Source organism: Daucus carota, chromosome 5, assembly GCF_001625215.2.
Source record: "Daucus carota subsp. sativus chromosome 5, DH1 v3.0, whole genome shotgun sequence".
Classification (NCBI taxonomy): domain Eukaryota; kingdom Viridiplantae; phylum Streptophyta; class Magnoliopsida; order Apiales; family Apiaceae; genus Daucus; species Daucus carota.
In genome coordinates this window covers 7051188-7319388 of record NC_030385.2, presented here as the reverse complement: position 1 = coordinate 7319388, position 268201 = coordinate 7051188, and the positions used below count along the sequence as shown (strand labels likewise).

The 268201-nt window shown below is 33.8% G+C and overlaps 28 protein-coding genes, 2 long non-coding RNA genes, 1 other non-coding gene and 4 pseudogenes across 35 annotated transcripts; 16 read left to right on the top strand and 19 right to left on the bottom strand.

Moving 5' to 3' along the window:
- Nucleotides 1-3238: 3238 nt before the first annotated feature.
- Nucleotides 3239-3931, top strand: LOC108222475 (uncharacterized). Its single transcript, XM_017396397.2, has one exon. It carries the CDS (start codon nt 3239-3241, stop codon nt 3929-3931), a length of 693 nt encoding a protein of 230 aa, XP_017251886.1.
- A 6234-nt stretch (nt 3932-10165) lies between these two features.
- Nucleotides 10166-12653, bottom strand: LOC108222128 (uncharacterized). Its single transcript, XM_017396033.2, has 2 exons — nt 12281-12653; nt 10166-10701 (listed from the first exon to the last, which is right to left on the bottom strand). Exons 1-2 carry the CDS (start codon nt 12651-12653, stop codon nt 10166-10168), a joined length of 909 nt encoding a protein of 302 aa, XP_017251522.2.
- Nucleotides 12654-18651: 5998 nt separating this feature from the next.
- Nucleotides 18652-21945, top strand: LOC108222842 (uncharacterized). Its single transcript, XM_017396771.2, has 2 exons — nt 18652-20697; nt 20815-21945. Exons 1-2 carry the CDS (start codon nt 18805-18807, stop codon nt 21703-21705), a joined length of 2784 nt encoding a protein of 927 aa, XP_017252260.1. The 5' UTR covers nt 18652-18804; the 3' UTR covers nt 21706-21945.
- Nucleotides 21946-22647: 702 nt separating this feature from the next.
- LOC108222843 (neutral ceramidase 2-like) lies at nt 22648-25802 on the top strand. The gene is made up of 9 exons (XM_064093228.1): nt 22648-22904; nt 23036-23244; nt 23345-23650; nt 23814-24069; nt 24177-24435; nt 24515-24640; nt 24758-24821; nt 24902-25071; nt 25231-25802. Exons 1-9 carry the CDS (start codon nt 22729-22731, stop codon nt 25783-25785), a joined length of 2121 nt encoding a protein of 706 aa, XP_063949298.1. The 5' UTR covers nt 22648-22728; the 3' UTR covers nt 25786-25802.
- A 1218-nt stretch (nt 25803-27020) lies between these two features.
- Nucleotides 27021-34813, top strand: LOC108222845 (cytoplasmic tRNA 2-thiolation protein 1). The gene is made up of 10 exons (XM_017396776.2): nt 27021-27257; nt 27413-27527; nt 27656-27798; nt 28316-28435; nt 32175-32287; nt 32375-32467; nt 32612-32652; nt 33054-33120; nt 33258-33369; nt 34382-34813. The coding sequence occupies exons 1-10, from the start codon at nt 27156-27158 to the stop codon at nt 34520-34522; spliced, it is 1047 nt and encodes a 348-aa protein (XP_017252265.1). The 5' UTR covers nt 27021-27155; the 3' UTR covers nt 34523-34813.
- Nucleotides 34814-35483: 670 nt separating this feature from the next.
- Nucleotides 35484-36189, top strand: LOC108222056 (uncharacterized). The gene has a single exon (XM_017395944.2). It carries the CDS (start codon nt 35533-35535, stop codon nt 35860-35862), a length of 330 nt encoding a protein of 109 aa, XP_017251433.1. The 5' UTR covers nt 35484-35532; the 3' UTR covers nt 35863-36189.
- Nucleotides 36190-42096: 5907 nt separating this feature from the next.
- Nucleotides 42097-47237, top strand: LOC108223433 (L-ascorbate oxidase homolog). The gene is made up of 8 exons (XM_017397699.2): nt 42097-42527; nt 42664-42773; nt 44185-44455; nt 45315-45417; nt 45507-45852; nt 45951-46316; nt 46402-46480; nt 46794-47237. Exons 1-8 carry the CDS (start codon nt 42393-42395, stop codon nt 47004-47006), a joined length of 1623 nt encoding a protein of 540 aa, XP_017253188.1. The 5' UTR covers nt 42097-42392; the 3' UTR covers nt 47007-47237.
- Nucleotides 47238-52694: 5457 nt separating this feature from the next.
- LOC108222453 (uncharacterized) lies at nt 52695-54568 on the top strand. Its single transcript, XR_001806966.2, has 2 exons — nt 52695-52923; nt 54161-54568. It is a non-coding gene; the product is annotated as an uncharacterized LOC108222453 (long non-coding RNA).
- A 1749-nt stretch (nt 54569-56317) lies between these two features.
- LOC108219837 (enoyl-CoA hydratase 2, peroxisomal) lies at nt 56318-61505 on the top strand. Its single transcript, XM_017393378.2, has 11 exons — nt 56318-56703; nt 57404-57426; nt 57615-57720; nt 57903-57967; nt 58064-58136; nt 58360-58399; nt 58651-58723; nt 59326-59476; nt 60499-60569; nt 60790-60963; nt 61048-61505. Exons 1-11 carry the CDS (start codon nt 56647-56649, stop codon nt 61133-61135), a joined length of 921 nt encoding a protein of 306 aa, XP_017248867.1. The 5' UTR covers nt 56318-56646; the 3' UTR covers nt 61136-61505.
- A 1059-nt stretch (nt 61506-62564) lies between these two features.
- On the top strand, nt 62565-65197 carry LOC108220932 (phosphopantothenoylcysteine decarboxylase). Its single transcript, XM_017394831.2, has 3 exons — nt 62565-62753; nt 63978-64314; nt 64625-65197. The coding sequence occupies exons 2-3, from the start codon at nt 64006-64008 to the stop codon at nt 64916-64918; spliced, it is 603 nt and encodes a 200-aa protein (XP_017250320.1). The 5' UTR covers nt 62565-62753; nt 63978-64005; the 3' UTR covers nt 64919-65197.
- Nucleotides 65198-65861: 664 nt separating this feature from the next.
- On the bottom strand, nt 65862-70846 carry LOC108219994 (uncharacterized). Of its 4 annotated transcripts, none has more exons than XR_010292428.1 (5): nt 69731-70846; nt 69221-69648; nt 67059-67881; nt 66709-66906; nt 65867-66228 (listed from the first exon to the last, which is right to left on the bottom strand). XR_010292428.1 is itself a non-coding variant. In XM_064094557.1 (2 exons), the coding sequence occupies exons 1-2, from the start codon at nt 70558-70560 to the stop codon at nt 69225-69227; spliced, it is 1254 nt and encodes a 417-aa protein (XP_063950627.1). In that variant the 5' UTR covers nt 70561-70845; the 3' UTR covers nt 68927-69224. The 4 variants fall into 4 exon arrangements, 1 of the variants encoding a protein (XP_063950627.1); XR_010292429.1 differs by having other exon boundaries at nt 65868-66207; XR_010292427.1 differs by having other exon boundaries at nt 65862-66906.
- Nucleotides 70847-71175: 329 nt separating this feature from the next.
- On the top strand, nt 71176-79887 carry LOC108219799 (probable alpha-amylase 2). 2 transcript variants are annotated; one of them, XM_017393320.2, is made up of 13 exons: nt 71176-71274; nt 75225-75303; nt 75435-75468; nt 75979-76016; nt 76149-76275; nt 76403-76629; nt 77259-77404; nt 77495-77607; nt 77755-77843; nt 77934-78056; nt 79206-79241; nt 79354-79452; nt 79538-79887. In XM_017393320.2, the coding sequence occupies exons 2-13, from the start codon at nt 75292-75294 to the stop codon at nt 79727-79729; spliced, it is 1236 nt and encodes a 411-aa protein (XP_017248809.1). In that variant the 5' UTR covers nt 71176-71274; nt 75225-75291; the 3' UTR covers nt 79730-79887. The 2 variants fall into 2 exon arrangements, with proteins under 2 accessions (XP_017248809.1, XP_017248808.1); XM_017393319.2 differs by lacking the exon at nt 71176-71274 and adding an exon at nt 74736-75014.
- Nucleotides 79888-86426: 6539 nt separating this feature from the next.
- On the top strand, nt 86427-89549 carry LOC108220667 (uncharacterized). The gene is made up of 2 exons (XR_001806768.2): nt 86427-87004; nt 88880-89549. It is a non-coding gene; the product is annotated as an uncharacterized LOC108220667 (long non-coding RNA).
- Nucleotides 89550-91537: 1988 nt separating this feature from the next.
- On the bottom strand, nt 91538-92863 carry LOC108221252 (pentatricopeptide repeat-containing protein At5g40410, mitochondrial). Its single transcript, XM_017395142.1, has one exon. The coding sequence runs from the start codon at nt 92861-92863 to the stop codon at nt 91538-91540; it is 1326 nt and encodes a 441-aa protein (XP_017250631.1).
- A 1569-nt stretch (nt 92864-94432) lies between these two features.
- LOC108220710 (mechanosensitive ion channel protein 6) lies at nt 94433-97952 on the bottom strand. Its single transcript, XM_017394557.2, has 5 exons — nt 96286-97952; nt 95921-96044; nt 95337-95630; nt 95015-95217; nt 94433-94946 (listed from the first exon to the last, which is right to left on the bottom strand). The coding sequence occupies exons 1-5, from the start codon at nt 97734-97736 to the stop codon at nt 94658-94660; spliced, it is 2361 nt and encodes a 786-aa protein (XP_017250046.1). The 5' UTR covers nt 97737-97952; the 3' UTR covers nt 94433-94657.
- Nucleotides 97953-99218: 1266 nt separating this feature from the next.
- Nucleotides 99219-100505, bottom strand: LOC108221251 (chitinase 2-like). Its single transcript, XM_017395141.2, has 2 exons — nt 100376-100505; nt 99219-100154 (listed from the first exon to the last, which is right to left on the bottom strand). The coding sequence occupies exons 1-2, from the start codon at nt 100440-100442 to the stop codon at nt 99334-99336; spliced, it is 888 nt and encodes a 295-aa protein (XP_017250630.1). The 5' UTR covers nt 100443-100505; the 3' UTR covers nt 99219-99333.
- A 3087-nt stretch (nt 100506-103592) lies between these two features.
- LOC108222255 (6,7,8-trihydroxycoumarin synthase-like) lies at nt 103593-105814 on the bottom strand. The gene is made up of 2 exons (XM_017396182.2): nt 104802-105814; nt 103593-104380 (listed from the first exon to the last, which is right to left on the bottom strand). The coding sequence occupies exons 1-2, from the start codon at nt 105711-105713 to the stop codon at nt 103775-103777; spliced, it is 1518 nt and encodes a 505-aa protein (XP_017251671.1). The 5' UTR covers nt 105714-105814; the 3' UTR covers nt 103593-103774.
- A 7189-nt stretch (nt 105815-113003) lies between these two features.
- LOC108220672 (6,7,8-trihydroxycoumarin synthase) lies at nt 113004-115408 on the bottom strand. The gene is made up of 2 exons (XM_017394512.2): nt 114393-115408; nt 113004-113886 (listed from the first exon to the last, which is right to left on the bottom strand). Exons 1-2 carry the CDS (start codon nt 115299-115301, stop codon nt 113272-113274), a joined length of 1524 nt encoding a protein of 507 aa, XP_017250001.1. The 5' UTR covers nt 115302-115408; the 3' UTR covers nt 113004-113271.
- A 36-nt stretch (nt 115409-115444) lies between these two features.
- LOC108220673 (6,7,8-trihydroxycoumarin synthase-like) lies at nt 115445-118232 on the bottom strand (annotated as a pseudogene).
- A 1235-nt stretch (nt 118233-119467) lies between these two features.
- Nucleotides 119468-120698, bottom strand: LOC108221886 (uncharacterized protein At1g76070-like). Its single transcript, XM_017395739.2, has one exon. The coding sequence runs from the start codon at nt 120430-120432 to the stop codon at nt 119623-119625; it is 810 nt and encodes a 269-aa protein (XP_017251228.1). The 5' UTR covers nt 120433-120698; the 3' UTR covers nt 119468-119622.
- Nucleotides 120699-123669: 2971 nt separating this feature from the next.
- On the bottom strand, nt 123670-132722 carry LOC108222754 (DNA-directed RNA polymerase II subunit RPB1). Its single transcript, XM_017396652.2, has 14 exons — nt 132413-132722; nt 132006-132269; nt 130780-131079; nt 130514-130672; nt 129726-129887; nt 129417-129637; nt 129188-129329; nt 128698-129033; nt 128314-128600; nt 127974-128232; nt 124819-127901; nt 124489-124560; nt 124060-124113; nt 123670-123919 (listed from the first exon to the last, which is right to left on the bottom strand). The coding sequence occupies exons 1-14, from the start codon at nt 132494-132496 to the stop codon at nt 123811-123813; spliced, it is 5532 nt and encodes a 1843-aa protein (XP_017252141.1). The 5' UTR covers nt 132497-132722; the 3' UTR covers nt 123670-123810.
- A 12579-nt stretch (nt 132723-145301) lies between these two features.
- LOC108220629 (E3 ubiquitin-protein ligase ATL23) lies at nt 145302-145700 on the bottom strand. The gene has a single exon (XM_017394443.2). It carries the CDS (start codon nt 145698-145700, stop codon nt 145302-145304), a length of 399 nt encoding a protein of 132 aa, XP_017249932.1.
- Nucleotides 145701-155051: 9351 nt separating this feature from the next.
- Nucleotides 155052-156370, top strand: LOC108220424 (expansin-A11). The gene is made up of 3 exons (XM_017394188.2): nt 155052-155275; nt 155358-155679; nt 155775-156370. The coding sequence occupies exons 1-3, from the start codon at nt 155137-155139 to the stop codon at nt 156079-156081; spliced, it is 768 nt and encodes a 255-aa protein (XP_017249677.1). The 5' UTR covers nt 155052-155136; the 3' UTR covers nt 156082-156370.
- A 393-nt stretch (nt 156371-156763) lies between these two features.
- On the bottom strand, nt 156764-158549 carry LOC108222363 (UPF0496 protein At1g20180). Its single transcript, XM_017396283.2, has 2 exons — nt 158402-158549; nt 156764-158155 (listed from the first exon to the last, which is right to left on the bottom strand). The coding sequence occupies exons 1-2, from the start codon at nt 158439-158441 to the stop codon at nt 157089-157091; spliced, it is 1107 nt and encodes a 368-aa protein (XP_017251772.1). The 5' UTR covers nt 158442-158549; the 3' UTR covers nt 156764-157088.
- A 2328-nt stretch (nt 158550-160877) lies between these two features.
- Nucleotides 160878-166513, top strand: LOC108223986 (la-related protein 1C). The gene is made up of 6 exons (XM_017398490.2): nt 160878-161471; nt 161909-162479; nt 162547-162700; nt 162800-162890; nt 164607-164678; nt 166008-166513. The coding sequence occupies exons 1-6, from the start codon at nt 161148-161150 to the stop codon at nt 166296-166298; spliced, it is 1503 nt and encodes a 500-aa protein (XP_017253979.1). The 5' UTR covers nt 160878-161147; the 3' UTR covers nt 166299-166513.
- Nucleotides 166514-166849: 336 nt separating this feature from the next.
- LOC108220741 (uncharacterized) lies at nt 166850-171017 on the top strand (annotated as a pseudogene).
- TRNAE-UUC (transfer RNA glutamic acid (anticodon UUC)) lies at nt 166926-166997 on the top strand. The gene has a single exon. It is a non-coding gene; the product is annotated as a tRNA-Glu (tRNA).
- On the bottom strand, nt 169182-170799 carry LOC108220740 (GDSL esterase/lipase EXL3). Its single transcript, XM_017394590.2, has 5 exons — nt 170484-170799; nt 170256-170386; nt 169942-170175; nt 169576-169831; nt 169182-169485 (listed from the first exon to the last, which is right to left on the bottom strand). The coding sequence occupies exons 1-5, from the start codon at nt 170797-170799 to the stop codon at nt 169295-169297; spliced, it is 1128 nt and encodes a 375-aa protein (XP_017250079.1). The 3' UTR covers nt 169182-169294.
- A 40142-nt stretch (nt 171018-211159) lies between the features above and the next one.
- On the bottom strand, nt 211160-213311 carry LOC108221250 (probable CoA ligase CCL11; annotated as a pseudogene).
- A 9558-nt stretch (nt 213312-222869) lies between these two features.
- Nucleotides 222870-225914, bottom strand: LOC108221249 (uncharacterized). Its single transcript, XM_017395140.2, has 3 exons — nt 225678-225914; nt 225192-225560; nt 222870-223373 (listed from the first exon to the last, which is right to left on the bottom strand). The coding sequence occupies exons 1-3, from the start codon at nt 225912-225914 to the stop codon at nt 222870-222872; spliced, it is 1110 nt and encodes a 369-aa protein (XP_017250629.2).
- Nucleotides 225915-235253: 9339 nt separating this feature from the next.
- On the top strand, nt 235254-236577 carry LOC108221247 (GDSL esterase/lipase At5g42170-like; annotated as a pseudogene).
- Nucleotides 236578-236756: 179 nt separating this feature from the next.
- On the bottom strand, nt 236757-237300 carry LOC108221246 (uncharacterized). The gene is made up of 2 exons (XM_017395138.1): nt 236907-237300; nt 236757-236830 (listed from the first exon to the last, which is right to left on the bottom strand). The coding sequence occupies exons 1-2, from the start codon at nt 237298-237300 to the stop codon at nt 236757-236759; spliced, it is 468 nt and encodes a 155-aa protein (XP_017250627.1).
- A 9758-nt stretch (nt 237301-247058) lies between these two features.
- Nucleotides 247059-249590, bottom strand: LOC135152716 (protein FREE1-like). The gene is made up of 6 exons (XM_064093794.1): nt 249580-249590; nt 249179-249224; nt 249028-249120; nt 248698-248730; nt 247749-247811; nt 247059-247136 (listed from the first exon to the last, which is right to left on the bottom strand). Exons 1-6 carry the CDS (start codon nt 249588-249590, stop codon nt 247059-247061), a joined length of 324 nt encoding a protein of 107 aa, XP_063949864.1.
- Nucleotides 249591-251379: 1789 nt separating this feature from the next.
- On the bottom strand, nt 251380-252874 carry LOC135152715 (protein FREE1-like). The gene is made up of 5 exons (XM_064093793.1): nt 252704-252874; nt 252294-252386; nt 251973-252006; nt 251788-251858; nt 251380-251457 (listed from the first exon to the last, which is right to left on the bottom strand). The coding sequence occupies exons 1-5, from the start codon at nt 252872-252874 to the stop codon at nt 251380-251382; spliced, it is 447 nt and encodes a 148-aa protein (XP_063949863.1).
- A 3468-nt stretch (nt 252875-256342) lies between these two features.
- LOC108221245 (E3 ubiquitin-protein ligase BOI-like) lies at nt 256343-257176 on the bottom strand. The gene is made up of 2 exons (XM_017395137.2): nt 256940-257176; nt 256343-256849 (listed from the first exon to the last, which is right to left on the bottom strand). Exons 1-2 carry the CDS (start codon nt 257174-257176, stop codon nt 256343-256345), a joined length of 744 nt encoding a protein of 247 aa, XP_017250626.1.
- Nucleotides 257177-268201: the final 11025 nt, after the last annotated feature.

The window sequence follows — 268201 nt, the reverse complement described above, 5'->3', positions numbered from 1 at the left end:
AATATTAAATTATATAATTTTTCTCGAAACTCATTTTTTTTATTGATTTTAACTATACGGAGGTCAAATGACTTAGAAGTACATGTTAAAAAAATCAAACGAACTATATTTCAAACTCGAAGGCGTAATTAATAATTAGGTGCCCATTATTCAAACATTTAGTAAAATATATTAATATAGTGTAAAAAAAATTGTCATAAGCCTTTCACGTCAATAAATTGTACGGACATAAAATACCGAAAAAATCGGAATAGTTTCTTTCATACATAAAAAATTTTCATGTAACCAAAGAGCATGTCGAAATGTCCCACAAAAATTAGATAAAAATTTTGATGTCCGGAAAAAACACTCGAAAGAAGCAAAATCCGCAGAACTAAGAAGGAAGGAGAACTTTTATTCAAAAAAGTCTATCGACTAACCAAAGGTCAGGCAGAGATGACCACAGAAATTTAGCCAATAAAACTTTAATGTCTGGGAGGAAAACCTAGATGAAAGACAAAAATCCACGGAAAGAAAGAAAATAAAGAGGAAAGAAAGAAGGAAAGAAAGAAAATAAAGAGGAAAGAAAGAAAGAATCTAAGTACGAAAGATTATGTCAGGCACCAAAATGAAGTCATCTAAAATAACACAATCGTTAATTAATGATAAACAAAATCGCAATATACGATCGGAAAGCCATCAACTATGACACTCCATCAAAAAAAACACAAAAACTAAAACTAAAAATACAACATGTCTAAAACACAATTTACAATATAAAGTCTTATAAATAAATCTAGTAATAAACGAATCACAAAATTTAATTACGAAATATATAACCAATAACAAAAGACATATAAGACACATACATTTAAAAGCAATAAGAACAAAGATTTCGAACTCATACCATTATCGTGCGATCAATTCACATGATCCTTGACTCACCGAATATAAATATATGGAGATATCGGATATGGCTAAAACTGAATCGCAGTCGCTTAACTCGTCATTGACTCATCCCAATTGATTTATCGCCAAATCAAAATCTTGAAAATCGAGTAAATCTAATATCTAGGAACAAATCCGATAGGGGTTATTATTGAGAAAACGAGAACAAATCAAGAGAAATTAATTGATTTAGAGCTTTATATCGGTGAAAACCGATTGAAATCTCCGACTGTAGTTAGAAAAGGAAGAGAGATTTATAGAATTATTGAAGGAGGCTAGGTTTTATTAAATTTGATTTGACTAATCCTATGAACATGCCATAGAATATTTTGGTGCCCATTATTCAAATATTTGCTAGAATATACTAACCATAGTAAAATTTAAGACTTAACTATCAAAAAAACTATACAACTATCATGTTTTTTTTCAATTTAACCATAATAGTATATTTATTGCAGGATAATGGAAGTAACTTTAAAAAATTATATTCAGAAAACCCACTCTCACTAATTCATAACCACGGTTAAGTTAAAATTAAAATTGGGATGTAACATATATTGTCAAGTTATTAATTATTAAATTAATTAGTATACAAATTTTCTTAATATTTTACCATCCAATTAAAAGGTCAAAATCCTAATTCATATTTTACACAAATATAGAGCGAATCATAATTTATGTACGAAGGTAGTGGACAATGTTAGCATGATTTTTTGGAAACACAATCAGTCTACAAGATATCTGTGTATCGATAATTTTTCATGTGATTTAAATAATTGCATCGAATTTATAAATTTATTCAAACTCTTGATCGCTCTATGAATCGGTGTTACTAATTTTGTCAACATATTACTGCAACATAGATATGATAAATGTGTTTTGTTCGGGTAAATCTACACAAGCACATATAATATATATGATATTTTGAGATTTCTTCATGATTTTTACATGATTTTTATTAAATATTATATATTTTTTATGCATTTTGTTAGTAATTGTTTGGACAATAAAATTTTATTGAACTAGTATTCATCTAAAAAAACAAACAATTCAAATGCTATGATTTTCGATAATAAATATAATTCTTCAACAATCTTAATATATATATATATATATATATATATATATATATATATATATATATATATATATAGTAAAGTTTTATGGAGACCACTTTTATTGGAGACCGTGGAGACCACGGAGATCACTTATGTTCTGCAATCAAAACACTATACATATATATATATATATATAATATATATATATATATAATATATATATATATATAATTCTTACCTATAAAACAAATGTAAACTAAACTAAACTAAACTAAACTAATTATTTAGCCGACAATAATTTGAAATTATATTATGATGAATCCTAATAATTCAAATAAAAACTGTTTGTTTGATCTGTATATAATGAATTATGTAAATATTTAAACTAAAATTATAAAAAAAGATGATATTTTAGTAATGTTGCATAGGACATCCATGGTTAAAATTGGGTTCTCTCAAATATATTTTCTATTAGTTAGTTGCATTTTTCTGCAACAAAATTAGTGTTATGGTTAAAATGAAAAAATCATAAAAATTTAATAGTTTTTTCGATAATTAAATCAAAATTTGAATATGTACACAGAATTTTAGTCCTCTGTTACCGGACTTTCCAATAACGAGGGTTAAACATAAATCTAGGTAATTCAGTGGCGTATAATGTAAACAGAATTTCTTGGAAGGTCCTCAAAGAGACATGGCAGCTAAGCTATAATCATAAACCAAGATTTATTGTCCAAATATAAACTTACATATTTGATTCATACACACACATAATTGATAGAGTATATTGACTAATACAGTAGTTTAAAATACAACCACCTGATCACTACTGATGTAGCAAAGTTCAAAGCTCGGACTACGCAACATAATATCTATAATACAGACAGATTGCACAGTCTGTCACCCCTCTCCCTCGTGCATGCATGAGTTTACTATATTAGACCTTGTCTGCAACCTACAGGCTACAACTGTGCAACAAACCATACGTAAGTTCCTCCTGCAAATATACTATCCTGGCTCTTGTCGTTTACACCGAGTCCGTACAAGAAAGGACTCTTCGTATCTCCTTCCTTAAAATCTCAGATCTGATCGCAGACCATTGGACAACGTAACCTTATCTTACAGCTTCCTCATCTCCACCCCTTCCCACCTATATATGTATCAACCTCGACAATCAGTCTTATCTACTAACCAGTTCATAATTGATCAAATACCTTCCTGCATATTTCATTTCATCTTTCAGTTTTCAAGTCATGTCGCATTTAGACTTTGAAGCGTTGAAAGAACTTCACAACACTGCAAACAATTTGCTTCACTCACCTGTAATCAAACAAGCTCTTGTCAGTCGTCAGCAAGAGAAACACGTCGATGAGGTCTCCGAAGCATCTCTCTGCATGTTGGATGCCTGTGGGAACACTAAAGATGTTCTTTTGTTGGTGAAAGAGCATCTCCAAGAACTTCAATCAACCTTCCGCAGGATAAGCATTGGTGAAACTGCGGCCACAGAAAACAAACTTTCGGGGTTTTATACTCACAGAAAGAAGCTGAGGAAAGAGTTGCTGAGTTGCTTGAGGACACTGAAGGGAATGAAGAACAGTTATGTTATGAACTCTGATCTCGGCCAAGGTGATCACAACCTTGGGATGGTTGTCAATGTGCTAAGAGAAGTGAGGGCGACGAATATTTCGATTGTGGAATCACTGATGTCCTTAATGTCCATGCCTAGTCCTGTTTGTAAATCAAGCAGAGGGTCAATCAGATCAAAATTCATGAGAGTGAACAGCCTAAGTCTCTGGAAGAATTGCGACATGAAAACGTTCCAAACAGGGAACAGGTTATTGGAGGCCGTGGAGGGTGCCATTGAAGATCTTGAAGTTGAATTAGACTGTATCTTTAGAAGGTTGATTCGAACCAGAGTTTCCCTTCTCAACATATTCAGCACCTGAAGATAGTCCCCAAGATGCTTACCCATTAACTTGTTAACTGTTATAGAATTTGCCTCTTACACTTGATAGCCAAGACTTTAGAAATATACACACATAGTAATAACTATTCATTGATTCTTTAAACTGTTACCTGGCTGCTATAATAAAGTCCTTTTTTCTTATCAATTTCATGAGACAATTGATCAAGAAACTTTCCACTTATATATTTTGTTATTTCCTTCGGCTTCTGAGAAACTGTTCAAGCGAGTACAAACAACTACGAGTACTTAGAGGGGTGTATTGGATTGGGATTTTAAAGCATTTTTTTGCATTCATGAAATCCGAGGGTATTCGATTGGGATTGTTTGAAATCCATTAAAATCTTGAGGTATTCAATTGGGATTTTGAATTATGCTACTAAATCTGGTGGTATTCAATTGGGATTTTAAATTATGCTTTAAAATCCGATGGTGTTCAATTGAGATTGTTTAAAATCCATTAAAATCTGATGGCATTCAAATGCTGATGGATTTTTTTGGATTTCATAAAATTGGCATTCTTCAGTGTATTTTAAGTTTTTTGAAATCCCACCAAAATCAATGGGATTTTGAAGCATTGTACTTAAATCCTATAAACTCTGCGACATTTTATCAAGAATCCGCACAAAATCAAAATCACAGAATCCATTAAAATCCATAGACTAAAAACAATCCATTAATATCCCAATCGAATACACCCCTCTTAGCCCGTACATCTAACCGGTTGGTGTGGTTGACGGATTACCAGAAACACTCGTATTCTCTTTTTAACAAGAGACTCTAAATTAGTGAGGGTTAGCCTATCAGTTTCTATCAACTTGTCCCCTAACCTGGACCTACCAGCTACCAAAACTAAGCATATCATTTGCCATTAATTTCTCCCCTGAGCTGGACCTAAGCATTGAGGTAACCGGTGTCCTGTTGCCAATCCCCCATTTGGGTCCGAACTAGTTTTCCCGAAGAGGAAAGAAAAAGCGAAACGAATTGGACAAGAACAATTGATATGGTTTTAAAGATGACAGCATGCATAAACTTTTTGACCCATAAAAAAAAAAAAAAAAAATCCCCTCGTTTTCTTTTTGCTGTCGTGATATAAGCCTTGTGCTACTTGATTATATTTATCTATATGATTTAATTGATGCTGAAATTCATGTGTGTTTTTGAAGTTCTGGTATAGCTAAGAATGAGATCATTGAACAGTAAAAATTCATCAGTACTAAACTGAATAAATTTTTTAAAATTTTAGTCTTCAAATATTCTAGAAGGATCATACTTCAGTTCCACATGCCCTACGTCTAATTATTCATCAGTTCACTGATGCACAAGAAATCCCTCTAAATGGCCCTGTACATAAGTTTTACTCAGAAATTTATCTTTTTTCACAAAATGATTCCACTTCTCATTGATTTTGTAATATCATGTCATCAATTTGTGCCAAATATACCCACTCCTGGCAGTACACATACGTAGAAAGATGAATTCTCGATGAACAAAAGTAGCCGCCAGGAACTTCTCTCTTGGAAGATGTGCATTACTTCCCATTGCCCATCAACTAGGGATATTAAACTCAAAAGATGAAAAGAAAGTAATTAAACAATATGTCAGGATCCAGAAGTAACCTCCAGGAACTTCTCTTGTGGAAGATGTGCATTATTTCAATTTGCACATCAACTAGAAATATTAAACTCAAAAGATGAAAATGAAGTGATTAAATAATATATCAGGATCCAGCAAGTGATTGCTTTACCTCCCATGCCAAGAAACTAAATATCAAAAAGATGACACACAGGAAGGTTAACAAAGGCTTTGTGTAACTTCAGTTAAGTTAAGATATGACAAGGAAAATGAACAAACGCAATCCAAGGAACAAATCAAGAAGCGCTTTAAAGGATATTACGTTGTACACTTGAAACAAAAGAAAAAACAATGACTTATACAACAGCCAATTTATTCAGGAAAATATCACAAAGTCCAAATATCAGTACCAAAATCTTAGCAGATAGCTCTGTGCTTTCTCCTCTAGCAGTTCAAAGAGGGACCTGAAATCAGCATAAAAACCATTATACAAATATATATATATATATATATATATCTAATATATCAAAATTTTAGTTCAATTAGTTGAATATATATTGGTCCATTTTTTAAACAAATCATCCAACAAAAAACACTTGTTGGTTCATTTCTGCTCCAAGCTAATAGTCGGGTAATATAAGTCAAAAAACATTTACAGCTAGCTGATTGAATCACACAAAGCTCAATAATATGTAACTTCCTCTCTTTCGATAAAATAAATTCCAATATGCCATTGAAGGCTGGATCTTTCGAATAAAGATATAACTTACAACTCAAAGTACCTTCAAAGTACAAATTTCTAATTTTATCAGCACAGGGTTTGTTAGCAAAACAGGTGAAGTATTCATATCAGTGCCGGCATATAGGCCGGTGACAATCAAAAGACCAACAATCAAATCGAGAGGTGAGAAGACCAGGGGTGACAATAGGAGATAATAATTTGACAATATCCAGTTAAACTTCACCAAAAACTTTATCTACTATTCCATCATCTTATTAATTACAGTGGTTTCATCTTTGGAGTAGAAAGTTGCTCGTATAGAAACAATAAAAAAATGTATGACTATATTTTTACTCCCTAATTCCATTACTAACAGGGTCTTTGGAAGCGCAGTACTACCCCACCTCCACCTATATGAACATCAAATCTGCATACAGATTTCAGTTTTAACATACACAAACTAGACCTCATTAAAATTTAGTCATTTACTTGTATAATGCAAGTCCCCCTACTCACATTACTTACGATAATAGTAGAAAATTATATTAATACTTTGGATGTGGAAAGGAGGATTGTTGGGGTTTAGTTTTTGGGGGGCTGGAGGATGATATGTTGGATTTCATTGTTTATTCTATCGGTGACATAAAAAGATAACGTAAGGATTGAAGGATTGGAGGATCTTCTGGATTAACTGGCTTTCTATATCAGTTCAGACTGTTACTGGACTTGACAGGTTTTAAGCTTCAGTTTTGGGACTGCGAATGCCGAATGGGCTCATGATGTGAGGGTATATGTAGGAGGGTTTTCTACAGGTTCAATGAAGACTTTAAAGTGTGTGCAGCATGGGTGATGCCTCAGATTAATAAAATGCCTTCCTTTTAAGTTTCCATTCAGACTATATTTTCTCCATTTTATTACACTGTAATCATACACATACACGCACGCACACACGCACACACACACACACACACACACACACACATTTTTAATATATACCAAAGGTGTTAACATATGACTGCATGACTATCTGGTCGACTTGATATATTAACATTTTTTGTTTACAACAAGAACTTCAATCATCACCAAGTTGACTACCACTTTAAGAAATGATTCTGCTGAAGACCAGTAAATTAAATATAAATTTAGGATATAAATCTCACAGAATAAATTCGAGGCTAATGACCATGGCCACCGGAATGATCATCATGCCCATCCCAAGGATGTCTCCAGCCCTAGAATAAACACCGACACAATCAGAGATATGATATCTAAAATTACATACTTTAACTTGAAGAATTTATACACTTGAACCTACCAAAACTACAGGACCGTCTTGCTTAGCTCTGTACAAAATCCAAAACCTGAGAGAAACACATATAGCATTTTAGTGCCTACACCAATATTATAAAATTTGCCTTAAAAAGACTGATACTAATCATACCATCCAAACAAATAAATATTTGTTAATGAGAAAAACATATTCTTCTTCTTTCTTGTAATATGTTCAAGTTAAACAACAAGAAGTCGAACTTGACTATCTCTGGGATAATTATCTGTCAGTAGAAGAATCACAATTACAATTGACCACGGCTGTGTAGAATGTTATCGATATGCCAAGGGTCCGGTTGAGGCGGCAAGAGATGTACAATAGAGATGAAAATTAAAGCACCGCTAATAGGATGATTCAGATCAAAGTAGTCCACAGAAGTCATACAATGAACACGCTAGTGAAGAAACAAGTTCCATTGAAACAAGAGAATCCCTCTTTTCTCATATGTCCTCTTAGTTTATACAAAAATTCTACTTCTTGCATAGAGAGATTATAAGTAGGTAAGAAATACAAAATGCTGAACCGCAATACTTACAATCCAGAAACTTTAAGTTATGTAAGCTATAATTATCAAAACATATATATGTATCCAGCATAAAAGCTGAAATCAGATCACAATTACAATGTCCACACCACCGTAATTCATTACCATATCCTTTTACTGATTCACAGTATAAAGAATAAAGTTAATTCATCATCACAGCTAGAATCACAACAAAGTCACAATTAAACTAGACCGCAAATGCACAAAATGTTTTTGAATTGATAAGACTTCAGTTAACGTGAGATGCCTAAACGTATCGAAAGCTTCGACTTACATCATCCAAAACTATCGAAACAAACGAATCCATCAGGCATAAATTCAAACGAGATCAAATCATAATGTCCACAACTGAATCAACAAAATCATATAGTAAAGCAAATCGCAAATCTATTGAGTACATCAAAACGAACAATAAGGAAAAAAGAAATGAGAGATCGTACCACATCATAGCGCACATGCCTTTTCCGGTGACGGAGTGCCAGCGCTTCGGTTGATGAATAGTCACGCCTTTGTATGTAACTCCATGCCCATCTCCTCCCATTTTCACTGCTACTGTTCCAGTTCAACCTAATTGGGACTCCTTGTTCAAATGGGGAGATCAAATAAGGAATCGGGCCCATAGTGCTTAAACCGGGTTTTCAACTTTTGATTATTTGTCTAGCCGGAAAATATCAACCCAGCCACTCGTTTTCTTCAGATATATCAACCATGTTGCTACTTTCTAGTTTGTCTCAGTTTAGTCATTTGTTTTATTAATTTGTTTAGATTAGAGTCAATCTAAAAAACTAGTCAATTTAGACGATAAATATTAAACTATTAAAGCTCTCGTTAGATGTTGACATGGAGCTTGATGGCTGCTAAATACACAAACAGCTATGTCGGAATTAATTGAAAGTTGAAAAATCAAAATAAAAGTATAACATTATAAAAGAAACGACAAAGATACTATTATATTGAGGATGAGAACTAAAGAGACGACTGAAAATCGATAAATTGAGCATGTTCTTTAGTTATTCATCTTCTCAAATATATTGGTTAAGCATTAGGTTTTTGTGATAATGATCAAATTTTGAACTTTTAATATTAAAATATTATTTAATATTTAGTTATTATTATATTAGCTATCTAGTAACTAATATGTTTATTATATTCATGAACTCTATAATTATTCATATTTAAAGTAATATAGTATTTTAATTTTAATAATTTATCACAATTACTTCGATTATGAAATATATATAAGGATTAATCGGATTTCAAAAATCGGATCGGTGGCCGACCTTGCAGGGGATTAATTTTGGATTTATCGGTTAAATCGGGGATTTTTAGAACAATGATGATAAGTTTTATATATTCATTTTTCATCTTTCTGTGAAAATGTCAAGTAGGATTACTGTCTACTTTCATCACAATTTTAAAAATAGAAAGTTTTATATCTAAACAACCACAATTTAAATAAATATATTAAAAAGATGATAATATAATCAAATAAAATTACCAACACCTTTAACCAAAGTCTGTTTTTGTCTTTTTTCCCGTAATCAACCGCCCCGCATGGCTGCATGTAATACCAGGCGTTTGCTTCTGGTCCATAGTTTGGTGTTGTGAATCAAATACAAGCCGGGGCCCTCAAGTTTTTGTGGGTATCTCTGTGCTACATTGTATGACAACTTACTGTAGCAAGTCTGGTAAATACAAATTCATTTAGTTTAGACGTTATTGTTTATATATAATGGGTGTTTGGCCGGGTTTAAAAGCCCAGTTTCTGGATTTAAACATTTATTTGTACGGTTTGTGAAAAAAGTCAAGACGTACTTGAAGTTGAAAATACTAACTTTTGTTTCATGACTTTTAATTATTTTCCAAACACTTTAATCACTCTCGCATTAAAAAGCAAAACGTACAAAATTAAAAAAAAAAAAACATATCGGGCTTTATTTTCAAACAAAACACTCTCGCATTATCCCTTTCTCTCGATTGCTCAAACCTAAACCTTGAACTCAACTGCATTCAATTACGTACATCTTCAATCTCTGATTAAACCTCCTCATGCATGCTTGTGGCCGTGAATCTTCTCCTTAATCTCATGTCCCTTGTCGTGAATCTTGTCCTTCAAGCTCTCCTCTGGCTCAACAACAACCAGCACGCTCTCATCACAATGTCCTGTGGGAAGAAGATAAGCATCCACCTTGTGATCTTTCAAGTACTTCTCCTCCTCCTTCTCAAGATGCTTCTCCGCAATCTTGTCCTTGACCTCTTCATGTTTCTCATGAATTTTCTCCTCCAACTCATGCTCCTTGTCCTTAACCTCTTCATGTTTCTCATGAATCTTGTCCTTCAACTCATGCTCCTTCTCCGCCACCTTGTCCTTGAACTCCTCATGCTTCTCATGAATCTTGTGTTCCAGCTCATGAACCTTGGCCTCAACTTCCTCATGCTTCTCATGAATCTTCTCCTTCAAGCTCTCTTTCGGCTCATCACAAGTCTCCACTTGGACAACAGCCACAATCACAGGCTTTTCGCATTCATCAACCGGAGCCGAGTAGTGTGCACCTTGTCCTGCCATTTCAGTATCAAGAATATCTAAAATGTATGAAAATAAATTTAAAAATATGTAGTAAAATCGTTAATGTATGTGAATAGGTGAGTAAGAGTGAGTATATAGATTTGCAGACTGCAGCGAGAGCTGGTTTATTGCTTTTGAGTGTTGATGAGAAAACAAGAGTGCATCGAATGCTTTTATAGGCGCCTTCACGCGGTTATGACACAGCTAATTACGCATGGAACGTAGAAAAAGTGTGGTAATTTATGTACTCCCTCCGTCCCCCTCATTTGTTTACATTGGGGGACGGGGGCTCGGCACGCATTCTAATGCTCTTATAAAACGTAGTTTGATAAATTATTTTGAACTTTTTTTTCTTCCGAATAAAAGTTTGATGTTTATATTTTTATACAAAAAAGAAATTTTCCAAAAAAAAGTTGTATAACTATGTTTTATATACGCCTTGAAATGCGTGTCGAACAGTGTAAAAAAACTGTAAACAAATGAGAGGGACAGAGGGAGTAGTACTAACTACTATAATTACTAAACAAATGAAAAAATTAAACCTAATTAATCGAGTACTAATCCAGCTTGGCTTGGCTTAATTAATTACTACTATCTTCTCGATCCTTGTGTGGCAAGTTGGAGGCGGCGTCTTCATTTCTCCCGCTTAAAATTAATTTAAGCTAACAAACAATATAACTAATCTCTAATTGTACAAAATATTTGAAAATTTGTTTTGGAAAAAGTAAAAATCGAATATTTAGAAAAATTATTGTTTTTTCAAAAGAGACATATGAAATAAGACGAAGAGAGTAACATTAAATTTAGACAACTTACATATAAATGTTAAGAAAGATATTGTATCATTCAAATATGACTCTTCCTTAAAGACTTTCCTATATTTATAAATTGATTTAGTTTAAATTATTTGATTTTCTAAATCACCTTCATATAGTGTTATATTTCACTTATAAGTCTTAACTAACTTCTAACTTCTACTTCACTTTTTTATTTTAAGCAATAAGCACTTATTTTAAGCCCACCCAAACGGCCCCAAAGTCTGTTTTTTTCTTTTTCCAGTAATCAACCTCCCTGCATGTATATAATAATAGAGTAAACTTTAGAGGTGTGACCAAAATTTACATCCATTTTCAAAAAGTTGGCCGGACTTCCAAATTCTTAAACAGTGGCCAAATTTTGACTCCGCTTTTCAAAATTGTGGCCGCCGTTAAAAGTCACCAACAGGACTAACGGAAACAGGGGTAAAAATGGGTTTTTCTGCAATATTTTAAGTATAACTGCATGGCATTCAATTAATTAACATAAACAGACCCTTATAACAGAAATAGACGCTGCATCCAGTGCAATTAGAATTAAAACATGAAATTAAATGCAACATAATAAGAGTATCTTCATTTCAAAATGAGTAAAATTGTCATAATAAACTGTATCTGAATTTAACCCAAATATAATTCAACCTGCTAGTTTGCAAAAGATTACAAAAAATCAAGATTTGCAAGTTTGCATAATTTAACATTCCAAAGAAGTTCAATCTTTTGTTTCAAAAAAAAAAAGTTCAATCTTGATATCTCTTGTTAATTTTCCTTTCTCTTGTACTTTTTGCCCTTAGAATCTCAGACCTTGTAGTAACAACTTTTTGCTTTTTCTGCCAAGATTTAGCCTCATCTTCATTATCCACAACCACCTTCTCATCCTCACTTCCAGCACGTGCCTCATCATTTAATTCAATACCCTCATCAAAATTTAAAAGGGGCTGTTGACTCTCTTCTTTGCTCATGTTGCTAGCATCATCATCAATAGCTCCATCAGTACTAGCATTACCATCATTTGAGCTATCAGGATGCCATTCTGCATCATCTGAATCACTACCCTGAAAATCATGTTGTTCTTCATTTTGTTCCTCCCCATTAGCCTCATTTCCCAAATCTTGCTCCCTCTCATCAGCTTCAAATCCCAGATCTTGTTCCATCCCAGGCCTTTTAGTAGACTTCTTTTTTGGTGTAGGCTTCTTACCAACAGTTTTCTCTTTTTTTTTTGCTTTTGCTTAGGTGTTTTTTCAAGTGGATTTTCGGGGGGTGGGGTTCAGGGTTTTCAAGGGGGTTTTCAGGTGGGTGTTCAAGGAGTGTTCGGGGGTTTTATCTGCAAAAACAAAGTCCCCACTACTTGAACTATAATCATTTCCATACACATCATTATCTACATCATCAATGACTACAATTGGGGGAGATGAACCACTACTATGTGCTACTCTAATTGGTAACCCTTCAACAACAACAGGTTCCACAAGCACAGCAAAGACCTCTACAAATTGATGAACTTCCTCAGTAATAAGTGAAGTCATAATAATTATGTCACTATCATTTTCAAGTTCCCCTAGCTTTTTCATTCCCTCTTTCGGTGATTTAAAATACAAAGTAGCCCCAACAGATTTACGACCAACAGACTCAGACACCATTGCCCCAACTTCAAATACTGGTATGTTATCCACATTACAAAAATAATAGTAGTCAATCTTGTACTCTATAAATTTCGAATATAAAGTGTCAAAGTAACTACCATAATACAACTTGATAGTAAAATATGAAGGGTAATCTGCAAAGTACCATTTTTAATAGTATATAGTGAAATAAGAGACATAAGGGATCAGTTTTAAGCTTTTAAAACCACAAAAACATGATATTGGGACCACTACATGAATAGAATACAAGTATTGAATCATAGATAAACAAATCGAGGGTTTGAAAACATACCTTTATAGTCGGGACAGTGAGCATCTCCGTACTTGTGCATCTCCTTCTTAGGTCGCATAAACCAGTCCATCTCAGCAAAGCACTCAGTTCCTTCCTGCGAATCACTCCTATCGCGCACCTAATTAGGTTTAGAAATGGGCAAGTATGACGGTTCTGTTTTTTTACCACCTAATATATATATTTTATTAGTTAGACTGAAATATCCCTTAAAAAACCCGATTATAAGTGTTAACGTTAAGTTTTTAACGACACTTTAACGGCAGCCACAGTTTTAAAAAGCGGAGCCAAAATCTGATCACTTTTTTGAGAATTTAAAAGTCCGGCCAATTTTTTGAAAATGAGTGTAAATTCTGCCCACAATTTTGAAGTTTACTCGTAATAATACGACCAGGAGTTTTTGCTTTCTGGACTTCTGGTCCATAGTTTGGTGTTGTGTATCAAATACAAGCCGGGGCCCTCCTATGTGAGTATCTCTGTGCTACATTGTATGATAACTTACTGTAACAAGTCCGGGAAATACAAATATAATTCATTTATTTTAGCCATCGAATTTGTTTATATTTGATTCTCTAGCAATGCATGGGGCTATTCTAACTAATATTCGCGACGCTGCTGCAGCATGCTGACATGTTCTCAAATTGATCCTGTAACATAAGAGAAGCTGCATATAGAATGCATTTGCAGCCACATGCATGATTGCTAATTGCCCCTTGTTCTCATGCGTACCTAATATATAAGATATGATTCAGTTGACGTGTAATCCACTGGCTTCATCGTCTGATAATGAGTTCAAAAGTTGTTTATTTATACAGATGATAACGGAGTGTTGCTAAATTATTGTTGGACATAGCAGCCAAAGTGGGGTTTGTTAGACTAGCTATGTTATTCTACAATACACTTTCTACCAAACGTGTCTGAAAATGGCCATTGCTTATATATATATATATATATATATATATATATATATATATATATAGTTCCACCTTCGCAGACGTCAGGGAGTTCGTTCCATGCATTATCCTCAACTCCCTGCATACTTGTTAAAAAAAAAAGATGATTTGAGAAATTAAGTGGTTTCATTTTAGTGAAGTATCCTTGAACGAGAGATCCTTATTACACTATCAAGTATTGTATTATAATTTATAGGTTATGCTTCTCTGTGTATATAAACACTGTTTGGACTTTTGGAAGTTATAAGTTTAGGGTAAAATTAGAAGTTTAAATTGTTTTAGAGTTTTGACCATTTCAATCCTATTAATGTTATTTAATTTATCTTTGATAAACTTCAAAGTTGTGCTCAAAGTTTATATCGATTTTCAAAAAATTGGTTAGAGTTCCAAATTCTCAGAAAGTGGTCAAATTTTGACTCCACTTTTTAAAAGTGTGGCACCCGTTAAGTGTGGTCATCTTTTTCAAAATTTGGAACTCTGATCAATTTTTTAAAAATCGGTATAAACTTTGGCAACAATTCTGAAGTTTACTCTTGTATCAATAGAGCGGCATAAGTGTTAACCAAAAAAAAGTCATATACTCATTATACATATAAATGATATATAAGATGCCTAATATTGTATTAATATCTGTGGAACTTTTTGTGGGAAGAAAATTATTAATACGATGATACGAAACAATTAACTAGCACAGGAATAAAAACCTCAAGTATGGAATAGTAAAAAAGGGTTCCCGCACAGTCAAGTTTCTATTTCAACTTTAAATTGTATGTAGTTTAAATAAAGTTGTGTAGATGTATTCGATAATCATGTATATGTAGTACTAGCATACACATACACAAAAGCACATTCTATTTAGGCTGCATCATTGGATCCATACTAGGAAGAAGCTTTGTTGCATGAACATGTGACATATGGAATGACCCTTTTTTTTTTTGCTAGAGCTTAGACGCTTGTGCTTTTTTGTTCCAAATCGGTGGCAGGGGCAGCCTTTAGAAACAGGTGTATAATTTCTTTACAGTTAATCAGGAAAAAAGTATTAATAACTCGGTTTAAATTTTTGATTCTCCGAAAACATTGTGATGTACTCTCTCCGTTTTAATTTACATGTTCATTTTTAAAAAAAAATTGTTTCAAATTACTTGTCCACTTCAACTTTCAATGCAAAATTATATTTGCAAAATCAATTCTACTCTATTTATCTCTTATTTATATATCCTAGATCAATCTCACTCCATATATTGTGATTTTTTTAAAGTGGACATCTATTTTGAAACAGAAGGAGTATAAAAAAGATGGAAATATTATCGCGACACACTTGTAAAAACTTTGGACACAAATTTTCCATTTGCCCAAAATTTAATAATGTAATAATCCGACGCGAAAGATAAAAACATTTTTCTTAAAAAATATATATGAAATGTTTTGTAACGTGATCATTAAAAGTTAAAATGGATACTTTTCAATATAAAAATGTAGCATAATTATATATAAACACTCATGGTAATTCGCCAAGGGTGGTGCCCTAGGGTCCGAGTTCGGCCAGTGGGACCCAGGAACACATGAAGAAGATTCATGGGATTCAGAACGTGATAGTCGTTAATGGAACAAACGTCAAACCGACCCACATGTCCACAGTGGCGGCCAAACTATATTAGTATATCCAACTTGTAATAAAAAGACATAAAAACGACATACGTCGGGGCCCACAGTCTCCTACGTACGCTGCCACCTACTCCACCACCTCTTTTGAAAAGTCTAATATATTTCATGTTACCCCACATTCTGCCACTTGTAAACTCATTATTGGCTAGCAAACGACAATAAGCCCTGCTCATTCTATTCTCTGGGCTGACCGATCAGGGACCCACCACTACATCGTCTCATGTTCTAATCTGACGTGTCCGATAGCCTTTTAGGTGACTTAACAACGCAGACCAGCGTGTAATTGAAGCTTTTACGCTTTACGATCTGTAAGCCCTCTGTATTCGCACTATGCTCATCTTGAGACTCACTTTCGTATCGTTCATTTTTTACTGAGATAAGTATTGTTAGGTTGATGCGTGTATCTTCCAGAAACTAAGAAACAACGTTTTACACTTCCTTCATATTTATTCTCTTATGTTCTACATTAACTCAAAAATTGCATAGTCTAAATAGTTGATTTTTTTGTTGTTATATGCCATTTGGATTCAACTCTCGCTCATTTCAATAACACATATACCCAGTTCTAAAACGTATAAATCTGTATTGTTAAGAGAGTCTAGAATTTAATTTATAAATTGGAAGATCGATTACTTGTAAGATATTCCCCAATTTTCAGGGGTTGAAGTTTGAAAATTGCGCCGGACGTTGAATGACATTGTTTGTAAATGCCATTTAAATCTTGTTTAACTTGGAGGATGAAGTTGAATAGATGAACGCTAAATTATCGTTGAATAAAAATACTCGATGATGAAAACCTTAAAGATATATACTCCCTCTGTCCCCCTCATTTTTTTACGCTACTTTTTGACACGTTTTTCCATGTTAATTTAAAGTATAGTTCCGCAATATATTTTTAATTTTTTTTCTCTGAATAAAAGTTTGATCTTTAAACTTTTATTTAAAAAAAAAAAAATTTTGAAAAAAATAATGAAACTATACTTTATACGAACTTCAAAATGCGTGCAAATGGTGTACGTAAACAATTATGGGGACGGAGGGAGTATTATTTCTACCGAACATGTGAAAAGGTTGCTCAAATATTATTTATTATGAGATTATAAGATTCTCTGCATCAAAGCTAATTTTTAATAGATAGAGGGGTAAATACCGCTTATACTGAAAATGTGCATGGTAGAGGAACTTATAAACCTAGACGGATCAAATTATTTAAATAGCTATTAAATTTTTACAGCAATTATTTATAACGATAAACACATGCAATCGATAAAAAGTATATTTATACGAACTTAACTTCAACCGAAGGTGGAATTAGGATAGTCTAACCCTGAAATTTTGGTTGAGTCCAATATCTAGTTTTATTATTCTTTGGAGGAAATAATTTTTATTCACATCCTTATTTTTGAATAATTTTAACAGAAATAACATATAAATGTCATTTTAACTTTTAAACCTTGGTAGCGTCCAATTTTTACTGCCTTCGTGGCGCGTAAGAGCAGGTTCTGATCTACTGTTGACAGGAGCATGCGAATAAAAAATAGGGATTAGTTATATTGTGTGTGTTTGGGAATGGGACTTCTGGGCTTAAAAGCCCAGAAGCCCATTTCTTCTTTTTTCGCCAACCGTTTGGCAAACAAAGTGAAGCACTTAAAACTGTAAAAGAAGTCGGGCAAAAAAAGCTACACATCTTAGCTTTTATATGGAGCCAACTTAAACTTCTTCCGCTTCCTGCTGCATACTTCATTCAGTGTTCGTGTTATTTTCAAGGAGATAATTGAATATAATTTTTTTTTTCTATTTAAACTTATGTCTTTAATTTTATATAATACTCAAATATATTAGTATTATATATTAATATTTATATAAATTTTTAAACACACTTATAGATCACTTAAATGTGAGACATTTTAGTCCATTACAAAATATAGTTTCGAATCATAATTTTACTTATTTAAGTTATTAATTGTGAATAAGTTATAATAATAGAAGTTTGTTCAAATCTTTTTGTTCATTCCTAAATTATATTTTTAATATAATCTTAAGAAATAAATAAATAAAATTTATAACAAAATGAGAGACAAAGCAAACCAAAAACTTATATAATATAAATATTAATCTAATCTAATATTATTATCAACTTTTCTCAATTTAATTCGTAAATATCAAATAATTATATTACAAAACTACGAAACTGTACCAACTTATAAGTTAAGTTATCCAAACATTTAAAAATTTATAAGTCACGGTATCCAAACACTTATAATAACTTATAAGTTCAACTCAGCTTCTTATTTATAATCCACTTCTTTACTTTAAGCAATAAGTCACTTCTTTTAAGTCAAGCCAAACGGCCCCATTGTTTGTTAGCAAAAAATAATTTTAAGTGGACGAAATGAAGACGCCGCCTCCAACTTGCCACACAAGGATCCAGAAGAGTAATTAATTAAGCCGAGCTGGATTAGTACTCGATTAGGTTTAATTTTTTCATTTGTTTAGTAATTAAAGTAGTTAGTACAGAAATTACCACACTTTTTCTACGTTCCATGCGTAATTAGCTGTGTCATAACCGCGTGAATGCGCCTATAAAAGCATTCGATGCGCTCTTGATTTCTCATCAACACTCAAAAGCAATAAACCAGCTCTCACTGCAAATACTATATACGATCACTCTTACTCACCTATTCACATACATTAACGATTTTACTAGATATATTTATACTTATTATTATACATTTTGTATATTCTTGATACTGAAATGGCAGGACATGGTGCACACTACTCGGCTCCGGTTGATGAATGCGAAAAGCCTGTGATTGTGGCTGTTGTCCAAGTGGAGACTTGTGAAGAGCCGAAAGAGAGCTTGAAGGAGAAGATTCATGAGAAGCACGAGGAAGTTGAGGCCAAGGTTCATGAGCTCGAACACAAGATTCATGAGAAAGAGCATGAGTTGAAGGAGAAGATTCATGAGAAACATGACGAGGTCAAGGACAAGATTGCGGAGAAGCATCTTGAGATGGAGGAGAAGAAGTACTTGAAGGATCATAAGGTGGATGCTTATCTTCTTCCCACAGGACATTGTGATGAGAGTGTGCTGGTGGTTGTTGAACCGGAGGAAAGCTTGAAGGACAAGATTCATGATAAGGAGCATGAGATTAAGGAGAAGATTCATCATGAGCACGAAGAGATTGAGGAGAAGATTCATGAGGCCGGAGAGAAGATTCACCACAAGCATGAGGAGGTTGAGGCCAAGATTCATCATAAGGAGCATGAGATTAAGGAGAAGATTCATCATGAACATGAAGAGATCGAGGAGAAGATTCACGAGGCCGGGGAGAAGATTCACCACAAGAATGACGAGATCAAACACAAGATTGAGGAGAAGCATTATGAGATCAAAGAGAAGGAGCATGAGCTTAAGGAGAAGATCCATGAAAAGCATGAAGAGGTCAAGGACAAGATTGCTGAGAAGCATTTAGAGATGGAAGAGAAGAAATACTTGAAAGACCACAAGGTTGATGCATATCTTCTTCCTACTGGCACTTGTGATGAGAGTGTGCTAGTCGTTGTTGAGCCCGAGGAAAGCTTGAAGGACAAGATTCATGATAAGGAAATTGAGATTAAGGAGAAGATTCACCACAAGCATGATGAGGTTGAGGCCAAGATTCATCATAAAGAACATGAGCTCAAGGAGAAGATCCACCACGAGCATGAAGAGATTAAGGAGAAGATTCATGAGGCCGGAGAGAAGATTCATCATAAAGAACATGAGCTCAAGGAAAAGATCCACCACGAGCATGAAGAGATTAAGGAGAAGATTCATGAGGCCGGAGAGAAGATTCACCACAAGCATGAGGAGATCCAAGAAAAAGAACATGAGATTGCAGAGAAAATCCATGGAAAGCATGAAGAGGTCAAGGACAAGATCGCTGAGAAGCATTATGAGATGGAAGAGAAGAAATACATGAAGGATCACAAGGTTGATGCGTATCTTCTCCCAACCGAAACATGTGAGGAAAGTGTGCTACTAGTTGTTGAACCAGAAAAGAAGAAGAGCTTTGTCGAGAAGATCAAAGAGAAATTTCACCACCACCATGACAAAGCCGAGACTTGTGAAGAACCTAAAGAGAGTTTAAAGGAAAAGATTCACGACAAAGAACATGAAGTTAAGGAGAAGATCCACCACAAACATGAGGAGGTTGAGGAGAAGGTTCATGAGAAAGAACATGAGCTCAAAGAGAAGATCCACCACGAGCACGATGAGGTTGAGGAGAAGATTCATGAGGCTGAAGCAAAACTTCACCATAAGCACGAGGAGATCAAAGAGAAAGAACATGAGATTGCAGAGAAGATCCACGAGAAACATGAAGAGGTCAAAGAAAAGATTGCTGAGAAGCATGATGAAATCAAAGAGAAAGAACATGAAATTGCAGAGAAGATCCATGAGAAACATGAAGAGGTCAAGGACAAGATTGCTGAGAAGCATCTAGAGATGGAAGAGAAGAAATACTTGAAGGAGCACAAGGTTGATGCATATCTTCTTCCAACTGAAACATGTGACGAAAGTGTCCTAGTTGTTGTTGAACCTGAAGAGAAGAAGGGCTTTGTGGAGAAGATCAAAGAGAAACTTCATCGATCCGACTCTTGCTCAGTAAGTGCTACTTACCAATATTGACAGGATATATAGGACTCATATGTACTGAAAAATATAGTAATCCTGTATATATTATTGTTCACTTAATTCTTACGTTCATATTTTGTGATTCAGTCAAGTGATGAGGAAGAAAGCTTGAAGGAGAAGATCCACGATAAAGAGCATGAGATTAAAGAGAAGATTGAGAACAAGCATCATGAGGTCGAGGAGAAGATTCACCACAAGGAGCATGAGATCAAAGAGAAGCTCGACCACAAGCATGACGAGGTTGAGGGAAAGATTCACGAGGTTGAAGCAAAGATCCACCAGAAACACGAGGAGATCAAGGACAAGGTTGAGGAGAAACACCACGAGATTGAAAACAAGATCCATGAGAAACATGAAGAGATCAAAGACAAGATTGCTGAGAAGCATTATGAAATGGAAGAGAAGAAGTACTTGAAGGATCACCAGGTTGAGGCCTATCTTCTTCCAACCGAAAAATGTGATGAGAGTGTGCTAGTTGTTGTCGAACCTGAAGAGAAGGAGAGCCTCAAGGAGAAGATTCAAGACAAGCATCACGAGATCCAAGAGAAGATCCACGACACTGAAGAAAAAATTCATGAAAAGAATGAAGAGATCAAAGAGAAGATCCAGAACAAGCACCATGAGCTCGAGGAGAAGATCCACAACACTGAAGAGAAGATTCATGACAAGAATCAAGAGATCAAAGAGAAGATTCAGGAAAAACATCATGAGATCGAAGAGAAGATTCACGACAAACATGACAAGGTTGATGCACCAGTAGTGACATACCAAGAAACTGAAGAAGTTGTGTACTCCCCACCTGCTGTCAGTGTGGAGTACGCTGCCACCGCTACTGTTGGATACGAGCCTGTTAAGGAGAAAAAGACCTTCATTGAGAAGATCAAAGAGCACATTCCCGGCCTACACCACAGCAAGAGCAGTAGTCATGAAGCCGAGAAAGAGAAGCTGGTGAAAGAGAAGAAAGACTCTGCATACTAGTGACTTCTTCTTCATCGGCTAAATCAAAGCAGAGTTGAAGATGATGGTGTGGTTTTTATTGGATTCGATTTGAGTTTGGTTCTTGTATTTATTTTTATCATGATGTTCATGATAGGGTGCATTACTATTTCGTTTTGTTTTTGCTATTTGTAAGTGATTTCTTTGTATAAGTTTCAACTCCATAGGTATGTTATGGAGTTGCTGCAGAATAATAAAAGTATTTATTACATTGTTTTGTAATGTTCTAATCTGCTTGCATGCATTATACATCAATTGGTATCTTACAAAAACACATATTACTGGAGAATAGCTTAATCTTGAGCACTGAAGCTGCTAAATTTATCCAGAATTGTGCTGAAAGCAGGAAGTACTAACAAACTTAGTTATAAAGAAGGGCAGAAAAGTAATTAGAAGGACGCGATAAGGGGCCAACAAGTCTTTTCCACCCAACTGAAAAACTGATTTGTATGTTTTGAACAGCACTGTGGTTTTATGATTCATCAAGTTAAACTCTTTATCAGTGTCTGATATTGACATATAACTAAAGTCGCGTCTTTCATTTTCTACGAGTACTGACTCTCTTTGAAAACAGAGACCAAAAAACTGTATTCCATAATCGACGATTTTTAATCCTCAGTGGGAATGCTAGAGGCCTAGAGAATATCTGTAAGATAATTCTGATCAAACGATTAAGGTTTGTTTAGATTACCTTAAACTGGAATAATTTAACTTAATACAAACTACATGCGGACTAACCCAAGTATTATTCTCTTGTAAATTGTAATCATTTTCAAAACTACAAGAAATTCCTAGCCGATCAAGTCCACAGCAGGTATAAAACTCTAAGCACATTCCTAACGGACGAAACATCTGATAAAAATGATTAGCAAAAATTACCAAAACACATTTTACTGTCTTTTTGTTGTCGCAGTGCTTGGTCTATTGTATGGTAGTAGTGCTAGTGGAGAGTATTTGATCGGAGTAGGAAGCTATGACTCAACTGGCCCAGCCGCGGGAGTTAACATGATGGGATATGGTAACATGGATCAAGTCACTGGTGGTGTACATTTTCGACTGAGAGCAAGGGCGTTTGTTGTGGCCGAGAGCTCAGGAGGTTCCAGATTTGCATTTGTTAATCTCGACGCTGGCATGGCCTCACAACTTGTCACAATTAAAGTTCTTGAAAGACTTCAGAAGAGGTGACTTACTCTTTTTAGATGACTACAAAAGCATAAATCATTCTAGACTAAGCGCGCTAGCTGCATTATATTATTCGGATTAAAAATTATTTTGAGAGTTCAAGAATCTGACTTAGCTGATTTCTATGAAGGTATGGGAAATTGTATACTGAAGAGAATGTGGCAATCAGTGGAACCCATACTCATGCTGGTCCAGGGGGGTATTTACAGTATGTTGTTTATATTATAACTTCTCTTGGTTTTGTGCCACAATCATTTGAAGCTATCTTAACAGCTATTGAATTGAGTATTGTTCAAGCTCATGAAAATCTCAAGCCTGGTTCCATTTTCATCAACCAAGGTACCATCTAGTGTTCCTAGAGTAAGCTCAATCAAAAAGTTTTCAATCATTTCACTGTAAAATCTTGTAGTTTCTTATAATGGACTCATAAATTGAGCAGGAGATTTGGTTAATGGAGGAGTAAATAGGAGCCCAAGTGCGTATTTATTCAATCCTCCAGAGGAGAGAGCGAGGTATGCACAAAATGTTGATACACAGATGACACTATTGAAGTTTGTGGATGGAAAGAGTGGAAAGAGCATTGGTGCATTCAACTGGTTTGCCACACATGGAACCTCCATGAGCCGAGACAATAAGCTCATCAGTGGTGATAACAAGGGGGCTGCAGCTAGGTTCTTTGAAGACTGGTTTTCTTCCTCCACTAACAGTACCTCCATTCGTCAGAACTACTTCAACAACAAATTTAGTATGTCTTCTTTTGTACAAATTTGCTAGAGCGCTTCTGACAAAAATAAATAAAATTTTCTAAAGCGCTTTCTTTTTCACAACTTCTCCCTGTTATTCTTTGAAAGTTCTAGTAGTGGTGTTCAGAAGCACTACTGATTTATTCTTGCACATTTGTATGACAGACAAAAAGGCCTTTATACAGAAAGCATCAGAGATTAAAGCCACAGGGGGTCAACCTTGCGGTAATTCAACCAGTCAAGAATCCAAGGTAAGGAAAAATGATGGAACACGATTCGTTGGTGCATTTTGCCAATCTAATGTGGGAGATGTCAGTCCCAATGTTCTTGGAGCATTTTGCACCGACAGTGGTCTACCTTGTGATTTCAATCATTCATCGTGTCATGGAAATGATCTGCTCTGTGTTGGACGAGGCCCTGGGTAATAAAATAAACTATCTTGCATAGCATGCTAGATTAGAAAGGAAAAATAATGAACAGTTATATTTGTCTAATTAATAAGGATGCAAGTATTTCTGATTATTATAGGTATCCAGATGAAACACTTAGCACACAGATCATAGGAGAGCGGCAGTTTCAGAAGGCTGTGGATCTATTTACATCTGCTAAAGAAGAATTAACAGGAAAAATCGACTACAGACATGTCTATTTGAACTTTACAGATATTGAGGTGGAACTAGAGGGAAACAAAGTTGTTAAAACTTGTCCAGCAGCTCTTGGCCCGGGTTTTGCTGCTGGCACTACTGATGGCCCTGGTGCTTTCGGTTTTCAACAAGGCGACACAAAGGTCCATTTCATCAAATTTGAGAGTTCCTTCTTTCATCTCCTATTAAAAGTAATAATTGAGTTGAGGAATTTTAATGCAGATCAACAAATTTTGGAAAAAACTGAGAGATGTACTTAAAGAACCAAGCCAGTACCAAGTGGAGTGTCAAAAGCCAAAGAGTGTTTTGCTTGACACCGGTGAAATGTCCTGGCCTTATGCATGGGCGGTAATACTTGATAGCGACTCCTAATACCTCTTTTATCTCATAAGCAAAACAAATATTACAAATTTCATAAAATCTAACTGCTACTTAAGATTATTCCAATTATTTTTATGTAAACAGCCGGCAATTCTTCCAATTCAAATTCTGAGGTTGGGTAAACTAATCATTTTATCAGTACCAGGAGGTTTGTCATAGTAACACCTTTATGCTACTTATTAGTAATCGAAGCTCCATCTAGTAACTTGATTTGTTTAATTCCGGCAGAGTTCACAACAATGGCTGGCCGAAGACTGAGGGAGGCAGTTAAGCAAACACTGATAACCAATGGAAATGGACAATTTGATGAGGACACACAAATCGTGATTGCAGGCTTATCCAACACCTATTCACAATATATTGCTACTTTTGAGGAGTACAAGCAACAACGATACGAGGTAGGTGGTATTTGCATGAAAATTCATCACAAAAATAGCAGTAACTGATTCATCTCCAAGAGAAATAGTAATATTTTGTGCATTATGCCAAAGCTATAAACAAAATCTTATATAGCACTCGTTTTTTTGTTTATGCTCTGTCATGTTCTACGCGTGCAGGCTGCATCAACACTCTATGGTCCTCACACATTATCAGCATACATCCAAGAATTCAACAAACTAGCAAAATCAATGGCGAAAGGTGAAAATCCTCCCACCACCGGTTTATTACCACCCGATCTCTCATCAGTGCAAATAAGCTTGGTAACAGACCCCTCAGGCGACTCACCTCCCCCTGGCAAAAAATTTGGGGACATGCAACAAGACATAAAGCAACCGAAGAGCGGATCATTCAGAAAAGGAGACAAGCCTAGCGCCACGTTTTGGAGTCCAAACCCGAGGTACGATCTATTGACAGAAGGCACATTTGCAGTAGTAGAAATGCTTCAAGGCCAACGATGGAGCCCTGCATATGATGACGATGATTTCTCATTGTACTTCAAATGGAATCAAGATAATAGTACTTTGTTTGGATTAGGAAACATAGAATGGGAAGTGCCAGAGGATGTCATCTCCGGGGTATATCGTTTGAGGCATTTTGGTTCTTCAAAGAAAACAAAAGACTCTCCTGTAGAATATTTTACAGGTGCATCTAGTGCATTCACAGTGTCTTGAAAGTTTATGTAACAGTCTCCACGAGTTCATGTCGTAGATCAGGACCGGCTCATGAGACTTTGGGGCCACATGCGAATTAATAAAACGAGGCTTTAATTTTTTAAAAAAAATAATATTTAATTAATAATATAAATATAAAATTTTCAATATTTAAATATTACAAACATAAAAAAAACTATAGTAGAATTGGTATAAAAATACTATAGCACTCCGTTGATTACTATATTTAAAAATAATATGTTACTGTAGTTATAACAAAAATTTATATTTTTTGTTAATGAGTGAAATCTTTTTCGGATTACATTATGCTATGAAGCGATGTTGAAGGCAAACATATCAACATTTTTATATTTAGATTGCTGCAATATTTTTTGGAATTTTCGAACATATTTCTGACGTTATAATGTGTATACACATGATAACAAGAAATAACGAATAAATGACAATTAACTAATAAAAAGTTATGGCAAATAAAAATTGAGAATTATAATTAATCGATTATCTTAATCTATCAATTTACTTTTTATTTTTATATTTCAAATCAAAATATAATTAATAAACTAATTATTATTTTTTTGAAATTAATAAGATAGATCAAAAAAATTTAGATTAAAGCTTTACTCCTTACTTGACCGTGAGCGCCAGGATGTGATTCGAGTCCAGCAAAACGTGTTTCAAGCCGAACGTAATTGGAGACAAGTTTAATTTAGTCGAGACGGCTCGTTTAGATGATCGAGCCTACTCGACTCGTTTAATTTCATGAGACGAGTCGAGTCGACTCGTTTAGTTAAACGAGCCAGTGTTGATGAGTCGAGCGAGTCAACTCATTTAATTTTACACTTAATCGAGTCTAAACCTATACCCGAACTCGGTTCGTTTAATTGAGTCGGTTCATTTAATTAAACGAGGCAAAGTTTTTACCCGAATTCGGCTTGTTCAAGGATAGAGTCGATCAGAGCCCTGCCCACTTAAACGAGTCGCCCAACCCGAATGAGCGTCATAAAAGTTTGGGTGTTGACCCTAAATACCGCATATATTCATCATTAATGGCCTGAATATCAGAACTCAAAAAAATGAACTCAAATACCATTCAGTAACGTCAACGTTTCCTGTTATTTTGGGCATTGTTTCAATAATACGAGAGATTTGAGGCCATTTTTTTTTATTTTTGAGTAAAAAAAGTTTTTGTAATTGGCTGCTAGGTTTTGCAACGTGTCCATTACCTAACCCAACTTGCGGAAATTCGAATTGTTTGTTGCAAGCCTCTAAACAATCCAATTAAGTTGATAGTTTAATTCCCTCCCTCTGTCATATCACGGTGTTTGCTCTCCATCTGACACAATCCAACACAAATTAGCAATCACCGATTAATGGAGTCCAAGGCAACAGCGCAGAGCAGCGGCCGGGTTCGTAATTGCTCTATTTGTAATCAAACTAAGGCGGCTCTCAAACGACCTAAAACCCTTGAACAAGTAACTTTTTTATTTAACTTCTTTTTTACTTATTACTATATCTTCTCACTTGTATTACTCTTTTGATGCTTATGTTATCACCTGCAAGAATTCAATTCATAAATATGTTAGGATCCCTTTTTTTTTTTTTTTTTTGAAATGTTATGGTCTTGAAGATTTGCAGGGAGTGTTTCTATCAAGTTTTCGAAGATGAGATTCATAGAGTTATTGTCGATAACCATCTTTTTAAGCCTGGAGAACGTATCGCTATTGGAGCTTCCGGTGGAAAAGGTTTTTGTCTACTAAAACCCCTCAATTTATGATAACTTTTGTATACTCAGAATTGTCTTACTGTTTAGTGATATATGATGAGTTCTGGAGTCATGGATTTTATTACTTAGTTATAATCGTATGTGCAGATTCAACTGTGCTTGCTTATGTTATGGCTGAATTAAATCGTCGCCATAACTATGGTCTGGATCTCTTTCTGTTATCCGTTGATGAAGGAATCACTGGCTACAGGGATGATTCACTTGAAACAGTCAAAAGAAATGAGATTCAGGTTTCAAAGATCTTTATGTATTAATTATGATCTTGTGATCATGTTATTAACTTATACTCGTCTTCCTGTTCTTTACTTGGTAACTTCTAATTGTTGATTGGGAGGGTAGTACACAACTACACATTTCTGAGTTCTGCATTTATTTGTATCTACTATTGTTCTACGTATTGGTTTAATAATTGAACTGAATGTATGATTTTTCCCACATTATATATGTAGGATAAAAAATTTGTCTGGCTTTCTGTGCACATGGCCCTTTTTCTCTCTCACCGTCATTTTAGTGATATATCCTTGTATATGGCATCGGCCACAGACCTCCCTTTCCATGAACATATATGGACTCTTTCCCTCCATTGACAATATCAGTTATAGGTGTTATACAATATCGTTGCTCCATGCTCACTTGCAAGATTATTAACTCAATCTCTTTTTGTTATATGTTCATCTAATCATCTTGTGTATTACTTTATAGTTTATATTTAAAAATGCAAATAATACTTTTTGTTTTTCCCTTCAGTATGGCCTCCCATTAAAAGTTGTTTCGTATAAAGATTTGTATGGATGGACCATGGATGAGATAGTAAAGATGATAGGCTTGAAGAATAACTGCACATTTTGTGGTGTCTTCCGCCGCCAGGTATCATTCTGTGATCAAAAAAGGGGCACAAATATACGTCAATAATCTTTTGTTCTTGGTCACTTTATGAAACAATGGACTTCAAAACATTAGTCAATAAGAATATTTTAACGCCCAAAACTTCCAATGAAAATATAATCGAGAATTTTGTAAATAGAAGGCAACTTCTGCTTCGTTTTCCCTGGGGAAAATTGCAAAAAGTTCAAAACTTTGCTTTACTTTTAAAACACCAAAGATACCACCAGGTCGTATATCCATATGTATGCCATCGGGGATGGTTTAACTCTAGTTCATTCCTTAATGCTTTCGTTATTCCTGCTTCAGCTCAACTGAAAATATTGCAATAGCAAGAGTGAGTGATTTTAATGCTCAGCAAGTAAAACTCAAAACTATTTGCAAAAATGAAATTGAATTAAGAACTGTCATATACAAATAATATATATCTTTGTCTTTGTGATAGAATTGTATAAAAGAATGAATTAGAATTTACCAAATATGAGTGATGCAAAGATCATAAATATATAGGCATGTATGTATAATATGTACAGTTCCATTTACAGTCAAATGATTCATGAACAAAGAGATGAATCCAACAAATGATGTGAATATCATAAAGTTTAATATACTTCAATGTGAATTATATGTAGGTTCTGGGCTATGAACTTTTGTATATACAGTGATTTACTCTTCCAAGTTCACGTGCCTTTCCTGTTCACCTGTTAAGTCCTTGTTAACTATTTCTTCCTCCACTTGTAAGAAGTGAAATCTAGGGCACTCAGACTAGTACCAGCAATATCGTTTTCCGAATTCCGATCCCTACAAACATATGTTTCTCTACTCTTCTGTGTTTAACAACTAGCTTAGTGGCCTACTAGGCAAGTTAATTATTAATGACCTTTATAAAGTGTGATATCACTCATCAGTGCCATATCCTGATATCACTCATCACTCATCAGGGTCATATCCTATCACAAGTACACTACATAGGTGATCTCTGACCAAGGGTTTTACTTTTAATCTTGTATATGTTGATTTTATCTTACTAATGGCAGTAGATAATCTGTTAAGAATATTTGACTCGATGAATATTATATAAATTATTCTTATATATGATATGGCGATTTCTACACATTTGTAATCTGTAAGAAGCCTTAAGTTGCCCCCCTTCAAACGAGATGTATCACTTGGGACGTGTATAGTTTGGTGGGAGATTATGAAGTTCTAAATTTCATATCTTTAAATTAGAAGATCACAGCGGAAGATAATATAGGTCCGGTTCCCTAACAAGTGATTGATGCTACCTAAATTTTTCCGGAAGGCATTAAGCTTAAATTATTCTTCCGGAAGGCATTAAGCCTAAATTTTAACATGAATGGAGGGGACTAAGTCTACCAGCCGAAAATGGAGCACTTTAGGGTTTTTGCCTACCAGTGAGAAAAAACGCTGGTTAATTTTTGCTAACAAGCAATATTTTGACCAGCTGCAAATAAATAATATTCAACTTTGAGTGGACCAAGGAACTGTTATTCCAATTTATATTAATGCACTTGGATATAAGAATTTTGATGTAAGAGAATGAGTAGCAGGAGTATAGAAAATAGAATTGAACTGAAGCTAGCGACGGGCTTAATAAAATAATCTTTGATAAATTTATATAAGTTAAATGACTATTTTATAGTCTGGGCATTGACATTTATAAATGCTGCTGTCCTGAGAATGTAAAATATTATCTCAGTGTGCCACTTTTTTATAGTTTACTGGTCATGACCATGAGTTATCACCATATGTGAAACGAGGCTTGCTCTGATTCTCGCAAGTATAACCTGCAGACCTCCTTATCTGCTAGGTAGATGACCTGAACCAAAGTTTCAAATCTCAAAGTAATATGCCAGAGTTGGATAATACTTGTTTGATAGGGAAGCAAGTAGCAGCATGTCATGCTGGTCAGCTGTGTATGGCAGTTGCTGCGACTTTTATTTCGCATCAAGTGAATAACTTTGTACTGGCCAAGCATATATCTAAGTCTGAGAGGAACTTCAGATACAATAATGGTTGCACAGAAATGAAGACCTTTAACCTCAGTAATACAACTAAATACTTTATTGTGAGAAAGCATAAAGGAGACACTACAAGTATTCTCTTCTGGAACGTACTAGTACCCTCCTAGCCATACTATATTATGATTCAATATATTACTGGTGGTTATTTCTCTTATTTATGAGATAAGTTTACTTCCCATCCCAAAGTAAGCTCCTAGGGATCATACTATCAGACGCTTTACAGTGTAATGTGGCAAGTGCTGTAGATGAAGTCTTGACCATTTTTCTTCATCTACCAGGGAGAAAACATGATTTAAGATGAAAGCAGAGTAATAATTAATATAAATATGAATAGAAGATGAATTTGTGTATCCTGTTCCTGTAGCAGAAATGAACAGCCTTAATGAATTCATCTTAGGAGCGAGAGAAAATGTAACTCTGATTAGAAGTTGAGATCTGGAAATTATTATATGCAAGAGCATTTATAATCTATGTCAGCACCTTACAAGGAAATACTGTACTTGGCTTCTTTTCTTTCAACTAAGCTATATAATCAATGATTGAAGAGGGAAGTAATAACAGAAGATAATACATGTCAACATTTCCTAAGATTGTCAACACCAATCGACCACTACAATGGACCAACAAATTAAATATGCAAGCCCATACTCCAGGGCAGATTATAAAGAAACCACTACTTACCAATGCCGAACTAAGTGTGAAACAAATACTTTCAGTTTCAAACATCTCCTGAACAATTTAGCCGTTACGGAAAGCAGCCAAGTAGTTTCTTTGATCCCACTTGGTGTTCCTTTTCAGGGCATCTCTCAACTGACAACTCTCTATATATTCTTTGCATAAGTACTGCAGAAGAACTCACAATTCTATGTATCGTATTGAACCCACATCCACAGAACCTCGTAGTCAAAATTATGAAAACTAAGATGTGCTCTAAAAAGGTAGGTTCACAGAATACCGTAAATTAGAGTTTTCGTAATTGGACAGAGTGAATCTAGAATATTTTTTATTAATCGTCAAGCTTTCTTTTGCTCTGCTTATTTATTTAGTTTAATCGTTATAACCATGTTGGTTTCACTTCTCGATTCCCCTTCTCTGGTACGGTATGGTAGCCACTTCATAGAAATGTCTACACACTCGGTACACATATTTTTTTCAGACCTTGGTAGCTCAACATCTCTCTCCAACTTGCTGTAACCAAAAAAAGAAGAGAGAGTGCTATTCTCCATGTATATCTTCCATGCATCCATTTTCTCCTCTCTTATCCATCTTCCTGATTATTAAATTATATATTGACCTGAATTACTCATGCTAAGACTCCTGGTTATGCCCCGTGTCCTTTCTGGATACACATGAATACTACCTTGACTTGTTTACTGTGGTAAAAAAATTTAGGCTCAGAATTAAATAAGCAATACATTCAGCTTAATAATTAATGATGATAATCTTGTAATATCAATAATTAGATTCTTTAATCGAATGTTATATTTTTTGCTTTTTCTATCATTGAAAAAATTAATATCACATAGCCTGCTTTATAATTTATATATTTATTTTCTAAATTTTTGCTCAATATCATTGCTTCCCATTGATGCTTCCACTGAAATTTCCGGGTTATTACAAATATGCATCTTGCATGTTTGCCTATCATAACATTGAGTATGATTCCTTCTGTCTGGAAGGCCCTGGACCGAGGTGCTGCCTTGTTGAAAGTCGACAAAGTAGTTACAGGACATAATGCAGATGATATCGCAGAAACAGTTATCCTCAATATATTACGAGGTGACATTGCAAGGTAATATATCATATGAAGTTTGGTTGCTCTCTCTTCCCATATATTTCTGTCAAATAGTTGACTTAGTTTATGACCTCTATAATGTAGGCTGGGCAGGTGTACATCCATAACTACTGGTGAAGATGGACCAATTCCTAGATGCAAGCCTTTTAAATACACATATGAGAAGGAGATTGTTATATATCCTTTCTCAATGAGTTTGTATTACAATCTATTTTAGCTCGAATTTTTTGTTTATTTTTATTCTATATTATAAACCTTATTGTATTTAATTATAATAGTTAATTGATTTCTATTATTTGCAAAACTTTAACCTGATGGCACGTATGCGTACTTCAAAAAGCTGGACTACTTTTCCACAGAGTGTAAGTGTAAACAAATGCTCAGCTTTAGTATGTATTTTCCAGAAAGTTATGGATCTTAATAATATAGGATTATGCAACTTGGTTATTGGTAGAGTAACAGTATCTAGAATCTGTGTCCTTTTCACAAATTTTCTTTAGCTGTATCGTCGTTTATGTAGATGTTCTCTATATATTATAGTGCCCGGGATTTTTTTTATTACACAACCGTCCTCAATTTCTCGTGACGTCAGTCTCTTAGTTTACCATCAGTTTATCATTTTATAGCTCCAACTTCTGACTTTTCTCATAATAGTTTTCAGTAATACCAATATATACTGGAACATGTCTGTGCCCGTGTTAAATTTTAATCTACATTCTCATGTTATTATTTACTAGATTTTGGGTTTTCATTGTATATACAGGTATTTATTCTCCAAATGCTTATCGTGGTTTTGCTCGAGAGTTCATCAAGGATTTAGAGAGAATCAGGTTACCTTTATAATAGCTTCATACCTTCTCCAATTTCATGTTACTTGTTTATTGTTTACATTATATTGTACTTTCTTCAGTTTTATCTGTAAACGCTGCTGGTACTTTAAATATTATGCAATGGCTTGTTATTGCAGACCCAGAGCCATACTAGACATCATTAAATCGGGCGAGGATTTTAGGATTGCTACTTCTACAAAAATGCCAGAGCAAGGAACATGTGAACGCTGTGGCTATATATCTAGTCAGGTAGTTTTGTTGTCTGTTGATACTTTTTAAGGACAAACTTTTAGCTTAATATTGATGTTATATACTCGTATAATCAATTATTAGCTGATATTTGTTCATCTATTTGAACATCTATTCGGTTCACTCTTTCATCAGTGCACATACTCAACCAAATTTTCACATTTGCCTAGTTAGTGAATAACTGAATATGCTGGTAATTTGCCTGACAGTTTCGCATAGATATATACTGCACTTAATATTTACTATATTTTATACTTTCATTTGAGTTGCTCTGTAATATTTATTTGTTCCATTCCATTGCATCTACTCATACCTGCATCTATATCAATGGTGTAATGATGGGTATATACACTCATCTACATTTATTTATAATTTGTTTATTTATATTCTTATTTTGTTTATTTGTTCCATTCCATTGAATCTACATCATATAATATCACTGGTCAGCTTCAATTTTCTTAATGCATTTAATCAAATTTGTTAGCGGTGTTATGACATGTGGCTTCATCTGTTAAATCTTTGTTAGAATTAGATTCTGTCCGTCAAGAGTACACTTATAAGTACAGGTAATACTAGAAGATGCAATGTCTTCTACTCTGATATCATAATTAAATCTTGTGATTATATTTTACCATGGTTTGGGGAGTTGGGGATAGAAGAACAAAAAATGAAGTCTAAAGTTGTATAAATTTCAGGAATTAATATCTTTTTGCAGATCAAATGTTTTTTTTCGGCTTTACTTTTCTGAAGTAGGTTGGTGAATCTTTTAGCAAAAGGATGCATTTTGATGTCATTCTATTATCGCTTTATGTGGCGTGCTAATCGAAGGACAAAAAATGAAGTCTAAAGTTGTATAAATTCCAGGAAATAATATCTTTTTGCAGATCAAATGTTCTTTTTCTGCTTTACTTTTTTTAAGTAGTTTGGTGAATCTTTTAGTAAAAGGATGCATTTCGATGTCACCTTTATGTGGCGTGCTAATCATATATCTTTTTATCTCTTCTTCTTGAAGAAATGGTGTAAAGCTTGTGTTTTACTGGAGGGACTGAACCGGGGGTTGCCAAAGCTAGGAATTGGCCGCAGAGGTATAGATAATGAACGGAATAGTAGGAAGAGCATAGATAATAAAAAGTGTGGTAGCTTGGACTTTTAAGCCTAGGTTTTGGAGTTCTGGCAATTGTTGTGCCTGAAGTGTTCAGATTTTTGATAGAAGTTTGAAGATTTTTGATTAGAGGTTTTGGAGTTCTGGCAATAAGTAGGGGTGTTTTCTATAAGCTGAATTTCATTTAAACTTGTTGTAAAATTAAGTTTTGTAACAAATATTTTTGTAAACTTAAGAACAAGTTTGTTTAATGATGTTTGACAGAGAAAAGGTATTGGAATGCATTAATATAAGAATCCGGCCTGTCACCTGTGTGCCAATCGAGCTTATAACTTTTTTTTAGCATTTTGAGTTGCTTCTTTTTCTTGCGTATTGTTTGACAAAAGAAACAGATTTATTTTATTTTTTGAATTTTATTTTTAAATAAATAATCTGATCCCAAAAATTTGCGGATGATACACTTGGTATACTGGTAGGAAATAGGTGATTATTTGCTAATTAATAGTATAAAACAATTTTAAAAATAAAATTTTAAGTGGTAGTTAAAAACATCAGAAATGTGAAGAAAAAACAACCAAAACGACTTAGAGCAACTCCAAGGGAACACCTCCCTTACCTATAATGAGCCTACGTGGACAAAAATAGGGGTTGAAGTAAAAATTCTTCACTCCAACCATCCTCTCCTTACCTAAAATTTTTAGGTGAGAGAAAACAAAACCCTTTCTTTTGGGGATAGAAAAGTGAGCCCCTATTTCTTCCAACTCATCTCTTTCTCTCTCATTTTCTTTCATTTTTTATTTTCCCTCCTTTTTTTATCTACCCCACCATAGTAAAAGTTTTAATAAAATATTTTTTTCAAATATAGGGATAATTATAGGGAATACCATTAGAGTAAAACAAGTTTTTGCTTACTTATATTTTAGGTAATCATTATTTTATTATATTCTAGGGGTCAAAGATAAGTAACACCATTGGGGTTGCTCTTATAAGTACAGGGATGAGCAGCAAGTATATACGTATATATTTCGAAATCTGGGTCCAAGTACTAGTAGAGTGAAGGCATGTCGTCGTCAAATCCCTCAACCGCCGGCGGCGTGGAGAAAGCAAACAAATCACTGGGCTTCGTCGCCAACGCCATCAAAAGAAAAGACAGCTTCTTTCAGCTCTTCGTCATGACCGGAATTTTACTTCTCAGTCTCCGCTCCGCCGGCCAAAAGTACCGCCTTTACGAGCTCGAAGAAGACCACTACGCCCTCCAAGAAGAACAGAAAAGCCTCAAGGAGCGTATCGATCACATCAAAACTAGTCTCCTTGCTGAAGCCGCTCTCGAACCCTCCGGCCATTTCGCCAACAGGCTTCGCATTCTGTTTGGTAATGATAATAACAACTGAATTATAAAAATTAGGGCTTTTTTGTTTTTCAGTTGACAACGTGATTTGGTTGAGATTTAACAAGTTAGTTGCGTATTTTTGAGTAATAATTTGATGCTATTATGTTATGGCGTTTCGAGTAAGGGAAAAACTATTAAGTGGAGTATGATTTATGCAGTTTTACTGATGCTGTATCACACTTTGTAGAATTTTGAATTGTTTGTAAGTTTTGATAAGAGTTGCACGCCTAGGCTCTAGGGGTTCTTGCGCCTTGCTCCTTCTGTAACGCTCGGGAAAACTACTGTGATTTTGTTCATGACTATTTACCATGCTATTCTTTTACTATCATATGCTGTGTTTTTGCTATGTCACTTGAGTTAAATTTATGTTATAGTGGAGTATTGGTTTATTCCTAAATTGGGCTCCCGAAGGTTGATGAGGTTCAGGGAATTTAAATGTTGTTAATTACTAGTACTTGTTATCACTCGGAATGTTTTAGACTTTAGAGTATGGTTGGTAATTGAAGTCCTATTACTTAAGTTTAGTTAGGATTAGTCTAGGTTTATTTTCATTTTATGTCAATCCAGGTTGTTAAAAGTATCAGATCTCAGCTTATAATTGTCTTTTTTTCTGGGCCTTTTGTCTTTGAAACATTAAGACCTTACCTGTATCCTCTTTTTGTATAGACTTGTAAAACCTGTCCTACACCTATGGTCACGTGTTAAAATTCTATATTTGTCCGCAAAACCATTTCAAGTCCAGCGTAATTGAATAGATATGTTGGGGCTGCCATCTTGATAATGTAAATGGGTCAGGGTTATAAACATAGTAGGCCTAGATCTTTAAGTTATAAATTGATTAGAATTCAGTATGAAGAAGCAAGCTAATACATATTGTATTGTGCATATAAAGAGGTGGGTTAGAAACGAATTAAAGCTTAACTCCTCAATAGGGGACAAACAAGGATTGTGAAGAAGATAGGAATCTTACAATTTTCACATAGGTGAGGCTGTGACATCGTAGATGAGAACTTTTCAGCATATCTGAGCAAAGAAGGATATGTTAGAGTTAAGGGTGGGCTGGAGAGAGTAAACATCTTGTGTTAGACTTGTCTAATAGAGCAGGGTGGTTTTTTCTTATTAGTCATGTTTTGCATAACTTGCATGTCATAAGGTCAAAGCATTAATTTTGAAGGCCCAAAGTGGACCCATACTTGTAGGATAATGGGGAGACTCATTTTACTCCGAGGTGCATCTTTTAATCTTCCCTGGGCTTGAGGCATGCCTTGGACTTATTCCTTTAGTTCTGTTGGACAACCTTGTGCCTTAGTTAGGTGGTGGCAGCAATAACCTTATATCAAGTTGTGGGATAGATGACTAGAAGTTGCATGTGACGTAGTATGGTTAGCTTGAGACATTCACTCATAATTTCATAGTTTTTGTTAGGACTAGTATAGGTTTATTATCTCCAAGTTTAGAGCATTTAAGATTATTATAAAGTATTGTATCATGATTGTCATTCTGGAGGCTTTTGCCTTATTTATTAATTTTAAATCTTTTATCCCCTAGTTCTGTTCTTCTTCTATCATCAAGCCTTTGTAAAACACTAAAACCTGTCCTACATATTGATCAGGTTTTAAAAGTTCGCTTTTATCAGAATAGCGTATACAAGTCAAACAGTATTAAATAGATATGGAGTCGCTATCCTGTTATTGCAGGTCAGGGCTATAATTATGGTGATCTAGATGTCAAATTTGAGATTAAATCAGAATTCATTATGAAGCAGCAGCCAGCTAGCTGTTATAAAGTGGGCTGTGCATATATACTGAGGTTGGTTAGTTGGATTCTTGATTATTATTTGGCAGTTCCCACAAAAAAATAAGAGAAGTGTGTAATTTTAGAAGCCAGAGTTGTTTTACAAAAAGAATGGAGCTGTAGGGGTAGGAGTAAGATCTGATTGATTTTTACTCTCCACATTTTCTACTTCTGTGCGGGACATGCGGTAGGTATGTCTGGTTTGGTTTAGCCTTTCTGATGCATGAAAGTCCAGAAGAGTTGCGTGGAAGATGTGTAAATAAATTAAGTAAAAGAGATGAGATTTCTGAACCTAACACTGTTTCATGGAGGAGGAGAAACAAGTATTACAGAGAAGGCAAGAATCTCACTACTTTTAGTTAGGCGAGGTTATGAAATTTTGAAGAAAAACTTTTTCATTATATGAAGTAATGAGTTCAACAGATTAAATAGATATATGCAGTCAAATTTATTAAAAATTAGGGTTAGATTTGGTATCCTGATTGGATTGAAGCCCTACTATTGAAGGCCCAATCAAGGTCCAAGCTTGTCGAGCAAAGGTGATGCTCATTTAACTTAGTGATGCGTTAATAACGAAGCCTTACCCTAAGATCAAGGTATGCCTTGGGCATATCTACCTTTGGTTCTGTTAGAGAACCTTGAACTGGCAAGGTTATTGTAGCAATAGCCACATCTGTGTTTAATAGATGATAGAGACTAAATTTACATTGTGTAATATTTCTGTAGTGACCCTTGCATATCAATGTAGTTTGATTAGATGGATTCACATTCCAGATATTGTTCTGTACTCCTGTACACCACAGGAAACTGGAAAGAGAGTTCTTTAGAGCATCTGCAGGAAAGGAGTTAACTTAGATTCACCAATTAAGAAAAGATGTATTATTTTCAATACAGGGGTATCTGTTTTTTTTCCTAATAAATGTAGTTACTATTCTTTATGTGATCATTGTAAGAGTAATTCCCTGATAATAATTTTGTGGTTAGATTAATTCCGCAGCATGCTCTTTATTCTTGTCAGTAATATCTATAAATTAAATTCCATATAAGCTTAGGCAAGTTATTGAATTTCCTTTGTATTTCCAGTGAGGTAAGGTTTTTCCCTCAGCAATCAGATTCAAAATTCGAAAAAAAATAGATAGGTAATGATTATAGACAGCTTAAAAGTCTACTATCGCAATCACTTTTAGTTGGTCAAGTCTCTCTTTTATCTCCTTGAACATAATTAACAGGCAATTATGTGTATAATTTGGCAATCACTTTTTGTTTCTCTAAGTCTTTCTCTATTATGTTGATCAAATAATATCATCTTTTAGCCATGCTTTGTACAAATTCGGCCCCTAATTGCGGTCGGTGGTGCTATCAATGCTAGCTGCATCCTTTCCTCTTCTTATCTGGATGTTTAATGTTGCTTGTAGAAGAGTACATATATAGTGAAATTTCATATCAATAGTATCATCCGTAATTAAATTCGAAATTTCAAACAAAATGCGCAAGAGACTATGACCTTGTTTGGGAATTAGCGGTTAGCGATTAGTGGATCGAATCAGATGTTTTGACTAACTCTAGCTGATTTAAATAGATGTTTTGACTAGCGGATTGGATTAGCGGTTTATGGTAAAACTGTTTGGAAAATAGTTGTTCCCAAAAAACTCCTCAAAACAGCTTTTTGAAAATTAGTTTTTTGAGCCAAAATCTCTATTTCAATCCGCTAACTATCAAACACTAGCATTAAAACCTCTAATTTTAATACAAACCTCTAACTTCCAAACATGACCTATGTTTTTATACAAAAGTTACAGCAAATATGAATTGAAATATTCATCTCGAAAAGATTAAGCTCAGCTCAGTTCGACTCGATTGTTTAACTGCGCCTAAGCAATTGAAAGGCATGATAAAGAGAACGTCGGCAAACAAAAAGCACATGCCTTGTCCTTTACTAAGTGGTGATTTCCAGTGGAATGGAGGGGACATCCGCTTCTTCACATCTTTTTATATTTAATTCAAATTCGCAAGCAAAACTTTTCTGATTAATAGAAAATAATCTAATTCTTGAAGGAGGAAATTAAAAGGTTGAAAAAAACAAAATTTAAAACATGAAGAGTTGGGTGTTTTACAGCAGTTGGCGAAGACAACGTGATTACTGTTGTTTTGGTTTTTCACCTGTATCTGTTGGTGGTAGTGTGGTTTATCTTTTATAGACAAGAAATGGTCGGTAGGGTAATTTATCAAAGACGATCTGGTTGGTAGCCTAAATGATATAATAATCCGTATAAATAAACTTTGAGCACCAATAAGCTCAGCTCCTATTGGATGTTTTGTTTCCTTACTAGTTACCTCTTCTATTTAACACTCCCTTTCATATGATACCACAATTCACTAATCTGAGTAATGCCAAAATGCCCTGCCTCGCAAATATTATTCTATAAAAGCATCTCACATCATTTGATCAATTTTATAAACATCTCAAACGATTTAAATCTCTCCCATAAAATTCTATTTTAGCATATTAAAAATAATTATTATAAAAAAATTATAAGGAAGTTTGTCACTCTAGACAAATTTTTTTATCTATAATCCGTAACGGATCTTGTAAATTCACTAAGATTATATATACATATATATATGTATTATCTATAATTCTTGTAATGATATATTAATTTAATTTAAATTTCCTAGATAAAAGTGCTAAAATTTAAAACAGAGTTTAAATATAAAATATATCAAATTATAGTGTAAATAAGGAAAAATTATGATTATCACCTGGCACTCCTAAATTGTAGCTAGTCACTTTTAGCTACCGTGTTCATTTGAATGGACCAGAACGACGGAAAATAGAATAAAATTTATATTCTAAATTAAAAGTGATTGGAGAAAAGATATATAATTTTCGTTCTTTGAATTATTCCACTCCAACTATTTGAATTGAAAGGGTGTATTCGATCGGGATTTTAATGGATTGTTTTTAGTCTGTGGATTTTAATGGATTGTATGGGATTTTGATTTTGTGCGTATTCTTGATGAAATGTTGCAGAGTTGATAGGATTTAGGTACAATGCTTCAAAATCCCATTGAATTTGGTGGGATTTCAAAAAACTTAAAATACACTGAATAATGCCACAAAATCCATCATTTTATAAAATGAAAAAAAATCCATCAGCATTTGAATACCATCAGATTTTAATGGATTTTAAACAATCCCAATTGAATACCATCGGATTTTAAAATATAATTTAAAATCCCGATTGAATACCACCGGATTTTGTAGCATAATTTAAAATCCCAATTGAATACCTCAAGATTTTAATGGATTTCAAACAATCCCAATCGAATACCCTCGGATTTCATGAATGCAAACAAATGCATTAAAATCCCAATCCAATACACCCTTCTTATCTGGCCTTCTTGATGAACATCATATTTCCTTATTATGTTCATCATATAAAATTTAAACTAACTCTTGTTTAGTAATAATTTTCCCATACTTTATTTTTCTTTATCATAATTTTTTATTTCATTCTCTACTTATTTCATTCCATCAAAGTGAACATGAGCTTAATATTAATTATATATATTGAACCTTGATAGAACTTTTGCAAGTAATTATATTACAACCAACTTGGAATAGTATTAGAATCACTATTTGTAAAATATAGTTGATTCGTATGCCCAATTAATTATATTGAAGCACTATTTACTAAATTTTAGCTAAGTTATTAATTTATATCAGTGTAGCTAATTTCATCATACTGTAGATCACTCCATGTAATACAAAAATTGAAAATAATATATATACTCCCTCTATCTCCCGTTTTTATTGTTTCTGATATTTAGTTTTTAACATATATATATATTAAGATGTAAGAGAAAAATATCCATACCTAAATGGCCAAATTCAAATCGTCTTTTATATCAAATTAAAAGATAAGTTCTACATTTTTATTTGATATAAATTTCATGTAAATATTTATATTTAGATGCGATATTTTTAATATCTTATAAAAAGTCAAATATAATAAAACGACAGTTTTTAATTCGTGTAACTTATGAAGCCGTTTAGTTGAGCTTAAAAAAGTTTATCACAAGTGAGACGTAAATTAAAACTTATAAGTGATTAAACTATTTGAGAAAAAAACAGAAATCCCAAAACAAAATCTAATATTCTCAATTTTTTGTAAATATATTTTTATACACAAACGGGTCACAACAAAATTAGAAACCGACTTTTCATCAGAAAAAATCGGAAGGGGTTTGTTCCCAAACAACTGCTATATATATAATCTGAATAAAATGAAATATAATTGAAGAACACTAACAATTCTGAAACATACGGCTGTGAGCACATGCAGCTTCCCGCGTCACCCACCAACTACAGTATCGTATGACCAAAGAAGCACAATAATACAAATTTAATTAAAAATAATCAAGAACCGAAGAGGCATGGACTGTTGTGAATGCATTCACACCGACACCGTTTCTTATTTATTTCCCTCCCATCAAATATTTAATCACTGCACTAATTCCCCATTTGTCCCTCCAGATTACACTCATAATTCCCTCCCCATTTCACTGGCTCTGCTTAAATTATAAAAGGACCCTCTTCTGCACTTTAGTCTACACACACCCCTTTTCATCCACTCCCTCCACAAATCATACTCTGCTCTTCTAGTCTCTCTGCATCATCTTCTCACAAACAAACACAAGCTTCTTCATCAGATAACTCACATTTATAATATTATAATGTGGGTGGATTCAGCATTTTTGCTGAGTTTGTGTGTGGCTCTGGTGGGCATTGTTGGAGCAGAGGATCCTTATAGGTTCTTTAACTGGAATGTCACTTATGGTGATATCTACCCTCTCGGCGTTCGCCAACAGGTTAACGACTTTGAGATTTTAGGAGAATCGGTTGCTTAAAATTATATTTTCATTTTTTTCATAACTTTTATGTGCATTTCTTCATTTATTTTTATTTTCAAGAAGATTTAGTTTTTTTTTTTTAATCTTATTGCAGGGGATCTTGATTAATGGACAGTTTCCTGGACCAGACATTCATTCAGTTACAAATGATAATCTAATTATTAATGTGTTTAACAGCTTAGACCAACCTTTTCTACTCTCCTGGTAACTCATCTCTCTCTTCTCACATACAAATTTCATGAATGTGATATGAAGACTTAAGTGAGAATCACTAGTATTTACATGACAAGTAAAGTTACAAACTCACATTGCCTTTCTGCTGCTAAATTGCATTAAACTCGGTTAGGTGAGAAACTGCTCTTATCGAATTTAATTAACTTTTTAAGAAAATGAAAAATTAAATAAAGTATAAAAGATGATAACTTCTGAGCTACCATTAGAGCATTCCCATTGGGTTCCCCATATTTTCCATATCCCTATAATTTAGGGAAATTTTTAATTTTTTGTCCAAATTACTGCTCCATCCGAAACCCTAAAATGGGGTTTAGTTTTGGGGACAAAAACTAAAACCCCATATTTGGGGACTTACTATTCATTCCCCATTTCTTCTTTTTTCATTTTTTTAGTTTTGTTTATAAGTGTAATTGATTTGATAATAAATGGAAGAGAGAGAAATAAGTAATATAAAAGGGAATATAGGGATGGGGTGAGATAGGATGGGGAATGAGATATAGAAGATTTTTAAATTCATGAAAATAATTTTAGGGAATTACTAAATTTAGTAAAAAAATAGGGATGGGGATTAAGAATCCAATGTGAATGCTCTTATAAATCTAGAAAACCCACATTGAAATTATTCATCAACAAGAAGAAATAGAGAAGAAAGCAGATTTTAAAGAAAAAAACAGTACAAGCCAGCTAAATGTTCAAACATTGAGTGGTACGTAGTACCCGTGTGTCAGTTTAGTTTGATTTTAGGACAACTGTAGAAATGAATCTAATGCTCCTTGGTCATTGTGCTATTGCTTTCCGGTCTGGCCTGGCCACAAAAATCTGATAATGTTGTAGCAGCATATTTTTAGTGTTATTGTGGAATAATGCTTTATCTGCAGTTGGCATTTTCCTTGCAAATATAAACTGAATACAGTTCACAAGCTTAGCTTAAAAGTTTCACAGCAATTATATTCTCACACTGTCCCCAAAGAATGACTATGTTTTGTACTACTAGACTAAATTATACTATTTTCTTAATTATATCTTCTTTTAAATTTTGTCCGGTAGTGTGAGTTCACATGCTTGAACTAATAAGTTAGATTTTTGCTAAACCCTTGTCCTGCAGAAAAGTTGAAAATTCAATCAATCTGTGTTTGACATGTAAATCACATGATACGACATTAGCACGGTGAATAGGAAAACAAAAGGTCGATTATTCGAGTCTTGTTGAATGACTGTCGTAAAAAAAGTTACTTAAATTCACTAGAAGGTTTTAAACATGCTCTGTGAGCGAGATATTTGTTGATTTAGTTGCAAAGTAACTTGAATGCTTTATGCTACTGAATAATGTACTTGGTTGGTTTAGTTATAGTGAAACCTAACTATGAAAGGTAAAATGTAGGTCTGGGATTCAGCAGAGAAGAAATTCATTTGTGGATGGAGTTTATGGAACAACTTGCCCGATCCCTCCTGGCAGAAACTACACGTACATCCTACAAGTCAAGGATCAGATCGGAAGCTTTTACTACTTCCCTTCTCTTGCATTCCACAAAGCAGCTGGCGGTTTTGGTGGCATCCGAATTCTCAGCCGTCCCAGAATCCCTGTACCATTCGACGAACCTGCAGGCGACTACACTGTCCTGATTGGAGACTGGTACAAGGCCAATCACACGGTAATTTCACTTCTTTTACCTTTGCTTTAATTCGTAATTCCTCCCTGTCTAAAACCCGGGAGCCTGATTTAAGACTTTTTAGGACTGGTCTAACTAATTGTGTCGGTAACAAAATAAGAACATTTTTTTCATGACTAATAAATAGGGTGACTTTTGTTGATGGTGGTGAGCTAAATGCTAGAGATAACATTAACCCCACGGACCTACTTCACTTACTTTTCAATGGAAGTGTGCTGTGGGCAATGACAGCCCATTCCTTGCTCAACTTTCTAAATGTGACATGTTTGGCCCATCTATATCTCAATATGTTCTGCTCTAAATCATTAATTAACCATAATTAAAAGCTTAAATTGACTGAAATTTATTAACAAATAGAGAAACATGAATGTGATTTCTTTTTTTTCTGTTTCTGCTTTGGGGTCAAAAATATGGATATGATTATGTTGATAGATACATTGCTGCACTTGCTCCAGTGATGTCCATCAGAACAACTGGCAGTGTATTGTTCTCTTCTAGTAGTGTCTACTTTCACATGGAAGTTTATAATGGTGGTATTGGTGGGCCAGTTCACGTGTTACTTTATATATTCACCAAGAGAAGGCCTATGATTGCAATTGACAAATGATATTGATGACCCTCCATGTCTCAGCTACCCTTGAGCCCTTCAGTACTCATCCATGTGCCCATTTCGCTTTCAATTCTCCTCCTAATCCCACTGACCCATTACAAATTTTCTAAATTGTCAGTTTTCAAGTTCACCCACTCCTAATTGTTTCGTTTGATCATCATTAAGTCTGTACTAATCTCAGCAATTTCTGGAACACTGTAAAATGTTAATAATTTACCGTCTTTGTAATAGGATTTGAGGAAACACTTGGACGCTGGTAAGAAGTTACCCTTTCCTGATGGCGTTCTTATTAATGGACGTGGACCTAATGGACTCTCTTTTAACGTCGAACAAGGTACATCATATGCTCATGAATGTAGTCTACTATAGGTTGTATTAGTAAAATGTATGGAAAAGGATTGTTAAGCTGGATTTTGGTATCAGGAAAAACATACAGGCTGAGAATATGCAATGTGGGGCTAGAACATTCGCTCAATTTTCGCATTCAAGGTCACAAGATGAAACTAGTTGAGGTGGAAGGAACACACACATTGCAAACATCCTACTCCTTTTTAGATGTTCATGTTGGCCAATGTTACTCAGTGCTGGTCACCGCTGACCAACCATCTCAAGACTACTACATTGTTGCATCGACTCGTTTTACCACTCAAATCCTCACTGGCATTGCTATTCTCAAGTACAGCAACTCCGCTGGTCCAGTCTCAGGCCCACCCCCTGGTGGACCTACCATCCAGGTTGATTGGTCTTTAAACCAGGCCCGATCTATCAGGTTCCTTTGCTTGTCTCCTTTTTAGGCCCTGGTCTGTCAAATTTGATTCATGGTTGTTGTAGTCTCATACTAAAATTGCTTCTTTGCGTGTTTCTCAGGACTAATCTTACAGCAAGTGGACCAAGACCTAACCCACAGGGTTCCTACCATTATGGTATGATACCCACTAGCAGAACTATCAGACTGTCCAGTTCAGCTGGTCAAGTCGGTGGCAAGCAGAGATATGGAGTCAACAGTGTCTCTTTTGTGCCAGCTGACACTCCCTTGAAGCTCGCTGACTACTTCAACATCCAAGGAGTTTTTCGAGTTAATAGCATCTCTCCCAACCCCACCGGTGGGGGCTTGTACCTTGACACTTCTGTTCTGGGCGCTGATTTCAGAGCCTTTGTCGAAATTGTGTTTGAAAATACAGAAGATATCATTCAGAGCTGGCACATTGACGGATATTCTTTCTTTGTAGTGGGGTAAGTAATGTACAATAATATAATAAATTCCTTGTTGAACTTCATTTTAGGTCCTCTAATTTGGTTTGGTGTTTGTTATATCCAGAATGGATGGAGGGCAATGGAACTCAGGTAGCAGAAACAATTACAATCTCCGCGATGCAATTGCACGGACCACAGTTCAGGTACAATAGTCTACCTCAACTTATTATTTCAATTTTTGGCCCCAACATAAAACCTCAGGACATCTAGATCTAGAGTCCGTTTAGCTGAGTTTAAAATTGTGACTTATGACTTAACGTGACTTAATGTGAGAAGCCAGGAGTTTAGAATGTCTGTTTGGATTATTTTGATTTAATAAACAGACATTTTTCAGCAACTTGAAAATGACTTAAAGTCCGGGCTTTAAACCGAGACAAACAGGCTCCTAATCACGATCCCTTTGCATGCACCCTGATGAACGTTCGGGCCTGTAACATTAACACATTGCTGTTGCAGGTGTACCCCATGTCCTGGACTGCGATTTACGTGGCTCTTGACAACGTGGGAATGTGGAACGTCAGGTCGGAATTTTGGGCACGACAATACCTGGGACAACAATTCTATATGCGAGTTTATGCTGGTACCAACTCAATAAGAGATGAATACCCCATCCCCAAGAATGCTCGCCTGTGTGGCAGGGCTGCCGGACGACACACTCGACCCCTTTAAGACTTCATACCAAAAATAAGAACCGTGCGTGCTACTAGGTGGATTCAGTATAGGGTTGAGATTTGAGTTCTACTGATATTTTCTTATTTGGTGCTCTATAAGCACTAATGCAAAAACTTGTAGAATTTAACGACCTTAACTCAAGGTCACATTCTTTTACTTTGTAAGAACATAATGTATTTTTGTAATTTCTATTTTTATACTGTATTAATAAATTTATTGGTTTTTAAATGATTGCCTGGCATTACATGTATACTACAGTAACCTATAAGTGAATTGATTTTATTTTGTAATAGATTTTGTTAAATTTTAACAAGAGCCTGTATACTATCAAAGTTAACGTGACGGAAACATTTCTTTTAATGTTTGAAAAAGGATGAACCTGCATCTGTTTATAATTTTTACGACATCTATAAATCACTTTATTTAACTAGTATATATACTCGCATTGCTTGGCTTTGTAATAGTGAAAAGAATATAGACTCAAAACAATTTTTTAATTTTCGATTGCATATGTCATAGGTACTGTGTTTGATTCGTTGAACCAAAATGATAAACTGGTATTCCTTCCGTCTCTAAATATTTTTCTCATTTGTCCTTATCACGTTTGTCAATACACACTTTTGATCATTAATATCTTTGATTTTATATTAGTGTTAAATATAAAACCTTTACCGTATTAATCGACAAGATCACTCATGACTATATTTTATCTTATAGATTAGACGTAAATTAGCAATTTGTCTCGTGTTATGAACAATGCCGACATTTCAAATGGAAAACGTTTTCGGAGACGGAGGGAGTAACTATTACATTGATTGCTAAATCCTGACCATCACCAAAGTTTTGTTTAATACTTTTGAAATTGGGACTTGGATGCTATTTGCCGCCTTTCAATCTTTTGTAACTCCTGATGATTCGCAGTTAAGGTTTGAAAGTCTTTGCAGAGGAAAAGTTGATGATGTACCTTTTCTTTTAACTCCCGGAACTTCTTCGACCGTCGGTTATCGTTTGTTCCACTTCTCGTTTGGTTTCTCCATCTTGAATTCATGACAAATATTTGTAACCCAATACATAGTATTCTTCTTCAGAATGTAGGATTCATTGATTTCCAGTTTAATTGTATATAGTTTGGGACCATCCGTTTGAAACATTGTGGGAAGTTTGTAGCACGACCATGGTGAAGTAATACAGTTGAACCTCGATTAAGTAATAATCGATAAAGTAATATCATCACTAAAATAATATTTTTTTCTAGTCTCAACATAATGTAAATACTATATTTTTATTCTCAATAAAGTAATAAACTCGATAAAGTAATTTTTTTTGTTGGTCTCAACGTTATTATTTTAAAAAGGTTTAACTGTATATAGGTAATACTTTTTTTACACAGCAATTTTAAAATTTTAAAATCTGTAACTCAATTTATACAATTTCTTTTTTACATCTTGGATGAGCTCTTTCGTATCCTTTTTTTTGTACAAAATGGTAAGGTGGGCGTATAATTGAAATCCTAAATTGATAAGCTCTTTCATATCCACTTTCCGAGACTTTTTATAACTGAGCACGCATTACTTATCATTTAACTTGACTTATATGATAAACTGAGGCTTAAAATGTATGTTTTGGTAATTTTGATTTATTAATAACTTATAATTAATTAAAAATATAATAATGAAAATGATTTATTGGTAACTTATGTCTTATGGTAGTTTTTGTTAAAAAAAAAAAATTCACTGAAAAAATACCTCAAACTAATTTCCACCACTAACCCGTTTAGCTATTAATAACTGAACACCATATCCAATTTTGTTTGCCCTATAATTAGTCATAATCTATTATTTTAAGCATAGGTAAACTGGCCGTAGATGTCATAGGAAATAATAGTTTTACTAAAAATCTCCAAATATATATGGGTTTTCTCAAATCAGGCTGCCTAAATTTATTTCACAAAAATCTTATGTACATAGGCTGATATGTAAAATGTATTTTTTGTAAATATTAAGAGATAAAAAAATTACAGATAAAGTATCAATACCCTTTATTAATAAGGGAAACCACATTTCGGTGGAACATCGGTACCAAAAGTACCAAAATTTGGTCACTTTCATATTAATTAGAATTTTATAGTTATTATTATACTATTATCAAAAGACTTCTACATTGAATAAATTTTATTATTAAAGACATCAATATTCATTAGGACAGTGAAAGACTTCTGTATTGATATTAATATAATATCCTATCAATAGAATAATAATGTTAACGAAATTATTCGTTTTAATTTTTAAAACTCATACAATTTAATTTACGAAATAAATTTATAAAATTTCTATCATATTTCAGAATTAAAATAAACAAAATTCAATATTGATACCAAAGTACCAAAAAACTTGGTCATATATTTTTTAATAAAAATAATTATTATCATTCAGTGTTTTTCAGAAGATTACGATAAAAGACGAATAATGCGGAATAATGCGGTGGTAACATTGACTTCACAAATAGAAACTCAAAGAAAATGAAGTCATTGTCTATATTGCAACATATAATAAAAGAACCGAAACTCTAGACATACGTCAAATATTCGTTTTAATTTTTAAAACTCATACAATTTAATTTATGAAACAAATCTATAAAATTTCTATCATATTTCAGAATTAAAATAAACAAGATTCAATATTGATACCAAAGTACCAAAAAACTTGGTAATATATTTTTTTAAATAATAATTATTATTATCATCCAGTGTTTTTCAGAAAATTGCGATAAAGAAGAATGAGGCGGTGGTAACACTGACTTGACAAATAGAAACTCAAAGAAAATGAAGTCATTGTCCATACTGCAACATATAATAAAAAAACCGAAACTCTAGACATACGTCAAAATATTTGATATCAAATTACTTTTGGAAGTTAATTAATTTTCTCAAACTACAATATTAATTTTTGAAACAACTACAATAGCTGTTATATCTAAAAAAAACTCCAACTAGAATTATATATAATGTTTACCTATTAAATGAATAAAATAATTGCGAAAATTTTGAAATTTTGTTCAAAATTAAAGACGCTATAAACAAACTTATATGTGTTGATCCTGAATATTATTTTCACAATTTAAAAATCATCAAACAACATAGTAATTTTACTAAAATAAAACATACTGTTAGAGTTAAGTTCCATAAAATCCGCATTTAAGCCACGGTAAGTACCAGTCAAATTTATTTAGTTTAATCATAAATAATATCTTTAATTATTCAAATTTTATATATAATTTACCATCTTTAAATAGTTTTAAATATATAATTATCAATTAATCATTAACATATTTCAACATTAACAATCATTAGGATCATTATTCTACTTATGAGTTATATTTTACAACATATATTGTGTTTACTGATTTAAAAAATAATTGTTTTATCTTTTTATTGCAACGATTATATTGTAGAACATAACCTGCAAATTGTCAGATGTTTACAAATATTGTAAACTAAAAAAATTAAAATTGAAACGAGTAGATTATTTTTAAATAATTTTGGACTCCAATACTCTTATTTTGTGGACTTCATGGAACAGGGACCCATATTGTTATGAAATAAATTTAAAGTAGGATCAAATTTTTATATATAGAAAGTCTTATATTAAATAACAATAATTTAAATAGGGGTAACAAAAATATGATAATGTACTTAAAAAAAGACATTATTCTTCCAATAAATAACAAATTTTAAAATTTTATTTAAACCCGCACGGGTTATCAACTAGTATTAATAGTTTGCTACACCACTCCATATCCAATTCAAGCAGTCAAACGAGCCATTTGACATATTTGAATAAAAATAATTAAAATGATTAAAATATCTGAATGATTAAATAAATTAATAATCCGAATGATGAATGATTAATTTAATTTGTTAAAATGTAATATTATTATGCATTTTGTCCTTACTAAAATATAATGATATATTATCATATCTCTTTTTGTTGATTGTAATTTTCAATTTTCGTTACCCCCAATATTATATTATTTTTCTTAATTGTACATAATTTATCTCCAATGCTCAATAGTCAAAAGTTTTCTCTTTTTTTTTTTTTGATAAAAGAGCTCGTTCAAAAATAAAAAGCCACACGACATCTACATAAACAGTCGCGTCGAACAAACAAAATACAGAAACAATCACTGATTAATCCATTCTTCTCGAAAATAAAATCACGTGATTTGTTGAAGATGATATATACACATGCTTCGTCACTTTCGCTTCCGCCATAACAACTTTTAATACTAAATCAAGCATCATACTCACACAAATGGTGAGAAAGTAACAAAACTCACACAAATTGTGAGACAACGAGAAAATTAAAATCAAACGTGACAAACTAGCAATCATAAATTTGCAATTGCGAAAATAAAATATTAACTAAATCAAGGCAATCCTTAGATCTGGAGAACAACCCACCAAAACAAGATTACTCAGACCACTTTCGAGAATAAAATCACTGGGAAGAACGAGAAATCCGAAATTATGTGGAATTGAGATCTAGGAAAAAGAATGCCAAATCGGAAAAGGGTTTAAATCCTTAGATCCGAAAAAAAACAAACTAATGTCAAACACTTAAGAAAAAAAAGGTTAATCTTACCCAACAAAGAAGATTTTAGGGGGATCAACAAGTTTTATTGAAAGAAGAAAACAAAAAATACAAAGTTTTGCGGCTTTCCACCGATAGAGATCCGGTGGAAGCCCCGACGCAGCTAAGAAAGAGAAGGAAGAGCGGCTACGAAAATAGGGTTTGGGGAGAGAGACTGCAGTCAAAAGTTTTCTTAATTCTTAGGTTAAATTTGGGCAAGGAATCAATCAACAATATTTGAATCATTAATGTTAATCCAAATGAGCTTAGCAGATGAATTAATCAGATTCTGCGCTAGTCAGCTTCAATAAATAGCAAGCAAAATAGCATATGGGTCCCAAGAGAATCCTGGTTGTTTGTCATCTACTCAACTGGGCAGTGTTGTAAAAAGCGGGAATCGGACTTAATCGGTGAAGTCATGGAACAAGGATTAATCGGAGATTAATTAAATTGATCGGGGATTAATTAGATTGATCGGTGATTAATCGGAGATTTAATTAGTTCGGCGAGTTACGGAACAGTGATTAATCGGTGATTAATCGTGATTAATCACCGACTTTTAGAACAGAGACTGCGGGACACTCCTGTGAAAAAAAAACAAAAAAAAAACTGTGGGACACTCCAAACTTAGAAGCAAGGTTGATTAGTTCATCATATTGCATTTAAATTTTAATTTTAAAAATGAGTCACTTGTTTAATCAAATAATTACATTTTGTACAACACGATAAGCTATAGTCTACAAAGGACATTCATATGTGATGAGACATGCTTGGTGGCCGACTGCATAAATTAATACTTCACATATGATGAGATAGGCTCGGAACATGAGCAAAATCGAACCGGAACCGAAGAACCGAATTATGAAAATTCGGTTCGGTTCGGTTCTTTTTTTTTCAGAAATTCGGTTCTTTCGGTTTTTCGGTCCGGACCGAATTAAAGTTCGGTCCGGTCCGGTCCTTTTGGAAAAAAATCGGTTCCGGATCGAAAGAACCGAAATATTAATTAAATATATAATATATGTTATATACGTTTAACGTTTTAGCTGCAACCCGCAAGTCCCGCAACAGCACTTCTTTCAGCCGTCCTAAACAGTAAACCCTAATCAAGAATCTATCCAAGAACCTAACTAAACACGTAGGCCGCAACATACAGAGATTTAAGAATCGGAGATTCAAGCATCTATACAAGAAGCTGTTGTCTGCGATTCAAATTGAGTGTATGACTGAAGTGCCTGTTCAGTACTTGTATCTACACGCCATCATCTTTCAGGATGCTTCATGAATCTGTATGTTGCTCAACTCCATAAGTAAATACAGTATTGATAGTTGGTTACCTAATACAGTAACTACAATGCTTGTGATCAATGTAAACCTACCATTTGCAAAAGAATTCGGTTCTGATAGAAAGAACCGAACCGAACTGAATTATTTCGGTTCGGTTCCGGATCGGTCCAAACAATAATTTCGGTCCAGTTCGGTCCGAAAAAAATTTCTAATTCGGTTTTCGGTTCTTTCAGTTCGATTCGGTTCTGCACCGAACCGACCGAATGCTCAGCTCTAATCATGGATATTAATAGATAGGCTACTTAAATTAATATTTCATGAGGCGGGTTTGGGAGGTCCAGCTATTGGGGTGTGCAAACAGCCACTACATATGATTCAAAAATTTTGACTTTATATATCTCCATGATATAAAGTAAAGTTCATCTTGTTGATATTTAACGCTTAATAGCTCCAATCTCATTATTTCATTGAGTCGTGTTGTTTCTCTCGTTTACTTGTAAATATTATTTTATATATCTATTTGATTAATACATTTAACTATTTAATTTCCAAATAAATTTTTTTACTTTTTTTTGTAGTCAAGAATGTTATGTTTTAAAAACAGTTAGAGAAAATAATTGATTTTAGATTAGAAATTTATTGATCTTAACATATACCTAAATTATTATTTTAATTTGTTTTTTGGCACAGTGCCCCATTTTACTTGAGCCAGGCCTGCGGATGGGGATGCATAGTTTATTTATTTATTCAATTTTAAATATTGAGACTTTATTTTAAGCTTTTTACACATATGTATTTCATATATTTGTAGTTATAATTAAAGGTGCTTAATTGAATTCTAACTATAAATAAAAATATTTAGAAAAGTCCTAGCAAGGAAGAAAGAATAAGCAGCTAAAATTTTGTAAAAATCATTGGACAAATTGATGTCGAAAGGTATTTTTAGTAATATACATCTATTTTATCTCAATGTACTAACAATAGCCCTGCATGGGTTATATTTAAATACCAAACCTTCACCTGAACATTCTTCATATCGTTGCAGATTCAACATATGAATGTTTAGGGATTATATAAGGAGATCGACAACCTGATTTCCTTATATAGGATCCCTTAGCGGCATATCTATATATATAAAATCAAAACAATATTCGCAGATATTAGTATGGGAATGTCTACTCAATCTACCATTTTCTTCGTATTATTCGTCGTGTTCATATATATCCGTAGTGCATGCAGATGAATTTAGGCCATTTCTGGGCAAGGCTCCAGCTTCCACTCCTTCACCTTTAAATCTAAATTGCAGCAGCTGTAACGTAGATCCTATAGGTATTACAGCCTGCGGAGTCCTGGTAACCGGTAATTTTTCTCCTGTTCCTATTCGTCTTTGTTGTAAAGCATTGAGTCAGGTTTCAGCAAAAGAAGCAGAAGATTGTCTTTGCAATGCCGTTGAGACTGAGGCAATGAAAACTGACATAGTTGATGTCCCAGCTGCTGTTCACACAGTCTTGACAGTATGCAAAAAAATATGATCAATCAACGATGATACTTATTGGTTTGTGAATTTTATTAAGACAAGGCCCATGTAAATGTTGAACTTGCAATTGTCTTATTGGTTTCATACAAAATGCAACAAAGATTTTGCCATTATTTTCTTTGATGTAAAAACTCTAACAATAAAAATCAATGATAGATTAGTAATGTTTATACATTGGAAAATCAAGATTTTTTTATTTACAGACATATAAATTTAACCACCATACATATTAAGCCATCTAAGGAACAGAACTATAAATAGGCACCAATATAATGCTGGTCTTATTTATTATGAAAGAACATATCTAGCGCTTTCCTTTCTTTTATCATCGAATAATCTCTGATCAGCTATTAGATTTGAGTTCTGCATTTTACATGTATTCAAATTTATTTTATTCTTTAAGGATGTACAAACTATATTTTTGGAGTACATTATTATATTATACTCGTAATTAATTAGGAATATAATGACAATAACGGTTATTTTAAGAATTTTCACATCAATAAAAATCTTTTATTAATTTAATTGTACAAATTTAAACTTATCGAATTCTATAAATAGTTTAAGATGGCACACATAAGTGTTTGGAAATTTGACATACAAGTTGATGTATTATAATTTAGCAGTGTACAAACCATGCATCATGAGCCATCATTTGTAAAATATTTTTTATAGTATTTATTCTTGATTGATATTTTAATATGAATTCTTTTAATATATTTTATAATAAATTTTTAATATATACTTATTTTGAAAACTAATTGATCATGTTTATAGTACCGGATTCGAGCCGATATTTCTTTCAAAGTCCATTTTCACATATGAGAAGTTTACATCGACATTGTCCAGCCAAGTGAGCGTTGAGCAAAAATAGACAAATCTTGTTTAAAAATGACAAACATGAAACAGGTATGCGTAAATCATATAACTCGACTCATAAAATAGATTAATATTTGGAAAAATAATGTTACGTAATCCAAATCTTGTTCCGATTATTTTAAAATGATGACATGGAAAACAAATGGTTGATATTGTTTGAGTGTTTTATGAGTCCTATAACAATTGTTATAACAATTGTTATTAATGTGAGAGGAACTAATCAAATATACCAATTAGGATTTGAAATAAATGTGGGAATAAATTTTGGAGTACCTACCTATTTTGATATATTATTATTATTACGAATGCACAATGTTTATTATAAAAAGAATATTTTCACCGTCCCTTTTTAGTTGTAACTTTGACTTTTTGAACATAATTTTAGATGATTAAAAAAGATGCTTCAACTTATTATTTATAATTTTTTTTATGAATTAAAGTATATCGTTTATATTTTTATTCATAAATACATTTAAAATAATAAATAAAAGTATGTTCTTCAATCACCTTAATTTAAAAAGTCAAAGTAACACAAAAAAGAGACGTCGGGTGCACGAAATATGAAAAAATATTATTTGGGGACGAACTGTGTTCACTTGGATGAAATGGAATGAAAAGAGAATGAAATGAAAAATTATATAGAAATTCTATGGAGAAAGAAAAAAAGTGTGAGCTAATAGTGACTAGAATGAGTTCAATTTTTTTGTGATAAAGATGGTAAAGAAATATGATGTAGAGATGAAATGAGCATTCCTTCCAAAATATATGGGATAAAATTCTAGTTAAAATAGTAGAAATAGAATGATTGAAAAAATAAAAATTGTATACATTTTTTTTATCAACACCATTTTTTTAGTACAAAATTGATTTCATTCAACCTCCATTCTATTCACTTCAAGTGAACACAATTTAATTAGTGAGAGCAAATATTTTATAATATATCTCTCCGTGATTCTCCAAGAATCCTCCGCAAATTATTTAATTCAAATTTCGGTTTTACTTTATTTTCGCTGCAGTTTGCTCGTGCCATAAATTGTTCTTTGACAAAGACATCATCATCATCCATTATCAATGACCTCGAAACTTGCGAAACTTCCCGTCCTTCAAGAATCTGGATAACAAAGATTCATAGCGCCAACTAAGACTCATAGTGATAGTAGATTATTCTCTAAATTTTTTATGCACAAACCCAACAACCCAACCATTGGTTGACCCTTTATATAAAAAGGTAACCAACCAGGCTTATCATTCATTACAAATTTGCAAAATTTAGAAGCTTCTGTTGAGGATTCGCATTGTTCTGAAACTCATGGAGAAAAGCTCTATGATCAACCCTGAGCTTGTTGTTAATTACAAATTCCCCGAGGTTCTTCTTTTCTCACCCCTCAATTCATGTTTTTTTCTCTTATACCTAGTTACATGTTATCAGTTATGAGTACTTAACTATGTTTATAACATGTTTGTGTTTATGCCTCTTCACTTTTAGTATATTAAGGTCTGCGTACACTTTAATCCGTGTTTGTAGGTTTGGTATTTGGGTTTTTTTTGCTTACGGAACATGTTTGTGACTCGTTTGCTCAACAAATGGAGTCTTGGCGGCTTTTCTGATTGTTTAACTATGAAACTCTAAGCTTTAAATTGTGGCTGAGTTAATTTACTTTGATTAATTGATAGTCGATTTTATTAGGTCCAAGGAGATCGACAGTTAATCAGTTGGTTTCTATAAGAGTTCTTGTTAATTACTGGTTGTGGTATTATTCGAGGATATTATGGTTATGTTACAGACCTTTTTCGTCCTGAAATAATGTACCTGGATTTTTGTTTGGTTATGATTGCTTAATCCCAATTTTATTTACAAAAGATGTACTCACATTTCTGGTTATAAATTTTGCACTTCAGAATCTTTGTCATCTGTTTTGCTTTTTATATCCAGTTTTGCAAGCAGTATTTCTCTCGATAAAGTTCGTTTGGAGAAATGAGTGCCTGACTTAATCTAATAGTTGAAATTTGGTATAACAGAATTCTAATTTGTATTATTTTGTTTTTTGCATGTATGTACACTGCAGGAGACATTCACTTATGATGAGAGGTAAAACCTTTAAAAGCGACATTTGCGTTTGTGTCTATTGATGCATATCTATAGTATCTCTTGTAAAACTTGCTTTGAATTTGTATGCTCTCAATTCTCTGTCATAGTTCAGTATTTCCAAGCTTGTTTAGCAAAACTCTTTTTCAATAGAGTCGTTACCTTGTATTAATAATTCTCTCTTCGGGCAGAGATGCAACCCTGTATGCACTAGGTGTTGGAGCATGTGCAAGAAATGCTTTAGATGACAAAGAGCTCAAATATGTTTATCATGAAGATGGGCAGAAATTCATCAAGGTAGTAGAAATGTATACACTGTTAGTTTGTGGTATTTCTAGTATGCTGTGTAAGTAGTATAGAGTAGTCTATAGATTACTGCAGCTTGGAATTTATTTTATCCAATGCCAGTAGATCATTAATAATATTATCTAATATTGTATTTAAGTATTGGATATTCTGTATCAACTTCCTACATGTAGGTCTTGCCAACTTTTGCAGCTATATATCCTCTTGGAGTGGATGTTGCAGGAATACCTGGCTTGTCGTAAGTATATGTATTCTATTCTTTATTCAGTCTTATTTTTCAATATTTTCCCTAACTGAACACGAAAAACTAAATTAGTCTCTCCTCTTGTACCAGTTTTGATCCGCGTTTATTATTACATGGACAACAGTTCATAGAAATCTACAAGCCATTGCCGACTCATGGTTGCGTAAGTCTCTGTCACAAGTTCCAAGTGGTTCACGTTTTGTGATTCCAATGTCTGTGCAGGCCCTTGTTATATTATTATTGTGCCACTTTTGCTTTATTTTCGTGTATACCAAAATTTATAACATTCTCTTGGTACTTGGAAGAGTTGTCGATTTACAAGAAATGAATATCTGCTTATATTACCTACTTAATCTTTACATATTTCAAATTTTGTTGTGATGCAGATACGGAATAAAACACGTGTTGTAGGATTGCATGATAAAGGTTTGTTAGCGTACAAATTTCGATATACTGAAAATCTTGATTGTAATACATTGTTCAAAAACTGGAGGCAACAAAAGACATATACCAAAAAATTTAAGAAATGCAGTATTGTTTTTGTTACAAGTTGTTCTGTCACAATATTCTTGTTACCTGCTGTCCATCAGTCTATTATACATTTATACTATGCTAGCTTATTGGTGTTGAAATTAATTCGCTTTTGTTCTCATTGTAGCATGCCTTTTAATTTTTAGGTAAAGCAGCTGTTATTGAAATTGAAGTTACAAGTTGTATGGAGTCATCTGATGAGCCGATCTGCATGAATCGGTAAGTTTCTTAAGGGTTTTATATCAAAGTGGACATCGGTTCTTGTTAAAAAATCTCAACTAGCTACCCAATCTCCACTGGGACTCATTTTAAAGAGTCAAATCACTATAAATATCAGTATATCACTGGTTTAAATCTAGAAAATACATCAACAGAACACTTAACCGAATCCTAGTTAAATAATGAGGTGTATTACACTTGGCTCATATAATAAAAATAAATCATAATTATACATGTAGAGGCACATTAAAACATATATATACCCATATATAATATGTTCGTATAATCTTCTCTTTACACCTTCAGCCCTAATTGGTTCTTGCACTTAATCTTTAGTGATCAAACCAGAAAATCCGCATTGCCTATGCTTAAAAATGATCTATTAGAAAACAGTCTCCAGTTCTAATAAATTTGTTCTTCAAAATTTACGAGCGATATATATAGTGATTCGAGTGCTTTAAATCAGTCCTCGGGGTGATCGGGTAGTTAGGTGAGATATTTTGACAAGAACGGTAGCTACTTTGATATGGAAACCCATTTCTTAAGCGAGTAATGTTCTTTGATTTATATGCAGTTTACTCAGTACATATTTTAATGTACAGGTTAACACTATTTTTAAGGGGTGCTGGGGGCTTCTCAAAGGCACAACGCCCATATTCTTACTCGAACTATCTCACCAATCAAAGCTTAGCTTTTAAGCATCCAAAAAGTCAGCCCTTTGCAGTTTACGAGGAATGTACTCTGCCGTCACAGGTATGTCTTAATTGTTTTTGTTCTGTACTTTTGGTTTCTTTCTGATTTCTAAATCTGCCATCTTTGCTTCTTTGAAAGTACTTATAATATATTGAGTTGATGAATTAGACTAGTGATTCTACGGGCTTGGATTTCTTCATATTTCACATCATTCATATAGGGGTTCTGGACTGTCTTAAGAGGATGCTAGTATCAACCCTTTTTGATCGATCTGAGAGGACTTAGCACAGAATAGTTATAAATGTGTCAAAGATAGAATTATGGAAAGCCCTCTTCACCTTATATATTGATTTTTACTGGAGCTGCAAACTGTCACCTGTAGGTATACACCTTCGTAGACTTAATAAATGGAGGTGTAACCAGATATGATCGATTAGATGATATGTATGAATTGAGTGAGATGGTTTGTTCACATTAAGTTTAGATTTCTCAATGAGCGGATAGTAAGAGTGATGGACACAAACCAACCTCAGCGGACTAGCCAAGAAAGATATAAAACAAGCAGGTGTACGCTGTTAGTATGGTAAAAAATAATAAATTCCAAACCGAATGCTCAAATTTATGCTTGACCCTTAGGTTAAAGTTTTAAGTTAAGGTGTAAATACTAAATTAAATACATTAAGTGTAAATAATTGCAAGTTTAGTTGGGGTGAGTGCCCTGTGCTTCAACTGCTAACCTTGTAGCTATGCGCCTGGTGGTATGGTACCGGTTTCCTTGCTTTCCTTTAACAGCGGTAGAGAAGGGCAACATTTGTCATATCAGGCTTATCTTACAGAATAGGTTTGACCGAATACTACATAAGTTGAGTCACTCCCATGGAAAAAAGTGGGGACAAGGGGTAATTGCAACAAAGGATTCGTTGGCCGACTCCAACTACTTTAGGAATTAAATATGATTAACTGCAAAATTCAAGAGCTCACACAACATTGTGACTAAATAGTTGCTTAAAACTAACATATATGCATTTGCATCGTGTGAAGTTTGTTTAGTGATGCTGGAAACTTGTGATGGTGTTGTGCAGGCATTGCTATACAGGTTGTCTGGTGATTATAATCCTTTGCACTCTGATCCAGCGTTTGCAGGAAAGGCAGGGTTAGTGCATTAACCAGTTATATGATTTTATATAATCTTGCTTATAGCTCATCCAATCTTAACTCTTAAAATACAATTATCCTCTGTTCAAATTATAATATGGGATACCTTTGTTGTCTCCTGTTAATTAATTATAACAAATTATATTGGTAATTTTCCGCCTTCATACATTGTTGTCTCCATTCTGAATTTTTCACTATTTTTATATTAATTTGTCCAGATTTTCTCGCCCTATACTGCATGGGCTTTGCACTCTTGGGTTTGCAGTCAGAGCTATAATCAGATGTATATGTGGAGGAGACCCCAGCATGGTCAAAAGTATATCAGGTCGACTACTTCTGCATGTGTACCCTGGAGAAACATTAGCAACAGAGATGTGGCTAGAAGGCTCAAGGTATTGTTTGATGTTAGGTTCTTATGTTCTGTTTTATCACTAGAATTTATTCTGAGGACTTACATGGAGATTATGATTGTGCAGTGTAATGTACCAAGTGAAGGTGAAAGAACGGAACAAGACAGTCCTTTCTGGCATAGTGAATCTGAATCATCTAGCTTCATCATTATGAAATTTTACGCTACAAATATAAGGTCCCATCTGGCCCATCTTGATGTGAGGACCTCGGACGCCTGGCTTCATTTGGGCAAGAAATGCTATGCTGTACTTTGAAATTGTAGGCGGACATTTCCAACATCAATTTGGAACATCTAAAAGCTTTTTTTCCTTTCCAGAGTATATTTTAAAAGAATTCTTGTTACTGGTGCAGTTTAGCTGTATTATATTCCAACTGGGCAAGATTGCCAAAAGTTTGGGTCCAGCTGATAAAGTAGTCGACCTCCAGTTTGTTACAATGATAGGGACTACAGTTTGTTACAATAATACTCATGTATTGGAATCAACCATATGCATAATAAGAAGCATGTTTGAATAGTTTGTTATCTGCTGGTTTTGAATGCAATCCGGTTCGATTGTAACAAGAAAGTAACGAGTATAAACGTAAATGCTAGTTTCCAAGTCAAAATATGTAAAATATATTATTTTAATATGATAACAAATGACAGTGGAATCTTTTATAGGTTTTTCAAGCCAATATCATAGGTTGACTAAAATTATGGACAACAAAATGGAGTCACCATACACAATAGAAATGTTTCATTGAAATTGAATTTCTTTTTACATAGTTTTTATAATTCTTATTTATACTATATATTAGTTGCTTATATAACAAGGTTTTAAAAGATTTATAGAATTTGACAGGCTGGCATCTTCAAATGAGTTCTTTAAACAAATTCTAAATGAGTTCTTTAAATAAATTCTTAACTTTTAAAAGAACGTGTGAAATATAAATTATTTTAATGGATTTTCATTATCTTATAAAAATTTTGAGCAGCTTCTCGCTTCTCTCTTTTAGAGCATTTCCAGCGAGTTCGTCAAATAAAATTTTTACTTAAAATTCGAAGAGCGTGTGAAAAAATATTGCTCTAATAGTCTAATTAATTTTTTAATAATTTAAGAGTCTTCACTTTCAAGGAATATCTAGATGCTCTTCACTTATAATTTTGAATATAATATTTCATTTTGCTCGAATTCTATTCAATTCTCTCTCCAACCTTTTGTTTTCAAATGATAATAAAATATAGTGAGCAAGTATAAAGAATATGGTTGGAGTTGTCACGATATTTAATTTATTAACTTGTTAGGAGCCGTATTATATTATTTTTAGAAAATGATTTAAAAGCATCATTTTTGAAAATATTCTTAAAAAGTATCTAGGTGCACTTAAACTTATTTTTATTAAATATGATATTTTTTTCTCTCCGATTCGCTCCAAGTTTCCATATATAATAATAAAATATAAATAAAAAAATATAAAAAATCAGATTATAATTATCACAATATTCAATATATTAATCTATTTGAAGTCTTATATGATGATATATTATATTATCTTTTTAAGGAAATGATTTAAAACTGAAAAACGCTAAAAGTCATGTTTGTCGGGATCGATGGGTTTAGCAAGCGGGGACATTGGCCAGGACTCAGGAGCCTAATTGTAAGTTGAATATCCACAATTCATTCAACTGAAACAACCAGCTGCTGCTTATCAGACGCCCCCCTCAACTCCAACAACGTTAACTTGCTCGGAGCTCCGCTTAATCGGCGGCGATATCTCTCTTTTAACCGCGGTAAATATCTTTTGCACATGCTATTTTACTCTCATACATGATAAATCCACTTGTACTTTGACTCTACACTACTTAGATTTTATGTACACAGAATTGAATTGAAATGAAGTATGTACCACTTTTATCAAGTGATAAATTAATTTAATTCAGCAACTGCATCCAGGCCCTGCACCCAAATTTGGTATGATTTTAAAATTGTATTAGAAATAACAAACAAGGAGGCGTTTGATTCATGGTTATGAGCATTGGAACCTCAAACCCATTGTTGGTGTCTGGATTAAGAATTTTGTGACATGAAATGGGAAACCCAATCCCACTTGGAGAGTAAATCATTCCTTACACTACTCTTAGGATACCCATTCACATACCTTTCATTCTCATTCCTGATTCTCATTCCCACTCACGATTCAAACGCCCCCTAAAACACTTGTTTAAGGAGAATGTTGTTAACAAGTGTTTTTCTCCTTTGCTTTTGCACGGGGACTACAGTTTGTTACAATAATACTAGCACGGGGAATTTGTATAATTAGCAAACACGGTTTTGTATTATATTATGACTACTAGCCTTGAACTCATTTGAAGCAAGGACAAGTATATAATTCGAAATTTAGGTTTATTATTTAATATTTAATTTTTAACATTATTTTATTAGTGATGTAGTATTATTGGATGCCCACGATTTTTTTTTGCATGAGGAATTTAATGATAATGTTTTGAAATTTGATTAAATGTTATTAACCGATTAATTATATTTTCTTTTAAATATTTAGTTTTTACAATATCTTTTTCATATTGTAAATGGTAGTATAAGCAATAAACATTTATATCATCTATTTGTAAATTCTTTCCTAATATTAATATGTAATATTAACATGTGTTAATGTGTTGTTTGATTAAATAAAAATAAAAGGCAAGAAAATTAGTAAAGGGTAATTTAGGGATGCCCAAAAATATCCAACGAAACTACTACAAATTATCTATATGTTGGGTTATTATAGTTTGGTATAATTGTTATTCACCCACATGCTCATCTACTTATATTTAAGTGCTTTTCTAATTCCGAATAAAAACAACTGTTTCATGTTTATTACTGTCATGATACCCCAATTGCAAAATGGTACTAATATGCAATAACAGAATTGACAACTAGTGAAGATCTTGACTTCTACAATCAATTGATTATTGCATGGTTTAACAATTGACCATTTTCTCCTTTACCTTCAGGTGTGTATTGGGGGTCTGATATCAGCCTATGGCAGAACCAAATGGTGCTCCGAGAAAACCCCGGATATTACTTGCTTCAAGTGGAAGTGTAGCTGCCATAAAGTTTAGTAACCTTTGCAGTAGCTTTTCTGACTGGGCTGAAGTAAGAGCTGTTGCGACCAAAGCTTCTTTACATTTCATTGATAGAGCATCACTACCTAAAGATGTGACTCTATATACGGATGATGATGAATGGTCTACTTGGTCAAAGATCGGTGACGGTGTCCTTCACATTGAGCTCCGCAGGTGGGCTGATATCATGGTAATTGCTCCATTATCAGCAAACACCCTTGGGAAGGTAATTTGTCTTGTATGTGTTATTTAAGTCCTTTATTCTTTTAGATTTTGGATACTAAGGAATGAGGTTTAAGTTGGCTTGATTTTTTTAATTTGTGGAACAAGAGAGGAATTCTAGTGGGTCACTGTAGGCTGTAGGGTTCTTAGATCTCGAGTATTTTGAATAGCATCGCAAGAATCTATTATGCTTCAAAAGTGTTATATGTAGCCTTGTTGGCGTATAGTTTGTATCAAGTTGGTATGGTGGCCTACTGTAATATTGTTAATTTTGTGCAGGTCTTGCTGATACTCATTTTGCTTTGTTACTGCAGATTGCTAATGGATTGTGTGACAACCTGCTGACCTGCATTGTGCGAGCATGGGACTATTCCAAACCTCTCTTTGTGGCCCCTGCTATGAACACCTTCATGTGGAACAATGTTTTCACAGAAAAGCATCTTATGTCAGTTGACGAACTTGGAATTTCTCTAATTCCACCAGTATCCAAGAGGCTTGCCTGCGATGACTTTGGGAATGGTGCCATGGCTGAACCGTCACTCATCTTCTCAACTGTGAGGCTTTTTGTAGAGTCAAAGGCACAGTCAGGTGGTAGTAATAATCAGTAATTACTAATAATATCTTTTAAATCAAGTTTCCAGGAGAATGTTATGTATCATGTTTGTATGTGTTGGGTGTTACTTGTCGAATTTAGATATGTCTGTGTAAGTTCTACACCATAAAAGATATTGTTGGTGTGAACAAAATGCAATACAAATGTTGTCAAAGTGAAAACAAGATTAAATGATTGGAAATAGGAGATAAATTAAAATTTAGGAAATAAAGGAGTTGTTTTCATTCCTGGTTTTGAATTGAAAATGAATACCTGGTTAGGAAAGTTCATTGTTTTTTTTTTAAAGAACGAGAATTGCATTCACTTCTTTGAGAATAAATCAGAGCTCATTTTCTACTATAACACTAATGATTCTTCCCATACAGTGCCAATTTCAAATCGTGTAAATCAAGGTGGAACACTATGTGAAATCTTATTTTATATCGGTTAGAATCTGCAGCATCTCTAAACAGGTAATATTCAACATAAATTTCTGGTGTGTTACAGAAACCGGACTTCTCCATCACCATTAATTTTGGTTAAAGCATGTTGATTACCTTTTTACACAGGAAAATGTCCATGAACAGACACATCACTTCCCTGTTCCGGATTTGTACCCTCAAGATCCGTCTGCTTGACCTAGAAATGGAGTGGTACAGAATTCTGAGTTGAGCTTAGAATCGAGCTGGATAAGCACAAAAGAGTAAACAAACCATAGTAGGTCCATAAGGATTTCTCATCAGTTGTTCCAAATGTTAAAATTAAAATTCCGTCAAGTCACAATTTATAATTCTATTATCATGTATCACAACTAACATTGATCATGTGAGGAGAATGCACATGGATATCTAACGAAGTAAAAACAAGCCAACTTGAAAGTAAATTATTGGAAATAGGGGATAGATAAAACATACTGTACCACAGTGAGGATTAGGAAATGTGTAAAACATAAATATGAATTATTTATTTAAAAATGCATACAGTAACCATTTACATTATACATGATTCCTACAAGCAGCTCCACCAAGTGCTAGTCGTCACAAGATGAGTCTGTTTGATTGCAATTTTTCTAATTTCCTTTAGAGAAACACTACATTTATACCTACACACCCTAAAATATCTAACACTAGGTACTAGTTTTCCATATCTAAAATTTACTGTAGTTCTTAACTCATATTAGTTTTACATTCGAGAGTGGAATTTTGATCGTCTCTGACATGTTTCAAGGGAGACCATGTTTCCGCTGGATGTACTATCTACCGACTGCATTGTCTGTGAAGCTTAAAGAGCCATCTCAGTATGGAGCTGGAGACATGCCATAGCCATCTTAAATCATGAAATCTGAATACGTCAATATTACATTGACAAATAAAATCATATTCATAAAAATATATATATCAACATTGCCCTTCAGCACCACAGACACCATTGGAAAAAGTTGTATTATTTAATCACGAAAACTAATTAATCTAAGGTCTTTGACAGATGATGACTGGTGAACATTAGACAATTATGCCTTTATATTTGCTAAAATAATTAGGAAGAAACATAACATACAGAGCTTCACCTACTGAAATATAAACAAAACAGCATATATTCAAGCAGTCAACCTGAGCTCCTCAGTTAATTTGTCCAAAGCAATGTATTTTGACACTTGAGCTTCATTATTATTGTGGTTTACCTCATAATTTAAAACTAGAGGGAATGAAATATCAAGACAACCAAGGTTCCGTCGATATAAAAATGACTGGAAAATTCAGAGATGAAGTAAAATAACTAAGAATGGGTGCTGTGAGCATTTCTTACAGTGTTGCAATTTCTGTCCCTGTCTGATTCAGCTACATGAAGAGCCCAAGTCCGAATCCACTCAAGCCCTTTCGAGACATCAGAATTGCCTTCAACCAAAGCAGATGCTATATTTGAGGGATGAAGAGCCACTAATATGCAAGCAGCACGAACAGGACTGATCTTCTGACATATGATTCTACGTGATGGCATGACGCCCTGAAGTGCATAAAAAGAAAAAGCTTTCAGAAACAGAAAAGAAACTAAACACTCAGGCATACACACCATACCATAATTTACAGTTTTGCATATATGATTAAATAATAGCCATGAAAGAAAGCTGGTAAAATCAGCAAATTTACATTTTTTACCTTAGTTGGCATAGTTATCCTCAGCCCAATGTGCTAAATCACATAATGATGACTAGTTATGAGAACTACATGTATTTATATTGCTTTTGCTACCTAGAAGCAGGTGCTTCCGGATGCATAGCTGCAGATTTTATACAAACACCAAGCATATAAACTAGTTTTCCCAAGACAATGAATCCCTTACGAGCAAATCAACTCCATGCCTTCTCTCATCAAAACCTTGCATGGAAGGAAGCATAATGCTGCTGCCTATTGATGAATTGATTCTCAGACCATTCCATCTGATCTATTTTCTCCAATCTGCAACTCCATCAGCATGACTTTCCTTTCTCAAACTTACCTGGAACAGAAGGAAGTTTGCTTTCATAAGAGAATGACCAATTCAATGGACTTCAGGTCTAAGATATTTTTCTCTAGGAACCAGCTTCAGGAGGCCTCGCAATACTTGGCATGAACCAAGGTCGAGTCTCTGAAATGGTTGATATCTGTGCTCTAGATAGAGCTTTTGGTTGTAGTTCTTTCATGAGAAACTTCCTGAGCAGCATCTGTCATAACATCAGGAATCATGATCCTTTGGCATCTACGTTAGGTTAATATAGGAGTTTATTTAGAGTATAAAGACACTCTACAGGAGATATTGCAATCAATCAACCAGCACTATTTGCCTTTGCCTCTTCTCTTCTGCAGAGTCTTCTTCGCAGTCTATACTTGAATTGAAGCAATGCGCTTGTACAAGATTTAAAGACAGATCACCAGTTACGTATTTAAGATCATCCGGGGATGCCCAAATAGGCATTTCAGCAACATTTGAAGCCCTCTCGACCTGCAAAGAAGATTTAAGGTGTTTAGTAAACATTTGGTGCCCTCTTAACCTGTAAAAAACTAGTCTTTACTTCTGGGAGGCATCTTCTAGGGTAAATGACAAAAATCTCCCACAGAGTTGTCACACAACACAAAAGTAAGCTACAACATTTCCCACATTATATAAATAAGAGTACACCATAACTCAAAACAGATAAAATCAATTGCAATTAACCACTAAATAGTGTCTATCAACTCACCAATAGGATTAACCTCTCATCAATATCCCTGAACCCTAATCACATCCTCAAAAGCAGGTGCAGCTTCTGTGACCATGCTGTACCATGTCTCCCCAACCCCCATATGCATATAATTCAAGATATGCAAATCATGATCTTCCACATGCCAAGCAAGCCAATCAAACAATATTGCTGAGTACACCATCGGCGACGTAACACCAGGATTAACCTTCTTCACAAATTTCAACAACGATCCATCCGACCTCGAAACCTCCCTCATATTCCATGCAGTTTCACCAACAGTCATACCCTCCTCTAAAACTCTACAATCCTTCTTTCCACTCAACAGCACAAATGCTAATCTAAGAGGACAATGTTTCCGGGAGTAACCCAACTTGTTGCTATCTAGTTGTAGATGTAGGACTTTCTTTCAAGTTCATGTTTGAAGACTTGGCTAAAATTGACGGATTAAGATTGAAAATCACATTTTATTAGAAGGAAGGCAAACAGGGGGCTCAATCTTACAAATTCCATAACTGCAAGCTTCATTTTTAATTTTAAAAATATAGCCAATTGGATCTTGAAACTCATCTATTGTGGGATGATACTCAGGAGCTAAAGGTAAGTTCCTGAGCCAAGATATACCTCTATTGAATTCTTGCTTCTACTCTGTCATACCTTGGCCTCTGCTTTTTTAACTGATGATGTTATTGAATAGAATACAAAACAAGTATTGCAAGTATATGTGAGATCTGATTAAGGGTTAACTAGAGGTTACATTAGAGGTGGGTTTCAAGGGAAAAAAGAATGTTGTGTTGAAATTTGGGAGGATGGAATTAGAGGAATTACTGCAGTCTTTGTACAGAGAACTAGAGTAATGAATATAAACGCAACTGCTACTCCCTGCATATGAATTATGATACAGACTCTAAACATAAAAACTTAAAATCTAAATAAACACTTCGAATCCTAGGAAAAGCTGGACTATTCACCCCAGAAATATGTATGCTTAGCAGAGTATTTATGAAATAAGCAATTTGTATTCAACCTAATTCTACATGAATGTGCTGTTTTCAAATACATATAAATCAAACAGAAGTTACAACAGTGAGCAGTCCTGACCAATTCAATCCACCACGACCTCCACTTCAGCTGTCTTCAATTTCAGCGCCAGGGCATCAGTTGTTACCTTGGCTTCAGGACTCTTCAAATCAGCAGCAATTTCAAGTTCAGAACTTTTGTCGTTAGTTGTTCTCCGCACTTCAGAATCTTTCAAATTAGCAATCTTGCTACTGGACGCTACACTTAATTCACTATAATTTTCATGATTCAGTGATTGCAGCCAAAGGCCAACAACTCTATCTTTACGTTCTGTCAGAGCAATATGAGAATATATATGCTTCATCTTAAATTCCTCAGCTTCCTTCTCGTAATCTTTCATTGACAGTTCTCCATGAACTTCTTTCCATTTCTTGTTGTACGATGTAAAGAAGCACTCATCCAAAAATAATCCAACTTCTGGAGCCGTAGGCACAGTAATATTTACATCCCTACAATTTTATAGTAACCAAGGTTAAAACAAAACATAAATATGGCATACAAAAGCAATAATCAAAATACCGAAGCACTCACTTTTGAAGAGCAATTTTAATCAACGATTCAGGAACAATATTCCTCATCACCAAAACCGCAAAACCAATCAACTTTCTAATCTGATGAAGCATAAAACTCTGTCCTACAACTTGACACTTAACAAACTCAATACCATCAACAACAACAGTATCACTAGCACTAAACGAGACAATAAAACGCTGAGAAGACGGATCCTCAGCCTTAATCCTCGTCGTAAAATTATGAAAATTATGCGTCCCTTCATAACACTTCAAAATCCTATTAAACCTCTCTTTCTCCTCCTCCCCATAACAAAACCTATCCACATCACACTCCCCCTCCACCACATTGCCACTTTCGCAATTCGATAAAACACGCCTCAAATCAAATACAAACACAGGAAGCAAATAAACATACCGCCGCCTATCACAAAACCTCTGAGCACTAAACGAAGGAGCCACACGCTTGTAACCGAAAACTCGAAACTGCGAAGATAAATGGCGGTGAAGGCGCTCAATTAGTCCAGGTGGGTCAATGTAAAAACTGCCGGAAACAACTTGGCAGACAGCACTAACGCCTTTATCGGTGCGAGCAGAGCGAGACCAGTCCAAACGTTTGGGATGACCACGGTCTTGTTCAGGAATAGCGGCGGAGAGATAGAGAGCTTCTTCGAGATCGGCTTCGATTGTTTTGGCCCCTATGTTTTTTTGCATTCCTTGGTAACCTGCGCCGCAGTAGCCGAAGAAGAGGGCGATTTTGCGGCGCTTGTATTTGGGGGTTTTGTAAGAGGGGGATGTTTTGAGTTTTTTTGAAGTGGGTTCTTCGGGATGTGACTCGGCTGGGGTTTCCATTGAGGGTTAGAGCGTTTGGGACGACGATATCAGTCTGGACTGGAGTCACCTCTGCGGCTCTGCTCTATGGTTTGATAGAAACCCCTAAAGTGAGACCAGAGGTTAAATTCAGGGGTTCGCATGACTCATCGATAGCAAATTACCGCTGTTTTTTGTAGCTAGATTTTTGGAGTGCATGCACTGGTCTCGTACCATTTCAGACACCCGGCTAGAGCCCTAATTCGAGTTCGGCTCAATTTGTTAGAGTAAAAGAGTGGAATTTGGCAAAGATTTTGGTTCGTTTGATTAAACAAATCGGCTCCGCTAATTTCGTGAAATAAAATATGTCGAGTTCGGACAGAGATTATATGGGCTGTCTCTAGGGACGTATGCACGCTGGGGGCAATGGGGGGTACTTGCCCCCAGTGAGCTGCATAGTATTTAGTAATATATAGTATACATATTTCATAAATCAAAGCATTGCCCCCACGGTTCAAGCAGGGAATTTTCATAGGATCAGCCAGAGTTCGACTCCTGGCTGCAGCATTTTCTTTTTTTTAAAGTCACGCGCATGAGTTCAGCAGCACGTGGGTTAAGCAAAGGACTAAACAAATAAACTAAACAAATTAAAAAGTAAACAAATATCTTCCACAGGAAGTCACTTGACAAAACAGAGTAATTTGATCGGAAGCTAAAAAACAGAAAGAGCAAAGCTCCTGCCCTCCCTGTTTTCAGGTTAGTGATTCTAATTTAGTTTATCCTCATATCATTTTCATGATTGTTAATTTGTTAGTATATTTTCATTGAATTTGTATGTTTAATTTGTGATGGATAATAGGTTTGTGATAATTAGTATACACTTGCCAATTGCCATTATTCTATAATTAATTGCGAAATGTTTGATAGTTGATTCTAATAAAAAGCTCATATATATGGATTTTAGGATTTGAACATAATTAGCTATGGACAAGTTTCTTATTAGGAGAACACCAATTGTTCTAATGAGCTCTAATTTTGCCGGTTGCAACGTCATCGGTAGAAAGAGTATTTTCGGCTATGAATTTGGTGAAGACTAGACTACGTAATCGTTTAGGAGATACTTTCTTAAATGATTGTTTAGTTACGTATATTGAGAGGGAAATATTTGATAGCATTGATAATGAGAAAATCATTCAAGGCTATCAAAATATGAAATCTCGTAGGGAACAATTATGAAATGTATTAAATATATTATTATAATATTTGGAAATTATATACTCTGCCCCCATGAGGTTGAGATCCTGGATACGTCCCTGCTGTCTCGCTTAACTCGTTAAGACCAACTCATTTAGCAAAATGAGTGACTCGGCTCGTGATATTAAAATTTAAATGATTCGAGTTCAGACATAAATTTAAACTCGATTAGCTAACAAAATGAGTGAATCGGCTCGTGATATTAAAATTTAAACGATTCGAGTTCAGACATAAATTTAAACTCGATTACAGGTAAACCTCGATTAAGTAATATCCGATAAAGTAAAAACCTCGCTTAAGTAAAAATTTTGTCGATCCCAATTTGGGCCAATGTCGTAAAGTAATATTTTCGCTAAACGCATAAGATAATAAAAATTTAGAAATTCATTAAAGGCCCGGGTAATATGTAAAGTAATAATTTATGAATTATATATATATATATATATATATATATATAATGTATATGAATTCAAAATTCAGTCCTTTTTAAAATATGAGTCTATAATAGCTTGTTTTTTCTTTCCACCTTGGCAAAAATTAACCTCATCCTTAAGTTTATTTAAAGGATAAATAACTCCGGTATGTTTTGCTCATGTTGTAACATGTATACTCTATCTAGTGCATGCATGAATTTAGTTTTCACATATGATTAGTTATTATAAAAGTAATTTTAAATCAAATACCTTGCATTTGACTCATTCTTGTTTTTAAAAATAATGAATTAAAATTTATAAACATATAGAAATTCGGTAAAATAATAAAATATTACTTTATCAATAAAGTAATAAAATATCATTATATCGATAAAATAATAAATGCGGTAAAGTAATATTTTTTCCCGGTCCCAATAGTATTATTTAAAGAGATTTAACTGTAGCTAACAAACCGACTCGACTCAACTAAACTTAGCTCAAAACTTACCGTGCTACCTCCAACACTTTCATTATTAAAGTGGGATTTAGTGTTAAAAATAAATGTCGTCATATTTTGTGCTAATCTGAATAGCTTAAAATTTGTTATATTTTATTAATTCGTTAAGATTATAAATCAAGATTAAATATATAATATTATTATATTGAAATTTAAAAAAAACAAAATTCAAAAAATTAAATGTGAATTATTATTTTATTATTATAATTAATGGAGTTTTTATTACGTAGAATACCCAGCTTAAAGAATACTAAAATAGAAAACTCGTCAGGGCTGAAATTGATTCCGGCGTATGTAAAGTTGCGAATGAATCAATAAACACGCGGGAATAGACAAACAGACACTAATTAAACGTTAAAGATATACCCGAAAGAAAAAGAAGTAAATATGAAGATACCGTGGCGTGTGCAATTTGACGGGCATGTTAAAAATGCAATTGCAGGACTCTGCTCACGATTCTAAAGTTAGAGATCTAAATGAATTGAATTTTCTTCCGGATAAAGTTATGCGTGTTCTAGGCTCTTTGGTCAGACGAAAGAAATAAAAGAAGAGAGAAAAAAAAAAAATAGCCGGTTAATGAGAATCCTAATTTCATAATCATGTATCTGACGACTTGGATTAGCAATTTTTTATATGAAATGAAATCGTTTTTTTTAACGAGTAAAACTTTTACACAACTCTTGAAATATTTATTTTCATAAATTGCATTTCCATGTCCTTCATTTATTTTCATAAATTTCAATTCTCATGTCCATTTATGTTCCTAATTATCCTTCCCCCGTCATCCAAATATGATAGGTTTACTCTTCCGCAAATGATGGAATATAAAATGGTAGCATCTACTTTCTTAATATATGTATGTCCTTGTTAATTTTTAATATCTGTGTTATTAAGAAGTAAATTATATAATTCCAATTTTGTTATGAATTAAATATTAATATTATTTAAAAAACAAATTTTTTAAATAAAACGATTATGAAATTATATGAGTAATAAATCTTAATAAACAAGCCAAATTAAAAAAAGTGAACATTTAATTTAAATTTGTCATAGACATTTAATAATAATAAAATATCGTTAAATATTGACCTTTTCGACTAACCTTATTTTTAAATATATATCCCTTGCTTTCTAAAAAAAATTACACAAATGTGTTATGTTTACTATAGTTGATGGTCCGTATTTTATGCCGTATATCTGACGTTCACCCACTAGACATAATTTGAACAATAATATAAGAAAACTAATAAGAATAATTAGATTAAATAATGAATGACTAAGATGTTAGCCCACAAGAAACTTTACTCACAAAATATACTGTAGTACAATTATTATCCCTTATATGTTTGGATTGACAACAGAGACTATGAAAAAAGTATATAAAATATTATAAAATAATAGAAAAGAGAAAAAATTGTAAATAAAGTGATAAGATCCATCATATTAAATAAGTACATGAAAAAGTAGAAAGTAGTGGGTAGTTTGAGTTTTTATATTATAAGAGATTACTATTTTGAGAAAATTTTGAAATGTATAAAATTGAGTGACTATTCAAAAAAAAATGTATAGAAACCAAAGGACAGAAAGAGTACTATTTATAAAAAATAAATTGAGAAAAATAAAATTTTATTATATAACCGAAATACGTGTGAGTCAATAAGTCGATCTATAAAACAAAACATGGTCATCTCAAAAACTAATACGTTATCGGTGGAGTCAAACTATTTAGGAAAATCAATTTTGAAGGATGATTTAAAAGAAATCCTTTTCTGTTTAAAAAAAAACAAATTCCATTCTCAAATTTTATTTTTTTTTATATTTTAACCATCAATATATTCCCCTTTTCTCTGACAAAAGATTAATATTCCCCATTTCATGTCATCTGCCGTATTGAAAAATGAAAAGTATAAAAGCACAATTGGGAATCTGTAGTCCATTTCATCTCCTCCAGTCCTTCTCGAAAACAATAAATTACAAAAGATTGATACGTGAAATAAACAAGTGAAATTGAACGAACCAAGTTGACAAAATGTACGGGACTCCAGGGTAGTCAAATAGGAGCAATACACAGACCCATCCCTCGGCTACGCGCCTAATATGATTCTCGCAGCTCCGAATCTTGAGAAGAAAAGCGATCTGTCCTCACCGATTTGCGCCCCAGCTGCAGCGCCAATTCAGAGCCGCTAGAGCGTTTACGTGGGCACGCTCCGCACATATTCTCCACCATTTCATCTCTCTCCTCATTTCCACCCACTCATTTTCATTATAAATACTCGCCTATCTTACCTACTTCAAATCACCCCAACGACAAGGTACACATTTACTATATGTCTACCATCCTCTATTTGTTTGCCAATTGCTATACTGTCTCGTTAAGTTACCAGTTCTCCTAAAACCGTTAGATCATGCAATAGTATATTATGTTAACAATGTTCTTATTTTATGTGATTTTCCGCAATGCGTTGTGATTCTGTTGCTGCTGCTGGAAGGTTAAGTAATTTGGATATCATTGCTTGATGCAGGTTTTTTTTTTAAGGAAAATTCATTTTTACGCCATTTCGCTGACTATACATAGACAAGTGATCCGCTATGGGTTATGCTGTAAGTTAATTAAATATCTACTTTAATTAATCTTCTTTTATTTTGTAACTCATCAGTATTCGTGTTAATTGTTATTGAAGTGATATTTGTTGAGGCTGATGTAAGTCACATTTTTCTTTGTTTAATCGCAGGAGTATGATGAAAGCCTTCAGCAGACTGATCCTGGTACGTTATACTTGTTCGTTTGTCACTTACATCTCACTTCTTCCATATTGCAATTTTAATCTTTATGAGCAATTGTGGTTTTGTTCGTGCTATTTCTTTCGTCTAAAAGGCGGTTTACGTGTAAACTTAATCAAAACTAGCCATTTAACAGTTGCCAGCCCTCAGGCCATATCGATTTACAGCTATGCATTCCTCCTATATACACATATTCATTTGAGTTTAAGTAGTTCAGACAGTTCTCTTGGGTAAACGCAAATAGTTAAGTGGATAATGCAAACATAGATAAATTAGAATACTGATACTTTAAAATGCACAAGGAAATTGATGAACGAGAGTCGTAAACAATAACTAATAATTTATCTAAATTATTAGCGATATGGTTCAGAACCAGTGTGTTAAAACGTCACTGTCCACACCACATGGAAGAATGGTTTTATGCATCCTCTGGGATCGGAATTCTGTATATTAGTTTATAATGTGACTGAAGCGTGTTTTTGCATCTGTTTTCAGTGGCTGTTATACGGAGTGGAAAAGAAGTTTTATTACAGGTAATAGACAATGTGGTTTGCTTTATTAAGATTTTCCGGTGCTATTATTTTTGTTTTGCTCTTGTTAGTATTTTTTGAGAAAACATAGTACCTGTAAGTCATTACATAGCTAACAATGGAGTTGTTTAATAGGCTTTCAACTGGGAGTCCCACAAGCATGACTGGTGGAGAAATTTAGATTCTAAAGTTTCTGATATTGCGAAAGCTGGGTTTACTTCAGCCTGGTTGCCACCACCAAGCAATTCATTTGCACCTGAAGGTAGGAATATATGAACATTGGTGTAGTGCTGATTGTTAAATTGTTTTTTTTAGTTACTCTTACAAGAATTCTTATTTCCTTTACTTCTATCTGTATACTAATATTCAGAAAATCTGTTTGATTGTAGGTTACCTTCCACAAAATCTTTATTCTCTTAATTCTTCATATGGTTCTGAGAGCATGTTAAAGGCTTTACTTCATAAGATGAGGCAACACAAGGTTCGTCCAATGGCTGACATAGTCATTAATCATCGTATTGGAACCACCCAGGGACATGGTGGAAGGTATAATCGCTATGATGGAATTCCATTATCATGGGATGAACACGCAGTTACATCTTGTACCGGTGGACTGGTAAGCATTTTTTTCCCTTATCCACTTGGATTTAATTGTGACTGAGATGATGTCAAGTACTAATCATTTGCTGAAGTTTCTAGTCCAGTCAAGTCTCTTTTTTTCAGTAAGGAACCTGCATCCCAAATTTTGCTAGTTGTAGTCAGATTTAAGTGTCACAGTACTTTATAGATAACCCTGTCATAAAATCTTCTTTTGATGCATGCTAGCATGTGTGCCTAACACAAATTAATATCTTTTGGTCTACAATATAAAGGGTTCAAACCTACAGAGCAGACATGCCTAATTTGCATACCTGACCAGTATCTTCTTGTGTTGGCATCCTGTTTTTTCAATTTTGTCTGCATCAATTATTATTTATTAGTTAATTTAGTGTATTTTCATCTCTTTTTGATTACCTTAATGTGGTTTCATCTGTTTGCTACTGCGTAGCTTTTCTTCAACTACTTTAAAATCTTTTTTAGGGGGCTTAGACATTGGAGTTAGTAAGAATGTTTGGCTACTTTGTAAGTTTTGTGGTCTGAGTGGTTGGATTTATGTGATCATTCCTTGCTTTCATGTGTCTGGTCCTGATTAAAAAAACACTGTTAAGTTTCTTACTGTTCTGTTCATTTATTGTTTGTCTTTAGGGTAGTCGTAGTACTGGAGACAACTTTGACGGGGTTCCAAACATTGATCACACGCAAACTTATGTTCGAAAAGATATTATCGGATGGCTAAGATGGTTACGCAATACTGTTGGTTTCCAAGATTTTCGTTTTGATTTTGCAAGAGGGTAAATGCTTGTATTAAATTCCAAATCCACAATTGCAATAGTACTCTTGATACAGTTTTATCAATCATTTTGTTTGATTTTCGAATACAGCTATTCTGCAAAGTATGTGAAGGAGTATATCGAAGGTGCTAAGCCAGTACTTTCTGTCGGAGAGTACTGGGACTCTTGCAAATACCATGGTCATCGCTTGGACTATGACCAAGGTTAATTTCCAACTCATTCTTTCACAATATTGGCACCATAAATTCGTTTATTGTTTACAAGTTTTTATTCAAGTTAATAAATAGACAATTTTAGTCAAGAATATTCTTTATATATTGTTCCTTCTCTTTCCTATAATTCCCTTGCAGATAGTCATAGGCAACGGATTATTAATTGGCTTGATGCGGCAGGGCAGTTATCGACTGCCTTCGACTTCACAACGAAGGGAATTCTTCAGGTAGAAACTGCCAAATATTTTATCCCCACCACCCAAAAAAAATAAACATACTGTCTTTCTAACATCAGGTATGCATGCATTGCCATACAGGAAGCTGTCAAAGGGGAATTATGGCGTTTACGGGATCCTGCAGGGAAGCCACCAGGGGTGATGGGCTGGTGGCCTTCTAGAGCTGTTACTTTCCTTGATAATCATGATACTGGCTCAACTCAGGTACCTTTTGAGTGGCTAGCTATAATCTAAGTTACCCGGACACGGGTATGGGTATCGGACACGGGTTCAGATCCAAGAGTCAGATTCGTAGTTTTAGGATAATTAGGATTCGTGGACATGGATCCGGTATTAGACTCGGGTACAGGGACTTGGCACTTAAGCTCCACGCAAGTAAAACTTTATATAGCCTGATTTATGGTACATTCATAAATATAGTGTCTACTGCACATAAATCACATACGCCTAAAATTGAAGCATAAAATCAATAGAACAACATAGAAACAAGTCATTCATGGATCTTGTTCTCTATGAACAAGTTGAAACAAGACCTAAGTTTTCATTTTGACCTGGGATGTTACAAGGTGAGGTGTCCGGTTGTAATAAGAAGGATCCGACACAGATCCCATACCCACACCCATGTCATGTCCGGTGGACACCGGTATAGGCACAAAAATGGAGAGTCCGGGTAACATAGGCTATAATACATTTGTTTGAGGGTGCATAGAATGTCATTATTGTTGGTTTGTGTATGCATCTATGTGTGGGTGATTTGCAAGTGTACACAATCTGTTATATGATTATTTTTCGTCCACTGTTCTATACTATATAGGGGGAATTTTGCCTACTATACTCTGATAGTATAATTTTTCAAATTCATTTTCTGAGCAGTCCGCACTTTTCATGAGTATTGAATAAAACAAATCAGGCACGCTGCACGTATGTATAATCGTGCTCACAATCTTTAGGATTTGCATGACTTTTGAGTATGCAAAATGGATGTGAGGATAGATAATTTGTCAATAGTGACATGATATTTATAACAAAAAGCCTTTATGTCCTATGGCAGAAGTCAGAACCATACACATGATGTACAGAAGCAGAACAAATAAATGAGTTGTTGAATAAACTAACATTTAAGGCTGATATTGTTTCTAAGTTGTAAATCCGAATAAATTGAATTCACTGTAGTACAGGAAATTGAAAGGAACTGGTAGACATTATATTTTGCTTTTCATATGTGAGTTGGCATAAATTACCCACAATGCTAATGATGTTCTTTTTGGCTCTATATAACTCCAACATATGTAATATGTATTGGCTGCTCATGAGAAAATTTGTAGCTGATACGGGTTATTTTCCAACTTGCAGGCACACTGGCCTTTTCCTGCAAATCATATCATGGAGGTACTTAAATCGGTGATCCCTATCTTAATTGTCTTTAGAAAAAAGATAAGAAATTTACTTATTGGTCATAGTTTATCTGTTTGCATCTGATTTCTGGTCGTACTGATCACAGGGCTATGCATATATCCTCACTCATCCAGGGATGCCTTCAGTTTTCTATGACCATTTCTTCGATTGGGGTAAATCCATTCATGACCAGATTGTAAAGCTGGTAAGCTATTCTACAATCAAACCGTGCATTCCCCGTTTATATACTTTTGACCTTTCTATAACTTGAACACAAAAATGCATTGCAGATTGATATTAGGAAGCGTCAAGACATACACAGCCGATCGTCCATCAGGATTCTGGAGGCGAAATCAGATGTTTATGCTGCGATAATAGGGGAGAAGTTGTGCATGAAGATTGGTGAGGGATCATGGTGTCCAGCAGGCAGGGAATGGACACTTGCGACTAGTGGCAACAGATACGCTGTCTGGCACAAGTAGTTATCAGAGTTCTCTGGCTTTACAGTGCTATAGTAATCATCTTGAATAAGTCTTACAAGTTTAAGTATATTACTGCGAGTCATTCTACCAATTTTTCCATTTTTTGTGTATCAATAATTTAGCCATTCATGGTTATTATTACGGGGATTTGTTGAGAACTTGTGTTCAAAGTTAAGACAGAGAAAGATTTTTCAAATTTTGTGGGTGTAGCCCAAATAGGCCAACTTGGGTTATACAACTTGGAAAATGAAGTAGCCCAGTTATGCGAAAGCTAAATGACAGCCCACTTGGCAGAATGCACACTTGAAACAATTGCTTATTTGCATCGGAAAAAATCATTTCAATTTGAAATATACTTCTTCGATTCCTCTTATCATCCATAGCTTTTTCGTAGACATTTAAATATTATACTGTTATTTAAACAAGAAAAAATTAGTATATTTTATGAAACTATATCTTTTTGGAGTTTTAGAATCCAATATAAACCTTCCGTCCATCCCTGACGTAAAGAAGCATAAAAGAGCATATATATACATATGTGATGTCAGAGAGCACATACATATGTGGTGTCGGCAATTTTTGAGACTGAAGAGTATATACATATGTGGTGCTCGCAAATAATAATATTCTCCTACATAAATGATAATAATAATAATAATACCATCTCCGTATCATTGAGTATCCTATCGAGTTACATATGTTTGGGATATTATAGTATTCTTATAAAACATAATTTTATAAATTATTTAAAAAATTTATTTAAACAAAAACTTAGTTTTTACTTTTAGTCAGTAAAAAAAGTTTTAAGAATAAATAATAAATTATATTTTATAAAATTTTCAATATACATATTTCAAGTAATGTAAAAATATTGTATAGAATTAAATCCAACTGAGGCAAGATAAATGCCCACAAGTAGAAGAAGCATCGAAGGACGACCTAGGCTAAATGATTGCTATCATGGAACTCAACGCAACCACGTACTTTTTCCACCACAGCTTTTGCCTTTTCTTTCCTCCATTGTTTACAACTAGCTTAGCTTCTCTCTCCCTCTGCGCCTCTCTTTTTTCTCCCTCCCTTGCGTATAATTACACGCTTTACCTCTTTCTCATGTGAAACACATGCGCACTTCCATTTCATGCATCCTCCATCATTTCTTCACAAGAAATCAAACAAACTAACTCATTGCTTTCTTCTCTACTCTTCCACCTTATTTCAAAAACTTTTTTTGATCTTGGCTTCCTGTATCACGGTGACCACATCCCTCTCGTAATACGACTTCTTAACTACCCTATTGAATACTTTTACTTCCTTGAAATATAAGTCATTTGGTTTTTCGAAACATAGTTACAGTATTTAGTCGGGGTGAATAAAAAGAGAGGGAATAAATTGAAATTTATTTGAACTAAAATATAATTGAATGTTTGTTCCTTTTAGTCATTTCTTTTTTATCATCCTTAACTAGAACTCAAACCCTTCATTTTATGAAGGAATGATCCATTCGTTTGATACTTATTTTCTATCCCAATAAATCTTATCATACAAAATTTGCATCCACTCAATTTTTATAAAGTCATTCCTTCTTTTCTCTATTATTTCCTTTTATTTCCACTCATTACATTCATCCCAATCAAACACAATATAAGTCGATCTTTTGGTCGCATCGTTAAAATTATTACTTTATTATGTTTGATGATGATATTAATTATATATTTTTATTCAAAAATAAATTAGAATAACAATTTTAACTCTGTGATTAAAGGATTTAAAAATGTCTGCCAAAAAATCAAACAAATTATTTTTAAAACCTAGAATATTAAGGACTCAGCGTTTCGAGTTTAAGAACAACATGATTTTTTAGAACTTTTTACCTAAAAAGGATTATGATTATTGGAAAAGCGGGATATCACATGTGTTGAGTCTAATTTCATTTTTTTTAATAAAAAGGTTAACTAATTTAACACATCTTTTATTTTCTCATTCAACACTTCAACATAACAAATATATAAAATTTATACTCTCTTGCTATTTTTTAAAACATTTTATGCTTTACATGACTATTATGAGGATGATACATCACAACCAATTGAGTATCAGGGTGATATTTTACTGGTAGGGGAATATCAATGTGATACCCCACAAGAAGTGGACATATATATTTATAAAAGCTTAATTAAATGCTTGGGTGAATACCCGACCAAAATAACCAATTATTAATAATATTTGAACAAATATGAATATTCATTAAAAAAGAGCCTTAAATACCCAGCATTCTTGTGCCTCAACAATATTTAATCAAAATACGAATATTCAATATAAAGGGTCTTAAATGCTCCAAATAATTAAGTGTAAGAGGATTTTCGTGATAACACGTCAGAAGTAAAAGATTTACTCAACGGGTAGAGAAGTATCAGTATGATACTCCACTAGGAGTGGAGCAACACACACACACACACACACACACACACACACACATATATATATATATATATATATATATGCATATGTGTTAAATTCTTGATTAGTATCTGTCAAAATGGCCAATTTTCAACAATATTTGATCAAAATATGAATATTCAATCAGAAGGGACCTTAATACTAGAAAGATATTTAACTGTATGGAGAGTATGGGATAATACACACTACAACCAGTTATATATAAGGTGATAATACCATTGTGATGCGCCTTCTCAACAGGAGGGCCAACGTCCGAAGCAAAAGGTGATATCATCGGTTACGGTGCAGGGGTATGTTACAAGTGTATTCATAATTTGGCTAAAATAGTTTGGGTGATATTGATAATTACACGATGATTAGGAAATTATTTGTTGTTGAGGTTATGTGTTTGAAGTTATGAGATTAGGATGTCTGTAGTTATCAAATTTAAGTGTTTTTATTTATGCAGTTATTCCTGTCTTTTATACTCCCTCTGTTTGGATTTAATGGACGTTTTAGTCGCCCTCATTTTCAATGCCAAACACTACTCCCATTTCCTGTATTGACCCTATTCAATGCTTCAATTTCACACCAATTTAAGAAAGTACTCTTTCCATTCCTTTTTAAGCGTCGTATTTTGACCAGATTTGAATTCCAAATTAAGTGTCACATTTACATTTTCAAGACAATTGCTTATGTTCTCAATACAAGTGGAGTATTCTTTTTACCTCAATACCCCTATCTTTGAAACTCTCATTGAAATTTATTCATGCTTGATGGACAAAATTGAAAAATAAAACTTACATTAATGCTAGTATAACCAAATAATTAAGATGTGCCAAGTCAAAAAATGACACTTAAAATGGAATGGAGAGAATATATAAAGACTATATTCAATTACACTGGGGTATAAAAGAGATTTTATTGAGCATTAATGATAGTCCACCTCAAAAGTTGTTTTTTCTTAAGAATCGTGTAGAAACCTTAAACGACTGTTAATTCATAACAGAAGGAGTAAATAGGAATTCACGTAGATTATATTATTTCAAACTCACATTAACGATTAGTACTAGACATGTTTACACCGTAATACAAGATAAGGATCTAAGACTAACACGATATAATAAATTTTTTATCGCTTACATTACCGGAGAACGATAAAATTATCAATGTCCATTCACATGTACCAAAAACATGGGCGCTAACTAATACGTTTATAGTTTTCGATATACCATCCAGAAAATGAATCCAAACTCGAAGGTAGGTTTGGAGCAATAAATAGCCTCGTCCTACGTAACTAGGGTACGCTACTTATTACTAGCGACTCAGTTACCACTTGTCCAAGCGCCCTCAATATTTATTACAGTACTGTACAAAGACAAGATCCTGAGAGTTATGCTCGTTAAGACGCGCATATGTGTGTGTACACACACAATCATCGTAAAAGTCAAAATTCATAGATACGTTATCATACTCAAAAATTTTGAAAAGGTAAGATACAAAATCGCTGAGATTTGAAGAGAGAAAAGTAGCACTGTAGCAGCGACAGAGAGGCAGTAGCTTGCTAAGGAGGGAGGCTTATGTGAATGTATATGGGTGTGATGAGTGCGACGTTACAGACGACAAAAGGGAAACAAAGAAGACGCCTACTCATCACTATTTACTGCTTGCATTCATTTGCTCTTGGGCCGAGCATACTCCCTCCGTCCCCGGATGGTATACGGGATAGAGACATGACACCGACTCTAATTTTAACTATATTTTAATTTTAATTAATTTATTTTTAGTAATACTAACATAATAATTAAATAATAGAAAATTATAATATTTAATTTGAAATAAAACTATCTTGAACTTGAATTTTTAAGGGTTTGTTTGAGAATGCTGTTAAAAATTGTTGTGCGGTTAAAAAAGGTGCTGGTAAAAGTGTGGCTGTAGAAATCACATAACTGTTTGGTAACTTTTTCAATATTTGCTTATTTTGAGTTATAATATTAAAAATATAATTTTTTATTAGGTTTTATAGTTAAATTTGTAACAGCTTCTTGCAAAAGCTGAAATCAGCTTTTGCCGAAAGCATGAGAGAACCTGCTTTTTCTAAAAGTAACTTTTCAACTAAAAACTGTGGTTCTAAAAAGCTATTTTTAGATTTATCAAACAGTTTTTCGCATGCTGAAACTGCTATTGCGGCCCAAACAGTACCTAAATCACCACATTAGCCACATGCATTAGTTACCGGCTCCCTGCCGTTTGTATAAGAAGTTCCAGGTATACAGAGTGCTGGCACCCGGACCGGACACTGTACAGATATCTTGTGTCCTAGGGAAAGGAGATTGACATGAGATATCACTACTAATGCCATCATTCATGCCATTTGACCTACCCATCCTCTTTCTTATTTACTGCATGCTTTTTTACTTCTCTCTTTTTCTTATTAGTATATCTAATTATTTATTACAAGTCAGAGGTGGTGATCTTTTTAGGTATCTGAAAGCTTTTAACTTTTCTCGTAGCAGGAAGACAACTTAACAAGTGTGTGTTGTGTGGAGGAGACTTTGGATGCCATCTTTATGTTGGCGGACAAGCAGGGGGTCCCGCCATAGCATGGGTCAATTTTATCGGTTCATCATTCTAATCTGATACTGTAGTGGTGAAAATTCTAGTTGAACATATTTTTCTTACATGAGTATAATTCTCATGTGTGTGTATATATATATACATGAATTAACATAAATTCTAAATCACGATTAAACTCAATCCGATTATGAAAAATCAATTTTAAAATATTTATAAAATTTTATTGAGTTGGTTTATAAAATCAACATATATGATCGGATTACACTATATCACATTGAAATATTTATAGAATTTCATCAAGTTGGTTTATAATAAGACTCCCTCTAAAAAAAATGAAAATTCTATTATCATTGTCAATTTTGTTTTAGTATTTCACTTTTTTCCACACATTCATTGCTAAAATGGATTATTCTGGACTAAATGTCTATAAAATACCATCATTTTTAAACTAGAAGTTGACTAATTATCAAATTTGAATGGAGTAGAGTTTAAGCAATGTACAATTCAATATCAGGGTTCCTGATATCTCCTATAGTCCTATTTGAAGAAAATTAAATGGGAAGGAATCGCAGGAGTACATAACTCTGTTGCTGGTAGATGAGAAAAGGTTTCAAAGACAAGAATAAGCAGATGTGTATGTCCTACCTATTTGTGTTTACTACCATAAAGACCAAAAGCTTTAAGAATTGGTTTCTGTCTTAAGCTAAATATTCCTGTACATTCAAGTTACCCCTCCTGCTAGCTGCTGTTGCATATAATGCTTGCTTCCATCTGATAGTTTTCTCCATCATCATCAATTGTTATTTGACTAAAATCTACCTAGCTATTTCCACCACTCAGATTAACATTGGGACATTGGTATCCCATTAGGCCATTACCCATATAACCCACCCACATGCAGCACCAATGTGAAAATACAGTTAAGACAATCTCTGAGCTAGACTATATGACGATCCTTTTTTGACCTGGGTTGGAGCCTCTTTGCTCTTAAATTTTTATTTAAAAATAATATAATATATGACGCGTAGTAAGTTAATTTACATACTTGTTCTCTATTTATATTTATTTATATTTATTATTTGAAAGAAAAATAGAGAAGTGAATAAAATTTGAAGAAAATGAATATTATATTGAATATAATTCTAAAGAGCCATAACAGAGCCTATCTAGCTCTATTTCTTAGCATCTTTTTTAAATCTAGAGTTAAGAGGTTGTTTCAAAAGTTATTGGAGATGCTTTTTTAAATCTAGATTTTAAGCAATTTCTTATATATAATTTATGTAATAAGTCAAAAGCCGACTCAAAATTATTAATAAGCCAAAAACTAACCAATTCAAAAGTTGGTAGGACGTATATTTTCGAACAATTTTTTTGCTAAGTTTTTAATAAGATTAATTTTATCACTCAGATAACCAACCAATCAAATTTATTTTTTATTATTATATTAAAATAAACATGACTAAGCTAGCTAGTAATTAATATAATTATAATAATTTATGAATAGATAGAATAATATTGACTCTTCAAATTAGTAGTCCACAGCTTGCCCTTCAAAATCAAATCCTAATCAAAGAAAGTATATATATATTTCATATAATAGAATAAAAAATAAAAAACTTGTATCACTAAAACAACCTAGAAGCTCGGTTACCAAGCAGGCTCTTTATTTTTCCATACAGTGCTACCCCCCTTACTTTATCTTCTCCTTTGAATATTTAAGGTAGCCATGCCAGTATTAGTTGTCCTAGGTCTTCCTCTACTACATTACAAATGATAATAAATCAGTCTCTGTATATCCTTTATACGTATATCCTTTCTACAGCTATTTCTTTTTAGTGAAAGATCTTTGATAGAGTGTGTTTATTTTGGAAAGAAGAATGAATTTCATGGACACAGTTTATACTAGGTCATGGGTGGTTTAACAAAGGGATTCTTACATGAGTTTTTTGGCATTCTGTCCACCTCCTTCATTCACTCTAGTTTGTGTATCTTTAGATATATCTCTATCTGATCTATGTAGTTTTACAAGATTTTACATCTACATATCAAGATTCATACACAATTATGTTTCCTAGCTAGAAACGACACTTGAGTTGAGTCTAATCTGGTAAGTAAATAAACAGACATAGAGGAGTTTTCAGATGGAGGTGGGCATACTGCCAACAGAGCTGTGCAAGTCTCTCTTTGCAAAACCCCTTCTGATCCATCCCAGCCTCTTCATCTGATCTTCATCTTATACTGTGTTTATGCTTGGCTATACAGGTACATCATCTCTCTCTCTCTCTCCCCCCCTCTCCCTCATCCCTCTCCCTCATCTCTCTCTCTCTCTCTCCCTCCCTCTCCCTCCCTCCCTCCCTCCCTCCCTCCCTCCCTCCCTCTCTCTCTCTCAGCTCTCTCTCTCTCTCTCTCTCTCTCCCTCTCTCTCCCTCACCTCCCTCTCTCTCTCTCTCTCTCTCTCTCTCTCTCTCCCCCTCATCTCCCTCTCTCTCATCTCTCTCTCTCCCCCTCCCTCCCTACCTCGTCTGTGTGTACAGCTCAGCATGTAAATCTTGAAGTACGCTGGTATTGAATGAAAGTTAGTACACAAATCCTAGCAAGCTAGCTAGCCGACTATTGATTTAGTATTTGTGAATTCACCATAGCTATAGGTAGTCATTTTCAACTCCTTTTTGATATCTAATCTCTTGAAAGAAAAGATCTGATCATTGTTTGAAAGCATCTCCTGTCAACATAAGCTTCCTATGTAGTACCTCAAACCTCAATTCGTTGTGCAGATTCGTATACATAGTCGTCCATTGTGCAAACGTATTATAAACCCTCCTGAGATCCGAATAACCGAACGGATAGTATTTGGTGTCTAGCATCATAAAACAAAATGATGAGTGAAAGAAAGAAGCAAAGAGAGCATCAAAGTACTGTAATAATTACGTCAACAGAAGAGTCTGAGTTGGTATGGACACTCACACTATTCATGCCTTCCCGACGTGCGGATAGAAACAATAAGACGTACTCGTAGTGGATTAGTGGAAATGTGGAATAGTGCAGCGCCCACTGATATATATGGTGCGCGTAATATATAGACTATATCTATGAAAAGTTGATCTAGATGGTGTAATATTTGTGCAATGTGGTCTCATCAGTCATGATTCAACACTATAGTGTTACCCCATAGATTTGCTATATAGCCTTGCTAGATGTACTTAAAAGCGAGTGCCTACTAGGTGAACTATGTGAAGAATAGATTGTGTTAGTTAGCCGAGGATTCATAGTTCTTGTGTATAACAGATTTTTATTTTGTATATATATCATGGACCATATATAATTATACAAGCTACTAATTGTTTCAGATAAATTGTTCGTATTAATTTTTTCATTTTATGTATTGCAAACACTTATATATTACAGTCCGTAGATCCCCATCTTCGGTAGCAATTGTGTTTAGTACTATGTTCGGGTTAAGCGGTTAGCGAATCCCCTCTACACTCCTTCCACTCTTAGAGGGTGTTTGGCTGGCCCAGCTTCTGAATTTATAAGTTAGAAGCACTTATGTGTACCGTTTGTGTAAAAAGTCAAGAAGCACTTATAAAAAGTTAGGAATGCTAGTTTTTGTTTAACGACTTCTACTTATTTCCCAAACACTTTAATCACTTATAAGTCTTAACTTGTTTCTTACTTTTATTTCACTCTTTTATTTTAGGCAAGAAGCACTTATTTTAAGCTCAGCCAAACGGCCCCTTAATCTAACACATTAGAGAGGCGAGGTTCTGAGCTTTCTTTAGATTGTTAGCAAATCATGTTTAAGACGTGGTAGAATCGGATCAGGACACTGATCGAGATGGCTTAGATCGTTAGCAAGGCGTTTGTAACTTCACACAGGCTTTAGGCTTGTAACATTTTGGACTTACATTTTGGAGATGGCTTAGATGCAATAGCTATCATTTTAACTTTTTTAGTGACTTATTTCAATTTTTGAAATTTGACTTGATACAAAACATTTGGATGGTACTTTTGGTGTTGACATTTGTATGTACGAATGTGGCCGGTCAAATCTTTGGTGAGGATCATCCGGTGAAATATAAAGTTACACTAGTACAGCACGCCTCATACTCACTAGTATCTTTTGTATCATTAAAGCAGCAAATCATATATGCATGTTTGGGGTAAAGAGAAACCAGGAGAAGTTAAAGCCCCTCATCATTGTCTGCTGCTCTTGTGGGGACTGGGGAGATAAAACAAGTCAGCTCTCTGTGGAGGAGGTAATTAACAAATCTTATAATTTCAATTTTTCTTTACTTAATGAGTTAATGTATCCTTTATTAGCATTGTCCATCAGCCCTCTCTTTTTTCCTTATGTTTTCTTGTTGCACATTTTCTTTGAACTCCGTCACATATATGGGTAGTACCAAAGAGGAGAAATCAAAGAGGCACTCGAGCGTACACATCCATTCTCTAAAACAGAAAGAAACACTTTGAAAATGATGTGGGGTTGGGTCACTGATTCAATTCAAATCCATTGATCATGCTGTCTTGAAACAAGGTGGAACCCAATTCTGCTTGTTGCATTATGATCCTGAGTAACTCGAATACAACATGACTTAAATGTTAGATGACCGCCAATTTCTCCTCTACATCTAGATGTCTATATAAAATTTATTGGATATTTCTGTGGAAGGATTAATTGCAATACACTTCTCATATACAGATTTTTTGCTTCCCTGATATAGCATCTCAACCAGGGGTTGTCAAAATAATTGTCAAGCTTCCGAATCATAATCATCATATATATTAATATTTATTTTTTACTAAATTTTTAATCAACTGACAACATTATACTCCAATAGTTAGCAACCTTTGAAAGCTGCCTATGTGATCCCTAGAATTAAATTATAAATAACTCATGAATTAAAAGAAGTATTAGTAATATACACTTTTTGTCCTTATACATGTATTTTAACTATTTTGGGAAGTTGTCAAATTTTGGCAATCTCTTGGCATCCATACAACTTCAGTAGGTTGATAATCAAGGTTGCCATATCATATAGGATTTGGCAACCTCTTGGCAACTTCTATTAGAGATCCTCTAAAAGATTGACTCTTTCGGAATATGTTGATTAGGTGACCGTTTGGCAGTGCTACATCTTTTTATTCTAATGTGTAGAGTTTTGTGAAATCAAAGAGAGGGGGTCTTGATTGTAGCTAACTAGCACACATTTGAAGAGAGGTGGTTTTGATAGCAACTATGACTTGCAAACAATTTTTAGGTTTAACTTTCGCCATAGCGTCAAAATAATTTGAATTTACCGGTACCATATGTAAGATATATGGAGTAGTAGTCAGCTTGTTCTGATGGCACTTGAACAAAAAGTTTGAAGTATTTAGTAAATAATAGAATAAAGTTTGCTGTAAATCAGATTAATTAGTACCATAGCCAAGTACTGCTTAGTCCTTCGTTGCACACGAATTCGACACAGTTACTGGTAAGCAATCCAATCCATGGGAATGATGGTATGTGTCTATGTGATACTTGTTCATCCTTACTATTATAAAGCAGATACTTCACATTTAACATTTGATCATACAGGCAAAGAGGTTATCGTCATGCTAACTAATGTTGTGCATACTGTAGCCTGTGATAGCCAAGACCAGTGTGCCAGGACTCATGGCTGTCATTGAAATGTGATATATGTTTTGGGACGGAAAATGGAATAAAAGACGTTTGAACTCTAACTGTGGTGTCAAACTTCATAAAATGCTCATTTCATTGGCAAGAATCAAGATAAGCAAATATACAAGAGACTAAGGTTATGTTTGTTTGACGGGATTATAGTCCTCGAATTACAACCCTTTTACATTAATATAATCTTTCATTATCAGTTCCTAGAATTACAATTCTTTAAAATATCCACTCTTATGTTTGTTTACAAGGATTAAATGTAGGATTAGATTATAATCTTTTAAATTTTAATATCATGTTTGTTTTGAGGGATAACATATAAGATTTTAATCCCATGCTTGTTTGCAAATAGAATAAGTGAACTGCATAATCTTTTAAAAAATTACTTGTTTGAGGGGGTTAAATTGCCTCCTCAAACCAAGTATTAGATAGGATTATAAGCATATCTCTTATCCAACAAAATAAATGTGGCATAACTATTTTAAAATACTATAATCCCTGAATTAATCTTAATATGATTCTTTCAAACAAATATGGGATTGAAAATTTTAAAAAATTATAATCTTATCACTTGCTTAATCTCATGAAACAAACATGTCCCTGAGAGTTTTTGCCTAATTAAGTGCATGCAGCCCATATGGATCCCAACAACTTTGCACATAAAGTATCAAAGTGACCAGTGTCCGTTCACGGGGCCAAACGAAGGGTTGATGCTTAGGAATTTTGCAGAAACAACCAGGAAGAGGACTAGCAAGTATAGACTGTGGCGGTTCAGATCAAACTAGAACTAGACGATGATAGTTATGATGCAAGGAAAAGTATATTTATCTTTGAAAATGTAAAAAAATGGCTATGCAATAATACAGTAATTTCAACAAACTTTTTATTTTTTAAATTAAATTATAGAACATCATATTCCTATTAAAGTTACATTTAATATCATCACTGTGTAAAATATATTGATTACAACATTAAACGATTACAAAATATCAAATGATGCTTGAAAACATCTCAAATCAATTGTACATTGTAAAATAGAGAGAAACTAACAAGCTCAACACCAATGCTGTCCCATTTCCACAATTTCAGGACACCTATAATCTGCCTGAGCCATGACCGGGCTAAATAGAACTGCAACCTGCAGATTCTACAACACGCTTTTCCTTCATCAGAATCCTTGTTTGTTGCCCTTCAGGCCACTGACCAGCCTCGGAGTACATACTCGATAGCATGATGTAGTTCCTAGAGTCTGTTGGATTTAAAACAAATAGTCTTTCTGCAACTTCCTTTCCGAGTTCTATGTTACTATAAATCTTACAAGCATTAAGAAGAGATCCCCAAACACCAGCCGTCGGCTCCATAGGCATGCTTCTTATCAACAAATGCGCTTCTCTTAAATGTCCTGAACGTCCCAACAAATCAACCATGCAAGAATAGTGATCCAATCTAGGTTCCAGAGAATAAACACGAGACATAATCTCAAAGTAGCTCTTCCCCTCCTCAACAAGCCCTGAATGACTACACGCACTTAATAAATGAGTGAAAGTAACATGATCAGGCTTCTCACCTTTACTAACCATAAAATCAAATAGCTCAATTGCTTCTCTTCCATAACCATGAAGAGCATAGCCAGCTAGAACTGCAGTCCAAGCTATCGTATCAGGTTCTTTCATTGCTCTAAAAACCTCCTGGGAAGCATCCAGTCTTCCTGACTTCGTGTAGACACTCATTAATGTTGTCATGATCGTCACATCTTCAACCAAACCAGCTGTAATAATATACCCATGCAAAGCTTCAACCAGATTTCCGACACATACATCCTTACAACCCTGTAACAAAGTCACTACAGTAGCCTGATCAGGATCAATCCCTGCCCTCCTCATAGCCTTAACAAACTTAAAACCTTCCTCACCAAACCCATTCTTCGCATAAATCTTGATCATCGAATTCCACGACACCAAATTTTGCACCACCATCGTCTCAAACAAACGACATGCCAAACCCACATAACCAAACATCCCATACATATTAATAAAAGAATGAACCACCTTAACTTCAGACAACAAACCCATTTTAAATGCCAACCCATGAACAAAAGCACCTTCATCAAAACCCCCTGTGTCAGTACAAGCCGAGACTAAAGACAAAAGTGTCACCTCATTTGGCTCCATACCCATCTCTAATCTCATCCTATTAAACATCTCCAAGCTCTTACCAAAGCCTCCACTTCTCGAAAGCTGTGAAATCCATGAATTCCAAGAAACCAAATCTCTGTCGGGTATTTCCTCAAACAACTTATGTGCATCATCAAAACAACCCAAGTTAAAATATAAGGACACTAAACAATCACCAATGAAACCATCTCTGTAACTTAAAGTCTTGATTACTCGACCATGGATTTTACGGCAATTATGTATGGAATAACATGATTTTATAGCGGACAGCATAGACTGAAGAAGCGGGTGTTTTGTTTGTGAGAAATGAAAATTGCAATGTGGTTTTGGGTGGCTGGTGAAATGGCGGATAAGTTTTGCTAGCTGTCGTGTTTTTATATGATTCAAAAGTTTTGGATAATTGGGTAATTTTATCATGGTTCCTCATAGTTCAGTCCGATTTTTCCGACGTGAATATCGTGGGCTCGTGGCTACTTTCGTGTTCATTACAAGAGCAAGTCCAATGCAATGTTAGAACAACTCCAATGCAATGCTATACTTGGTTCTATTCCTATATTATAGCATCAAAATTAAAAAAATTCAACTCCAAAGGGGTGCTATATTTGGATGCATCCATGCTTAGATGCATCCTTGGTTCTATATTTGAAACCAAGGATGGATCCATCCATGTTGCCACATCATCAATAACTAGAAATTGGAAACTAGTTAATGAGTTAATGAGTTAGGTGAAAATTAATGAGTTGGTTCTATATAGAAGTTGGGTAAAAGTTGATGAGTTGGTTAAATTTGAAACTAGTTATAGAACTTAACATTGGAGTGCAAGTTTTATTTTAGCATCAAAAAACATTTTTTGGTGCTATATTATAGCAATAACAATAGATATATAGCATCTAGCATTGGACTTGCTCTTATAAGTGGTGTCATTTCTATAATTTGAAATCAAATGCTAAAAATCTCAACTCCAATGTGGTTCTATACTTGGATGCAAATATGCATATATGCATCTTTGGTTCTAAATTTGAAACCAAGGATGCATTTATGCATCCATACCACATCATCAACTAACTATAATTGGTATATATAGTGGTGAACTTTAAACAAAGTTTAGGAGAGAGGGACTAAAGTTACTTAATTTTGGAATTATTTGGATGCAAAATGCATCTAGCATTGGAGTTGAAGTTCTATTTTAGCAACAAAAAACACTTTTTGGTACTAAATTATAACAATAGCTATAACTATTTTGCATCTTGCATTGGACTTGCTCTAAGATGGCATTTTCATCATCCATCCATTTACAGATTTCAAATATCAACTCAAAAATCTCTCTATACATCACCTAGTCAATTAGATATTTAATTAATTAAATTTAATATAGTAAAATTGAGTAAAGCTTGAACAGTTATGAGCTCCATCTCCCTTGTTTTTATTTGAAATCGAAAACCAACCAAAATCAGGAAAATTGAAGAAAAACCGATCTGAAATCGAAAAAATTAAAACCAATCCGATTTAAATGACTAGATTCCGGTTATAACTCAAAAACGGACCGATAAAAAGCGAACCGATTGTTCAAGTAGAATAAGAGTTTTTAGTAGTAAATACTTACTCCTATATGACATTGAAAATATCAATGTTTGAGATTTTTTTATATCTATAAACAATATCCCATTTTCTGAATTCCACCACAGACGTATAAATTAAAAAGCAGCTACAGATTAAAGCAGAGTACGAACCAAGACAGCTGAGAATGTCACAACCACCGGGGAAACCAAATATAACTACGTCAGCAACATCAGCTACAAATAAAAACAAAGTTCACAGAACCAAGACGGGTGAGATTGAGTTCGTTGAAATCAAAAGAGGAATGATATACTCTATATATTGGTTAATAAGTCAAACTAGATATTGTTATCGATACGGAAAGTGCTATGAAATTATCTCCTGGGAAGCTAGTTCAAATGCATGTTCTACATTTAACTACCAGTAGTTCCTAAATATTGAACTACCACTTAACAGTAACAAATTGTCAGCCTCTGGTTTACGCTATATAAATTATCATGCACTATACCATCAGTCAGCACAAGATAACCAGTTGGAAGGAACTCTGGAGGAGGCCAGAGCTGGCATGTTGCGGACATTGACGTCAATTGGCAGCATACGATATTCGATATCAAGCTCTCTGCAGATTTTGATCATTTCTTCAATCAACAGAGCTCTCCTTACAAACCGTTCACCCATGTCCTGGAAATTCATTCGGTGCGACAGCCATATCGACATCTTCAGCCTATTCATGTCATCAATGTCCCGGAGAACAATCATCGGAGCTGGGAACCAGTGATCGCTCTTGTTCTCGATGTACCTGCAAATTTAACACCATAAATAGTGACATGAGGCGTGAGGCGACTAATTAGGAGAACTGATATCTACCTTGTGATCTTCTCTTTCATCATAGCAATCTTTTCCATTGGAGTAGATACGTGGATACAAAAATCAATAGCATCTCCCATTTCTGGACTGCGGTAGTAATTACTTATGGGTTTGGTAGCTAAGACACTGTTCGGATATGTGATCTTCTGGTTATCATACCTCAAAAATATTGTGGTCAATATATTCATCTCTTCGACAACCATCTAAATTGCAAAACAACAAACAGAAAAGGAAGCGAGTCAGACCTTTAGTAAGTGCCACATTGCAAATTTCCTTGTGTTAATGTTAAACTGCTTTAAATATTATCTACCTATAACATTACCTGAACACCGTCCACTTCACAACGATCACCAACATCAAATGGATGCATCACAAACAAGAAGATGATTGCCTCAAATGTTGTTTTGCATGTGTTCCCGAACACAAAGACCACTAAAAGAAGCTGGGAGCTGAGAAACACAAAATAATGGGTTCTTGCAACTTTTAGTATTAGAAGCCAGATAACTAGCACAATAATTCCGACAACGATGTTCAACATCTGATGGAGTTTGTTTACTGCTGTTTTTGTATCATTGAGTGACAATGCCAGTGCTCTTCGTTCCTTAAATGCGTTAACCTGCAAGAAACAAAGATGAAGTATAACAATCTTATAACCGGTCCAATTTTACTAGCTAATTGAGTTGAAAGAGGCTTTTACTGAAGTCTTAGGATTTGCAAAGAATGATCAGATAAGAGAAAATTTGTTACATGTAAACAGCAGCCTCCTATATGTCCCTTAAAAATTAAATTACTATGTATACACAGTCAACTATCCATATTAGATAAACGTTAACAAAACTTACAACCTTAGGTGCAATAAACCGTCTTTATGTGACAATAAATGAGAACAAAAAAAAAAAAATATACCACCCAGTTCTTTAAAGCTCTCCTGCTTATTCCTTTGCCTTCACTTGCTCCTTCAAATAGACGAACAGTCCTTGAAGCTTCGGCTTCCCGCATGAATCGCTTCAAATCTTCCTCGTAAATGTATCTGAAAACAAGAGAATGGACTCATGCACAGTAAATGCACGGTAAATGCATAACGTAAATTCAAATTATAACTAGTCAGCGATGCATTAGCTCATGAACCACAGAATCATATACTAGACAAAGCAAGGATTCCCCATAGAACCATAGGCCAAACATGAAATTGTTATATCTTTTTGTAACTGTTGCACATATACAGATGATATGGTCATATGGTCACGAAGAAATTAGAACTTAGAATTTACTTGGATCCCGGCTTAGCCACATTGGAGAATATCTTCTTGGCTGCAACTTTTGCCTGATATTCACTTGTGATCTGCACTGCAGATTCATCCTCACCAGTAGAGTTGTGTAATTGCTCGTCTAAGGTTGACAGTGACCCTTTTCGAATAATGTTCATCAATCTTTTCATGTTCCAAGCCGATATATTCTTCTGGTTCAGCCTATGCAAGTGATCAATAGTAATAGCCTTCTCTTCCTTCTTAGCCAAATTAGCAGAGAAAACAGAACTCTTCCGGGGAGTGTTTGTAGCAGTCCCAATCACTCTTCCACTCATCGGGAAAATAGTCGCCTTGAGATCTTCTGGCACAGACGCACCAGCACTCTGAAACTTTCGCACCTCAACCATAACTCTCTCTTCCTCTTCCTCTTCTTGCCGAATTTCAATTAACGGTTGCCCTGAAAGCGTCTGAATAACATACTGATTAAACAAAGACTCCTGAATTCGATCAAAGAACGTGCTCACATGAAACGACGAAGCAAGAACTTTAACCAGAAGCGTCTTCACAAGCCAAATCACAGTAGCCACCAACAAACACACCCAAATCCTAGACACATAAGGCACAACCCTCCTCTCCGTGGCTTGCTCAACTCTCTTATCAAAAATCAATTGCCAAGCAATCAAAACCATTCCCAACCAAATACAATTCTGCACAGCCTTCCTCAACCCATACACAAAATACAAAACCCGTTTCCTCAACATAAAATTCCTCTCAACAAAAAACACAACCACCCTTATCCCCCAACCCGAAACCAATCTCCCACATATCAAAACCAAGACCATCAAACACCATTTCCACAATGCAAATCCAAACAAATGCCTTTCCTTCAAAAACTCAATACTAACACTACAAACCAGAAAAGCAATAATCATAATTAAACTCAAAAACTGAAGCACACCCCACTTACTAAACTTCATATTCTTGTAATCCTCAGGCAAATCATCTTCCAAAAAAGGATCATCTTCATCAAATTCACTTCCTTTACCTATAACACCAGACCTCATCATCCTCTGAGACCTCCAATCCATCTCCACAGGGTCCATCAATCTCGACTTCGTCTTCATCCTCAATAAGCTCGATTTACGACGAAACGAAGCATTGGAACTACAAGCCACCACCTCCCCAGAGCCATCACCACCACACGGGCTCTCAAGAATCTTTGACAAAGATGAAATATGAGAAACAGGGGAGTGATCAGAATCGATCCTAACAAGTTCAGCTTCCCTGGTGATATTCTGGCCGTTGATTCTGATCACAACATCTTTATTATCAAGACCCTGAGATGAATTTGCTGCAGCCATAGAACCAGTGCTATCTGGTTGCGTGTGTAACAAGATTTGATGTTCTTCCTCAGTTTGGGCTCGGTGGTGCTGTAAATCCACAGGGGATTTAAATGATTTTCGCAGTATCTCCATTAAACATACAGGCTTTTTGTGAAAATCGTATGTATATATAGGGTTTATAAATTATATGTGTGAATAGGTTAACGAAAAGAAGGTAAGCAAGAAGAAAAATAAAGCAGTGCCTCGATTTTCGGGAATTAGCAGCCGCCGTTACCGCCGACTGTATGTTACACTTAGCAAAAATAGAGTTCGGACAAAGATGGTAACAACTAATTGCCAGAATTGTGTAACGTCCACAGGGGGTATGTTGTCTTTGTATATGCGGCTTCTAGATTTGTGACGCGTATCAGCAATATTGCCGGATTTAATATTATTCTTGTATTTAATTTTTTTTATTTTAGATATTAATTTTCGTTTTGTTCGTGCAGCTGAAATGCTATCTGGTAATTATTGTTAAAATAAATAAAAATACTATATTTTGTTTAATTATGAATTATTTTAATATTATATTTGGCAAAAAAGGTTTTTTTTAGCAATGTAGACTTTACTCAACATCACGACATTATTTTTAGAATCCGTATAAAATTAAAATTAAATACAATTCATTTAAATCTTAAAAAAAATCATTAAAATCTAAGCAGAATACACCTCCTTGGTTAACATCTCATCTCTGGGAGAGAAAAATTTCTACTTTGCTCTGCCATGCAAGGATATAAACGATTGGAAGTGGGAGAACAAAGTTCTTTTTTATAGTCTCTGATTAGTTTCAGTTGCCATCAACTTCAAGCCCACTAATGAAGTTGACTCTCCTTTGTTTAGCTATGGTTCAACCAAAAATTTTGGTATTTCTCTCCCTTTCAGTTGCCAGTTGAGCATGGATTGTTGGCATGTCATACTTACTTGATTCTATAGAGGTCATTTAATTTGTTCCTCATTTTACCCACCACATGAGTCTAATTATTATTGCTACTTTTCACCTCCTTTATCTTCGTATCAACATTTTCAGAGGAGGAACGATTCCACCTCTTGATTTCATATCTCAATTCTTTAATTTTCTTATGGAGACTATTGAACTTTGAACATATCCACCCCGATTCCAAACGCTAAGAAGATCCCTATGCTCTAGCCAATAATTGAAGAACTTAAAGGGGCAGGCACCCCACTTGTACTTTGAGAGGATCTCATACATACTGGAGTATAGTCAGTCGGTCAGAAAAAGTTTTTTACGAAACGGGAATCAGTCAAGCTGTCAAGCTAAAAGAACTAACGCATCTCCCTGCAAGGTTCATACGGGAATTAAGATCACCATCTTTACACAACTTTATTTAGAAAAAGTTTAACAAATTCACGACAGATACAAACCTCAAAACTCATGCATCAATATGGACACAATTACTAAAGCAACATTATCATTCACTAAAATTTATAAGATTACATTAATAAATTATATATAGTACGAATAATAAGAAAATGGAATTATATTATTCATTTTCATAAATATAATGTTTAACTTTAATTTCTTCTTTTCTTCAATTTTTACTCCCTCCTAGGTCGGTCCATGCACCTGTTTGTTTACATAAAAATTAAAAGAAACCAAAGTAAAAATCTGATCACGATAAACCCGTCCCAACCATTCGTTTACATATGAGTCGGAAGAAAAAAATAATTATCAGGTACTAGTAGAGTTGAGCAAGAAAGCTTGTGAGGCTCTTTCGTAATGGTAGTCATCCGAGCTCGAAGCATCAGCCGAGAAGATCATAATCCCGTTCACTGCAAAACCATTATCCTCCAAAAGTGTCAAAGCATCAAAAAAAATATCCCCTTGAATTCCTCTTCCTTCCACTTCATAACTAGGCAACAACTTATCTTTATCGAACTGCTGAGACCTCAGTTCAAAAGCCTTCAAATATCCTTTCGGAGTTCTCACCTTATCGGTATAAAATTGGTGGTTGACATAATCAATAACATCACCGTAGTTATCAAACAGCTCAATATATGGCAATACAGTGAGATGATATGGTGCAATTGTGGCGACAGAAATGACACTTTGGTTCTTCAAGTAGGTTATGAGCTCACCAATACAGTAGGCAAAACTTGCATTATTCTTTGGAAAATTTTCGTAGTCTATGTCAATGCCATCGAGATAGTACGTTGTGACGAGAGATTTTAAGGATGTGAAGGCGTTGGTGATCCAAAGTTGAGTGTCGTCTGGGGTGTACCAACGCAGGACTTTTGATCCAATGCTCCAACCGGAGAGGCTAGCAAGGGCTTTTACGTTTGGATGGGCTGATTTAATGGCTTGGACAGACTGAGGGGTTAGAGTTGATTCCCAATACGGCGAGAAGATGCCGTTTTGTGCATTGCCTGACGGATCAGCATCGATGGCGAAGCTAAGTATGAAGTGGAAATCAATGCCATCGTCTATCGGAACATCATCAAATGTTACTGGAACTCCTGTGGCTCCGATGTACTCCATCATCACTTTCGCATCTAAACATGTCAAGATTCATAACTAGTAAGAATATTAAAAGAAAAGACCGAGTACACACTACAAGAAAACTGGCCAAAAGTCACCAATTAAAAGCCACCAAGTATAAAAGCAACTGCCAGCGTTGCTTTTAAAGTCAATTCAAATTTTAAGAGATTGAAGCATAAAAGCGACTAAACGGGTGAATTTTACGGAAAGTATATAAAATCTGAAAATAATTTACCACAACGTAGTCGTAAAGTTAGCAAAAGAGCGATGACATGAAGGAGAATGAGATGCATCTTAGCCATTTTCTGCAGATAACTGGTAATGTGGAATTGAATGTCTAATTCTAGTAAAACATATATACTACATTCTTTGCTTGGCTCTTTGTCGAGACTGTTACATCAAATGTTAACATATGAGGAAATAAACAATGTAATAGCCTGTTACGAATATTACAATATTGCCGTTGCTATTTTGTTGTTTGTTTGTTTGTCTTTTGCCAGGGGCTCGCTGTCGACGTCGAAAACTAAGTACGTAATATTGTACAGAAGCCGACTAAATATTCAACTGTTAAACAATTACTCAGGATTATCAAACCTATAAAGCTGCCTAGAAGGCGACGACAATATGCTTGTGATCTTAATTTGTGCCACGTTAACAAATCAGCCTACTTAATTGCATGCTTAATATCGACTAGATTATGACTTATGATCAGTGACAAACACAGTTTAAAATAAATATTTTAAATTTTTTTAATTACTTACAGTACTATCATCTTTTTAAATATTTTTGTTTCAATTATTACTATTTTTTTTAGTAGAAAATCAATTCAATAATAAAAAGACATACGGCATCTACAAAACAATCGCGTCGAACAAACATAAAACGAAAACAATCGCTGATTAATCCATTCTCGATGGAATCACGCGATTTGTTTAAGATGAGATATTTATAAGCACCATCTTTTCCGCATCCGACTGGAATTAATCATGTCTGAGCTATCGACTATAATTGCAATCTCTTAACAACTTTTATCACTAAATCAAAGATCATACTCTCACAAACAAGGAAGAGAAAACCCAAAACTCTCAACAAAGAGAGAAACAACCTAACACTCACAGAGACTACACCAAACCAAAATAATAACTAAAAATAAACCAGAAAGAGCAACACAAAGAATGTACTAGTAAATTATTGTTGTTGAGTTATAGAACTTTCAATAAATGAACATTTTATCTTATTTTAAATCTTAATTTTTACTAAAAATTTATTTTTAGATATATTTCATGATATAAATTTAGATTATTTATATTATAACGCTATGTTGTTTTATATTTCTCAAGATGAAAAAATATCGAAGACCAATATATATAAATTCGCTTATAGGGTTTAATTTTAATATATTTATAAATTTTAATTCGTAATGTTTTAAATGTCTAATAGGTCATTGTCACGTGTAATACTAGTTCGTGTTCTTCGGGTGCAGTAATGGCAGCTGTTTAGATAATCATTTGACAAAATTAATATAAAAGTCTAACGGATTTCTCAACTTAAATAATTTATATTCAAAACTAATTTCTTATCTTTTTTACAATGTCACGGGTTTATCTCCTTTTACTATAATTAATATTAACTAGCTTATAGCCCGTGTAAGGCACGAGAGATTTTTAATTATTTATAAACTTTTTAAATATATTTTAAATGGTGTGAAAAAAATTAATTTATAAATATTAAATTAAAATTGTATGTATCATGTCAAAGTATTAAATTCTTTCTATCAAATTTTAAATTATTTTAAGTAGAATATGTGATGCCAACTCCTATTAAATTATATTTATAAATGTATTTTATATTAGAATTATTATAATGTGATTTAAATATTTTTCTAAAAATGTTTATGGTTCGAGATTAAAATTGATAAACATAATTTGTTTTGAATTAAGAAGATGGATCATAAACATGCTATAAGATGGTAGAATTTGTTTTGGATTAAGAAAAAGTTTTTGTATTCGTTCCTCACATAAACCGGGCTTATTAATTTTAAAATATATGAGATAAAAATAATTTTGTGTTGGTGCGATTTATATGATTCTACAAATAAAACTGGTAGAAAATATTTATTTTGGATTAAAAAAATCATAAACACGTGAAAGACAGAATTTGTTTTGGATTCAGAAAAGGAACTATAAACATGCAAGTAGATATTATCTTATGGAACAGAAGTTAATTTTGTTCTAATCTAACGGTGCTTATTTGTTCAATATACGATTCGATGGATAAAAAATATTTTTGTGACGGTGCGATTTATACGATTCTACAATTAAAATTGGTAGGAAATATTTATTTTGGACTAAAAAAAAACCAAAAACACGTGAAAGACAGAATTTGTTTTGGATTCAGAAAAGAAATTATAAACATGCAAGTAGATATCAGTTTCTTGACAGAACAGAATTTAATTTTGTTCTAATCTAATAGTATTTATTTGTTCAATATACGATTCAAGAGATGATAAGTTTTTCGACCATAGGACCATGCGACCAAATTATCTCTCTTACGGTTATTATATATAAGTATATAATATGGCTAATAATATTAATATGAATTCTTTATTTATAAGAATTTTATAGAGTTACATCGTAAATTAATTTATTTGAATAAATATTAAAAATAAATAATTTTGTTGGTGATATAATTTTGTTGGTGAGACAATTATATTAAAAATCTTAGTCAATATAAAAGTTTACCAAAGCTTTTAAGTTAAACAAATTTAATTTAAATTAATTTGTTATCAAAAAATTTCGACAAAGCATGTGTGTGAGTATTTTTACTATATATTATAATATGAACAGTTGTTTTATTAGTAGTAGTGGCGGCTTTATTCCGATAGTTTGCGTTTTTCATGATAATGTTCTCACATCCTTTTTTTCCCTTATCGCAACCGTAAAACATAATATTTTGATTTAAATTTTATATTAGTAGATTTGGAGTTGACTAATAATATAAATATGGACTTTTATTGATTTGAATTCTGAAACATGACAATATTTTTGTAGACTTGTTCTGTAAATGAAATTATTTGAGATTTAAAATAAGAAATAATAATTTTATTGGCGAAGTAATTAATTCTGTGATATAATTATTACATTACAAAATCTAATTAACCAACATATAAGTCAAAGAACTAATAGTATGATAATTATCATTATTAATTTGAAAAATGTAAAAACGATAGGATGATAACTAAATTATACTAATACTTTAGTATTCGGTGTTTATTTTCCATTGAAACGGGATTCGCTTATAAAAAAGCGTATAGAATAGATGGATTGGTGAGAGGATTACGGAGTAATTCAGGATATTCATTGTTGCTATGTGTAAATTGAAATTTCTTTGATACTGATGATATTATTTTCATGAGTAATCTATAAACAAGTAACACAACAAGCCACTCTGCAGCCCTATCAAAAACATTAATGATTTATGATTTGCTTGTAATCAATGACATCAAAGGTCATACAGAAAACGTAAGTTCAGATCTAGACATTATCAATACCCTGTAATACGAAATCAACTGCTTTTCTTCTAAGATCCATCAGTGAGCAGTACAATAGTACATACTGATGCATGCATGTGATACTCAATAACCAATTCTCGGTACTAGGCAGAGATGATTCTTCTTGTGCGCTGTTAAACCAGGCAAGGTAGCCATATCAATGTCTGCCGTTTTCTCACCAGGCGGAACTTCCCAGTTAAACGAGTAGAGAAGATTAGCCAGCACAAGCTCCGTCATAGCCATCCCCATTGACATCCCCGGGCACATTCTTCGGCCTGCTCCAAAAGGTAACAGCTCGTAATCATGTCCCTTAATATCAATGCTACTATTCATAAATCTTTCGGGTAAAAATACTTCTGGATTCTCCCAGAATTCAGGATCCCTTCCTATGGTATATGTGTTCACGTATACACGTGTGTTAGCTTCAATCTCAATCCCGCTTACAACACAATTTTTGGCCGCGTCTCGCACAAGAAGGGGAGCAGGTGGGTGCAGTCTCATGGCTTCCTTGACTACAGCTTTAAGGTAAGCAAGGTTTTGGGTGTCGTTCTCATCTACAAATCCTTTTTTCCCTGTTATATCTCTGACTTCTTGTTGAACTTTCTTCATTTGCGGCGGGTTCTTGACTAACAAAGTCATGGCCCAAACCACTGCTGCTGCACTTGTATCTGATGCCGCAACTATAAAATCCTGCCAAGAAAGTAGAAAAGACAATTAATATAGACTAAAACACAAGTAGCCAACAAACTATCTTCTAAAGAAATAAACAATTGCTGCAAACTAGACGGGTCCATTCCCATATGTATGTCAGGGACCCCTTAACCAGCAGTCTCTTTTCTGGCCAAGGGCCGTCCAGTGCTTTTTAACCGCTGGACTGGGTGTTTTAACCCCGTCTAGCGATTAAAAAGCGTTGTACGTACTAAATTTTTATTATAATCATGGCAGCTGGATATTCATACAACGGCTTTGGTTAACAGATCTTAGGCCTACGGATGTCAGGGACTTGAACCCAAACTAGATATATTAGTTGTGTAAAATTGAATGCATTTTCTTAAATGGCATAGCAAACATTTAAATATCCACAAAAGCCACTGCAAAAAGATGTAATTACCATTAATATTGCTTTGATGTGATCAAACGAGAACTCTGATGAATCCGATTTCATCTGGAGTAAGATGTCCAGCATGCTGCACTCCTGGGTCGAAACAGTGGATGCATGAAGATGCTCATCAATGAGTTGTTGATAAAAGGCATCCAACCCATAGAAACTCTTGTCCAACCGAGTCCACGAGCCACAAAGAGTATCAATAAAACAACCAACTAGAGGAAAATAGTCCTTGAGAAAGAAACTTGCGAAACTGGCCTGAGTCTCCGAGAGCAGCCAATGAATTTGACGGCTCATTTTATTATCATATCCTACATCATCTTCATCGTCATCATTATACCTTTTCCCGAAAGCAGTTCTAAAGATGATCGAGCTCGCCACAGTCATGACAGTTTTAGTCATATTGACCACGTTGAAATCAGCAGAAGCCGCAGCTCTCTTACGTATCGTTTTCACCATTCTTGAAACTTCGTCTTCACGAATGGGATAAAATGACTGAGACCTCTTGACACTAAAGAGATGATTAGTACATAATTTCCTCATGTTCCTCCAGTAGTCGCTGTACGGAGAGAAGGCAAGGTCTAGGCCTTTGTACGAAAGCTTCTGCGTGCCAACTAAAGCCGGCCTACTTGAAAAACAGAGATCATGGTTCTTGAAAACCTCTTTGGCAATGCTTGCGGACGAGACGACGAGAGTCCGGACTGAGCCGAGCTGCAAGGAAACCAGAGGGCCGTACTGAAGGGAAAGCTGGTAGAAGTAGAGGTGAGTGTTTGAGCTGTCGAACTGGTGCATGTTTCCGATCAACGGGAGGCCTCGGGGACCTGGTGGGCTTCTATTCGACTTCTTCCTTTTGTAACTTGTGTACTTCAAGAGCACAAGTAGCAGGAGAGTGATTGTGATGAAAAGAACTGCTTCCATTCTTGATTAATCAGTATAGACTCTGTGTAGTGTGTTTGTTTAGCTTGTGTTTCTGTGTTGTGTGTTTGTTTAGGTTGTCTTTCGATTGCTCTATCAAGGTGCCTTTTTATAGTGAAAAAAGATTTTAAAAGACGTTGAAACGTTTTTATCTATTTAGTTTTCCCTGTTTTTATATCTGCCATGAGGTTTATTTAGTTTTTCCCATTTTTTATCTGCCATGAGATTTTGATTCCTTTTTTTTCTTTTGCCAACGGTTTTGATTCCTAATACTCCTTCTGTTTTGAAATATAAATCGTTCGACTTTTTGGCACACATTTCTAAGTGCTTTGACTGCATAGTTAAAATTATTATTTCTGAAATTTTCTTCTTTTGAATAAAAATATATAATTGATATTTTAGTTCAGAAAAAAAATTTGAAAATAATAATTTTAACTATGCGGTCAAAGAACTTAGAAGTGTGTGCCAAAAAGTCAAGCAACCTTTATTTCAAAACGGAGGGAGTAAGTTTTGGATGGTAGTTGCTAAATTCTCATTTTTTATCTGTAATGAGGTTTTCAGGGCTCATAGTTTTGGATGGTAGTTGCTAGTTTTTCCCATTTTTTATCTGTAATAATGAGGTTGTGAATGCTAATAATTTATGTATGATAGTGGCTGGTGTTTTGATTATTTGATGACCGGTACTGGAAGTCTGGAACCACAGTGATTAGGATTTCAAGAATTTGAATTGAGTTAATCATTTAAGATTGTAAATGAGTTATCCTGTTTTGCTGAGTTTTATAATACGTATTATGCACCAAATTATTTTATATATATATATATATATATAATATATGCTGATAAATTTTAATTTAAAATCTGATATAATAATTTGTTTTATTTATGAGTCCGGAATTAGTAGTATTAATTATTAATTTTGATATGTTAGTGATGAAAATATAACTATAATATTGAAAGTGTTGTAACGTATTAGACAAAAGAATATGTTCCCTTCATCATCTTATTATAATTTTGTCCACTATTAGATTTCTCACTTTTATTTAATTATTTTTAAAATAATGACTTTTAACAAAATATAATATTATTTTTCATATAAAATACAAAACCTTTATTTCATCATATTATAAATCAATCGAATAGGGGCAATAATTTGAAAGAGACGAAATAAGTAACGATGACAATAAGATGGATAAAGTATTATATTAGTTTACTTAGACCAAAGTTCTAGTTAGTTTAAAATCTAATAATTATACATTAAGATATCAAGTTATCAAACATCAATCCATGTCTAAAAGTATAGGCTATTCTGCAGAATTCTAATATAAAATTACACTATGATAAATTGAATTTTAGCTAATTTTAGTTGGCAAAACAATTCACTTTTTCAGGTTTTTTTTTATTTTTTTATTACAAAGGGTGACAATATCTGTTGCAATTTGAATACCTTGGTCCATATATGGTACAATACATTTTTCTTAAGAGATTTAAAAATTAGTTTAACTCTCTTAAAGTCAAGGAGAAGTTCATGATGACTTGGAGAAAGGGCCTGCAGATTAAGCATATCATAAAATTTTGGAAAATGATATTTGCTTGTGTACCATTAGCAAAAACATGTGTTTTGACTTTTAAGGTATATGATCATTCATTGTTTGAAAATGAAATTACCAGTACTTTATTACACATTATTATACTGAAGCATACAAAACATACAATGACCATTATAATGGTGGAGTCGCTCTTTAACTTTCGAAACATGCGTCATATACTGGTTTCGCAGTGGTTCTATAAGTGACCACATCTTCGTAAACATTTTTAGCCTGTAGGGCAGCACTGTCGCACCACAGACATCTGCACTTTTGGTGCACATGATAGATTTGTGATGAATCCCTGTCGAATCAAATTCTGAGAACCAGCCAGCACTTTGATTAGTACTGGTCAACTTTTCCTTAGATAGGTACTCCCTCCGTCTCTAAATACTTTTCCTGTTTGTATTTTTCACGTTTGCCAACACGCACTTTTGATCGTTAATATCTTTCATTTCGTAGTAGCATTAAATATAAAAACTTCATCGTATTAAAATACTTATGAATACGAATCTAACAAGATCACTCATGACTATATTTAGTTTTATAGATTAGATGTAAATTAGTAATTTGTCTCATGTTATGAACAGTACCGACATCACAAACAAGAAAAGAAAAAAGAAACGGAGTGGTGATTTATTTGGAGCATTTGGTGCAAAGAAAGCATATGCATGCACTATGGACAAATTGATCAATGCACTTATTCGTCTCCTAGGCTCACCGTCCACAAGTACCTTGTCTGCAGTGACCTGTGCACTCACTATTTTCATATACTGAGAGTTGAGTCCGGTTAGTATGGTAATTTTACTTTTTGTGTCTCACGTTTGAGAATCTTTGACGCGGTTGAGAATCTTTCTTATAGTTTCTCACGATAATCTGCCCTAATTCTCACGGTCAAATAAATAAATTACTACTAATATGATCAACAAAATGTAATTATAAATATATATAATTAATATAGAGTAAAGTTAAAAGGAGTTCTCATTTTCAATGAAGTTTTGGAGTCTACAATATACTTCAAAATTGGATAAATTGTAATTTTGTAGTCCCAATTCCAATTTTCTTTATTTTGCAAAATTTAAACATGAAGTTTATGTTCAAGAACATATATATATAATCAACGGGAAAATATCAAATTGGTAATTCATTCCATTCAAATATATCAAATAAGTTAGAGTTAAACAAGCGGATCAATCATTTTTAACGTTAAACGTTAAAATAAATATTTAATATGAAGAATACCACCACGCGGAGATGAGTTGGCATGCTTACTATATTAAGACAAAATAAAATCCAAAGAATCTCAGACAAATATACATATATACATATTGCGTAAGAACTGAAGGACATATACATATATACATGTATATGTATATATTTGTCTGAGATTTTTTGATTTTATTTTGTCTTAATCTAGTTATTATGACAACTGATCTCCATGTGGCGGTCTTATGCTGATTGAACGTTTAGCATTAAAAACGACCGTTTCACTTGTTTGATTCTAACAGACTGAACAAAAGAGGTACTTCAATGACCAATTTGAGTTAAACTGGAAAGTGGTGACTTACTTGATATATTTGAATGGAACGAGTCACCAATTTGATATATTTTCCTATAATCAACATGCACAACTATTTTTAAAAAAAACCACAAGATGCTTGTTTTATATTATAATTAGTAAGTAGAATAATATTTTTAATGATTATTAAATTTGAAGGATGTTAATGATGGATTGATAAATATGTTTAAGACGATAAAAAAATATAAATTTTGATAATCAATATTATTTATGTTTAAACTAAAAAATTATGACTAGTACGGCAAACTCCAGCTTTAATGCGGACTACATATGTATATAGTCAAGTTCTTTGGAGCAAACAAAAATATTGAAATACTCGAGTACTAGTCATAATATCTTTGATTATCCAAATTTATATATTATTTATCATGTATGTATAAGTAGTGTTGTAAAAAGTGGGAATCGGACGTAGTCCGTGAAGGCACCGTCTAACGATTAATCAGATAATCGGGGATTAATCGGAGTGATTTATAACCGGAATCAATTTAATATTATTTTTTAAACTAGACAAATATAAATAGATTTATAATAGATTTATAATCATATAATTTTATAAATAAAAAAATCAATGATCTTATCCACAAAGTATCCCTTTTCTACAATATTTAGGCCAATTCATCCCATAAGACAATAGTATAATGTGTCTTAAAATTAAATTTTAAATTTAAATATTTTTTACTTTGATTTTAATTTTTTTAAATTTATCGATTTTAATCGACTTTTGCCGATTTTACCACTTTTGACCGATTAAGTCCGTCTTTGACCGATTTTTCAGGAAAACGATTTTTTCACCGATTAACTTAATCGAGACGGTGGCCGACCGAACAACGATTAATCCCGATTAATAGCCGAATTATAGAACACTATGGTTTTAAACGTAATTATCAATTGATCATTAATATCTTTCAATTTTAACAAGCATTAAGTAATAAATGGTAGGACATTATGTTCTACAATATAACTTATAAGCAGAATATTAATTTTTAAGCCCGTTAATTTAAACGTATAAGTCCTGGGGATATTTCCAGAAGCAACCCGGATAAACGGAATGTATTGGTACCACTCTAAGAAGAGGGCAAAAGATTGATACAAATATAAATACATGAATATTTCTGCTGAAAAATATGTATTGATATTTCTGCTGAGGGTTAATAGGCAAAAAAATCACCGAACTCATGATCAAGTTGCAATTGGGTCACTGAACTCAAAAAGTTTGCAAACGGATCACAGAACTGGATTTAACTTGCAGTCAACTCACTGAACTAATAAAAATTTGCATTTAGGTCACTGTGCCGTTAAGTATCAGTTGACTTTAACGGAATCCGTTAATAAAAATTGTAAAAATATAAAAATTCGCTTTTTTAAAAACTCGATTTTGAAAATTTAAAACTTCGAAAAAATCTGGAAATTTGGAAAAAGTCTGAATTTTTTTTAACTTCAGAAATTTAGGTATATTTTTTGAATTTCCAGATTTTTTTGAATTTTTGAATTTTTTTCAAAATTTTTAGATTTTTTTCGAAGTTTTTACATTTTTCATATTTTTAAAAAACATTCCATATTTTTTAAAGTTTCTTCAAAATTTTCAGATTTTTTTTAAGTTTTCAGAATTTTTTGAGAAAATTGAATTTTTATATTTTTTTCAAATTTTTTATATTTTTTATTATTATCTTTAACGGATTCCGTTAAAGTCAACTCATTCTTAACGGCACAGTGACCTAAATGCAAGTTTTTATTAGTTCAGTGAGTTGACTGCAACTTAAATTTAGTTCTGTGATCCGTTTACAAACTTTTTGAGTTCAATGACCCAACTGCAAGTTGGCCATGAGTTCAGTGATCTTTTTGCCTATTAACCCTTTCTGCTGAGTATAAATATGTATTGATATTTCTGCTGAGTATTTAGTAGCAGACCACGCAGTTCACATTTTTGCTTGCCTCCTTGGATCGGAAAGCTAAGCTTCATCAGGAGTACTGATTGGGTCCGTATGTAAAGGAAGTAGTACGATGTAATATGTCTAGACTCGTTCAAACTTGTTTGCTGACTGAGGATGTATTGACATACAGTACGATGTAAATGAGAAATAGAAACGTTTTTTTCCCAGCAACATCACTTTCTGATTTTATTATACACGTTTGTGATGTAAATTGCAGCGAGTAACATGAATTTCCCGTTTTATATCAACGAGTCTATATTCCTGCTGGCCACTCACTAATTCTTCCACGAATATCACTACGTACTGTACTTTGATTGGCACATGTTTGGTGTTTACTTATTTTCAATTGGCCGGATTAGAATATAATATTCGTTAAGAAATCTTCTATTATAGTTTGGAGAGAGAATTGAACGAGCATTCTTTTTAGATTTTTTTCTTACACGAATAATCTTCTATTCGTAAAATAGAACCAAAGAGATGTAAAATAGGAACACAAGTATAAAAAATAATATCAAAAATGCTTTTATATTCATTCCCCACCAAATTCCCACTTACATTTCTCATGTGACAATTATAAGTACATTTATACTTGGTTCTATATTTAGAGCATCTCTAATGGGGTGCTAACTAAAATTGCTTAAATAACAAATCATCAAAAATACTACTATTTTATTTTCACTCACTTTTAGCAATTTTTACATAAAAATTTGCTCTAATAGTTGGCACCCAAAGTTGCCACATATTTGTATAAATATAACAAGATAGGTAACTATATGTCTTTGCGGTGATATACATACTTTTTTTGTATTTTAGGAGGGTGCCAAAAGTTGACAACTTTGCTTGGCAAACCTTCACTCCAATGGAGAGCCAACAAGAGTGTCATGTCACATCATGCCACGTGGCACTTTAGCACTGTTTTTGTCACCCTCATTGAAGTTGCTCTTAGAACAAATATAACATTTTTTCTATTTTAAAATCTATATATCATTGCATGAGGGTGCTAAGTTTTATAAATGATGATATATCTTTTATAATATTACATTGGACTTGCTCTTATTTATATAACTAACATTCAATTATTGTTCTGGACATACACGCTTGACAAGAATAGGTAATACTCTCTCCGTCCATATTGAGTGACCTTATTTAACTTTTATGGAGATTAAAAAAAGATACTCTCTCCGTTTCAATTTACATGTCCACTTTTAAGAAATTTTTTTGTTTCAAATTACTTGTCCACTTCAACTTTCAATGCAAATTCATATTTCCTAAGTCAATTCAACTCCACATATCTCTTATTTATATTTCCTAGATCAATCTCACTCCACATATTTTGATCATTTAATGCAATTAAATTGTAAACATCCACTTTTCTTAAACTGTGTGATTTTTTTAAAGTGGACATCTAATTTGAAACGGAGGGAGTAGTAAAATAAAGAATTGGATTAGAAGTGAGAAGTTGGTATGGACTTATAAGCTATTAAAAGTGTTTGGATAACGTGACTTATAAGTTTTTAAGTGTTTGGATAACTTAACTTATAAGTTGGTATAATTTCGTAATTTTATAATACAATAATTTGTTTTTTTAAAAAAATAAATTATTATAATATAAGACCTTTTATTATTAATACACGAAATATTTTACAAGTACAAAATATTAAACTTTGCATTAAAAGAAAAAAAGTAACAACGGCAGGTACCTCATTTATTTAATACTTATATTTATTTAATACAAATAAAAAGATACCTTTTATTATTAATACACATGAAATAGTTTAGCAAGAAGAAAAAAATAAGAAAATTACTAGTAAAAAACAATAGTGATCTAGCATGAAACAGAATATAGCAGCCAATTACCAGCTTCTTGTGTGCAGCGAGAGAGATTTGCTGAGTTGTTCCAAAAGAAGTTAGAAGCTGGGTAGGAAGAAAAGCTAGGAAATCAAGCTTTTTTGCTGGGCTTTTTTTGGTTGAAATAAGCACTTCAAGGTTTTTGCCAAACGAATCACAAATAAGAGAAAACAGGCTTCTGAGCTTTTAAGCCCAGAAGCTGTGTTCCCAAACACACATTAAGTTTAGTTAAAAAGTGGGTAAAATTTTAACTGGGTAAAGTGATGGGATCTATCAATATTTTAAGGGTGCTGATATATGCATACTATCAAGTCAAACTGTACACAAAACAAAACTCGTGGCAAAAAACAAGTGCACAAAACAAAACAGTCAACTCCTCATAACCTTCAAAAACATTAATCTACTCGTGAGCAAGTTCATCAACGAAGAACATAATAAGGGTACATTCAGATTTTGTTATACAACATAGTTATCATTCTTATAATATTATTCACACATTTCAAATAACATAGTTATCATAACCGCGTATATGACATTTGAATACTTATATCATTATATGATCCAACAAACACTAATGCTGGAACCACAAAACACACACATAAACATATACGGCTACTAGGCTAGTGATAATTAATAAATTTTGGTACAAGATTAAGATGATTCTTTTTGTGCATTGTTGTACCAGGCTGGCTAGCCATGTCAATATCTGTGATTTCCATACCCGGAGGCAACTCCCAGTCAAAAGAGTAAAGAAGATTGGTAAGCACTAGCTCTGTCATAATCACTCCCAGTAACAACCCTGGACACATTCTCCGGCCAGCTCCAAAAGGTATGAACTCGTAATCCTGTCCTCTAAAATCAGTGCTACTATTCAAGAATCTTTCAGGTAAAAAACTGTCAGGATTAACCCAAAATTCAGGATCCCTTCCTAGAGCATACGCGTTGATGTATACAAGTGTTTTAGCGTCAATCTCATAGCCACTTATGACGCATTTTTCAGTCGTTTCACGAGGCACAAGAAGTGGAGCAGGTGGGTTCAATCTCATTGTCTCTTTCACTACCGCTTTAAGATAAACAAGGTTTTGGATATCATTTTCGTCTACAAATCCTTTCTTTCCTGTGAACTCTCTAACTTCGTCTTGCACTTTCTTCATTGCTGTCGGGTTCTTCACTAACAAAGTCATGGCCCAAACAACAACTGCTGCACTTGTATCCGACCCTGCAACTATAAAATTCTGTGCACAAAGTAGGAAAGACAATATATTAGCACAAAACTGCTGTCGATTTATACTTTTTCGCCTCAAATGTGTGTGAAGTGGAGTTCAGGGTATATCATGTCCAAATCCAAAAACAACATGTATAAGAAGTTAGAATTTTCAGCGTGTGCCCTTTGGCACACAATAAGCGCTAACTCCTATGAGTTGAGGAGTTTGATGCATTTTTATTGGTCTTCTAATCATAAATATGGATGGACTCCCTGCATTCATACTCCACCAATAAAGATCCATCAAACTCATCAAATTTAGTATTTATTGTATTGTATGCCCTCGGGGACACATTAGAAAAACGGTCAGAAGTTAAAAAAATACTAACACAAGTACTGAATATTATCTGTTTTGATACTAAAACGGTAGACAGTACCTCAGACTAAATTTCCATTATATTGCACGAAAAGTGTTTTTTGATAATCAAATGCAGAAATTTAAATACTCACGCACCCGCCTCAATTGATTGCAATTACCATTAATATTGCCTTGATGTGGTCAAACGTGAACTCAGATGAATCCTTATTCATCTTAAGTAAGATGTTGAGGATTGTACTGTCTGGGGCAGAGACAGTTGATGCTTGCAGATTTTCATCGATGAATTGTTGATAAAAAGCATCTAATTCGTTGAAGCTCTTCTCCAACCGAGCGTATGCGCCACTAAGTCTATCAATCAAACGACCCATTAGAGGAAAAAAATTTGTCACAAAGAAACTTACAGAATTGGCCTGAGTTTCAGCAAGTAGCCACTGAATTTTACGACTCATTTTATTATCATCCCCCTGGCCATATTCCCCATCATCGAATCTTTTACCGAAAGTCATTCTAAAGATAATCGAGCTTGTCAATCTTATCACCGTTTTGCTCAGATTTACGATACTAGAATCATCAGAAGCAGTAATTTTATCACGAACTGCTTTGACCATTCGTGCAACTTCTTCTTCACGTACGGATTGAAACGAGTGAGTCCTTTTAGCACTAAACAGATGCAGGGTTGCTATTTTTTTGGTTTTCCTCCAGTGGTCATTATAAGGCGAAAAGACAAGATCCAGGCCTTTATAAGAAATCTTCTGTGCGCCAACTAAAGCTGGCCTACTTGAAAAACATAGATCATTGTATCTGAAAACTTCAGTGGCAGCGGTCACAGAGGAGACGACTAGTGCTCGAACTGAGCCAAGCTGTAAGGAAATGAGAGGGCCGTGAATTTGAGAAAGTTTGTACAAATAGAGGTGAGTGTTTGAGGGGTCAAACTGGTGCATGTTTCCGATCAACGGAAGGCCACGAGGACCTGGTGGACGGAGAGGTGACTTGGATGCATAGTAAGTTTTATATATGATAAGCAGAAACAGAGGAATGGGAATTGCAAGGAGGAAAACTACTTCCATTCTTACTGAATAATTTGTTTCTGTCTAATTTTTCCAGACTTCCGGCCAAGTACCAAGGCTTTGGTAATGAAATAAAATACAACAAAGATTTTGTAATACCAATTACTTGATTAGATTATGTTAAAATAGAACTTATGTCCTCATTACAGCTGTTGTAACTTAAAATAAGTAAACTTACATAGATTAATTATATATGTAGATGTCACAAAGTCTTAAAGGTGATTAGAAGTTAGTACGGGTCGTTATACTAATTTTGAGGCTAACGCTTAAATTCGAAGTCAGCTTTGGGGTAGGAGTGGTGGTTTAATACTGTACATGTGACCACTGATACAGGACAGTGACAGATCGATTTGTCAATTGTCTTTGTATGGCATGTATAATAAAACATGCTACGATAGGATAAACTTAACGACTAAATTCGTCACTCTAAGCTAAAATGTGCGCTTCAACTCAAATTTGCTAATCGAAAACTCGACTCCAGGACTCTAGTTTTGACTGTTTAATTAATTGCTTTTGGTACAAGACAAAGATCATTCTTCTTGTGTGTTGTAATGCCAGGCAGGGTAGCCATGTCAATGTCTTCCGCTCTCTTACCGGGATGCAATTCCCAGTCAAAAGAGTATAGAAGATTAGCTAGCACTAGTTCTGTGGTGGCCACTCCCATTGATATTCCTGGACACATTCTCCGCCCTGCTCCGAAAGGGATCAGCTCAAAATCCTGTCCTTTGAAATCAATCGTACTATCTATGAACCTTTCGGGTGAAAACTCGTCAGGATTTTCCCATGATTCAGGATCCCTTCCTATAGCATACGCGTTTATGTATACACGTGTTTTAGCTTCAATTTGATAGCCACTTACCACGCATTTTTCAGTAGTTTCTCGGGGCACAAGAAGTGGAGCTGGTGGGTGCAATCTTATGGCCTCCTTCACTATCGCTTTAAGATAAACAAGCTTCTGCAAATTGCTTTCGTCTATGAATCCCTTCTTGCCAGTTAACTCCCTAACCTCTTGTTGCGCCTTGTTCATTGTTGTGGGGTTCTTGATTAACAAAGTCATGGCCCATGCAACAACTTCTGCACTTGACCCAGTCCCTGCAACTATAACATTCTGCAAAATAGCCATAACAATATATAGATTAGCACTTGAGGTTTTGTTTTTTTTAACTGCAGAAATCCCACTTATGTGGGATGTTGGCCCCAAATATCACTATTTAGCAGCAAAAGGTCTCTATTGTCATTTTCTGAAAAAATAGTTTGAATTGTCACTTCAAAACGCAACGTTCCGGCTGAAAACGCAACTTTAAGTCGTGTTTTACTCAGAAAAATTAAAACGCAACTTCAAGTGGTGTTTTGAAGTGACAGTTGGGACTATTTTTCCAGAAAATGACATTGAGGTCCATTTGGCTTAAAATAGTGATTTTTTTGATCTTTTCTCCGAATATACGTGTCTATTATAATATTGTGATCACCATTAATATTGCTTTGATGTGATCAAACGTGATCCCAGATGAGTCCTTATTCATCTGAAGTAAGATGTCCAGGATGCTACACTCTTGAGCAGATGCGGTTGATGCATGCATATGTTCATCGATGAGTTGATGATAAAAAACGTTTAATTCATCAAAATTCTTATCCAACCGAGCCCGAGCCCCACCGAGTCTATCAAGTAAAGAACCCCATAGAGGGAAATAATCTGCAAGAAAAAAACTCGCAAAACTGGCCTGAGTTGCATTTAGTACCCAATGAATTCTAGTGCTCATTCCATTGTTCTCCCAAAAGCGATTCTAAAGATAACTGAACTTGCCAAAGTCATGACTGTTTTGCTCAAATTTACAATATTGGACTCGGCAGAAGTGTTAGCTTTGTCATGGATTGTTTTGACCATTCGGGCAACTTCTTCTTCACGAAGGGGACGGAAAGATTGAGCCCTTTTAGAACTAAAGAGATGAAGGGTACATAATTTTCTCGTGTTTTTCCAGTAATCATTATACGGTGCAAAGGCGAGGTCCAGGCCGTTGTAGGAAAGCTTCTGTGCGCCAACCAAAGCTGGCCTGCTTGAAAAACAGTGATCATGGTATTTAAAAATTTCTTTGGCTGCGCTTGCAGAGGAGATAACTAGAACTGGAACCGAGCCAAGCTGCAAGTGTACGAGAGGGCCGTAGATTTTGGAAAGTTGGAGTAAGTAGAGGTGAGTGTTTGAGCTGTCGAACTGGTGCATTTTTCCGATCAACGGGAGGCCACGTGGACCTGGTGGACGTCGATGCAACTTTCGTGCATGGTAATTCCTCCACTTCAAAAGGAAAAAAAGAGAAAGAGAGAGCAGGAGGATGATAAGTAATTCCATTCTCAGTTGCTGAATATCGACTCTGTTCTCCGACTTATAAAATTGATTACTTAGAATGTGCTCGTGGACACATACTAGAAAAATTGTTATAAAAACATGTGATCTCGGTTATTTGGAACCTCTATACGTGACCACCGACATAGTTGATCACCGCAACATATTGTTTATCTTCGACATCAGGCACCAGAGATAAGTGGGCATAAATCCAGCTATCTTGTTACATGTTTTTGTGGTGCATATAGTGCCTGATGATGCTGAGTTTGTTACTCCCTCCGTCCCCCTCAATTGAGTTTGGACACGGAGGTTAAGAAATATGTATAAAGCAGTGGAAAAGAGAAAGAAAAGTGGGTGAAGTGGTGAGATCCATAGATTTTTAATATATAAAAAGGAGATAGTAGAGTAAAAATAGTGTGAAAAATAAGAAAAAGTGGAAAAGTGGTAAGACCCATTAACTATTTTAGGAAAGTTTTGTAATGTAAAGAAATGAGAGGGACATTCAGCAAACTGTAAAAAATCTAGAGAGACAGAGAGAATATGTTTTTTTACATTTTTGTCTAGCTAGATGTTTCATGATGTACCGATGATCAATGATGAGATATCTACCACGAATGTATTGCATTGCCATGAATTTTCTAGTAGAGCCAATAGTTTGAGTTTGTTAGTTTAAGTTATTGACTTCCTCTTCCTGTTCCTTTCTGATTGCGCCGATACTTAGGAAACTTGTGGTACTGCATACGTGGCTCCATTACCTAGATTTACACTAACTTCTGATTTCAATACCGTACCAGGTAAATCAGCTGAGAAAGACCTGATGGAATCACATTGAACAAGTTTGAATGGTCATCTCTAGAATAAGTTTCGTGATAATTTGAGAGTATCAATCACTAAGCACGAGAGATTATATTTAATTAATCAATTAATAACGAATGTAGCTTTCGGCCAATAGATTAGTCCTCGAAACCAGAGAACTTTCTTGCATGTAATTTTGCTAGGAAACAAACGCTTCCAAGAATTGCATACTATACTAAAAACTATTTAATTACAACATGGTTGTCATCGATAATATTTATGATTAGATCTCGATTCATGTTGGACTTTTCGAACTTTCTAAAAAAATGGCATATTGCTTGTTCTGCTTTGGTTTTGCCTGTAGGCGGCAAAACGATAAACCGGGATTATGTTGCCATTTGGTTGCATTTGTTGGTCTGATCATATATAAACAAATTCCAGCTGCAAATTAATACTATTAATTTTGCCTTATATTTATTTAATATTTGGTTCCTGCAAAATATTCAAAAATAGGAATTAATTTATCTACAAGTCGTTTGAATTTGTGATTCGGCAATGACTTGGAGAGTTGGAGTCTTGGACCTTATGAATCATTAATGGGTGCTTGCATGTTCTACGAATTAAAGTGGCGGTTTGTTGGATGAAACTTGAAAGCATCACCGAACACACCCACCAAGTTAAGTACTCCCTCCGTTTCAATTTACATGTCCACTTTGAAGAAATTTTTTTGTTTCAAATTACTTGTCCAATTCAACTTTCAATGCAAAATCATATTTCCAAAGTCAATTCTACTCCACATATCTCTTATTTATATTTCCTAGATCAATCTCACTCCACATATTTTGATCATTTAATGCAATTAATTTGTGAACAACCACTTTTCTTAAACTGTGTGATTTTTTTAAAGTGGACATCTAATTTGAAACGGAGGGAGTATCATGTTCATAATCACACCCTTGAAAACAAAGTAGTTAAACACATTTGTCAAAAAAAAAAAAAAGTAGTTAAACACAACATTCGGCAATAACAAATCTACAAAAAAAATGTATAAATTCCTTTCAAGTATGATTATGAATTATGTACAATCCTGATTAATCAAAGAATACAAAAATTAAAAAAAAAAATAGAATTATGAAAAACAATATCAAAGAATAAGTATATCTTTTCAAAGTCAAAAAACACATGAACTCAAGTATCAAGCTGAAGAGGCTTAGGTTGAGGCATAGTTCTTCTCTTCCACAGATTAATCTCTTTTCTTGGCTCTGCATTCGCAACACTGCAGCTGCTCATACTTAATGGCGCCGAAAACGATATCTTCGCATCAGCTTCATCCCACTCTCCGTCGCTCTCATCATCCCGCGTTTCTGCCGGAGATATCTGCGATTTCGTCCAATCGAAATTCGACAACGAATTTCGCCCACTAGAAAACCGTTGCAGTTGACCTAAAACAGGTGCCGTTTTGTCTGAAGGAACCGTCAGAGGCGCGTCATAATCACTTCGTTTATTCGGCTTCCCAAAAATACTTCGAATCCCCGACTTCTTCTTCCTCTTGTCCGTATCAGGATCCGTCTCCTCGCGGCTAAAAGCCTGCACCGGTGCAGAATGCTTCTTTTTCACCTCAGTAAAAGATTGAAAACTCTTGAATAACTTCGGCTTCTGATTTTTACTAGGGTTAACTTGTTCGAGAGGAGTCGAGTGTGAAATATTATGATTGTCCCGCGGAGGCAACGACTCAGCCTTCTTCTTATTAGGCTCACGTATCTTCTTCTTGTGCTTGATCTGCCCCATGCACGAGACTTTCGGTGAGGTAGGCTCGTGCGATACGTAGCTCGAATTCTTCGATTTATACCTAGCCTCAGCCGGAAACATCGGCCCCGAAAACCCTTTTCTTGCTTGAGTCTTTTCTCTATTCGGACTAAACGGTGGATTTTGAAACGAAACTGCCGATGATGCTAGCTTTAGCAACCTGTTCTTCGATTTAACTCCCGATTTTTCCATCTTAAAAATAAAAAATCGAACCTGCAAACTTTTCTTTTTTTACGTACGAGAGAGATATATATAAAGCTGTTGTGTAGGATCTAAGGAATGATTTGTTTTGTTGACCGTTTATATAAAGAGATAGGATCTAAGAAATGAGATATGTTTTTGTTGACTGTGTAGATAAATAAGGAAATGGCAAAGAAGGAGAGGAGGGCTAATGTTTCTAAGTCAAAGAAAGGATGTACATATATACGACTTAGCTATAGCTACGTACTTAATTTTACTAATACAAATACTTTGTGTATAATATTCCATCTTGTTCACTAGACGGTCATAACGAGTATCCTATTTTGTTTTTTGCATGTGCTTACTCACAATTGGAATATGATTGTTTGTTGGGTTATCAAAACAAAGAGTACTATAATACGATTAGACGAGTGATTTGTGTTGAATAATTCATGTTACGTTAGATTATTAATATTAGATAAACCGTGCCGTTTCTGGGCTTAATTCATCGCGTAGAAAAAGTGTGCGTGTTCTTACCTGCCAGTTGCGTTGGGTTACTGACGTGAGAAATTTTCTGAAAATTATGGGTTGAAATTTCTGCGAGACAAATGGTTGGCGTCTTTAAATACATTATTATTGTTCCCCCTGTTTTAGCCAAGTGGTTGTAGTCCATATTTTTTAAATAAAAAAGTCTTGGACAGTTCTTATTTGAAGTATTTGAGTTAGATCACAAATTTCATCTCATAAAAGTTAAGGTGAGATTCATGCTTTTATATTTAAAATATAAATTTCATGGATGTTAACTTGTGTTGAGCACTGGTCGATAGTTATACAATTTATTTGAGTAAAAACAAAAATGATCACTGACGACAACATGTAACAAAATAAAGGTCGTAAAAAGTGAAAGCCGAAACTATAAATAAGACGAAGAAAAGAATTTCGTTCATTGGTACACGAATTTAATAAAATATACAACATCATATTTGATCATACAATTTTAAATTTAAAAATTAATTATCAAAATGGGGGTATAATTTTCTTGGTTAAGATTACTTTAAACTTATTTCAAATACAAGCAAACAAATTTTTGAATTATCTGTTTATTTACTTACATGAGGGTCAAGTTTGCCACCATGTATGGCTTCAATGTCCAGAACCTTGGCACAAAATGAAATATATTTAATAAATTTTTCTATATTTAGCGCTCGATGCAAGATATATCATATTTTTGTGATATACATATTTTCTTCGAGTTGCATAGCTTAAAAAAAATTGCTGGGAAATATGCCGTTTTTTGATGTCACGAGTTCAATTATTCCAAACTGCCATTTTTCTATGAATTAACATGCGTATTTCCAAAGCCTTGGGCGACAAAATAAAGTCTTAGTCGACTACTAAAAGTTCAAATTTTGATAAATTAATGATATAATCGACGAAGACGTAAGAAGAGGTTGGTTTCGGATGGTTTTTTGTTACAATTTTTAACACATAATTTTGTATAGTTCAATGTCTCAGAAGCAATCATTTTTTTTAAGGGATTTTCTCTGGTGTGCCCAAGGGCACACAATAGTCCCTAACTCCAATAAAAATAGCTCTTTTTGATTGGTATATGAATAATAAATAAGAATGGCCCCCCTGCATTCACATCAACTCCACCAATCAGATAGTCCATTTTTATAGAATTTAGTGATTATTGTGTGCCCTTGGGCACACATTAGAAAGACCATTTTTTTAATCACGAGGATACACCTTCTAATGATTATAATCGTATTTGGTATATGTATTCAATATATCTGCACCATTTTTCTCGTTTTTTTAGATCAAGGTTACGGGTGTTGGAACTAAAATTCTTATGTCATCATCAACATCATTTATAGTTTATAGTTTTATTCAGGCATAAGTTTCTCAAATTTTTTAAGACTTGGAGTCCTACATCTTCACCTTTGATCTATTTTGTAATCCAACAACTGATATGATTTCAATTTATAAATTAGACATTTTTTTTCATTAATTCGTATCTTTGCCTATAGTATACATATATATGCAGATTTTATAACTGATAGTTACTAGTGGAGAACCATTTCCGGATCGCGATTTCTCCATTAATCTAATGTCTTTCATCATATATATCCATTAATCGTCTCATAGTTCCGCAGTTCTTAAGTGTTCTTCACTTCACTTTCGACTGTTGTCACTACATTTATCTTTTAAGGTTAAGTGATTGGGTTGTTCTGCAAATGGTGTTATGAGAGGAACATTTAGATTTGTGGATCTTTTATAGATTTTTTATGTCAAACTGCTAGTTAATTGTAATTTTCGTAATATATTATTGTTTCTTCTAATTGAATGTTGCCATAAAATTTCTGAAGTTCTTGTTCAGTTGTTTCAGCAATCAGATTAAGCATCTTTTTTCATGTTTAAAAGAACAAGTTCCACTGAATCGAAAATTAACACTTGTGGAGATGCATATATTTGGTGCTAGATGATTACAACTAGCATTTGAAGTTTCTTGTGGAGATGCACTAGTTTGTGTTGGAATTGACATTGCCTGAGGGAGTGTATTGGGACTAGATAAATTATATGGATGCAGTTTACTAGGTTGATTGAACAAGCACTTGACAACACTATATCCATGAACTGATGATTCATCAGACATATTAACATGAGGTGATGCTTTAAGCGACCGGAGACTGCGGTTAGATACATTATCATCTCATCTGTACTAAAAAAACAAGAAAACAATCAAGTAAAAGTCACGGAACATTGTGAAGCAATAGGTAGACGATACTAATACACCAATCAGGAAAACATAACATGCGAACTAAAAATAATTGTTTTGCTGTTTTTAATCTCAACCGTCAATTTGTTGCACATCCAATGGTTCAGACTTGAGACTCCAAGGACTCTAATAATGTGAGCCTCCAAAGAACCTAACTTTTTTATTCATAAATGAAAATTTTAAATATAATAAGTGAAAAGTATATTTTTTTAATCACCATAAATTAGATGTAAAAATGAATACTGAGAAGAGACGGACGGAGTACTAATTTTATTTTAATAAAACTAGACTATAGCGAACAATTCATCCGTCATTAAAAAAGTTAGCAAACTTCGTCATACAATGTTTGGAAAAGTTATTCAAACAGAGCAAAAAACTAAAAGAACACAATCAGCTCAACAAAGTTTAAACCTAAAACTGACTGATTATCACGCATTTATAAAGCCGTGAATGTAGGAAACGCTTAATGGTGCACTGCTAAATGAAAAGTTATTATAGAAATTCAAAGGAAGCATGTCCAGAACAAAATTCAAATAAATACACTCTGTTCTTCAACAGATTTATGATGCAAACATTCTGGTAATAAACACTACAGCAGATAGAACTGTTTTTCACTTCCCATTTTCCTTGTTGCTCTTCTTGTTGCTAGCCTGAGGAGAAAACTGGCTGGTCGAGGATGGTGAATATCCAGGTGCACTCGGTGAGTACCCAGCACTTGGACTGCCATGATAAAGGAAAATGAGCATAAGTGAAGTCCCATCAAATGCAATTGAATTGCCAAAACACATCACTAAGATTGGGGCTAAATGAAAAAATAAAATCCCCAACCAACTCGTGAAATAGTAAGAAATGCCACTCACCTGTACTGTGGTGAACTTGGACTATAATCCGGGCTAGCACCAGAATTATAGGGACTGCAATCCATGAAATATAGATGCAATGATTAATGTGCACTCGCAAAGAGCAAAATATTTTTAAAATAAAAAAGCGACAGGAATAACTTCAGAACACAAAGAAAGGAAGAGCTTATGCTAAAAACAAGTATTTTATTGTTGGTACGTGGTAAAAAAAATATATTATTAGTATTATTATTATTAGGCTGCTACCATCTTTGCCTATATTCAGTCAGCAAGACAGACTCAGATTCATGAAGTACATTCAAATGTATGTCATACATTCAACATTTTTAAAGACAAAAGGTATAATATATTCAACATCTTGAAAGACAAAAGTATATATATAAAATAAATCCTTGCAATTGTAACAAAATAAAAAAAACTTATGCATACCTGCTGGGGCTGTATGTTGGACTTGAAGGGGAATAGGATGGAGATGTAGGGGAATAAGAGGGTGAAGTAGGGCTGCAAGAATATAAAGATGTAAAACTTTAAAACAGCACATTAAGAAATAACAGAAACATAGTACATCCACAATGATAATATATAACAAAGGTAAACTAAGGTGGTTGTCGAGCTGGTCCTCATGCAGTCATGCTAGTAGTACTAGTAGCAGTTGTGAAGTTAACTTAAGCTGCATACACTGTATAACTAAATTCATCACATAGAACACTTCTAAACAGGAAAATTAAACATTCGGGAAATAAAAGTGTCATCTCTTGCCTGTAACTGGGGGATGTCGGACTGTACGGGCTGGATGGTGATAGTCTTGGACTGCTCGGGGAATATGCCAGGGAGGGGCTGTACTTTGCAGATGAAGGGTTGTAGCTTGGAGATGTAGGACTATAGCTTGGAGATGTGGGACTGTAGCTCGGCGATGTGGGACTGTATGCAGGAGAAGTAGGACTATATGATGGAGAAGTTGGACTGTATGAAGGTGAGGTTGGGCTGTATGATGGGGAGGTTGGACTGTAGGATGGGGAGGTTGGGCTGTAGGACGGGGAGCTCGGGCTGTAGGACGGAGAGGTCGGGCTGTAGGATGGAGAGGTGGGGCTGTAGGACGGAGAGGTGGGGCTGTAAGCAGGTGAGGTGGGGCTGTAGGCAGGTGAGGTGGGGCTGTAGCTTGGGGAGGTCGGGCTGTAGCTTGGGGAGGTGGGGCTGTAGCTGGGGGAGGTGGGGCTGTAGCTGGGGGAGGTAGGGGAGTAGGATGGACTTGTCGGTGAATATGTAGGGCTACTAGGACTATATCCTGGAGAGCTTGGACTATATGTTGGTGAGCTGGGGCTATAACCAGGTGAAGCAGGGCTATACCCAGGAGAGGCGGGGCTGTACCCAGGAGAGGCAGGGCTGTACCCAGGAGAGGAGGGGCTGTACCCAGGTGAAGAGGGGCTATAACTTGGAGAAGATGCAGGAGAAAATCCCATGCCACCAACATAGGGAGAAAATTGTGCATCAGTAATGGGTGACAGCCGAAGGTTTGGGCTTAGCATGTAGTTTGGTGACATCATTCCATCATGATATGGGGTGCCCGAGATTGGCGACCGGGCTGGAGTCATGCCAAAGTCCAGACCGTCCATGTAACTAGGAAGCTGAATGTCAATAGCTTGTTTCAACATCTTCTCATTTAAATACAAAGAACAGTCTCCAGTGCCAATTGGTGCCAGTTGACCCAACATGATATTTTCAGTAACACCTCTCAGGTAATCTGTTTCTGCATAAACTGCAGCATCAAGGAGAATGTCAACTGTTTCCTCAAATGAACATCTCATCATTGGACCTGTGTCATTCCTATTAATTCCATGACGAGTGATGGCCATCAGGTGACCACGGTATGTCATGGTATCGCAGAGGATAGCCAAGTGCCTGTAATTTACATAAGATCCATCAAAAGATATAACCACTCGCAACTCATCCAGTAAGGACCTGCGAACTGCTTCAATCCCCAGAACTTCAATCACTTCAATCAAGTGATTGCTAGTCGTCCTTCGTGCATCAACCTCTTCATGACAAATAACAGCCAAGAGATTAACTCCTTCAGTGTCTAGCATCCACTCAGGCTCAGTCACAAATCCATTATTTTCATCAAATCTGTTTGTTTTCTGCTGTTTGATGAAAACCTTGTTGATGTCAGGAATGCCACGTAGGGCCATTTCTGTGAGCATATTGCTCTCGATTTTCTTGAGAAAAACATCATCTTCCGCAGATTCATCTTGCAATTCACCTTTAGGAGCCTCGTCATTCATTATGCGTATTCGAAGAATCAATTTGTCAGCATTATCATCATTAAATATGCAGGTTAGATCATCATCAAACTCAAGATTGATTTTCTCAGCGATATCCGCCATGCTCAACTTCTTGTCAATCATCATTTCCCGATTCAGCTGCACACGGAGTAGCCAAGGGGAAATTTTATCTGGATCAATTTCTTCATCTGGCATTTCATAATACGACTTGACAAAATCAACATCCTCGTCTATAATGGTGCTCATGGGATCTGGATCATACCATACTTCAGTAGCTTGGGTCACACTTCGCAAAGTAGTATACTCCAAAGCACACTGTACATTCTTAGCCTTTTCTTTTGAAGAGCTGACATTAGGCTTCAAGTAGACAGATAATGATGGAGTTTTAATCTTTTTGGCAACATTTATAATTTCCCGCAACCTTGGAACACCAAGTGTCACATTCTTTGCACTCACACCAGCATAGTGAAAAGTGTTGAGAGTCATTTGAGTAGCAGGCTCACCAATAGACTGAGCAGCAACACAGCCAATCATTTCTCCTGGTGCTACAAGCGACTGCAGAAAACGTGACTCTATTTCACCAATGACCCAATCAAATGCCTCCCGAGTTAATCTGTACTCTTTTAATACTCTCTTACTTGCAAATGTACTGCGAAGAAGAATATTAAAAAAGAGGGTTGCATTTTTCTGAGCTTCCATGCTCATCAAATCATCACCAGGGACAACCTTCAGTCTTTCCTGAAGCTTATCAACAGCTTCGACAATCTCCATTGGATGCATATCAGAAGGTCTTCTCAAATCAACCTTGAACGTTTTCTGTGCATTCCAAATAAGCCTCTTAAGATTCACAGGCATAGGCCAGGTGTTATCACCAGTTGTGGTGATCTCTGTACCAAGCTGGAATCTGTCTGCCTCGAGCTTCTGGACTTCGGCATCAAACACATTACGGAACTCTCGGATTGTTTTTAAATCCTCTACGTGGTCTGGAAGCATGTAACTTGGATTCCAGTTACCATCATCAATCTCATACCTAAAAACCTTGTCAAATTCATTCTTTTTCATTTTAAGGGAATCCAGTTTCTGAGACTCGATCCAAACAGCATCCATACCATCCTCCCCATAAAGAAATTGGATCACGTCCCCTAGTGAATTCCTGACAGTACCATCATACTTGACCATAATATCTTCCATAGCTTTTACTAGCCTCCTTTGGATATAACCTGTCTCAGATGTCTTGACTGCTGTGTCTATCAGACCTTCACGACCTCCCATAGCATGAAAAAAGAATTCTTGTGGGGTTAGTCCTCGTAGATAAGAGTTCTCCACAAAACCACGACTTTCAGGTCCATAATCATCCTTGGTGAAATGAGGAAGTGTTCGATCAATGAATCCGTATGGAATTCGCTTCCCCTCAACATTCTGCTGTCCCACACAAGCAGTCATTTGTGATATATTAATAAAACTTCCTTTTGACCCAGCTGTAACCATTGCCTTCAAATTGTTACTCTCTGATAAACTTTTTTCAGCACTGCTTCCAGCGTCATCTCGAGCCTTGTTCAAGACCTATAATAAAATTATTAGTAACATCAACAGGATGTATGGTTGCACTTGCAAAACAATTCATTAACATTGTACCTGATTAACTTTGTTCTCAAATGATTCCATCATAGTGCGACCAGGCTCCGGTTCTAAATCCTTATCTTGTGCTGATCTAATTAATTCTTTGACTGCATTCTTAGCAGTAGAAATAGTTTCATTAATTTTTTCCATTGTTGCTGCGTCTGCTATGGTATCTCCTATACCAATGCTGAAACCCTGCTGCAGAAGCCAGTAGTTTACAAGCCATTGTGTGTGTCCTAAGAATTTGCGCGCAGCATCTGGGCCAACTTCCTCCCTGTGGACAAGAATGTATAACATATTTAAATAACAGATAAGATACAGCAAAAATGCTTCCACCTTACCAAATTAATCTTACCAGATGACATGGATAAGACTTCCTGTTGAAGCTCCTAGGGTCTTCTTGCAAAGTGTACCAGTAATGACTTCCCCCTTCTCTATTCGAACCTGAGTATCTCCTGGTGTTATATGTCCAGTTTCACCATCAGCATGCCACGCTGATTGCCTCATAAGATTTATCTGCTTGGGGATGATAAGATTAAACACTTGCTTTCCTGTCCAAAGCGGTCTAGGCTTCAAAATGGCAGGCGCGGGTACTTTGCCATCAAAATCCTCCCACCACATAAGAATGTTCATAAAGACGTCCTGCAAAAAACATGACCCATATGAAGCCTCAGAAATTAGGAAAGAATAATATTTATCTGCATATCCTTCAGAAATATGAACCAAGACAGTAGAGCACCTTCTCAATAAAGGTATCTCTCTTGGTTATCTTACGGCACCCTAGAAGTGTATCCTGCACAATACCCATAACTGGTCGATTTGCCTGTGGAGACACGATGCATTTGGGTACCATCATCAACTCCAAAACTTCTGCCCTAGTTTCAAATGACTGTGGAACATGCATATTCATCTCATCTCCATCAAAATCAGCATTATACGGTGAAGTGACCGATAGATTCAGCCGGAAGGTTGAATATGGCATGATTTTAATTCGATGCCCCATAATAGACATCTTGTGAAGACTTGGTTGCCGATTAAACAAAACAAAATCTCCATCATTCAAGTGTCGCTCAACCTGTAACAAGAAAAAAAAAGCATTAAATATCTAGAAATGTAAAACTGGTGTTCCTGACAAGACCGATCAACTGTGCCCAACTTGAACATAAATAGATTCCTAACAAGATTGAACAACTGTTCCGAACTTGAACATAAATAGATGAAAATATTGCCTTGTATCCAAGTTCTAAATGATGATCACTACTTTTCTTCAAGTAGCGGAGATCAAGCCTCTGACCGTCTTCTCTAATAATGTATTTGGCACCAGTTTTCCCAGGAGGGGGATGAGGACCATATTCAACAAGTTCCTTCAGCCTAGAAAGAAAATGAAAATAATGTTCAGATTTACACAGGCTTATTATAGACTTGCATCAAGGATGTATAATGATAATAATACGACACCTTTCAATGTTATAAGGGGTTACAGTCTCTGGGTAAGTTAAATTTAAAGCTATACTCCATGGCACTCCAAGTTGATCGATATTGATAGTCGGATCAGGTGTGATAACTGTTCGTGCAGAGAAATCGACACGCTTCCCCATTAAATTTCCTCTAATACGACCCTCCTTAGCTTTAAGCCTGCTGCAAATTGATTTAATTGGACGCCCTGACCTCTGGGTAGCCTGAACAAGAAACAGTATAGACAACTTTTGAGTAAACCTTGTGATACAGTAACAGTTATTTAGCTGAAGGTGTGTATTTTTCACATACCCTCGGCTGCCCAGGAAGCTCATTGTCAAAATATGTTGCAACATGAAACTGCAACAACTGAGCAAATTCAGAAATTATGTGAGCAGGAGCTCCATTTCTCTCCTGCTTCCTTAGATTCTCATTGTGTCTGATAATCATTGCCAGCTGATGTGTTAAATCATCCTGCAACAAGAGATGAAGAGATAAACTTCAGTTTTGAGCTTAGTTTGATGGATGTAAACCCATCCACTTGGACCACAGCATTCTCATCCCAGCATATACAGCCTTGGAGCCAGTCCAGTGGTTGTGCAAAAAAAGATGGAGCTATTGCTATATTTTAGCACCAAAAAGTGATTTTTTGGTGCTGAAATAACAACATGTCTCCAATGGTTGATCCTATATCTTGTTCCAAATTTGACTTATTCTCCAAGTACCCCGCCCTTTTATGAACAAATTTAATTATTCAACTTAACTCTACACCAAGGACCCCACTATTTTCACTTTTTGGTGAGGTGGCAATTATAGCTCCATCTATCTTTTGTTCTATATTTAAAACAAACTATAGCATTGTTCTATGTTAGCACAGGATATAGAACACCATTGGAGTGGTGATTTTTAGTTTTGTTCTATTATATAAATATTAAACAGGATGTAACACACCATTGGACTTGCTCTTATAGGTTCCCTCAAATTTTCCATATAGATAAATGTAACTATAAGGTTTCCAATTTGTACTTTAACAAGTCAACTTTTACTACAGGAAATAGTGCATGAAAAAATCATTAAAGTGTTAGAAGGAAAAGACTTGCCTCACTCCGAGCAGAAGTATCCATCATTACAGAAGGTCTGACCGGAGGAGGAGGGATTGGAAGAACTTGCAGGATCATCCAATCCGGGCGTGCATACTTCGGATTTAAGCCCAGTAACATGCAATCTTCATCACTTATCCGCTTAAGCACATTTAGCACCTGTGAAAATTGTTCGATAATGATGTTTTAAATTAGACGATCAAATCCAAGTTGTTTTGCAAACAAGGTATACAAGGATTGTCAAAATTATAATCATATGAATTTACCCTCTCGGCGGAAAGCTGTTGTTTCCTTTCAACAGGCTCAGGTAGCTGTTCCGGATCGTCATTTTTCTTTTTCTGGATCTTGTATTCAGCTATCATTTTCATACCTTCAATAGTAATCTTTGGCTGTTGAGCACCACAACCTCCCCTACTCTTCTTAAGTGGTTCATCAGTATCCTGGCTTTGGGACTCTATTTCATCACCACCCTCACACTTAGTTTTGCTCTTGCAGGAATCTAAAATCTTTTTAAGTCTATTTTTTGGATTCCTGATTTTCTGAGCTTGCTTAAATTTATAATCCTCCTATAAGAGATACAAATAAAATAATTAATGGAGCTTTAAAGAGTATGACTGATAATGATCAAGGAAGCAAAAGTGAGGAATCTATATAAAAACATCTTGACAAACAGAGAAGCAACACATTGCAAGGATGTATCCACCCGCAAGTTATAAAGTTATATTGAACAAACAATTTAGCAAAATTTTATTTAGGAAAAGAAAACATTGTAGAACACAGAAAACATTTTAAAAAATTCAACCAAAGATTCTATAATGATTTACACGAATGCTAAAAGAATTAAAGTGTAAAATCAGAGTCCAGTTTCCACCTTTTTATTTGCATATATGAATAGACATTAAATTCATATCGGCAATATGCAACCAGTGTGAACGCTTCCTTTCAGAAATCAGAAGTCTTATATCATTAGCAACTATTGTATACTTACTCGGTCGCAAGACGACACAAGTTAAAAAGAATATTTAATCCACACATTTGTCTCTTCTATAGCTCACGAGCCATGACAAGTCATGTAAGTCACAGCACGTGATGCTAAAAACAATAACGGTCAGATACATTTAAAAACCTTCTCATAATTATATTTCCTGCGAAGAATTATGAAGACATATTAAAAACCTTCTCATTATTATATTTCCTGTGAAGAATCATGAAGACATCAAAAACTACTCATACATATATTTCGCGGCAAGTGTTATTAAAAGCAAGTTCAGTGTCAGATATATTAAGAACTCAGTGCATACATTTCACGAAAAATAATTTTTCAGCTATTCCACTAACATTTGTAAAACTATTAAAGCTAGTTCGGCATCATATTCTTTCATTTCACTTTAAAATATCAACAGAACTTGCATCCACAACATCATGTACAGAGTTAAATCATTTCCAAGTACACCAACTCAAACCACTCTAAACAAATCAATAAAGAAATTACCTCATCAGCAAGGATTTTGGAGCAATTAAAGCAAACACACCGCATAATACTGAGCACAGTCTTGAGAAAACCAATGTGAAACATCGGTTTGGCAAGCTCCAAGTGACCGAAATGACCCGGACACTCAGCCATATTAGCCATACAAGTCTCGCACTTCATTTTCCGGTCAATAGTCCCAAGCCTCGGGTCACTTAAACCACTCGGCTTCGGCTTCCCTCTCTCAGTCGTTTCACCGTGCTCGATATGCACAACTGACATTTGTCTCTGCACAATCAAAAACACACAATAATTCCACATCACATACTTAAATTCAGCTGAATTGCAAATATCACACACAAAATGAAAGCAGAAACTTCAATCACAGCTCAATTAAGTGCATATATGTATAAAAAGAGTTCGAAAATTACAATTTCGTCGGGACTGAGTATTCCGAACTGGACCATACGAACTTTGGCCACCTCAGCCGGCGAGAACGGAAATCGCATATCCATGACTGCGTTCCGATCGTTAAATCACCGAATCAACACACTTTAACTGATTGGTTAGGGTTTCCAATTGAAAATTTCGACTTCTAGGGTTTTGAAATTGATTTATGTAGATTTATCAAGATTTAAGAGTGTATATATGAGTTTTATGTATAATATTCTGTTATGTCTGTTTTGAAAGGAAGATTACTAGAAATCTTCTCTCTTCGCTCTCGAGAGAGACGATGCGAATGAAAGAAAGGTGAGGAGAGGGGGGTGAGGTTTGTATTTATAGACGGAAACGCGTGCTTTTCGCTACCCTAGCGGGGGAATGACTCTTTTACCCCGATTATGGGCTTTCTGGCTTGAGCCCAACTGCCCAAGTCCGTATCATCTACATAACTGGTTTGGGCTTCTTGTTTTTTTTTCTTATGACTATATTAGGGAAAAAGATCTGATCTTAGTTTTACAAATTTTACAGATACTACTTATCTGTTTCGCTCCGCTCTTACTAAGTTTTTTTCTTTGATGGAAATATTTATTCATAAATTTATTTTATTTAATTTAAAGTTAAATATAAAAATATATTTATTCTCTCTATATTATTATTATATAGTTAAAGCCATAACCTTAAAGATTTTGTTCGCAAGGTATTTTTTGTCAATAGGTATTCATGTCAGTTTATGGATCTATTATTTTATAATTCCTTTGTCCCAATTATTTTGTCTTAATTGATTTTTTGTATTAAAATTAATCATGATTGAAATTATATATATTAAATAATTAAAAAATATAAGAAACATATTATTAAAATCTACATCTATTATACTTTAAAATAAAATAATTTTTTTCAAGATCATGTAAGAATAATTACTAATCACCTATCAGAATTTGCTTAATTTGATTAAAAAAATCAAATAAGACAAAAGAATCGGGACGGAGGGAGTAACATAAGTCAAAATACAGACGCGGATAACTTAAGTTGTACCCACTCTGTTCCATTTAATTGTATACGTTTCTTTTTAACTGCTCGACACGCATTTCAATGCTCTTATTAAATATAGTTCCGTAACTTATTATTTAGATTTTCTTTTTCTGAATAAAAATATAATATCCAAACTTTAATTCAAAAAAAGAAAATTTTAAAAATAAACTACACAATTACACTTTACAGGAGCATTAAAGTCCGTGCCGCGTCCCCGTCCCCAATGTATACTACTCAGGGCTAGAGATGTACAAAAAATCTGAAATCCGATCCGATCCGATCCGAAAAAAAATCTGAAAAACCCGATCCGAAAAAAACCCGGCCCGATCTGGCCTGGTCTGAAGATTTTAAATAGACCTACTATTTCCCACCCAAATCCGGCCCGGCCCGAGATCTTGAAAACCCGGATTAAATCCGGATTTTAAAAAATCCGGATAAAACCCGGTTTCAGGAAAACCCGGATAAAACCCGGATATTAAACTGACTTTCTATGTTTATATGATTTTTATATATATGATGATAAGGTGTAACAGAGTACAGACTCTAGCAAGCAGGCCGTAGTAATCAAATTCCAAGCCCAATTCATTTTCAAGCCCAAATACACATAAAGATAGTCCAACTCCGTAGTCCAATCCAAACTCCAAAGTCTAAACCTAAGTCAGAGTAACCTAACCTATTCGCGACATCGCGTTTCTTGTTTATCTTTAATTCGAAAATCTGGAAAATGGAGGATAAGGCGATGATTCAAGGCGGTGAACGAATCCCTAAATTGAAGGCCGCAACTCACGATTTACAACCCACCACTCTATGTTTGACCCGCAATCGAAGGCCGAAGCTCTGAAAATCTCTCTCAACTCGAAGCCACGATATCACGATCCCTAATTTCTAGTAATCAAGGTATCTCACAATTCGATTATAGCCCCGATTTGGTATATTTGTATATTCGTTCATGATTTTAGTTATTTATGTATTTTTATCTGTATATTTTATAGCCGTTGTACTATTTTGTTTGCTTATGTGTTTGTAGCCGTTGCTGACTATTAGTTTATTCGGAATTGAAATAGAGCCGTTTTCTATTTATCCTATAAATATACAACTGATCTAAATGTGTTCTATAAGCTTACAATATACTGCTCTTTGTGTTTTACAATTTATTCTCTACTGTGTTGTTACTTGTTATATATGGCCTCCTCAAGTCAACAAACACCTTCTGTTACAGGGCATCGCGTTACTTCTTCGATCCCAACAGCTTCTTCTTCTTCTTATACTGTGATTCCACACAATCACAGAGCTGGTGTTTGGGCTCATTTTGATTTGGTACAGCTGCCGGATCTAGTAGAGAAGGCGAGACATAGACTGTGTGGAAAGTTGTTCACCACTAAAGGAAATTCAACACTTGATAAGCATCATAAGAGGTGCGAGGCTAAACAAAATCCCGAATTTTCTCAAGCAAAGATAGATGAAACAGGACGCACATGGACTTATGATCAGAATTTGCAAAGGGAGTTGCAAATGAAGTGTGTCATAGCTCGAGGATTGCCATTCAACCACTTCGATAATGAAGATTTTAGCAGATTTGTACGCGGTCAAGGCCTTAAATTTCTGAAACCTAATGTTGACATGCCTATTAGATGGAATTCAACCTATATGATGTTAAAACGTGCGTATAAACAAAGAGTTGTTTTAATGGAATTCCATAATGCTAATAATGGACAAGTTGTTATAGGTAATATTGATTGGCTTAGAATTGAAGAGTTGTTGAGCATTCTGAAATGTTTTTACAAGTCAACAAAAAAGCTGTCCGGTGTTTATTATCCTACCACTCCATTAGTTTTAGAAGAATTTTACTTGATTTCAGAAACATTAAAGATATGGCATGCTAATGATACTTGGCAACCTGTTATATATCATATGCGCTCTAAGTTTTTAAAATATTATGAAGAAATGCCACAAATGTTTTGTTGTGCAGCGGCTTTAAATCCCAGAACTGGTGTAGATGGAGTTGAAAGTCTTTTAGAGTGTATTAATAATAATTTGAGGATTAGTAGTGATTATACAAATGCAAGTATTCGAAAGTTTAATGAAACACTAAATGTCTTTTATGATCATTATGATACACTATATGGAGCAAAGCCGCGTGATATTCCTGTTGAAACTGGTAGTAGTAGAGAAATTGCACTTCAATTAGCTATTTCACGCAAAAAATCTAAAACTATAAGTTCAAGTAGTGAATTGGCAAAATATAAAATGACTGATTTCGTAGGTGAGCAATTAGATATATTAGAATTTTGGAAAAGTCATGCATGTCATTATCCTATCATGGCCGCAATGGCCCGTGATATTCTAACTGTCCAAGCTAGTACAGTAGCTTCGGAATCTGCATTTTCTTTTAGTGGCAGGGTGTTAAATGAAAGAAGGAGCCGTTTGAGTCCACAATCCTTGGAAGTGTGTATATGCTATAAAGATCATCTCGATGCAGAAAAAAGAAGACAAGATGTTGTTTCTAGTGAGGAATCTTCAGCAGAAGAAGAAATTTTCACTGAAAATGAAGGAGATTCGTCCTAAACAGTGCATTAGGCACCTTTCCTGTCAAGGTAAGCAATCTGTTTTTCATAGCTTTTTATTCTTGTCATTATTGTACATCTGCCAGCTCAATCTGCAGCGCCTAGTTACATTGTCAATATAATCAGCTATGGTTGAATTGTCAAAGACAGGTTGGTTGATATGGATTACTCGATTACTTGACTTAATAACTATGCCATACTTCATTGGTTGTACTTGTAAGACAGCAACAAAGTAAGTTAATAGATAATAGATAATGGATTTGGTGTTGCCTGCTGCTTCTGCTAACCAGTCAAATTGCATATTATAATTTTTGTTATGTTTTTTGGATGATTAGCTTGAGCAAGATATTTTATGACACGTCTTGTTCTCATTCATACTGTCATTTTCAGTTTACAGAATTCGTGCATACAATACAAGCGCTTCAGATTGAGCTGGCAGATGTAAAGTTAACATATATGCCCCGTATTTCTGGTGAAACATGGAACTGAAGACAGGACAGAATGGCAGACTGAAGCTTATGATCAACTCTTTAATTTCTTGAATGCATTTTGTATTTTGAATTGTAATTTGCAAGTTTTAATTTAAATCAGTTGTAATGGATTATTTTTTCAAGATATTCTAAATTTTAATTTTTAGTTCATGTAGATTGATGAGTAAAAATATCAAAAGTTATTTATATTTGACCAAATTGACCAGGCCCAGACAAAATCTGGCCCGGTCTGATCTGGCCTGCAGGTCTTAAACAGACCTTACATTCTGCTGACAGGCCTGGCCTGGCCCGGCCCGGCTGACAGTAAAGCCTGATCTGGATTTTTGTTGAAAAGCCCGGGTCTTTTTAGAACCGGATAAAACCTGGTCTACCAGACCTTTTGTGCACCTCTACTCAGGGCGACGGAGGGAGTATATGTTTTGTATGTTGGTATAGATCGAAAATTCATATTTCGCATTTCTCCTGGAAACTGCCGTTGTAGAGATAGTGCAAGATATCTACCATTATCTTTTTTGTCGTGATAGTTGTTTAAGGTTGCTTTGACTAGCAGCAGGAGAAATAGCGAGGAATAATGGTGGCTCAGTCGAAGATGAGTCCGGGTATATACAGGAATGACAGAAAAATCCGATCTAAATAGATACTCGACCGTTTTGACCCGAATGAATTTTATCGAACCCGATATTTTGGATTTGGATTTGATTCTTAGACCCGAACGAATTTGGATTTGGATATTAGGTGTTCCGTATCGAAACCCGATCCGAAATCCGAATCCGATCCGAACCCGATCCAAACCCGAAACCCCAAAAAAAATCCGAATAATATATATTATATATCATATATTATATATATATATATTATTTATAATTTTTTGCCATGATATATATATTTTTTAATATATTATATATTATACTAATATATTAAATAGTTTTTGAGTTTTCACTCATCAGTCACGTGCAAATCACAGAAGGAAACAAATTAAACATTTTGAGTTTTTCATTAATTATCTAATTTTTCTAATTTGCATGTTATCATATAGCTCTGATCTGAGTAAAATAATTGAAAAGTTTTCGTTTTCTTTTCAAGCATTATTAATCTAAGGTTAGAATGTCGCTTCTTCTCCGAATTAATTTATTGTTATAGTAATTTTTTAGTAAAAATGAAGCTTATAATCTTTGTAAAATAAATAAGCTTTACATTATTATGTTATTAATTACGAATATATCTTATTTTTGGTATGTTCTGTAATTCGATGTTCATAATCCTTTTACAATTTACGTTCCACCAAACTTAGAGATCATATTAAGATTTGGGGATTTGTAATCAATGTTAACAGGATGCAAAACAGATTCACATCACTGTGAGTTGATCAACATTGTTCCCTATTATTCTGTATTATTCAAATTTCTTTGTTTATTAGTGCTGCACAACACTGTTATTTGATCAACATTGTATTAGTAAGAGCGCGTTGGCTATAATCGTTGGCTAAATTGGACCTGTAAGATATTATGTAAAATTTGCTGAACCTGTAAGACATTTTGATACAATGGTACTGGCAATATTGGTTGGCTATAATTTAAAAATAGTATGTTATTAATATTTTAAATTGTTAAAATAGAATATATCAGTTCAATATGGTAATAAATGATGTACAATCTTCCTGCAGATTTTCTTACAGACCTGTAGAGGTTCGACAAATTTAGCCATCCATAAGAGGTTGGCTAAATTTATAGACAACAGCTCATCATGGTTGGAGTTGAGTTTTTGGAGCTGTTGGTTAAATCTTTTTATTTTAAGTATGTCAACTCATCTTTTAGCCAAGGGCTTTAGATGGTTGGAGATGCTCTAACCGTGCATTTTTTATTTGTTAAATGTTTGAAATTGGTTTTCAGTCTATTAAGAATGCAAATCATATCCTGTTGTTGAGCTTATGAAGCATGTATTATATCGCATTGAACAGGACACAAATCTTATGATTTTTCCGAATATGAATTACAAAATAAGGACAATTTCATAATATAATGGGGATAAGATCGATCCCAAAATGGAGATTGACGTTGAATTTGGATATCAATATGAAAATTGAGTCAAATATGAATGTACGATGTCAGATTAATGGAAATGAGATATAAATTATAAACTTTTCCACCTTATACACAACTTTGAAATAAAATTAATATTAAAATATTCTCCTCTATTTAACATCTTGATTTACTTAATGAGTTTTTTATGCGAGGGAAATTTAATTGTGTGACTGCTTTTAATATAACAATTATGATAAAAATAATTAATCCATCAATGGAATTAATAAATTAATAAATATTTATTAATGCAAGCGTCATATATCCGTGCGTCACATGACTAATGATGAACCTTAATCGATGCGTTAGTTTCGTATACTTATGATGAGTATGATATATAAAACCATTCAATCCGACCAATCCAAACGTTCAAATTGAAAATTTTATTTTTAATGATTTGATTTGATTAATTTTGATAATTGTAAAATCAAGATCTTTTTGTTTGGATTAGTTTTTTACTTTCAAACTGATCGAATTACAGATTCGGGCCGTTAATACATATATTTTATAAATAATATTTTATAATTTAAGTTAAATATTTAAGTATTGTCCATTATTCTGGTTGTTTCTCCATCTGAAAATCATTCTCCACTTTTATCTACATCCTTATTTATCACTAGTTCACTACTAATTAATAATTGCAATTTTTTATTTTAAATAAATAGTTTCCTTTTTGAATTAAATGAGTTATTTGTCTTTATAGCAACAAATAAGAACAATAGTTAAAATTATTTTTATTAGAAAGTTATACAAATGTCATCTTTATTTTATAAATATTTTGTTGAAAGATAATCAGACAATATATAAAAAAATATCTATTTTAGTCTAGTGAGAATTGTTTTTTAAAAAAAGTTTGCCATGAAACCGAAATAGAAATTAGATTGATTCAGTTTGGACCAATTTTTAAATTCAATTAAGTTTAGTTCGGTTTCTAGACCTTCGAATTCAAAATTTTATTTCTAATTTGGTATATACGACAAAACTGTTCAAACCAACTCCTACTCCATCAAAATTCTAAATATATACAAATATGTCATCCTATAACATAAATCTAGAAAGGGTTAATAATCAATTGAATCATTAAAGTGGACTTAATGTATCAAGTTGGTCACCAAACACAAAGTGGTATCAAACTGGTCACTTCAGTCGGTGATCGATACATTCAGTTAACCAACATCAAAATTTTATGACGAGAAGGACTCACGTGTTAAAATTTATCTAATGCGTCATTTATCTGATAGAATATCGTCTTTTTTTAGTCAAATCAGCAACACCTCTGTATCTAAAATAGGTGTACATATACAAGGTGAATATATGTAAATTGCGGAAAATTCTTATATATTTATGAACTCTAGTTTATGTCTATATGTATATTTACAATTATTTCAGAAATATAGTCATTATATTGTTGATTTGGCTAAAAAAAAGGTTACCCTATCAAAAAAATGTCACATCGGATAAATTTTAACACATCAGCTATTTCTGTCATAAAATTGTAATTTTCACTAACGAAGAATACCCATTATTGATTTAAGTTATAATTTTTTGATAGCATTTTAAATTTGATAACCAACTCAATACATTAAACTCACTTCAGTTATTTGATTATTAACCTAAATTAGAAACCTGTGAAATTCAAAAAGCGGAAATTTAAGCCAACACTAAGATCACTTAAAAGTAGGGGTGTGCACGGGTCGGTTCGGCTCGGTTTTTAGCTAAAACCGTTACCGAACCGTACATGTCGGTTCGGTTCGGTTTCTACCTTAAAACCGTTACCGAACCGTTTCAAACGGTTTTTTTCGGTTCGGTTAACCGTCGGTTTGGTTACGGTTTTTTTCGGTTTCTTATAATAAAAAATATTATACAAATTTAATAATCAACTCAAAATTTTTTATAATAAAAAATAAGGTATAATCACTAATTAAATATTATTCATTAGTACGTATTTTACCAAAATAAATAAAAAAGAAAATATTTAAAATATAAATACTTATTAATATAATCGAAATGAAGTAGATGAGCACTATTACGGTATGTAAAGATGATCCAGAAATGTAAAGTATGAATCAGCCCAGTGTTTTTTTTTTAAGGAAACGAACTTGCATTACTTAGAAATTATCAGAATTCAGTACAAGGCTTAGTTACACAGTATCTCTTTATGGAAATGATGTTAATTACTATCTACTCTACTACTCTCTCTCTACTTAAATATAACAAACTACTGTAACTTGCTGACTTGTAAGTATAGTTGAGGTGGATAGTTCCTTACTTAGCAGATAATATACCAATAATACCAATGTAATAATTTATTTTATATAAAATATATAATAAATTATATAATATTATATAAGCGGTTCGGTTTTTCGGTTCGGTTTTAGGTGTAAAACCGTAACCGTCGGTTCGGTTAACCGCCGGTTCGGTTGAGCTACGGTTTTTTTCGGTTTTTGTCGGTTTCGGTTTTTTTCGGTGTGGTTTTTCGGTTTTTCGGCTCGGTTTCGGTTTTTCGGTTTTTTTTTGCTCACCCCTACTTAAAAGTTAAACACGGCAAATACATGCAGTAAGCCAGTAAACGATAAATAAGAGCAACTCTAGCAGCTTCCCTATTTCATGTCTTAAGTCCAATTATAAGGAATGTGACATAAATTAGTGCTCCAGCAGTGTCTTAGAGGTGCCTTAAATCACTAGGATCCTCCTTCAATGCCTTATTAATAAGGCACCACTAGCCATGCCTTATTTGATTTCTTTAATAAAAAAATCATTTCTCTCTCTTATTGTAACTTATTTTCTCTCTCTTCTTTCTATCTTTTATCAATCTCTTTCCAAATTTATTATTATAATAATAATAAGGAATGAATTATAAGGATCATTGTTGGAGTTGAAATACAAAATCTTGTCCTAAATCACTAGAATTCAATATTTTATAATATTTATAAGGAAGACACTAATACACTGCTGGAGATACTCTAAAGTAGTTAGTGGAGTTTCTGATTTTATATTATTTTCTCCGATATGATCGAACTATTCCGGGTTCAAGTAAATCATCATTCATCAAGACACATCAATAACAAATGTGGGGCCAGACTGAATTGATATAGAACGATACGACTTGCCCCAGATATGTATGATGGGCCTGCTCTGCATACAAAATAGTTGGGTTGATCCCACCTCTATCAGTGTAGCTTGTTTTATCTAAATTAAAGCGATCATGAAAGCAGCTGTAACAAAAGATAGGATTAGATTAGCCTTTCATCAACTCACATTTCATTTGCACTTTGCAAATTGCATTTCTACGGTGAGAAAGCAGGATGTGGACCGAATTTATAAATTTTAAACTCCCCTAGATCTTCTATTAGATGATTTGTTTTCATTTTTTATTCTTACTTTAATTTGTTGTCGATAAGAATGATAGCTTTGCAGCTTAATTTTGAGTTTGTTTTCTTTATTTGTATATGATTGTTTCTTATAATCGAAGACGAGAGTTCTTCTTTTTTTTTTTTTTTAAACCCTTAGGTATGCAAATATTTGCTATCTATTTTAGTTTTATACACAAATTGTGGATGAGCAATTACTAAGATTTTATTTTTGAAATAAAAGAGACAACAAGCATAAAAAACAAAGAAAAAAATACATGTAAATTCGAAAACATGTTCATTATTATATCTTTTTATTATAATATTTTGTTATAACTATTAGTTGAGGCTTTTCTCGAGAGATAAGGGGACAATCTATGGAGGAAGCATTATAAACGTCTGTGTTAGTGTCGATACACAAATAATTTTTGTTAAACTTTATCTTCTGTTCCTTTTCAAATCTAGTATAAATTATCCTACAATAATAATTTTCTTACAGAGTTATTGCATCCGTTCTTTTCATTTTTTTACAGTTCTTTTCATTACTCAACATACAGACTCTGAGTATAAAATATAGTTCTGTTACTCATTTTTGAGTTTTTTTTTGTGTATAAAAATTCAAATATCAAATATTTATTCGCAAATAATAAGATTAAAAAAATAGGTTACAAAACTATATTCTAGAGCATTATAATGCGTGCCAAATTCTCGTCTGCCGGGTACTGGAGTATTACTTTAAAAGATTATCGAAAGAAGCTATAGGATCATAGTAGAATGCAATAGACATTGAGAACAAACACCTCGGTTGGCATTTGATGGATGATCCACCGAGGATTGTGACATTAAAATAAACGTTTTGATTATTAAAATTCGGCATGTTACATGGATATGACGGATGCTACACATTCAGAGACGTGAGCACTGAGCAACAGAGCTAATTTGTCACAGGAAGAGTGTGACAACTTGATGTCATGTACCTCGCTGATTTCAACGAGACTGTACAGGTGCCATTATATTTTAATCATGTTACTTTCACAGCTATGGAGAAGATATGCGAGCGAGAGCAGCAAAATTTAAGGGGGTGTTTGGCCAGAGCTGTTATCTTCTGGACTTTTAAGTTAGCAGCATTTGTGTAAAAAGTTGAGAAGATTTCCTATTTTGTTTCATGACTTCTACTTTTTCCCCAAATACCTTAATCACTTATAAGTCTTAACTAACTTCTAACTTCTACTTCATTTATTTTACTTTAAGTAAGAAACACTTATTTTAAAGTCATCCAAACGGCCCCTAAATTTTCAAGCAAGTGCGATGCGGATAAATTTCAAATTTATTCATAACATCGTCTTTATAAAGATGTTACCAGTCTTGTGAGTTCAATTAATCTTTTTAATAAGTTTTAATATTTTGGACTTTAAGGGTGTATTTAATTGAAATTTCAAAAGATTTATTTACGAGAGCTTCACAGCTATATTAACAGCGGGTGTGACAATTGCATTATTACTCGAAAGAAAAGGATACTAACACTATGGAAAGGTGTGGGACTGTGGGATACTATAGACATAAATTATGGAGAAAACTGGGACAGTAAACTACACACAACAGAAGGTAGTATGAAGCAGTATCACTTTCAGCCGCGAAAACAGCCGCTAAGATTAAACAAACTAGGTTGACGTACGGTTTACATACTACTACTACACCCCAATTATTGAAAGTTTGAACCTGTTTTTGTACAGTACGGAGTCAAAAATACAACTACTTTCTTCCCCTGAAGATTTATGTAGAAATAATTTTTTATTGTCTAAAATCGTAAATTGTAAATAATTTAATTGGATATATTAAATAAATATTTTTATTGCACATGAAAATAATTTTTTTAATAATTATGTTTGTCAAAAGTCTTATAAATGAATAGACTCAGATAATATATTTTCTTACCATATATGTTAAATGAATTTCTAATAATTAAGCCTCAAAAGACTTATAAATTATAAGTCTAAGAGATATGTTTTAAAGGTGATGATTGAATGTTTATGGATACAATTAATTTTTCTTAAAATATGCTATAAACTAAAAAGATCAAATTCGAATATCAATCAATATATTTTTAATATTTCAAAAGTGGTAATATAAATAGATGATAAACTTAGATATATTAATTATTCTAATATATACATTATAAAAATGTCATGCAACTATGCAAAGTTGCAAACACATCTCAAGTACAACCTTATCACGAGGAAGTGGAGATACTACTGGAACAAAGGACGACGCATTACCGTGAAGTCCTAATAAAATATATTGATCTACTCATTGTTCTTGTATGAACTTTAGATATAATATTACAAATCGCCTTTCGAGTTTCCAATAGTTCTGCTGCGAAACACGAACAATGGTCTTTCATGAATCATAATTAGCCATATTAGTTTCAGATATTTTCCAAATATCTAATTGTAGCAAAGCTAATGTCGCATTTGTACCTTAAATATATATTCCACTGTCTGGCTATTGGTCTGTCCTTTTTTATGATCAGCTTGTTCGTTTAATATTTATTTAGCACTACTACTCAACCCAACTTAGAGTACGAAGATTTTGATAATTACAATGAAATGATGAGGGCCGGATCTAGTAAGAGGTATGGGGACACCTACCCCTCCTAAATTTTTTTTATGTTTTTTCAACATTCTAAATTTTACAAAATTATAGAAGTGCCCTCTGAAAATCTGAAAATATATCGGTATTTTCCGAAAATTTGCTTGGTGCCCCCTAAGAAAATATTCCTAGATCCGTCCTTGGGCATGATAATGTTTATACCGTGATGTGAAATTTGCGCTGATATTAATATACAAGTCATTCTTTTTTAAATAATTTTAAATTCAAGCGAACTCCAAAATTTAGCAATCTCTTATTTTACGAGTTACATACTCCGTATGATTTTAACTCTGACACTAATGAGGGTCGTATTAGTATGGGTGCGCATATGCAGCAGCAGAACCTGGAACATGGCGGTGCAGGCTGAAGCTGCTCAAGATTCACCAGTCCTGCCATTCTGCAAAGTGTAAAATCTCTCACCGTTCCTTCACCTCGCTTTGTATTCAACATGTTCATTTAATTCTGCAGCTTTTTCCTGGTTCATTAAATTCTCCCACAAGGTATTCTTGACTTGCCTTCTCTTCTTACAACTTCTTCGCAACATTAATTAGTTATGTTAAAAACAACTCTACCAAACCTAAAGCAAATCTGATGAATCAAGCAAAAACGATTTTACTAATGATTATATGTGTATGTACAACAATACCATCAATATACATATCAAGCTGAACAAAAAGCTGAAATCAAGCTTAACATAGGAATGTAAATTAAGCAATCAGCATGGACTGGCTTCTGAAGACTCGAAGAATTGGGGCTCAAGCTTTCCCCTGCAGACAGGGCAAACAGAGTTTTTCGACAGCCATGTATCAGCACATTGTATATGAAATCCATGATTACAGCCCGGGACTAGCCGCGCCTCATGATCATCCTCGATATTATCTAAACAAACCGCGCATTCGTTCCCCATGACCAGGTCTTTCCCGGTCATTTTCGGAAGCTTCTCCAGCTCCGCAGCAGACAAGCCCTTGTGAGAAGCTGGTTTTTCAGCTAGCCTGAACTCCTGATTTGTGCTGTTTGTGCTTGCGGCGTACCATAGCAAACATATGTATACCAGGAACACGGCACTCATGCCTGCACAAGGCAGGAATAGCGCGAGAAATACTGATAAGAGCATTTCTTATGAAATAATTTGGAAACGGGGAGAAATAAAATTGAGATTTTAGAAGGTGGTGTGATTGAGAACGACAAGGTAGGGAAATGGGAATTTATAAAGGATGGAAAGGAAATTAATTAGGAGGTGTTTGGGTGGGATGGAATAAAAGAAATGAGGTGGGAAAGAGTGAAGTTGTTCAGATGGTGGGCTATAGAGGGGTGACGTGTATTTATATCAGGACGGTAACCGCTATATTGGGAAGCCAAACAGTGCAGAAAGATATCAGAAAATTCAGTAATGCTAATGGGTTTTGCAGTTTGAGAATATGACGTGTTTCTGTAAGGTGTGTGAGAAAGGGAAGTGTATTTACTCCGAGGTCTCTGTTTGCTTGCCTTATTAATCCTGTTAGAGTTCGGGATTGAAATTCTGATTCCCGTTTTGATAATATATGTCGAGATTAGTGTGGGTGACACCCGGAATTTACTTGTGAAAATTCCACTGAAAAGAGGAACGTAAACTCCGCTCAAATTCTGGTGGCAAGACTTTCTGTGGACGGACCGCGGGCTCTGTGGGGCAATGGTGTTTTGGTGCTTTGCACTTTCCAGTGAAATGCATACATAATTCTGATAGCTCGGACACTTTATGGTGGTAAAAAAGTCGTTTGTGTTGATTATGTATGGTTATGGAAAGAATATTAACTTTTAGAAATAATTGTACATTTCTTGTGATCTACACTATTCCCGGGTCACATTACATATGAACTTCGTTTACTAGACCTTCTTCGTTGGTTCCTGCTTGTCCTACTTCACTTTAACAGCATCTAAAAGTAGTCATTTTCCAAATTTATTCATTTTTTGAGAACACAGAACTGAATTGTTCATGCTGACAACTTACAAAACATATTCATTACTCAAATTTGTTGACAATAATATCTGCACAAAATTTATAAATATGTTTTTTTCTTTAACGTATGAACCCGCAGCCGCTATCTTTTGGGTGCGCACTGGGTAAACCCACGAGCTCACCTAATAGCCTGCAAACCACGTGAACAAATAGTAACCGTACTTAAGCGACAGACTCTGACCCAGAAGGCATAATCACAAATTCTCCTCCCTTCAGAAGCTGAACCTGTGACCAGTGTTTTTTTTAATTGTAGTGTTGGTGTTATGACAATCATGACTATGAATTATGATTGATAAATCTGCAGCACTCTGGTGAGTTTATATGCTCCATGACTGTACGCTAACCATATAGTACATGTAATTGTCACGCTATTTATTAGTAGTTCAATTCAATACGTAAGAAATTAGACATTCTTGTATCCAGATCTAATCCCAGGTTGGATTTAAGAGGTTAAATGTTCTGAAAATAATTGTATTTAGGCTTGTAGTAATGATTTCTTGCATCTTGCGTAAATGTTGTACTCTTTGTAGCTGAATAAATGCAACCTAACAATTGGAGTATTACGTGGACGATTTGATTTAAGTGAATTTCTTCAATCATTGCAAAATGGTTATTATTAGCTCAATATGATTTCTATAGGAGTACACGTACGCTTCAGAGTTTGACGTTTATGTATTTTTGTAATTAATGTATATCAGCACTGTCCTTCATAAATTCGAAGCTATTCTCTATTTCTCTTAATTCTCAGATAAGAGAAACATCATAAATTTATAAATTAATATTTATTTTGATAAAATATGAAATATTTATTTAGAGTAATACTCCCTCCGTCCCCCTCAATTGTTTACATTGGAGGGGGACACGAAGACCAAGACAATGTATGAAAAATATATTTAATAATAGATTTGAGATAGTGGAGGAAATTAGTGGGTGTAATAGTAGTTTTTATTGTTAAATATGAGATAGTAGGAGAAGATAGTGGGTGTAATGATGGAAAAATTTACTATTTATGGTAACGTAAAGAAATGAGAGGGACATCCCAAAACAGTAACTGTAAAGAAATAAGAGGGACAGAGGGAGTAAGATTTAGCGTTTAACAGATATCGATAACAACAAATATTGATAAAAATGACTTAAATTATATCAAATGTTAAAAATATGTAATTAATAATAATACTATAAAATAAATTAAATATATGATTAAATTTGTTTAATGAGAACAATAACAGCGTGGTTTCGCGAATATGTGTTTATTGAAACGAGATTTATACGTCTTAACATTTAAAACTAAATATATTTTATAAATTATATATATATACATTAAAAGTAATTAGATATTTGAAGTTTAAAGAATATATATACATATATATATGTGTGTGTAATGAATAAATCGATAATAAATTAAATTTTTTTATAATGATGTCAAAGAGCACGACTTATTAATTATTGGAGTATTGTATGTATATACAAATAAATTATAACTATCAATTATACATGACGATTTATAAAATATTAAAATAATATATAAAAGTAATTATATATTCCGGAAAATTTGTAGAAACTTCAAAAGATGATTATTTGATATATAATTGAGGGCACCACGCCATTTAAACCGTAGTACAGCTATATATAATGACAATTTACATCATCAATAATATTAGTGTGTCATTTCATGTTCCACGTGTCATCTTATTTGCTCGGATTGTCATCTCTGTCGTCACAATGAAAATTGTATGGTACAATAGAGAAAAAAAGAGAGTTAAATACGGTATTAGAGGTGGTAAAATATGGTTTTGTTTTGGTTTTGGTTTTTATAAAATAGATTTAATTTGGAGAATTGAACCAAAATCATTTCCAAATCATATATTAATAAATGTGATTATGGTTTTAGTTTGAATTATGGGTAACTAGTTTAGTAAGTAAAAATAAGTATTATATAATGAACAAAAATTAATACACTCAAGTGACAATACAATGAATACTAAATATAACAAAAGTATGTTTGAGTGTGTGAGTTGATGTAGTGGTTCAAACTTTTAGTTTCTCCAAGTAAGGTCATGAGTTCGAATCATGGGATGTGCATGTGTGGTAACTAGCAAAAAGAAAGAAAAGAAAAGGAAAGAAAAGAATATGAACATAATAGTGTGTGTGGAGAGTTATAAGAAATAAAAGTGAGACCAAATGTGGTTAGATCCATATTATTTTGTGAGAAATGTGATACTAGAAACCAAACCAAATCTATTTTTCTAATGTAATTTTAAATGGATCCAAATCCACAATTTTGGTTTGGTTTAGATTGGTTTAATGGTTTTGCAACCATATTGCCACCTCTACCCAGTATGTTCATCTCAGTGTCTTATTTATACTAGCCTTTAACCCGTGCGAAGCACGAGCGGGTATATAATTCGTAATTTATTATTTATAATTTAAATTTTAACATCATTTTATTAGTATTTTAGTATTAATGGATTAAATTTAATTAAATTATATTATTCAACTGACTATATTTTCTCCCGATTACTTGAAAATGCACAAACCCTGATATATATATATATATATATATATATATATATATATGTCAGGATTTTAGTACATTTAATCCGAATTTAGTACACGTAGATTTAAAAATAAAAAAAATCAGAAAAATCAAATCTTTTCCAAACATAGCCGATCGTGTAATACCTTTGAAAGATTCGGTGATCTAATCAATCGAATTTCAACGTAATTTTGTAATCTTGCTTTGTTTGACAACAATAACTTTTAGATTAGAATTAGAAAGAGTTATGCAATGATTCGTGTTTATATTGAAATATAACACGTTAAACTTAAAAAGAGTTATATGAATGGTCTTGTTAAAAAAAGATATTCAAAATTGTATATTTATAATTTTATTTATAACATTATTATAATTTTTTTAATGAAATATTATATGATAATGAATTATTATGAGTGTTTTTAGTATTTGAAACTGTTTAACAATATAATACTAATAGACTACACATTTGTAAAACTTGTAGTACCAAAAGGAGAGTACCAAACCAAAAAATAATAGACTCCACATTTGTAGACTTGTAGTACCAAAAAGAGACTACCAAACCAAAAAATATAACTAAAACCTTGGACTACAAATTATATCCATGTTGGCTTAAGCACGTGCGGATATATAGTTCGTAATTTATTATTTATAATTTAAATTTTAACATCATTTTATTAGTATTTTAGTATTAATGGATTGAATTTTAATTAAATTATATTATTCAACTAACTATATTTTTACTCGATTACTTAAAAATGGACAAACCCTAATATATATATAGGCCAACATTCAAAAGAGGGACTTCTTATATGGAGTTACATAGTGCGCCACTCTAAATCATCAATTTTATTATAAATTCTGTTATAGAATACATATAAAACGTGATTCTAATATAAAATACTATACAATAAATCTATTTTAAGTAATTTAACACTTAAAATTTGATTAAAAAGAGTATATTTTCGAAACTGATTCTACAATAGAATAATTCTGGATGATTATTATTATGTTTTGAGATATTGTATAATTTTAAATGATCTTTGGAAAAAAAATATTATATAACTTCGTTTTCGGTTTAATAATCAAAATTTGCAATTATATTTCATAAAAAATATAATAAAATATATATTATGTATATATTTATAATGGTATGCTACGTAACTCCATATAAAAGAGTATGCTATGGAGTGCTACCCTATATATATATATATATATATATATATATATATATATATATATATATATATATATATATATATTAGGATTTTAGTACATTTAATCTGAATTTAGTACACGTAGATTTAAAAATAAAAACATCAGAAAATTATAATCTTTTCCGAACATAGCCGATCGTGTAATACCTTTGAAAGATTCAGTAATCTAATCAATCGAATTTCAACGTAATTTTGTGATCTTGGTTTTTTTAACCATAATAACTTTTAATATTGGATTTAGAAAGGGTTATGTAATGGTTATATTGAAATAGAACACGTTAAAGTTAAAAAGAGTTATACGAAAGTTCTTGTTAAAAAAAGATATTCAAAATTGTATATTTATAATTTTATTTATAACATCATTATAATTTTTTTAATGAAATATTATATGATAATGTATTGTTAGGAGTGTTTTTAGTATTTGAAACTGTTTATAATACTAATAAACTCCACATTTGTAGACTTGTAGTATCAAAAGGAGAGTACCAAACCAAAAAATATAACTAAAACCTTGGACTACAAATTATACCCATGTTTTTATAGTATAGTATTGATAGTATAGATTACTTCATAGACTCATAGTGTAGAATCTGGCGCATGTTCTGAAGTTTTTTCAAGTGATGAATTTACTCTATGAATATGAAGTAACAAATCGACACGACAAATCAACTTCTGTCTGATTTCCGTAGATCATAATTGTGCACTTTAATTCCAAGATATTGCATTATAATTTTCATAAGCCAATTTACCATGTTAAACTTAAATGTTACAAAATTTTAATAATGGTTCATTCATTTCATGATGAGTATTGTTGGTTGACTGATAAAGAGGAAGTGCTTGATACAATGCCTAAACCAGATGTTTATTCAGCGGAGTTCTTTGCTTTCAGGTATTTCTTAATAATTAAATGTTAGTGAAACGAAGACGGTTTTGCATGTTCCAAGATATGCATTTAGTAGGTTTCAAGTCTGATAGTACTAATGTTTCCAGCGATTTGTCAACTATAAGGGGGCTTGGAAGATCTACCAATTGGTGGTGTACAGATTCAAGGTTATGTGATCAAGCAGGTCTTAGATCATATAAATATGTGCTCAGTGCATTAGTAGATATGTATGGCAAGTGTGAGTGCACATTTAAGATGTTAAGAGTGCTCGATCAAATCAGTGACACAGATTTAGGCGTTTTTGCTTTGACAAAAAGGTCTTGCTGAATGGTTTTTTTGATGGAACACTGAGTGCGCTTAAAAGTCTAAAGGTCAGGCCGTCAGGGGATGGATTCGAACGTTTTGTCTTGGATTTCAATGGTTAGTTGTTTGCAACATGGTAAAGGTACTGCAGCTTTAGTGCTCGTTAAAATATTGGGGTACTGATGCATGGTAAAGCAGTCGATGGTTATCACTTTGAGCATTCCTGGTGATGTTTAGGTTGGTGGGGGACTAATTGTCATGCATGCCTATTGTGCAAGGATTTCAGCAGTGAGGCCATGATTGATGAGATGCTGAAGCCAGACTGGATCTGTTCTGTTAAATGCTACGATGGGTGGGTGGGTATGCTATGCATATAAAGGCTGATATTTTCCACCTGCTGCAGAGAACAGAGCAGTTGTCCGCCATCATAACACGTATATATTTTTGATGATTTAATCAATATCTCTTGGGCGAAACTGAGGATCTTCATGTTGCCACACCCACACACCACACTGGCCCAACAGAAGAAGCGTGGTTCCATCTTTAAGACTTGGGAGAATGGGATTGAAGGTAGAATAGATCATTATGCTTGAGTGGTAACTATATATCTGCTTATAAGGCGAGGGATACGAACTAAAGTGAATTGGATTTCGCAATAACCCTGGATGCAATTGGATCTAGATCAAGAACAAGGTCTATATACTTCCATAAGGAGACAAATCTATTCCTCAGATGGCCCAAACTATTGATAAGCTGCATATATTGACCAGAGAATGCAGAAATCAGGTTATTCATGAAATTCAGAAATCACTTCTCGTGGTAACTGTTAATATTCTGATCTTATCATGTATTACTAACAGTTGATATCTTCAGTTTGCTGTCAACTAAAACTACCTGTTCAGAAAGAACTTGCAATTATTTACTTGCTGTGGGAGAAGTCAAGTATATCCCAAGTTATTCTTGGTTGCTGCTGCTGTTAATATCGTAACAAGAATATCTGGAACATACAGGTGATTGTATAGATTCTAAAAAAACCCGCAGCAGCCAAATGTTACTAGTGTTATATTTGCTTAGTGTCCCTATTGCTTCTCGAAAACTAAAACTTCAATTCTCTTTGTCACCATCCACATTATAACCTTGCACTCCTACTACCTGCACTAAGCCACCCTTCTTCCAGAAAATCAAAACTGCCACCCTCCTTCCAGAAAATCAAAACTGAAAAAACGACCTTCTATTATATTGGCGCCATCCAGCGAGGACTACTATTATCTAGGCACTTCTGAAAAATGACTTTCTATTACATTGGCGCCATCCAGCCTCCTCTCTACCAGTATCCAGGCACTTCCCTGGTTAAACTCAACTTACTTATGTGCTATGTGGCACAATGTTACAGTACTCCCTTTCACTTTTGCACACTCTAAGGAACAGATGCCATTCTTGTAATCTTGGATGCTAGGAAACTTCATGAGATTAACTGAGAGGTACTGAGATGACAATAAACTGGTGTAATTAATTTAGGATGTTTCTGTCTATTCTTGTTTCTTTACTTGAACAACAGAAGTATACACACTCTTCCTTTTCTTTCTCTAATTAAAAATGAGACGCTTGTTTTTTAAGATGATTAAAGCATCACTAGCTATTGGCTATGCTTTTCTGTATTTACAAATTCTTACAGGTACAAAGCCATAAGGCTGCAGCTGGTTCAATAGAGGCGGATCACTTCGCGATCAAGATATGTATCTCATTAAGAAGCACGATTTTTGTTCAAAAATGTTGATTGTGAAATATTCCTCCTGCACAATCTGATACAACCATATAAAGCTAGAACCATAATAAGTTTAATACTGATTCGTTTGTGGTATTTAGCCTCTCCATATTGATAACTGATAAGTTTTGTTATTATAGTGGTTCTGATCAAGGATTGTTCTAATCAAATACTAAGTACAAACTATTACTGTTACTGGAGTATAAGATTGCGTTTACTTGGATGGAATGAAATGGAGGTGAATGGAATAGTGACTAAATGTGAGCAAGTCCAAATTTTTTGTGATGAAGACGGTTGGAAAAACATGCCAAAAAAAGTGGAATGAGCATTTCCTTCCATAATATGTCGGATAGATTTATAGAAAATGTAAATTTTAGATATTTTCTCTGATCAACCCGAATTTATTACAAATTTTATTCTTTTTTCCTCTCATTCCATTCCGCGCGAGTAGGATTCGACACAGTAAAGAGTTCGGAATTACCAAGTAGGATAGATTATCCAGAATAACAAAACAGTCAATCTGAAGATAGAAATACATACATATCAAGTAATCAACCATAGTTGTTTGTATAATTTACTATTCCCAGATCTAACCAGGACCTTAAGTTCGGGCCTCGGGGTGAAACATACAATATGCATGGTTTGAAGTTTGGTACTGTGTCAGTGTCATGCATCAAATGTCTGGGCATCCTGGCTGACAGTGATATAATCACATAACTAATTTTCATGTATGGATAGGCAAAACCCACATTAGTGCTTTAGCATCTCGTATATACAATTACACTGCTGACGGTGTACCAACCGATCAAACTCACTGCCAAAGAAGTTTGAAAATATAGACATAAGTAAAGTTCATTAGTAACTTCATTATTTCGTGTAGAATCAGCCTAAGGCTGTTTTATATTCTGTTGTTTTGTTGTATGCTGCATATTAAAATTATTATTACTACAACATTACATCCGACACGATCAGAAACACGTCCCAAATACAATTTATAGTGGTTCGTTGTCATTATAGTGGTTCTGATCAGAAACGTCTCATTTATCATCATCATATTAGACTCTAAGCTTGTGTATCACTTTAATAAAAATTTCAAAATCTCAGAACGACAGAAAATTGGCACGTCTACAGACACACCGAGACCCAAAATTCACATCCCGAATTACAGCCAACAGAATATAAGCAGCAGGCAGGTGCTACCCCTTAACCATGTGCTGATGAGTACATCTGCCAATCTCCGCAGCGGGGCAGGAACCATTAATTGTGGAAGCAATGAATATAGCCTTTGGCCTTGGTATAGTATTTTCCTATTTTCACATTTGCACTTGTTTAACGAGAGTGAGCACGGGCATGGATAAGGTTCCTACTTATTTATGTAGTTGTCTGTATCGAAAAGGCCTGCGAATAGTATACATGATTCTAAAAAATAATGAAATGTTATCCATATAAGGTTAAGCAAGAACCCTATCAGCTTGATATGAGATTAGTTAACTAGAATTTTTTGGTCTTGCATTCGGATAGAAACAAGCAGCACATTAAAGAATTCTAAAGTTTGAACATTTTGATTTGTCGGTTAATTCATTCACGACTCTTGTGTTGGAAAAAACCCATGTGCTCTTGTTTTATTCATGTGTAAGAGAACGTGGAAATAATTGAATCAGATACAGATTTATTCAGCTTTGCAGTGATTTTTGATTCAGAAATAATTGATTAAAATCTCTCTTGTTGCAGTGGTCACATGTCAAGTAGTTGCATTTAAGAAGTTTGGTCTGTCTATTTAAGAACCATACTTGTGCTTGCATAACCACTTGAATATACTCGAAATCTCTTCTTTCTGATAATCTGCTTGGATAATGGCTTATCAGGGTGTTGTTGCCGCGGTGCTTCTGGTTAGTGCTTGTTGTGTTGTCAATGTTGATGCATTTGTAGCTTCGGGATGGACTAAAGGCCATGCTACGTTTTATGGAGGTAGCGATGCTTCAGGAACAATGGGTATGTAAATTTGTACTCTTTTTAATTCCTGAATATAAATGAAATGGAGCAAGAAGGACTAATATATATTTTTTCGACACAGGTGGTGCATGTGGATATGGGAACTTGTACTCGGCTGGATATGGAACCAACACGGCTGCTCTAAGTACTGCACTCTTCAACGATGGAGCCTCGTGTGGACAATGTTACACGCTCATGTGTGATTATCAATCAGACCCGAGATGGTGCATAAAGGGAACATCTGTTACCATTACCGCTACAAATTTTTGCCCCCCGAACTTTGATCAGCCTAACAATGCTGGAGGCTGGTGCAACCCTCCTCTCCAGCATTTTGATATGGCTCAACCAGCCTGGGAAAAGATTGGAATCTACAGAGGTGGTATTGTCCCCGTTATGTTCAGAAGGTATATATATCCGTCAGTCACTTCGGCCTTTGGCATAATTCTTCTATATTTATGTGTCTTTTTGATATATGATGGCTTGTAAATTTTGGACTCAGGGTCCCCTGTGTCAAAACCGGTGGAGTCAGATTCACAGTCAATGGGAGGAACTACTTTGAGCTCGTGCTAATAAGCAATGTCGGGGGAGCTGGATCAGTTCAATCCGTGCAAATCAAGGGCTCAAGAACTGGCTGGGCTGCAATGTCAAGAAACTGGGGAGCAAACTGGCAGTCGAATGGATACCTGAATGGCCAATCTTTATCTTTTAAGGTTACTACCACAGATGGAGTCACTCGAGTTTTCAATGACGTGGTCTCATCTGGTTGGCAATTTGGCCAGACATTCTCGAGTCATATAACATTCTAAGCAAGAACACTGAAGCAAAAATTACAAATTTGGTAGGCAGCGGCGTGTTAGTATATTGCTTAAGCAGCCCGCCGGAGTATGTTACACGAGGGCACCCCGAGGTTGATTCTTGGTTTGGTTTTCTAAAGATCACAATGGCCAAGCTCTTAATCACAAGAACTGTAACCATTGTGTTTATATATATTTTTATATTTCACTTATATTCACTCTTCAATAAGATGAATTATACAAAAACATATATACCAACTTCTTGTAAGATTTTATTATGATTGTCATGTTTTAAAGGTCATTTGGTCGATATTAATGTAAGTACAAAATTAAATCCTGCTGGCACATCATTAATTCTAATTTAAATGCTATGACTGCAGAAGATTGTCTGCAGGTACATAGCTTATCTGGTAATCGAAAACATTGATTCAGACAAACCCAAGCCGTAGATCTAGGGGCAGATTTACTGAATGTAACATAAAGAATAAACACTTCATTTATTATTTTAGTTAATCACTCCTACAAATTCATGGCCATCACTTCAAAGTCTGAGAAGGCAACATGTCTGTTTCAAACAACTCACTGCATATTTTGGGATGTAGAAAGAATAAATAAACAAAATTTCTTGCTAATCATCACTTACTCTAATTCCTATCAGAATTTACGACGTTTAATTTAAATCAAGGACCTCGTCCGTTTCACAAATATTGCAGTTCCTTAGATTATTCAGAGTCTGCGAAAAATTTACAAAGCTGACAAAAAAAAATGATGCCAAGGTAAGCAACAGCGCCACCCCGGTTCTGACCGTCTTTTCCCCCTATATTCAGTGTACTTACAAGTGCTGTCACAAAATTATTGAATTTACAGAGCCAGCATAGTTTTAACTGGAGTCTGCAGATGATTGAATAAAAGAAATTTGAAAAATAGTCTTGGGCAAGGGGCAAGGTACCACTTAAACTATAGGACTACAGTAACTGTCGAAAGGAACCATTTGTCTCAAATCATCATGTAACCACCAATCACATTTTAGATCTATTGGCTCCATGCATAAGCTCTTGAGCAACTAACCTTCTTGATCGGTTTATCGTGAGGAAACACAAGTTTATATGTTCTTCAAGCTCCTTTAACTGCTCGTTTAAGCAAGTCTCCCCAATCCGAAACTCCCTCACCACCTCTTTCAAGACCTCAATCTTCCCATTTCTAACACACATATCTGCCATGGCTTTGCTGTGTTCAATCTCATCATACAACCTCATCACGAGTCGGCTCACGGTATTAAAATCATTGATCAATATGTAAACCCCTTTTGCCGCAACATCAAGCTGTGCTACTATTCTTTCCCTAGAACTTGCCTTGATCTTCACCAGCTTGTTACGCTTCTTCAAGAAACCAAATGAACAAGTAAAAAGAGCCGGAGCTGCGACAAGCCCAACAATACTATGAAAAGCAAGAACCATCAAAGTAAATGCAAGTGCAGTGTACGCCACTACTATCGTATATCCCACGGTTTTCTTCACACCCCTTCTGATTTTCATTCTCCTCCGAATTTTCCTACATTGCAACGTTAATCGATCAAGTAAATCACTCTGACCATTCTGCATTTCACGAAATTCACTTAGACTGATTGCTGATAAAGGGTTTCCTATTGTGGCAAATGAATCAAGGTCTCGAAACATAGCACAACATCTATCATTAGAGAAAAGCGCCTTTTGTCTCATGTCGAGTACATTCTTGATCACCCGGTGATTGGCTCGAATCTGCTGGATACTTTGAAGAAGTACTTCGCAGATAAAGCATGCTTTTATCGTGATCTCGAAGTAATCGATGAGGAGGGGATGAAGATTCGAACCTTCGATAATATGGGCCACTGTTTCTTGTCCCGGTTCTAAGAGCGACTCGAAGAGATGAAGTTGAATAGGCCGAACAGAAGATGAGGTTTCCATGGTTTTACTTAGTAGGTGACCCTCAACTTTGCTGGATATATCTGTATATGACTTGGTTCTTAAGGTTTCCTTGTACTCCTCATCCACATTTACCTTGTTCACCAAGATATCTTCACTTTCTATTTGTTGTTTTCCACATTTACCTGAAAATTAAAAACCACTTTATAATACATAATATGTGAAAGAGAATCGATCATTATAAGCGCTTATATCCCGCTTGAAATCATGATGATAAGATATACGCAGACCTTAGTGTTTAAACGAACATCATGATACTAAGATGTACGCAGACCTTAGCGTTCAAATCAACAAAATCACATACTGGTTTACGACGTGTTCGACTTTAGATTTATTTACAGAAAAAATAATGAATGAATGAAGAAACTAACCAAGTAACCGGAAAGGCGATTTGAACTTGAAGCAGACCATAGAGTTCTGAAGCTCGAAGTTAACAAGTTAAAGAGAAAAAAAAAAAAGTTAACATTCTTTACGAAGTCTTGGTATATATAGGCAGAAAGTATGTGTATTGTTCTGTTGCTACAATTGTGGAAATGTACTTGGAGAAGGAACCCGTTGGCAACAAGCACCAGCTTAAAATTGGTTATAATTTGGCTTTCTCTACACGATAGCGTCTTGCCTACGTTCCTACCGCTCCACCTGTTAATTCTTGTAAAATCCTACACTTCTGCTAATTTTACACGCCTTGCGTACTACATATACTAATAGAATTATAAGATATATATAACAAATTGTGAATTATCCGTATAATTTTTTTAGTGTAAATAAAAGAGTACCCTCAAAAGCCAGATATTAATATTTCTAAAATTTTGAATGATAATAACTAAGAAAATCTCCAACGGCGTTAGTTATAATCGTTGGCTAAATGGAACCTGTAAGACATTATGTAAAATTTGCTCAACCTGTAAAACATTTTGCTTCAATGGTATTGGCTATATTGGTTGGTTATAATTTAAAAATAGTATGTTATTAATATTTTAGATTGTTAAAATAGAATATATCAGTTCAATATGATAATAAATGATGTGCAATTTTTCTACAGATTTCTTACAGACCTGTAGAGGTTCGACAAATTTACCCATCCGTAAAAGGTTGGCTAAAATTATAGACAACAGCCAAGTATAGTTGGAGTATGAGTTTTTCGAGCGGTTGGCTAAATTTTTTTATTTTTAGTATGCAAACGCACTTTTTAGTTGTTTTCGATGGTTGGAGATGCTCTAATATCAATTTTTGTTTGAATATACTTAAGAATGGAAACAAAATGAAATTAAGTTTTAAAATCTAGTTATATGTATAAATATGATTAATAATATATGTATTGTACCAACCCTATTCGTCGAATATCATGTTTAGCTCCAAATGCAAAGAACACAAAATATGTAAAATCAAGTCCACGAGATCAAGACTACAAAACTTGCAAAGGCAAGATCTACAAGACCAAGACTATGAGGTTGCAAAATTCGCAAGCTTGTCCATCATATTTTAGTCTAAAAGCAAAGGATACAAAGACTACAAGACATGCCAAGGCAAAACTTGCAAAGTCAAGCTTTTTAAACACCAAGATTACGAAGCCCACAAAGTTCATGTATTATAATTCTACAATAGACAAAGGACATGCAAGGCAAAATCAGCGAGGGACAAAGTCCTGACATACGCTAAAACTCTACAACTACTTAACAAGACTTGTATTGAAAAGAGCGTTGACAACTACAACAAGATACAAAAACCTGCCAACAAGATGTTGATGTGGTGGTAGAGCTCTTATACCCTCTTGCGGGAGGTCAGGAGTTCGACTTCCCATGTGTACGTGTGTAATCAATTAGCGGAAAAAAAAAACTACAAAAACCTGAAAACAAGTACACTTTATAAAAGGTTGATGTTGACTCGTCAATAGCCAGGGTCATTTATCCATGTGTAAAACACATGATCCTAGCCTATAAATACCCCTCCATTACGTCGTAAAGTATCCCGTATCATAGTCAATTCTCTGATAAGTTTGTTTTAGCTTCTCTCATTAAAAATAAATCTCATTGACATATTTGTGTAAAACACATGATCCTAGCCTATAAATACCCCTAACCATTACGTCGTAAGGTATCCCTTATCATAGTCAATTCTCTGATAAGTTTGTTCTAGCTTCTCTCATTAAAAATAAATCTCATTGACATCTTTGAATTATGCTTTCTAATAATTGGATATTTATTCTCACGGTGGAGATGCTTACGGGGACATAACCTCGGGGGGGATTTCCATCTCAGAGAGTCTGAAGGTGATTCACACGAAGCATACCACTTGGAGAATCTGAAGGTGCAGAGTCTATAAATCCTACTAATTGTAAAACCTAGTTTTGCAAAGCCCGAAAAATCCGTGCAATACCTATTTGAGTTCAACAAATCAAGAAAGCAGAGCTCGACATGGCTTATTAACAAATATATTCCTTGAACTTGATGGAGTTGGATTACGATTTAACAAACATTGAACTAATATTCCGTAAATGATTTAAATCTATAATTTATGTCTTATGATTAGTATAATATTATATTTGAATTACAATCGTACGGTAGAGAAAATATGAAAGAGAAGAGATGTGTAAAAGAGAAGGAAAGAAACTTTTATTAATAGAATAGACTTAAAGTTTTAAAAATGAGAAATTTTTTTTATGGGAAAAAATGAGACATTTAATAGACGTCATGGTGTTTTAGGACATTAGGACATTGTTATCTTAAATTCTAATTAAAGATATCGGTTTAGGACACTTTTGGATATGTCCTCCGTTAAATAAGTTTAAGATGCGGAATGAAAAAAGTAGGGAGAAAAAGGGTGTGACTGCGTGAACTGGAATAACTAAAAATAATAAAATAATAAAACAGAGTAACCTAAACACTGAAAACCATCATCATCTATCATCACCGCAGCAAAGAAGCAAGGAGGCCAGGCCACTGTTCTATTTTTCTCTTGTATATCATCACTTTCGCTTCCATTTTAATCAGCCGTGTTTGTTTATTCACACTCTCTCTACCCCTCTATTCTCTCTTTTACACCTCAAACAAACACAACTTTTAATCAATTCCTTTTTTATTTTAATTTTTGTTAATTTAACCCTAATTTTGTACTGCTATGCCCGATATAACGACTTCTACTCCCTCATCGCCGATTGCTTCTCATCCGAAAAAGCCGCCGCCGGAGATTCAGCCGATGTCGGCGACGGGAGAGGCTGCCGCCGTCTCCGCCGCCGTGAATGAGAGTTCTGATTGTGGAGGTGACAATGCTGGTGGTGTATCTAAGAAGTCTGTGTGGAAAAGTGTAAACGGTGTCGTTGAGCCTGCTCCGGTTATGGGAGGTTCTGCTTGGCCTACTATTACTGAGTCGACTCGCGGTTCGCCTAAATCGTCGTCGAGTTCCGCGAAAAATTTGTCTGATGCCTCGAGTTCGGTTGCGCAGGTTTGGTCCTTGAGCAAATTGTTAATTGTTAACTTGAGATTATATAGTCTGCTTACATAAAGATTGCTAATTTGTTAGCTTTTGTAGTAGCATAATATTACCTGTTAATGTGTATAATCAAGTAATAGTTTAGTCGAGACGAGGTTTATATGACATATGGACAATCTGATCTTTGATGTGTATTCATTCACTAATGTTGAATGCTCACTTTGCTCTGATTATGAATCAATATTGTTTTGATTTTTAACAGCTTTGTTTGTGAATGTATGTTGTGTTTGATTTTTTGCAGTAAAATTCGTTCATTTAAAATGAATAATGTAATTTTTTTTCCATTTGAAACAGTAAAATTCATTCCTTTAGAATGAATATTATATGTGTTTTTCATGATGAGATTTTGATTGCAAAAACATTTATTATTCTGTTGCTTTTGAATACAGGAACAAGTAACAACAATACATGCACCTCAGAAACAAGCTACTGCTAATGGACACCTTAACTCCAATCATAATCGCAACAAACAACCTTATCGACAAAGGTCTATGAAGAAAGGTGGCAGTACAGGGGCTGGATCAGGTCAGAGTGGCGCCATTCGCCCGCCCCCTCCGCCTCCACCACCTCCATTTCCCATACCTTTTGGTAATCTATTACCGCCTGGGATAGAGATGCCTCTTAGAGAGCCAGCTCCATATCTGAGCAATAACCGAGAAGCAAGACCAGTCGGAGGTGTAGGGTCTCATTCACCAAGAAATCCTTCTAGACGGGGTAACTTTGGTTCTCGACCTGCCGGAGATGGAGGATATAACAATAGTTATGGAGCCCGGCATGACCAAGATCGCGACAGAAATGCTTCTCGAAATCCCTCTGGAAGAGATGTACATATGCATCATATGGTTCCCCCTCCTCCACCACCTCCTCCTCCTCGAGGTTTGGCAAGACCAGTGTTGCCAGGACCTATACCATACATTCCTCCCCGGCATGTGCGACCATTTGGGAATCCCATGCCTTTTGGTAAGCTTATATGGATCAATATTAAATCAAATATTGAATTGGACTAATTTTTTTTTTTTTCCTACAGATATGGTCCCTCCTTATCTATATGTTCCACCAATGCCTCCTGACTCCTTCAGGACTGTTCCACTCGTTCTCCCGCCACCTCCACATATATATTTCCCTCTTATTGATCCAAATTTGCGAACTTTGTTACTCAACCAGATCGATTACTATTTCAGGTATAAGTATTTAGTTGGATTAAAGCCCTCATTTGTAACCTTGTTAAATTTAGACTTTGTTCCTGGCAAGTTCATATGCTATTTGTTTGCTTGCTACAGTGAAGGTAATTTGGTTAAAGATGACTTCTTAAGGTCAAACATGGATGATCAGGGATGGGTATCTATTAGTTTAATAGCAAGTTTTCCTCGAGTAAGTAAATATTCACTTTAAATTGTTATTGTTCTCTTGGAGCATGTAATAGATACAGAGTTCTCTGAAGAAAGAAGTTTGATGTCTTAACTATCATCGGTGGATCCTTGCTTTTTATGTGGATTATTTGTAGAAAATGTACTGGTACTTATTGTATGATATTTAATATCCCCCCCCCCCCCCCCCCCCCCCCCCCCCCACCACGCAGTAGTTAACTTAATTGGACATTGCTGACTTGAAACAAGTTCCTGTAATCTTTTTATGAGGGCCTATGTACTCGTATGAGTATATTTAATTAGGAACTGTATGAACCTGTGTAATAATGAGTATACAACCAGTTATTTTGTTTTGATTTAGGAGGCCTACTTCACATGACTTTCTCACTTACTCTTTTGCTCTGTAACACTATCAAATTAAATGCAAATCGTATCTAAAATATTCTTGTTGTTTTAGGTATGTGACAATAAAGGGATATCAAGCTATGAACTTATATAAATAAAGGTCCTGTTAATATTAAAATTAGAATAATTAGATATGTGCAAGTTGTTAGATATGTGCCATCACAAAGATTGTTTCTTACAGTGAGTGTCACTGATCAATTTTCAGAATACAAAGTAAGATTTAAGTGGATATAAGTAACCAAAATAAAATCATATGCACATGCAACTTGTGTGGAGGACTTGAGAAATGAGAACACACACACACACACACACACACACACATATATATATATGTATGTGTATATATATATATATACATATACTACATATGTATACACATACATATTACACACACACACACACATTTATCGGTATAACAGCTTCATATGTCATTGCATTCCCATTTTTTTTTTATTAAGTGAAATGCAGCACCATAAGATTGGAAGAATATCTCTACATGTAGAAACGCAGGAGACGAGATGTGATGTGTATCATTCTCTTGTAGAGGTAGATGAGAGCTTCATCACATAGGAATAACTACTCATTACTTGACATCATGCCAACCTTAGAGAGAGCAAAATTTCTGATAATTTGTGCACTAGTTTTTTTAAAAATCTTCAACCGATTCTTAGTTTAATTAGGGTGAAAATGTAAAAGGATACAGCTTGTTGCTTAGCCAGATTGGTGTGTGTGTGTGTGTTACAATATGAAGGTCCCAATCGGTCTACATCATACACAGTTATTCATAGTTTTTAAACATAATTGATGTTTGCATTTATGAACATGATACAGTATTAAGTGTTTTATTTCAAACAAACAAGAAATGGTGATGAGAAGGCTTTAGAGAAGTCAGATCAGGGAAAAGTGCAGTGGAAGTAATATGTTATCTACAGAGGCTTGTTCTTTCTTTAGATCATATATTTGAAGATCTCTACTTCAATTAAATTAGTCAAAGTTTCTTACATTGCAATTGAACTTAACTCCTTCAAATGCCAGAAATTACTGTTCAAGTCAAATTACTTCAGCTAGCAAAATGTAGTCGTCGAGCTCCAGTAATATTACCTATGAATGTCACTGATGTAATCATGACAATGAACTTGAGAGTTTATTTCATAGATATGGTTTTTCTATTTTTTTGCTGGTTTACTTTTAAATGACAAAGGTGAAAGTCATTTCTTAGTTGACGTAAATGTGTTGTTACAATATTCTGTACCATTCCGCATGTTTGGCTTTTTTCTTCTGGTTTTAAGCATTCAATTTTTGTAAACTATGACAGGTTTCGAAATTGACAAACGATGTCCAATTGATTCTGGATACTTTGGGAGCTTCAACTGTTGTGGAAGTACAGGTAAGGTTTATATCATGTACTACCTGATTAAATCGTGTCTTCTTATGTTTACTTTGGTCGATATTGTTTTTCTTTCTGAATCATATGTGCTAATACTTGTAGTGTGCTAATAACATCCTTAAAAGGTTGACCTGTGTTCACATTTCGTGGAGCGTTGTATTTTAGTTGAAATGTCATGACGTTGTGGGATGTCTTTCTAGTAGCTTCCACGTGGTCCTCGGATGAATCATGAATTCATGATAGTAGAGGGGGTCCCATCTCACTTGAGAAAGTAGAGGATTCACATAGAGATGTTAAAAACCTGTAAAAATCCGTATTCATTAAATTTATCTATAGAAAACATTTTAGATATCAGTTCCATTAGAGTTTACTGCTGCACTTTAGTTGTTTCTACATTTATTAAAATGGAGTTTCTTACAAAATGCTTTCTAAATTTTTAATTATCTTTACATTTTACATAATGCCTTAACAATTTTTTTTTATTGAATTAGCAGTAACGTGTTGTACCAAGTGCATCTTATATTCTGCACCTGCAATTGTTTACTGCAATATTTTTGATTTCAAATTATATGCCCTGAAGTTAACTACTGATCCAGTTGGCAGTTGACGGTTGTACAATAAGCCTATGTTTCATGTTAGAACTTAAGCTGAGCTTTACTTCATTATGTTGCAGAGTTTTTCCAGAAACAGTTTATGTAGTGCTGCATATAGAGTAAGATACACAGTCAGTCCAAAGAACATATTAGGTGGAAAAAGTAACATCTTTCTCGTAAAACACCATCCTTCTTGATGCTGGCAGTACCCAGGCAGTCACCTGACACACCTTCATAAATATATTTAAGTCATCTTTTATCATATTTGACCTTTTTTGTATTTCAGTAATCAATATTTCAATATTTTGCCTCTTCTTTTGTGATAGATTCAGGGCTGGATTGCCATTTTTCCTTGTTAGCAAAGTCTGTTTCCCCATAATTGATATGAGTTTGAGTATGTAGTGGTGTATGCTCGGTTTGTTCTGGTGGCGGAGATGAAATCGAGTGATAAAAGTCAAAGGATGTCTTGTGATGTTATGTTGTTTGAGACAGTACGTACAGTGAGGAAACAAATATAAATAATATTAGGGTTGGTTGCAGCAGTGTCGCAGTAGCAGACTGGGTAAGGTGGTAAATTAGATAGTGATTGATGACCAAAAATCTGTCAATAAATTTAATTGGAACAGTTACTACACCTAGTACATGCACTTGTGGTTTCAGATGTTTTTAATTCGTTCTTTCATAACCACCTTATGAGCACCATTTGATGTCATGTTCTTAATCCGTTTATTCACAGGGGGACAAGATTAGGAGACGGGAGAATTGGCAGAAGTGGATCCCTTCAGTTAGTCAGAGTTTGCCAGACCTTGGTTCTCAATCTCAACCTCAAAGCGAGTCAACTGACATCATGCTGGCAACTTCCATTCAGGAGGTCCATTTAGACAAGGAGACAACTAACAAGGTCAATAGTACAGACACGAAGATAGAGCAATCGGAGACAGAATCCAGTATAGTTCCATCTACGGACTCGATGATTACTCAATCAGAACCTGCAAAGGGCGAAAATCCAGCTGAACAATCCGACTAGGGGTGTACCAAAGCAACAGGCAGCTATTGAAATTCCCATAGATTAATTTTTGAGAATTATAATAATAATTCTATAGTGCTAAGTTCAGTCCAAAGTTTGAAATTGATTCGAAATTCCTATCTTGGTCTGATTTTTTCTGGGAAACTATTACAAATTATACAATTTACCGTTTTATGTGGAAATTAAGAGTAGCCAGATTTTGGTTTTTGTGGATATGTTTTTTTTGTCAGAGATGCTGGCATATGTTTTATCAGTACAAAAATAGATGTTTCTATAAATTACAAAGTTTTACTGATCCTGGATTTTACTCTAGTAGATAATTATCTTATATAAAAGTTAATTTATTGTATCTCTGCAGATGAGGCCTAAATACAAGAGGAACTTCCCTTATTTTTCATTTTGAGTTTTTTTATTAGTCAAGAAATTCCCAACTGGAATTGGGCGTTTTTTTTTTTAAATGCAAGTTAAATGTTTAATAGCACTTTATTTCCCTTTATGTGTGTGTTCGATGACTATGTTTTGCAAAAAGATGCCATTTATTGTGAACTAATACAGTAATACTCCAGAGGAGTCTCTACAAAGGTTATTCTCCGTGATATACGACTTAAGCACAAAGCAAACATCAATTCCGTTGTCGTCCAGCGGTTAGGATATCTGGCTTTCACCCAGGAGACCCGGGTTCGATTCCCGGCAACGGAACTTTTTTGTTGTAATTCTTCCCCAGAATTTTGAGTTCCATTTCTTTTTGTATGTATAACTAGAATTTTCCCCAACCAAATCTTTTTCCTCCTAGCGTTTCTTCCCAACAATCAACATGTCATACATTTCCCTGATCAAAAGGTAGCAGTAGCAAGTATCTGAGTCTCTGGATAAGAGGTGAGTAAAGCTTCCGATAAAGTTTCTAAATTTTAATAGTGATTTCATTCCCTATGTTTATCTCGCTCTAAAAGTAAGCTATTGTAGCTGTGATGTTTGTTACTGTGCCTCACTCAGCATTCAGTTCCTATTTATTCCAGTCTTGTGTATCACTTTGTGCATTCTGATGTTTAACATATTAAAAAAATTGTTTGTTTCAAGTCTTTTGAGTAAAGTCTGTTTCTTTTGGCAAAAGTAAGTTGTGTTTTGTTGTATGGGTGGATTATTTAGGTGGAAAATGTTTCGAGAGTCATACTATACAATTTCCCGTATCAGTAAATGGTGTAAGATAGGATTGAGTTGATGGAGGAGGAGGAGAAAGTGTGATAGAAACAGGAATTAGAGGGGAAAACAGAGCGGGTAGGTTGTAAGATTTTCCATTTTGAAGCTTGTTGTTTAGGGATATCTATGAAGTTTGTATCGTCTCATTATGCATTGAGTTATAGAAGTAAGTCTTGGATAGGCATTTTTGATATAATGCTTCGGCTGCTTTAATAATAGTCCATTTATCACCATTTACAGGATTGGAGGATTTAACTTAAACTATGTTTATGTGGGCTGCAGTAAGGTACTATGATGAGACTTCGAGAGCAACAAGGAGAGAAGAATTCCTGTTAGCTCTCACCCTTAACAAAGAGTTAAATAGTTAAATAGTCACTGGAAGACAAAGTTTACATTTATTCTGGAATTGATAGAGTTACCTTGAAGCTTTGTCAACTTACTTCCAAGATTTTACAACTCTGTAAAGGGATTTCAAAGTGGGAAACTAACAATGCTAATAAAGAAGTCCAAAGCTCTACATCTTCTTATATCTAACCTAAACAACAATTCTCATGGTTATATTATATACTCTAGTTGCATGAAGGGCTTTGCTAAATACTCTACAGCCACCTATAGTAAAATATGTCGTGCACAGTAAAGAGTCACTTGAACATATCTTTTTTCTGTAGGAATTGTAAGAAATGGCTTGTAAAGTGATGAAATCTGTAACGAAGTCAGTGGCAGTCTACCAGTATCCTTGGCAAGAGCAGTTGATGAAACACCAGGATGATCTTTTAGAGGGAGTTTGGGGCTACTGGCACCTCGGGGTCCGAAAGAAGTTCTCCTTGCTGGAGAAGACTGGCCTTATGATCCAGAAAGGAAAGGAATGAGAACCAAAAGAAAAGGACACAAATGTGAGAGGATATCAGCAGAAAAAAGAGCCCATACTGCTGAATTGATGCAAAAAATGCCACAAATGTTGGCGGATTTCAAAAAACGCAGGTGGGAAAGGAAGATGAATGAAGATGATTCTGAGGCCAAGAAAACATAACGATCCAAGTGCTTCTTCCTTTGATTTATTTTGTTCTAGATGGAGGGTACCATGATAATCTTTGCCACAGTTGCTTGTTACTTTACAGTTTTCAGTTGATCTTGCTTTTAATATGTTGATTTTTAACTAGTAATATAAAAATTGAGTCGATGCTTCTCGTGTGCAACTTAGTTTTATTAACTTAATCTTTTGGTTTTATGTGTTGAGTCTCCATATCTTTGATTTTTTTGGCCGGTAATCACTAAGAAGCACCAGCAACATATGTACCCTTCCCTAAGATCTTATGCCGATCTCTGTTGTTCCTTTCATGATTTTATCATGTTCGTTGTGCGTATTGCACCTTAAATGAAAACAAATTTCACTATTCTGGATTTTGCTTGGCTTATATGCAGCTAAAATAAAGATTTCAATGTTTATATCTGACTCTTCGGTGTGTGTCTTTTTGTAATCTTCTCTATGTTTTGTCTGGATCTCATTGACATAGATGACTATGTTCTTGTTTTTTATGTTATTATGAACAGAACGGAAGTAAATTCTAGTGATGGTCATACACATGCTGGACAAATTTGGCAAACTTGAAAGGTAAGCTTGATTTGCTGTATTCTGTTGTACCAACTAGGATTTTTCTTATTTTCTTTGCTCTTGTTGCTTCGCTGTGAGAATAATGCAATGTTCTTATAGTTAAGAATTTAATCGTAATTTAGTAGCACCTATGGATTCAGAAAACAGATAAACTGATGATTTTGATATACATGCCAGTACTATTCTATCAGAAAAATTGATTGATATAATCCTTCAGAATAAGATCGACAAGAACCTTATATCCTTGTTCTGTAGGATGATAACTGTCCCAAAACAAATGCTTGGATTTATCTTGGCATACCCTGCTCCATTTGTTACATAACACCACCACTTCCAAGTCACCGGTACCACAGCAACCTTTATCCACAACATCAAACCCTGAAATGAATTAGGAAAAATGAACGTTTATACGATTCGTATATATTCCAAAAGTGGAGAAATTTATAGGATCTGAGAAATATTATTTACCATGATCTTGGGGGTTCTGGATAATATCTATCAGAGGGTTATAGATGTCGACATAGACTAGTTTTGCTTGAGGAAGGCTGTTTCCGAGGAAATTTAGCTGGGATGAGAGCTTGGAGTTGTACACTTGTGCTGCTTGGTTGTAAGTATCTACACAAATTCTAGAGTTTCCTCCAGCTAGAGTTCTTTGGAATGGTAAGCATCCCACTGGTGGAACACCAAATATACCAATCCTTCGTGCTCCAAGTTTATAAATTTTCTTGATTGATCAGAGAAATATGAAATTCCAAAAGAATGATCAGATTATTATTCATTGACATGTAATTGCCGATGGAAATATAGTCAGAGAACATATTTGTAACCATTTACCTGTACGAAATCAGAAGCGGAAGCAACTAAAAGATCAGCGTAGGAAAGAATATCATATTGGAAGCTTCGAAGTTTCAGTGTAAAATAGGTATTTGCAAGGTCATTACTGCCTGCTACTAGCAAGAAAATGTTGTTATTTAAAACGTGTGTCGTGTTTTCTTCTCCAATCGAAGCTTTTAACTTCCCAATGTATTCCTTAAACATTTCCAGTTGATCTGATAATGGCACAACTGACTGTTATGTAATTTGCTTCAGATTAGTACATGATTGATCAAAAGTAATTAGTTGATTTCGATGAAGGATTATATATTTACCACTAGCTTAGATGTCTGGGGATCATATCCTGTGCCACCAGAAGCAAAGCTGACACCTGTGGACAAATCTTTCATCTGTAGAGAAGGGTCCAGGTATGCTGGCACAAGCTCTTTAATTCCTAATTCCGCAGCTATAAATAGAATAAAATATTATCTCTGTTTCTTTAACATAGGCTGTTTGCATGAATGTATTTTCAGGAGCTACCAAAAGGCTTTTTTTTTTAGTACCTATCATATCCGAAGGTGTTCTGCCATTGGTAAACCTCCCTGTAGCCAAGCCACCCGTGAAATCGATGCCATAAGGAGGAAAATTGCACTTCATGACGGAGCTAAGGTTGTTGTTGTTTCCCTGATCCGCTATCGAGTCTCCAAACACTATCAATCCCGGGACAGTCACATTTTCCGGTAATTTTATCGTCGCTTCACTCCCCATGATCAAGCTACACCAGAGTATACTGCAACAGTAGACAACTAAAGGTGCATTACCATTTAAATAAAGAAATGCAAGACAAGTGCAGGGTTTCTCAGAGAGCAACTTCTGCATTATTAGCTAAGGTTAATCAAAACCAGCTGCAGAAGAAAATTTCAGAGGGGCAAAATTAAAAATTTGTAATTAGTTTTCCTCCTGTATGGTAATATATAGGCCTAGAGGCTTACTATCATATAAAAATGATGGGCGTGATTTTTAAGTGTGGAGTGCAATTTAGAATGCGTGTATCAAGTATGTACCAAAAGGTTATGAATTTTTGAGTTTGAGTACTAGCCCATTAATCATAAATTTAATTTATTAGAGTACTTTGTTCTCAAATTATTTTATCAAGAAAAGAATTGAAGTTAAGAGGCAATAAAGGAGAAAAAACTTATTCATGATTTTCAGTATATCTAGGTAGCTCAGTATTGAAATGATCGGTGTAATTTGTTACTTTCGGGCAAGTATCTATTAGAATAACTTGTAATCTTCTATCACACCTGGAGTAAGATTGTTGAAGTTATTTAACAAAAAAAGAAAAGATTGTTGAAGTTGGTTTAGAAGAATGAGCTAGCTAGACAAGTGCCCCATGTACTAATTTACAGAGACAAGACAAGAGCTAGCTATTTTTCCAATCGTTAATACGTGGGTCTTATTCGTCCGAGTAATTTAAATAACCAAGTATCCGTCCATCTAAAATGTTAAGGGGTTGTGTGGTTCTATTTGGTTCGAACAGTAGAATGAGGTTGGAATGAGAAATCAGATTAAGTTAGTATGAATTTGAGGGATAAAATTAGGGCTGTAAATCGATACGGACTATCCGGTGTCTCGGCTCATATTCGGCTCGAAAATATGATACATGTCTCATATCCGTTTTGAAAACGATCCAAATCTGGCGGAAAAATTAAGCCCGTATAATATATGATCCCGGATACGAGCACACCTATACCCGCTCAGATTCGGTCTCATATAATTTTTCATAATATGATCCTACCCGAATAACCGAATATGATCCACGGTTCATATTCGATTCAAACTCATATACCTATTATATTTTAACACCATCATATTTGCAAGTAAATAGTCATCATTTTATAAAATTGTACTATCTTATTTAAGTTTATATCTTCATAAAATATGATTTATTTAATGTGATAATGCTTATTATCTTCATATATATTTAATAAATGACATATACCAACACATAACTATAAGTTTTAATTCAAAATTATTATACTTTATAATATTATGTTTACTTGGACTAAATGATAATTATTTGAACAACTGAAATAATAATGATATTTGATGTTAGTGGATCATATCCGGCTCATATTCGATGGATCATAAACTACCCGGTTAAAAAATAGAAAATACGATACTGGATCATATCCGGTTCGGATCCGAATCTCAAATACCCGGGATCGGTTTATACCCGAATAAAACGATCCCGGACCCAAATCTGGACAACCTAAAAATAATATGATCCGATACTTGAGCAGAGGGGTACCCGGGATCACCCGAATCATTTTACAGCCCTAGATAAAATCAATATATTTGATTTTCTAGAAATAAGTTATTAATTTATAATAATTAAAATAATAATGAAATTATTATTATTATATATTTTGGCATCACTGATTTAATTTTGTATCAGACATTAACATTTTATTACTCAAAGAGAAAAAAAATCAAAAATGAATTCATCTCATACCCACCTCCCTCGTTGTTTATCAAAAACTCATACATCGAGATTTAAAATATAAGTTTTAGATTTTTATTTTTCCGGCCGTACATCATGTATGAGTTTGGAACGAACAACCCCATGCATGAATCCCAAATGAATCTCATGTTATATTTCAACAAATACAAAAATTAATGACTCTTTACCAGCAAACTATATCCTATTTTCTATTGAGATTAAAAGTCATGAAATAATGGACTCTGTTACCTTTTAGTATAATGACAAGTTCATTTCGCATGATAATGGGGTCGTTTGGGTTAACTTAAAATAAGTGACTTATTGCAATAAGTGGAGTAGAAATGAGAAGTAAATAAGTTAATAAAATGTTTGGAAAAAAAGCAGAAGTTGTGAGAAAGAAGTCTCACCTTTTTAAAAATGTTTCTACTTTTTACACAAACGGCTCAAGAAAAACAGAAGTCAGAAACAACTTCTGCTTCTCTCAACCAAACAGGCTCAATAATTTTCTTTTTTTTAGAGTGCTTTAACTACAATTTAATCGAAAATGGTCGTGTAGTTTGGTGGCCTACCTCATTTCTGTTTCAACCGTCAACCATCGTGCACATTATTCTAAACCATTTCCGCATGAAGCCTGCTCAATTTGCTTTGCTTTTTGAGTGAACAGCAACACATAAATTTACATATGATTTTTAACACTTTTTTTTTTTTAAAAACACACCATCGTAAGAATTTTTTAAAGAATTTCTATATTTTATCAAGACTTGAAATTTTGACCTTGTTGAAGTCCAGTTTAATAGATTGTCAATTTCACTGCAGCTTACGGTGCTTTACTGTATCGGAGATAAATATGTTCGAGTTTGAATTCTTATATAAAAGAAAATGTCAACTTCTAAATATAAATGAAGACATAAAATAAGTAATGATTTAGAATCCAAGAATTTAATGTCCAACTAATGTTTTAGGACCAGTATATGAATATAACTTATGCTAAGTTGCTAAACCACCTCTAATCAAACAGGTTGATTAAAACACACCCGAAGATATGTCATGCTAGTATAAGTTATAAGATTGGATGCAAACAATGAATCAGTAGGTTCAACAGGAAGCGATCAACTTATCATTATATATGTTCCTGCAAAGAACTGCCTAAACTACCAAACAAATCTTACCGTATTAACCTTTAAATGATTGTAGTGTGGCCTGTGACCACAACAAGATCATCCCAACTTTTTTACATTAAATCAAATGTGAAACAATTAATCCATTTTAAATGAAATAATTTTCACACATAATATGTACCTTAATTAAAGAAGAACTTTCCTTACAATTAAAGTTCAGTTATAATCTAATTCATACTATAATGTAGAAATTATGAAAGCTGACACGACAATAGACAAGAAAATCTTGAAGATCATGCATAATTGAGAAAGAAAACAGAAGACATGATATAAGAAGATATGACATCTTGAAAAATATGGAAACCAAAAAAATCTGGAAAAGCTGATACTAGAAAATATGGAGACAAGACAAATCTCGAAAAGCTTACGCTCGGAAATAATTCATATAATACCGTAACAACAGAAGGATCTCTACATAAAGAGACTTTATTGTAATATTGGAGATCATCAGTATCTCAATACATCATCTTAAATTTTTTTACATTCATTCTTCTCATGACAGACTAAATCCCTTATTCTACGGTCTATGATAGAAAAATATATTCATCAATAAATATCATACACAAATACTATCTATTTAACATTATATAATTTAAGTTATATTATTAGAACGGGATAAATATCAAGTAGGTCACTCGTTTCGTCCGAATGTATCAATTGAGTCACTGATTCCCAAATTGACTCAAATGAAACTCTCATTAGAAAAATTTGTATCAAAAATATCACTCTATCGTTAGTCGAAATTTTGAAAGTATTATATATTGAGTTTCACACATTTTTTATGAATGGTATTACATCTAAATGAAAGATTCCGAGTTCTAGTATTTTAGATAATATTTTTAGATTTTTAAAAATTTATCTCCTATTTATTTTTATTTAAATCAAATAAAACAATCAAAAAATTAAAAAAGTAAGAAATTTTTAGAAACGAGTGACCTACTTGACATTTTTTTTTAGAAACACACCATCGTAAGAAATTTTAAAAAAGAATGATTACAAACAGAAAAATATTTCTGTATTTTATAAAGACTTGAAAATTTGAAGTTGTTGAAGTCCGGTTTTTAATATATTGGCAATTTCACTGCAGCCTTACAGTGTTTTACAGTACCGGAGATGAATGTGTTCAAGTTTGATGTAAAATAAAATGTCAACTTCTAAATACAGATGACATAAAATAAGTAATGATTTAGAATCCAAGAGTTTCATGGCCAACTAATGTTTTAGAACCAGGATATGAATATAACTTATGCTAAGTTGCTAAACCACCTATAATCAAACAGTTTGATTAAAACACACCCGAAGATATGTCCTGCTAGTATAAGTTATAAGATTGGATGCAAACAAGAATCAATGGGTTCAACTTATCATTATATATGTTCCTACAAAGAACTGCCTAAACTACTAAACAAATCTTACCGTATTAAGCTTTACATGATTGCAGTGTGGCCTGTGACCGAAAAGATCATCCCAACTTTTTACACTGAATCAAATGCGAAACAATCCATTCTAAATGAAATAATTTTCGCAAATAATATGTATCCTTAATTATAGGAGAACTTTCCTCACATTTAAAGTTCGGTTATATAGGCTAACTAATACTATAATGTACAAATTATTGAAAGCCGAAAGACAAAGAAAGCTGACAGGACAACAGACAAGAAAAACTTGAAGATCATGCATAATTGAGAAAGAAGACGGAAGACGTGACAAGAAAATATGACATCTTGGAAAATATGGAGACCAGAAGAATCTGGAAAAGCTGGCACTAGAAAATATGGAGACAAGATGAATCTTGAAAAGATTACACTCGAAAATAATTCATGTAATACTGTAAAACTGAAGGATCTCTATGTAAAGAGACCTTATTGTAACATTAGATATTATCAGTTTCTCGATAGAATATCTTAAATTTCTCTACATTCATCCTTCTCATGACGAACTGAATCCCTTATTCAATAGTCTACTCCCTCCGTCCCAACCAATTCTTTACGTTTGGTTTGGGCACGGAGGTTAAGAAATATGTATAAAGTAGTGGAAAAGAGAAAGAAAAGTGAGTGAAGTGGCGGGACCCATCAATTTTTAATGTATAAAAGAGAGATAGTGGAGTAAAAGTAGTGTGAAAAAGGTGTAAAAGTAGTGTGAAAAGGAAGGAAAAGTTGGGAAGTGGTGGGACCCATTTACTATTTTTGGTAAGTTTTGAAATGTAAAGAATTGGATGGGACATCCCAAAAAGGAAACTGTAAAGAATCTGGTGGGACGGAGGGAGTATAATAGAAAAACATATTCATCAATAAAATATCATACACAAATACTATCTATTTAATATTATATAATTTGTTATATTATTTAGAGCAAAGATGGTGGATATCTGTTAAGCAACCTGATTGCAGAGCCTGTTAGACGGAAGGTCAGGAGGGGGCATAGGCGCATAGCAGACATCAGGGACTCCGATGAGCTAATCTGTGTAAATAGTACTCCCTACGTCCCCCTCATTTGTTTACATTGGGCGACAGGGGCTCGGCACGCATTCTAATGCTTTCGTAAAACGTAGTTCGATAAATTATTTTGAACTTTTTTTTCTTCTGAATAAAATTTGATGGTTAAATTTTTATACAAAAAATAATAATTTAAAAGTAAGTTATAGAACTATGTTTTATATGCGTCTTAAAATGCGTGTCAAGCAGTATGAAAAAATTGTAAAGAAATGAGAGGGATAGAGGGAATATGATATATGTGATATAATGATAATAACATAAAATTTTTATATGATATTTACAATTCATGTTTCACATGATATCGATGAAACATGTTTAGAAATTATAGATTATAGATTTTATTTTAAACATGTTTGTTTTTACTGGAATATCTATTTCCCTACCCTCTTTAGAGTTTAATAGATATAGGAAACACTCGTTTAAAAAATAAAGGCTTAATGACCTTTTAACCCTCGAAGTTTGAATGGATGTTCTGATGCGGCCTCGATGTTTAAAGTCGTTCGATTCAACACTTAAAGTTTCACTATTGTACCTTTTAGCCCTCTTTTCAAATGACAGTATATAATGGAGGGTAAACTTGACAATTCATATTCAGGGTAAAGTTTGGGCGTACCTTTTAACCCCTAAAATATACATCTCGTTTCTTTTAATCCCTCAAGAATACATTAAAATACATTAGATGTTCCTTTTAACCCTCGATGTTTAATGCCCCTTTTAACCCTCACGTGTGAAATGTCAACTTTGTCCACCCCGTTATATACCAGTATATGTCATAAGGGTTAAAAGGTACATTCGGAAAACTTGGAGGGTTGAATCGAACAACTTTAAACATCGAGGCCGCATCGGAACATTTATCCAAACCTCGAGGGCTAAAAGGTCATTAAGCCAAAAATAAAGCAGGTAATTCATTCTTTATCACATTTGGCCACAGGTAAAAAATTTCCAAGACAGTTATAGAGAATGTTCGTCCATCATGGTCAGGAGCATTAATGGGGAACAAAAAGACAATACAAGCAACCTTATTGAAGCATAAAATCAAAATAGTAATCTCAAGTTCAATAATAGAAACCTACAGCATCACCCTCAAACCGTACGTACTATAATTCCAACAACAAATAAATGACAAGTACACACACTCGAATTCCTTTTATAGATTTACAGTGAGTGAAGCCACATAAAATTCAACAAAATTTTTGACAACCCATAGATTTGTACATACATGATACAACCAGCTGAAATGTTTAGCAAGTCTTGTATAATGAGAATGGATAAATACATGTCAACCCAATTTCTGATCTCACAACTTGCTGAAACAAATTAAAAACAAGAAGATTGAGAATGAAATATATATTATGTCATCAGCGTTCGCTTACTAAAAACGGATGCTGGATAACCCCACATTCAATGGTCTCAGAACCTGAACTGAGAACTTGTACCTGTAACCATAGTCGCCAATTTCATTAATATTTAAACAGCAAGAGAAAAAAAAACAAGTGATAAATTGGATTATTAACATCTATTGATATTATTTCTAAGATTGCACAAAACAATCACAGAACTGAATTCATATTTCTGTGCAAGGAAGCTGGATATATATAATAATGTTACTCCCTCCGTCCTCTTTTACATGTCCATTTTGCTTTTCGAGGAGTCAAACTGACTAATTTTTGACTAAACATTATAAATTATCCATTCATTATTTTTAAAATCTGAAAGGTTGCATAATAAAATAGACTAAATATACTTTCTAATGATATATTTTTTACAATTATATAATACATATAAATTTTAGTCAAAATATAGTCAATTTGACTGGTCAACAGTCAAACTGGACATGTAAAAGGGGATGGAGGGAGTAGTTTTTAAGGTTAATTGACTTTACTAAAAACATACTCCTATATAAGATCATGAAAATAATAAAAATATACACCTCTGGTCTCTGACACGATTTTAATTAGAACATATAAAATGTAAGGCATGTCAAAGATAGAGTTCCCAGGAAGTGTGAAGTGTCAAGTGAAACATAATTGGAACCTGCAAATGGACTGTACAAGTAGGACAGGCAACTTCCTTCATAGGCCTACCAGATCCATCCGACTTGGAACCTGAAAATTAAACATCATAATTATGATTGAATGCTCAAATTGATTTGCGAAAATACTTTCTGGTTCAAAGGGATTAATGCATATCACCAACAAAATTTTTAGAGTAACATTCCATACTGATGATGACTTGGAACCTGAAAATTAAACATCATAATTATGATTGAATGCTCAAATTGATTTGCGAAAATAATTTCTGGTTCAAAGGGATTAATTACATAAACATATATCTTCTGTAAAAATGAGAGATTTAAGTATTTCACATGCATATGATTGCTAGACAATTTAAAAACAAATCACATAAGCTAGTCCCTAATTAGTTGACATTAATATATTACTGCAAGTATATTATTCACACATCTGCAAAAGCAATTTGCAGGGATCTTCAGTTGCGCAATAATATTCTCACTGCCAGATGCCAAGAACCAAAAAGAACATTACCTGGAGCTTCTTGGCCAGATCCTCGTGGCTTTTTAATGCAGCTGGTCTGGATGCTGCTTCCTTGGCATTTCTCAATCTCTATGTCACTTCAGCCTAAAAACGAACAGTTTCATTAACAAGTCTCATCTAGGTACTGAAGATGTGCACATACTTGTTGGTATATGAGAAGCAAACTAACTGCAGGGACTTCATAACTAAAATCATCAACAAGAGTAATATATTAGTAGATTGCAATTTCATTTGCTACACTAAAACTACCTATCATCTACCACCATTAGATGGTGTAAATATCCCACAGGAAATAAGTGGTAATGTACTACGTAACGTTGGATTAGGTATCATAATTGCCGTATTAATTACTACTGGTGTATTAACGATTACCTATGGCTATAAATAATGGATTCATTAACAAGTCTGATCTAGGTACCGAAGATGTTCACATACTTGTTGGAGGGTTAGGATGGCACCTGATGAGCCTGTTGGCAAAGTGTTACATCAGTTACAAAGGTATTTAAGCTTTCAATTACGTCACATCCATGACTCACCTCGGTAGCATGTACACGAAGTGCATTTGCGCTATCTTTGGTGAGGCTTGTCAACTGTTTTTGGCTTGTTTGTAGAGCCATTAGACCTGCCACACAAGGCCTCCTTAAAGCGTCACCTTCAGTTTCAGACGTGCAGTTTGTACCCTTGTCGCGTTCCGTGTTGTGCTTTTCATAGCTACTCTGCACACTATGGTTATATCTCTGCAGTACAACAAACAAATGTTTCCTATTCCGACTATTTGTTAATTAAAAATTACTTATTTTTCCCCAGTTTGTAGTGCCTTCAATTTATTTATTCTCCGAATAAAATTTGTTGTAAAAGCTAGCGTGCAAGGATTCAGTTGTGACTCAGAATCTATTTCAACTAGTTTTTCATAAAAAAATGAATTTTTTTAGTTTATTTTGTCTTTGATTTATTTCTTCTCTGAATAAAATTTGTTGTCAAATTTTAGTTACCCAACGTTGTGTAATGATTTAGTTTGCAGCTCAGAACACAAGCTTTAATGTTTCAATTTTACAAAGTTATTGAATCATAACACAATTTTCGAATACATATAAAGGATGTATGCATTGCTCGGTAAAGGGACCAAGGCGAACGCGTAGGACACCGTTATCACCAAAAAAATCTATGCATATGTAATACAATGATAAATTTATACATTTATGTATTTATATGTATTTGAATTGATTGTATTTTTAATCTTGAAACAATGTTTTTGATTATGTCTTGAAACAATGTTTTTGATTATGTCATTGTATAATTATTTGAATATATGTAAATTTTTCTTTACAATCTTGAGAATTAGAGGTACCATTTTCAAAATTCGTCTAGGGCACCCAAATGTCTAGGCGGACCCTGTTAATTAATAATTGTATTACCGGTTATTTATTGATAATTATATACGATAATATTATATTTTTATATATATGTCGCCCGTGTTAACCATAGAAGATCGGTCTTTTTTTTAATAGGAAAATCTAAAGAAGATAATGTGTTTTACTTAAAAAGAGAATTACTATGTTGCTCGATGTTATTTTAGAAGATCGATATTTTTTAGTTAGAATATATCAAAAAAATTATATATTTTAATTAAAAAAAATTATTGGTTATATAGACAGACCCATATTTCAGCCAAGTAATCAAACTAAATGTTTTGATTTTAATAGTAGTGTGTGTGTGGAAGATTTTATACACCAAATTTGGAAGATTTTATACACCAAATTTTTAATAAGTTCATTTATACAATAATCTATTTACAATACATACCTAAAAGAAAATGTTATAAATTTTCTTTAACTTCTAAAAAAACAACAAATTTCTAAATAATATATTATTAATAACATACAACTTCACTCATACAAATAACATCTAAATTTGGTGAATATTGAAATATTAATAATACAATTTTAAACAATTAAATGATATATCATCAAAGCTTTTTCTGAATATATATGATCAAAAACTATATAATGCATGCATGTTTTGTGATTTTTTTACTAGACAAATCAATTTAGGTAGGTTTGAGTATTATTATTCAAACTCATCAGAAGTTTTCAACGCAAATTGAATATATATAAAAGTATCACGTGACCTAATTCTTTTCTGTGTTTCCTATTTTTATTTTAAGCATTATGTACTATCTCCAGTCTTTACTGTTCTTATGTTTAATAAGATTCTAGGGTTATGTTTAGAATATTCTAGGGTTAGTCAAACGTACCCGCATAAATTTATGAGAAAGTATTTGTTAAACTAATTCAATTATTTGATAGCCCTCTAGCCGCTCTGACTAAATATAATTAAATTAGTTAAACAATATTAAAATATATCAAATAATATAAATTGATATCAATAATTATAATTATCGACAAAAATTGAATTAACTATACCCATTTGATATATTATAATGGGTTAGCTCAAATGGGCAGCAGCATAAATGATTACTATACCCATTTATCGAATTAATTTTACAAAAAAATGTTTCTCTCTCAAAATAATAGTGGCTTTGATTTTTTTACACAAAGTTTAAAATTATAAAAATGTTAGTTTTTACAAAATATATATTAGAAAACAACATTTCGGAAAAGTAATTTATTAAACTATTTTTTCATAATATTTGATATACATGTAGTAAATATAGACATATATTATTGTCAAATTAAATTAATAACACTATAACAGATGTCAATTATAATTTAATGGGAAACCTCTAAACTGCTCTCCTTGGCCATTTTGCACACAGGGCAAGAGTACACATTAGCTTCACATGTTCTGCAACAACATAAATGTTTACAAGGTAATATAACTACAGAGGAGATCTCTTCCCCGCACATTTGACAATCACGATCTATTATGTCATTTGAAGGGTCACCACATGAAGAAGCTGCATCAGGTTGAGAAGCATTCAGCATCAACTGATGATGACTCTCTTGAATCATCTCCAGTTGTTGAAGGTTGGCCACTAGGGCTTCTTTCTCCAGTGCTATCTGCTGCAAAACTTTCAATTGAGAGTCATATTCATATATATACATCTGGAGTCCCCAGTTTGCATGGTCTGTTGCCGCCACCTCGTTCTCTTTTTCTTGGATCAAATCCAGAAGTTGTGAAGCATAATTGAGAATGAAATTAACCTGATTAGTGTTTTCATTCACAACTGAATTGATTGTTTGCAGGTTCTGCATTAAAACCAAGTACATAATTAAGTACTGAAAAATAAATATAAATCAAGCAATTACAACAAAAGCATTTTAACGATAAATTCCGACCTGCCACTGGAGATAGGCCTGCATGTTTTCCCTTCGATTATTGAGTTCAAAGGACAATTCTGATAGTAACTCCGATGGGAGTGGGTCATGATGATGCTGATTAACATGATACGCTTGTGGGTTGTCAACATCAGGGTTCATCAATTGTGTAGGGGGCATGAGAGGCTGCGTTTGATAATTAACTGCAGAGTTGATATGATATGAATCTGGGATGAGAGGTGAAGGTGGTGAAGCCATAGCTTGGGTTTGGTTGGAGATCGAAAAAAAGCCATGTGAGTAAGAAAGAGAAATGAAGATTATGAAGTAAGAGTTGTGAATTGAGAGGACTCAGGATACAAAATCTCCGAGCAGGCTAGAGTACTATATATAGGGGTTTTGTGGGTCCAACTTCCAAGGAGCGTGTGAAAAGTTTATATCATCAATTCATCATGGAATATTGTATACGAAAAGATTTTTATCTGGTATTTGATATATTGGTATTGAATACTGGGAGTAGCGGTTGTAAAAATTTGGACCATACAAGAACCATTTGGTTTTGGTTTTTAGCAATGTCATTATGTAGTATGTACACATATGGCACAGAGGAATGAGGATGAGCATTTGTTTTGAAAAAACTGAAAAATCTTTCATGAATGACAGATTTTAAAGTAAGATAGTTATACTTTTTACTGACGAATAATAATTATCAAACAGTTAGCAAAAATTTATTTGATGAAAACAAATTTTTTTCAATTAATTAGGAATAGTATCAATGATAAACATACATAATTTGAATCTATCAATATGCTACCATCATATTTTTGACTTCATTTGAAATTTGTATAAGAAATACATAAAATAGACACATTTGAATGATCTGTAAACGGTGTTAAAATATATATTCAAATTTCACAAATCATTATGACTAGTGCATGATTTTCGATCCTATTTGATGTTCCTTTACAAAGACTTCAAAAATCCATAATATTTCTTTAAATTTTTTCTCTAGATAAGAGTTTGATATTTAAATTTTTATTAAAAAATAAATTTAAAAAACGTTATAAGACTATTAAAGTCTCAAAATACGTACAACTTAGAGGGAGTATTTAAGATAATATTTTTCCACTATACTTGATGCAAAGATATTATATGTGAAAAGTCAAATATACATGTTAGAAGCAAATTAAAATGTAACGGTGGCTTGATAGAAGTCAATTATACAGTACTATTATTGAGAATATCCTGCCGTTTGAAAACATATATTTCATTTCAAATGACAAGATTTGATTTATTATTTTAAATTCTTATATTTATACTAATATTTGAATGCATAGATTTTAAATGAAATGCATAGATTTTGTTTCATTTTAATCGGTTATAATCTTGACTTGTTTCACTTCTTACTCTATACAAGAAGTATCCAAACAGCCCCATTATCTTATCATAAAAAATACCGGAAAGAAAAAGCATAAAAAATTCTCCACAAGAATCAATATAAATGATATGATTGATTATTTTCTAATATTCATTCTTTAAAGAAACATTCACCACTGTCTCGAAAATAACATACCACTCGGCAGGGGGAAAAAACAACGGGTACACTGTCTGTCACAGCAATAATCATTAAAAAAAAAGGACCATCTAATTCATTCTTCTCCATTTTCTCTCATCTCAGTCTGTCCCTTTCTTAATCAGAGGCCAGGAAACCTCTAAACTGCTTTCCTTTGCCATTTTACACACAGGGCAAGAGTGCACATTAGCTTCACATGTTCTGCAACAACATAAATGTTTACAAGGTTATAAAACTACAGAGGAGATCTCTTCCCCGCACATTTGACAATCCCTATCTATTATGTCATTTGAAGGGTCACCACATGAAGAACCTGCATCAGGTTGAGAAGCATTCATCATCAACTGATGATGACTCTCTTGAATCATCACCAGTTGTTGTTGAAGGTTGGCCACTAGGGCTTCTTTCTCCAGTGCTATCTGCTGCAAAGCTTTCAGTTGATAGTCATATTCATTTAAACACATCTGGAGTCCCCAGTTTGCATGGTTTGTTTCCGCCACCTCGTTCTCTTTTTCTTGGATCAAATCCAGAAGATGTGAAGCACAATTGAGAATGAGGTTAACCTGATTAGTGTTTTCATTCACAACTGAATTGATTGTTTGCAGGTTCTGCATTAAAAACAAGTACATAATTAAGTACTGAAAAGTAAATATAACCATGATCCTTTTAATAAAAAAAATATATCAAGCAATTACAACAAAAGCATTTTAACGATAAATTCCAACCTGCCACTGGAGATATGCCTGCATGTTTTCCCTTCGATTATTGAGTTCAAAGGACAATTCTGATAGTAACTCCGATGGGCGTGGGTCATGATGATGCTGATTAACATGATACGCTTGTGGGTTGGCAACATAAGGGTTCATCAATTGTGTAGGGGGAATGAGAGGCTGCGTTTGATAATTAACAGCAGAGTTGATATGATATGAATCTGGGATGAGAGGTGAAGGTGGTGAAGCCATAGCTTGGGTTTGGTTGGTCATGATCTGAAAAAAAGCCATGTTAGTATGAAGGGAAATGAAGATTATGAAGTGAGAGTTGTGAATTGAGAGAGAGGACTCAGGATACAAAATCTCGGAGCAGGCTAGAGTTCTATATATAGGGGTTTTGTGGGTCCAGGGAGTGTGTGAAAAGTTAATATCATAATTAATGGAATATTATATATCAAAAGATTTTTTATCTGGTATCTGATATATTGGTATTGAATACTGGGAGTAGCGGTTGTAGAAATTTGGAGCATGCAAGAACCATTTGGTTTTGGTTTTTAGCTATCATTATGTAGTATGTAACGTATGCATGGCACAGAGCATGAGCATTTGTTTTGAAAAAACTGTAAATCTTTCATGAAATGACAGATTTTAAAGCAAGATAGTTATACTTTTTACTGATGAAGAATAATTATCAAACAGTTAGCAAACGCATTTATTTGATGAAAATAAATCTTTTCAATTGATGAAGAATAATTATCAAGCAGTTAGCAAACGCATTTATTTGATGAAAATAAATCTTTTCAATTAATTAGGAATAGTATCTGTAATACAGATACATAATTTAAATTTATCAATGCTATCATCATATGTTTGATTTCACTTGAAATTTTTATGAGAAATACATCAAAATAGACATTTGAATGTGTAAATGGTTTTAAAATTAGTGAGATCTATTCAAATTTCACAAAACTAACTTACTCTAGTGCATGACTTTCGAGCCTATTTGATGTTTTTTAAAAAGACTTCAACGATCCATAATTTTTTTTAAAATATTTCCGCGAATAAAAGTTTGATGTTTAAACTTTTATTTATAAATAAAATAATAAAAAACGTTATAGGCAAAATGCATGCAAACACTAAACAACCTGTTGGTGGGAGCGAGTATTTGAGATTATAGTACTCTTTTACATTACACTTAATACAAAAATATTATATATGAAAAGTCAAATATATACAAGTTAGAAGCAACAAATGTAATGGTAGTGATAGAAGTCAATTATTCAGTACTATTACAGAGAATATCCTAATTATTCTCTAATTAATTATAATAAATCTGTTAAAGGCCATTTAAAAATATGTATTTCATTTCAAATGACAAGATTTGAATTGTTATTTCAAATTCTTAGATTTATACTAATATTTGAGTGTCTAGATTTCAAACGAAATACAAATCCAAATTTACAAACCGGTTATTTGACAAATGCAAAATTTCAAATGAAATCCACGTTCCCAAACATGCTATTAATATTTAAGTTTCTCATCTTCTTAGATAATTTTTAGTAATTTTTATTAATGTGGAATATAACTGGCAATTGTAAGTTGGTTTCCCAAATTGTACGGCCAATTCATTTTTGTTCTTCTAGCTTGCTTCATTTTATTTACTTATATAATAAATATTTGTTGTAAAAATCTTTCTAGGTATCATCCATTAATTTCTCGTATTTCAAAAGCATAAAATATTCGCCTCTTAGAGATACTCTTTTTTAAACATTTATTTATGTTATATTAAATTTATAAATACTCTATCTAGAGTATCTTTGTAAGAAGATGCTGAAAAAAATAATTATCATATTTTAAATAACATTCATTTACGTTCTTTTGTTTTATGTTTTTTCAGAATTTGTATATGAATTAGGACCCAAAAGTATAATCGATCTTTCTTATTATATGCTCACTTCACACGCCAAATAATCCTGACTAAGATATTTAAATCAATTATTTAAATTTAATTTTGTTGAATTAGTGTCATATATATAATTTAAAAATAAATATAATAAATGTTATAAAATGTTAAGATTTCTATAAATTGAGCATTGAAAAGAGTCTCGACAAATAATCATATAATCAAAAAGAAACGAAGGCCCACAATTCAAGAATAGGATTGGAAGGAAACGTTTGACAATTGTAATATAAGTTTTCAGTAACTAGACATATTAAATAATAATTTAAAAATTAATAAATTTGATAATCATTTTTGAATTAAATAATTGAACTTCTAATAGTTCAACAAATTTGATGTAATGAAATAAGTTTCAAACAATGATTTTCTCAAATATCTATCATCCAATCACTACCAAAAAATAGGGAAACCGACCGACAAATACCGTCGTTTAAGTCCAAAAATGGTCAATTTTAGACCTAGAACTAACCAGCAAAGGTGGTCGGTTTTAACCTGGTCGTTAAGACACATTGGTCGTGTTTAATCTTTAAAACCGACTAGACAGGTGGTCGGTTCTAGCAGTTTCAAAATCCCTCCAAACCGGCCCTACGTTACCAGCTGGTGCCACTTGGACGCAAGTGCCACATGTATATGTATAACCGACCGCTCGTTGGTCGGTTAAATCAAAGGTTCTCCGAGCATAATAAAACTGACCGCAGTGGTCGGTTTAATAGAGTTGTCGGGTTTAGGACAGGAGCAAATGGGTTTTGTTGTATTAAAATCGACTATGGCTCGGTCGGTTAAATTTTTGACCAAAAATGGTCAAAGGTTCTCCGAGCATAATAAAACCGACCGAAAGTGGTCGGTTTAATAGAGTTGGTTGGGTTTGAGACAAGAGAAGATGAGTTTTGTTGTATTAAAACCAACCGCTCAAATGGTCGATTTTGCGTTATTGGTCGAGTTTAGCACAGATGGCCCTGCAGTTGAGTATATCCGACCAACCATAACCGACCAATTTTTAAAGGAAGCGGTCGGTTTTTTGCGATGGCAAATGGTCACCATTATCAGTTATATATGTGCTCTTCGGTCGGTTTTCTGGCATGATTTATGGTAACCATGGTCGGTTATGATTATCGCCGGTCGGTTTTCTGAAAGGTAAAACAATATTTATGGTCGGTTATGACGGTGGTCGGTCGGTTTTTTGGATTTTTCTTTAAATAAAAGGTTCTACTGTTTCTATTTATTATCATTACCTGCGACCACCAACCACCAACCAACTAACCAACTAACCAATCAAATTAACTAACCCACAAGAACAATAACAATTACCATAAATATCAAATTTCCATAACAACCAAATGTATAATTGTCTAGCAAGGGCAATAAACATCAAATTACCATGCACAAACGTATATAAACATACACAAACATATAAAGAGGAACTGAGGGAGAGATCGATATATATCTGCAAATTGAGATTGAACCCTAGTTGAGTTTGATATCCCTTATCGAGTCCCAACTAAGTTTAAGATCCGTGTTTTTTATGCGCATTTTTGTATAAAGAGAGAGAGAGAGCGGGGGAGAGGTTTAAGGTAGAGAGAGGGGGTAGAGAGTGATAAAAATTTTGGGAAAGGAGAGGAAAAAAGATAAGATGGGTAAAAAGAAAAGAAGAGTAGTGAGGGAGATAGAGATTTAGCAAAAAAAAAAAAAACGGGTTAAAATCGACCACCACGCGGTCGGTTATGCATTTTAACATAAAATGTCGTAGTATTGCTTCTTTGATGCATATCTATTTTTCATCTCTCAAATAAATAAATATATTAAAAAATTAAAAATAGAGTTAAAACCGAGCGAATGCCAGTCGGTTTTGTCTTTAGATACAATACGACACTGGTTTGTCTAACAAATAATTTAAAAACTAATTAAAGATACCCAAACACTTAATCGACTGACGGGTTGGTTGGCTATTATCCGGACAAGTCAACTCCAAAACCGATCAAAATTGGTTTGGTCGGTTTAAATAAGTTGAAGTCTTGTCAGCAAAGCTGAACGATGTGATTTTCGTTAAAATCGACCGATTTGTGCCCGTCGATTTTATCCCGATACGACGGTCGGTTTTACGTGGTCGGTTTTGTCTTGCTTTTTTTGTGGTGAATATTTGCATACTTTTTAACTTTTAATCTTGATATTTGATTGCATAAAAATGCTGGATGATCAAAACTTTATTTCTATGAGTAACTAAGACTTGTTTTCGTTTATACAGTGGTTGTTTGTTTTTAAATTTTAATAGTTTGATATTTTATAGGTAAGATTTAATTAAATGTAGTCTTTAGAAAAATAATTATGCCTATGAAATTGATCAATTTTAACTATTTGGTTTTAAAAAAAATTCATTAATCTAAATACATCTCTATGATTTTTGACTATTTTGAAAAATTATAACAAATCTAAATATATTTAATAAATATTTTTTAATTTAATCATTAAAATGGGGTCTCCCATGAGATTGTTAATTATATGTACTTAACAAGATTTGCTATAATTTGTTATAATTGGGAAGTCAAGTAGTCATTGGTTAGCCAAAGAAAACAAGTGCTCTAAGCCACTGAGGCTTCTTATAACACCGTATTTGATACATGATGTGTGGTAACTTGGCAAGTTATCATTGATTAGTCAAACAACAAAGCAGACTAGCTATGAGTCTGAGACTAGTTTGGTATGTTGTAAATTGTAATAGTAAACTAAGCGTTTTTGAATTATTTTTTTTTAGACAAACACAAATTTATTAATAACCCAAACCTCTCCAACAAGAGGAAGGGCAGAACATAAGCAACATATATGCCTCAACCCAGTAATAAGCAACTGAACATAGGAACATAGGCTACTAAACTACACAGCTGGACCTAAACATAGCTAAACAAACCTACTGCATGCAATCAGATCCGAGACTGGGAAGGCTACAAAAAGGAGGATTAATCTATGTTTTCAAGGGGAGGGTCTCCAGCGAATTAAGAGGAACCGTTCTGGGTTACCCCCACCTCAAAGTCCTATCAGTCTGCTCCTTTCTTTATCAGAGGTCAGGAAACCTCCAAACTGCTTTTCTTGGCCATTTTGCACACAGGGCAAGACGGGCAAGAGTACACGTTAGCATCACATGTTTTGAAACAACATAAATATTTACATGGGGAGATAACTACAGAAGATAGCTCTTTGCCGCACATATGACAATCACTATCTATTATGTCATTTGAAAGGTCACCACATGAAGAACCTGCATCTGGTTCAGAAGCGTTCATCATCAACTGATGATAACTCTCTCTTGAATCATCTCCAGTTATTGTTGAAGGTTGGCCACTAGGGCTTGTGGAAACTTGGACTGTGTTTTTAACAATGGAAGCTCAGAACTGTGTATTATCTGTGCAGGCTTGGGAGGAAAGATAAATACACACAGAGGAAATGTTCTATTATGAGCTTAGCTTCAACTTAGCATACAACGTACATATTTAAAGAAAAACTAGAGAAACACTTCCACTTCTTGAGCCGCAAAATGAACAGTAGGCTAATCTCCTTATAATGCTCCACTACTGCATGTTTCCTACAGACTCTACACTACCAAGAAATAACTCAACTACTACTGATCACCTATGCTTTGCTGCTACCAAGCTACTTAATAACAACAGTTTATTTAAAAAAAACTAAAAGATAAAAAAAAAAACTAAAAGATAAATTTGGAATTAATAATAAAATTAATTCCAACAGGCCGGGCTTCTTTCTCCACTGCTATCTGCTGCAAAACTTTCAATTGATAGTCATTTTCATTTGAATACATCTGAAGTCCCCAGTTTGCATGGTTTGTTGCCGCCACCTTGTTCTCTTTTTCTTGGATCAAATCCAGAAGTTTTGAAACATAATCGAGAATGAGTGAAACCTGATTTGTATGTTCATTCACAACTGAATTGATTGTTTGCAGGTTCTGCATTAAAAACAAGTATATATATAATTAAGTACTGAAAAATAAATATAACCATGATCCTTTTTATATAAAAAAAATATATCAAGCAATTACAACAAAAGCATTTTAACGATAAATTCCAACCTGCCACTGGAGATATGCCTGCATGTTTTCTCTTCGATTATTGAGTTCAAAGGACAATTCTGATAGTAACTCCAATGGGAGTGGGTCATGATGATGCTGATTAACATGATACGCTTGTTGGTTGGCAACATGAGAGTTCATCAATTGTGTAGGGGGAATGAGAGGCTGGGTTTGATTATTAACATAAGAGTTGATATGATATGAATCTGGGATGAGAGGTGAAGGTGGTGAAGCCATAGCTTGGGTTTGGTTGGAGATCTGGAAAAAAGCCATGTGAGTAAGAAACTGAAATGAAGATACAATTGAAAGAGTTGTGAATTAAGAGAGAGGACTCAGGATACAAAATCTCCGAGCAGGCTAGCGTACTATATATAGGGGTTTTGTGGGTCCAGGAGTGTTTGAAAAGTTTATAGCATAATGGAATATTATATATAAAAGGTTTTTTTATCTCGTATATGATATATTGGTATTGAATACTGGGAGTAGCGGTTGTAGAAATGTGGACCATGCAAGAACCAATTGGTTTTGGTTAACCTGATTTGTGTTTTCATTCACAACTGAATTGATTGTTTGGAGGTTCTGCATTAAAAACAAAATATAAGTACTGAAAAATAGATATAAACATGATCCTTCTGTAAACAAATGTTAATCAAACAACAAAAGCATTTTAACGATTAATTCCAACCTGCCACTGGAGATATGCCTGCATATTCTTGGAGCATTTTCTTCATTATTTTCCATACTTCACCAACTATAATTCTTTCAAAAAAACAACACCAGAATAATAAATTCAATAATAATCATTCCAACTAAAAATACAAAAACATTATAATAGAATTATAGTTAATCACATCAAATATATGATTTCACAAATCACTTAACGTACCTGATATTGTTAATCATGCCAAAGAGAGTACATAACCACAACATATGATTTGAATAATTGTTGGCTAGTGAAATAGAACTAACAATATAATTTTATATAGAAAGGCCAAAATATTGAGATGTGTTTTGAACAGGTGTGTTGCAGGCGGGCGGCGGAACTGATGTACACCCCTTTCCCTACCTATATATACCTAGTTACCTACGCTATACCTAATATTAGTGGGTGGGCCAATATTGGGCCGGCTACGAAATTGAGGAACACCCCTACCCTATCTATATATAATACCTAACCGAAATGACCTACACTATACCTAATATTAGTGGGTGGGCCAATATTGGGCCTTAATGTTTTAGAAGTTTGACCTTATAAGTTTATTCATCTATTTGAATTGATTATAAAAATTTCAATCCAACTCAAATCTCACCTGAATATAAGCATTTTATATTGTTGAGGAGTGTACTTTTATTTTTATAAAATTGCAAAAAATGACATAATTTGTTTTAATATATATGAGATAAGGTGGAATAAAAACTTAGTTAATCTCAAGATTTGCCATCTTATTTATCATTTAAATTATTTATTTAATCAATATGTAAGAGGAAAATAAAGTTACTTGACAAAAGAAAAGAAGTTAATTTGAAACTATCATATAGAACCAAGTAACTTTAGCCAGCCTCCTCCAACATAAATTTTAACTTTTCAACTAATTATAATAGCTTCACATGTCTTTTTTTAAATATCCAGAATATGTGGACAAGCTAATTAAGGTTCACTTTCACGTTATGAAACAACACAAAAATTATATAAATATCCTTATCACAACATCATTTGTTATTTTTGTAATTGAAGTGTGGAAATTAAGTTAATAAACAAAAGTCTAAATCAGTTTAACAAGACAAAATTCATTTTTACGGTACAACCAATCTAATTAATCTAAACCCACTTTAGCTATATAGGAAAAAAATGTCAAAACTCTTTACTCAAGCAGGGTGCTGAAATCAACTAATGATATTCGTCATGCCACTTTCTTTTGTTCGGTCTTCAGAAGAAAAATCGATATGAAATCTGATAGGGACCACCCCAGATCAAGGACATGTAGGAACTCATTACGTCACAGGGAGTACGTCAGCTGAAAGGAATCCCAACCTCATGCGGGCGCGTAAAGCAAAGTCCACGGAAAGTCATCATCTGCGGGAGAGAAAAGAGAATATTCTCCTTGACACGTGTAACCGAGAGAGGTCCAGGAGCGAGGATGAAGAACTATAAATAAGAAAGAGAAATGACATTACGAGGTACGCACTAAACTAGTAAAAGAGATTGAAATAAGAGAGTTACTGATTATCACACCCGAGATGCCTTAGCCTTACGGCCACCACCCCCGGCTAGGCATTGTTTTGCAGGTTACCCCACATACAGTTCACGTACAGCTCGCCACCGTAGAAAACAAAGGACGCATTCAGTGACACCTGGCAGGAGGCATTTTGAGTCTTATCATTTGGCGCGCCAGGAAGGGGTGGTTGCATGAAATTCATCCCCTGACCTCTCGAGCTCGACCACTGAGAGAAAAACAATACCCTCGGCAAGGCCTCCGCTAAACCAGTTAAACCAGGAGTATGGCGACACAAGATCAGGAACATGGAGAAGAGCGCCGCGAGGAAAACTCACCACCGGAAAAAACAAACAAAAATCATCATCTAAAGGACGGACGAACCAGTACGCCATCATCGGAAAACACCTCCGGACATCTGACCTTAACAGGGTTGACGAAGAACCAAGCTAAAGATTTAAGAGCAACAGTCGCAGACCTCAAGCGAAAGAGACGAGAAGAAGAAGGCAGAGGGGAGTCCTATCAAAGCGAAGGAAGATCTTCCTCTCGGAGACACAGCAGACGGGAAAATGACCAGGAACGATCCATCTTCTCCAGACTTGGATATATCATCCAGAAATACCTCTCACCCACGACATGGCTGGGATCACCACCGTGATGAAACATGGCGCACACACAGAGAACAACGCGAAGAGGAAAAAAGAAGAGATGAAAGGAGGCGAGATGAGGAACGCCGCAATGTGGAGAATGGAGAAAAAGGAGATAGGAATCGTAGAGAAAGAACACCAAAGAGGAAACCAGAAAGCAGCACCAGAGACGAACTCCTCAAAACCATCAATGATCTAAAGAAAAGAGTAGAAGGAGAAGTATCTGCGGCAATAGGCGAATCCCCGTTTACGCGGAGGTTGGAAGACGAAAGAAAACAAAGGCACCTAAAGCACCCAAGTCTAGACGCTTACAACGGTGAAAGCGACCCGGAAGATCACCTCAACCAGTTTGACCAGCTGAGCAAATTCTATGAGTACAATGACCTCACTAGCTGCCGCTTCTTCGCGACCAGCCTCAAGGGAAATGCGCAGAGATGGTTTAACAGGCTCCCCGCCAGAACTATAGATACATATGTGGATTTTAGAAAGACTTTCCTCGCTAAGTTCGGAACCAACAAACATCATGAGATACATACCATTTATTTCAGAACCAGCTAAGGTTAATCAAAACCAGCTGCAGAAGAAAATTTCAGAGGGGCAAAATTAAAAATTTGTAATTAGTTTTCCTCCTGTATGGTAATATATAGGCCTAGAGGCTTACTATCATATAAAAATGATGGGCGTGATTTTTAAGTGTGGAGTGCAATTTAGAATGCGTGTATCAAGGATGCACCAAAAGGTTATGAATTTTTGAGTTTGAGTACTAGCCCATTAATCATAAATTTAATTTATTAGAGTACTTTGTTCTCAAATTATTTTATCAAGAAAAGAATTGAAGTTAAGAGGCAATAAAGGAGAAAAAACTTATTCATGATTTTCAGTATATATATCTAGGTAGCTCAGTATTGAAATGATCGGTGTAATTTGTTACTTTCGGGCAAGTATCTATTAGAATAACTTGTAATCTTCTATCACACCTGGAGTAAGATTGTTGAAGTTATTTAACAAAAAAAGAAAAGATTGTTGAAGTTGGTTTAGAAGAATGAGCTAGCTAGACAAGTGCCCCCATGTACTAATTTACAGAGACAAGACAAGAGCTAGCTATTTTTCCAATCGTTAATACGTGGGTCTTATTCGTCGGAGTAATTTAAATAATTAAGAATATTCAAATAACTATGCAATTTAAATAACCAAGTATCTGTCCATCTAAAATGTTAAGGGGTTATTTGGTTCTATTTGGTTCGATCAGTAGAATGAGGTTGAAATGATAAATCAGATTAAGTTAGTATGAATTTGAGGGATAAAATCAATATATCTGATTTTCTAGAAATAAGTTATTAATTTATATTAATTAAAATAATAGTGAAATAATTATTATTATATATTTTGGCATCACTGATTTAATTTTGTATCAGACATTAACATTTTATTACTCAAAGAGAAAAAAAATCAAAAATGAATTCATCTCATACCCACCTCCCTCTTTGTTTATCAAAAACTCATACATCGAGATTTAAAATATAAGTTTTAGATTTTATTTTTTCCGGCCGAACATCATGTATGCATGAATCCCAAATGAATCTCATGTTATATTTCAACAAATACAAAAATTAATGACTCTTTACCACCAAACTATATATCCTACTTTCTATCGAGATTAAAAGTCATGAAATAATGGACTCCGTTACCTTTTAGTATAATGACAAGTTCATTTAGCATGATAATGGGGCCGTTTGGGTTAACTTAAAAGAAGTGACTTCTTGCAACAGGTGGAGTAGAAGTGAGAAGTAAATAAGTTAATAAAATGTTTGGAAAAAAAACAGAAGCTGTGAGGAAGAAGTCTCAGCTTTTTAAAAATGCTTCTACTTTTTACACAAACGGGTCAAGAAAAGCAGAAGTCAGAAACAGTTTCTGCTTCTCTCAACCAAACAGGCTCAATAATTTTCTTTTTATAGAGTGCTTTAACTAAAATTTAATCGAAAATGGTCGTGTAGTTTGGTGGCCTACCTCATTTCTGTTTCAACCGTCAACCATCATGCACATTATTCTAAACCATTTCCGCATGAAGCCTGCTCAGTTTGCTTTGCTTTTTGAGTGAACAGCAACACATAAATTTACATATGATTTTTAACACTTTTTTTTTAAAAAACACACCATCGTAAGAATTTTAAGGAATTTCTATATTTTATGAAGACTTGAAATTTTGACCTTGTTGAAGTCCAGTTTTAATAGATTGTCAATTTCACCGCAGCTTACAGTGCTTTAGTGTATCGGAGATAATTATGTTCGAGTTTGAATTCTTATATAAAAGAAAATGTTAACTTCTAAATATAAATGAAGACATAAAATAAGTAATGATTTAGAATCCAAGAATTTAATGGCCAACTAATATTTTAGAACCAGTATATGAATATAACTTATGCTAAGTTGCTAAACCACCTCTAATCAAACAAGTTGATTAAAACACACCCGAAGATATGTCATGCTAGTATAAGATATAAGATTGGATGCAAACAATGAATCAGTAGGTTCAACAGGAAGCGATCAACTTATCATTATATATGTTCCTGCAAAGAACCGCCTAAACTACCAAACAAATCTTACCATATTAACCTTTAAATGATTGTAGTGTGGCCTGTGACCAAAACAAGATCATCCCAATTTTTTTTACATTAAATCAACTGTGAAACAATTAATCCATTTTAAATGAAATAATTTTCACACATAAGATGTACCTTAATTAAAGAAGAACTTTCCTCACATTTAAAGTTCAGTTATAATCTAATTCATACGATAATGTAGAAATTATGAAAGCTGACACGACAATAGACAAGAAATTCTTCAAGATCATGCATAATTGAGAAAGAAAACAGAAGACATGATATAAGAAGATATGACATCTTGAAAAATATGGAGACCCAAAAGAATCTGGAAAAGCTGATACTAGAAAATATGGAGACAAGACAAATCTCGAAAAGCTTACGCTCGGAAATAATTCATATAATACTGTAACAACAGAAGGATCTCTACATAAAGAGACTTTATTGTAATATTGGAGATCATCAGTTTCTCAATACTATCATCTTAAATTTTTCTACATTCATTCTTCTCATGATAGACTAAATCCCTTATTCTACAGTCTATAATAGAAAAATATATTCATCAATAAATATCATACACAAATACTATCTATTTAACATTATATAATTTAAGTTATATTATTAGAACGGGATAAATATCAAGTGGATCACTCGTTTCGTCCGAATGTATCAATTGAGTCACTGATTCCCAAATTGACTCAAATGAGACACTCATTAGAAAAATTTGTATCAAAAATATCACTCTATCATTAGTCGAAATTTTGAAAGTATTATATATTGAGTTTCGCACATTTTTTATGAATGGTATTACATCTAAATGAAAGATTCCGAGTTCTAGTATTTTAGATAATATTTTTAGATTTTTCAAAATTTATCTCCTATTTATTTTTATTTAAATCAAATAAAACAATCAAAAAATTAAAAAAGTAAGAAATTTTTAGAAACGAGTGACCTACTTGACATTTTTTTTTAGAAACACACCATCGTAAGAAATTTTAAAAAAGAATGATTGCAAACAGAAAAATATTTCTGTATTTTATAAAGACTTGAAAATTTGAAGTTGTTGAGGTCCGGTTTTTAATATATTGGCAATTTCACTGCAGCCTTACAGTGTTTAACAGTACCGGAGATGAATGTGTTCAAGTTTGATATAAAATAAAATGTCAACTTCTAAATACAGATGACATAAAATAAGTAATGATTTAGAATCCAAGAGTTTCATGGCCAACTAATGTTTTAGAACCAGGATATGAATATAACTTATGCTAAGTTGCTAAACCACTTATAATTAAACAGTTTGATTAAAACACACCCGAAGATATGTCCTGTAGTATAAGTTATAAGATTGGATGCAAACAATGAATCAATGGGTTCAACTTATCATTATATATGTTCCTACAAAGAACTGCCTAAACTACTAAACAAATCTTACGGTATTAAGCTTTACATGATTGCAGTGTGGCCTGTGACCGAAACGATCATCCCAACTTTTTTACACCGAATCAAATGCGAAATAATCCATTTTAAATGAAATAATTTTCGCAAATAATATGTATCCTTAATTATAGGAGAACTTTCCTCACATTTAAAGTTCTGTTATATAGGCTAACTAATACTATAATGTAGAAATTATTGAAAGCCGAAAGACAAAAAAAGCTAACAGGACACAGACAAGAAAATCTTGAAGATCATGCATAATTGAGAAAGAAGACGGAAGACGTGACAAGAAGATATGACATCTTGGAAAATATGGAGACCAGAAGAATCTGGAAAAGCTGGCACTAGAAAATATGGAGACAAGACGAATCTTGAAAAGATTACACTCGAAAATAATTCATGTAATACTGTAACAACTGAAGGATCTCTATGTAAAAAGACCTTATTGTAACATTAGATATTATCAGTTTCTCGATAGAACATCTTAAATTTCTCTACATTCATCCTTCTCATGACGAACCGAATCCCTTATTCAATAGTCTATAATAGAAAAACATATTCATCAATAAAATATCATACACAAATACTATCTATTTAATATTATATAATTTGTTATATTATTTAGAGCAAAGATGGTGGATAGGCGCATAGCAGACATCAGGGACTCCGATGAGCTAATATGTGTAAATAGTACTCCCTACGTCCCCTTCATTTGTTTACATTGGGCGACGGGGGCTCGGCACGCATTCTAATGCTCTCGTAAAATGTAGTTCGATAAATTATTTTGAACTTTTTTTTCTTCTGAATAAAATTTGATGGTTAAATTTTTATACAAAAAATAATAATTTAAAAGTAAGTTATAGAACTATGTTTTATATGCGTCTTAAAATGCGTGTCAAGCAGTATGAAAAAATTATAAGGAAATGAGAGGGACAGAGGGAATATGATATATGTGATATAATGATAATAACATAGGATTTTTATATGATATTTACAATTCATGTTTCACATGATATCGATGAAACATGTTTAGAAATTATAGATTATAGATTTTATTTTAAACATGTTTGTTTTTACTGGAATATCTATTTCCCTACCCTCTTTAGAGTTTAATAGATATAGGAAACACTCGTTTAAAAAATAAAGGCTTAATGACCTTTTAACCCTCGAAGTTTGAATGGATGTTCTGATGCGGTCTCGATGTTTAAAGTCGTTCGATTCAACCCTTCAAGTTTCACTATTGTACCTTTTAGCCCTCTTTTCAAATGACGGTATATAACGGAGGGTAAACTTGACAATTCATAGGGTAAAGTTTGGGCGTACCTTTTAACCCCTAAAGTATACATCTCGTTTCTTTTAATCCCTCAAGAATACATTAAAATACATTAGATGTTCCTTTTAATCCTCGATGTTTAATGCCCCTTTTAACCCTCACGTGTGAAATGTCAACTTTGTCCACCCCGTTATATACCAGTATATGTCATAAGGGTTAAAAGGTACATTCGGAAAACTTGGAGGGTTGAATCGAACAACTTTAAACATCGAGGCCGCATCGGAACATTTATCCAAACCTCGAGGGCTAAAAGGTCATTAAGCCAAAAATAAAGCAGGTAATTCATTCTTTATCACATTTGGCCACAGGTAAAAATTTCCAAGACAGTTATAGAGAATGTTCGTCCATCATGGTCAGGAGCATTAATGGGGAACAAAAAGACAATACAAGCAACCTTATTGAAGCATAAAATCAAAACAGTAATCTCAAGTTCAATAATAGAAACCTACAGCATCACCCTGAAACCGTACGTACAATAATTCCAACAACAAATAAATAACAAGTACACACACTCGAATTCCTTTTATAGATTTACACTGAGTGAAGCCACATAAAATTCAACAAAAATTTTGACAACCCATAGATTTGTACATACATGATACAACCAGCTGACAATGTTTAGCAAGTCTTGTATAATGAGAATGGATAAATACATGCCAACCCAATTTCTGATCTCACAACTTGCTGAAACAAATTAAAAACAAGAAGATTGAGAATGAAATATATATTATGTCATCAGCGTTCGCTTACTAAAAACGGATGCTGGATAACCCCACATTCAATGGTCTCAGAACCTGAACTGAGAACTTGTACCTGTAACCATAGTCGCCAATTTCATTAATATTTAAAGAGCAAGAGAAAAAAAACAAGTGATAAATTGGATTATTAACATCTATTGATATTATTTCTAAGATTGCATAAAACAATCACAGAACTGAATTCATATTTCTGTGCAAGGAAGCTGGATATATATAATAATGTTACTCCCTCCGTCCTCTTTTACATGTCCATTTTGCTTTTCGAGGAGTCAAACTGACTAATTTTTGACTAAACATTATAAATTATCCATTCATTATTTTTAAAATCTGAAAGGTTGCATAATAAAATAGACTAAATATACTTTCTAGTGATATATTTTTTATTATTTTTCACAATTATATAATACATATAAATTTCATTCAAAATATAGTCAATTTGACTGGTCAACAGTCAAACTGGACATGTAAAAGGGGATGGAAGGAGTAGCTTTTAAGGTTAATTGACTTAACTAAAAACATACTCCTATATAAGATGATGAAAATAATAAAAATATACACCTCTGGTCTCTGACACGATTTTAATTAGAACATATAAAATGTAAGGCATGTCAAAGATAGAGTTCCCAGGAAGTGTGAAGTGTCAAGTGAAACATAATTGGGACCTGCAAATGGACTGTACAAGTAGGACAGGCAACTTCCTTCATAGGCCTACCAGATCCATCCGACTTGGAACCTGAAAATTAAACATCATAATTATGATTGAATGCTCAAATTGATTCGCGAAAATAATTTCTTTACAATATATGTAAATTTTTCTTTACAATCTTGAGAATTAGAGGTGCCATTTTTCAAAATTCGTGCAGGGCACCCAAATGTCTAGGCCGGCCCTGTTAATTAATAATTGTATTACCGGTTATTTATTGATAATTATATACGATAATATTATATTTTTATATATATGTCGCCCGTGTTAACCATAGAAGATCGGTCTTTTTTTAATAGGAAAATCTAAAAAAGATAATGTGTTTTACTTAAAAAGATAATTACTATGTTGCTCGATGTTATTTTAGAAGATCGATATTTTTAAGTTAGAATATATCAAAAAAATTATATATTTAAAAAAACATATATTTCATTTCAAATGACAAGATTTGAATTATTATTTTAAATTCTTATATTTATACTAATATTTGAATGCATAGATTTTAAATGAAATGCATAGATTTTGTTTCATTTTAATCGGTTATAATCTTGACTTGTTTCAGTTCTTACTCTATACAAGAAGTATCCAAACAGCCCCATTATCTTATCAATGACATGTATAAATTACCGGAAAGAAAAAGCATAAAAAATTCTCCACAAGAATGAATATAAATGATATGATTGATTATTTTCTAATATTCATTCTTTAAAGAAACATTCACCACTGTCTCTAAAATAACATACCACTCCGAAAAAAAAAGGACCATCTAATTCATTCTTCTCCATTTTCTCTCCTCTCAGTCTGTCCCTTTCTTAATCAGAGGCCAGGAAACCTCTAAACTGCTTTCCTTTGCCATTTTACACACAGGGCAAGAGTGCACATTAGCTTCACATGTTCTGCAACAACATAAATGTTTACAAGGTAATAAAACTACAGAGGAGATCTCTTCCCCGCACATTTGACAATCCCTATCTATTATGTCATTTGAAGGGTCACCACATGAAGAACCTGCATCAGGTTGAGAAGCATTCATCATCAACTGATGATGACTCTCTTGAATCATCACCAGTTGTTGTTGAAGGTTGGCCACTAGGGCTTATTTCTCCAGTGCTATCTGCTGCAAACTTTCAGTTGATAGTCATATTCATTTAAACACATCTGGAGTCCCCAGTTTGCATGGTTTGTTTCCGCCACCTCGTTCTCTTTTTCTTGGATCAAATCCAGAAGATGTGAAGCACAATTGAGAATGAGGTTAACCTGATTAGTGCTTTCATTCACAACTGAAGTGATTGTTTGCAGGTTCTGCATTAAAAACAAGTACATAATAAGTACTGAAAAGTAAATATAACCATGATCCTTTTAATAAAAAAAATATATCAAGCAATTACAACAAAAGCATTTTAACGATAAATTCCAACCTGCCACTGGAGATATGCCTGCATATTCTTGGAGCATTTTCTTCATTATTTTCCATACTTCACCAGCTATAATTCTTTAAAAAAACAACACCAGAATAATAAATTCAATAATAATCATGCCAACTAAAAATACAAAAACATTATAATAGAATTATAGTTAATCACATCAAATATATGATTTCACAAATCACTTAACGTACCTGATATTGTTAATCATGCCAAAGAGAGTACATAACCACAACATATGATTTGAATAATTATTGGCTAGTGAAATAGAACTAACAATATAATTATATATAGAAAGGCCAAAATATTGAGATGTGTTTTGAACAGGTGTGTTGCAGGCGGGCGGCGGAACTGATGTACACCCCTTTCCCTATCTATATATACTTACGCTATACCTAATATTAGTGGGTGGGCCAATATTGGGCCGGCTGCGAAATTGAGGAACACCCCTTTCCCTATCTATATATAATACCTAACCGAAATGACCTACACTATACCTAATATTAGTGGGTGGGCCAATATTGGGCCTTAATGTTTTAGAAGTTTGACCTTATAAGTTTATTCATCTATTTGAATTGATTATAAAAATTTCAATCCAACTCAAATCTCATTTGAATATAAGCATTTTATATTGTTGAGGAGTGTACTTTTATTTTTATAAAATTGCAAAAAATGACATAATTTGTTTTAATATATATGAGATAAGGTGGAATAAAAACTTAGTTAATCTCAAAATTTGCCATCTTGTTTATCATTTAAATTATTTATTTAATCAAGATGTAAGAGGAAAATAAAATTACTTGACAAAAGAAAAGAAGTTAATTTGAAACTATCATAGAACCAAGTAACTTTAGGCCAGCCTCCTCCAACATAAATTTTAACTTTTCAACTAATTATAATAGCTTCACATGTCTTTTTTTAAATATCCAGAATATGTGGACAAGCTAATTAAGGTTCACTTTCACGTTATGAAACAACACAAAAATTATATAAATATCCTTATCACAACATCATTTGTTATTTTTGTAATTGAAGTGTGGAAATTATGTTAATAAACAAAAGTCTAAATCAGTTTAGCAAGCCAAAATTCATTTTTACTGTACAACCAATCTAATTAATCTAATCCCACTTTAGCTATATAGGAAAAAAATGTCAAAACTCTTTACTCTAGCAGGGTGCTGAAATCAAACTGATGATATTCGTCCTGCCACTTTCTTTTGTTCGGTCTTCAGAAGAAAAATCGATATGAAATCTGATGGGGACCACCCCAGATCATGGACACGTAGGAACTCATTACGTCACAGGGAGGACGTCAGCTGAAAGGAATCCCAACCTCATGCGGGCGCGTAAAGCAAAGTCCACGGAAAGTCATCATCTGCGGGAGAGAAAAGAGAATATTCTCCTTGACACGTGTAACCGAGAGAGGTCCAGGAGCGAGGATGAAGAACTATAAATAAGAAAGAGAAATGACATTACGAGGTACGCACTAAACTAGTAAAAGAGATTGAAATAAAAGAGTTACTCATTATCACACCGGAGGTGCCTTACGGCCACCACCCCCGGCTAGGCATTGTTTTGCAGGTTACCCCACATACAGTTCACGTACAGCTCGCCACCGTAGAAAACAAATGACGCATTCAGTGACACCTGGCAGGAGGCATTTTGAGTCTTATCATTTGGCGCGCCAGGAAGGGGTGGTTGCATGAAATTCATCCCCTGACCTCTCGAGCTCGACCACTGAGAGAAAAACCATCAATGATCTAAAGAAAAGAGTAGATCTAAAGAAAAGAGTAGAAGGAGAAGTATCTGCGGCAATAGGCGAATCCCCGTTTACGCGGAGGTTGGAAGACGAAAGAAAACAAAGGCACCTAAAGCACCCAAGTCTAGACGCTTACAACGGTGAAAGCGACCCGGAAGATCACCTCAACCAGTTTGACCAGCTGAGCAAATTCTATGAGTACAATGACCTCACTAGCTGCCGCTTCTTCGCGACCAGCCTCAAGGGAAATGCGCAGAGATGGTTTAACAGGCTCCCCACGAGAACTATAGATACATGGGTGGATTTTAAAAAGACTTTCCTCGCTAAGTTCGGAACCAACAAACATCATGAGATACATACCATTTATTTGGAATCCATCGGAGACCGAGAAGACCTTGAGAGCTACTTAAGACGATTCAAACAAGCGGTAGACAAGGTTGAGGCAGTAAATGAGACAGAAGCCCTAATACACCTCAGGAGGGGACTTTCTATTTGATGTTTTTTACAAATACTTCAATGATCCATAATTTTTTTTAAAATTTTTTCGTGAATAAAAGTTTGATATTTAAACTTTTATTTATAAAAAATAGATTAAAAAAACGTTATAGGACTAGAAGAGTATCAAAATGCATGCAAACAGTAGTATTTGAGATTATAGTACTCTTTTACATTATACTTAATACAAAAATATTATATATGAAAAGTCAAATATATACAAGTTAGAAGCAACAAATGTAATGGTAGTGATAGAAGTCAATTATTCAGTACTATTACAGAGAATATCCTAATTATTCTCTAATTAATTATAATAAATCTGTTAAAGGTCATTTAAAAATATGTATTTCATTTCAAATGACAAGATTTAAATTGTTATTTCAAATTTTTAGATTTATACTAATATTTGAGTGTCTAGATTTCAAACGAAATACAAATCCAAATTTACAAATCGGTTATTTGACAAATGCAAAATTTCAAATGAAATCCACGTTCCCAAATATGCTATTAATATTTAAGTTTCTCATCTTCTTAGATAATTTTTAGTAATTTTTATTAATGTGGAATATAACTGGCAATTGTAAGTTGGTTTCCCAAATTGTACGGCCAATTCATTTTTGTTCTTCTAGCTTGCTTCATTTTATTTACTTATTTAATAAATATTTGTTGTAAAAATCTTTCTAGGTATCATCCATTAATTTCCCATATTTCAAAAGCATAAAATATTCGCCTCTTAGAGATACTCTTATTTAAACATTTATTTATGTTATATTAAATTTATAAATACTCTATCTAGAGTATCTTTGTGGGAAGATGCTGAAAAAAATAATTATCATATTTTAAATAACATTCATTTACGTTCTTTTGTTTTATGTTTTTTCAGAAATTGTATATGAATTAGGACCCAAAAGTATAATCGATCTTTCTTATTATATGCTCACTTCACACGCCAAATAATCCTGACTAAGCTATTTAAATCAATTATTTAAATTTAATTTTGTTGAATTAGTGTCATATATATAATTTAAAAATAAATATATAATAAATGTTATAAAATGTTAAGATTTCTATAAATTGAGCATTGAAAAGAGCCCTGACAAATAATCATATAATCAAAAAGAAACGAAGGCCTACAATTCAAGAATAGGATTGGAAGAAAACGTTTGACAGGCCACAATAACATTGTAATATAAATTTTCAGTAACTAGAAATATTAAATAATAATTTAAAAATTAATAAATTTGATAATCATTTTTGAATTAAATAATTGAACTTCTAATAGTTCAACAAATTTGATGTAATGAAATAGGTTTCAAACAATGATTTTCTCAAATATCTGTCATCCAATCACTACCAAAAAATTGGGAAACCGACCGACAAATACCGTCTTTTAAGTCCAAAAATGGTCAATTTTAGACCTAGAACTAACCAGCAAAGGTGGTCGGTTTTAACCTGGTCGTTAAGACACATTGGTCGTGTTTAATCTTTAAAACCGACTAGACAGGTGGTCGGTTCTAGCAATTTCAAAATCCCTCCAAACCGGCCCTACGTTACCGGCTGGTGCCACTTGGACGCAAGTGCCACATGTATATGTATAACCGACCGCTCGTTGGTCGGTTAAATCAAAGGTTCTCCGAGCATAATAAAACTGACCGGAGTGGTCGGTTTAATAGAGTTGTCGGGTTTAGGACAGGAGCAAATGAGTTTTGTTGTATTAAAATCGACTATGGCTCGGTCGGTTAAAATTTTTGACCAAAAATGGTCAAAGGTTCTCCGAGCATAATAAAACCGACCGAAAGTGGTCGGTTTAATAGAGTTGGTTGGGTTTGAGACAAGAGAAGATGAGTTTTGTTGTATTAAAACCAACCGCTCATATGGTCGATTTTGCGTTATTGGTCGAGTTTAGCACAGATGGCTCTGCAGTTGAGTAAATCCGACCAACCATAACCGACCAATTTTTAAAGGAAGCGGTCGGTTTTTTGCGATGGCAAATGTCACCATTGTCAGTTATATATGTGCTCTTCGGTCGGTTTTCTGGCATGATTTATGGTAATCATGGTCGGTTATGATTATTGCCAGTCGGTTTTCTGAAAGGTAAAACGATATTTATGGTCGGTTATGACGGTGGTCGGTCGGTTTTCTGGATTTTTCTTTAAATAAAAGGTTCTACTGTTTCTATTTATTATCATTACCTGCGACCACCAACCACCAACCAACTAACCAACTAACCAATCAAATTAACTAACCCACAAGAACAATAACAATTACCATAAACATCAAATTTCCATAACAACCAAATGTATAATTGTCTAGCAAGGGCAATAAACATCAAATTACCATGCACAAACGTATATAAACATACATAAACATATAAAGGGGAACTGAGGGAGAGATCGATATATATATCTGCAAATTGAGATTGAACCCTAGTTGAGTTTGATATCCATTATCGAGTCCCAACTAAGTTTAAGATCCGTGTTTTTTATGCGCATTTCTGTATAAAGAGAGAGAGAGCGGGGGAGAGGTTTAAGGTAGAGACAGGGGGTAGAGAGTGATAAAAATTTTGGGAAAGGAGAGGAAAAAAAGATAAGACGGGTAAAAAGAAAAGAAGAGTAGTGAGGGAGATAGAGATTTAGCTATAAAAAAACGGGTTAAAATCGACCACCACGTGGTCGGTTATGCATTTTAACATAAAATGTCGTCGTATCGCTTCTTTGATGCGTATCTATTTTTCATTTCTCAAATAAATAAATATATTGAAAAATAAAAAATAGAGTTAAAACTGAGCGAATGCCAGTCGGTTTTGTCTTTAGATACAATACGACACTGGTTTGTCTAACAAATAATTTAAAAACTAATTAAAGATACCCAAACACTTAACCGACTGACGAGTTGGTTGGCTATTATCCGGACAAGTCAACTCCAAAACCGATCAAAATTGATTCGGTTGGTTTAAATAAGTCGAAGTCTTGTCAGCAAAGCTGAACGATGTGATTTTCATTAAAATCGACCGATTTGTGCCCGTCGATTTTATCCCGACACGACGGTCGGTTTTAAGTGGTCGGTTTTGTCTTGCTTTTTTGTGGTGAATATTTGCATACTTTTTAACTTTTAATCTTGATATTTGATTGCATAAAAATGCTGGATGATCAAAACTTTATTTCTATGAGTAACTAAGACTTGTTTTCGTTTATACAGTGGTTGTTTGTTTTTAAATTTTAATAGTTTGATATTTTATAGGTAAGATTTAATTAAATGTAGTCTTTAGAAAAATAATTATACCTATGAAATTGATCAATTTTAACTATTTGGTTTTAAAAAAAAATTCATTAATCTAAATACATCTCTATGATTTTTGACTATTTTGAAAAATTATAACAAATCTAAATATATTTAATAAATATTTGTTAATTTAATCATTAAAATGGGGTCTCCCATGAGATTGTTAATTGTACGTACTTAACAAAATTTGCTATAATTTGCTATAATTGGGAAGTCAAGTAGTCATTGGTTAGCCAAAGAAAACAAGTGCTCTAAGCCACTGAGGCTTCTTATAACACCGTATTTGATACATGATGTGTGGTAACTTGGCAAGTTATCATTGATTAGTCAAACAACAAAGCACACTAGCTATGAGTCTGAGACTAGTTTGGTATGTTGTAAATTGTAATAGTAAACTAAGCGTTTTTGAATTATTTTTTTTAGACAAACACCAATTTATTAAGGGAAATTCTCAATGGTACACTTCTAGTTTTGACTTTTCCAAATGGTACACAAAATGTTTTTGGCTTCTGGTTGGTACACTTATATTATTCAAATGTTCTATGCCATACCCCTCCCGTCAACATCCGTTAACCAAACGTTAACTTTTCATCAATTAACCTTGAATAAAATAAGAAAAATTAGAAACAAAAGAAAATATGGCCTATTGAAATTGCCACCACTCTGCTTCGTATTACGGCAGCAACATAACCTTCCTACCACCATCGCCACCGTCGGCCTTTCTCTCCCAGCAATCTAACTCCTTTATCACCGGTTACCGACGATGAAAGCCCTCACCCCACAACAGACCCATCAATGACTGCAACCTCCAACCTCTGCCCACCATCTCTCCCTTTATCACCCGTACTCCACCTCATCCCTCTGCCGCGTGTACGCCTCAATATCCCTCCGCCGTGACGAAACGCACCACCCCACAATCTCCTGCCTTCATCAGTCCGCACCCAATCAAGAGAATCGGCCTTTGATTTTCTTTTGATTTCAAGTCGTCGTGACCTTTGTATCTCAAAACCCTAATTCCCAATTTTCTGTAAACCCGCGTGTATGTGTTGTGGTTATCCATTTGAGTTCGAACCCATTTCGGCTGTAATTTCTTCTGTTTTTAGGTTTTTTTTAAATTTTATTTAAGGTTTAATTGAGGAGAAGTTAACGTTTGATTAACAGATGTTGACGGGAAGGGTATGGCACAGAATGTTAGAATTGTATAAGTGTACCAACCAGAAGTCAAAAATATTTTGCGTACCATTTGGAAAAGCCAAAACTAGAAGTGTACCATTGAGAATTTCCCATTTATTAATAACCCAAACCTCTCCAACAAGAGGAAGGGTAGAACATAAGCAACATATATGCCTCAACCCAGTAATAAGCAACTGAACATAGGAACATAGGCTACTAAACTACACAGCTGGACCTAAACATAGCTAAACAAACCTACTGCATGCAATCAGATCCGAGACTGGGAAGGCTACAAAAAGGAGGATTAATCTATGTTTTCAAGGGGAGGGTCTCCAGCGAATTAAGAGGAATCGTTCTGGGTTACTCCCACCTCAAAGTCCTCTCAGTCTGCTCCTTTCTTTATCAGAGGCCAGGAAACCTCCAAACTGCTTTTCTTGGCCATTTTGCACACAGGGCAAGACGGGCAAGAGTACACGTTAGCATCACATGTTTTGCAACAACATAAATATTTACATGGGGAGATAACTACAGAAGATAGCTCTTTGCCGCACATATTACAATCACTATCTATTATGTCATTTGAAAGGTCACCACATGAAGAACCTGCATCTGGTTCAGAAGCGTTCATCATCAACTGATGATGACTCTCTCTTGAATCATCTCCAGTTATTGTTGAATGTTGGCCACTAGGGCTTGTGGAAACTTGGACTGTGTTTTTAACAATGGAAGCTCAGAACTGTGTATTATCTGTGCAGGCTTGGGAGGAAAGAAAAATACACACAGAGGAAATGTTCTATTATGAGCTAAGCTTCAACTTAGCATACAACGTACATATTTAAAGAAAAACTAGAGAAACACTTCCACTTCTTGAGCCGCAAAATGAACAGTAGGCTAATCTCTTTATAATGCTCCACTACTGCATGTTTCCTACAGACTCTACACTACCAAGAAATAACTCAACTACTACTGATCACCTATGCTTTGCTGCTACCAAGCTACTTAATAACAACATTTTATTTAAAAAAAACTAAAAGATAAATTTGGAATTAATAATAAAATTAATTCCAACAGGGCTTCTTTCTCCACTGCTATCTGCTGCAAAACTTTCAATTGATGGTCATATTCATTTGAATACATCTGAAGTCCCCAGTTTGCATGGTTTGTTGCCGCCACCTCGTTCTCTTTTCCTTGGATCAAATCCAGAAGTTTTGAAGCATAATCGAGAATGAGTGAAACCTGATTTGTATGTTCATTCACAACTGAATTGATTGTTTGCAGGTTCTGCATTAAAAACAAGTATAAATATAATTAAGTACTGAAAAATAAATATAACCATGATCCTTTTTATATAAAAAAAATATATCAAGCAATTACAACAAAAGCATTTTAACGATAAATTCCAACCTGCCACTGGAGATATGCCTGCATGTTTTCTCTTCGATTATTGAGTTCAAAGGACAATTCTGATAGCAACTCCAATGGGAGTGGGTCATGATGATGCTGATTAACATGATACGCTTGTTGGTTGGCAACATGAGAGTTCATCAATTGTGTAGGGGGAATGATAGGCTGGGTTTGATAATTAACATAAGAGTTGATTTGATATGAATCTGGGATGAGAGGTGAAGGTGGTGAAGCCATAGCTTGGGTTTGGTTGGAGATCTGGAAAAAAGCCATGTGAGTAAGAAACTGAAATGAAGATACAATTGAAAGAGTTGTGAATTAAGAGAGAGGACTCAAAAGAAGATACAATTGAAAGAGTTGTGAATTAAGAGAGATGACTCAGGATACAAAATCTCCAAGCAGGCTAGCGTACTATATATAGGGGTTTTGTGGGTCCAGGAGTGTGTGAAAAGTTTATATCATAATGGAATATTATATATAAAAGGTTTTTTTATCTCAGTATCTGATATATTGGTATTGAATACTGGGAGTAGCGGTTGTAGAAATGTGGACCATGCAAGAACCAATTGGTTTTGGTTAACCTGATTTGTGTTTTCATTCACAACTGAATTGATTGTTTGGAGGTTCTGCATTAAAAACAAAATATAAGTACTGAAAAATAGATATAAACATGATCCTTTTATAAAAAAAATGTTAATCAAACAACAAAAGCATTTTAACGATTAATTCCAACCTGCCACTGGAGATATATATGCCTGCATATTCTTGGAGCATTTTCTTCATTATTTTCCATACTTCACCAGCTATAATTCTTTCAAAAAAACAACACCAGAATAATAAATTCAATAATAATCATTCCAACTAAAAATACAAAAACATTATAATAGAATTATAGTTAATCACATCAAATATATGATTTCACAAATCACTTAACGTACCTGATATTGTTAATCATGCCAAAGAGAGTACATAACCACAACATATGATTTGAATAATTGTTGGCTAGTGAAATAGAACTAACAATATAATTATATATAGAAAGGCCAAAATATTGAGATGTGTTTTGAACAGGTGTGTTGCAGGCGGGCGGCGGAACTGATGTACACCCCTTTCCCTATCTATATATACTTACGCTATACCTAATATTAGTGGGTGGGCCAATATTGGGCCGGCTGCGAAATTGAGGAACACCCCTTTCCCTATCTATATATAATACCTAACCGAAATGACCTACACTATACCTAATATTAGTGGGTGGGCCAATATTGGGCCTTAATGTTTTAGAAGTTTGACCTTATAATTTTATTCATCTATTTGAATTGATTATAAAAATTTCAATCCAACTCAAATCTCATCTGAATATAAGCATTTTATATTGTTGAGGAGTGTACTTTTATTTTTATAAAATTGCAAAAAATGACATAATTTGTTTTAATATATATGAGATAAGGTGGAATAAAAACTTAGTTAATCTCAAGATTTGCCATCTTGTTTATCATTTAAATTATTTATTTAATCAAGATGTAAGAGGAAAATTATAAAGTTACTTGACAAAAGAAAAGAAGTTAATTTGAAACTATCATAGAACCAAGTAACTTTAGGCCAGCCTCCTCCAACATAAATTTTAACTTTTCAACTAATTATAATAGCTTCACATGTCTTTTTTTAAATATCCAGAATATGTGGACAAGCTAATTAAGGTTCACTTTCACGTTATGAAACAACACAAAAATTATATAAATATCCTTATCACAACATCATTTGTTATTTTTGTAATTGAAGTGTGGAAATTATGTTAATAAACAAAAGTCTAAATCAGTTTAGCAAGACACAATTCATTTTTACTGTACAACCAATCTAATTAATCTAATCCCTCTTTAGCTATATAGGAAAAAAATGTCAAAACTCTTTACTCGAGCAGGGTGCTGAAATCAAACTGATGATATTCGTCCTGCCACTTTCTTTTGTTCGGTCTTCAGAAGAAAAATCTATATGAAATCTGATAGGGACCAACCCAGATCAAGGACACGTAGGAACTCATTACGTCACAGGGAGGACGTCAGCTGAAAGGAATCCCAACCTCATGCGGGCGTGTAAAGCAAAGTCCACGGAAAGTCATCATCTGCCGGAGAGAAAAGAGAATATTCTCCTTGACACGTGTAACCGAGAGAGGTCCAGGTCTCCAGGAGCGAGGATGAAGAACTCACGAATGCCTTCTGAATCAGTCCAGCAGCATCCTTTAAACTCACGAATGCACACGGTGTCGCCCCAGAATTCATCCGGTCTAGCCACCACCGCGGCCTCATTGACAACCGGATTCAAATACAAAACCGATTCGACTTCGACACTGCTCACATTTTCCCCACCACTTATAATCACATCTTTAGACCTATCTTTTATTTCCAAATACCCATCAGGGTGCATTACCCCAACATCTCCTGTGTAAAGCCATCCATCTTTTTTCATACACTTGGCGGTCCCTTCCGGGTCTTTTAAATAACCCAACATCAAACACCCGCCCCGGAGCACAATCTCGCCTTGAGTTAAGCCATCCGGTTTAACAATGATTCCAATTCCTGAATTGGGATCCACTACATTGACTTCAGTCATTCCGATGGTCCTCACCCCTTGTCTCGCCTTGAGCCTCGCCCTTTCTAATGCAGGTAGCGCATTCCACTTCCGCTTCCACGCACACGACACCACAACCCCGCCTACCTCCGTCATTCCAAAGCCATGGCTTACGACGAACCCCAAGGCCTCCGTGCGTAGCAGCACGGCTGCAGGCGGCGGGGCTCCGCCTGTTAGGAAATGAACCGGGTTTTTCAATTTTTTCGCGCTAGCATGGTTGCAGAGCATGTTGAGCACAACAGGTGCGCCACACATGTGGGTCACGCCGTGTTTGGGAATGGCTGCGTGAATGAGGGGGGCATCGAATCGTCGAAGACAGATGTTGGTTCCCCCCACCGCAGCCATTCCCCAGGTGAAACTCCACCCGTTTGAGTGAAACATAGGGAGGGTCCATAAGTAGACCGGCTGTTTAGGAACCGACCAGTCTAATAACGAGTCGACCGTGATGATGAAAATAGACCGGTGGGAATGGACTACACCTTTGGGAGAAGATGTTGTTCCTGAAGTGTAATTTAATGTCATGGGCTCCCACCGGGTTGTCAATAAGAAAGAGAGTTACTGATTATCACACCGGAGATGCCTTACGGCCACCACCCCCGGCTAGGCATTGTTTTGCAGGTTACCCCACATACAGTTCACGTACAGCTCGCCACCGTAGAAAACAAAGGACGCATTCAGTGACACCTGGCAGGAGGCATTTTGAGTCTTATCATTTGGCGGGCCAGGAAGGGGGTGGTTGCATGAAATTCATCCCCTGACCTCTCGAGCTCGACCACTGAGAGAAAAACAATACCCTCGGCAAGGCCTCTGCTAAACCAGTTAAACCAGGAGTATGGCGACACATGCAAGATCAGGAACATGGAGAAGAGCGCCGCGAGGAAAAGTCACCACCGGAAAAAACAAACAAAAATGATCATCTGAAGGACGGACGAACCAGTACTAGCCCATTAATCATAAATTTAATTTATTAGAGTACTTTCTTCTCAAATTATTTTATCAAGAAAAGAATTGAAGTTAAGAGGCAATAAAGGAGAAAAAACTTATTCATGATTTTCAGTATATCTAGGTAGCTCAGTATTGAAATGATCGGTGTAATTTGTTACTTTCGGGCAAGTATCTATTAGAATAACTTGTAATCTTCTATCACACCTGGAGTAAGATTGTTGAAGTTATTTAACAAAAAAAGAAAAGATTGTTGAAGTTGGTTTAGAAGAATGAGCTAGCTAGACAAGTGCCCCATGTACTAATTTACAGAGACAAGACAAGAGCTAGCTATTTTTCCAATCGTTAATACGTGGGTCTTATTCATCCGAGTAATTTAAATAATTAAGAATATTCAAATAACTATGCAATTTAAATAACCAAGTATCTGTCCATCTAAAATGTTAAGGGGTTATTTGGTTCTATTTGGTTCGATCAGTAGAATGAGGTTGGAATGATAAATCAGATTAAGTTAGTATGAATTTGAGGGATAAAATCAATATATCTGATTTTCTAGAAATAAGTTATTAATTTATATTAATTAAAATAATAGTGAAATTATTATTATTATATATTTTGGCATCACTGATTTAATTTTGTATCAGACATTAACATTTTATTACTCAAAGAGAAAAAAATCAAAAATGAATTCATCTCATACCCACCTCCCTCTTTGTTTATCAAAAACTCATACATCGAGAGTTAAAGTATAAGTTTTAGATTTTATTTTTTCCGGCCGAACATCATGTATGAGTTTGGAACGAACAATCCCGGCCCATGCATGAATCCCAAATGAATCTCATGTTATATTTCAACAAATACAAAAATTAATGACTCTTTACGAGCAAACTATATATCCTACTTTCTATCGAGATTAAAAGTCATGAAATAATGGACTCCGTTACCTTTTAGTATAATGACAAGTTCATTTAGCATGATAATGGGGCCGCTTGGGTTAACTTAAAAGAAGTGATTTCTTGCAATAAGTGGAGTAGAAGTGAGAAGTAAATAAGTTAATAAAATGTTTGGAAAAAAATCAGAAGCTGTGAGAAAGAAGTCTCAGCTTTTTAAAATTGCTTCTACTTTTTACACAAACGGGTCAAGAAAAGCAGAAGCCAGAAACAGTTTCTGCTTCTCTCAACCAAACAGGCTCAATAATTTTCTTTTTGTAGAGTGCTTTAACTAAAATTTAATCGAAAATGGTCGTGTAGTTTGGTGGCCTACCTCATTTCTGTTTCAACCGTCAACCATCATGCACATTATTCTAAACCACTTCCGCATGAAGCCTGCTCAATTTGCTTTGCTTTTTGAGTGAACAGCAACACATAAATTTACATATGATTTTTAACACTTTTTTTTAAAAAAACACACCATCGTAAGAATTTTAAGGAATTTCTATATTTTATGAAGACTTGAAATTTTGACCTTGTTGAAGTCCAGTTTTAATATATTGTCAATTTCACTGCAGCTTACGGTGCTTTACTGTATCGGAGATAAATATGTTCGAGTTTGAATTCTTATATAAAAGAAAATGTCAACTTCTAAATATAAATGAAGACATAAAATAAGTAATGATTTAGAATCCAAGAATTTAATGGCCAACTAATGTTTTAGAACCAGTATATGAATATAACTTATGCTAAGTTGCTAAACCACCTCTAATCAAACAAGTTGATTAAAACACACCCGAAGATATGTCATGCTAGTATAAGATATAAGATTGGATGCAAACAATGAATCAGTAGGTTCAACAGGAAGCGATTAACTTATCATTATATATGTTCCTGCAAAGAACTGCCTAAACTACCAAACAATCTTACCGTATTAACCTTTAAATGATTGTAGTGTGGCCTGTGACCAAAACAAGATCATCCCAATTTTTTTACATTAAATCAAATGTGAAACAATTAATCCATTTTAAATGAAATAATTTTCACACATAATATGTACCTTAATTAAAGAAGAACTTTCCTCACATTTAAATTTCAGTTATAATCTAATTCATACGATAATGTAGAAATTATGAAAGCTGACACGACAATAGACAAGAAAATTTTGAAGATCATGCATAATTGAGAAAGAAAACAGAAGACATGATATAAGAAGATATGACATCTTGAAAAATATGGAGACCAAAAGAATCTGGAAAAGCTGATACTAGAAAATATGGAGACAAGACAAATCTCGAAAAGCTTACGCTCGGAAATAATTCATATAATACTGTAACAACAGAAGGATCTCTACATAAAGAGACTTTATTGTAATATTGGAGATCATCAGTTTCTCAATACATCATCTTAAATTTTTCTACATTCATTATTTTCATGACAGACTAAATCCCTTATTCTACAGTCTATAATAGAAAAATATATTCATCAGTAAACATCATACACAAATACTATCTATTTAACATTATATAATTCAAGTTATATTATTAGAACGGAATAAATATCAAGTAGGTCACTCGTTTCGTCCGAATGTATCAATTGAGTCACCGATTCCCAAATTGACTCAAATGAAACTCTCATTAGAAAAATTTGTATCAAAAATATCACTCTATCGTTAGTCGAAATTTTGAAAGTATTATATATTGAGTTTCACACATTTTTTATGAATGGTATTACATCTAAATGAAAAATTCTGAGTTCTAGTATTTTAGATAATATTTTTAGATTTTTAAAAATTTATCTCTTATTTATTTTTATTTAAATCAAAAAATTTAAAAAGTAAGAAATTTTTAGAAACGAGTGACCTACTTGACATTTTTTTTAGATCACACCATCGTAAGAAATTTGAAAAAAGAATGATTACAAACAGAAAAATATTTCTGTATTTTATAAAGACCTGAAATTTTGAAGTTGTTGAGTTCCGGTTTTTAATATATTGACAATTTCACTGCAGCCTTACAGTGTTTTACAGTACCGGAGATGAATGTGTTCAAGTTTGATACTCCCTCCGTCCCAAAATAGTTGTCACATTTCTATTTTTGTTGGTCAAATTGACTAAGTTTTGACCAAAGATTATAGGTCAATCACTCATTATTTTAAAAAACTGAAAATTACATCTTAAAGTAGATTAAAAGTTATTTCCGGTGAAATATTTCTTTTATTTTGTCAATTGATAAAATATTAATAAATTTTAGTCAAATTTTAGTCAATTTGACCAGCACAAAACCAAATGTGACAACTATTTTGGGACGGAGGGAGTATAAAATAAAATGTCAACTTATAAATACAGATGACATAAAATAAGTAATGATTTAGAATCCAAGAGTTTCATGGCCAACTAATGTTTTAGAACCGAGATATGAATATAACTTATGCTAAGTTGCTAAACCACCTATAATCAAACAGTTTGATTAAAACACACCCGAAGATATGTCCTGCTAGTATAAGTTATAAGATTGGATGCAAACAATGAATCAATGGGTTCAACTTATCATTATATATGTTCCTACAAAGAACTGCCTAAACTTTTTTACACTGAATCAAATGCGAAATAATCCATTTTAAATGAAATAATTTTCGCAAATAATATGTATCCTTAATTATAGGAGAACTTTCCTCACATTTAAAGTTCGGTTATATAGGCTAACTAATACTATAATGTAGAAATTATTGAAAGCTGACAGGACAACATACAAGAAAATCTTGAAGATCATGCATAATTGAGAAAGAAGACTGAAGACGTGACAAGAAGATATGACATCTTGGAAAATATGGAGACCAGAATAATCTGGAAAAGCTGACATTAGAAAATATGGAGACAAGACGAATCTTGAAAAGATTACACTCGAAAATAATTCATGTAATACTATAACAACTGAAGGATCTCTACGTAAAGAGACCTTATTGTAACATTAGATATTATCAGTTTCTCAATAGATCATCTTAAATTTCTCTACATTCATCCTTCTCATGACGAACTGAATCCCTTATTCAAAAGTCTATAATAGAAAAACATATTCATCAATAAAATATCATACACAAATACTATCTATTTAATATTATATAATTTGTTATATTATTTAGAGCAGAGATGGTAGATATCTATTAAGCAACCTGATTGCAGAGCCTGTTAGACGGAAGGTGAGGAGGGGGCATAGGCGCATAGCAGACATCAGGGACTCCGATCCCTACGTCCCCCTCATTTGTTTACATTGGGCGACGAGGGCTCGGCACGCATTCTAATGCTCTCGTAAAACGTAGTTCGATAAATTATTTTGAACTTTTTTTCTTCTGAATAAAATTTGATGGTTAAATTTTTATACAAAAAATAATAATTTAAAAGTAAGATATAGAACTATGTTTTATATGCGTCTTAAAATGCGTGTCAAGCAGTATGAAAAAATTGTAAAGAAATGAGAGGGACAGAGGGAATATGATATATGTGATATAATGATAATAACATAGGATTTTTATATGATATTTACAATTCATGTTTCACATGATATCGATGAAACATGTTTAGAAATTATAGAATACAGATTTTATTTTAAACATGTTTGTTTTTACTGGAATATCTATTTCCCTACCCTCTTTAGAGTTTAATAGATATTCGAAACACTCGTTTAAAAAATAAAGGCTTAATGACCTTTTAACCCTCGAAGTTTGAATGGATGTTCTGATGCGGCCTCGATGTTTAAAGTCGTTCGATTCAACCCTTAAAGTTTCACTATTGTACCTTTTAGCCCTCTTTTCAAATGACGGTATATAACATAGGGTAAACTTGACAATTCATATTCAGGGTAAAGTTTGGGCGTACCTTTTAACCCCTAAAGTATACATCTCGTTTCTTTTAATCCCTCAAGAATACATTAAAATACATTAGATGTTCCTTTTAACCCTCGATGTTTAATGCCCCTTTTAACCCTCACGTGTGAAGTGTCAACTTTGTCCACCCCGTTATATACCAGTATATGTCATAAGGGTTAAAAGGTACATTCGGAAAACTTGGAGGGTTGAATCGAACAACTTTAAACATCGAGGCCGCATCGGAACATTTATCCAAACCTCGAGGGCTAAAAGGTCATTAAACCAAAAATAAAGCAGGTAATTCGTTCTTTATCACATTTGGCCACAGGTAAAAATTTCCAAGACAGTTATAGAGAATGTTCGTCCATCATGGTCAGGAGCATTAATGGGGAACAAAAAGACAATACAAGCCACCTTATTGAAGCATAAAATCAAAACAGTAATCTCAAGTTCAATAATAGAAACCTACAGCATCACCCTGAAACCGTACGTACAATAATTCCAACAACAAATAAATGACAAGTACACACACTCGAATTCTTTTTATAGATTTAAAGTGAGTGAAGCCACATAAAATTCAACAAAAATTTTGACAACCCATAGATTTGTACATACATGATACAACCAGCTGACAATGTTTAGCAAGTCTTGTATAATGAGAATGGATAAATACATGCCAACCCAATTTCTGATCTCACAACTTGCTGAAACAAATTAAAAACAAGAAGATTGAGAATGAAATATATATTATGTCATCAGCGTTCGCTTACTAAAAACTGATGCTGGATAACCCCACATTCAATGGTCTCAGAACCTGAACTGAGAACTTGTACCTGTAACCATAGTCGCCAATTTCATTAATATTTAAACAGCAAGAGAAAAAAAAACAAGTGATAAATTGGATTATTAACTTCTATTGATATTATTTCTAAGATTGCACAAAACAATCAGAGAACTGAATTCATATTTATGTGCAAGGAAGCTGGATATATATAATAATGTTACTCCCTCCGTCTACTTTTACATGCCCATTTTGCTTTTCGAGACTGACTAATTTTTGACTAAAAATTATAAATATAGTCAATTTGACTGGTCAACAGTCAAACTGGACATGTAAAAGGGGATGGAGGGAGTAGCTTTTAAGGTTAATTGACTTAACTAAAAACATACTCCTATATAAGATGATGAAAATAATAAAAATATACACCTCTGGTCTCTGACACTATTTTAATTAGAACATATAAAATGTAAGGCATGTCAAAGATAGAGTTCCCAGGAAGTGTGAAGTGTCAAGTGAAACATAATTGGAACCTGCAAATGGACTGTACAAGTAGGACAGGCAACTTCCTTCATAGGCCTACCAGATCCATCCGACTTGGAACCTGAAAATTAAGCATCATAATTATGATTGAATGCTCAAATTGATTTGCGAAAATAATTTCTGGTTCAAAGGGATTAATGCATATCACCAACAAAATTTTTATCATAACATTCCATACTGATGATGACTTGCGGTTTCTATTTATTTCCTCCTGCAACAAATAGTGAACACACAATGTTTCAGAATGGTCAGCAGAGCCGGAAAAAAGTTCATCCCACTAATTACATAAACATATATCTTCTGTAAAAATGAGAGATTTAAGTATTTCACATGCATATGATTGCTAGACAATTTAAAAACAAATCAAATAAGCTAGTCCCTAATTAGTTGACATTAATATATTACTGCAAGTATATTATTCACACATCTGCAAAAGCAATTTGCAGGGATCCAGCAAATACAATTTTATGTAGGATTGAGAGATGGTTAAGTAACATCAATTCATTTTCTATTACTTTTGTTTTTTCTACCTAGAACACTAGTAGTATAATTCAAGCTGCCAAACACTGAACAAATATTTCTTTCATGACACTCGTCTAGTCGTCTTTCTCAACAAATACAAATATATAGTAAACAAACAAATGTTTCCTATTCCGACTATTTGTTAATTAAAAATTACTTATTTTTTCCCAGTTTGTAGTGCCTTCAATTTATTTATTCTCCTAATAAAATTTGTTGTAAAAGCTAGCGTGCAAGGATTCAGTTGTGACTCAGAATCTATTTCAACTATTTTTTCATAAAAAAATGAATTTTTTTAGTTTATTCTGTCTTTGATTTATTTCTTCTCTGAATAAAATTTGTTGTCAAATTTTAGTTACCCAACGTTGTGTAATGATTTAGTTTGCAGCTCAGAACACAAGCTTTAATGTTTCAATTTTACAAAGTTATTGAATCATAACACAATTTTCGAATACATATAAAGGATGTATGCATTGCTCGGTAAAGGGGCCAAGGGTAGGACACTGTTATCACCAAAAAAATCTATGCATATGTAATACAATGATAAATTTATACATTTATGTATTTATATGTATTTGAATTGATTGTATTTTTAATCTTGAAACAATATTTTTATTATGTCATTGTATACTTATTTAAATATATGTAAATTTTTCTTTACAATCTTGAGAATTAGAGGTACCATTTTCAAAATTCATCTAAGGCACCCAAATGTCTAGGCCGGCCCTGTTAATTAATAATTGTATTACCGGTTATTTATTGATAGTTATATACGATAATATTATATTTTTATATATATGTCGCCCGTGTTAACCATAGAAGATCGGTCTTTTTTTAATAGGAAAATCTAAAAAAGATAATGTGTTTTACTAAAAAAGAGAATTACTATGTTGCTCGATGTTATTTTAGAAGATCGATATTTTTTAGTTAGAATATATCAAAAAAATTATATATTTTAGTTAAAAAGAATTATTGGTTATATAGACAGACCCGTATTTCAGCCAAGTAATCAAACTAAATGTTTTGATTTTAATAGTATAGTGTGTGTGGAAGATTTTATACACCAAATTTTTAATAAGTTCATTTATACAATAATCTATTTCCAATACATACCTAAAAGAAAGTTATAAATTTCCTTTAAACTTCTAAAAAAAAAACAAATTTCTAAATAATATATTATTAATAACATACAACTTCACTCATACAAATAACATCTAAATTTGGTGAATATTGAAATATTAATAATACAATTTTAAACAATTAAATGATATATCATCAAAGCTTTTTCTGAATATATATGATCAAAAACTATATAATGCATGCATATGTTTTGTGATTTTTTTACTAGACAAATCAATTTAGGTAGGTTTGAGTATTATTATTCAAACTCATCAGAAGTTTTCAACGCAAATTGAATATATAAAAAAGTATCACTTGACCTAATTCTTTTCTGTGTTTCCTATTTTTATTTTAAGCATTACTCCCTCCGTCCCCTTTTACTTGTCCTCCCTCCGTCCCCTTTTACTTGTCCCTTTTGAAAAAATAACGCATCTTAAGAAAATATTAGTTGGGTATCTTGTTTTCATACATATCCCTAATAAATGTAATGAATCAGATAGAGTTGTGTATATATATATGCTAGTCAAACATTGGAAGTTGTTACTTTTTGAAAAAACATACAAAAAGTTGCTTTGAAAAGAGAAGTGGACAAGTAATTTGGGACAAATTTTTTTTTCAAAGTGGACATGTAAAAAGGGACGGAGGGAGTATGTACTATCTCCGGTCTTTACTGTTCTTATATTTAATTAGATTCTAGGGTTAGTCAAACTACCCGCATTCTCCGGTCTTTACTGTTCTTATGTTTAGATTCTAGAGTAAGTCAAACGTACCCGCATAAATTTATGAGAAAGTATTTGTTAACCTAATTCAATTATTTGATAGCCCTCTAGCCGCTCTCGCTAAATATAATTAAATTAGTTAAACAATATTAAAATATATCAAATAATATAAATTGATATCAATAATTATAACTATTGAAAAAAATTGGACCTGTGAACTATAAATTCAATGAAAAAAAGTGAATTACTTATTTTTTTTCACCAATATTTTTATCCAACAAAATACGAGTGAATCATATTTTTCATCGAAGATAGTTGCATGAATCAGACTTAGGACTTGTGAGCTTTTCTGGAATGGGTTAGCTCAAATGGGCGGCAGCAGCATAAATGATTACTATACCCATTTATCGAATTAATTTTACAAACAAATGTTTCTCTCTCAAAATAATAGTGGCTTTGATTTTTTTACACAAAGTTTAAAATTATAAAAATGTTAGTTTTTATAAAATAAATATTAGAAAACAACATTTCGGAAAAGTAATTTATAAAACTATTTTTTCATAATATTTGATATACATGTAGTAAATATAGACATATATTATTGTCAAATTAAATTAATAACACTATAACAGATGTCAATTATAATTTAATGGGATATAATGATATTATGAATGTATCATCTCATTTTAAATCATATTTCACTTTTGATTCTTTTTATCTATGAATGCTATAAAAAATGTTTGTATCCTTTTAATTAAAAATGTGAAAAAAATAATCCACCAAAGATTATGTATATTATTTAATTTTTTTACACTTATATAATATATATAAATTTTAATTAATATTCTGTTAATTTAACGAATAAATGTTAAAACATTATATATAATTTGAAAGGATATAAAGTGCTCGATTATTTTCATGTCATTAATTTGACAAATATATGGAGTGTTTGGCAAGATCTAAAAGCCCGCTCAAGGGTTTATAAATAATTATAAGCCCATAAAAAGTAAAGAAATTATAGGTAGACTTTTGTTTCATTTTAATCGGTTATAATCTTAAGTTATTTGTTCCCTTCTTTGAATTTTTACTTTGTACAAGAAGTACTTAAACGACCCATTATCTTGTCAATGACATGTATATAAATACGGAGATAAAAAATCATAAAACATTCTCCACAAGAATCAATATAATGATATGGTTGATTATAATCTAATATTCATTCTTTAAGAAACATTCACCACTCGAAAATAACATATACCACTAGGAAGGGAAAAAACAAGGGATTACACTGTTCTGTCACCGCAATAATCATCAAAAAAAAAGGACCATGTAATTCATTCTTCTTCATTTTCTCTCCTCTCACTCTGCCCCTTTCTTAATCAGAGGCCAGGAAACCTCTAAACTGCTCTCCTTGGCCATTTTGCACACGGGGCAAGAGTTCACATTAGCTTCACATGTTCTGCAACAACATAAATGTTTACAAGGTAATATAACTACAGAGGAGATCTCTTCCCCGCACATTTGACAATCACGATCTATTATGTCATTTGAAGGGTCACCACATGAAGAAGCTGCATCAGGTTGAGAAGCATTCAGCATCAACTGATGATGACTCTCTTGAATCATCTCCAGTTGTTGAAGGTTGGCCACTAGGGCTTCTTTCTCCAGTGCTATCTGCTGCAAAACTTTCAATTGAGAGTCATATTCATATATATACATCTGGAGTCCCCAGTTTGCATGGTCTGTTGCCGCCACCTCGTTCTCTTTTTCTTGGATCAAATCCAGAAGTTGTGAAGCATAATTGAGAATGAAATTAACCTGATTAGTGTTTTCATTCACAACTGAATTGATTGTTTGCAGGTTCTGCATTAAAACCAAGTACATAATTAAGTACTGAAAAATAAATATAAATCAAGCAATTACAACAAAAGCATTTTAACGATAAATTCCGACCTGCTACTGGAGATATGCCTGCATGTTTTCCCTTCGATTATTGAGTTTAAAGGACAATTCTGATAGTAACTCCAATGGGAGTGGGTCATGATGCTGATTAACATGATACGCTTGTGGGTTGGCAACATGAGGGTTCATCAATTGTGTCGGGGGGATGAGAGGCTGGGTTTGATAATTAACATATGAGTTGATATGATATGAATCTGGGATGAGAGGTGAAGGTGGTGAAGCCATAGCTTGGGTTTGGTTGGAGATCGAAAAAAAGCCATGTGAGTAAGAAAGAGAAATGAAGATTATGAAGTAAGAGTTGTGAATTGAGAGAGAGGACTCAGGATACAAAATCTCCGAGCAGGCTAGAGTACTATATACAGGGGTTTGTGGGTCCAAGGAGCGTGTGAAAAGTTTATATCATCAATTCATCATGGAATATTGTATACGAAAAGATTTTTATCTGGTATCTGATATATTGGTATTGAATACTGGGAGTAGCGGTTGTAAAAATTTGGACCATACAAGAATGAGGATGAGCATTTGTTTTGAAAAAACAGAAAAATCTTTCATGAATGACATATTTTAAAGTAAGATAGTTATACTTTTTACTGACGAATAATAATTATCAAGCAGTTAGCAAAAATTTATTTGATGAAAACAAATTTTTTTCAATTAATTAGGAATAGTATCAATGATAAACATACATAATTTGAATCTATCAATATGCTACCATCATATTTTTGACTTCACTTGAAATTTGTATAAGAAATACATAAAATAGACACATTTAAATGATCTGTAAACGGTGTTAAAATATATATATTCAAATTTCACAAATCATTATGACTAGTGCATGATTTTCGATCCTATTTGATGTTCCTTTACAAAGACTTCAAAAATCCATAATATTTCTTTAAATTTTTTCTCTAGATAAGAGTTTGATATTTAAATTTTTATTAAAAAATAAATTTAAAAAACGTTATAAGACTATTAAAGTCTCAAAATACGTACAACTTAGAGGGAGTATTTAAGATAATATTTGTCCACTATACTTGATGCAAAGATATTATATGTGAAAAGTCAAATATACATGTTAGAAGCAAATTACAATGTAACGGTGGCTTGACAGAAGTCAATTATACAGTACTATTATTGAGAATATCCTGCCGTTTGAAAACATATATTTCATTTCAAATGACAAGATTTGAATTATTATTTTAAATTCTTATATTTATACTAATATTTGAATGCATAGATTTTAAATGAAATGCATAGATTTTGTTTCATTTTAATCGGTTATAATCTTGACTTGTTTCACTTCTTACTCTATACAAGAAGTATCCAAACAGCCCCATTATCTTATCAATGACATGTATAAAATACCGGAAAGAAAAAGCATAAAAAATTCTCCACAAGAATCAATATAAATGATATGATTGATTATTTTCTAATATTCATTCTTTAAAGAAACATTCACCACTGTCTCAAAAATAACATACCACTCGGAAGGGGAAAAAACAACGGGTACACTGTCTGTCACAGCAATAATCATTAAAAAAAAAGGACCATCTAATTCATTCTTCTCCATTTTCTCTCCTCTCAGTCTGTCCCTTTCTTAATCAGAGGCCAGGAAACCTCTAAACTGCTTTCCTTTGCCATTTTACACACAGGGCAAGAGTGCACATTAGCTTCACATGTTGTGCAACAACATAAATGTTTACAAGGTAATAAAACTACAGAGGAGATCTCTTCCCCGCACATTCGACAATCCCTATCTATTATGTCATTTGAAGGGTCACCACATGAAGAACCTGCATCAGGTTGAGAAGCATTCATCATCAACTGATGATGACTCTCTTGAATCATCACCAGTTGTTGTTGAAGGTTGGCCACTAGGGCTTCTTTCTCCAGTGCTATCTGCTGCAAAGCTTTCAGTTGATAGTCATATTCATTTAAACACATCTGGAGTCCCCAGTTTGCATGGTTTGTTTCCGCCACCTCGTTCTCTTTTTCTTGGATCAAATCCAGAAGATGTGAAGCACAATTGAGAATGAGGTTAACCTGATTAGTGTTTTCATTCACAACTGAATTGATTGTTTGCAGGTTCTGCATTAAAAACAAGTACATAATTAAGTACTGAAAAGTAAATATAACCATGATCCTTTTAATAAAAAAAATATATCAAGCAATTACAACAAAAGCATTTTAACGATAAATTCCAACCTGCCACTGGAGATATGCCTGCATGTTTTCCCTTCGATTATTGAGTTCAAAGGACAATTCTGATAGTAACTCCGATGGGAGTGGGTCATGATGATGCTGATTAACATGATACGCTTGTGGGTTGGCAACATAAGGGTTCATCAATTGTGTAGGGGGAATGAGAGGCTGCGTTTGATAATTAACAGCAGAGTTGATATGATATGAATCTGGGATGAGAGGTGAAGGTGGTGAAGCCATAGCTTGGGTTTGGTTGGTCATGATCTGAAAAAAAGCCATGTTAGTATGAAGGGAAATGAAGATTATGAAGTGAGAGTTGTGAATTGAGAGAGAGGACTCAGGATACAAAATCTCCTAGCAGGCTAGAGTTCTATATATAGGGGTTTTGTGGGTCCAAGGAGTGTGTGAAATGTTAATATCATAATTAATGGAATATTATATATCAAAAGATTTTTATCTGGTATCTGATATATTGGTATTGAATACTGGGAGTAGCGGTTGTAGAAATTTGGAGCATGCAAGAACCATTTGGTTTTGGTTTTTAACTGTCATTATGTAGTATGTAACGTATGCATGGCACAGAGCATGAGCATTTGTTTTGAAAAAACTGTAAATCTTTCATGAAATGACAGATTTTAAAGCAAGATAGTTATACTTTTTTTTGATGAAGAATAATTATCAAGCAGTTAGCAAACGCATTTATTTGATGAAAATAAATCTTTTCAATTGATGAAGAATAATTATCAAGCAGTTAGCAAACGCATTTAATTGATGAAAATAAATCTTTTCAATTAATTAGGAATAGTATCTGTGATACAGATACATAATTTAAATGTATCAATGCTATCATCATATGTTTGATTTCACTTGAAATTTTTATGAGAAATACATCATAATAGACATTTGAATGTGTAAATGGTTTTAAAATTAGTGAGATCTATTCAAATTTCACAAAACTAACTTTCTCTAGTGCATGACTTTCGAGCCTATTTGATGTTTTTTACAAAGACTTCAACGATCCATAATTTTTTTTAAAATTTTTCCGCGAATAAAAATTTGATGTTTAAACTTTTATTTATAAAAAATAGATTAAAAAAACGTTATAGGACTAGAAGAGTATCAAAATGCATGCAAACAGTAAACAACCTGTTGGTGGGAGCGAGTATTTGAGATTGTAGTACTCTTTTACATTATACTTGATACAAAAATATTATATATGAAAAGTCAAATATATACAAGTTAGAAGCAACAAATGTAATGGTAGTGATAGAAGTCAATTATTAATATCCTAATTATTCTCTAATTAATTATAATAAATCTGTTAAAGGTCATTTAAAAATATGTATTTCATTTCAAATGACAAGATTTGAATTGTTATTTCAAATTCTTAGATTTATACTAATATTTGAGTGTCTAGATTTCAAACGAAATACAAATCCAAATTTACAAACCGGTTATTTGACAAATGCAAAATTTCAAATGAAATCCACGTTCCCAAACATGCTATTAATATTTAAGTTTCTCTTCTTCTTAGATAATTTTTAGTAATTTTTATTAATGTGGAATATAACTGGCAATTGCAAGTTGGTTTCCCAAATTGTACGGCCAATTCATTTTTGTTCTTCTAGCTTGCTTCATTTTATTTACTTATATAATAAATATTTGTTGTAAAAATCTTTCTAGGTATCATCCATTAATTTCTCATATTTCAAAAGCCTAAAATATTCGCCTCTTAGAGATACTCTTATTTAAACATTTATTTATGTTATATTAAATTTATAAATACTCTATCTAGAGTATCTTTGTGGGAAGATGCTGAAAAAAATAATTATCATATTTTAAATAACATTCATTTACGTTCTTTTGTTTTATGTTTTTTCAAAAATTGTATATGAATTAGGACCCAAAAGTATAATCGATCTTTCTTATTATATGCTCACTTCACACGCCAAATAATCCTGACTAAGATATTTAAATCAATTATTTAAATTTAATTTTGTTGAATTAGTGTCATATATATAATTTAAAAATAAATATATAATAAATGTTATAAAATGTTAAGATTTCTATAAATTGAGCATTGAAAAGAGCCCTGACAAATAATCATATAATCAAAAAGAAACGAAGGCCCACAATTCAAGAATAGGATCGGAAGAAAACGTTTGACAAGCCACAATAACATTGTAATATAAGTTTTCAGTAACTAGACATATTAAATAATAATTTAAAAATTAATAAATTTGATAATCATTTTTGAATTAAATAATTGAACTTCTAATAGTTCAACAAATTTGATGTAATGAAATAAGTTTCAAACAATGATTTTCTCAAATATCTGTCATCCAATCACTACCAAAAAATAGGGAAACTGACCGACAAATACCGTCGTTTAAGTCCAAAAATGGTCAATTTTAGACCTAGAACTAACCAGCAAAGGTGGTCGGTTTTAACCTGGTCGTTAAGACACATTGGTCGTGTTTAATCTTTAAAACCGACTAGACAGGTGGTCGGTTCTAGCAGTTTCAAAATCCCTCCAAACCAGCCCTACGTTACCGGCTGGTGCCACTTGGACGCAAGTGCCACATGTATATGTATAACGGACCGCTCGTTGGTCGGTTAAATTAAAGGTTCTCCGAGCATAATAAAACTGACCGAAGTGGTCGGTTTAATAGAGTTGTCGGGTTTAGGACAGGAGCAAATGGGTTTTGTTGTATTAAAATCGAGTATGGCTCGGTCGGTTAAAATTTTTGACCAAAAATGGTCAAAGGTTCTTCGAGCATAATAAAACCGACCGAAAGTGGTCGGTTTAATAGAGTTGGTTGGGTTTGAGAAAAGAGAAGATGAGTTTTGTTGTATTAAAACCAACCGCTCAGATGGTCGATTTTGCGTTATTGGTCGAGTTTAGCACAGATGGCCCTGCAGTTGAGTAAATCCGACCAACCATAACCGACCAATTTTTAAAGGAAGCGGTCGGTTTTTTGCGATGGCAAATGGTCACCGTTGTCAGTTATATATGTGCTCTTCGGTCGGTTTTCTGGCATGATTTATGGTAACCATGGTCGGTTATGATTATCGCCGGTCGGTTTTCTGAAAAGTAAAACGATATTTATGGTCGGTTATGACGGTGGTCGGTCGGTTTTCTGGATTTTTCTTTAAATAAAAGGTTTTACTGATTCTATTTATTATCATTACCTGCGACCACCAACCACCAACCAACTAACCAACTAACCAATCAAATTAACTAACCCACAAGAACAATAACAATTACCATAAACATCAAATTTCTATAACAACCAAATGTATAATTGTCTAGCAAGGGCAATAAACATCAAATTACCATGCACAAACGTATATAAACATACACAAACATATAAACAGGAACTGAGGGAGAGATCGATATATATCTGCAAATTGAGATTGAACCCTAGTTGAGTTTGATATCCCTTATCGAGTCCCAACTAAGTTTAAGATCCGTGTTTTTTATGCGCATTTTTGTATAAAGAGAGAGAGAGCGGGGGAGAGGTTTAGGGTAGAGAGAGGGGGTAGAGAGTGATAAAAATTTTGGGAAAGGAGAGGAAAAAAGATAAGATGGGTAAAAAGAAAAGAAGAGTAGGGAGGGAGATAGAGATTTAGCAAAAAAAAAAGGGTTAAAATCGACCACCACGCGTTCGGTTATGCATTTTAACATAAAATGTCGTCGTATCGCTTCTTTGATGCGTATCTATTTTTCATTTCTCAAATAAATAAATATATTGAAAAATAAAAAATAGAGTTAAAACTGAGCGAATGCCAGTTGGTTTTGTCTTTAGATACAATACGACACTGGTTTGTCTAACAAATAATTTAAAAACTAATTAAAGATACCCAAACACTTAACCGACTGACGGGTTGGTTGGCTATTATCCGGACAAGTCAACTCCAAAACCGATCAAAATTGATTCGGTCGGTTTAAATAAGTCGAAGTCTTGTCAGCAAAGCTGAACGATGTGATTTTCATTAAAATCGACCGATTTGTGCCCGTCGATTTTATCCCGACACGACGGTCGGTTTTACGTGGTCGGTTTTGTCTTGCTTTTTTGTGGTGAATATTTGCATACTTTTTAACTTTTAATCTTGATATATGATTGCATAAAAATGCTGGATGATCAAAACTTTATTTTTATGAGTAACTAAGACTTGTTTTCGTTTATACAGTGGTTGTTTGTTTTTAAATTTTAATAGTTTGATATTTTATAGGTAAGATTTAATTAGATGTAGTCTTTAGAAAAATAATTATGCCTATGAAATTGATCAATTTTAACTATTTGGTTTAAAAAAAAATTCATTAATATAAATACATCTCTATGATTTTTGACTATTTTGAAAAATTATAACAAATCTAAATATATTTAATAAATATTTTTTAATTTAATCATTAAAATGGGGTCTCCCATTAGATTGTTAATTATACGTACTTAACAAGATTTGCTATAATTTCCTATAATTGGGAAGTCAAGTAGTCATTGGTTAGCCAAAGAAAACAAGTGCTCTAAGCCACTGAGGCTTCTTATAACACCCTATTTGATACATGATGTGTGGTAACTTGGCATGTTATCATTGATTAGTCAAACAACAAAGCACACTAGCTATGAGTCTGAGACTAGTTTGGTACATTGTAAATTGTAATAGTAAACTAAGCGTTTTTGAATTATTTTTTTTAGACAAACACAAATTTATTAATAACCCAAACCTCTCCAACAAGAAGAAGGGTAGAACATAAGCAACATATATGCCTCAACCCAGTAATAAGCAACTGAATATAGGAACATAGGCTACTAAACTACACAGCTGGACCTAAACATGCAACTTCAACAATCTTTTCTTTTTTTGTTAAATAACTTCAACAATCTTACTCCAGGTGTGATAGAAGATTACAAGTTATTCTAATAGATACTTGCCCGAAAGTAACAAATTACACCGATCATTTCAATACTGAGCTACCTAGATATACTGAAAATCTGAAGACAAAAGAACAAGACACACAAATATTTCTGATAACGACTCTATTATTTCTGATATGTTTCTCCAGTAGTTCACTCATATTACAATGCAAAGGAGCAATATATTTATAGTCACAAAGAGAAACAACTCCTGACCTTTCACCTACAAAGAGAAACTCTTGGCCTTTCATATTTTTATTAACTTCTAAATTTAAGACCCACTTAAAATAACATTTAACGTTTATCCAACAAAACTCCCCCATAAACTTAAATACTTCTTCCATCTATCATGCCAATCATCTTCTTGTATTTGTCGAGAAGTATCTTCGGTAGCGGTTTTGTGAAAATATCCGCAACCTGATCCTGACTTGCCACATGCACCAATTCCACACTTCCTTTGTTCACATGATCGCGAATAAAATGAAAACGAACGTCAATATGTTTGCTTCTTTCATGGTTTACAGGGTTCTTTGCCAACTCAATAGCTGATTTATTGTCAACTCGAATCACAGTAGCACCTTGTTGCTTTAGCGCCATCTTGCTTAACAAATTTCTAAGCCATATTGCATGACATACACACCACGATGCTGCCACATATTCAGCTTCACACGTTGAAAGTGTTACGATAGGTTGCTTCTTTGAAGTCCAAGTAAAAGCTGTGTTGCCCAGGAAGAATACATACCCTGATGTACTTTTTCGATCGTCTATGTCTCCACACCAATCACTGTCAGTGTAACCAATTAACTTGTTATTTTCTGCTTTCGAGTAGAACAACCCGAGTGACACTGTCCCTTGGATGTACCGTAGGACCCGTTTTAGCGCCTTCCAGTGTGAATAATACGGCTCCTCCATGAATCGACTTAAAATGCCGACACTTAATGAAAGGTCTGGCCTGGTGCATGTAAGATAGCGAAGGCTCCCTATTAGACTTCGATATATATTCGCATTAACACGTTTTCCTCCATCAAACTTTGAAAGTTTTACACCTGGTTCCATTGGCGTTGACACTGGGTTACATTTTGCCATCTTGCATTTTTTCAAAATCTCTTTTGCATATGCCTCTTGTGACACAAAAATACCTGTCTCTCCTTGTCTAACCTCCAACCCAAGGAAAAACTTCATCAAACCCAAATCTGTCATTTCAAATTCCCGTGTCATCGCGCCCTTAAACTCTTCTATCATCTCATTATTGTTACCCATGAAAATAAGGTCATCAACATAAAGAGCAACAAACATTACATCACCTCCACTCTTCTTTGTATAAAGGGCATGTTCATAGGGACACTGCTTGAACCCATTTTTCTTAAAATATGCATCAATACGAGTATTCCAAGCCCGTGGGGATTGCTTCAACCCGTAGAGCGCCTTTTTCAATTTTAGTACCTTCCTCTCGTCTCCGATTTTTATGTACCCGGGCGGTTGTTCTATGTAGACTTCCTTTTCAAGTACACCATTCAAAAATGCCGATTTGACATCCATTTGAAATATCGACCATTTAAGTTGAGCTGCTATGGAAATGAGCAATCGAATTGTCTCCATTCTCACAACAGGAGCAAACACTTCGTCGTAATCAACTCCTGCCTTCTGCTTGTATCCTTTCGCAACAAGTCGCGCCTTGTACCGCTCTACCTCACCTTGAGCATTCAGCCTTTTCTTGAACACCCATTTCACACCAATGGTCTGTTTTCCTTCTGGCAATTCTACCAACTCCCATGTATTATTGCGATCAATTGCTTTAATCTCCTCATCCATGGCAGTTTGCCACCTTTTGTCTCGCACTGCCTCTTCAAAACAAACATTTTCAGAATCTGATAAGAGACATATAAGGTGCGCCTCATTTGTTGAATCATACAAATCTTGTAAACTCCGCATTTTGGGTTGTCGTGGCTCATCTTCATCATCACTAGTTTCAGAGTTTACTGGTATACTTGGCACAAAACCTGTTGATTCTTCAACTTCGTTGGTAGCCTCTGTCAAATTATTCCAATCCCACTCACTTGCTTCATTTACTCGCACATCACGACTCACTATCACTTTTTTGCTTGTTGGGTCAAGTAGCTTGTACCCTTTTGTTTTTTCATCATAACCAATAAAAATATACTTTTTGCTTTTGTCCTCCAGCTTCGTTCTTTGTTGATCCGGTATGTGTGCATATGCCACACTGCCGAACACTTTGAGATGAGAGACAGTTGGCTTTTTTCCATTCCAGGCCTCTTGTGGTGTTTGATCTTTTAACTTCGCATGGGGGCATCGATTCTGTACATAGATGGCGCATTTCACTGCTTCTGCCCAGAATTCTTTTGGCATCTTTTTGCTCTTGAGCATTGAACGAACCATGTCAAGAATGGTCCTGTTCTTCCTCTCGGCCACACCGTTCTGTTGAGGAGTGTAAGGAGCGGTTAGAAATTTCCTAATACCTTGCTCCTCGCAATATTTCACGAAAGCCATTGAAGTGTACTCGCCACCTCTATCAGATCGTATAGCTTTAATTTGTCTACCAGTTGCCTTCTCTACCATCACTTTGAATTTTTTAAAAGCCTCGAATGTCTCAGATTTTTCTTTCAGAAAATAAACCCAAGTTTTCCGTGAGAAATCATCGATAAAAGAGATGAAATACCTTCTACCACTGAAAGATGCGGGAGTAATTGGTCCACATATGTCGGTATGAATCAGCTCGAGAGGTTGCTTAGCCCAATATTCTGCCTTCTTTTGGAACGGAGTTCTCACATGCTTGCTAAGGACACATTCTTCACAAAAATTTCCTTCGTAGTCCATGTTGGGTAGCCCATGAACCATGTTTTTCTTTGTTAACTCTTTCAGGCCACCATGATGTAGGTGACCAAAACGGAGATGCCAGAGTGATGCCTTGTCTTCTACATTTACTTGTAAACATTTTTCTCGTATGCTCCTCAAATTCAGTTTATACATCCGATTTCTTTCCATTTCGACTCGAGCAACCAAACGACCTTGATTGTCCTTCAAGTGTAATAATCGATCCTTTAAGAAAATTGAGTAACCTTTCTCTGTGAGTTGTCCTAAACTCAAGATGTTGGTCTTGATGTTTGGTACGTAATAAACATCCTGGATTGACCCTATTGAGCCATCCTTTTGTTGGTAACAAACCGTACCTCGGCCTTTTACCTCCACCTTTGATGCATCTCCAAATGACACATGACCGTCTTCAATCTTTTGCATTTCTTTGAATAGGTAATCGTGACCACACATATGATTACTTGCCCCTGAGTCGAGATACCATAGAGAGTCATTGTTGTTACTGATTTTATTTTGAGCCATCAAGAGAAAATCTCCATCATTTTCATCTTCCAAGACTAAGTTGGTTGTTTCTTCCACCCTTTTGTCGACTCTACAATCTTTTGCAAAATGACCCAATTTTCCACAATTATAACATTTGTCAGAGTTGCAATCCTTCGCATAGTGACCATATTTGCGACATTTGTAGCACTCGATGTTGGAAAAATCTGACCGGCCACCTCTTCCTCTACCACGTCCTCTTCCACGCCAATTTTGTTGGTTTGACTGTCCTTTCTCCTTATTGTACCCTTCATTACTGCTACCTTGACCACCACGACCATTTCCACGTCTTCCATGTCTTCCACGTCCACATCCTCTACCTCGAATGTTTTGAGAATAGAGTACCTTTTCGTCTTTGATTGAGGCTTTAGTTTGAAGTGCTTGTTCGAGTGTTTCCTCCTTTTTCTTCTTCTTACGCTGCTCGTGTGCCTCGAGAGAACCGGTGAGCTCATCAACCGTGAGAGTTGCTAGGTCCTTTGACTCTTCTATTGCACACACAACATTCTCAAAGTTATCGGTTAATGATCTTAAAATCTTCTCCACAATTCGAGTATCCGTTAATTTTTCACCGTTTCGGTTAAGTTGGTTTGCCACCATCTGTACACGAGTGATATAGTCAGATATACTCTCTGACTCCTTCATCTTCATGCTCTCCAATTCGCCTCGAAGAGTCTGGAGACGCACCTGCTTGACTCGGTCGGCACCTTTGAACGCTTTTTCTAAAATGTCCCACGCTTCTTTTGAAGTAGTTGCACCAGCAATCTTCTCAAAGCCAGACTCATCAACGGCTCTAAACAGAGTGTATAGTGCCATCTTATCTTTTGATCGCGTCTCTTTCAACGCCTTGTTTTGTGCCGCCGAATAACCTGTAGTGGTTGCTGGTTCTTCGAAACCTTCTTCGACCACCTCCCAAGCATCTTGAGAACCGAGCAGGGCTTTCATTTGAATGCTCCAGTTCTCGTAGTTCGTCTTTGTTAGTCGTGGCAGAGGCAATTGACTCGTCACATTCGTCACATTCGCCATGGGCTCTGATACCAATTTGAAGACAAAAGAACAAGACACACAAATATTTCTGATAACGACTCTATTATTTCTGATATGTTTCTCCAGTAGTTCACTCATATTACAATGCAAAGGAGCAATATATTTATAGTCACAAAGAGAAACAACTCCTGACCTTTCACCTACAAAGAGAAACTCTTGGCCTTTCATATTTTTATTAACTTCTAAATTTAAGACCCACTTAAAATAACATTTAACGTTTATCCAACAAAATCATGAATAAGTTTTTTCTCCTTTATTGCCTCTTAACTTCAATTCTTTTCTTGATAAAATAATTTGAGAACAAAGTACTCTAATAAATTAAATTTATGATTAATGGGCTAGTACTCAAACTCAAAGATTCATAACCTTTTGGTACATACTTGATACACGCATTCTAAATTGCACTCCACACTTAAAAATCACGCCCATCATTTTTATATGATAGTAAGCCTCTAGGCCTATATATTACCATACAGGAGGAAAACTAATTACAAATTTTTAATTTTGCCCCTCTGAAATTTTCTTCTGCAGCTGGTTTTGATTAACCTTAGCTAATAATGCAGAAGTTACTCTCTGAGAAACCCTGCACTTGTCTTGCATTTTTTTATTTAAATGGTAATGCACCTTTAGTTGTCTACTGTTGCAGTATACTCTGTTGTAGCTTGATCATGGGGAGTGAAGCGACGATAAAATTACCGGAAAATGTGACTGTCCCGGGATTGATAGTGTTTGGAGACTCGATAGCGGATCAGGGAAACAACAACAACCTCAGCTCCGTCATGAAGTGCAATTTTCCTCCTTATGGCGTCGATTTCACGGGTGGCTTGGCTACAGGGAGGTTTACCAATGGCAGAACACCTTCGGATCGATATGATAGGTACTAAAAAAAAAAGCCTTTTGGTAGCTCCTGAAAATACATTCATGCAAACAGCCTATGTTAAAGAAACTGAGATAATATTTTATTCTATTTATAGCTGCGGAATTAGGAATTAAAGAGCTTGTGCCAGCATACCTGGACCCTTCTCTACAGATGAAAGATTTGTCCACAGGTGTCAGCTTTGCTTCTGGTGGCACAGGATATGATCCCCAGACATCTAAGCTAGTGGTAAATATATGATCCTTCATCGAAATCAACTAATTACTTTTGATCAATCATGTACTAATCTGAAGCAAATTACATAACAGTCAGTTGTGCCATTATCAGATCAACTGGAAATGTTTAAGGAATACATTGGGAAGTTAAAAGCTTCGATTGGAGAAGAAAACACGACACACGTTTTAAATAACAACATTTTCTTGCTAGTAGCAGGCAGTAATGACCTTGCAAATACCTATTTACACTGAAACTTCGAAGCTTCCAATATGATATTCTTTCCTACGCTGATCTTTTAGTTGCTTCCGCTTCTGATTTCATACAGGTAAATGGTTACAAATATGTTCTCTGCTTCCGTGATGAATCGTGCTGCGAGGGCGTATGCTTTAGACAGAGTGTCAGGTCTTTGGTTCATCAATTCGCAGATGTACTTCTCGCATTCGTACGGGTTAAGTCCCCTCCTGAGGTGTATTAGGGCTTCTGTCTCATTTACTGCCTCAACCTTGTCTACCGCTTGCTTGAATCGTCTTAAGTAGCTCTCAAGGTCTTCTCGGTCTCCTTGCCGGATGGATTCCAAATAAATGGTATGTATCTCATGATGTTTGTTGGTTCCGAACTTAGCGAGGAAAGTCTTTTTAAAATCCACCCATGTATCTATAGTTCTGGCGGGGAGCCTGTTAAACCATCTCTGCGCATTTCCCTTGAGGCTGGTCGCGAAGAAGCGGCAGCTAGTGAGGTCATTGTACTCATAGAATTTGCTCAGCTGGTCAAACTGGTTGAGGTGATCTTCCGGGTCGCTTTCACCGTTGTAAGCGTCTAGACTTGGGTGCTTTAGGTGCCTTTGTTTTCTTTCGTCTTCCAACCTCCGCGTAAACGGGGATTCGCCTATTGCCGCAGATACTTCTCCTTCTACTCTTTTCTTTAGATCATTGATGGTTTTGAGGAGTTCGTCTCTGGTGCTGCTTTCTGGTTTCCTCTTTGGTGTTCTTTCTCTACGATTCCTATCTCCTTTTTCTCCATTCTCCACATTGCGGCGTTCCTCATCTCGCCTCCTTTCATCTCTTCTTTTTTCCTCGATCTTCGCGTTGTTCTCTGTGTGTGCGCCATGTTTCATCACGGTGGTGATCCCCGCCATGTCGTGGGTGAGAGGTATTTCTGGATGATCCAAGTCTGGAGAAGATGGATCGTTCCTGGTCATTTTCCCGTCTGCTGTGTCTCCGAGAGGAAGATCTTCCTTCGCTTTGATAGGACTCCCCTCTGCCTTCTTCTTCTCGTCTCTTTCGCTTGAGGTGTGCGACTGTTGCTCTTAAATCTTTAGCTTGGTTCTTCGTCAACCCTGTTAAGGTCAGATGTCCGGAGGTGTTTTCCGATGATGGCGTACTGGTTCGTCCGTCCTTTAGATGATGATTTTTGTTTGTTTTTTCCGGTGGTGAGTTTTCCTCGCGGCGCTCTTCTCCATGTTCCTGATCTTGTGTCGCCATACTCCTGGTTTAACTGGTTTAGCAGAGGCCTTGCCGAGGGTATTGTTTTTCTCTCAGTGGTCGAGCTCGAGAGGTCAGGGGATGAATTTCATGCAACCACCTCTTCCTGGCGTGCCAAATGATAAGACTCAAAATGCCTCCTGCCAGGTGTCACTGAATGCGTCCTTTGTTTTCTACGGTGGCGAGCTGTACGTGAACTGTATGTGGGGTAACCTGCAAAACAATGCCTAGCCGGGGGTGGTGGCCGTAAGGCTAAGGCATCTCCGGCGTGATAACCAGTAACTCTCTTATTTCAATCTCTTTTACTAGTTTAGTGCGTGCCTCGTAATGTCATTTCTCTTTCTTATTTATAGTTCTTCATCCTCGCTCCTGGACCTCTCTCGGTTACACGTGTCAAGGAGAATATTCTCTTTTCTCTCCCGCAGATGATGACTTTCCGTGGACTTTGCTTTACGCGCCCGCATGAGGTTGGGATTCCTTTCAGCTGACGTCCTCCCTGTGATGTAATGAGTTTCTACGTGTCCTTGATCTGGGGTGGTCCCTATCAGATTTCATATCGATTTTTCTTCTGAAGACCGAACAAAAGAAAGTGGCAGGACAAATATCATTAGTTTGATTTCAGCACCCTACTCGAGTAAAGAGTTTTGACATTTTTTTCCTATATAGCTAAAGTGGGTTTAGATTAATTAGATTGGTTGTACCGTAAAAATGAATTTTGTCTTGTTAAACTGATTTAGACTTTTGTTTATTAACATAATTTCCACACTTCAATTACAAAAATAATGATGTTGTGATATTTATATAATTTTTGTGTTGTTTCATAACGTGAAAGTGAACCTTAATTAGCTTGTCCACATATTCTGGATATTTAAAAAAAGACATGTGCAGCTATTATAATTAGTTGAAAAGTTAAAATTTATGTTGGAGGAGGCTGGCCTAAAGTTACTTGGTTCTATGATAATTTCAAATTAACTTCTTTTCTTTTGTCAAGTAACTTTATTTACCTCTTACATCATGATTAAATAAATAATTTAAATGATAAACAAGATGGCAAATCTTGAGATTAACTAAGTTTTTATTCCACCTTATCTCATATATATTAAAACAAATTATGTCATTTTTTGCAATTTTATAAAAATAAAATACACTCCTCAACAATATAAAATACTTATATTCAGATGAGATTTGAGTTGGATTGAAATTTTTATAATCAATTCAAATAGATGAATAAACTTATAAGGTCAAACTTCTAAAACATTAAGGCCCAATATTGGCCCACTCACTAATATTAGGTATAGTGTAGGTAATTTCTGTTAGGTATTATATATAGATAGGGAAAGGGGTATTCCTCAATTTCGCAGCCGGCCCAATATTGGCCCACCCACTAATATTAGGTATAGCGTAGGTATATATAGATAGGGAAAGGGGTGTACATCAGTTCCGCCGCCCGCCCACTAATAATTATATTGTTAGTTCTATTTCACTAGCCAACAATTATTCAAATCATATGTTGTGGTTATGTACTCTCTTTGGCATGATTAACAATATCAGGTACGTTAAGTGATTTGTGAAATCATATATTTGATGTGATTAACTATAATTCTATTATAATGTTTTTGTATTTTTGGTTGAAATGATTATTATTGAATTTATTATTCTTGTGTTGTTTTTTTGAAAGAATTATAGCTCGTGAAGTATGGAAAATAATGAAGAAAATGCTCCAAGAATATGCAGGCATATCTCCAGTGGCAGGTTGGAATTAATCGTTAAAATGCTTTTGTTGTTTGATTAACATTTTTTTTATAAAAGGATCATGTTTATATCTATTTTTCAGTACTTATATTTTGTTTTTAATGCAGAACCTCCAAACAATCAATTCAGTTGTGAATGAAAACACAAATCAGGTTAACCAAAACCAATTGGTTCTTGCATGGTCCACATTTCTACAACCGCTACTCCCAGTATTCAATATCAATATATCAGATACGAGATAAAAAAAACCTTTTATATATAATATTCCATTATGATATAAACTTTTTACACACTCCTGGACCCACAAAACCCACTCCTGGACCCACAAAACCCCTATATATAGTACGCTAGCCTGCTCGGAGATTTTGTATCCTGAGTCCTCTCTCTTAATTCACAACTCTTTCAATTGTATCTTCATTTCAGTTTCTTACTCACATGGCTTTTTTCCAGATCTCCAACCAAACCCAAGCTATAGCTTCACCACCTTCACCTCTCATCCCAGATTCATATCATATCAACTCTTATGTTAATTATCAAACCCAGCCTCTCATCCCCCCTACACAATTGATGAACTCATGTTGCCAACCAACAAGCGTATCATGTTAATCAGCATCATATATCATGACCCACTCCCATTGGAGTTACTATCAGAATTGTCCTTTGAACTCAATAATCGAAGAGAAAACATGCAGGCATATCTCCAGTGGCAGGTTGGAATTTATCGTTAAAATGCTTTTGTTGTAATTGCTTGATATATTTTTTTATATAAAAAGGATCATGGTTATATTTATATTTCAGTACTTAATTATATATATACTTGTTTTTAATGCAGAACCTGCAAACAATCAATTCAGTTGTGAATGTTCAGTTGTGAATGAACATACAAATCAGGTTTCACTCATTCTCGATTATGCTTCAAAACTTCTGGATTTGATCCAAGAAAAAGAGAACGAGGTGGCGGCAACAATTGAAAGTTTTGCAGCAGATAGCAGTGGAGAAAGAAGCCCTGTTGGAATTAATTTTATTATTAATTCCAAATTTATCTTTTAGTTTTTTTAAATAAAATGTTGTTATTAAGTAGCTTGGTAGCAGCAAAGCATAGGTGATCAGTAGTAGTTGAGTTATTTCTTGGTAGTGTAGAGTCTGTAGGAAACATGCAGTAGTGTTGGTTTAGAAGAATGAGCTAGCTAGACAAGTGCCCCATATATGTACTAATTTACAGAGACAAGACAAGAGCTAGCTATTTTTCCAATCGTTAATACGTGGGTCTTATTCGTCCGAGTAATTTAAATAATTAAGAATATTCAAATAACTATGCAATTTAAATAACCAAGTATCCGTCCATCTAAAATGTTAAGCGGTTATTTGGTTCTATTTGAGGTTGGAATGAGAAATCAGATTAAGTTAGTATGAATTTGAGAGATAAAATCAATATATCTGATTTTCTAGAAATAAGTTAATAATTTATATTAATTAAAATAATAATGAAATTATTATTATTATATATTTTGACATCACTGATTTAATTTTGTATCAGACATTAACATTTTATTACTCAAAGAGAAAAAAAAATCAAAAATGAATTCATCTCATACCCACCTCCCTCGTTGTTTATCAAAAACTCATACATCGAGATTTAAAGTATAAGTTTTAGATTTTATTTTTTCCGGCCGAACATCATGTATGAGTTTCGAACCAACAACCCCATGCATGAATCCCAAATGAATCTCATGTTATATTTCAACAAATACAAAAGTTAATGACTCTTTACCAGCAAACTATATATCCTACTTTCTATCGAGACTAAAAGTCATGAAATAATGGACTCCGTTACCTTTTAGTATAATGACAAGTTCATTTAGCATGATAATGGGCCCGTTTTGATTAACTTAAAAGAAGTGATTTTTTGCAATAAGTGGAGTAGAAGTGAAAAGTAAATAAGTTAATAAAATGTTTGGAAAAAAACAGAAGTTGTGAGAAAGAAGTCTCATCTTTTTAAAAATGTTTCTACTTTTTACGGGTAAAATGGCTTAATCATAATCAAAGTGACACTCAACTTGCAACTGGGTGACTGAACTCAAAAAACTTGCGTTCAACTAATTTAAGTAATAATGACTTGCAATCAAGTAACTAAACTCACGATAGTTTGCATCAACGTGAAATCTCATTGACTATTAACGGAGGGCCGTTAGTATGTGCCCAGTCAGCTGCCACATAACATTTTGACCCTATAATCTTCATTTACTTCTCCGAGGCCTGCTACTTTATTATGTATTGCTTCTGTTTTGATACTCTGAATTAAGAATGCTCTGTCTTATCAACATTTACTTCTCTTTAGTTCAACATATTAGCACACTAAATTAAATTTCTTATATTTTTGGCTACATAAAACAAGCACATACATACAAAAATCAACATTTGATTTTTATTATTTTTTAAGGTAATTATAATTTATAACTTCTCCTCTTTATTATTTATATTTACTAATAAAATTTGAATTAATTAAAATCACTTATCTAATTAAAATATGGTTGTTAATACATTTATTTTGATTTTAAGTATGTGAATAAAGTTTTTAGTGAAGGCACAGATTTCAAAAGAATAAGAAATTGCATAAAATGAACCACGGCATGTCTTAATACCCAGCTTGCTATTGTGGACAAGAGAGAAACAAGATGATGGTGGTGATGTTAATGATTCTATGGATGTTAATCAAGTGACTGGAGATGAGTCGTCGGAGCTTGGTTGCAGATTCTGCACGTGCTTATCCCATATAAAGTGTCAAGTGTGTGTAGGTTTTTATGTTATATTGCTGCTGTTGGTGTTTGAAGAATTCATTTCACACAATCTAGTTCGGACCTAATTGAATTTAAAGTATGTTATAGATGAGTCATGTTGGATAGTTTATTTAGGGTCAGACTCCACCAGGTAAGCATCTAGCAAGCATCCAACGTGTAGTTTTTTGAACACATCAGCACGCCACATCAGTGTTTCGTTAGTCCCGTTAACAGAGTTGACGGAGATTACCTGATTGCAAGTTTTTAATAGTTTGATTAGTTGACCGCAAGTTTTTTGAGTTCAGTCACTCAATTGCAAGTTGAGTGTCAGTTCGATTATGATTAAGCCATTTTACCCTACTTTTTACACAAACGGCTTAAGAAAAACAGAAGTCAGAAACAACTTCTGCTTCTCTCAACCAAACAGGCTCAATAATTTTCTTTTTTTAGAGTGCTTTAACTACAATTTAATCGAAAATGGTCGTGTAGTTTGGTGGCCTACCTCATTTCTGTTTCAACCGTCAACCATCATGCACATTATTCTAAACCATTTCCGCATGAAGCCTGCTCAATTTGCTTTGCTTTTTGAGTGAACAGCAACACATAAATTTACATATGATTTTTAACACTTTTTTGTAAAAAACACACCATCGTAAGAAATTTTTAAAGAATTTCTATATTTTATGAAGACTTGAAATTTTGACCTTGTTGAAGTCCAGTTTTAATAGATTGTCAATTTCACTGCAGCTTACAGTGCTTTACTGTATCGGAGATAAATATGTTCGAGTTTGAATTCTTATATAAAAGAAAATGTCAACTTCTAAATATAAACAAAGACATAAAATAAGTAATGATTTAGAATCCAAAAATTTAATGGCCAACTAATGTTTTAGAATCAATATATGAATATAACTTATGCTAAGTTGCTAAACCACCTCTAATCAAACAGGTTGATTAAAACACACCCGAAGATATGTCATGCTAGTATAAGTTATAAAATTGGATGCAAACAATAAATCAGTAGGTTCAACAGGAAGCGATATCATTATATATGTTCCTGCAAAGAACTGCCTAAACTACCAAACAAATCTTACCGTATTAACCTTTAAATGATTGTAGTGTGGCCTGTGACCAAAACAAGATCATCCCAACTTTTTTACATTAAATCAAATGTGAAACAATTAATCTATTTTAAATGAAATAATTTTCACACATAATATGTACCTTAATTAAAGAAGAACTTTCCTCACAATTAAAGTTCAATTAAAGTTCAGTTATAATCTAATTCATACTATAATGTAGAAATTATGAAAGCTGACACGACAATAGACAAGAAAATTTTGAAGATCATGCATAATTGAGAAAGAAAACAGAAGACATGATATAAGAAGATATGACATCTTGAAAAATATGGAGACCAAAAGAATCTGGAAAAGCTGATACTAGAAAATATGGAGACGAGACAAATCTCGAAAAGCTTACGCTCGGAAATAATTCATATAATACTGTAACAACAGAAGGATCTCTACATAAAGAGATTTTATTGTAATATTGGAGATCATCAGTTTCTCAATACATCATCTTAATTTTCTACATTCATTCTTCTCATGACAGACTAAATCCCTTATTCTACAGTCTATAATAGAAAAATATATTCATCAATAAATATCATACACAAATACTATCTATTTAACATTATATAATTTAAGTTATATTATTAGAACGGGATAAATATCAAGTAGGTCACTCGTTTCGTCCGAATGTATCAATTGAGTCACTGATTCCCAAATTGACTCAAATGAGACACTCATTAGAAAAATTTGTATAAAAAATATCACTCTATCATTAGTCGAAATTTTGAAAGTATTATATATTGAGTTTCGCACATTTTTTATGAATGATATTACATCTAAATAAAAGATTCTGAGTTCTAGTATTTTAGATAATATTTTTAGATTTTTAAAAATATATCTCCTATTTATTTTTATTTAATCAAATAAAACAATCAAAAAATTAAAAAAGTAAGAAATTTTTAGAAACGAGTGACCTACTTGACATTTTTTTTATATCACACCATCGTAAGAAATTTTAAAAAAGAATGATTACAAACATAAAAATATTTCTGTATTTTATAACGACTTGAAATTTTGAAGTTGTTGAGTTCCGGTTTTTAATATATTGGCAAATTCATTGCAGCCTTACAGTGTTTTACAGTACCAGAGATGAATGTGTTCAAGCTTGATACTCCCTCCGTCCCAAAATAGTTGTCACATTTCTATTTTTGTTGGTCAAATTGACTAAGTTTTGACCAAAGATTATAGGTCAATCACTCATTATTCTAAAACACTGAAAATTACATCTTAAAGTAGATTAAAAGTTATTTCCGGTGACATATTTTTTTTTATTTTGTCAATTGATAAAATATTAATAAATTTCAGTCAAACTTTAGTCAATTTGACTAGCACAAAACCTAATGTGACAACTATTTTGGGACGGAGGGAGTATAAAATAAAATGTCAACTTCTAAATACAGATGACATAAAATAAGTAATGATTTAGAATCCAAGAGTTTCATGGCCAACTAATGTTTTAGAACCAGGATATGAATATAACTTATGCTAAGTTGCTAAACTACCTATAATCAAACAGTTTGATTAAAACACACCCGAAGATATGTTCTGCTAGTATAAGTTATAAGATTGGATGCAAACAATGAATCAATGGGTTCAACTTATCATTATATATGTTCCTACAAAGAACTGCCTAAACTACTAAACAAATCTTACCGTATTAAGCTTTACATGATTGCAGTGTGGCCTGTGACCGAAACGATCATCCCAACTTTTTTACACTGAATCAAATGCGAAATAATCCATTTTAAATGAAATAATTTTCGCAAATAATATGTATCCTTAATTATAGGAGAACTTTCCTCACATTTAAAGTTCGGTTATATAGGCTAACTAATACTATAATGTAGAAATTATTGAAAGCCGAAAGACAAAGAAAGCTGACAGGACAACAGACAAGAAAATCTTGAAGATCATGCATAATTGAGAAAGAAGACGGAAGACGTGACAAGAAGATATGACATCTTGAAAAATATGGAGACCAGAAGAATCTGGAAAAGCTAGCACTAGAAAATATGGAGACAAGACGAATCTTGAAAAGATTACACTCGAAAATAATTCATGTAATACTGTAACAACTGAAGGATCTCTACGTAAAGAGACCTTATTGTAACATTAGATATTATCAGTTTCTCAATAGATCATCTTAAATTTCTCTACATCCATCCTTCTCATGACGAACTGAATCCCTTATTCAATAGTCTATAATAGAAAAACATATTCATCAATAAAATATCATACACAAATACTATCTATTTAATATTATATAATTTGTTATATTATTTAGAGCAGAGATGCTAGATATCTGTTAAGCAACCTGATTGCAGAGCCTGTTAGACGGAAGGTCAGGAGGGGGCATAGGCGCATAGCAGACATCAGGGACTCCGATGAGCTAATCTGTGTAAATAGTACTCCCTACGTCCCCCTCATTTGTTTACATTGGGCGACGGGGGCTCGGCACGCATTCTAATGCTCTCGTAAAACGTAGTTCGATAAATTATTTTGAACTTTTTTTTTCTGAATAAAATTTGATGGTTAAATTTTTATACAAAAAATAATAATTTAAAAGTAAGATATAGAACTATGTTTTATATGCGTCTTAAAATGCGTGTCAAGCAGTATGAAAAAATTGTAAAGAAATGAGAGGGACAGAGGGAATATGATATATGTGATATAATGATAATAACATAGGATTTTTATATGATATTTACAATTCATGTTTCACATGATATCGATGAAACATGTTTCACATGATATCGATGAAACATGTCTAGAAATTATAGATTATAGATTTTATTTTAAACATGTTTGTTTTTACTGGAATATCTATTTCCCTACCCTCTTTAGAGTTTAATAGATATTGGAAACACTCGTTTAAAAAATAAAGGCTTAATGACCTTTTAACCCTCGAAGTTTGAATGGATGTTCTGATGCGGCCTCGATGTTTAAAGTCGTTCGATTCAACCCTTAAAGTTTCACTATTGTACCTTTTAGCCCTCTTTTCAAATGACGGTATATAACGGAGGGTAAACTTGACAATTCATATTCAGGGTAAAGTTTGGGCGTACCTTTTAATCCCTAAAGTATACATCTCGTTTCTTTTAATCCCTCAAGAATACATTAAAATACATTAGATGTTCCTTTTAATCCTCGATGTTTAATGCCCCTTTTAACCCTCACGTGTGAAATGTCAACTTTGTCCACCCCGTTATATACCAGTATATGTCATAAGGGTTAAAAGGTACATTCGGAAAACTTGGAGGGTTGAATCGAACAACTTTAAACATCGAAGCCGCATCGGAACATTTATCCAAACATCGAAGGCTAAAAGGTCATTAAGCCAAAAATAAAGCAGGTAATTCATTCTTTATCACATTTGGCCACAGGTAAAAATTTCCAAGACAGTTATAGAGAATGTTCGTCCATCATGGTCAGGAGCATTAATGGGGAACAAAAAGACAAAACAAGCAACCTTATTGAAGCATAAAATCAAAACAATAATCTCAAGTTCAATAATAGAAACCTACAGCATCACCCTGAAACCGCTGCTGTACGTACAATAATTCCAACAACAAATAAATGACAAGTACACACTCGAATTCCTTTTATAGATTTACAGTGAGTGAAGCCACATAAAATTCAACAAAAATTTTGACAACCCATAGATTTGTACATACATGATACAACCAGCTGAAATGTTTAGCAAGTCTTGTATAATGAGAATGGATAAATACATGCCAACCCAATTTCTGATCTCACAACTTGCTGAAACAAATTAAAAACAAGAAGATTGAGAATGAAATATATATTATGTCATCAACGTTCGCTTACTAAAAACGGATGCTGGATAACCCCACATTCAATGGTCTCAGAACCTGAACTGAGAACTTGTACCTGTAACCATAGTCGCCAATTTCATTAATATTTAAACAGCAAGAGAAAAAAACAAGTGATAAATTGGATTATTAACATCTATTGATATTAATTCTAAGATTGCACAAAACAATCACAGAACTGAATTCATATTTCTGTGCAAGGAAGCTGGATATATATAATAATGTTACTCCCTCCGTCCTCTTTTACATGTCCATTTTGCTTTTCGAGGAGTCAAACTGACTAATTTTTGACTAAACATTATAAATTATCCATTCATTATTTTTAAAATCTGAAAGTTACGTTGCATAATAAAAATAGACTAAATATACTTTCTAATGATATATTTTTTTATTATACTTCACAATTATATAATACATATAAATTTCACTCAAAATATAGTCAATTTGACTCGTCAACAGTCAAACTGGACATGTAAAAGAGGATGGAGGGAGTAGCTTTTAAGGTTAATTGACTTTACCAAAAACATACTCCTATATAAGATGATGAAAATAATAAAAATATACACCTCTGGTCTCTGACACGATTTTTATTAGAACATATAAAATGTAAGGCATGTCAAAGATAGAGTTCCCAGGAAGTGTGAAGTGTCAAGTGAGAAATAATTGGAACCTGCAAATGGACTGTACAAGTAGGACAGGCAACTTCCTTCATAGGCCTACCAGATCCATCCGACTAGGAACCTGAAAATTAAACATCATAATTATGATTGAATGCTCAAATTGATTTGCCAAAATAATTTCTGGTTCAAAGGGATTAATGCATATCACCAACAAAAATTTTATCATAACATTCGGGTTAATAGGCAAAAAGATAACTAAACTCATGACCAACTTGCAATTGGGTCACTGAACTCAAAAAGTTTGCAAATGGATCACAGAACTAGATTTAACTTGCAGTCAACTCACTAAACTAGTAAAAACTTGCATTTAGATCACTATGCCGTTAAGTATCAGTTCACTTTAACGGAATCCGTTAAAAAATTAAAAAAAACTTTGAAAAAAAATATAAAAATTCGATTTTTAAAAAAAATTCTGAAAACTTAACAAAATCTGAAAATTTTGAAAAAAACTTTAAAAAATATGTAATTTTTTCAAAAATATGAAAAAATCTAAAAATTTTGAAATTTTAAAATTTCAAAAAAATTTGGAAATTTGGAAAAAATTCTGATTTTTTTTAATTTCAAATTTTTAGGTGTGTTTTTTGAATTTCCGGATTTTTTCGATATTTTAAATTTTTTTCAAAATTTTTAGATTTTTCCAAAAATTTACATTTTTTCATATTTTATAAAGTCTTATCAAAATTTTCAGACTTCTTTTTAAGTTTTCAGAATTTTTTTAAAATCGAATTTTTATATATTTTTTAACGAATTCCGTTAAAGTCAACTGATACTTAACGATTCAGTGACCCAAATGCAATTTTTTATTAGTTCAGTGAGTTGACTGCAAGTTAAATCTAGTTCTGTGATCCATTTGCAAGCTTTTTGTATTCAGTGATCCAACTGCAACTTCGTCATGAGTTTAATGATCTTTTTGCCTATTTACCCCATAACATTCCATACTGATGATGACTTGCGGTTTCTATTTATTTCCTCCTGCAACAAATAGTGAACACACAATGTTTCAGAAAGGTCAGCAGAGCCGGAAAAAAGTTCATCCCACTAATTACATAAACATATATCTTCTGTAAAAATGAGAGATTTAAGTATTTCACATGCATATGATTGCTAGACAATTTAAAAACAAATCACATAAGCTAGTCCCTAATTAGTTGACATTAATATATTACTGCAAGTATATTATTCACACATCTGAAAAAGCAATTTGCAGGGATCTTCAGTTGCGCAATAACATTCTCACTGCCAGATGCCAAGAACCAAAAAGAACATTACCTGGAGCTTCTTGGCCAGATCCTCGTGGCTTTCCAATGCAGCTGGTCTGGATGCTGCTTCCTTGGCATTTCTCAATCTGTATGTCACTTCAGCCTAAAAACGAACAGTTTCATTAACAAGTCTGATCTAGGTACTGAAGATGTGCACATACTTGTTGGTATATGAGAAGCAAACTAACTGCAGGGACGACTTCATAACTAAAATCATCAACAAGAGTAATATATTAGTAGATTGCAATTTCATTTGCTACACTAAAACTACCTATTATCTACCACCATTAGATGGTGTAAATATCCCACAGGAAATAAGTGGTAATGTACTACGTAACGTTGGATTAGGTATCATAATTGCCGTATTAATTACTACTGGTGTATTAACGATTACCTATGGCTATAAATAATGGATTCATTAACAAGTCTGATATATCTAGGTACCGAAGATGTTCACATACTTGTTGGAGGGTTAGGATGGCACCTGATGAGCCTGTTGGCAAAGTGTTACATCAGTTACAAAGGTATTTAAGCTTTCAATTACGTCACATCCATGACTCACCTCGGTAGCATGTACACGGGAGTTGAGATTAGGTTGATTCCACGCAAGAAGAAGAAGAAGATAAGTGAAGACGCCAATGTCGACATAGTCGATGTCGAGGAAGTCGATTCCGAGAAAGTCGAAGATGAGGAAGCCGGAGCTGAGGAAGCCGGTGAAAAATCAAAGTATGTATTTCTTATTTGCTTTAGTTGCTAATTATGTTCGTTATTTGCCAGTAGTCATAGTCTATAGTTGGTTTGAAAATCAGTTGTTAAATGTAATTAGGGTTTATAATATGATTTTGATTAACAGGAAGAAACTGTACACTGTTGAAGTTTTTTACGGGGGTCATTTTGTCCATGTTCCATATTTCTCCTATACAAGTAATTAGAAAAAGATTTATGAGGATGTTGATTTTGAGAACCTCACTGTGACTGAATTAAAAGCATGCTTTTCTGATGTTGTTGGCGAGTATGACTCATTATATGTTAAAGGCCCAGAACATAAGATATATTTGTTGAGTCCAGAATCGAAGGAAATATTAGTTGAAAACTGTGATAGCAAGATTGTGTTACATGTGTATCATGTTAGTCCTCTTGAAAGTGAATCTGATATAGAGAGGGATGAAGCAGATGGTTATGGATGTAGTGATGATGAATATGTTTAGTTGAGGAAAAAAAATTGGGAGGAAAAAAAGAAAATGGATGAAGCAGAGAGACTAGCTGATTTAGGTGAAATGGAGGACAATTTTGATGGTGTTGACAGTAGTGAGTCAGATGGGGCTTATTATCCTAGTAGTGAGGAGAGTGATGATGAGTTTTGTTTCCCTAATCCCCCCCTAAAAATCGAAGCCAGAGTTTTGTAGCCACAATCGAAGCCAGAGTTGTTTCTGTTACTTCCATACGAGTTCATAGAGTTCTGAACAGATGGGCTGGAAGATGATGAGCTTTTCGAAGAAATGGACCTGGAAGAAGGTTGAAGAAGATAGCTGCAAGAGAAGAAATCAACAAATGAAGAAGGAGAAGTGGGAAATGGGTTATAAGTGATGGGTTATAAGGTGCGGGGCGGGTTATAAGTGATGGGTTATGAAGTTCTAACAGTCGAGTGACCTGGCGAAGCCACATAGATTGCCAACATGCCATGTAAGCAAGCCAGCTCAATTTTCCGTCCAAAAGTTAACGTTAGTAACGACTAGTGACTTGATTGAAAGTTTTTTGAGTTTGATGACCCAAGTGAAAATTCGTGGTCAGTTGATGAGTGATGGAAACGCCATTTAACCCATTTGCCTACCCTCTTTAGGATTTAATAGATGTAGGAAACGCTCGTTTAAGAAGCAGGTAATTCATTCTTTATCACATTTGGCCAAAAAAAAAGCTGTATCTAGAGACCTCACAGGCGAAAATTTCCAAGTAAGTTAACAGAGAATGTTCGTCCATCATGTTCAGGAGCATTAATGGGGAACGAAAAGAAAATACAAGCAACCTTAATGAAGCATATTCATAACAGTAATTTCAAGTTAATAATAGAAACATCACCCTGAAACCGCTTCTGTACAATAACTCCAACAACAAATAAATGACAAGTACACACTCGAATTCCTTTTATAGATTTACAGCGAAGCCACACAAAATTCAACAAAATTTTATGACCAGCCAACCCATAGATTTGCACATACATGATACAACCAGGCAATACCAGCTGACAATGTTTAGCAAGTCTTGTATCATGAGAATGGATAAATACATGCCAACCCAATTTCATCTCACAACTTGCTGAAACAAATTAAAACAAGAGGTTGAGGATGAAATATATATTACGTCATCAGCGTGCGCTCACTAAAAACGGATGCTGGCAAACCCCACATTCAATGGTCTCAGAACCTGAACTGGGAACTTGTACCTGTAACCATAGTCGCCAATTTCATTAATACTTAAACAGCAAGAAAAAAAAAACAAGTGATAAATTGGATTATTAACATCAATTGATATAATTTCTAAGATTGCACAAAACAATCACATAACTGAATTCATATTTCTGTGCAAGGAAGCTGGATGGATATAACAATGTTAGTTTTTAAGGTTAATTGACTTTACTAAGAACATATCTAATTAAGATGATGAAATTAAAAAAATATAGAGCTCTGGTCTCTGATACGATTTTAATAGAACATATAAAATGTAGGGCATGTCAAAGATAGAGTTCCCAGGAAGTGAGAACATAAAATGGAACCTGCAAATGGACTGTACAAGTAGGACAGGCAACTTCCTTCATACGCCTACCAGATCCATCCGACTTGGAACCTGAAAATTAAACATCATAATTATGATTGAATGCTCAAATTGATTTGCGAAAATGATTTCTGGTTCAAAGGGATTGCACATCACCAACAAAATTTTAATTATAACATTCCATACCTGATGATGACTTGCGATTTCTATCCATTCCCTCCTGCAACAAATAGTGAACACAAAATGTTTCACAAAGGTCACAGAGACGGAAAAAAGTTCATCTCACTAATTACATAAACATATATCTTCTGTAAAAAGGAGAGACTTAAGTATTTCACATATGATGACAATTTAAAAACAAATCACAACAACTAGTCCCCAGTTAGTTGACATTAATATATTACTGCAAGTATATTATTCACACATCTGCAAAAGCAATTTGCAGGGATCTTCAGTTGCGCAATAATATTCTCACTGCCAGATGCCAAGAACCAAAAAGAACATTACGTGGAGCTTCTTGGCCAGATCCTCGTGGCTTTCCAATGCAGCTGGTCTGGATGCTGCTTCCTTGGCATTGCTCAATCTGTGTGTCACTTCAGCCTAAAAACGAACAGTTTCATTAACAAGTCTGATCTAGGTACTGAAGATGTGCACATACTTGTTGGTATATGAGAAGGGAACTAACTGCAGGGACTTCATAACTAAAATCATCAACAAGAGTAATATATCAGTAGATGCAATTTCATTTGCTACACCTATGGCTAAAATAATGGATTCATTAACAAGTCTGATCTAGGTACTGAAGATTTCACATACTTGTTGGAGGGTTAGGATGGCACCTGATGAGCCTGTTGGCAAAGTGTTACATCAGTTACAAAGCTATTTAAGCTTTCAATTACGTCACATCCATGACTCACCTCTGTAGCATGTACACGAAGTGCATTTGCGCTATCTTTGGTGAGGCTTGTCAACTGTTTTTGGCTTGTTTGTAGAGCCATTAGACCTGCCACACAAGGCCTCCTTAAAGCATCACCTTCAGTTTGAGACGTGCAGTTTGTACCCTTGTCAGGCTCCGTGTTGTGCTTCATAGCACCTCTGCACACTATGGTTATATCTCTGCAGTACAACCATCTCTCCCCAGCAACCCTAATTTATAGCAAGGCAACATTTTGTAAACTCTGGTTAGGTAGGGAACCAGCAAATACAATTTTATGTAGGATTAAGAGATGGTTAAGTAGAACAATAGTAGTATGATTCAAGCTGCCAAACACTGAACACTCGGCCAGTCGTATTTCTCAACAAATACAAATATATAGTAAGCAAACAAATGTTTCAATTGCAAATAATTGAATAAACGAAGCAAATATTATAGTTCTAAACATGCATTCTATATATAAGCAAATATAGTTCCATACTATTTTGAGATTTGTTGATTACTTGATCATCTAACCTTAATTTAAGCAAAACCAGAAATAGAGGGTCCTATTCCAACTGTTTGTTAATTAAAAGTTATTATTTTTCTTAGTAAAAAAAAAAGTTATTATTTTTCCGGAGTTTGTAGTGCCTTCAATTTATTTATTCTCCAAACAAAATTTGTTGTAAAAGCCAGCGTGCAAGGATCCAGTTGTGGTTCAGAATCTATTTCAACTTTTTTATCATAAAAAATAAAATATTTTAATTTATTGTATCTTTGATTTATTATTTTCTGAATAATATTTGTTGTCAAAAGTTAGTTACCCAACGTTTTGTATTTATGTATTTATATGTATATGAATTGATTGTATTTTTAATCTTGAAACAATGTTTTTGATTATGTGATTGTATACAGATTTAAATATATGTAAATTTTTCTTTACGATCTTAAGCAGATTTAAATATATGTAAATTTTTCTTTACGATCTTAAGAATTAGAGGTGCCATTTTGAAAATTCGTCTAGGCAGACCCTGTTAATGATTGTATTACCGGTTATTTATTGATAATTATATACCATAATATTATATTTTTATATATATGTCGCCCGTGTTAACCGTAGAAGATCGGTCTTTTTTGTAATTACAAAATCTAATAAAAATTATGTGTTTTACTTAAAATGATAATTACTATGTTGCTCGATTTTATTTTAGAAGATCGATATTTTTTAGTTAGAATATTTAAAAAAATTATATATTTTAGTTAAAAAAAATTATTGGTTATATAGACAGACCCGTATTTCAGCCAAGTACTAACCGACCTATCAAACTAAATGTTTTGATTTTAATAGTATAGTGTGTGGAAGATTTTATATACCAAATATTTGGTAAATATTAACTCAAATATTTAATTTAATAAGTTCATTTATACAATAATCTATTTCCAATACATACCTGAAAGAAAGTTATAAATTTCCTTTAAACTTCTAAAAAAAACAACAAATTTCTAAATAATATATTACTAATAACATACAACTTCACTCTTACAAATAACATCTAAATTTGATGAATATTGAAATATTAATAAAACAATTTTAAACAATTAAAAGATATATCATCAAAGCTTTTTTTGAATATATATGATCAAAAACTATATAATGCATGCTTATGTTTTGTGATGTGTTTACTAGACGAATCAATTTAGGTAGGTTTGAGTATTATTATTCAACTCATCTGAAATTTTCAACGCAAATTAAATATATAAAAATATCACGTGACCTAATTCTTTTCTGTGTTTCCTATTTTTATATTTAGGCATTATGTACTATCTCCCGTACTGTTCTTATGTTTAGATTCTAGGGTTAGGGTTAGTCAAACGTACCCGCATAAATTTATGAGAAAGTAAGAATCTGTTAACCTAATTTAATTATTTGACAGCCCTCTGGCCCTCTCACTAAATATAATTAAATCAGTTAAACAATATAAAAATATATCAAATAATATAAATTGATATCAATAATTATAACTATTGACAAAAATTGGATCTTAAAGTGAACTATAAATTCAATGGAAGAGCGTGAATTACTTAATTTTTTTCATCAATATTTTTATTCAACAAAATACGAGTGAATCATATTTTTCTTCAGAAGATATATATATAGTTGCATGAATTAGAGTTAGGACTTGTGAGATTTTCTAGAATGGGTAAGCTCAAATGGGAACAGCAACAGAACTGATTACTATATGTGTTTATCGAATTAATCTTAGAAACAAATGTTTCTCTCTCAAAACAATAGTGGCTTTTATTTTTTTACACAAAATTTAAAATTATAAAAATGTTAGTTTGTATAATATATATTAGAAACCAACATTTTGGAAAAATAATTTATAAAACTATTTTTTCATTATATTTGATATACGTGTAGTGAATATAGACATAGATTATTGTCAAATTAAATTAATAACACTATAATATATATCAATTATAAATTACCGGGATATAATGATATCATTAATGTATTATCTCGTTTTAAATCATATTTCACTTTTGATTCTTTTCACCTATGAATGCTATAAAAAATGTGTGTATACTTTTAGTTAAGAATGTGAAAAAAATATTCCACAAAAGATTATGTATATTTTCTAATTTTTGTACTATTATATAATATATATATATATAGAGTTAAGTTCTATGGAGTACACAAAAACATTGGAGTATTGGAGTATAAGTCTTAATTTTTAAGTTTAATCATAAATAATATATTTGATTATATAAATTTATATACAATCTATCATTTATAAGTTGTCTTGCACATAATTGTCTATCAATCTTTAATATCCTTCAACTTTAACAAGTATTAACATTATTGTTCTGCTTATTAGTTATATTGCAGAACATAAAGTTCTGTAATTTATAAAAATCATTATTCTACCTTTTGATTACAATGTTTATATTGCGTAGAACATAATGTGCAGGTTATTAAATGTTTACGAATATTATTGAACAAAAAAATTGAAATTTAGATGAATAGATTACATTTTATCCAATTTTGTACTCCAATACTCCAATATATTGTGTACTCCATTGAACTTTACTCTATATATATATATATATATTAATTAAGATTCTATTAATTTAACGAATAAATGTTAACTAAAACATTATATATAATTTGAAAGGATATAAAGTGCAAGATGATTTTCATGTCATTAATTTGACAAATATATGAGGTGTTTGGCAAGATTTAAAAGCCCGCTCAAGAGTTTATAAATAATTAGAAGCCTATAAAAAGTCAAGAAATTATAGGTAGTTGAGACTTTTGTTTCATTTTAATCTGTTATAATCTTAACTTGTTTGTTCCCTTCTTTACATTTTTACCTTATACAAGAAGTACCCAAACCGCCCCCATTATCTTATCAATGACATGTATATAAATACCGGAAAGAAAAGCATAAAACATTCTCCACAAGAATCAATGATAAGGTTGATTATAATCTAATATTCATTCTTTAAGAAACATTCACCACTCTCGAAAATAACATACCACTGGGAAGGGAAAAAACAAGGGGGTACACTGTCTGTCACCGCAATAATCATTAAAAAAAAAAAGGACCATCTAATTCATTCTTCTGCATTTTCTCTCCTCTCAGTCTGCCCCTTTCTTGATCATAGGCCAGGAAACCTCTAAACTGCTTTCCTTGGCCATTTTACACACAGGGCAAGAGTACACATTAGCTTCACATGTTCTGCAACAACATAAATGTTTACAAGGTAATAAAACTACGGAGGAAATCTCTTCCCCGCACATTTGACAATCCCTATCTATTACGTCATTTGAAGGGTCACCACATGAAGAACCTGCATCAGGTTGAGAAGCATTCAGCATCAACTGATGATGACTCTCTTGAATCATCACCAGTTGTTGTTGAAGGTTGGCCACTAGGGCTTCTTTCTCCAGTGCTATCTGCTGCCAAGCTTTCAATTGATAGTCATATTGATTTAAACACATCTGGAGTCCCCAGTTTGCATGGTTTGTTGCCGCCACCTCGTTCTCCTTTTCATGGATCAAATCCAGAAGCTTTGAAGCATAATCGAGAATGAGGTTAACTTGATTTGTGTTTTCATTCACAACTGAATTGATGGTTTGCAGGTTCTGCATTAAAAACAAGTACATAATTAAGTACTGAAAAATAAATATAAATCAAGCAATTACAACAAAAGCATTTTAACGATTAATTCCAACCTGCCACTGGAGATATGCCTGCATGTTTTCCCTTCGATTATTGAGTTCAAAGGACAATTCTGATAATAACACCAATGGGAGTGGGTCATGATGATGTTGATTAACATGATACGCTTGTGGGTTGGCAACATGAGGGTTCATCAATTCTGTAGGGGGAATGAGAGGCTGGGTTTGATAATTACCATAAGAGTTGATATGATATGAATCTGGGATGAGAGGTGAAGGTGGTGAAGCCATAGCTTGGGTTTGGTTGGAGATCTGAAAAAAAGCCATGTGAGTAAGAAAGGGAAATGAAGATTATGAAGTAAGAATTGTGAATTGAGAGAGAGGACTCAGGATACAAAATCTCCGAGCAAGCTAGAGTGCTATATATAGGGGTTTTGTGGGTCCAGGGAGTGTGTGAAAAATTTATATCATAATAGAATATTTTATATGAAAGTATTCTTATCTGCAGGTATCTGATACATTGCTATTGAATACGGGGAGTAGCGGTTGTAGAAATTTGGACCATGCAAGAATAATTTGGTGTTGGTTTTTAGCTGTCATTATGTAGTATGTAACATATGGGACAGAGGATGAGAATTTGTTTTGAAAAAACTGAAAATCTTTCATGAAATGACAAATTTTAAAGCAAGATAGTTATACTTTTTACTGATGAAGAATAATTATCAAGCGGTTAGCAAAAATATAATTGACGACAATAAATTTTTTCAATTAATTAAGAATAGTATCTATGATACAGATACATAATTTAAATTTATCAATGCTACCATCATATGTTTGATTTCACTTGAAATGTTTATGAGAAATAAATCATAATAGACATTTGAATCTATAAATGGTGTTAAAATAAGTGAGATATATTCAAATTTCACAAAACTAACTTTCTCTAGTGCATGATTTTCGAGCCTATTTCATGCTTTTTTACAAAGACTTCAAAGATCCATAATTTTTTTTTAAAAATTTTTCCATGGATAAAAGTTTGATATTTAAACTTTTATTAAAAAAAATAGATTAAAAAAATGTTATAGAACTACAAGAGTATCAAAATGCATGCAAATAATAAACAACCTGCTGCTGGGAGCGAGCATTTGAGATTATATTTTAACATTATACTTAATGCAAAAATATTATATATGAAAAGTCAAATATATACAAGTTAGAAGCAAATGTAATGGTAGTGATGGAAGTCAATTATACAGTACTATTACAGAGAATATCCTAATTAATTATAATAAATCTGTTAAAGTCAGTTTAGCTGTCATTATGTAGTGTATGTACACACATATGGCATAGAGGATGAGCATTTATTTTGAAAAAACTGAAAATCTTTCATAAAATGACATATTTTAAAGCAAGATAGTTATACTTTTTACTAATGAAGAATAATTATCAAGCAATTAGCAAAAATTTATTTGATGAAAATAAATCTTTTCAATTAATTAGGAATAGTATCTATGATACAGATACATAATTTGAATTTATCAATACTACAATCATATTTTTGACTACATTTGAAATTTTTATAAGAAATATATACAATAGATATTTGAATCCGTAAATGGTGTTAGATATATTCAAATTTCACAAACTAATTTTGATCATTATGACTCTAGTGCATAATTTTCGAGCCTATTTGATGTATTTTTACAAAGACTTCAAAGATCCATAATTTTTCTTTACAATTTTTCGGTGGATAAAAGTTTGACGTTTAAACTTTTATTAGTAAAATAAATTAAAAAACGTTATAGGACTATAAAAGTATCAAAATGCATGCAAAGCGAGTAATTGAGATTATATTTTTACATTATACTTAATGCAAAAATATTATATGTGAAAAGTCAAATATATGCACGATGGAAGCAACAAATGTAATAGTAGCGATGAAGTCAATTACAGAGAATATCCCGATTAATTATAATAAATGGCCGTTTGAAAACATCATTCCATTTCAAATGACAAGATTTGAATTCATATTTTAAGATCTTAGATTTATACTAATATTTGAATGCCTAGATTTCAAATGAAATATAAATTCGAATTCCTAAACAAATTATTTGATCAAATGTATAATTTCAAATGAAATCCAGATTCCCAAACACGTTGTAAATATTTAAGTTTCTCATCTTCTTAGATAATTCTTAGTAATTTTTATTAGAGAATTTGACATGTATACTACTTTTTGGATCTTATTTACAAATATACTAGCCTCTCAAAAATCTTTTAAATATACTATCTTTTTGAGTCTTATTCTCCACAAAACTAGGTTCTCTAATTCATCTTTCTATATTACTTATCTCTCCTCCTCTCTCACCTCACCCCCTCCCTCCTTCCTTCTCTTTCTCTCTTTCACCCAAACTCACACACACCCAGCCTCCTGCTTCCTCGCCCACCTTCATCAGTTTGCGGCGTCGCTGTGACTGCCGCCGCCACCGCTACAACAATGCACAACTACAACCACAAATCGGTGCCCGAGTCACTCCGATGGCTGGGAATCGCCGAGAAGCTTCTCATCAACAATGATCTAATCGGCAGAAAAACATTCGCGACCCGGGCGCGCGAATCCAACCCGACTCTCTACCCCCCTATTATCAACACCCTCATCGCTGCCGAAACGCAAGTGAGTTTAAATAATCTCGAATGCTACGCGACTCTCCAACTCGCTCGCGCACATGACTCGGAACTAATCGCGACTCGATATCACCGGCTGACTGTTTTATTAAACCCAAAAAATGCCGTCTAATATGTAGATTTAATGCAATTGATTTTGAATTTCGAGTTGCTTTTGAGTTGATTTCTAGTTTGTTGTAGTTACTTTTTAGGCTGTAATATTTGCCCCGCAGGAGTTATTTTTGTGTCTTGCAACCGGTTGCAACTTAGTATGCAAACAAATATAAATTTCATTTGTTTTCAAAGTTGCATTTCTGGTTGCATATGGTTGCCAGATATGATTGCATATGCAACCACCGTATTTTTAAAAATATTTTCATGAATTTGGTATTTTTATAAATTTTTTAACGTGTAATAGTATTTTCGCAAAAATTCTTTTAAACTTGGTTATGTATAAAAAAAGCCCTTTTTATTAATATGGAATATAAGTGGCAATTGTAATTTGGTTTCCTAAATAGTACGGCCAATTCATTTTTTTATCTAAATATCCTTATTACAACATCTTTTGTTATTTTTGTAAGTGAAGAGTGGAAATTATGTTAATAACCAAAAGTCTAAATCAGTTTAACAAGACAAAATCCAGTTTTACTGTACAACAAATCTAATTAATCTAAACCTACTTTAGCTATATCGGGAAAAAACTGAAAACTCTCTACTCGAGCAGGGTGCTGAAATCGAACTAATGATATTCTTCCGGCCACTTTCTTTTGTGCGGTCTTGAGAAGCAAAATCGATATGTGTGGATAGTAGAAGGAGATAGAACACTTGCCTTACACAGACACAAATATTCTATGCATGTCACTTGAAAGAACTTTGATTAATTAATTCATGTTTAAACTAGGATAGATGTTTCAAAGTGATTGTAGGACCTGAGTTGCCACAAAAGGCCTAAGAATTTCAAGAAACAATAGTAGAAGAAAGAAGGTTAGAGTTAATTGAAGATGATTACCAGAGTCCAAAAGATAGTCAAGAAATAAGAGATTGGCTTCTCGTATATGGTTACCCAGAGTTGAAGGAAGAGATATTGAAAAATCTCATAATTCAAGATATTTATTCATCTAGAGTATAAAAATGTATAAGGACATAAATAAGTAGTATTGGTTTCCAAACTTGAAATGAGAGACTGCGGAATGGGTGAATAAGATTTTAACATGTCAAAGAGTGAAAGCTCAATATCCTGATCGACTAAATATTTATATCTATTATTTAAATTTAGTTTTGTAGAATTAGTGTCATATATATAATTTAAATATATATATATATAATAGATGTTATAAAATGTTAAGATTTCTATAAATGGAGCATTGAAAAGAACCCGACAAATAATCATAAAGATACGAAGGCCCACAATTCAAGAGTAGGATTGGAAGAAAACGCTTGACAAGCCACAATAACATTATAATATAAGTTTTATGTAACTAGACATTTAAAAAATTAATTTAAAAATTAATAAATTTGATAAATATTTTTGAATTAAATAATTGAACTTCTAATAGTTCAAAAAATTTGATGTAATCAAATAAGTTTTAAACAATAATTTTCTTAAATATTTGTAATCCAAACACTACAAAAAAATAGGGCAAAACCCACCTACAAATATAGTCAGTTAAGTCCAAAAACGATCGATTTTAGACCTAGAACTGACCAACAAAGGTGGTTGGTTTTAACCTGGTCGGTTAAGACGCTTTGGTCGTATTTAATCTTTAAAACCGACTAGACAAGTGGTCGGTTCTAGTAGTTGCAATATCTCGCCGAATCGGGCCCTACATTACTAGTCGGTGCCACTTGGACGCAAGTGCCACGTGTGTACGTATCACCAACCGCTCGTCGGTCGGTTGTAATGTTTGACCAAAAATAATCAAAGGTTCTCCGAGCATAATAATTAAAATCGACCGAAAGTGGTCGGTTTCATAGAGCTGGTCGGGTTTAGGACTGGAGAAGATGGGTTTTGTTGTATTAAAACCGACTATGGCTCGGTCGGTTAAAATGTTTGACCAAAAATGATCAAAGGTTCTCCGAGCATAATAAAACCGACTGAAAGTGGTCGGTTTAATGGAGTTGGTCGGGTTTTAGACAAGATAAGATGAGTTTTGTTGTATTAAAACCGACCAGGCTTACCGGCTGTTCAGGCGGTCGGTTTTGCGTTATTGGTCGGGTTTAGAACATATGGCCCTGCAGTTGAGTAAACCAGACCACATAACCGACCAGTTTATAAAGGAAACAGTCGGTTTTTTGTGATGACAAATGGTCACCATGGTCGGTTATGTGCTCCTCGGTCGGTTTTATGGCATGATTTATAGTAACCATGGTCAGGTATGATTATTGGCGGTCGGTTTTCTGAAATGTGAAATGGTATTTACGGTCGGTTATGAGGGTGGTCGGTCGATTTTCTTGGTTTTTCTTATAAAAAAAAGGTTCGTTGCATTGTTTCTATTTATTCTCATTACCTGCGACCAACAAACAACAAACCAACTAACCAACCAAATTAACTAAAACCACAAGAACAATAACAATTATCATAAACATCAAATACCATAACAACCAAATGTATATAATTGTCTAACAAAGGCAATAAACATTAAATTACCATACACAAACATATATAAACATGCACAAACATATAAAGAGAAACTGAGGGAGAGACAATATGTACCTGCAAATTGAGATTGAACCCTAATTGAGATTGAAATCCAAACCCTAATTGAGTCCCAACAAAGTTCAAGATACGCGTTTTTGATGTGCATTTTTGTATAAAGAGAGGGGGGGGGGGGAGGTTTTAGGTAGAGAGGGGGGTAGAGCGTGATAAAGATTTTGGGAAAGGAGAGGAAAAAAGATAATATGGGGAAAAAGAAAAGGAAACTGGTGAGAGAGATAGAGTTTTAGCAAAAAAAAAAGAGAGGTTAAAACCGACCACTACGTGGTCGGTTATGCATTTTAGCATAAAACGCCGTCGTACCGCTTCTCTGACGCGTATCTAGTATCCATTTCCCAAATAAATATATATATATTAAAAATAAAAAATAGAGTTAAAACCAACCGAATGCTAGTCGGTTTTGTCTTTAGACACAAAACGACATCAGTTTCTCTAACAAATATTTAAAAACTAATTAAAGATACCCAAACACTTAACCGACCGATGGTTTGGTTGGTTATGATTCGGACACGTCAGCTCTAAAACCGACCAAAGTTGATTCGGTCTGTTTATATAAATAAGTCGAAGTCTTGCAATGCATCAAGGCAAAACGACATCGTTTTCATTAAAACCGACCCCGATTAGTGTCCGTAGATTTAATCCGACATATTTTTCATAACGATCAGTTTTACGCGGTCGATTTTGTCCTCCTCTTTTGCAGTGGATATTTGTATACCTTTTAATTTTGAATCTTGATATTTGATCGCATAAAAATGTTGGATGATCAAATCTTTATTACTATGAGTAACTAAGACTTGTTTTCATTCATAGAAGTGGTTGTTTGTTTTAAATATTAATTAATAACAAATTCTATTATTTCAATATTATTGTTTGGTATATATAGCAGATATAAGATTAATTTGAAATTGTCTAGGGATACTAGTTTGATATTTTATAGGTAAAATTTAATTAAATGTAGTCTTTAAATTAATAATTATACCTATCAAATTGATCAATTTTAACTATTTGGTTTAAAAAATGTAAAATCATTAATCTAAATAAATCTCTCTGATTTTTGACTATTTTAAAAAAATATAACAAATTTAAATATATTTAATATTATTTAATTTAATCATTAACATGCGGTCTCCCATGAGAATGTTAATATGTACTTAACAAGATTTGCTATAATTAGGAAGTGAAGTAGTCATTGGTTAGCCAAAGAAAACAAGTGCTCTATCCTCTAAGGCTTCTTATAACACCGTATTTATACATAATCTGTGGTAACTTGGCAAGTTATCATTGATTACTCAAACAAAGCATACTATGAATTTCACTGAGCATATGTCTTATGACTGTCATAATGTGGCTTATGACTTAACGCGAGTACTTATCTCATAAGTTGCAACTTAAAATGCGTGTGTGGATATTTTTGACTTATGAATGACTTACGAGTTATTAAAAATATAATAATGATGATGATGATGATAATAATAATAATAATAATAATAATAATAATAATAATAATAATAATAATAATAATAATAATAATAATAATAATAATAATAATAAAAATGATTTATGAGTAACCTATGATTTAAGAATAATTTTTATCAAAACAAAAGTTTAAAAAATTGAACGGCGGAAAAAATTAGCTCAAACTAACTTCTGACTTTAACAGTTTCTGGCTTATTTCTGACTTTTAAGCCGGCTTCTGACTTATTACACAAACAGACATTTTTCATGACTTAAACTCAGGGATTTAAGCCTAGACAAACACCCTTTGTGAGTCTGATCTCTGAGTCAGCTGAGACTATTTTGGTTTGTTGTAGATTGTAATTATAAACCCAGCGTTTTCGAATTATTTTTTTTAGACAAACACAAATTTATTAATAACCCAAACCTCCAACAAGAGGATGGGTACGTAGAACATAAGCAGCATATATGCCTCAACCCAGTAACAAGCAACTGAACATAGAAACATAGGCTACTAAACTACACAGCTGGACCTCAACATAGCTAAACAAACCTACTGCATGCAACCAAATGACTGGGAAGGCTACAAGAATGAGGATTAATCTACGTTTTCAAGGGGAGGGTCTCAAGCAAGAGGAACCGTTCTCGGTTACCCCCACCTGAAAGTTCTCTCAGTCTGCTCCTTTCTTTATCAGAGGCCAGGAAACCTCCAAACTGCTTTCCTTGGCCATTTTGCACACAGGGCAAGACGGGCAAGAGTACACGTTAGCATCGCATGTTCTGCAACAGCATAAATATTTACATGGGGAGATAACTACAGAAGATAGCTCTTTGCCGCACATTTGACAATCACTATCTATTATGTCATTTGAAAGGTCACCACATGAAGAACCTGCATCTGGTTCAGAAGCGTTCATCATCAACTGATGATGACTCTCTCTTGAATCATCCTCCAGTTGTTGTTGAAGGTTGGCCACTAGGGCTTGTGGAAACTTGGACTGTGTCTTTAACAATGGAAGCTAAGAACTGTGTATTATCTGTGCAGCTTGGGAGGAAAAGAAAAATACACACAGAGGAATTGTTCTATTATGAGCTTAGCTTTAACTTAGCATACAACGTACATATTAAAAGAAAAACTAGATCAGAAACACTTCCACTTCTTGAGCCGCAAAATGAACAGCAGGCTACTCTCCTTTTAATGATCCACTACTGCATGTTTCCTACAGACTCTACACTACCAAGAAATAACTCAACTACAACTGACCTCTGCTTGGCTGCTACCAAGCTACTTATTAACAACATTTTATTTTAAAAAAACTAAAACATAAGTTTGGAATAAGAAAATTAATTCCAACAGGGCTTCTTTCTCCACTGCTATCTACTGCAAAACTTTCAATTGATAGTCATATTCATTTGAATACATCTGGAGTCCCCAGTTTGCATGGTTTGTTGCGACCACCTCGTTCTCTTTTTCATGAATCAAATCCAGAAGTTTTGAAGCATAATTGAGAATGAGGTTAACCTGATTTGTGTTTTCATTCACAACTGAATTGATTGTTTGGAGGTTCTGCATTAAGAACAAGTATATATATAAGTACTGAAAAATAAATATAACCATGATTCTTTTTATATAAAAAAATTATTAAGCAAACAACAAAAGCATTTTAAGGATTAATTCCAACCTCCACTGGAGATATGCCTGCATGTCTTCCCTTCGATTATTGAGTTCAAAGGACAATTCTGATAGTAACTCCAATGGGAGTGGGTCATGATGATGCTGATTAACATGATATGCTTGTTGGTTGGCAACATGAGAGTTCATCAATTGTGTAGGGGGAATGAGGCTGGGTTTGATAATTAACATAAGAGTTGATATGATATGAATCTGGGATGAGAGGTGAAGGTGGTGAAGCCATAGCTTGGGTTTGGTTGGAGATCTGGAAAAAAGCCATGTGAGTAAGAAACTGAAATGAAGATACAATTAAAAGAGTTGTGAATTAAGAGAGAGGACTCAGGATACAAAATCTCCGAGCTAGCTTCTATATATAGGGGTTTTGTGGGTCCAGGGAGTGTGTGAAAAGTTTATCTGGTATATGATATATTGTATTGAATACTGAGAGTAGCGGTTGTAGAAATTTGGACCATGCAAGAACCATTTGGTTTTGGTTAACCTGATTTGTGTTTTCATTCACATTGATTGTTTGGAGGTTCTGCATTAAAAACAAATATATAAGTACTAAAAAATAAATATAACCATGATCCTTTTATAAAAATAAATGTTAATCAAACAACAAAAGCATTTTACCGATTAAATCCAACCTGCCACTCGAGATATGCATGCATATTCTTGGAGCATTTTCTTCATTATTTTCCATACTTCACCAGCTATAATCCTTTCAAAAAAAACAACACAAGAATAATAAATTCGATAATAATCCTTCTAACTAAAAATACAAAAAACATTATAATAGAATTATAGTTAATCACATCAAATATATGATTTCACAAATCACTTCAATATTTGAGTACAACGTACCTGATATTGTTAATCATGCCAAAGAGAGTACATAACCACAACATATGATTTGAATAATTGTTGGCTAGTGAAATAGCACTAACAATATAATTATATATAGAAAGGCCAAAATATTGAGATGTGTTATTGACTAAAGTGTGTGAACAGGTGTGTTGCAGGCAGGCGGAATTGATGTGCACCGTTCCCCTATCTATCTATATATAATACCTCACTCAAATGACCTACACTATACCTAATATTAGTGGGTGGGCCAATATTGGGCCGGGTGCGGAATTGAAGTACACCCCTTTCCCTATCTATATATAATACCTAACAGAAATGACTTACACTATACCTAATATTAGTGGGTGGGCCAATATTAGGCCTTAATATTTTAGAAGTTTGACCTTATAAGTTTATTCATCTATTTAGATTGATTACAAAAATTTCAATCCAACTCAAATCTCATCTGAATATAAGCATTTTATATTGTTGAGGAGTGTACTTTTATTTTTATAAAATTTCAAAAAATGACATAATTTCTTTAAATATATGAGATAAGGTGGAATAAGAACTTAGTTAATTTCAAAATTTGCCATCTCGTTTATCATTTAAATTATTTATTTAATCAAGATGTAAGAGGGAAAAAAAGTTACTTGGCAAAAGAAAAGAAGTTAATTTGAAACTATAATAGAACCAGGTAACTTTAGGCCAGCCTCCTCCAACATAAATTTTAACTTTTTCGCTAATTATAATAGCTTCACGGGTCTTTTTTTAAATATCCACAATATGTGGATGTGACAATTAGCTGATTAAGGTTCACTTTCACGTTATGAAAGAACACAAAAATTATATAAATATCCTTATCACAACATCATTTGTTATTTTTGTAAATAAAGAGTGGAAATTATGTTAATAACCAAAAGTCTTAATAGTTTAACAAGACAAAATTCATTTTTACGATACAATTAATCTGATAAATCTAAACCTACTTTAGCTATATCGGAAAAAATGTCAAAACTCTTTACTCGAGCAAGGTGCTGAAATCGAACTAATGATATTCGTCCCGCCACTTTCTTTTGTTTGGTCTTTAGAAGAAAAATCGATATGAAATCAAATATGTAGATGCAAGAGGGAGATAGGACACTTGCCTTACATAGACACAAATCTATGCACGTCACCCGAAAGAACTTTGATTGACTCATGTTTGAACTGAGGATAGATGTTTCGAAGTGATCGTAGGACCTGAGTTGCTAGAAGAGGCCTAGAATTTCAAGAAAGAAAGTCAGAGTTAATTGAAAATGAATACAAGAGTCCAAAAGATAGTAGATGAATTAAGAGATTGGCTTCTCGTAATTGGTTACCCAGAGTTGAAGGAAGAGATATTGAAAAATCTCATAATTCAAGATATTTATTCATATAGAGTATAAAAACGTATAAGGACATAAATAAGTAGTATTGGTTGCCAAACATGAAATGAGAGACTACGGAATGGGTGAATAAGATGTTTAACATGTCAAAAAGTGAAAGCAAAATATTAAAGGCCTAATGGATTATTGCAACCATCAGAAGTTCCAGAATGGAATTCATGATGGATTTTGATTTTGGATTACCTAAAATCAAGTCAAATCATGATGTCGTATGGGTGAGAGTGGATAGACTTAATAGTTCAGCTCAATTTTTGCCAACTAGTGAAAAATATTTTTATTTAAAAATTGGAGAATCTATATATATTAGGGAGATGATTGTTGATTATGGAGTTACATATGGTCATGTGCCCTTGGTCGTAATAAGCACGGAGGATGTGTTAGAAGGGTTGGTGGAAGTGCCAATTTAAATATGTATTTGGTTCACAGAATAGCAATTAAACATAGTAATATAATAGTGTCATCTAGCTAGGTAGATGAATTGGGTACACTTACGTAGGAAATATCAAAAAGAGTGTTAGAAAAGGATGAATGAAATAAGG

Excerpts from the sequence above, each read along its gene's own strand:
- LOC108223986 (XM_017398490.2), top strand. The coding sequence starts at position 161,148 with ATGCCCGATATAACGACTTCTACTCCCTCATCGCCGATTGCTTCTCAT. Across the intron at positions 162,701-162,799 it reads CAGATCGATTACTATTTCAG|TGAAGGTAATTTGGTTAAAG; the intron begins GTATAAGTATTT and ends TGCTTGCTACAG. Across the intron at positions 162,891-164,606 it reads TAATAGCAAGTTTTCCTCGA|GTTTCGAAATTGACAAACGA; the intron begins GTAAGTAAATAT and ends AAACTATGACAG.
- LOC108221246 (XM_017395138.1), bottom strand. The coding sequence starts at position 237,300 with ATGACCAGGAACGATCCATCTTCTCCAGACTTGGATCATCCAGAAATA. Across the intron at positions 236,831-236,906 it reads AAGTCTAGACGCTTACAACG|CTGCCGCTTCTTCGCGACCA; the intron begins GTGAAAGCGACC and ends TGACCTCACTAG.
- LOC108221252 (XM_017395142.1), bottom strand. The coding sequence starts at position 92,863 with ATGCTGTCCGCTATAAAATCATGTTATTCCATACATAATTGCCGTAAA.
- LOC108221251 (XM_017395141.2), bottom strand. The coding sequence starts at position 100,442 with ATGGCTAAGATGCATCTCATTCTCCTTCATGTCATCGCTCTTTTGCTA. Across the intron at positions 100,155-100,375 it reads AACTTTACGACTACGTTGTG|ATGCGAAAGTGATGATGGAG; the intron begins GTAAATTATTTT and ends TGACATGTTTAG.
- LOC108222842 (XM_017396771.2), top strand. The coding sequence starts at position 18,805 with ATGGCAGGACATGGTGCACACTACTCGGCTCCGGTTGATGAATGCGAA. Across the intron at positions 20,698-20,814 it reads ATCGATCCGACTCTTGCTCA|TCAAGTGATGAGGAAGAAAG; the intron begins GTAAGTGCTACT and ends TTTGTGATTCAG.
- LOC108222363 (XM_017396283.2), bottom strand. The coding sequence starts at position 158,441 with ATGGTCTGCTTCAAGTTCAAATCGCCTTTCCGGTTACTTG. Across the intron at positions 158,156-158,401 it reads ATCGCCTTTCCGGTTACTTG|GTAAATGTGGAAAACAACAA; the intron begins GTTAGTTTCTTC and ends TTTAATTTTCAG.
- LOC135152715 (XM_064093793.1), bottom strand. The coding sequence starts at position 252,874 with ATGAAGCACAACACGGAGCCTGACAAGGGTACAAACTGCACGTCTCAA. Across the intron at positions 252,007-252,293 it reads ATCTGGCCAAGAAGCTCCAC|GAGGGAATGGATAGAAATCG; the intron begins GTAATGTTCTTT and ends TATTTGTTGCAG. Across the intron at positions 251,859-251,972 it reads AAATCGCAAGTCATCATCAG|GTTCCAAGTCGGATGGATCT; the intron begins GTATGGAATGTT and ends TTTAATTTTCAG.
- LOC108220740 (XM_017394590.2), bottom strand. The coding sequence starts at position 170,799 with ATGCAGAAGTTGCTCTCTGAGAAACCCTGCACTTGTCTTGCATTTCTT. Across the intron at positions 170,387-170,483 it reads AACACCTTCGGATATGATAG|CTGCGGAATTAGGAATTAAA; the intron begins GTACTAAAAAAA and ends TTCTATTTATAG. Across the intron at positions 169,832-169,941 it reads CCGCTTCTGATTTCGTACAG|AAAATTTATAAACTTGGAGC; the intron begins GTAAATGGTTAC and ends TGATCAATCAAG.
- LOC135152716 (XM_064093794.1), bottom strand. Across the intron at positions 249,121-249,178 it reads TGCTTCTCATATACCAACAA|GCTGAAGTGACATACAGATT; the intron begins GTATGTGCACAT and ends GTTCGTTTTTAG. Across the intron at positions 247,137-247,748 it reads CTTGTACAGTCCATTTGCAG|GTACAAGTTCTCAGTTCAGG; the intron begins GTTCCAATTATT and ends CTATGGTTACAG.
- LOC108220629 (XM_017394443.2), bottom strand. The coding sequence starts at position 145,700 with ATGCTCTTATCAGTATTTCTCGCGCTATTCCTGCCTTGTGCAGGCATG.
- LOC108220932 (XM_017394831.2), top strand. The coding sequence starts at position 64,006 with ATGGCAGAACCAAATGGTGCTCCGAGAAAACCCCGGATATTACTTGCT. Across the intron at positions 64,315-64,624 it reads CAGCAAACACCCTTGGGAAG|ATTGCTAATGGATTGTGTGA; the intron begins GTAATTTGTCTT and ends TTGTTACTGCAG.
- LOC108221249 (XM_017395140.2), bottom strand. The coding sequence starts at position 225,914 with ATGGCTTCACCACCTTCACCTCTCATCCCAGATTCATATCATATCAAC. Across the intron at positions 225,561-225,677 it reads AGGCATATCTCCAGTGGCAG|AACCTGCAAACAATCAATTC; the intron begins GTTGGAATTTAT and ends TTTTTAATGCAG. Across the intron at positions 223,374-225,191 it reads GCGGGGAAGAGATCTCCTCT|AACCTGCAAACAATCAATTC; the intron begins GTAGTTTTATTA and ends GTTTTAATGCAG.
- LOC108222056 (XM_017395944.2), top strand. The coding sequence starts at position 35,533 with ATGTCGTCGTCAAATCCCTCAACCGCCGGCGGCGTGGAGAAAGCAAAC.
- LOC108222128 (XM_017396033.2), bottom strand. The coding sequence starts at position 12,653 with ATGGAACAAGATCTGGGATTTGAAGCTGATGAGAGGGAGCAAGATTTG. Across the intron at positions 10,702-12,280 it reads TGAGATTCTAAGGGCAAAAA|ATATTCTTGATACTGAAATG; the intron begins GTACAAGAGAAA and ends CATACATTTTAG.
- LOC108223433 (XM_017397699.2), top strand. The coding sequence starts at position 42,393 with ATGTGGGTGGATTCAGCATTTTTGCTGAGTTTGTGTGTGGCTCTGGTG. Across the intron at positions 42,528-42,663 it reads CTCTCGGCGTTCGCCAACAG|GGGATCTTGATTAATGGACA; the intron begins GTTAACGACTTT and ends ATCTTATTGCAG. Across the intron at positions 45,418-45,506 it reads CTCTTTTAACGTCGAACAAG|GAAAAACATACAGGCTGAGA; the intron begins GTACATCATATG and ends TTTTGGTATCAG.
- LOC108219837 (XM_017393378.2), top strand. The coding sequence starts at position 56,647 with ATGGAGAAAAGCTCTATGATCAACCCTGAGCTTGTTGTTAATTACAAA. Across the intron at positions 57,721-57,902 it reads ATGGGCAGAAATTCATCAAG|GTCTTGCCAACTTTTGCAGC; the intron begins GTAGTAGAAATG and ends TCCTACATGTAG. Across the intron at positions 58,137-58,359 it reads CATTGCCGACTCATGGTTGC|ATACGGAATAAAACACGTGT; the intron begins GTAAGTCTCTGT and ends GTTGTGATGCAG.
- LOC108221245 (XM_017395137.2), bottom strand. The coding sequence starts at position 257,176 with ATGGCTTCACCACCTTCACCTCTCATCCCAGATTCATATCATATCAAC. Across the intron at positions 256,850-256,939 it reads AGGCATATCTCCAGTGGCAG|AACCTGCAAACCATCAATTC; the intron begins GTTGGAATTAAT and ends TTTTTAATGCAG.
- LOC108219799 (XM_017393320.2), top strand. Across the intron at positions 76,017-76,148 it reads GAAAAGAAGTTTTATTACAG|GCTTTCAACTGGGAGTCCCA; the intron begins GTAATAGACAAT and ends GTTGTTTAATAG. Across the intron at positions 77,608-77,754 it reads TCGCTTGGACTATGACCAAG|ATAGTCATAGGCAACGGATT; the intron begins GTTAATTTCCAA and ends ATTCCCTTGCAG.
- LOC108222845 (XM_017396776.2), top strand. The coding sequence starts at position 27,156 with ATGGAGTCCAAGGCAACAGCGCAGAGCAGCGGCCGGGTTCGTAATTGC. Across the intron at positions 32,653-33,053 it reads GGACTACTTTTCCACAGAGT|GTATTTATTCTCCAAATGCT; the intron begins GTAAGTGTAAAC and ends TTGTATATACAG. Across the intron at positions 33,370-34,381 it reads GTGGCTATATATCTAGTCAG|AAATGGTGTAAAGCTTGTGT; the intron begins GTAGTTTTGTTG and ends TTCTTCTTGAAG.
- LOC108222754 (XM_017396652.2), bottom strand. The coding sequence starts at position 132,496 with ATGGATATGCGATTTCCGTTCTCGCCGGCTGAGGTGGCCAAAGTTCGT. Across the intron at positions 129,330-129,416 it reads ACCCCTTATAACATTGAAAG|GCTGAAGGAACTTGTTGAAT; the intron begins GTGTCGTATTAT and ends TTTTCTTTCTAG. Across the intron at positions 127,902-127,973 it reads TTGAGAACAAAGTTAATCAG|GTCTTGAACAAGGCTCGAGA; the intron begins GTACAATGTTAA and ends ATTTTATTATAG.
- LOC108222475 (XM_017396397.2), top strand. The coding sequence starts at position 3,239 with ATGTCGCATTTAGACTTTGAAGCGTTGAAAGAACTTCACAACACTGCA.
- LOC108222255 (XM_017396182.2), bottom strand. The coding sequence starts at position 105,713 with ATGGAAGCAGTTCTTTTCATCACAATCACTCTCCTGCTACTTGTGCTC. Across the intron at positions 104,381-104,801 it reads ACATCAAAGCAATATTAATG|GATTTTATAGTTGCGGCATC; the intron begins GTAATTACATCT and ends CTTTCTTGGCAG.
- LOC108219994 (XM_064094557.1), bottom strand. The coding sequence starts at position 70,560 with ATGGAAACCCCAGCCGAGTCACATCCCGAAGAACCCACTTCAAAAAAA. Across the intron at positions 69,649-69,730 it reads ATTAAAATTGCTCTTCAAAA|GGATGTAAATATTACTGTGC; the intron begins GTGAGTGCTTCG and ends ATAAAATTGTAG.
- LOC108220710 (XM_017394557.2), bottom strand. The coding sequence starts at position 97,736 with ATGGAGATACTGCGAAAATCATTTAAATCCCCTGTGGATTTACAGCAC. Across the intron at positions 95,218-95,336 it reads GTGAAGTGGACGGTGTTCAG|ATGGTTGTCGAAGAGATGAA; the intron begins GTAATGTTATAG and ends TTTGCAATTTAG. Across the intron at positions 94,947-95,014 it reads ATGAAAGAGAAGATCACAAG|GTACATCGAGAACAAGAGCG; the intron begins GTAGATATCAGT and ends TTAAATTTGCAG.
- LOC108220672 (XM_017394512.2), bottom strand. The coding sequence starts at position 115,301 with ATGGAAGTAGTTTTCCTCCTTGCAATTCCCATTCCTCTGTTTCTGCTT. Across the intron at positions 113,887-114,392 it reads ACATCAAGGCAATATTAATG|AATTTTATAGTTGCAGGGTC; the intron begins GTAATTGCAATC and ends CTTTGTGCACAG.
- LOC108222843 (XM_064093228.1), top strand. The coding sequence starts at position 22,729 with ATGATGGGATATGGTAACATGGATCAAGTCACTGGTGGTGTACATTTT. Across the intron at positions 22,905-23,035 it reads CTTGAAAGACTTCAGAAGAG|GTATGGGAAATTGTATACTG; the intron begins GTGACTTACTCT and ends ATTTCTATGAAG. Across the intron at positions 24,070-24,176 it reads TGTGTTGGACGAGGCCCTGG|GTATCCAGATGAAACACTTA; the intron begins GTAATAAAATAA and ends TGATTATTATAG.
- LOC108221886 (XM_017395739.2), bottom strand. The coding sequence starts at position 120,432 with ATGGAAAAATCGGGAGTTAAATCGAAGAACAGGTTGCTAAAGCTAGCA.
- LOC108220424 (XM_017394188.2), top strand. The coding sequence starts at position 155,137 with ATGGCTTATCAGGGTGTTGTTGCCGCGGTGCTTCTGGTTAGTGCTTGT. Across the intron at positions 155,276-155,357 it reads CGATGCTTCAGGAACAATGG|GTGGTGCATGTGGATATGGG; the intron begins GTATGTAAATTT and ends TTTTCGACACAG. Across the intron at positions 155,680-155,774 it reads GTCCCCGTTATGTTCAGAAG|GGTCCCCTGTGTCAAAACCG; the intron begins GTATATATATCC and ends TTTTGGACTCAG.